Source organism: Rana temporaria, chromosome 12 (assembly GCF_905171775.1).
Source record: "Rana temporaria chromosome 12, aRanTem1.1, whole genome shotgun sequence".
NCBI classification, from domain to species: domain Eukaryota; kingdom Metazoa; phylum Chordata; class Amphibia; order Anura; family Ranidae; genus Rana; species Rana temporaria.
The window spans coordinates 104683822-104942680 of record NC_053500.1 but is presented as its reverse complement, the minus strand read 5'-3'; the positions used below and the strand labels follow the sequence as shown (position 1 = coordinate 104942680).

General features: G+C 44.8%; 3 protein-coding genes, 1 long non-coding RNA gene and 3 other non-coding genes across 8 annotated transcripts; 3 read left to right on the top strand and 4 right to left on the bottom strand.

Annotated features, from left to right (window-relative positions):
- Window positions 1-17686: 17686 nt before the first annotated feature.
- On the top strand, window positions 17687-17759 carry TRNAR-UCG. Its single transcript has one exon. It is a non-coding gene; the product is annotated as a tRNA-Arg (tRNA).
- Window positions 17760-22831: 5072 nt separating this feature from the next.
- On the top strand, window positions 22832-22904 carry TRNAR-CCU. The gene has a single exon. It is a non-coding gene; the product is annotated as a tRNA-Arg (tRNA).
- An 8903-nt stretch (window positions 22905-31807) lies between these two features.
- Window positions 31808-61925, bottom strand: MRPL58 (mitochondrial ribosomal protein L58). Of its 2 annotated transcripts, XM_040330067.1 has the most exons (6): window positions 61686-61925; window positions 58619-58652; window positions 52311-52370; window positions 48463-48545; window positions 41698-41867; window positions 31808-32086 (listed from the first exon to the last, which is right to left on the bottom strand). In XM_040330067.1, the coding sequence occupies exons 1-6, from the start codon at window positions 61914-61916 to the stop codon at window positions 32002-32004; spliced, it is 663 nt and encodes a 220-aa protein (XP_040186001.1). In that variant the 5' UTR covers window positions 61917-61925; the 3' UTR covers window positions 31808-32001. The 2 variants fall into 2 exon arrangements, with proteins under 2 accessions (XP_040186001.1, XP_040186002.1); XM_040330068.1 differs by lacking the exon at window positions 52311-52370.
- Window positions 61926-71961: 10036 nt separating this feature from the next.
- TRNAR-UCU lies at window positions 71962-72033 on the bottom strand. Its single transcript has one exon. It is a non-coding gene; the product is annotated as a tRNA-Arg (tRNA).
- Window positions 72034-106983: 34950 nt separating this feature from the next.
- On the bottom strand, window positions 106984-107740 carry LOC120919371. The gene is made up of 2 exons (XR_005744560.1): window positions 107529-107740; window positions 106984-107496 (listed from the first exon to the last, which is right to left on the bottom strand). It is a non-coding gene; the product is annotated as an uncharacterized LOC120919371 (long non-coding RNA).
- A 10294-nt stretch (window positions 107741-118034) lies between these two features.
- CDR2L (cerebellar degeneration related protein 2 like) lies at window positions 118035-163935 on the bottom strand. Its single transcript, XM_040330066.1, has 6 exons — window positions 162756-163935; window positions 142976-143088; window positions 141096-141244; window positions 135195-135359; window positions 130677-130947; window positions 118035-118638 (listed from the first exon to the last, which is right to left on the bottom strand). The coding sequence occupies exons 1-6, from the start codon at window positions 162832-162834 to the stop codon at window positions 118057-118059; spliced, it is 1359 nt and encodes a 452-aa protein (XP_040186000.1). The 5' UTR covers window positions 162835-163935; the 3' UTR covers window positions 118035-118056.
- Window positions 163936-164238: 303 nt separating this feature from the next.
- On the top strand, window positions 164239-248685 carry HID1 (HID1 domain containing). Its single transcript, XM_040330065.1, has 19 exons — window positions 164239-164407; window positions 193406-193555; window positions 195559-195729; window positions 201851-201967; window positions 205049-205155; window positions 205271-205390; window positions 219324-219546; window positions 219635-219691; window positions 223844-223984; window positions 224110-224200; window positions 225322-225473; window positions 228458-228536; window positions 232411-232575; window positions 232728-232955; window positions 237195-237325; window positions 238315-238386; window positions 242115-242206; window positions 245600-245758; window positions 248150-248685. Exons 1-19 carry the CDS (start codon window positions 164342-164344, stop codon window positions 248211-248213), a joined length of 2385 nt encoding a protein of 794 aa, XP_040185999.1. The 5' UTR covers window positions 164239-164341; the 3' UTR covers window positions 248214-248685.
- Window positions 248686-258859: the final 10174 nt, after the last annotated feature.

Sequence of the window (258859 nt, the reverse complement as noted above, 5' to 3'; positions counted from 1 at the left end):
TTGTAAAAAAAAAAAAAGAGAGACTTATTTCTTTTTTTCTGTCTAATTAATGAAAGCTGGAACATCTCTACAGGGTTAGAGCCTGATCCTTCACCCTTCTATGGAAACAAGGAATGGGTAAAATGTATCAAAATTGTGTACCTCACAGTCTATAGACTGAGTATGGAGATGAGTGGTGGTGCTAGAGTGACTTTACCCCCCTGTCCTCCTCCCTTCCACAGACACCCCACCAATGTAATTGTTAAACACTTTGGGGTAGATCCACAAAGAAATTACGCCGGCGTATCTACTGATACGCCGGCGTAATTTCAAAATTCCCGCGTCGTATCTTTGTTTTGAATCCTCAAAACAAGATACGACGGCATCTCGGCTAGATCCGATAGGCGTACGTCTTCGTACGCCGTCGGATCTTAGATGCAATTTTTCGGCGTCCAATGGGTGGCGTACCCGTCCGAATCCACGTCGAGTATGCAAATTAGCTATTTCCGACGATCCACGAACGTACGAGCGGCCGTCGCATATTTTTACGTCGTTTCAGTTCGGCTTTTTCCGGCGTATAGTTAAAGCTGCTATATGGTATGGTGGCGTACTCAATGTTAAGTATGGCCGTCATTCCCGCGTATAATTTTGAAAATGTTACGTCGTTTGCGTAAGTCGTCCGTGAATGGGGCTGGACGTAATTTACGTCCACGTCAAAACCAATGACGTCCTTGCGACGTCATTTAGAGCAATGCACGCCGGGAAATTTTAGGGACGGCGCATGTGTAGTTCGTTCGGTGCGGGGACGCGCTTCATTTAAATGAAACACGCCCCCTACCTGCCCAATTTGAATTCCGCGTCCTTACGCCGCGAGAGATACACTACGCCGCCGTAACTTACGGTGCAAATTCGTTGAGGATTCAAACCAACTCAAAGTAAGTTACAGCGACGTAGCGTATCTGACATACGCTGCGCCCGGCGCAGATGTATGTGGATCTGCCCCTTTTAGTATATATTTTTTAATGACTCCTCAGTCTGGTTAAATAAAATCACTGGTGTACCTTCTCCATCTGTTCCTCTGGTGGTGGGCAGGTCCTGAATGCCATGGAAAATGGCACCAGAAGATTTCATTGTTCTTTGCAACATACTCTTGTGAGCTTAGGGCTGCTTTACAATGTATACCCCAGTGCCAGTTCTCTCAAAAAACAATTTTGCTCATTTAATTTGTTTGTAAATAATAATATTCTTCCCCCTTTATTTCGATTTTTTTTGGGGTTGTGTGCATTTACTATTGTTTTATTTAATTTAGTGCTCTTTGTATTTGTATTTTTTTTCTTTTTTTTGCATTTAATTATTGGTGTACTTCTGTTTTATTTTCTTTTTTCTTTTTGCTGATTTGGTTTCCTGTGAAAATAGTAAAATAATGAAGCTAATGATATTGGGAATTTTATTCTTTCTGAGCACCAGTTTTCCTGACACAAGCATGTAGCAAGCAAGACAATTGCAGCCTCACTGTGCCCATCAAAGGCAGCCTCACTGTGCCCATCAAAGGCAGCCCCTGTGCCCATCAAATGCAGCCACTGTGCCATGCCATCAATCGTCGCCACTGTGCCCATCAATTGTCACCACTGTGCCATGCCAAACGCAGCCACTGTGCCATCAAACGCAGCCACTGTGCCATGCCATCAATTTTTACCACTGTGCCCACACCAATTGTCGCCACTGTGCCCACATCAATTGTCGCCACTGTGCCCACATCAATTGTCGCCACTGTGCCCACATCAATTGTCGCCACTGTGCCCACATCAATTGTCGCCACTGTGCCCACATCAATTGTCCCCACTGTGCCCACATCAATTGTCCCCCACTGTGCCCACATCAATTGTCCCCCACTGTGCCCACATCAATTGTCCCCCACTGTGCCCACATCAATTGTCCCCACTGTGCCCACATCAATTGTCCCCACATCAATTGTCCCCACTGTGCCCTGTAAAATGCTGCCAGTCAGATTGCCCCCCCCCTCCCGGCACTTACCTTTCTGGGGTTCGCCATCCTCCTTCCACGGTCCCTCGATGTCTTCTGCCACCCTCGATGACGCTTCAGCCAATTAGGTTACTGAGTGTGCCTGGACCCCAGGATACTTACCAACTACTGCCCCATTTCTCTACTGCCTTTTCTGGTCCTGGAGCAGGTTGTGTTTATCCAGCTGCAGGAGCAGTTTGAATCACACGGTCTGTTCCATGACTGTCAGTCGAGATTTCGACCCGGTCGCGGTACGGAGATGTCTGCCCTAGATATGAGGGAACGTCTGCTGGGTGTCTGCGACGCGGGGGGGTCCGTAGCCTTGGTGCTGCTGGACCTCTCCGCGGCGTTTGACACCATTGACCATTCTATCCTTCTCTCCAGAATGCAATCCTTATTTGGCTGTGAGGACGCAGTGTTAAATTGGATTAGATCCTTCCTGTCCGAAAGAACGCACACCATAAAAAAAGAGTCGTACCGCTCAAACACCCAGTCATTGACCAGCGGGGTACCTCAGGGCTCTGCCCTTTCTCCCTTATTCTTTAACTGCTATATGCGCCCACTTCTCGACCTCATTACCAGCTATGGTCTAGGCTTCCAGATCTATGCGGATGACACGCAGATCTTGGCAGACCTTGCAAGTGGACCTAATATGCCTGAGCAGTAGAGATGTACAGAACTGTTCGCCGGCGAATAGTTCGCGGCGATGTTCGATCCGCCTCCTATTAATTAACATTGAGCAAACTTTGACCCTCTACCTCACAGGCAGCAGACACATTTCAGCCAATCAGCAGCATACCCTCCCTCCCTGACCCTCCCACCTCTCGGGCAGCATCCATTTTAGATTCATTCTGAACCTGCATTCTTAGTGAGAGGAAGGACAGAGTTGCTGCTGCTGATTTTATAGGGAAAGCGCTAGGTTAGTCCTGAAAGACTCATCTGATCTCTGCTGTTAGAACAGCACCCCAAACAGCCCTTGTTAGGGCTAATCAATCAGTCTGCTTTTTTTTTTCTCTGTAATCTGTGCTGCGTGGTTTACAGAGAGAGACAGACAGAGAGAGAGAGAGAGAGAGAGAGAGAGCGTATTTTTTTGGAGTTAGATAGAGCAGGCAAGCTAGTCAGTTAATGTTACAGTGTGTAGAGGACATATATACATCACCAGGAGTTGTACATATATTTATACACTGTATAGTTTAGTTAGATTTGAGGTGCAGGGTGCTGTGTAATATGAAGGGGTTCAGTGGTGCTGTGTAATGTAAAGGGGTCCAGTGGTGCAGTGCTGTGTAATGTAAAGGGGTCCAGTGGTGCAGTGCTGTGTAATGTAAAGGGGTCCAGTGGTGCAGTGCTGTGTAATGTAAAGGGGTCCAGAGGTGCTGTGTAATGTAAAGGGGTCCAGTGGTGCAGTGCTGTGTAATGTAAAGGGGTCCAGTGGTGCATTGCTGTGTAATGTAAAGGGGTCCAGTGGTGCAGTGCTGTGTAATGTAAAGGGGTCCAGTGGTGCAGTGCTGTGTAATGTAAAGGGGTCCAGAGGTGCTGTGTAATGTAAAGGGGTCCAGTGGTGCAGTGCTGTGTAATGTAAAGGGGTCCAGTGGTGCAGTGCTGAGTAATGTAAAGGGGTCCAGTTGTGCAGTGCTGTGTAATATAAAGGGGTCCAGTGGTGCAGGGTGCTATGTAAAGGGGCCCAGAGCTGTGGGGTGCTGTGTAATGTAAGGGGCCCAGGCTCACAGAGTAAACTGTGCCCACCTGTCCAGTGCCACATCTCATCTATATTGTGTTGGCACAGTTGATAAGATATAAAAACAAAATTCACTGCAATACATAATAGTAGTCATTTGTCTGCCAGGGTGTCTTTGCCTCACAGGGTAAACTGTGCCCACCTGTCCAGTGCCACGTCTCATATCTGGTGGCACAGTAGCTTGCACGCATAGTACAACTAAACTAATCTAAAAAATAAAATAATAAATAAAATAATCTAACCTAAAATAATGCCCAGTGTTCAGAGGCCACGTACCCTGAACTCGAAAAGTTATGAGGACACAGTCTTTCACTGTGAACCCTATTACAGACAGGGTTAGGGTTACAGATAGGGTTAGGGTTACAGATAGGTTTAGGGTTAGGGTTACAGATAGGGTTAGGGTTAGGGTTACAGACAGGGTTAGGGTTACAGACTGTAACCCTAACCCTGTCTGTAACCCTAACCCTATCTGTAACCCTAACCCTATCTGTAACCCTAACCCTAACCCTGTCTGTAACCCTAACCCTATCTGTAACCCTAACCCTAACCCTGTCTGTAACCCTAACCCTATCTGTAACCCTAACCCTATCTGTAACCCTAACCCTGTCTGTAACCCTAACCCTGTCTGTAACCCTAACCCTATCTGTAACTCTAACCCTAACCCTATCTGTTACCCTAACCCTGTCTGTAACCCTAACCCTTACACTACCTGATCGATACAACATCATACCTGATGTTTTAAAGCACGTTATTCCAAACAATTTATGAATCTTAGGTGATTTATGCCCTTTATGGATTAAAAACGGACTCTGCGACAACTACGTAATTTTCCATGGGAGTTTTGCCATGGATCCCCCTCCGGCATGCCACAGTCCAGGTGTTAGTCCCCTTGAAACAACTTTATCATCACTATTGTGGCCAGAAAGAGTCCCTGTGGGTTTTAAAATTCGCCTGCCCATTGAAGTCTATGGCGGTTCGCCCGGTTCGCCCGTTCGCGAACTTTTGCGGAAGTTCGCATTCGCCGTTCGCGAACCAAAAATTTTAGGTTCGCGACATCACTACTGAGCAGCTGAATAAGGGACTATCTAACATCCAACAATGGATGGACACAAACAGGCTAGGCCTAATGCCGCGTACACACGGTCGTTTTATGCGATGTAAAAAAACTACGTTTTTAAAAACGTCAATTTCATTGACCGTGTGTGGGGAAAACGTTGCTTTATGTCTTGTAAAAAACTACAGAAAAAAATTGAAGCATGCTTCAATTTTATGTGTCGTTTTTGCCCAACGTCGTTTTTTATGTCCAAAACATTGACCGTGTGTAGGTAAAAACGTTGTTTTTGGCCCGCGCATGCTCAGAAGCAAGTTAGGAGACGTCGGCGCTCGTTCTGGTAAAACTACTGTTCAGAATGGATTAAGCACATTCGTTAGGTCGTTTTAAACTTGTAAAGAAGAAAAGAATGCGCTTCTTTACACCCTGCTTTTAAATGCTACTAAAAAATTGTCGTTTTTTGCGGCTGATCTTGTTACATAGTTATGTCAAGCTTTTAACTTCATTATTTTTTGTTAGCTAATGTTTTGGTTTGTGTTGTGTTATTTAGGTGTATGTTCCATCTTCTAAATTTAAAATATATATATTGGCCAACATTTTATTTGTGTGTTTTTCTTTTGGCCTAAACTTTTGGTGAAATATTTTTAAATTTTTGATTTTGGAGTGTGTGAAGTGGCTGCAACAACATATTTGTTATTTAAGTTACCCACAAGGAGGTTTTTCAACCTTGTAAATTTTTTCTTCAATTTTGGGCAAATGGGTCTGCCCACTCACTAATGATCTCTCAACTTCCTAAAAAATACACATGTTCAAATTTGTCTGATAAATCAAAATTGCATTTATTATGCATAAATATTAAATAATAAAATGGTGGCAAACCAAAAAAACAACTTCCTAAAAACAAAGATGCCAAGGAAGCCAGCACTAGAGAGCGTGCTTGAACTTAATTAAAACAAGTGTCCCCCAAGCCACCAATCCAGGCTGTGAGTCCAATATAAATTCCATCAGGGGCACCGTGTCATTTTTTGGGCTTTCTCTTCCCTGCAGTCTTCCCTGCAGCCCGAGTCCTTGTGGGCTGGGTTCCTGGAGGCGATGTAGTGCCAGGAGCCAGAGCAGCCTCAGGAAGAGGAGGAGCAGGAGCAGCAAGGACAGGAGGAGCAATCCGCACAATGTCGGTGTCGTCATCGAGCTGCCCCAGGGATGCCATGCTTATGGCTTTGAAGATGAGGAGTTCGCAGCGCACACGCTGGCTCTGCTCCAGATTATGGAGCTTGGCTGCAATGAGCGCTGCGAACCCCTCTACTTCACTGGGTAGCTCTCGGATGGCCGCAGTAGCTTGGCGAAGCAGGGTCTGGGTCTCCTCCTCCATTTGGCGCAGACTTCTGTGCCTTTTTGCGGGAGTGCGGAGTGGAGGGATCCGGGAGATGGTATCCCGCCGGCGTGCCTCCTGGGTCCCACTGGGGCCTGCCACCTCCTGGCTCCCAGTGGGTTCTGCCACCTCCTGCCTTGCAGTTGGCCCTGGCTCCCCCTGGCTCCCTGTGGGGCCTGGCTCCCCCTGGCTCCCTGTGGGGCCTGGCTCCCCCTGGCTCCCTGTGGGGCCTGGCTCTCCCTGGCTCCCTGTGGGGCCTTCCTCCTCCTGGCTTTGCTCTGCCTGTGTATCCAAAAAAGGGACATAGTTTAGGTTTCTTTTTCATTAAGCACACAAATTTTTACAATCATGAGAGATGAAAATTGAATGCCAATATATATTACCCACAGGGTCGCCATCCCTAATTATGTGGCCCCTTACACACCTTCAGACATGGTCCCCCTGGAGTTGTGGGGGTTGTTGCAGGCTGACATTTTGAATTAGGGTGCCTTTACACCAAAAAGCAAACTAGTATATTTGCTGTCAACTAGATTTTACCCAAAAAGTGTGTTTGTCATCTGGGACCCCTTGCATGTGTATTGTGTTCCCCCCCCCCTACTGGCCTACCAGAAAATGACACACAATCATTCTGACCCGTTCATTTTTCTATCTTGTCCACATCCTGTTTTGACACTACTGTCTATTGCTATTTAAACAAAAAAATTAACATTCCCTTTGAATTTAGAACACTAGTAACCTCAATTTGACATCATTATTATACTTGTCATATACAAATTTCCTATACACATTACATACCTGGCTCCATGGGTCACAATTTGGGTCCTCCAGGAACTCTTGATCTTCCTCCGAGCTTGCCTGCTCTTGTCTGCAGGGAAGACTGGAGGATTGGCTGCTGGGAAGCTGTGAGCTCCCTCTTGGGGGAAGGGTAGACAGGGATGGCCTGGTCTCTATGTGGTCGTCCAGGAACTGCAGCTGACTGTAGTACCACAGGCTAGGTTTATATATGGACTCAGCTGCAGCCCTAGACCTCATTGAGGCCAGGACTTGGACCCGTTGGGCCCTGTAGGTGCCCCTGATGGAATTTATTTTGTTCTTGACTGTGTCTCTTGTGGCGTGGGGGACCCTTGTTTTAACAAACTCCAGCATGCTCTCCTTTGCTTTTTCCCTGGCATCTTTGTTTTTATTGATTGTTTTTTTGGTTTGCCACAGAACAGGATGTTCCTTCCATTTCTGAATGAATTCAGTCATGAACTCCGCATCCTTAAAGGGATCCATGATTTCTGCAAATGAAACATATAATCAAAAACCTAAAATGTCAGTAAAGCCACTAGCTTTCTTACCATATATAGCCCACAAACTCATTCCCTGTTCACTATATTAAAGTAAAAAAATTAAGTTACGTACCGTCGTTTGCAAAGATCGTGACTTCCGCCTTCTTCACCAGACTCTGCACGCCTCTTACAAACACTTCCGATCCCTTTTTACACTACGCACGCGTGACGCTCCGCACGACACCCCGCCCCTGACGTTCGGAATCGTCCTTTCCCCGCCCCTTCTCTGTCGTTTTGTGAGGGAGAAATGATGGACGACATGGATGACAATTCAAGCTCAAGCCAGGAGGCAGGCCAGGCCCAACCACGCAGAAGATACAGGTGCAGAGCCTCCAACATGTCGTTCAACGAAATGGTGGAGATGGTCACCATTTTCAGGAGGGAGGACTATGATGCCAAGCATGGCCCCTACAGGCATCCAAACAAAGTCAAGGCCACAATAATGGAGAAGGTTATCCGGAGGCTCCAGCGCAAGTTTGCAAAACACAGGAGCAGAGAGCAAGTGCACAAAAGGTGGTCAGACTTGAAGAAGAGAGAACCCCAGCAACTTGCAAAAATAAATAGGGTGATTCGAAGAAGAAGTAAGTATTTTTCATGTGTATTAATTATTTGGGTGTGTTTTTTGTGCCATGTGGTTTTTCTTTCAGGTTGACCAGAATTGTTCTTATGATTGTGGGTGCATGATTCTGTCGTCGGAGTCGTCGTTCATTCGCTGACTTTCAATCATAAAATACCATATTTGTGAGAAAGGGCATAATGCCTATTTTGCATGTGCAAAGGGGAGTTGAATCACTGTGTCAGACAAAAAGAGCGTAATTTTCGTAATTTGGGGCGAATGAACGACGACTCCTAGGACCAATTATTCGACCCAGAAACATGAAAGTTGTGACATCTTTTTGGTTTGAGGTGTCATCAATTGTGGTTTTGATGTAGATGTGTTTCTAACTCGATTTTTGGAATAAAAAATACCTTAATATACAGAAAAAGGAGGGTTTGCTCAGCAGTTCTTTATTACACATGTGGACTCAGTAGCACAATTGTTTGTCACAATCACAACCTATGTCGGGTGTCACACAGGGGTCAGCAGATCCAGTGGATACTTGGTTAGCTTCCATGTAGAAAACGAGACCAAATGTACCAAGATTTAGAATTACTTTGTGAATGGATAAAATACTGGTCTATCTTATTTGAATGGTTTTTAAAAACAACAATATTGCCATCTTTTATTTTTCAAAATATATGTTCTTTGACTTTCAGGCTGCTATAATGTTTTAAGCTCATGTTTTCCCTTTCTTCAATCTCATAGGGCACAATGAAGCAGCAAGGCAGGAGGCACAAGCAAACCAAGCCACACCCCCGAGGGATGTAGACGAAGGGGAACCTGCCACAACATCGGGTAAAGTAACATATACCACAGCTTCAGGTAATGTAGATGTAGGCCTACATAATTTTAATACATGTTTTGGTCCCACATTGCAGGAAGAAATCGGGCTGGTGAGGGACTTGACACCTATAGTGCCCAGCTCCTCATCGCAGAGGTCTTGTCATACAGGGCCCAAGTCGAGGACATCCGTCTTGCCTGCCGTGAAATTCGGCACAAAGCCAAAACGCTGGAACGCCAGCTGAAAAATGTTATCAATGTTTTGGGGAGGGTTTAATTTCTTGTGGGCTTTTTTTTTTGGTCAAAAAATGTGATTTTAGAATTAAAAACCCCCCCCCCAAAAAAAATGATTATATTTTGTCATAATGGAAAAAAATAACAAAAAAATAAACAAAAAAGTGATTATATTTTGTCATAATGAAAAAAATAAAAAAAAGATTATATTTTGTCATAATGAAAAAAATAACAAAAAAATAAACAAAAAAATGATTATATTTTGTTATAATGAAAAAAATATAAAAAAAAAAAAAAAAGATTATATTTTGTCATAATGAAAAAAATAACAAAAAAATAAACAAAAAAGTGATTATATTTTGTCATAATGAAAGAAATAACAAAAAAACAAAAAAAATGATTATATTTTGCCCTAATTTTGGGAAAAAAATAAACATATTTGTACTCTAAAAAATGTGTGGCTAGTTATTTGTATCAATGCTGACTCATTAAATAACTCAGGTATATTTTGTTTGTTAAGATTGACACTGATGGGAATTTTGTACATCCCAAACACATGGCTCGATGAGAACCTACGAAAAATAACCATTCCCCAAAATTAAAAAAAACAATTATAATCTAAATAATTACACTGTTTATTCCAGATTTTTTTTTTATTTTTTTTTTACACAAGATCGGGCATTGCAATGGCCCCCTTCCCCATAAAAAAATCCACATAGGATTGACGCACTGCACGTGCAGTTTGGGGGGCCAAGCCTGTATGGCTAGCCTCACGGCTCCGGAGCCACAACATCTGCCTCATCAGGCAATACCGTTAGGTAAGTTGGCGAATGTCTTCTTAAATAATTGTGTAGAATGCAACAACATAAGATGATGTGATTCCATTTGTATTCCGCAAGGTTCATTGCAGTTAAAAACAATCTGAATCGGCTGGCCATGATTCCAAAGGCATTCTCTACCACACGTCTTGCCCTGGCCAGCCGATAATTAAAAACCCTCCTCTCATGGGTGAGGGTGCGTTGGGGAAATGGCCTCATGAGGTGGGGACCCAAACCAAAAGCCTCATCTGCAATAAACACAAAGGGCAGACCCTCTTCGTTATCCTCCGCAGGTGGCAATCCTAGGTCCTCTGACTGAAGACACCGCCATCCGACATCCGACCATTTTTCCCAACATCCACGTACAAGAATTCATAGTTGGCAGACACCACCGCCATCAAAACAACGCTGTGGAACCCCTTGTAGTTGTAAAAATGGGATCCACAATGGGGTGGGGGCACGATGCAGACGTGCTTGCCATCAATGGCTCCTCCGCAGTTCGGAAAGTTCCAACGCTGGGAAAAGTCCGCTGCCACAGTCTGCCATTCCTGTGGCGTGGTGGGGAACTGTATAGAAATATAAGAAAAAATACATTCAAACAAACATTGTGAACAGAATATCTCAAAACATTCAAGGGACCCCCCAAAAAAATTAAAAAATCTGTTAATATTACAAAATAATATGGGATCACTAAGCATATTAATCACCCCCTCTGATGTGCAATAAAACAAATTAGGGGGAGGGGGGGCCCAAGATGAGTTTGTGACCTGACAAACAACCCACAAAAATAATAACCTTAAAATATATTTTGTCAAAATATTAAAATGTAATCCAAAAAAATGTGGGGGGGGGGGGGGGTTTCTACAATGGAGGCCACAAATAAAGGGGGATATAGGGACACACAAAATGCAGCACTACAATGGAGGCCACAAATAAAGGGGGATATAGGGACTAGGCTAGGTGGGTTTGGCCACAAAATAGAATGCTGGACAGGTTGGCTAACTAAAATAAACATGTAGGGCTTAAAAAAAATTGAAAACCAGCATACATAGAGACAAAGTGAACATTCTCAGCATATTACAAACAGGTTAATTAGGGAGTGTTTTTGGGCATAGTTTGGGCATAGTTTGGGCATTGAAAGGACACCACTTACCTTAACATAGTCCTCCTGAAGAACCTGAATGATGGCCGAACAGGTCTCCGGGATTATGAGGCCCAGAGCCTGGGGGGAGATGCCCGTCGAGAACTTCAAGTCCTGCAGACTTCTCCCTGTTGCAAGGTAGCGCAACGTGGCAACTAGCCTCTGCTCAGCAGTGATGGCTTCCCGCATAACAGTGTCCTGCCTGGTGATATATGGCGACACCGAAGCCAAAAGCTGCTGAAATACGGGGTCAGACATCCTAAGAAAATTCCTGAAATCATCAGGGTTATTTTCTCGATCTCCCGCAGCAGAGGCATATGAGAGAACTGGTCCCTGCGTAGCAACCAGTTCTTGGTCCACAACCTCCTCCTCACCCTGTTCATGGACCGTTGCCGGGATGCAGCACACATCCTAACAACAAGCACAGCACGATCTCGGCGACGAGTTCGTACCCGCAACATGGCTAGAAAACGGTCGTCAAATCAGATCAGACTAAAAATTACGCCCTGAAGTACAGAATAGCCTCTGAAGAACGACCTGCTAAACAGCACCGTGCACACAAAAACGCAATGCCAAAACAAATACGTCTTGAATACAAGCACTGTATCACAGATCAGACGACAAATACACAAACTGTACAACAGAAAACGAAATTTAAAGCACAAACACTGAAAAGCGCGAATCGTCTCTCACCAAACTTTTACTAACACGCAGCAACACGATATCAGCAAAAGAGCCCGTCTTCCGCATGGAAACGACCCTTTATAGGGACGTCGTACATACTTTACGGAACTGCGCTTTGCTAGAGCGTTTGGAAAAAGCGATGGTGTGTATGCTACATCGTTGTTCAAATTGAAGTTTCAAAAACGTTGTTTTTTTAGATCACAGAAAACGTCGATTTTTTAGATTGCATAAAGTGATGGTGTGTACGCAGCATTAACGCCGACAAAACTGAGCTTTTGCTGATCGGCCCACAGGCCAACTCTACCTTTTTACCTGCCTGGCCATCCTCGTTCGGCCCTGCCCCAACTCCAGCTAAGCAGGTTAAGAAATCTGGGTATCATTTTTGATGCTGAACTAAGCTTCGTAGCTCACGCAAAATATTGCATAAAATCAGCCAACTACCATCTGCAATTATTACGGAAAATTAAGAACCTCTTCACTCAGCACAACCGTATGAACTTAGTTCATGGACTTATCCACTCTAGGTTAGATTGTTCTAACGTTTTCTTTCTAGGGCTCCCACAGAAGTGGATAAAACGATTGCAGATCACACAGAATCATGCTGCAAGGCTAGTCACAAACTGCCCAAGGCAGAATCACTTCTCCCCGGTGCTTAAGAATCTACACTGGCTCCGATAGCAAAACGGGTTGAGTTCAAGGCACTCTGTCTGGTGTTTCGGGCCTATTGGCAACTAGGTCCGATGTACTTATCGAATATGACACAACATTACTGTCCACCCAGAGAGCTTTGTTCGACTGACGCCCTGTTAGCGATTATTCAATCTAGTCGATCAGCTTCAAAAGGTGGCCGCCGGCTCCAAACACTGGGGAATTCTCTTTGGAACCAGCTTCCTCATCAGCTCCGAGCATCCTCCTCCTTGATGGCCTTCCGTAAGGGCTTGAAAACACTGCTTTTTTTACAAACCTATTGATAGACACTTGGCCTTCCAAGTCCTTAGCAGGACGCTGCATTAATCCCAGGCTGCGGTCCATGGTCAGGGAGTAGGGATAGGCTTTTTGTGCTGATTTATTGTTGCAACAGTTTTTCTCCACTTCCAAGACGGAGTCGGTTCCTGTTCCTATGATACCTCCCGATCATATTCTGGCTACGGTTTGTACCAGTCTCACTTCACCTTTGGGTGATAGAATTCTTGCTGCTCAGATTCATTTTCCTCCTGAGAAACCTTGTATTATGTACCTGGTACTGGAGGCCAATGGAGAAAATGGGCTTCCCTTACAGCTAAGTTCCAGACCCCCCCGAGGGTGAAAGCAGGAAAGGTCAGGCCCAAAGAAGCACGGGTCGCATGCTGGACTGTATGCAGAAGGTTCTAGAGTACAGCTGGTGTGCTAGCGTAGAATCAGCAGACAGGTGACACCCGTGAAGTGTTGCAGGATTCAGATAATGCTGAGACTGGAGCATGGTCAGAAGGATGCCTAGGTCATGAGCCGGGTTGGGATCAGAGCAGACGTGGTCAAGTGGATAGCTGTAGTCGAACACAGGAAGCAAACAGGAGAAAGGTCAAGGACAAGCCGGATCGGTAACAGGAGACACAGGAACAGGAATATCATGAAGATAACACACTGGAGGAGTCGAAGATCAACCAGCAAATGCAGACACTAGCAGACTTCCTAATATAGGCCCATGTGACCTGCTGGTAGAGATACTGGGTCCTAAAGTCCTTCTTCTGCCAGAGTGAACAGTCCTGGCAGGGCTCCAGTAGCTGGGACTAGAAGCAAAGCATTGGAAAATGCGGCTAGGAGGTTCTGTATCCCTCCACACAGAGAAATAAGTCCCTAATTTCTGATTAAGCTTTTATCGGGGTGTTATAAGAATTTTTGAGGGTGCCCTGGTGGCTGGTGTCTGGGTGACAGGCAGTCAGAAACCCAGGCAGAGGATGCAAAAACCAGACTGTCCGGGTGAATCGCTAGTTGTAGGCTGCTGCTGTCCATTTACGCCCAGACAAGGCTACTATGGCTGAACCATCAGTGAACCACGCTGACTCCTTCATGTCTTCTGACAGAGACTCAAAGGGTGGAGCCTCTTGAATGGGGAATGACTGCAGCACAGGAATTTCTTTTTCAGGTGCTGGTTAAAGTAACAAGCCCTGCCAACTGTTTTTAAATGTCTCTAACATCCCCAGCTGCAATACCCCCTCTTTCTTGAAGGTACCACTTCCATTTTATCAGTGTCTGGTTCTGGGCTACAGCTGCCCTAGTGGTCAGTCCATCATCTCTCACCCATCCTGCTATTGGCAATGCAGTATGGATGGTGACTGTGTCCTTTCCTGTAATGGTCTCTACATGTTGAAGTGCTGTGTAGGCCTCAAACAGGTACTTCTCTTGGGGCGTGTATCTCTTCTGTGCCCCTGTCAGTTGTTTGGACCAAAATCCAATAGGTATTGCTCTCAGTCCTTTCTTTTCATTTGGCTACCAAAGACTCCAAGATACAGTACCATCCTGCTTTACTATATCCAGCTGAAATGGTACTCCTTGTCTCATGGGTCCCAATCCCTAATGCTGCAAGATGGCTTCTTTAGCACCAAGAAATGAGGTCTGCTGCTCTGAACGCCATGAGAACTCAGTCTTTTTTCTGGTAACATTGTATATTATTATTATACAGGTTTTATATAGCGCCAACAGTTTGCGCGGCGCTTAACAAAATAAAGAATATAGGCCTCAGAATCAATCCAAGATGTGGGATAAACAATCTCCAGAATCCCACAACTCCAATGAACTTCTGTACCTCCTTTTTGGTAGCAGAGGGCGACAGCGCCTGGATAGTTTGCACAACTGTCTATGGAATTTTCCTCTGTGGCCCAGTCCACATCATTCCTAGGCGTTATACCTCTGTGGCAGGTCCTTGGACTTTGTCTCTATTGATCTGTTACTGCTGTATCAGCAGGTGCAGTGCTTCAGTTACATCTTCTTTTGTCCCAGAGATCATGATGTCATCAATGTAGTGAAACACAGTGACTTTCAAATTCAGGGTACTAAAATCTTGGGCAATCAGTCCATGACAGAATGAAGATCCTCATCCTTTTATGTACAAGTTTGTTGACAACTTGTTTCCATTACAACCGACTAACAATCATTCTTTTCAGTTTGAGAGACCCTCTCTACCTGTTTACTGTAGCTAATAGAGACAATAGCCTATTCAAACTGTAAACTGAATACAATACAATACAACAATGGTATCTACGTACCCATTGTATGCAACAGCATTTGTTTGAGAAATATCTACTCAAACCAAAACTCCGACAGTAATCTGAATATTGTTCCATGTTATGTCTGATTAATATAAAAAAAATCATTTTTTAACAATTGCAACACAACTGGTGACCCCACAATAGGGTTAAAACTTTTTCGCGTAAGGGAGTTTAATAAGCCACTCACTAAAATTAGAAGAAAAGAGGTTTAACCTTAAACTGTACAGAGGGTTCTTTACTGTGAGAGTTGCAAAGATGTGGAATTCCCTTCCACAGGCGGTGGTTTCAGCGGGAGCATCAATGGTTTCAAGAAACTATTGGATAAGCACCTAAATGACCACGACATACAGGGATATGCTGAAATAAAATCACACACATAGGTTGGACTTGTTGGACTTGTGTCTTTTTTCAACCTCACCTACTATGTAACTATGTACAGTAATTAAGACAAACAAATGAAATGAAATGTCCTCTAGGATTAAGTCCTGAAAAGGGCGAAATGCATCTGAGAAGCTGCAGGCTAAGTGTCCTAATGTTAAAAGTCAGCAGCTGCAGTATGTGTAGCTGCTGACTTTTAATTTTTAAAGGGGCAGGCGGACCTCCGCTTTAAGGATAAGAAAAAAAGAGGGGGAAAAAATGCACTGGAACGCATCAAAAACGTGCATCCAGAAGAGCATCAGGAACGCATCCGAACTGCGTTTCTATATTGTGAAATGGCCCGAAGCGGCTGCATTTATCCTGTACTGGACTGTACTGGAACGCTGTAAAAGGCATCAAAAACGCACTGGAACACACCTAAACGCAGCTAAAATGCACTGGAACACACATGTCCTTATAAGGTTAAGAAAAAAGAGGGAGAAAAATGCACTGGAGTGCTTCAAAAACATTCAGGCAGAAAAGCATTTGGAACGCATCCGCACTGCGTTTCTATGGTTTGAACTGGCCCTTTAACCACTTAAGCCCCGGACCATATTGCTGCCTAAAGACCCAAGGGGTTTTTACAGTTCGGGACTGCGTCGCTTTAACAGACAATTGCGCGGTCGTGCGACGTGGCTCCCAAACAAAATTGGCGTCCTTTTTTCCCCACAAATAGAGCTTTCTTTTGGTGGTATTTGATCACCTCTGCGGTTTTTATTTTTTGCGCTATAAACAAAAATAGAGCGACAATTTTGAAAAAAATGCGATATTTTTTACTTTTTGCTGTAATAAATATCCCCCAAAAACATATATAAAAAATTTTTTTTCCTCAGTTTAGGCCGATACGTATTCTTCTACCTAATTTTTGGTAAAAAAAATCGCAATAATCGTTTATCGGTTGGTTTGCGCAAAATTTATAGCGTTTACAAAATAGGGGATAGTTTTTTTTTATTTTTATTTTTTTTATTTTTTTTACTACTAATGGCGGCGATCAGCGATTTTTTTCGTGACTGTGACATTATGGCGGACACTTCGGACAATTTTGACACATTTTTGGGACAATTGTCATTTTCACAGCAAAAAATGCATTTAAATTGCATTGTTTATTGTGAAAATGACAGTTGCAGTTTGGGAGTTAACCACAAGGGGCGCTGTAGGAGTTAGGGTTTACTTTGTGTGTGTTTACTAGTGTAGGGGGGTGTGGCTGTAGGAATGACGTCATCGATCGTGTCTTCCCTATAAAGGGAATGACGCGATCGATGCGCCGACACAGTGAAGCACGGGGAAGCCGTGTTTACACACGGCTCGCCCCTTTCTTCAGCTCCGGGGAGCGATCGCGACGGAGCGGCTATAAACAAATAGCCGCGCCGTTGTCCGGGATCGCTCCCCGAGCGGACCCGACCTCCGCATGTACCGGGGGGGGGGGGGTCCCGATCGGACCCCCCACCCACGTCTAGCAGAGGACGTACAGGTACGTACATGTGCCTGTCCGTGCCATTCTGCTGACGTAAATGTACATGAGGAGGTCGGGAAGTGGTTAAGGTTAAAAAAAGAGCGGGGGGAAAATGCACAGAACTGCATCAAAAACGCACCAAGAACGATTTAAAAATGCATCAAAAACGCGCATGCAGAAAATAATCTGGAACGCATCTAGACTGCTCTTTCTATATTGTGAACTGGTCCTGAGTCTTTATATATACACCGGTACTTTTTCTTGTATTATACCTTTATGGATATGTTCTGAATCTTTTATCAGAGATAAGTAGCTTTGCAGCAAGCAATGGGCCGAGTCATTAAATATTATGAGTTTTATGCTGAAGATTTCCCTATTTGTAACTTGCATGATGTTTGATTAAAAATTAACAAAAACAATATAATCAGGTTGCCAACCTCCCGCAGCATTTTTTACTGACAAAACATGGAAAATTTACTGGCGGAGCAAATTTTTTTACTGGCAGCCTTAGAAATTACAGAACTCCTATTGAAAACTAACACAGTGAAAATTTGAACAGTATAAACATGATATGGAAACACTGACAATTTCTATAACAAAGTAATTTGCTTTATTTATTACATTTTAATAAAAAATTTAACACAGCATGAAATTATCAGCCCCTGATATTTACTGGCAATTGTAAAAAAATCACAGATTTTTACAAATAGTCAGTAAATTTACTGGCAGTTGGCAACTCTGAATATAATCACATAACAAGAAATTCCTCATGCACAACCATGGATCTCATTCTTACATACATCTGTAGGATAACACGTGTCACAGCGACCGCGTGGCCTAATGGATAAGGCGTCTGACTTCGGATCAGAAGATTGAGGGTTCGAGTCCCTTCGTGGTCGACTTTTTTCCTGCTGCTTTATATTCCTCTATTATGTCTTTTTTCCTGCTTGTGTTGTGACTGCTTTATATTCCTCTATTATGTCTTTTTTCCTGCTTGTGTTGTGACTACTTTATATTCCTCTATGTATGGAGCTGCTAAAATAATTATTCTTTTGTAAAAACGAAACATTGCCCAATCGCTAAAATATATTATAATTATTTAGTAGTAAAATAAACTTATGATAAAGGTAAGTGTCATTGCATTTAATCTGCAAAGATTATATTGGCTATACTGTAAGAAAACAATTACATAATGCAAATTGCAATCCTTGTATTATCTATGCTTTTGTACAAGTCCATGCTTTTCTGCTAGAGTGCGTTTTATTAACCACTTAACCTCTGGCAGGTTTTACCCCCTTCATGACCAGGCTATTTTTTCCTATTCGACTCTGCGCTACTTTAACCGACTATCGTTCGGTCATGCAACACTGTACTCTTTTTTTACTTACACGAATTGTGTTATTTTGGTGGTATTTGATCACCACTGGGTTTTTCTATTTTACGATATAAACAAAAACAAAAAATGGAAAACAAAAAATTTTTTTTTTTACTTTCTGCTATAAAGCATATCCAATAAATAAATGTAAAAATCGAATTTCTTCATGAATTTAGGCTAAATGTATGTCTTCGAGGAGGGGGTGGGAGTGGCCAGCTGTCGGTCCAGGTTCCTGGGTGGGTCCCAACTGCAAGGTGGGATCGATCCAGAGCCTGGAGCTGCTGAGTGATGTTAGCCAATAGTGGGCCTTATCCCACTGTCGGCTGAAAATGATTCACAGGAGTGTAGAACAAAGTGCATTCCTGTGATCCATAGTAAAAAGTAAGGCCAAAAGAGCTTTGGCTGTACTTACCACTTAATGACCGCAAGGATTTACCCCGTTAATGACCAGGCCATTTTCTGTGATACGCCACTGCGTCACTTTAAATGACAACTGCGCAGTCGTGCGACACTGAACCCAAACAAAATGTATGTCCTTTGTTTCCCACAAATAGAGCTTTCTTTTGGTGGTATTTGATCACCTCTGCATTTTTATTTTTTGCGCTATAAACAAAAATAGAGCGATTTTGGAAAAAAAGTAATATTTGTTACTTTTTACTATAATAAACCCCCCCCCCCCCCTCCAAAAAAAATATATAAAAAAAATATGAATTTCTTCCTCAGTTTAGACTGATATATATATTATTCTACATATTTTTGGTAAAAAATATAAAAAAAACACAAATAAGAGTATATTGATTGGTTTGCGCAAAAGTTATAGCGTCTACAAAATAGGGGATAGAATTATGGCATTTTTATTATTATTATTTTTTTACCAGTAATGGCAGTGATCTGCGATTTTTAGCGGGACTGCGATATTGCGATGGACAGATCGGACAACTAACTGAAACTTTTTTGGGAACCAGTGACATTATTACAGTGATCAGTGCTAAAAATATGCACTGTTATTGTACTATTGACACTGGCAGGGAAGGGGTTAACATCAGGGGCAATCAAGGGGTTAAATGTGTTCCCTGGGTGTGTTCTAACTGTATGGGGGATGGACTGCCTGGGGAAACACACAGATCCGTCTTCCTGCATAGCAGAAAGACAGGATCTGTGTGATCTCCCGTCAAAACGGAGATCTGCCTTGTTTACCCAGGCAGATCCCTGTTCTGTCACTTTGGGAAACGATCGCTGGTGGCCGGTGGACATCGAGTCCGCCCCACCCACTGATTGGCTGATTTGACAGCTCCGTCTCTGTGCTGGGAGTGCAGAGTGAGCCCCCGCTCAGCACAAAAGCATTGGCCACCCAGTGACGCATATGTGCGGCATGCGCACGTTAAAACGCACTTTTTTGCCACCCCAGATAATATGTTGCTTTTGCGGCAACGGGTGAAGTTTTCTCGCATATGTGTTAATGCTGCATTTTTTTTTTTTTGTTTTGCATCTGGCAGGTTTATACTGCATAAAAAACATTTGACTGCCTTTAGGCCAGGTTCACACCTAAGCGAATTGAGTGCGGTTTCAACCGCATCTAATTCGCAGGACATTTCAAAATACATTGTTTTCAATGAGGCTGGTTCACATATGTGCGATGCATCCGCACTGCGTATTGCCTCCAAACCGCGTGCGGTTTTTATGTCTTGCGGTGCGGTTCAGGTGCGAATTCAGTCCCATTATCTTCTATGGGTACGCAGCTGAATTCGCAGATCTGTTCATTTCTCTTCAGTATTTGTCTCATTCAGTTCAATACACTTCCCCCCTCCCCCTCCCCTCTCCCAGGTCTCCAAATTCGCACCTGATCTGCAACTAAAATGCAGTTGATCTGCAGAACACCTTATAGAGAAATTCGCAAAGACAACAGAGCTCCAAAACGCAACGCACTAGTGTGATTCTGGCCTTAATGTTAGTGAAGTGTCACAAAACTACACTTTATTCAACGCTATGCAATACAGGACGTTACAACACACTGTGGTGAGATGTGGTGCGTTGTATAAACATGTAGCGTGCCTGCATTATTATGAAACCCCAATGAATGCAGCGTTGTGGTGTGAATGATTGGTTTCTATGCAGACCCCTGCACGTGATGTGAATGAGCCCTTTTGTGGCAGTGTACCGTTTTGCAATGTGGTACACAATATTTTAAAAGTCCTATAAACGCAAACCAGTGAAAAAAAGCCATAAATATAAAATGAGATAAATAAGATAAAATAAGTGTGCAATGTTATACAATGTATACAAAATATATCACAATAAATAAATATAAATATAAAACGTCTCTGGAAAGTGTGTCAAAGATTAATCCAATATTAAAATAAATAAGAAAAAACAAATGAATTCCAATTTAAATAAAGATAGAAAAGTCCAATGCCCGTGGTGCTCCTTGTAGTGAATACATGGATAAACGTGCGATTATTCTTCCACCAAATACGGTAAATCATGCCACAGTCACCAACTGCTAAAATGGACACTCACCAGACCCAGATTTATAAATGCTTCAAATTGCTCCTTTCCTTACAGCCACTAGCGCAATCCTCCTCCTCCCTTGTATTCTAAGGTTCCTGATAGTGCCTTAGTATCTCAAAAACAAGGGACTCATCATAGTGCAGTATAGCCGAAACCGATTTATTAGTAAAATTATAAAAACAAAGGCTCACTCACAGATGTAGTGCCTCCAGAACGGCACAGAGTCCTTCTAGCAGTACCGAGCGCAGAAGCCGCTCGCCAGTGTGTGTGCGTGCGCTCAACACCTCCGTTTCCTTGGGGTTCAGTGGCAGGGGATGACGTGTGACGTGTTTCCGCCCAACGTGCTACCCAGAAGCCTCTATACATTTCGCAATCAACCTTGCGACGACGCAAAGTTTGATTGCGAGACGCGTAGAGGCCTCTGGGTAGCACGTTGGGCGGAAACGCTTCACACGTCATCCCCTGCCGTTGAACCGCAAGGAAAGGGAGGCGTGGAGCGCACGCCGAGCGAGGAGGATTCACACACTGGCGAGCGGCTTCTGTACTCGGTACTGCTAGAAGGACTTGTGCCGGTCTGGAGGCACTACATCTGTGAGTGAGCCTTTGTTTTCATAATTTAACTAATAAATTGGTTTCGGCTATACTGCACTATGATGAGTCCCTTGTTTTTGAGATACTAATAGCTAGATTCAGAGAGACTTAGGCTGGCGTATCAGTAGATATGCCAGCCTTAGTCTGAATTTGCGTTGGCGCTAATTTAAGCGTATTCTGGTAAAAAGAATCGCTTAAATTAGGCTCAGATACGAGCGGCGTAAGTGTCTTACACCGTCGTATCCTAAAGTGTAATTTTTAGGCTGACCGCTAGGTGGCGCTTCCATTGCGGTCGGCGTAGAATATGTAAATCACTAAATACGCCTATTCACGAACGTACGCCCGGCCGACGCAGTACTGATACGCCGTTTACGTAACGCATTATCAGGCCTAAAGTTATTCCATCAAATAGCTGGAATAGTAATGTTAAGTATGGCCGCCGTTCCCGCGTCGAAATTTGAAAATTTTACGTCGTTTGCGTAAGTCGTCCGTGAATAGGGTTTTACGTCATTTACGTCCACATCGAAATCAATAGGACCGTGCGGCGTACTTTGACGCAATGCACACTGGGATATGTAGGCGGACGGCGCATGCGCCATTCGTAAAATACGTCAATCATGTCAGGTCAAGCCCCATTAACATAAAACACGCCCCCTCAGCCGAATTTGAATTAGCCACCCTTACGCCCGCCCGATTTACGCTATGCCGCCGTAACTTAGCAGGCAAGTACTTTGTGAATCATGTACTTGCCTCGCAAAATTACGGCGGCGTAGTGTAAATGCCATACGCTACCCCGCCGCAACTATGCGTTCGCCATCCTGAATCTAGCTATAAGGCACTATCAGGAACCTTATGAATACAAGGGAGGAGGAGGATTGCGCTAGTGGCTGTAAGGAAAGGAGCAATTTGAGGCGTTTATAAATCTGGGTCTGGTGAGTGTCCATTTTAGCAGTTGGTGACGGTGGCGTGATTTATGTGGTGGAAGAATAATCGCACGTTTATCCATGTATTCGCTATAAAGAGCACCCCGAGCATTGGACTTTTCTATCTTTATTTAAATTGGAATTCATTTGTTTTTTCTTATTTATTTCAATATTGGATTAATCTTTGACACACTTTCCAGAGACATTTTACATTTATATTTATTTATTTTGATATATTTTGTATACATTGTATAACATTGCACACTTATTTTATCTTATTTATCTCATTTTATATTTATGTTTTTTTTTCACTGGTTTGCGTTTATAGCACTTTTTAAACACTAGATTTATTATAATTCACTTTACCATGATAGGATTGGCGCAGTAACATATTTTCGTTTATATATTTTCTACACTTCTTTGAGGTGTACACATTATTGCAGCAGATCTCTAGTATTCAATTTAAATTTCTTGTGCCAGTGACACTTTATACACTTACAGTAGTACAAAATATACTGCAATGCTATCCATCACAACATTAAATTAACAAATGTGACTTAGCTTTCTATGTACAGCCCCAGTGGCCTAATGGATAAGGCACTGGCCTCCTAAGCCAGGGATTGTGGGTTCGAGTCCCATCTGGGGTGGTTTCCCTTTTCATTTTATTTTATGCCTTATAGAATTTTATATAGCTTCCTAAGCAAAACTTTTATTTTTTTTACAATAAAATAGAATCTGTGTGTGAATAAAATCTTTTTTTATTTGGGAAGGAGAATGGATTCCATGTAACTCTTCTGCTTTCCGATAGGTCAGAGCGTGCTGCAACAGAGACCCCTGTTGGAAAGTAGATGGTATTGCGCTTTTTTTTTTTTTTTTCAAATAACATTTTTTATTGAACATACCAGCGGGTAGATAAACAAGAAGTTGACACTGATACAGAAAGTACAGCAGTATAGTCAGTGTAAAGCAGAAAACAGTAAACCATAAAACAGACAGCAGGGGGTCCCTGCTGACTCCACATAAAGACTGCTAGTTGTCAAGTAGGGTCTACCAGAAACCACAGCAATATCCAGAAAAGAGAGAAAGAAAATTAAGTAGGTGTCACTGCTCCCAGACCTTGTCATGCATATCCAGTCTATCCTGTAATCGGGCTGTCATTTTTTTTCCATCAACTCAATATCTTTTATTCTAGCATACAAGTCTGTCTGGGAGGGTGGGGATTGTCATTTCCAATGGAGGGCAATCAGGCATCTCGCAGCCGTCAAGACATGTCTAAGCAATTTTTTGGAACATTTGGGAATCTGCAAAGGTGAGACCCCTAAGAGGAATGATTTTGGGGTCCTGAGAACTGGTACCCCTAAAAGCCGGGTCAACAAAAGCTGCGTTTCTGTCCAGACAGGCACAATCTTAGGGCAGGTCCAGTAGACGTGGTATAAAGTCCCCTTGTCTCCCTGACAGCGCCAACACCTGTCCGAGCTGGAGGGATAGATATCATGGAGGACATCTGGTGTCTGGTACCAAAAGTAGAGAATTTTATAAGCGTTCTCCTTGTAGAGCATGCAAAACCTACGTTAGACGTAACGGTATTTCTACGAACCTTCCAGGACGGCACCTGAGAGGATGATCAAGGAAACACAGGCCTACCTTCAGGGTGGGACCACAGCTTGTACAACCTTTGGACCAAAGGCTAAGTCTTGCTGTGACAACATTTCCACACGATAGTGCTTCAGGAATGTATGATGGCTGGACCAGGTGGCCGCGCTGCGGATTTGTTCCCAGGAGGCCCCTGCTCTCTCAGCCCAGGAAGTTGCTAAGGATCTAGTAGAATGAGCCTTGATATTAGTAGGGGCTGCCACTCCCGTGCATACATAAGCCCCTGCTATAGCTTCTCTTATCCACCTGGAGACTGAGGCTTTTGATGCCTGCAGTCCCTTCCTGGGCCCAGCATGTAGAACTAATAGATGATTAGATCTCCTAAAGCTCTTAGTTCTCTCCAGATAAGTGAGAAGACACCTTCTAACGTCTAGACAGTGAAACTTTCTTTCTTTTACGTTCTTTGGTTCAGAAGAGAAGGACGGCAATATTATGTCTTGCGTCCTATGAAATAAGGATGCCACTTTTGGTAGGTACAGGGGGTCTGCTCTGAGAGTGATCCTATCTGCCTGTACCCTCAGGAAGGGTTCTTTCATGGACAGCGCCTGCAAGTCCCCTACCCTCCTGGCCGAAGTAATGGCTAACAAAAAGGTCAACTTTAGGGTTAGAAATGTAAGTGAAACCTCTTCAATGGATTCAAATGGGTGAATAGATAACGCCTCTCACACCCTTGTTAAGTCCCAAGGCAGACAACAAATTTTTTGGACTGGAGTGATTCTCTCTCTTGCTAACAAAAAACGTTAAATGAGGTCCTCTTTAGCCAATCTTCGATCGAGATAGACTGAGAGGGCCGCTACCTGGACCCGAAGGGTACTAACTTTCAACCCCAGGTCTACCCCCTCCTGGAGGAAGTCCAGGATAACTGGGATAGAAGTTGAAGTGACCTGTCTATCCTTACCCCAGGAATAGAAGGTCTTCCAAATTTTTTAATACATTTTTCTAGTTACTGGTTTTCTGCTCAGGAGAAGCGTACTAATGACCCTCTCTGAGCAGCCTTTACGCTTCAAGATCTGGCGCTCACTAACCAGGCCGCCAGCTGAAAGAATTCCAGCTTTGGATGAAGTACTGGGCCCTGCCTGAGGAGATCTGCCCTGTACGGAAGTTTTTGCGGTTCTACCACCGCCATGGATCTTAGGTTTGCAAACCAAGTTCCTCTTGGCCACCATGGGGCTATCAGAAGGATTTTGCCAGGAGACCTGCTGAGCTTCTGCAGGACCCGCGGAATAAGCGTCACAGGTGGGAAGGCGCAAGCCAGTCCGAAGTGCCAGGTCTGGGATCCAGACCCTCCGACTGAAGTTCCTGGGAAATCGAGAAATGCCTCTTTACCTTCCTGTTTTGCCGGTTGGCAAATAAGTCTATTTCTGGATTTCCGAAGCACTGTACCAGGGTTTGAAATACTTCCGGGTTCAGTTCCCATTCCTCCTGCCTCAGCCGCTGACGACTGAGGAAGTCTGCTTCTATATTGCTTGTCCCTTTTATGTGTATGGCTGAGATGGAGAGGACTCTCCCTTCTGCCACTCCAAGATTTCCTTGGATAATTCTAGTAGAGGGCTGGACCTGGTCCCTCCCTGATGACCCAAGTATTGTCGGAGCATACTTGGACTTCTCTGCACTTGATATCTTCCTGGAAGGCTATTAAGGCTTCCCCCACCGCTCGGAGCTCCCTGTAATTGGATGACCTGCGAGCTAGTGAGCTGTCCCATTGCCCCTGTGCTTTTTTATTTTCTAGGTGGGCACCCCACCCCCAAGAGCTGGCATCTGTGGTAATCTTTACTGGATTCCACTGAGCCCATGGTCGCCCTTCTTTTAGATTTTGGTGACAAGTCCACCATTCCAGGGAAACCAGGACCTGGGGGGTGAGAAGAATTTTTTGGTCCAAGGACTCTCTCTGTCTGTCCCAAGAGGACAGGAAGAAGAAATGAAGTGTCCTGGCATGAAGTTGGGCCCAGATTACCGCTGGTATGCTTGCAGACATGAGACCTAAAACTCTCAGAACATCCCTTCTGGAGAGCCAAGGATTTTTTTATTAGGTCCCCTGCTGCTGAGGCTAGTTTTGCCACTTTTTCCTCTGGCAAAAAGAGCCTCTGCTGTCTGGTGTCCACTATGTATCCCAGAAAGGCCCTGACCTGTTCTGGTTGGAGGGAGGATTTTTCTGTGTTTATTATCCACCCTAGACTTTTCAGGACTGACACTACTTTGTTGGCATCCTTCGTGACCTGGATGGCCAACTGACCTGAGATCAGCAGATCGTCCAGATAGGGTATAAGAGATATACCCTGAAGGTGCAGAAAGGCCACTGCTTCCGCTAGGATTTTTGTAAATATCCTTGGGCTGGAAGTTAGCCCGAACGGGAGCGCCCTGAACTGCAAATGGAGGGTTTCCCCTTCCATCACCATAGCAAACCTTAGGAAAGCTTGATGCTTTATGTAAATCGGCACATGAAGGTAGGCATCTTTGAGATCTAGAGTTACCAAGAAGGCCCCTTTCATGAGGTTTTTCCTTACCGAATAAATACTTACAAAAAGTTTACTATGGAATGTCAGAAACTTGTTCAGGTTTCTTAAGTTTACTATTAGACGGTATTTTCCAGACGGTTTGCGGACTACGAATACATGGGAATAAAATCCCTGGTACTGTTGATTTTTTGGTACTGGTACTATCACTAGCTGTTCGGCTAGCTCCTGTATCCCTTCCAAAAGGGCAGATGTTTTTAGGGTCTCCCTGGGAAGATGTGTGAGGGTGATCATAGAGGGGGGTGTTGCTATGAATTCTAGACGAAAGCCCTCTTGAATAATTTGGCAGATGTAAGGGCTGTTCGAGATTTTTACCCACTGAGGTAAGAACTGGGACAGCCGACCCCCCACTCTGATCTGGACGTCACTTGGACTGTTTGTCGCTGGCTTTAGGAGAAGGGAAAAGCAAGTTGTTCTTTTTATTCCCATTCCCAAAGTTCCAACGCCTGAAGGGTTCCTTTTTGTTTTTCTGTTTAGCTTGCCCCTGGGGGCCTGGAAAAAACTTCCTGAAACCTTTTTTAGGTTTAACCGGAAATGTTTTGCCTTTTTCTGATGATCTCGCCATGACATCATCAAGGTCTTTTCCGAACAGAAGGGAACCCTGAAATGGAATGCCACACAGTTTACCTTTTGATGTCGCATCCCCCTCCCAGGCCTTGATCCAGATAGCTCTCCTAGCTGAGTTAACCAAGGCTGCTGTTTTAGCTGAAGCTTTTGCAGATTCAATTGCTGCATCCGCTAGGTAGGCAATAGCCTTCCTGATAACTGTTAGGGACTCTACTACCTCCTCAGCGTCCGAGTTCTGGGTCAGATGCTTGGAGAGTGTTTCCACCCAGATATCAGTGTTCCTGGCTACACATGTCGCTGCTAAGGCTGGGCCTAGGGCTGCTGCATTAGCTTCCCAAGCCTTCCTAAGGAGACATTCTGCTTTGCGGTCCATCAAGTCTTTGATGTTACCTGCATCCTCAAAGGAGAGATCAGACAATTTTGTGACTTGTGATAAAGCTGCATCAAGTCTAGGAAGCTTAAAAAAGACTTCCTCGTCCTCCTGGGAAAAGGGAAACCTTCTTTTCCAGGTCTTTTGTTTGAGAATTCTCCTTTCAGGATCTCTCCATTCCTGTAGGACTAATTCCTTAAGGGACTGGTGTAGAGGGAATACCCTAGACTGGGTGTCACCTAAACCCCTATAGACTTTATCCTGTACCGAGGTAGGCTTAGGGGTCTCAGGAATTTCCTCTGTGGCATAAATGACCTGGAGGAGACTCTCAAGGTCTGAGGTGTTTTTTAAGACGTAAGTCTTCCTGAGACTGACTAGCTGAGTCTCCATCTGCTTCCCCTGAGCTGTGTCTGGACCTGGTCAGACTCACTATGTCACTTTCTTCGTCCTCTGCCTGACCCCGAGGGGGTACCGGCGTGGAAGTGAAGAAGGCACTAGGACCCTTAGTGAATAAACTATCTTGGGAAGAAGTGTCCTCCCTGGGGGTAGGTTCCTCTGTATCAGTTTGTACTGACTGCCCGGCTGCCTCTCGGAAAGCTTTAACTGTTGCTAGCATTTCCGACTGCAGAAAACTCTTCATCATGGTTGCAGCTTCTTTTCCTGCCAAATTGTTTATGCATTTGTAGCAGAGGGGTTTAGTATAGGATTTAGGGAGTTTCTCCCTACAATTCCCACATTTCTTAGAGGAACTATGCCCTGTAGCGGCAGGAGACTGACTAGAGGCCTCCTGGGCTCCGCTGGGGGATTCTGAAAAGACATGGAAGATGCACACCATTAAATTGTCTTCCCCCTAAGACTGCTGGTTTGTACTGGGGAGGAAGTAAGCAAGCAAGAGGGGGGTCAGATCCTGCTCTGACCATTCCCTGGAAGTCAGGAGTCTCGCTGCTAACCTCCTCCCTTTTCCAGGGGGATAAGTACTCACCGACCCCCGACCTGGATCTGCCAGCAGTCGCATCCGTCTTCCCATCCTCTTCCATGATGGAGGTTGACTGGGCCTTGGCTGCAGGAACCTCCGAACAGGCTTCCTTAAGCTGACCCACCGCCGCCAACGCTGCTCTCCACGCTGCCCAGGAGCTTCCGGGTTGCGCTGCCGGGAACCGCCCCTTCCTGTGACGCGGTTCCCCTCTCAGAACGAGGCTTGGAGCGCGGCGTTCTCCCGGGCGATTTGAAATGGTGGCAGTCTCGAGCAATCAGCGATGGCTTGCCTCCTCCGCAGCACAGGGCGCTGATGCTCTCCTGGGGCAACCTGCGAGTGGGACCCGAAGGCCTACAGGTTAGTTCAGCCCTCCCCGGCCTCCCTAGACCTGTCTCACAGGGGTACCTTCGACCCTCCCCGGTCTCTAGGTTTTGGAAAAAACAAACATGTCGCTGTGTTGGAGAAACACAATCAATACTGGGGAACAAGGGGATGGGTGGGGCCTTTTAATCTGTCATGCGATTGTGTTTCCTGCAGGGAGGAGCCATCTCTCAGGTGCCGTCCTGGAAGGTGATGGGAGAAAAAGAGCTTTTAGCTGCCCGAGACCAGATTGTCTGCCATGTCGCCTCTGGAATCTCTTCTCCTAGCGCCTTTTCCCAGCGAAGCATATATGTACGCTTACCCTGGGTAGGGATGGAGTAAGAGTTGAGCAGCCGATATATGTCCGAAATCAGACCTCGGCGTGCGGATCCCTCCAATACAAGTCTCTCAAAGGGGGTTGGCGCTGAAAATTGGAGATTCGGGGCGAAAGATTGTGCAGTGTCGTATTTGCAAGTACCCGTAAAAACACCTGGGGAGGTAGATCTCATTATCTGCGCTCCAAAAAAAAATGTGAGCATCTTGCGTGATATAGGGTCCACCAAGTGGCCAAAGTGGAATAGGTCCCGTGTCGCCCAGGTGAAGACATCTGAGTGAGACCGGCAGGCATTCTGGGGTTATAAAGGAAGGAGGTCAAAAGAGACTACCGAGCCCAGGGTATGTGCTCGAGACAATCTACTCCAAAGCGACCGAAGATGGAGCATAGGGCCCAAAAGCCGTCTCGAGTCCGCATTCGCATTCCAGAGAAAGCGGTTTGGATGCGTGGGTGCAAGCCATATTTTTTCGATTTCTGTCCACTTATTGTACGATCGTTGGGGAAACCAGGAAGTCACAGCGCGGCTGGGCTGCTTGGTAATATTTAATTAAGTAAGGGAACGCCAATCTGTCATCGGTGAGAGATGCCATCAGGACAGTGCGGGATATCCTATGCCTTCCATAGTTCCAGACAAAGCGCACAAGGTCCGCATGGAGTCTCCTCAAGACTGGGATGGGCAGTGTCTGGAAGAGATAGAGTATTTTGGGGAGGATAGTCATCTTCACAGAGGCCACCCTCCCCAGGAGAGAAATATGGTGGACCTTCCATTTCTGTAGAAGGTCTCTTATGGACCGGAACAGGGGGGAAGTTAGCTTGGTCTAATGTTGCGTAGGGTGGGGTGATCTGAACCCCCAAATATTTTAGGGCCATCGTCTTCCAGTGGTAAGGGAAGCACTGCCGCAGTTGTTGTACGTCTGCTGCTGGGATGTTAATAGGGAGAGCCTCTCATTTAGTCGCGTTTATTTTATAGCCAGAGAGGTATTTGTAGAAGTTGAGTTCAGCGTGTAGGTTTGGCAGTAAGGTCCTGGGCTGGGTCAGGGTGAGTATGATATCGTCTGCAAAAAGTGCTAGTTTAAACTCACTTCCCCGCACCAGCACCCCACGGATGTCTGGATTTCTACGAATGGACGCCGTCAGGGGCTCAACACACAACGCAAACAGTAACGGCGAAAGCAGGCACCCCTGGCGGGTCCCCGTTAGATATCAGAAAGGAGGCGGACTGAGCAAAAGGTATCTTAACCTGGGACATAGGATTAGTGTATAGGTGATGGATGGCCCGTAGGAAGGGCCCCTGGAACCCCATGTGTCAACGTGGCGAACAGGAAAGGCCAGCTAAGGCGGTCAAAGGCCTTTTCCGCCTATAAACTGGGAGCCAGAGATTCTAGGCCGTCCCTGTTCACCACATCGATCAGATCAATGACCCATCTCGGAGGGGGACGAAGCCTTATGTATGTATCTTTATGTATCAGGGAGGGCAGTATCAGGTTTAAACGCATCGATAGGAGCTTGGTAAATATTTACAGGTCTGAATTTAAGAGTGCTATTGGCCTATAGCTAGCGCAAAGGGAAGGATCCTTATAAGGTCTGGGGATCAGCGTGAGAAACTATTTTTGCATGTCTAAGGGGATAGGGGTCACCTGGAGAAAGGCATTGAACAATTTACAGAGATGTGGTAGGAGAATGGGGAGAAAGGCTTTGTAGTACTTGTAAGGGAGGCCGTCCGGGCCAGGGGATTTTTGTGTAGGCAGGGTCTTGATGGTGGCCTTCAGTTCCTCCACCGTGATAGGGGCATTGAGGGAAAGGAGGTCCGATACCTGAAGATACTGGTGCAAGCGGTGGGTCAGGGGAGGGGGGTCATGTGGGATCCCAGGGTGCCTGTAGAGGGCCGTGAACAATTCCTCAAAGGCATGGGCTATGTCTTGGGGGTGGGAAAGAAGGCAGCACGTGCTGTCTTTAATTTGGTGAAGAGTAGACGTGTGGGAACGTTCCGACAATTTGCATGCTAGCAGAGAGTGAGCTTTGTTTCCCTTGTCATAATAAGATTGTTTCAGCCTAAGGAGCGCCTTCTCCACCTGGCCCATTGCCAGGTTTCGAAGCGTCGTTCACAAGCAGACAATTTGTTTTAAAAGGGACAGGGATGGTGAAGGTTTGTAGTCTGAGCTCCAGGGCCCTGAGGTCTCTCTCAGCTTGCAATTTAGATGCTTTCGCATCTTTTTTCATTGCCGAAGAGATCGCCATACAACGCCCCCTAAGGACCGCTTTGTGGGCCTCCCAAAGAGTGGAAGGGGAGACATCGGGGGTATCAAGGAAGTAGTGTTGCAATGTGGTTTCTAGTTCCATTTTGGAGGGGCTGTGTTGGACCAAGAGATCGGTAGGATCTGTGCATCCCTGGTGATGCGGACGGTGGCGTTATTGACAAAAAAGTAGTCTATGCGGCAGTGCATACAGTGAGGGGCGGAGTAGAACGTAAACTGCCTATCCCCGGGGTGAAGGGCCCGCCAGGCGTCAAACAGTGCATAGCGTCTAGTGACATGGCGAAACAGTTTCGAGTCCCTAGTGGCCACGGTTTGCGGGTCTGTAGAGTTCAGTACATGGCGGTCTAGCACCACCGAATGGGACAAGTTAAAGTCCCCGCCAATAATCAAGTATTGATTCTCCAGGAGCAGAAGAGGGGGGGGGGGGGTATTCTGTTTTGACAAGAGTGACTGACAATTTTATGGAAGGGACAATACTATAGCTCAGACAAAGTGTATATTTAACAGCCAATGAACACTGGGAAATCTGTACAGACGTTTATTAAATATTTTGCATTATGTATAAAATGCTGCAATCTCACACAATTTATTGAGCACATTACATTTTACTCTTCAGAAATCTTTACATATAACTCAGTGGCAGGCTTCTTCATAATCCAAGACTTCATCTCAAGCCTTTTCGCTGCAATACAAAGTCCACTACTGAATGCTTGGCATCACTCCATGCTAACACTTCTACTCTGTTTTATAGAAGAATTAAGCTTCTTTTGTCGTAGCCTTTCACGGTTCATTTTTTCAAGTCTGTAAACAGAAACAATATCAGAGATTAGTTCCCAGGTCTTGTTTTCACTTTCAAAAGATAACAAAGTCTAATTTTGTATGTGTTTTTTTACACAGGGTATACGTAAGGCTCATTTCACACGGGGCAGAGGAGGTGCGGTGGCGGTATAGCGGCGCGATCTTTAGTGCCGCTATACCGTGGAGACTCAGCTCCTTGCACAGATGGAAAGGGCTGCAAGGTCTGGGACGGTGATAATAATGGGGGATTTTAACTACCCAGAAATTGACTGGATTAATGGCACTTCTGGGACAGTTAAAGGACAAAAATTTAAAAACCTATTGCAGGACAATTTTATGGTGCAGTTTATTGAGGCCCCAACTAGGAATGATGCCCTGTTGGACCTGATAATCTCAAACCATGCAGAGCTTATTACTAATGTTCAGATAAAGGAACACCTGGGTAGCAGTGATCATAACATGATTTAATTTAATGTTAACTATAAGCAAGAAATACATACAGGAAATATTAAAACACTAAATTTTAAGAGAGCAAATTTTCCAAGGATGAGGGCTGCTCTCCAGGACTTGGACTGGGAGGGACTATTGGCACAGCTGAACACAGAACAGAAATGGGAATTCTTCAAAAAGACTGCGTGGAACCTCACTGCAAAGTATGTTCCCATGGGCAATAAGTTTAAAAGGCTAAAAATAAAACCTATGTGGCTCACGGTCAAAGTTAAAAAAGCTATAAACAATAAGAAAGTAGCTTTTAAAAAATATAAAAATGAAGGAACACTAGTGTTGTTTAAATGTTACAAAGAATATAACAGGATATGCAAAAAGGAAATCAAGGATGCAAAAATTCAAAACGAACGACAGATTGCAAAAGATAGTAGGACAAACCCCAAAAAATTCTTTAAATATATTAATAGTAAAAAGGTGAAGTCTGAGCATGTAGGCCCCTTACAAAATAATCTAGAGTGGGTGACTGGGGACAAAGAGAAGGCAAATTTATTAAATGCTTTCTTCAGCTCTGTGTATACAATGGAGCATGGGGGAGCTCATGTCCAAAATGGGGGTGGGAGTGACACAGCCTCAAATCCACAATGGCTCAAAAGTGATATGGTCCTGAAATATTTAGACAGAATAAAGGTGGATAAAGCACCTGGACCTGATGGCATCCATCCACGGATCCTAGGTGAGTTGAGCTCTGTCATTTCAAAGCCACTGTATCTAATATTTAGGGACTCATTAAAGACAGGAATAGTACCACTGGATTGGCGCAGGGCCAATGTGGTGCCCATATTTAAAAAGGGAACAAAGTCTTTACCAAGTAACTATAGACCTGTTAGTTTAACTTCTATAGTTGGTAAGATACTGGAACGTTTAATAAAAGACCACATGGATGAGTTCCTGCTGGAAAAAAACTATTTAAGCAGCAGACAGCATGGATTCATGACAGACAGAAGTTGTCAGACAAACCTGATTTCCTTTTATGAAGTGGTAAGTAAAACCCTGGACAGAGGCGTGGCTGTGGACGTGATATATTTGGATTTTGCAAAAGCGTTCGATACAGTTCCGCACACACGGCTCATGTGTAAGGTAAGGTCTACAGGATTGGATATATCAATTTGTAAATGGATAGAAAACTGTCTGAAAGACAGAATTCAGAGAGTCGTGGTTAATGATTCTTACTCTGAATGGTCCAATGTTATCAGTGGTGTACCCCAAGGTTCAGTGCTGGGACCCTTACTTTTCAATATATTTATAAATGATATTGGGTCTGAGATCAAAAGTAACATTTCTGTCTTTGCAGATGACACCAAGCTATGCAGTGGAATAACGTCCTTGCAGGATGTCTCCAATTTACAAGCCGACCTCAATGCTCTGTCCAATTGGGTGACTGAGTGGCAGATGAGGTTTAATGTTGATAAATGTAAAGTTATGCACTTGGGGGCTAAGAATATGCATGCATCATACATACTAGGGGGAGTAGAACTGGGGGGATCTGTAGTGGAGAAGGATCTGGGGGTTTTAGTTGATCATAAGCTCAATAATGGCATGCAATGCCAAGCTGCGGTTTCCAAAGCGAGCAAAGTCCTTTCTTGTATGGACTCCAGAGACAGAGATATCATTTTGCCCTTGTACAAATCATTAGTAAGACCTCATCTGGAATATGCAGTTCAGTTTTGGGCACCAGTTCTCAAAAAGGACATCGGAGAAAGTGCAGAGAAGGGCAACCAAACTGATAAGAGGCATGGAGGAGCTCAGCTATGAGGAAAGATTAGAAGAACTAAATTTATTCACTCTTGAGAATAACATGTACAAATATATAAGAGGTCCATACAGTGAACTTGGTGTTGAGTTATTCACTTTACGGTCAACACTGAGGACAAGGGGGCACTCTTTACGTCTAGAGGAAAAGAGATTTCACCTCCAAATACGGAAAGGTTTTTTCACAGTAAGAGCTGTGAAAATGTGGAACAGACTCCCTCCAGAGGTGGTTCTGGCCAGCTCAGTAGATTGCTTTAAGAAAGGCCTGGATTCTTTCCTAAATGTACAGAATATAACCGAGTACTAAGATTTGTAGGTAAAGTTGATCCAGGGTAAATCCGATTGCCTCTCGGGGGATCAGGAAGGATTTTTTTCCCCTGCTGTAGCAAATTGGATCATGCTCTGCTGGGGTTTTTTGCCTTCCTCTGGATCAACTGTGGGTATGGAGTTGGGTGTATAGGATTTTACTGTTTTTTATTTTGTTTTTTTATTTTTTGTGGTTGAACTGGATGGACTTGTGTCTTTTTTCAACCTGAATAACTATGTAACTATGTAACCGTGCGGGTTTAAACCCCTGCTAGGGGCCGAAAAAGGGTCAATACCACGGCCACTATTGGTGCGGTTTTAACCCCTGCTAGCGGCCGAAAAAGGGTCAATACCACCGGCAATGTGCCTCTACAGAGGCGTATTACCGCGGTTTCCCATTGATTTCAATGGGAAGGAGCGGTCCTGCTAGCACACCGCTTCAGTGTGAAAGCCTTCGGGCTTTCACACTGAAGACTGCAGGGCACGATTTTTTCAGGCGGTATAGCAGCACTATTTTTAGCGCTAAACCACCTGAAAAAATGTGTCAGTGTGAAAAGGGCCCAAGTGTCCACTTTTGCAAGGACTGTATTTGCCTTCCCAGGATGCACAGGTGTTCCATGCATCCACATGCAAGCAGTGGCCAAACGGACATGGCCGCTGCTCCCAGTTTGACATCGGTGTGGGTGCGTGTCCCTAAATGCAGACCGTGCGAGTTTGGGGACCACCCATCTACACAGACATCAAACTGGAAGACATGACCAGGACTACCTGCATGTGGGCAAACACGGCTGCTTAAATGTCTGTGAGAACGAGGCCCAATAGAGAAGCTTTAAGTGCATTTATAGCCAACATTTTGTTTTTATTGAGTGCAAAAGCGCCCTTCTCTATAAATCACTCAAAAAAAAAGAATCCACTTAGAGCTGGCATAGCCCAAAAGAATGAGCAATAGTAATAAAAGGCACCGAGCTGCAATCATTTTACATAAATTATGCACTACGATTCATGTACAGCAATATTCTTACCCAAACAATATTCAAATAAATGAAAATGAAGAAAAAGCAGCCAAAAAAAAGATAAAATAAAAATCACACACACAATTCTGAGGAAGCTGTAGTCCACAGTGAAATGCATGAAGGCATGCACGTTTCGAGTGACACACATAATATATCTATGAGACTCCACTGTGAGGGTCGTAAAATCCCCAAACACAGGGAAAACCAAAACCTGCCGTTTTCAACACCATACATAGAATCTTGTCTCCTGATTCTGCTGGACCTAAGCGCAGCCTTTGACACGGTAGACCACAAACTGTTACTGATGCGACTAGCCAAGGTAGCAGAAGTCGCAGAAGGTGATTTACCATGGTTTTCTTCCTTTCTTGAAAACCGATCACAAACAGTTAAATTGGGTTGTTTCACGTCGGAAAAGCGCACGGTGTCATGTGGAGTCCCCCAAGGATCCCCCCTGTCACCGGTGCTTTTCAACATCTATCTTCGCCCTCCCTTTGATATTATCAGTAGCCAAGAACTACTCCATCACTCTTATGCAGACGATACGCAACTGTATTTTCGCATCTGCAACAAAAAGGATCATCATCTCAGTTTAGAGAAATGTCTCTCTTTGATAGAAAACTGGATGACTAAGAGTTATCTTAAACTCAACAGTTCAAAAACAGAACTCCTTATGTTTCACGCCAGCCGAAAGAGTCAACTGGCAACAACCTGGACACCCCCGCCCATTCTGGGCCAAATCATCACCCCTAGCTCCAAAGTCAAAAGTCTCGGGGTCATCTTCGACACCTTCATGACAATGGACGCACAAATAGGGTCAGTAGTCAGCGGAGCGCACCATCTGTTGCGCCTACTACGCAGACTTATTCCATTTATCCCCAAAGAAGACGTAGCAGTCGTGGTGGGAACAATCGTGAATTCCAGACTGGACTATGCAAATGCCCTTTACCTCGGACTCCCAAAGTACCAAATCTCTCGTCTGCAAGTCGTACAAAATACGGCCGCCAGACTTGTGACTGGGAAAAAAAAATGGGAATCAATCTCACCTTCGTTGAGAACCCTTCACTGGCTGCCAGTAAAAGACAGAATTGCATTTAAAGCACTCTGCCTGACACATAAGTGCATCTATGGGAAGGCTCCGCAATATCTTTGCGACAAGATAGAACCTCACAATTCGAATCGCGTTCTGCGATCCACCGACCAAAATCTGGTCAGGGTACCAAAAACCAAATACAAGTCCAAAGGAGAAAGAAGGTTTGCTTTTCAGGGTCCTAGACTATGGAACGCTTTACCAACCAGCATTCGGTTGGAGGAAAACCACCTGACTTTCAGAAGACGAATCAAAACTCTGCTCTTTTGATGTCATGAGACACGAACAACTAGCGCCCAGAAGCGATTCAGTTCGCATGCGCCGCGCTTTATAAGTTTTTCATTCATTCATTCACATGTATTAAATGCTGGGCATATTCATGATAGACTGCTTGCAGATTTTTTTTTTTATTCAATGGATTGCATATATGCTTTGCATGAATAGAGATCATATTCCTTTGAGTTTTGAAAGTGGACTATGGTGTTCTAACCTTCATATTTTCATTAACAAAACAGTCCTCTGACATTGACACTTACTGCAAAGAGATTATTCTTTACATGGCAGGAAACTGAATTCATTTGAGTTTTGTAAGTGTATTATGGTGTTATGTTCTCTATATATGTACCAACAAAACTTTCTGGCATTGAAGCATGTAGCAAACGTTCAACGTCTTTCAAATGTTAGCAAGGACCTAATGTTTAAAATAATGGTGGTTACACTAATCCACTATAGGACCCTTTCTGAATTTCACTGATAAACAGTGGAAACATAACAGTTTGTTCCAACTTCAAACAATTGTTGGAACTTTCAGGAATGTTGATCCTTGTGGATGTTGATGAACATTGTGGTACTGGTCACAAGTGGCATTTTGTATAAAATCAGAAAACTCTACTTAAGCACTTGACCTCCGGAAGAATTACCCCCTTCATGACCATGCCATTTTTTGCAATATGGCACTGCATTACTTTAACTGACAATAAGAGCATTAGTGCGACACTTTACCCAAACAAAAGCTTTGGGGGCATCAAAGGGTTAACTGTGTGCCTAGCCTTTAATTACTCACTGTAGGGGAGGTTATTTGACATGGGGAAGACAAAGATCTGTGTCCATGCTTTGCAGGCACACAGGATTAATACCTTCCCTTCTGACAAAACAGCAATCTGCCTTGTTTACATAGGCAGATTGTCGTTCTGCCTGTGTACGTCGTAATTGGCGGGTGCCGGCGGACAGAGTCTGCGGTACCTGCCGCTGGGCTTCAGCTGTGAGAGACCCGGAAGTGTCAGATCACGTACTAGCCCAGCCACAACCACCCACCATACATATACTGCAGCTGTGGTAGTACGTGATCTGACACTGCCGAGTCTGGGACACGTGCCGCCGGCGAGCCGCTCTCGCTGTGATCACACACAGCAGCAGTCCAGCAGCAGGTACCATTTGAAAAATATATAAATAAATGCAAATTTTTTTGCAGTTTTTTTTTTGGCAGCCTGGAAAGCATTTCACCAGCAATCAGCAGATTATTGATGGCATGCAGGTCGCCTGCTGTCACAAACTATGGTGAATGGGAGTGAACCACAACTGCGGTTAATGAAAGATTTCAATGCACCTCTCTATGTTATGTGAAATATCAGTATTGGTCCCCAGGCGTCACTCCAATCAAAGAACAGGAGTTTGGGGGTTCTCTACATCATATCACTTTCACATAGAGGAATGCGTTGAGCTACTAAGGGAGGAGGTATTACAACATACCTTTTAACCTTAGCCAAAAAATGGTATAACGAACATGTTCAGTATTTAAGGGCAGAAGCCCGTATACAAGTAACAATTGTCAAGCACTTAGCATATAAAATTACTGTATGCAATTAACAATTTACTGGAGAGAGGCGACTTTAGCGTAATTGATTTGAGAATGTATGTCCCTTTAACATATTGGACAGCGTCAGCTGAAGACATAGCAAACAATGGCAAGCAGCAGGATAGCATTAAATAAGCCAATTTTAAAGACAGTACTTGTAAAGGCTACATGTGAAGCGGTAATTCTAGAGCAGTAATAGTACTTATCCGTATGCAGGGATGAGCATTTTTCCAGTAAACAGAGTATTGCAGCAGCAATGGAATTCCTTTATGGCGGTTCTCCTGGTGGGGGATATCTTGGGGTTCGCAGCAATTGTAGAAGGTTGACAGCGTAGATCCAGGAGTGGGATAGATTCCAGTTTAAGCATGGATAGTGCCTGTAGGTTGTCTGTAGCCAGGCTGGCTACGGCCGACAATAATAGGACAGCGTGCACAATGCACGCAGTCCTGTTTATAGAAGGGAGGCATGTGTCGTGATTTGAGCTGCACTTCCGCGTTCCACGCTGGAACGCACGCGGCACTGGGCGATGACGTCATTGCGCGGTCGCCGTATGCATTCCAGTGCGGAACGCAATACAGCGACTGAGAGTGCCTATTACACCTGCAGACTGTCATTGTAAGCTGCCCGCCCGAATATAGTATGGGCAGGCAGCTTTACACCGACAGGAAGAATCAATGAACTACCACAACGCCCACAGCTAGCACAGGGAGTTCTTTGAGAACTACAGGACTACAGAACTACTAAAAGGCTGTTTGGTAGCTACAGTCCATTCACAAAACACTTTAGAAGATCCCCAGCTCGCTGCCAAAACAGAGGATCAGAGGGGGGATGTGCAGAGGCCTGTACATTTGCAACATGTTGCACCCTGAATAAGTAATATGTTACAAAAGGTGAATTTATATTCTAAATAAAAAGACAGACAAGTTTTAGAATTTAGCCATTTTGGGCACTCAGTTTATGATCAAAGCATATTTCCTGTTTAACTATGGTGTATGTTTATTGACTAAACAAAGGCAATATGTTGTTATTTTTTTGAACCTTGAAATTACAATACATATGGATACAGATTGTGTCCAAAAGGTATACCGTGTAAATTTAACAAATATTAGAGGGTATTTCAGATAAAAACACAGATACAAAATCTTACAAAAAAAAAAAAAAACACATATGTGGAACATTTGGAAAGATCAGGGTCATTTGAGTAGTTTCAGTTGCCATTATGATTTTAACCACTTCCATACCAGGCACTTACGCACCTTCCCGCCCAAGCCAATTTTCAGCTTTCAGCACTGTCGCACTTTGAATGGCAATTGCGCAGTCGTGCTACACTGTACCCAAACAAAATTGGCGTCCTTTTTTCCCCACAAATAGAGCTTTCTTTTGGTGGTATTTGATCACCTCTGCGATTTTTTTTTTTGCGCAACAACTAAAAAAAAGACTGAAAATTTTGAAAAAAAATTACGTTTTTATTTTTTTCTGTTAATTTTTTGTAAATAAGTTTTTCTCTTTCAATTACGGGCACTGATATGGCGGCACTGATGGGCACCGATGAGATAGTACTACCTCATCGATGTCCATCAGTGCCAACGGGCACAGATGAGGTGGCACTGATTGGCGGTGCTGGTATGCGGCACACATAGGCGGCACTGATGGGCACACATAGGCGGCACTGATGGGCACTCATGGATACTTATGGGTGGCACAGATGGGCACTGATAGGTGGGCACTGGGCATGGATGGGCACTGTGGGGTGGCACTGATGGACACTGTGGGGTGGCACTGATGGACACTGGGGTGGCACTGATGGACACTGTGGGGCAGCACTGATTTTCCCAGGTTGCCAGTCAGTGCCCATTTGTGGGTACTGATTGGCATCTTTTTTTATTTTTTTGGATGCTTTTTTGGATTTTTTTTCAGACTTATTTTTTTACATTTTTTTGTAGGCTTTTTTATTTTTTTGCCCACCCTGGTGGTCCAGTGTGGCGATCCGAGGGGGGCTGCGCTGATAAACAATCAGTGCGAACCCCCCCTGTCAGGAGAGCCGCCGATCGGCTCTCCTCTACTCACGTCTGTCAGACGCCTGTGAGGAAGAGCCATCAACGGCTCTTCCTGTTTACATCGTGACCAGCCGTCATTGGACACGGCTGATCACGTGGTAAAGAGTCTCCGCCGGAGGATCTTTACCGAGATCGGAGATGCAGGGTGTCAGACTGACACCCCGCATCACCGATCGCCGCGCTGCATGAAATCCTGCAGGACGTTCTGGAACGTCCTGTCAGGATTTCAGAACCACTTCCCGGCTTAAATCGGCTATAGGCCGGGCGGGAAGTGGTTAAAAAGAGAAAACACAGTTGATAGATAAATATCTTCAGCCAAACCCTAACCATGAGTGAAAGAAATGCTTTTGTGTTATCATTCATATTCTCTGAAAAATGGCCAAGAAATCAAACTCTGCCAGGGTACATAAACTTATGACCACAACTGTAAGGTCGCACATCTGCTCCTCCATCTTTAAAAATCCAGCATGTTCAAAGAACCCGGATGTGTATGCAGATACGCTGGGGGTCTCTGTCTGGTCGCAAATGCCTTAAAAAGGTCAGTGGTGTATCTATGCATGTGCAGAAACTCACAGGGCGCATGAACCCTTGGTAAAACTGTCTCCTGGGAATTTGTGACTAGGCAATCTCTGGAGGTAGCGGAGAGTGCCTAAAATACGTACTATACCAAGAACTTTAAAATATTTTCCAGTTTTGCAAGAGGAAAGGTGTGGGAACCAAAAGAGAAAACAATAAATAAATTAGTTATCAATAAAAAAAAATTGTAAATTTTTAATTATTGGTATTATTGAGTAAAATAGATGAATTATCTTTAAAAATCCCACTAACAATTAAATTCTTTATGTAATACTTTGGGGATGTGATACTATCTCCTCGCGGATCAGTCCAGACTCGTAGCATCTCGTTTAGTATTATAGTAACTTTCTGTGTCTGCAGTGAAAAGGATCCTAACAATGGGTAACGCAGATTTCATAAAAAAAAGAAAGCACATAAGAAACTTTTCTAAAGTTTACACGCTGCAATTCATCTCATGGTTTTACCTGTTTTTTCGAAGCTCAATATCTTCTTTTGTCTCCACTTTCGGCTTTTGGTCGGCTTGTGAAATCATAATGCGAATTTTATCCAGACAGTCTGCCAAGTTGCGCATCTGGTAACGACTAATTTCTGAAACTACGATTAGCTCCCCATTTCGGTTGATCCTGTTTTTGTTCTACAGTCAAAAGCATAAAACAGGAATCAATAAATACAGAAGGAAGGGTACATGAGTACAAGTTGAAGACCTTAGGGCATTGGTGTACACAAACCTTTGTTAAAAATAAACGATTTTACTCCCCAATTTGGATCCCCAAAGCCTTCTTTTAAAAATGTGACTCCAATTTTCTGTGGAACTCTCATCCCCCTAGAATAAACAAATCTATACTCAAAAGGCCCTGGACAGAGGGGGGGTCTAGCCTGTCCAGATCTTCGGAAGTATTTCTTTGCTGCACTGCTGTCACACGCTCATAACTGGCTAGTCTCAGATTCAACCAATGCTGCTGTAGTCCTTGAGGCTGCCCACCTCCGTTTCTACAAGACGCTGAGTAATGCTTTGTATAGGGGTGTCAGAGCCCCCTATCCTCTCACACCCTCCATGAGGGCGGTGATCAGGGCTTGGCAACTATTGGTCTGTACACTACAAAGGGATCCTCACACTAGATCTCCAGACACCCCTCTGTGGCTCAACCCACATTTACCAGAGTTTGTCTATCCCAGACCCAGGATTTTGGGCAACTAGGGGTATCAAAAACCTGGAGCATATCTGTGTTAGTGGCTCCCTTCTGACCTTTAAATCCTTCAAGGAGAAAGTCGGGCTCACTAACCGACAATTCTTTAAATTCGCCATGCCTTCGCTTCCCAATTTGGTCCCACCCCGGTACTTCTCCTCCGGTCTAACCTTGAATCCACATTAAGGGTTACTCCTCTGGTCAAACCCACCTCTACCATTTACAAAGCTTTATTGCCTTCAGTCCACTTTGGTCTGGAGGACTTGCTCTCTAGGTGGCAGGGCGAGGTCCCGGATCTGGATTCAGAGGACTGGGAGGATGTTTGGGAATTTCCTTTCTTACAGCTCATCTCTGTTAGAGATCGGTTGATACAATTTAAACTGCTTCATAGAGTCTATTTGTCACCCCAAAAATTATCCAAAATTTACCCGAATTCCTCCTCCAACTGTTGGAAGTGTGATATGGCAAATGCCGACTTCAACCATATGTTGTGGTCCTGTCCCAGAATCCAGCTCTTCTGGGCGGAGGTCACGACCTTCATTGAAACCTTGACCTTGACCCATGTTCCCCTGAATGTATCGGTCTGTGTGCTTGGTCTGGTGAGCTCCTTGGCCCACCGCCGAGCAACCAGAGCGCTAATAGGACTTCTTTTGTTTTACGCTAGGAAGGCTCTACTCATTAAATTAAAACAAACGGAGGTACCTTCTTTGAATACATGGAAATCGCTGATCAACTCTGCGGTGCCACTGTACAAAGAGGTCTATCTCGCCAGATGCTGCCCAGCCAAGTTTGACAAAATTTGGAGCGTATGGGTTAATTCAGACATCACGATCGCAACAAATTAGGTTTTGTTCCCGTTGATTGTCTATCTCAGCTAGCAGTTTTGTAGGAGTGAGGCCCTAGTTTTGCCGATATCCGACGGTTCTCCTAAATGCGCTATCCTCAACCTCAGCAGCTCCTCCCGATGTGGTCACCTGAAATACATAACACACTATCCTCTCCCTATCCTCCTAATCTTGACGACACGAGTAGTTAAGTTGTAGTAGTTCTATAGATGTAATAAATGTATAGGATTGTTTTAATGGTTGTTACCTCAGCCGGGGGATGCCCAGAGGCTGTAATATGTAACTTTTTTTTTTTTGTTTGTTTTTTTCATGCAAAATCAATAAAAAGTATTTTTTAAAAATAAATAAAAAATAAATGAATGAAAAATTTATATAGCGCAGCACATGCGAACTAAATCGCCTCTGGGCGCTCGTTGTTCCTGTCTCTCTTGATATCAAAAGAGATGAGTTTTGATCTTTCTTCTGAAGGTCAGGTGGTTTTCCTCCAACCGAATGCTGGTTGGTAAAGCATTCCATAGAATCCAGTTCACCTAGAATGGTGTTACAGTCAGCTGTGAGCCAGCTTTCTGTAATAAAGAGACAGTCTAAGTCGCATTGTAGGATGAAATCATGGATTTCCAATCGGTGTCTTACTGCTGATCTTGTGTTAACCAAAGCGCATGATATTCGCTTGGGCTGCGGTAAGTGGATGTAATTTCGCCGTGTCGATCGATTCTAAAAATATGCTCAGTCCTTAGAGCTTTTTTGGTGGCGGCTAATAATCCTGAGGCAAATGGCTGTAATCTCCGTATAGTTTCTGCAGAGTATTTCAGCTTGGCCATTATCGCCACAAGGCGTGGGGAAATTATGTTTATTTGGGATGGGGGGGTATTTCAGGAGGATTCACTGAATCCTTCCTTCCTATTTTTTTGATCCAGAGGAAGGCAAAAAACCCCTACCTGTGCTGTGCCAATATGCTAAGGATAGGGGAAAAAATTCCTTCCTGATCCCTCAGAGGCGATCGGACGAGCCCTGTATCAAAAAAAATGTGAGAAAGCTATGGTTGTTAGGGCCTAATGAATAGGGGGGGGGGGGGAGGGGGGAATATACTCTCTCCTGAATATGTCCAGTAGGAGCAGCTTGTGGTTATTGGGGGGGGGGGGGGGGAAGAGGGTTCAGATGGCCCCTGATCAGGGGTCCTGGTCTGGATGGCCTGCCGCTGGATGGTTAGTTCGAGCGGGGGGGGGGGGGGGAGAGAAAGATAGAGGGGTGTCTAAATGAGGGGGGAGTCCTCCTGGGGTAAGAGGGGGCTTACTATAGGTTGAGACGGGTGCTGGCTGTTTTGGTGCGGCGAGCCGCTAGGCCGCGGATGAAGCCGCGGTCTTTCCTAAATGCGGCTGCCGCGAATTGTTCCATGAGGTGGCGCGAGGGCCAGGATCCAGTTTGTTGGCTGTCGGAGGCCGAGGGGGGGTACCTCAGGTTCCGATTGGTGGTCGAGGGACCGGAGATGGGGGGTGAGAAGGAGGGGGGCCGTTTCCCTGATGGTGAAAGCTTAGTCCGCCGCCGCGGCTTGTCCTGAAAAGGACGGTCGCTTGCGGGCCCCGGGGAGGTGTGGATAGCTCTGAATAGGAGCCCACCTTGTGAGCCTCCTGGGGGTGAAGCCTGCGGAGGGGGAGAGGCGGCCAGGAAGAAGGTGGAAGGTCCTGGAGCCAGGCGTGCTGCGGCTGGAAGGTGGAGACCCTGCCTGTCTGGAGCCACAACGTCCTACTGGTAGGTACGTGCGCCGATTACTTGCTGGGACAGTTCTCGCCCTCGGGAGGGTCACTCTTTCAGACCCAACAGGAAGAGCTCCTGGAACACACTGAGGAAAAACAAACTAGCTTCTTCAATTAATGCTGACATTTTCTTTAGCATGTTGATTCTATCATCCATCGCAACATGATCTGTATTCTATCTATACTATGTCCAGTTTGTTGTACATGACGGTTGACATGTCTGAAATAAAGAATTTACAAAAAAAAAAAAATATATAGATTTTTTTTTTTTTTTTATGTTGGATGAAGTGGTGAGGGATTAGAACCTCTCAAGTTTTTAATGCTTTCTTCCTGTATTTACACACACACACACACACACACACACACACACACTATTATATTTAGCAGAGACCCTAGAGAATAAAATGGCGATCGTTGCAATGTTTTATGTCAGAGGGTAGTGGCTCAGCAGTCTTTCAAAACGCAATAAAAAAAAAAAGACACTAATGAAAAAAAAAAAAAAAACGAAATCGTAAATTTAGTCAATTTTTTTTTATATAATATGAAAGATGATACGCTGAGTAAATAGATACCCAACATGTCATGCTTTAAAATGATGTGGAATGGCGAGACTACGGTAAAGAATTAAGGGTTACCAGGTTAGAGGCCGGCGGACTTGCCGTCTGGTGGCTCGGGTCTCCTGGTGGGACGGGAGGCCCAGGATGAGCATCGGAAGGCAGCAGGAGGGGGAAATGTCATTTGTTATCACTAAAAAGCCAACTGCTGGCTCTAAAAAATGGTACCGGGGCATCACTCCGGTATAACGCCTTCAAGCTATGAATGCAAATTTGCGTAAAGTCAGCACAAAGGGGTTGAACAAAAAATTTAAAATTCATTTCTACTAGTGTATGGCTAGCCTAATCCTGCTGTACAGAGGAACACAGATAAATGATAAAGAACAAGTACATCTCCGACTTTTAGGAAAAGTACTGATGTTGTTTGCCTTTAAAAATAAATAGAATGATTAAAGCAAAAAAAAAACTTTTGCCAGCATATGGATTAAAGGAGAAGTTCACTTTTCCTTGAAAAAATAATAAATGCTTATATTTAAGTATGTGGAAATCAGGTGGTTGATCAGTGGATCAATATGCTTTACCGTGTAAAATCGCCGCACCGAAATGAAGCAATAGCAGATTGATAGCTTACAAAAAAACGCCATCTCTGACCAGCAATGGTGCGCGTAGCGTGGTATGTACCTGCCATTGCTTTGGTTTGGAGCATCAATTTCACACTGTAAAGAATTTAAGTGTAACTGACATATTAGGCTGCTTTCACACTGGGGTGGTGCGGGGGTTGACGGTAAAACGCTGCTTGTTTTAGCGGCGATTTACCGTCATTTTAGCGGCGATATTCGGACAGGTGTGTGCCTTTTAGGCTCCATGCACACTGAAGCTCATAAAAGCTATAAAAAAACGCCAGTATCTTTGCAGGGAGCCTTTCAAGGGTTGTTAGCGTTTTTGCAATAGCTTTAATCAGCGTTTTTCAGTGCAGCCTTTTTTTTTTAAAGGATAAAAAAAACACTAAAAAAACTCTGGCGTCTGCGTTTTTGACTGTTTTCCCGGCGAAAAACTGCACTTTGAACGCAAATTCCGTGCGTTCAGAAAAAAGCCAAGAAACTCCAAAGCTCATTAACACTAAAAAACGCCCAGGTGTGCATAGAGTTCAGTTTATGGGCTTTAAAAAAAAAAAGCCAAAACGCCAATTAACTGCAGTTTATCAGCTTCAGTATGCATGGAGCCTAAAAATCATGTCCAATCAACTGAATTTACCACAGATGGACTACAATCAAGTTGTAGAAAATTCTTAAAGGAGTTGTAAAGGGAAAAAAAATGTTGCCTAAAATTAATGTCTGCAAGGTAGACAGACAGAATAGTGTAATGATTCTGTTAAAAAAAATAGTAAATACCTATTAAATTCCTTCATCTATATCACCTCCGGCGTTCTAGTTTCTGTTCTCTCATTCACTTCCTGGTTTGCATCGTTTGTTCATGCAAGAACTACATTTCCCAGTATGCATTGCGGCACGCCCAGTAATTCACACCTTCTTGAAGTCTCTAATACGTAGAGAGCGTCCTGCCACACAGATGTAGTTCCCAGGAGGGGGCGAGCACGTCACTGACCACCGCAGTAAACCCTCCCATCACGGTGGTGAGTAACAATCAGACAAGCAGGAAGTGAACAGAACAGAGAAGAAATAGAGCAACTTCTGAGCAAAAACGACCAATGAGGAAGTGAAAAGAGGTATGTCTGCAGGTAAAGGATGCTTATTATGAAAAAAAAAAAATTCCTTTACAACCCCTTTAAGGATGATCAGTGGAAACATGGTGCACCTGAGCTCAATTGCGAGTTTCATGGAAAAAGCGGTGAATAATTATGGCATTTTTTCCTTTTTTTAGTAAATTTGCAAAGATTTCAAACAGACCTCTTTCATGTCATTATGGGGTATTGTTTGTAGAATTTTGAGGAAAATAATGAATTTAATCTATTTTTGAAAAAGGCTGTAAAAAGTAAAACGTGGAAAAAGTAAAGCACTGTGAATACTTTTTTGAATGCACTGTATATGCCATTACAATCATAAAACGTATTGCATTTTCATGCTTATGTTTGAGTTCACGGAATAGAAGATTTGTTCATATATGGACTTTCACATTAAGACCACTTTCACAGAGGACCTATAGCGCTAAAAATAGCGCCTGTAAGCCACCTCTCTGAGGGCTTTTACAGGAGCGGTGCGCTGGCAGGACGCTCAAAAAAGTCCTACATGCAGCTTCTTTGAGGCGCTGTGGGCGTGGTGTATACACCGCTCCTACAGCATCCCTGCCTATTGAAATCAATGGGGAACGCCGCCGAAGCGCCATTGCAGTTGCGCTTTTACCCCTTACAAAAACGTCAGTCAGTAAAGCACCACTAAAAATAGCGTTGCTTTACCACCGACGCCGCTCGTGTGAAAGTGCCCTAATTTGATTATTCATTTTTATGGTCTATGTTATTATTTACGCGCTGCTGTTTCGTCGATTTAGGTTTTCACAATTAGTATCATAATTGCACAGTAGCTGTTGTGTGTGTGTGTGTATGTATGTATGTGTGTGTATGTATGTATGTATGTGTATGTATGTATGTGTGTGTATATGTGTGTGTGTGTATATATGTATATATATATGTATATATATATATATATATATATATATATATATATATATATATATATATATATATATATATATATATATATATATATATATATATATATATATATATATATATATATATATATATATATATATTTTTTTTTTTCCCCCATCTAGCGCAGATATATTTTGATTTTGGTTTTCTTATATATACTTGCCCTAGGCTGATTCACACCACAATTTATTGCAAATAAGTGATAAAAAGGTTTAAATCACCTGCACTGAGATTTTCTGCCTAACATCTTCAGGAATCCATTCAGCGGAGGATAACTGGAAACGCACTTCAGCCTTTGTGTTAACTGTAACAGGGGAGAAGAATAGCAGTTGGCTTAGAATGTTAGATCATTTTTCCATATTAAAGCTGATACAAATATATAAAGACAGGGCTTATTACACAACAGTACGTTATATCATTGTACCATATTAACCACTTAAGCCCCGGGCCATATTGCTGGTCAAAGACCAGAGCACTTTTTGCGATTCGGCACTGCGTCGCTTTACCTGACAATTGCACGGTCGTGCGACGTGGCTGCCAAACAAAATTGGCGTCCTTTTTTCCCCCCATAAATAGAGCTTTCATTTGGTGGTATTTGATCACCTCTGCGGTTTTTAGTTTTTGCGCTATAAACAAAAATAGAGTGACAATTTTGAAAAAAAAATAATATTTTTTACTTTTTACAATAATAAATATCCCCCAAAAATATATAAAAAAAAACTATTTTTTTCCTCAGTTAAGGCCGATACGTATTCTTCTACATATTTTTCGTAAAAAGCGTTTATTGATTGGTTTGCGCAAAAGTTATAGCGTTTTTCAAAATAGGGGGTAGTTTTATGGCATTTTTATTAATATTTTTTTTTTACTAGTAATGGCGGCGATCAGCGTTTTTTTTTTTCCGGGAATGCGACATTATGGCGGACACTTCGGACACATTTTTGGGACCATTGGCATTTTTATAGCGATCAGTGCTATAAAAATGCATTGATTACTATAAAAATGACACTGGCAGGGAAGGGGTTAAGTATGTTCCCTGGGTGTGTTCTAACTGTAGGTGGGGGTGGACTCACTAGGGGAAATCACTGATCGCTGTTCATACATTATATGAACAGACGGGTCAGGCATTTCTCCCCTGACAGGAACGGGAGCTGTGTGTTTACACCCACAGCTCCCGGTTCTCACTCTGTAACGAGCGATCGCGGGTGCCCGGCGGTGATCGCCCTATTGGCTGCTGAGAGAGGTGACGTAGATCTATGTGCTCTCGCCCAGCAGAGCCGATCTGCCGCCGTAAAACTGCGGCGGCTGGTCGGCAAGCAGTTAAAAGCCAACACAAATACATAAAGGCAGGAGAAATTACACAACAGTTGATCTAATGTAGGAGGAGGTGTGACCCACTTCAAGCAGTTAGTTTCTGTGGCCATATATCCACAAGAAATTATATATATTGTGTGTGTGTGTAGATAGATTTGACACCTTCTGAAATTTACACGGTAAGGGTCAACTTCAATAGTGATCCTGTAAAGACCACCTTCCTCCCCGCAGTGTAACTACTGTACATTAGGATATCCATAGACCTAGGATAACTGAGGATCCATCCACTGGTATGGACCAACGTATCAGCTATGCATTAAGATTTAAAGCACCAGCAAGCAACTCTAGTCTTGGTCCTCAGGTTTAATTTGAGGGTATGTACATCCAAAATCGGGGGAAGGGTTTAGGAATTACAGCTCTTAAGAATAGCCATCCTTTTTTCAAGGGACCAAAAGTAATTGGACAATTGAATCAAAAGCTATTTCATAGCCAGTTGTGGGCTGCTTCTTCGTTATTTCTTCATCAATTAAGCAGGTAAAAGGTCTGGAATCGATTCTAAGTGTGGTATTTGCATTTGGAATCTACTGCTATGAACCTACATTATGAATTCAAAAGAGGCTGTCTATGCAAGTGAAACAGGCCATTGTAAGGCTTCAAAAACAAAACAAATCCATCAGAGAGATAGCAGCAACATTAGCAGTGGCACTGGGTTATTGGTGTTTATTGATGATGTGACAGAAGCAGCCGAATGAATTCTGCAGTGTTTAGAGATATAACATCAGACCAGATTCAGCCAAATGCAGCAAAGTTGATTGGACAGCGCTTCACAGTACAGATGGACAACGATCCAAAACACACTGCAAAAGCAACCCAGAAGCTTTCGAAGAAAAAAGTGGAATATTTTGCAATGGCCGATGTCAATCACCTGATCTCAAAAAAATTGAGCATGCATTTTATTTGCGAAAGGCAAAACTAAAGGCAAAGAGACCCACAAACAAAGAACAACTGAAAGACAGCTCCCGTTAGAGCCTGGCAAAGCATCAGAAAGGAGATCCATGGGTACCAGAATTCAGGCAGTCATTTCCAGTAAACAAGCCCCTAAAAATGGGGGGGGGGGCTGTGTATAAAAATGGCCGCAGTTCCTAAAATTTGTTCTTGATATTTATGTTCAACCCCTTGAATTAAAGCTGAAAGTCTGCACTTTTAAATTAATTTGGATTGTTTGATTAAAAATTTTAGTCTGGTGGCATACAGAGCCAAAAGTATGAAAATTGTGCATGTGCCCAAACATATATGGATCTAACTGTATATCTGCTGTCTTCAGCTTTCTATATTCTTTAGATAGTGCACATTGAGTTAGAAATTTCTTTCAATTTCAGCAGTGGGAGGGGAGTTTGGGCATACACTGTGTGTGAGCTGATTGGAGGAAAGGCAACCCCCCACATAGGCAGAAGAAGAAACTTGCAGAGCTGTGCTGTGAATAGACCAGCTCTTTGCTTATTTGTCTCCAAGTTACCTCAAATTTCCAGCTGCTTTTATCTCCTGTGTTGGAGAGCTTGTCAGAAGTTATGCTGATAACAGAGGAACAGAGTAGCAGAAAGACATGGGACTTAGGGCTTCAGAGAGATAAGTAAACACTACAGAGATTATATATGATAGGTCAATGGGGTTTACATCCACTTTAAAGGGGTTTTCCACCCATTTTTTATGTTTATTAAAAGTCAGCAGCTACAAAAAGTGTAGCTGCTGGCTTTTAATAAACTGACACTTACCTGCTCCAGCGTTCCAGCGACGCGCGTCTTCATTGTCACTGTGGGCACCCGGCCGTGACAGCTTTCGGCTTCACGGTCGGGCACCCACTGCGCATGCACGAGCGGCACTGCGCATGCGCGGCTCCGGCGCTGCGCGGTTTGATTGGACAGGCGATCGCCTGGGACCGGTCACGTGTCCCAGGCGATCGCCTACAGGGAGGGGCTGCCAAAAGGCGATATGACGTATCGCCTTTGCAGCCCCTCGGCGGAAGGAGGAAGTGGGACAGAAAGTCTCCTGAAGCCCCCACTTCCCCCCCCAAAAAAATTACATGCCAAATGTGGCATGTAAGGGGGAGAGGAGTGGGCTAAGAGGAAGTTCCATTTTTGGGTGGAACTCCTCTTTAAGTCACATTCAACTGGACTTGTTCTGCAATATTGAAGTCATTTCATAGCTTTTTCAAGCTAATTCTTAAAGTTCACCTTTATGATGAGGTTACATGTTACACTCATATTTAGGGTGATTGCATTCTGTAAAGCACTGCACCCACAATGTAAAAAAAGACCTGCAAAAAGATGTGCATTTATTATTATTATTTTTTACAAAAGGTGAACTTATGCTTTAGGTTCCAATGAGTGTTGGGAAGATATTTTAGCTTTTATATCCACATGAGTAGCACCAACCATGGAATGTGTGGATGCCGATTGTCCAAGAACAGGATGATGAAAGTTGTGGAACCATTTTAGTTACATAAGCCTATTCTTGGTGTCAGAAAGTCACAAAGATGGCATTACAATTGATACATTTTTGTTTAGATAGGTCACACAGGTGGTATCTGCATAAGTTACAATGTGCCTAGAGAGAAACAATTGTTTACATTATCAGCTGATTTAGTAATGTCTTCTCACCAAATGTGAAGGAATACAAAGAATGCAAATTAAATATATTTAAGAAAACATATTTATGATGTAATCCTTAGCAATCTAAAAACTCCTACACACATCTGTACCTTTGTTAACATTCTGTCCTCCAGGCCCGCCGCTCTTACTATAGGAGATGGTCAACCGATCTGATGAAATACAAGTGTTGATAAGTTTTGTAATGTTATACTTTAGGCATGCTGCTGATCAATAAAAAAATAAATGTATGCGGACAATCTATATCATGTATAATGGTGACTTCTATCCACATGTGTTTATAGCCCAAACGTTATAGAGCAACCCTTTTACAATGTTGCATCGTGGTAATGCAATACTCCTACCGCTGTGCATGTGCCTTTCATTTTGCATGGAAACCCAACACAACACACCCACATTGCAGTTCATAACAATGCATGTTTTAATGAGATACATCAGAACAAATGGTGAAGTTCCACATTTGGACACCCGTTTCTTCTATCAAAGATTAAAGAAAAAGTTTTGACTTCGAGTATTGTTTTTGAGAGTACTATTGAATTTGCCTCATATTCTGTGTGGTCACAGCTTTGCATCTGAATTTTTATATGTGCTGTCATTGCAGTCTATTGGACCAAAAAATGCATGTCGATGCTCCAAAATAGCATTTCTATCCATCCTAAATGCATGGCAGCACAAATAGCAATCCTTCTCCTATTGTGCATTAACCACTTAAGACCCGGACCATTATGCAGTATAAGGACCTTGCCCCTTTTTGCGATTCGGCACTGCGTCGCTTTAACTGACAATTGCGTGGTCGTGCGATGTGGCTCCCAAACAAAATTGGCGTCCTTTTTTTCCCACAAATAGAGCTTTCTTTTGGTGGTATTTGATCACCTCTGCGGTTTTTATTTTTTGCGCTATAAACAAAAATAGAGCGACAATTTTGAAAAAAATTCAATATTTTTTACTTTTTGCTATAATATATATCTTAAAAAAAGATATAAAAATTTTTTTTTTCTGCTCACCCTTACACAACCTCAAGTCTCCCTCCCGAATTTGCATGTAAAGTTAGACCGCTATAGCGCACTCTCTGGGTACAAAATTAACTTTAAACGGAAGCTCTCCCCCTCAATCTACCACATCGGACACTGTCTGCCCTCTCCCAATCCTTCGGTTATGCGTGGAAGACTTCTGCCTTAAAATACCTTGATGTTTACCTTACGCCCTCCTATGACACTCTATATAAGGCCAATTTTCCCCAACTGTACACCTCCATTAGGGCCTCCCTGGCCAAATGGAAAAACCTGAAGCCATCCCTATTTGGTCGCTTAGCGACCATCAAGATGGCGATCCTACCTAAGCTTCTCTATCTTTTCTAAACGCTCCCCATCCCTATTCCAGCCGTGCATTTTAGAGCCATCCAGGGCGATTTGATACACTTTTTCTGGGACTATAAGAGGCACCGGATAGCTAGATCAGTCCTGTATGCCCCTCGCGATCAGGGCGGCCTTGCTTTCCCCAACGTTGCCAAATACTACTTAGCCGCCCAGCTGCGCTCTGTAGCCTCTTGGTGTACCCTCCATGCCTATAATCGATGGACACAAATTGAGAAATTGTGGCTGGCCCCTACCCACCCTAACTTCATGCTGTGGAGTTCTGACATATCGCTCAGCCCATCACAACTTCTAGGACCGATGACGTTATTGCGAACGTTGTGGCGGCGAGCTAAAATGCAATATCCTCTCACTTCCACTGCCTTCCTAGTCACCTCATTTTTGTTTACGCCTAATATCCCAGACAGCTTGACCTCGCAGAAGTCCCACTTCTGGATGGATAGGGCCTCACTAGAACCAGAACTTTACGGTCTTTCCAAGATTTGAAAGATGCTTTTGATTTACCTAGACAGGCTTTTTTTTAGTTATTTACCTTCATTTTGCTCAATCTCTAGTAACGAATCTTCAATTCTCCCCTCTAACCGAGTTTGAGAAAATCTGTTGAGAAGGTTCATCCCCTAAAGGTATGATCTCACGCACCTACCAGCTCCTGAAAATGGACATGTCGCCTACTGGGCCTCGGCATGTCTACATGCGCAAGTGGGAGCAGGCCTTGGGTGAGGATATACCTGTCCAGGCATGGAAGCTTATATGGTCGCAGGCCTCTAAGAGCTCCATCTGTACGCTCTATAAAGAGAATCAATATAACATTTTGTTTCATTGGTACCAAACTCCAGACCTGCTCCACTCCATTTATCCTTCAGCTGATCGCCGCTGCTGGTGCTGCTCTGACGCGGTGGGAACGCTATATCATACCTATTGGACCTGCTCTTTGATTGCCCCCTATTGGCAGACAGTGCACTCCCTACTTCACTCCATCTACGGTTCATCGGTGCCGTTTTGCCCTAAACTTTTCCTCCTGGGCCTCCCACCTCCCTCTTTTTCTAAATTGTCAAAAAAACTCTTGGCACAGGTCCTTACGGCCGCACGGTGCTTGGTAGCCTTGAAATGGAAAAAGAAGGAACCTCCCTCCCTGTTTGAACTACACTCTAGAATCAGGGACGTCAAGAGGATGGAGTTTATGACAGCTTCCCTAAATAACACTCTCGATACTCACAACCGGGTATGGGAACTATGGAATGCGTTGGAGGCCCCGATCACATGAATAACCTCAGTTTTGGTTGGGTTCCCCCAGGCTGCAGGGGGGGGGTTTAAGGCAGATGGTAGTCCTAGCTTTTCTCTTTTTCCTCTCTACTCTTTACCTCTCTTCTTCACTTTTACTGACTGCTTCTTACTTCTACACTATACCCTATTCTCCTTTGTTCGCTAAGGCACACTAGACTCTGTGATGATATAGATACTTGGCCCTATGTTCACCAGATTGGATCTTGCTTTGACCTATCTTAAGTGGTCTGCATATTTTGCTCCAGATGTATAGCCGGAAATTCTGCTTGTCCTTTCAAGTGCTGCCTCTCCATAATGTTTTATTTCCTTTTATTTTTTTTTGTCCCTTCTTTTTTTTTGCCTGGAAAATGTTGAAAAATCAATAACATTTTTGTCGAAAAAAAAATTTTTTTTTACTCAGTTTAGGCCGATACTTATTCTTCTACCTATTTTTGGTAAAAGATTGGTTTGCGCAAAATTTATAGCGTTTACAAAATAGGGGATAGTTTTATGGCATTTTTATTAATAAAACATCGGACACTTTTGACATAATTTTGGGACCATTGTCCTCTTCACAGCTAAAAGTGCTATAAAAATGCACTGATTACTGTGAAAATTACAATGGCAGTGAAGGGGTTATTCACCAGGGGGCGCTAAATGTGCCCTAAGGGAGTGATTCTTACTTTAGGGGCGTGGCTATAGGTGTGACGTCACTGATCGTCGTTCCCTATATCAGGGAACAGACGATCAGTGTCACTGCCACACAGAACGGGGAAGGTGTGTTAAGACCCCACGGCTAAGCTCCTAAAGGCAACGTACAGGTACGTACCTATGCCCAGCCATGCCCTTCTGCAGACGTATATCAGCGTGAAGGGGTCCTTAAGTGGTTAACATGAGCTGGTTAATGTGAATTAAATCGCATAGGTGTAAATAAGACCTTAGGAAAGAACATAAAGCCAACGCCATGTTTACTATGACTTTAAATAGTTAATTTGGGACAAGCTGCCCCAAAAAAACTATTTAATTCACCAACAGATGTGTCTGCTAACTTGCAGTATAAACTATATACAGTGATGTGTTCTGGCGGCGAGAATACGGAGCTTCCTCTAAATGGCAGACACAGAGAGGCATGTGGATGACGTCACAATCTGCACCTCAGCCAATCAGTGTAAGCTTTGTATTCATTTATAGAATACAAAGCTTCCTGTGAATGGCTGAGCTACGGTCAATCTGACTTGATTTTGTTTCAAAAACTGGGCAGGAAGTCTCCGTACCGCTTCCAGGAACACAGTGCTGTATATTGTATGTAGCTGATGCAACAAACAGTTTATACAGCTCTCCCAGTAAGCACATGTTAGTAAAGAAAATAGTTTGGGCCAGGAAACATGGAATTAGGCTTTAAAAGGATAAGTTCATCTTTTTAAAAAAAAAAATAATTTGCACATCTTTTTGCAGGTTAAAAAATGTACAATCATTTTTATTATTTTTTTACTTGGAGCCTGGAAAGCATTGCATCCGCAATTAGCAGATCGCAGGTGCCATGCAGGACTCTGCAGACTTCTCAGGCCGCGTACACACGGTCGGTCCATCCGATGAGAACGGTCCGAACTGCCAGTAATGGCAGTGATCTGCGATTTTTAGTGGGACTGCGATATTGCGGTGGACAGATCGGACAACTAACTGACACTTTTTTGGGAACCAGTGACATTATTACAGTGATCAGTGCAAAAAATATGCACTATTATTGTACTATTGACACTGGCAGGGAAGGGGTTAACATCAGGGGCGATCAAGGGGTTAAATGTATTCCCTGGGTGTGTTCTAAGGCCTGGTACACACGATAGGTTAACCAGAAGAAAAGGGTCTGAAGGACCATTGTCATAGGTTAACCGATGAAGTGGACTGATGGTCTGATGTGCCTACACACCATCAGTTAAAAAAAACGATCGAGTCCAACACGGTGACGTAAAACACGACGTGCTGAGAAAAATGAAGTTCAATGCTTCTAAGCATGCGTCGACTTGATTCTGAGCATGCGCGGGTTTTTAATCTATGCTTTTGCATACCAAATGTCGGTTTTGACCTATCGGTTAGGCGTCCATCGGTTTAATTTTAAAGCAAGTTCTAAAATGTTTAACCGAAGGATGACTGATGGGGAGCACACACCATCGGTTTGGACAGATGAAACGGTCTTTCAGTCCGTTTCCATCGGTTTTGACCGACCGTGTGTACGCGGCCTCAGTGTAACTGTCTGCTCATACCTCGTACGGACAGACAGATACACACTGACAGAAAGAATGAGTGAACTACCAGAGCGATCAATGGCGTCATGGTAGTTTGTTGAAACTACAAGCCGACAGCCACAAAAGCTGTTGGGACTTGTAATTTCCCATTCACAGAACTGTGAATGAATGACATGGCCTGGTGGGTGGAGCAGCAGCTGCTCAAACATGTTACATGTTCCACCCTAAATATGGGTGGAACATGTACCATGTTCCAAAAGGTGAACTTATCCTTTAAAGGAACTCTCCCTCACAAAGACGGAAACAGAAACCTGACTAAAAACTTTTAAACCTTCCTCATTTATTTTTGCTGCCGTTAAGCTGCCCATAGATGGATCAAAATTCAGCAGGGACTGGTCAAATTTCTATCCATCTATGGGATGATTCTTGACAGAATCTAACAATTGATTCCTGACAAATGGGACTGTTGGAAATCTTTTGTTGATCAGCCCGCTGCAGCTGCTGATCGATGTATCCTGACAGCAGAGGAGTCCCAATACAATGGCACCTTGCATCTATGTCACGCCTTAGGCCTATAACATCGCTATTTTCAGCACTCTGAATTTATCTGAAGTAAGATTTGACTGATGTTTACATGTAAATTTAAAGCCCAGAACCTTACGTTTTGGAGATTTACCCTCGAAATGTACCCATTGGGGTTACGGACAGAAATAAAATGTGGCTGGAGTTAGGCTGTAATGTCATTAGAACATGATATGTATTAAGATTTGCAGCCAGCTATGGCAGTTCCTCTGATTTGAAACAGCAATAGTACTTATTGCAGAGCCCACCACAGGTGCATAGGTTTAGCCTTCATCCAGACAACTGCAAGTGAACGATCTGCAAGAAGGTTTACTAAAAAAACATTGTAATGTATTTAAAGTGGAGTTCCACCCATAAATATAACATTACATCAGTAGTTTTAAAAAAATGTCATTAGTCCTTTACGAAAAAATATTATTTTTTTAGATGCCTTCAAAGTGTTGTTGCTAGGCAGAATAGTTAATCTTCCCTCTTCCTGCACCTAGGTGCTTAATGCTTCCTAACCTACACCGCACAGACTCCTGGGAATGTAGTGGGTGTAACTTTCCAGGAGTCTGTGCACTCCCCAGTCTCAAAGAATCATGTGACTTGGACAGCACAGGTGCTGAAACCTGATCTGACACTGCTTGTGCAGCACTGAGCATGTGCGAGATCTGCAAGGCTGAAATCCAGGAAGTCATACAGTCTGGCTTCATGATGCCCACACTTAAGATGGCCCCAGTCAATTTCTATTTTATAAAGTGTCTAAATGCTGTAACAACCTACCAAAACGGACCTTAGTTTACAGACTAACTTTACTAGAATACATTAAGCTTGTGTATTACAGGGGTATTTATATTTAAAAAGTGAAATTGTGGCCGGAACTCCGCTTTAAATGATCTGGAAACTATTTTTTTTTCTAAAAACTAGAGTTTGCCTCAAATAGCGAAGTCTACTTACCAACAGGTATGTCTCTGTAATCCTTAGTGTTTTCCTGCAAACACACAAAATAAAAGATTTTATTGGTTAAAACGATTGGTTTAAAACTACAGCCAGCCTGCTGTCCTATGAAGATCTGTATTGAGTCCTCACACATTGCAACCAAAAGCCACTTTAAACAGCTGCCACCTACCGCCTTAAAGGGTACGTTCGAGAAAAATAAAAAATGTGAACACATAATATCTTGGCCACCCCTCTGGATCACACACCACAAAACAGAAAAAAAAAACTATTCCCCCAAAGGAAGGAGCGCCAGACCAAAGGAGAAAACAGTCCAAATTCATTTATTAGTTTAAACTAAAAACAACTATCAACATGTTTCAGGGGGTCAGAAAAAAACTCCCTTCATCGGGGCTTCAGTTAAAATCAGAAACTTGAATGGACTCAAAATAGGGCTTTCCTGTGTGCATCTATGCAGGGAAGCTAACTGCTGGATAAGGAGGTTACTGGCTAGCAGGAACTGTGTGAGCAATCAAGATTCAGAAAACTTCAATAATCCGAAAGGGAACATTTCTTATCTAGATTGCTCACACAGTTACTGCTGGCCAGTAGGGCCGAACATAGACGCAGTGGGAAGCGGATGAGATTTGAACTGTGTGTGGGCAGGCTGAATGTGCCAAGTTAAGCGATTGATTGAACGACCAGCCTGCCAGATTCACTTGCTATAGCCACTAGCAGTAATTTCTGTCTACTCCTGGTGGGGACGGATTCCCCTGCTGAGAGCAGACAATTGCTCTGCAGGAGGGATTCCCCTGTCAGCGCCGTCTGTGTTGATGGGGGACCTATGGTTGCAGAAAAGAGATTTGCACCATCTAAGGCCCGTCTTACTTACCCGATGAAGCAATTAGTCCCAGAGCCACGTGGACATATTTTTTACTTAATTGAAACTAGCTTCCCATACCGGGTGTGATGCCCCATGCTGCCGGTATTACAGCCTGTATAGCACAATACTCAGCCCCGGAGTGAGTATCCATCATAATGCTCACAATTGTAAGCACTCATTGGTCAGCAAAGCCATACGACTGTATGCACCATTGGGAAGCGCTTCTCTCTTCTGAGGCACCTTACTTAAAGATGAAACCCGAGATGTGCTTCTCATTGGTCAGCATGGTCATATGGCTGCACTGACCAATTAGTGCAGGGTTCGACAAACCCCAGGCACCAGGTCACAATTGCGACTAGAATTAGCGACCTGGCGTGGCACAGCTGGGGTATCCTGTGTCTCTGTGCGCCCCCGCTGCGTGATCACGTCGGGCCATGCCGGCCGGTAAATGAGGCCGCAGCTTTGCTGCCTATGCTTCCATCTGGAACCATCTTGTGGTGGCCGTTGGTATGACAAGACAACCAGCAATGCTAATGGAGCTTCCCCTGTCTGTTTTCACTGCCATCTCCTTCCCTCTAATTAGAACCTCCAAACACATTATTATCATAATAGAAATATATATATATATATATATATATATATATATATATATATATATATATATATATATATATATATATATATATATATATATAACACCCTAGAGAATAAAATGGCAGTCGTTGCAATACTTTCTGTCACACCGTATTTGCGCAGCGGTCATACAAGCACGCTTTTTTGGGAAAAAATATATTTTTTTTAATTAAAAAAAAAGACAACAGTAAAGTTAGCCAAGTTTTTTTTTATATTGTGAAAGATGTTACGTCGAGTAAATTGATACCCAACATGTCATGCTTCAAAATTGCGTCCGCTCGTGGAATGGCAACAAACTTTTACCCTTTAAAATCTCCATAGGCGACGTTTAAAAAATTCTACAGGTTGCATGTTTTGATTTACAGAGGAGGTCTAGGGCTAGAATTATTGCTCTCGCTCTACCAATCGTGGTGATACCTCACGTGTGGTTTGAACACCGCTTTCATATGCCTTCGCTTCTGCGCGCGAGTTCGGCGGGACAGGGTGCATTCCTGGCTCCTAACTTTTTTAGCTGGCTCCTAGATTCCAAGCAAATTTGTAGAGATGGGCTCAGTGTGCAAAAATCCTACCTGCCCGATCCCGCCAGGAAGCCGACACTGCACAGCACTAATCACAGGCAGTGAGACATTTCCCAGTTCTCAGCTGCACAGATCAGGAAATGTCTCATTGCCTGTGATTAGGGATGAGCTCCGGTGTGTTCGCACAGTCCACGTGCAGAGCCCGGCAGGAAGTGTGCACGGCGCTGCGCTTACCACAGGCAGGGAGACATTTCCCGATCTCTGCAGCCGAGCATCGGGAATATGTCTCCCTGCCTGTGATTAGCGCAGCGCCGACTTCCTGGCAGGCTCTGCACGTGGACTGTGCGAACACGCCAGAGCTCATCCCTACCGGTGATTAGCCATGTGCAGTGTCGGCTTCCTGGCAGGATTGGGTAGGTGAGATCCCAAACCCATCTCTAATTGCCAGTACTATGATGTATACTCAGTGCAACTTGGTACCATTGATAGGGTTCTGTGCAAGCAAAGGTTCTGTATGTGTCCTTGTGCTGATCAGCATTCAACACTTCTGGGGTGCAGTGGTGATCCCAGCCTGAGCTCTTCTGCCAGAAGCAGTCACCTGTCCTGAGCCAATCATCTGTGGCCAAGGTGTTCCACAGCTGCATGTGTTCATTGGGGGATGGTGGGGTTATGCTTCCGATACCTATGATTGGCTCTGTGTAGCGACAGCTTCCTGGCGGGATCGCTCGGGTAGGTTCAGACCGGGATCCCAGCACACCTGAGATCACCACCGCACCCCAGGCGTGTACGATTCCGAATAGATCCAATTTGATGCATTCGCCATACACGTTGCATGACCATAACACACCACACATATGAATAAATGAGAATCTGCCTTCAGGAAATCTTCTGATGCCTTATATTTGACTAATGCTAGAAATGGTTCACTTATGTACTGAGGTCTGAAGAGGACAGAACACAAGGTCTGGGGTCTCTATGGATTCCACAATGTCACACTCTCTTCCCTCATTGGTGGAGCAAGCTGTCACTCGCTTTCTTAGTCCCGCCCGCTCACCTCAGCCGTCCGCCTTGTGCTGTCCGGGTACAGTTTATCTAAGCTGTAAGCACTCCGAAAACCGGAGCAATACCGAACCCCGGTGACCCGAAACAGGCCGAGCCTCGGCAACACACCGGTCAGCGCCATATTGGCCTCCGTGCCCTTCCTGCTCTTCACAGTGCGCAGCGCTGAATACCGTCCGCCTGTCAACTGGAGCTCAGGCGATATAGTTCCGCTTCTAGAAGTCATGGCACTCCAAAAAAAACTTTATTCATCTTTGTGCACATGTTATCAATTTTCTGGCCTAAATACTCTGTATGAATGTATATTTTATAACACTCTTTATGTAACTGAGTACAAAAATGTTACAAATGAATGTGCAGAATACTGACCTGTGTTTGGTGGGAACCTGTCAGTGTAGAAATATGGGAGCGCACAATGCTGGCATGATGTAGAATGTTCAGGTTCCATGGCTGTCATCCTGACCCTGACCCTCAGGCCTCGTACACACGACAGAGAAACTCGCTCAAACCCGGATTCTGCCGAGAAACTCTGTCGTCTGTACACTTTTGGCTCGATGGAGCTGCCGAGGAACTCGTCGAGAAAATAGAGAACATGTTCTCTATTTTCTCGTTGTTCTATGGGAGAAGGCGGCCCGCCGAGCTCCTCGGCGGCTTCATCCCTAAACTCGACGAGGAACTCGACGTGTTTGGCACGTCGAGTTCCTCGGCCGTGTGTACGGGTCCTCACCCTTACTTCTGACCTCTGCCGGGTTAGCCCCCCCATATAAGAAATTTTGACTTTTTTTTATGCAGTTTGTTAGATCTTTGTTAGATCAGGTTAGATCAATCATTGTTTGCGTTAGATCTCACACAGAAGAAACAATATTAACAGTTATTTGCTGGGGGGCTAACCCGTCATCAGCCCCCCCTATCAAATTTTCTGGCCAAAAATCATTCAGGCTAATAGATATTCGTTAGATCCGGTAAGATCAAGTGGTTTTAACGTTAGATCTCACATAATTAGAGACTTATTAAGTGATTAATGAGGGGGGCTGGCCCCCCCTTATCAATTTTTTGGGCCAAAAATCATTCCGGCTAATAGATATTCGTTAGATCCGGTAAGATCAAGTGGTTTTAACGTTAGATCTCACATCGTTTCCGAGATATTCCACATACAAAAATAGATTTTAGGTGGTACATATGCATGGACATATGGACGGGTTGGCCCCCCCTTATTAAATTTTCTGTCCGAAAATCATTCAGGCTAATAGATATTCGTTAGATCCGGTAAGATCAAGTGGTTTTAACGTTAGATCTCACATCATTTCAGAGATATTCCACATACAAATACAGATATTGGGTGTATACAAGGACTAATGAGGGGGGGCTGGCCCCCCTTATCAATCTTTTTGGCCAAAAATCATTCAGGCTAATAGATATTCGTTAGATCCGGTAAGATCAAGTGGTTTTAACGTTAGATCTCACATCGTTTCCGAGATATTCCACATAAAAAAATAGATTTTAGGTGGTACATATGCATGGACATATGGACGGGTTGGCCCCCCCTTATCAAATTTTCTGGCTGAAAATCATTCAGGCTAATAGATATTCGTTAGATCCGGTAAGATCAAGTAGTTTTAACATTGGATCTCACATCATTTGAGAGATATTCCACATACAAATACAGATATTGGGTGTATACAAGGACTAATGAGGGGGGGCTGGCCCCCCCTTTATCAATATTTTTGGCCAAAAATCATTCAGGCTAAAAGATATTCGTTAGATCCGGTAAGATCAAGAGGTTTTAACGTTAGATCCCACATAATTAGACACTTATTAAGTGATTAATTAGGGGGGGCTGGCCCCCCCTTATCAATTTTTTGGGCCAAAAATCATTCAGGCTAATAGATATTCATTAGATCCGGTAAGATCAAGTGCTTTTAACGTTAGATCTCACATCGTTTCCGAGATATTCCACATAAAAAAATAGATTTTAGGTGGTACATATGCATGGACATATGGACGGGTTGGCCCCCCCCTTATCAAATTTTCTGGCCGAAAATCATTCAGGCTAATAGATATTCGTTAGATCCGGTAAGATCAAGTGGTTTTAACGTTAGATCTCACATCATTTCAGAGATATTCCACATACAAATACAGATATTGGGTGTATACAAGGACTAATGAGGGGGGCCCCCCCCCTTGTCAATATTTTTGGCCAAAAATCATTCAGGCTAAAAGATATTCGTTAGATCCGGTAAGATCAAGTGGTTTTAACGTTAGATCTCACATAATTAGACACTTATTAAGTGATTAATTCGGGGGGGCTGGCCCCCCCTAATCAATTTTTTGGGCCAAAAATCATTCCGGCTAATAGATATTCATTAGATCCGGTAAGATCAAGTGGTTTTAAAGTTAGATCTCATATAATTTCCGAGATATTCCACATAAAAAAAATAGATTTTAGGTGGTACATATGCATGGACATATGGACGGTTGGCCCCCCCTTATCAAATTTTCTGGCCGAAAATCATTCAGGCTAATAGATATTCGTTAGATCCGGTAAGAACAAGTGGTTTTAACGTTAGATCTCACATCATTTCAGAGATATTCCACATACAAATACAGATATTGGGTGTGTACAAGGACTAATGAGGGGGGCTTGCCCCCCTTATCAATATTTTTGGCCAAAAATCATTCAGGCTAATAGATATTCGTTAGATCTGGTAAGATCAAGTGGTTTTAACGTTAGATCTCACATAATTTCCAAGATATTCCACATAGAAATAGGGATATTAGGTGGTACAGAAGGTACATCCATCTACAACTGTCTCTGGAGGGTCTCTGGAACCGTCTTTGGATGGTTCTCTAGCGAATGCCTGTAGTCTCTCCTCACACCTCTGTTCATCTTCCTGCCTCATGGTGATCTCTCCTCAGACCAACAAGCTTAAGTCTTTAGCTAGCCCCCCTTCTTACAAAGCAAAAGTAGTAGCTCTGCCCACTGTATAAATCAATGGTGCCATTTTGTGATGAGACTTCAAGTCCCGTGGTCCTCTGCTGACGCTTGATTGGCTCCCTCACCCTGCCAATAGGGACACAGAGAAGAGAGCATAGTGGGCGGGATGCCGGTGAATGAGCGCCGCTCATCACTCAAGGAAGAGGAGAGGGAGGGGGAGAAATCCCTCACAGGGACTGACAGTGAGTGCCTGTGTCAGTGTCTATTCAGTCCGACGGTTGCTGGCGGGAGGTGCAGGACCATGGGTGACAGAGCAGCCCCCGCTGCACACTCCCCCCACCAAAGAACCTTTGTTCCACCAAAGGAGGTAAAGAGTCTATGACGTGTTATATGCTTTTAATATACACACGGAAAAAAAAAAGTTTAGTGTGCACAGGAAACCAGACAATTTGCATCTGCATATAACCCTGGCAGAGGAACATCCCACCAATTACTATAGGAGGGGAGGTTGTCCTGCCTCGCTGTTTTCATCTTCAGCAAGGGGTACAGACTGAGATCTAGTCACTGGCTGGGATCTTTGAGAGGCCGTTGGTGTGGACTGTAAATCTGTCTGTGGTGGCACATGAACTGCTTCTGACAGAGGCAAAAGATGATTGCGATGCCAAGTCTTCAGCGGGCCTGTGCTTCCCTCTGGCCAGCTTTGATATACTGAGAATCCTGGCAGATGCTTGCAAATGACATAGGGCTGTGACTTCCAGCGGTCAGCCAACTTGTGCTTTTCATGGACACCCAGGTTTCTCAGCAGTACCTTGTCATCTGGCTGTAGGTCCTGCCCTCGTACCTTGAGGTCAAAGTCTACTGGCAGCCGGGCCCACCGTCCGAACATCACACTATAGGGAGAGTAACCTGTGGCTTAAAGGGGTTGTAAAGGTTCGTCTTTTATTTTCTAAATTGGTTCCTTTAAGCTTGTGCATTGTTGGTTCACTTACCTTTTCCTTCCATTTCCCTTCTAAATGTGTTTTCTCTTTGTTTGAATTTCTTACTTCCTGTTTCTCCTCAGTAAGCTTTCCACCATCATCCAAGCGGTGGAAAGTCATTTAGAACAGCTTACGGAACACCTTACTGTGGAGGAACAGGAAGTGAGAAATTCAGACAAAGAAAACAAAGAAAAAAAACATTTACAAGGGAAATGGATGGAAAAGGTAAGTGAACTAACAATGCACTGAGGCAAAGTCTTCCATTGGATAAATCTGAAGCAGGAGTGGCAATAGTCCTCAACTTCAGCCCGCATGCAGAGCCAGTAGAACCGGTCCCTCGCCAGGTTAAAAGTCCTCTTGGGCCTTAGGTGGCCATAGTTGTCGGGTAGGGCAGTTAATACTGTCTCCCTATGTTTTTCAGATCAGAATAGCTGCAATTTTTCGGTAGATCAACCCTTGGTGCACCAGAAACCGTTCCCACCCTCTGTGTAGCAGACAGGTTTCCTTTGGGGAGTCAGTGAGGAGCAAGTCAGGGCGTTGGCTCTCCAAGGCCTTCAATGCCAAGCTACAGGGACGGTCCTCCAACTGGTCTTTGACAGCTTCGAGCAGACCTTCATCTCTGACATTGCAATAACATCTGGGGACACCAGCGGCTCGCACTCCAACGTCTTCGGCCCTGGATCCTCCTCCAGCTTGATGTTCTGTTCCTTGACATAAGGCTCCTACCACTTCAGGTGTCAGATGGGCCTATTCTTCTGGAGGGTCTCTGGAACAATGGGGCCTTCTTGACAAAGCATCCGCGTCTTATTTAAGGCTGAAAATAAACCCTGATAGAGTAGCCAATCATTTGTGACCCGTGGTGTCCAACTTGGTGGTAGGATTGTTGTCGGTCTTAATCACAAACTTCCTCAGCTTATCCAGCACCGCCCACTTCAAGGCCATGAACTCAAGTTTGTGCATGGGGTAGTTCTTCTCGTTCTGACTCATGTAGGCAACAGGCCGTAGATGGCCATCATGCTCTTGACATAGAACCACCCCTAAACCATCTTGACTGGCGTCAACAGGGCCGTCTTTAATATGGTTTGGACCCTGGGCAAACATTTTTTTTGGGCTCCCCCCAATGTAATTTTGCTCTTCACCCCAACATAGGGTGAAAGTATTCTTTAGTAAGAGGATTGCTTTTGTTTTGCTTACTTTCCTATTTAGGCCTTTTTTTATGGAGGAGTAGCAATGTATTGCTTGCACCAGTAGCAGCAAGAGGGCAGGAAAGCTGACATTGTGCCCATCAAACGCACACAGTGTACGCATAGCAAGGGGCGGGGCCAGAGCATCAGTGGAGCTCAAGGCCCCGCCCACCCACGGCCCACTCCTCGATCAATAAAATACAGCACTAACACTGAGGCCCCGTACACACGACCGAGTTTCTCGGCAGAATTCAGCCAGAAACTCGGTCGGAGCTGGATTCTGCCGAGAAACTCGGTCGTGTGTACACTTTTCAGCAAGGAACCCGTCGAGGAACTCGTCGGGCCGTCGGACTCGTTGTTCAATGAGGAAAGTCGGCCCGCCGAGCTCCTCGGCGGCTTCCACACTGAACTCGCCGAGGAACTCGATGTGTTTGTCACGTCGAGTTCCTCGGTCGTGTGTACGGGGCCTGACTGTTAAACTGTGCGCGCTCCACCGCCGCCAATGAAAGTGACAGACTGTCTGGATGTGTGTGGGGATCAAGGCCGATTTGCAGGCAGCACGCGGGCTTAACGAACAGCTCTGCTTTGGGCCTCAAACAGTGAAAGGGCCCTGGGCAGCTTCCCCGTTTTGCCCTGTGGTAATGATGGACCTGGGCGTCAAAGTGTAGCTCGTATGGCTTGGTTGGCTCTGCATAGACCAGGACTGGAGCGGTTGTTAGGCTCCACTTCAGCTGCCTAAAACCTCTTCACACTTCGGAGTCCATTGTTACTGGACGGACTCTCTGGGTTTTCTGGATCCTCCAGTTGGTCTGACAGACTTCGCCAGATCAAGGTCAACATTTCAGCAAATCCCTTGACAAATCTTCTGCAATAAGAGCAGAATCCTAGAAATGACCTAAGCTCAGTCACGCTGGTAGGCGTATATCTATTTGTATGTGGAATATCTCTGAAATGATGTGAGATCTAACGTTAAAACCACTTGATCTTACCGGATCTAACGAATATCTATTAGCCTGAATGATTTTCGGCCAGAAAATTTGATATGGAGGGGGGGGGGGGGGGCCAACCCGTCCATATGTCATTACATACCATAGAGGGACATTAACCCTGTATCAGTGGCGGCTGGTGCTCAAAAATTTTGGGGGGGCGCAAACAGAAAAAAAAAATTCAGCCTCACTGTGCCATCAATTCGCACCACTGTGCCATGCCATCAAACGCAGCCACTGTGCCATGCCATCATCAATTCGCACCACTGTGCCATGCCATCATCAATTCGCACCACTGTGCCATGCCATCAAACGCAGCCACTGTGCCATGCCATCATCAATTCGCACCACTGTGCCATGCCATCAAACACAGCCACTGTGCCATCAATTATCACCACTGTGCCATGCCATCAAACACAGCCACTGTGCCATCAATTGTCATCACTGTGCCATGCCATCAAACGCAGCCACTGTGCCATGCCATCAAACGCAGCCACTGTGCCATCAATTCGCACCACTGTGCCATGCCATCAAACGCAGCCACTGTGCCATGCCATCAAACGCAGCCACTGTGCCATCAATTCGCACCACTGTGCCATGCCATCAAACGCAGCCACTGTGCCATGCCATCAATTCTCACCACTGTGCCATGCCATCAAACGCAGCCACTGTGCCATGCCATCATCAATTCGCACCACTGTGCCATGCCATCATCAATTCGCACCACTGTGCCATGCCATCAAACGCAGCCTCTGTGCCATCAATTGTCATCACTGTGCCATGCCATCAAACACAGCCACTGTGCCATGCCATCAAACGCAGCCACTGTGCCATCAATTCGCACCACTGTGCCATGCTATCAAACGCAGCCACTGTGTCATGCCATCATCAATTCGCACCACTGTGCCATGCCATCAAACCCAGCCACTGTGCCATGCCATCAAACGCAGCCACTGTGCCATCAATTGTCATCACTGTGCCATGCCATCAAATGCAGCCACTGTGCCATGCCATCAAACGCAGTCACTGTGCCATCAATTCGCACCACTGTGCCATGCCATCAAACGCAGCCACTGTGCCATGCCATCATCAATTCGCACCACTGTGCCATGCCATCAAACCCAGCCACTGTGCCATGCCATCAAACGCAGCCACTGTGCCATCAATTGTCATCACTGTGCCATGCCATCAAATGCAGCCACTGTGCCATGCCATCAAACGCAGTCACTGTGCCATCAATTCTCACCACTGTGCCATGCCATCAAACGCAGCCACTGTGCCATGCCATCATCAATTCGCACCACTGTGCCATGCCATCAAACGCAGCCACTGTGCCATGCCATCAAACGCAGCCACTGTGCCATCAATTGTCATCACTGTGCCATGCTATCATCAATTCGCATCACTGTGCCATGCCATCAAATGCAGCCACTGTGCCATGCCATCAAACGCAGCCACTGTGCCATCAATTGTCATCACTGTGCCATGCTATCATCAATTCGCACCACTGTGCCATGCCATCAAATGCAGCCACTGTGCCATGCCATCATCAATTCGCACCACTGTGCCATGCCATCATCAATTGGCACCCCTGTGCCATACCATCAAACGCAGCCACTGTGCCATGCCATCAAAGGCAGCCACTGTGCCATCAATTGTCATCACTGTGCCATGCCATCAAATGCAGCCACTGTGCCATGCCATCAAAAGCAGCCTCTATGCCATGCCATCAAACGCAGCCACTGTGCCATCAATTGTCATCACTGTGCCATGCCATCAAACGCAGCCACTGTGCCATGCCATTAAACGCAGCCACTGTGCCATGCCATCAAACGCAGCCACTGTGCAATGCCATCAAACGCAGCCACTGTGCCATCAATTGTCGCCACTGTGCCAATTAATTGTCGCCACAGTGCCCATTGATGTCACTGTGACTGTGCCCTTTAATTGTCGCCACTCTGCCCATTCATGCCGCTGTGCCAATTGTCCCCACTGTGCCCATTGTCGTCGCTGTGCCCATTGATGTTACTGTGCCCTTCATCGCCGCTGTGCCCTGTAAAATGCCCCTTCCCCCCCCCCCCCCCGGCACTTACCTTTACTGGAGTCAGCCATCCACGTCCCTCGATGTCTTCTCCCGCCCTCGATGACGCTTCAGCCAATCAGGTTACCGATAGCCAGAACCGGCCAACCTGATTGCCTGAGACGCCTGTCAGTCTTATCCAGGGAACGCACCGCCGGTACGTTCCCTGGATAAGCTTTTGGAAGGCTGAGGGCTGTACTCGGAAAGCCGCTGGCTCTGATAGGCACTTCCGCACAGCCAACCAGCTGCCGTTATTCAGGTGGTCGGCGCTCAAGTTCCGGCCATCTGAATAGACCAGCGGCAGCGGCGACAATAACATCGATTCATGCAATGACCTCTATGGACGAACCGCAGCTGCCCTGTATGGTATGATGGGGAGGTTGGAGTGTGACCACAGCTAGTAACTAAGGATGAGCTCCGGCGTGTTCGCATGGTACACGTGCAGAGCCCGCCAGGAAGTGTGCACGGCGCTGCGCTAATCACAGCCAGGGAGACATTTCCCGATCTCTGCACCGCTTCTAAACCGCCCCATGCCCATTGGAATCAATGGGCAGCGCTGCAACACGGCCAGTTTTTAACCTTTTCTTCAGCCGCTAGCGGGAGACAAAATTGCCCCGCTAGCGTCTGAAAAGCCCTGCTTAACCACTTAAGCCCCGGACCTTTAGGCAGCTAAATGCCCAGGCCAGGTTTTGCGATTCGGCACTGCGGCGCTTTAACTGACAATTGCGCGGTCGTGCGCCGTGGCTCCCAAACAAAATTGGCGTCCTTTTTCCCTAACAAATAGAGCTTTCTTTTGGTCGTATTTGATCACCTCTGCGGTTTTTATTTTTTGTACTTTAAACAAAAATAGAGCGACAATTTCGAAAAAGAAAATGCAATATGTTTTACTTGTTGCTACAATAAATATCCCCCAAAAATATATATAAAAAAAACATTTTTTCCCCTCAGTTTAGGCCGATACGTATTCTTCTACATATTTTTGGTAAAAAATATTGCAATTAGCGTTTATCGATTGGCTTGCGCAAAATTTATAGCGTTTACAAAATAGGGGATAGTTTTATTGCATTTTTATTCATTTTATTTTTTTTACTACTAATGGCGGCGATCAGTGATTTTTTTTTTCATGACTGCGACATTATGGCGGACACTTGGGACAATTTTGACACATTTTTGGGACCATTGTCATTTTCACAGCAAAAAATGCATTAAAAATGCATTGTTTACTGTGAAAATACCAGTTGCAGTTTGGGAGTTAACCACTAGGGGGGCGCTGAAGGGGTTAATTGTGACCTCATCTGTGTTTCTAACTGTAGGGGGGTGTGGCTGTCGGTGTGACGTCATTGATTGTGTTTCCCTATATCAGGGAACACACGATCGATGACGCCGCCACAGTGAAGAACGGGGAGGCTGTGTTTACACACAGCTCTCCTCGTTCTTCAGCGCGGGTCCCGCGGCCATGGAGCTTCGGACCGGGTCACGTGCACGCGCGACCCCACGGCTGGGCTTAAAGGGCCACGTACAGGTACGTGGATGTGCCGAGCCGTGCCATTCTGCCGACGTATATCGGCGTGAAGGGGTCCTTAAGTGGTTAACTTGTGTTAGTTGCCCCCTCCCCTCCTCTGCACCCACACAGCTTCATCATTAAGGCTACTTTCACACTGAGGCGTTGCACCGTAATTTTTTTGCGGCGCTATTCGGTTGCTAGTGGGGTGCTTTTAACCCCCGCTAGCAGCCAAAAAAGGGTTCAAACCGCCCGCTGTTCAGCGGTGCTGCCCATTGATTTCAATGGGCAGGGGTGCTTTAGGAACGGTGTATTACACCGCGCTCCTACAGCGCCTCAAAGATGTGGCTGGCAGGACTTTTTTGAGCGTCCTGCCAGCGCACTGCTCCAGTGTGAAAGCACTCGAGGCTTTCACATTGGAGTAAAAGAAGCGGCTCTTTCAGGGCGCTTTGCAGGCGCTATTTTTAGCGCTATAGCGCCTGCAAAGTGCCTCAGTGTGAAAGTAGCCGAAGTCATAGGAATCTGAATATTCTTTATTCCACCGCTAATCTACTCAGCACTGACCTTGTATAGCGCTTTTCTCTCTGAGGACTCCAAGTATTGGAGATGGCATTGGCCGGGAATCGAACCCGGGTCTTCTGCTTAGAAAGCAGCTGTGCTAACCACTGCACCACCAACGCAAAGGTAGCATGTCTTTAGTGTGGGAGGAAACCGGAGAACCCGGAGGAAACCCACGCAAGCACAGGGAGAACATGCAAACTCCATGCAGATAGTGTCCTGGTCAGGATTTGAACCAAGGACCCCAGTGCTGCAAGGCTCACCACTAAGCCTCTGTGCTGCCCATATACGGCCTCTGTTCTATAAGGCCTGCCCCCGCTGAGCGGGGTACATCAGTGATGTCCAATAGAGATGATGGAAAGAAAAAAAGAGTGAAAGAAGGAAGGGAAGAAAGAGAGAGAAAGTGAAGGAAAGAAAGAGAGTAGCATGTCTTTTATAGTGTGAAAGGAAACCGGAGAACCCAGAGGAAACCCACGCAAGCACAGGGAGAACATGCAAACTCCATGCAGATAGTGTCCTGGTCAGGATTTGAACCAAGGACCCCAGTGCTGCAAGGCTCACCACTAAGCCTCTGTGCTGCCCATATGCGGCCTCTGTTCTCTAAGGCCCGCCCCCGCTGAGCGGGGTACATCAGTTATGTCCACTCAAAATTCCTCCAGAAGAAATTAAAACTTATCCTAATCTACAATATATAACACTCCTATAATAAAACACCCCAAATAACAATAAAGAGGGGTACAGTGGTCCCCAAATTAGCAACACAATGGAGATAAATATTCTATTCACACTTAGGCCTCATTCACGGGGGGGTAATAATCCGTACCCCATGGGAGGGCCGTGTTTACCGGAACAGGGATGCACATGTGTTCCCAGCATCCCGTGTAGGCAGTCCCATTGCTGTCATCTGGGGTGCAGCGGCTGTTCCCAATGTGACATCTGTGTGGGTGCCAGTGCACGGCCCCCGAACGCACCTAAGGTGCGTCCGCGCAACTGAACCCACATGGATGTCCTTCTTGGGGTAATTGCAGCCCCCATACAGGGTACAGATTCATACACCCCGTGTGAGTGAGGCCTGGGACTTCTCCATGAAGGACCTCACTAGTGGGAAGAGTTCTCATTTCTCCAGCAAAGAAAGCTGGAAAGACTCCTCCCATACCGGCCTCCAACCTCCCCATAGCCGGTCCAACACACACCTTAAAAACATATCGGCCTCCAACAGGGCCGCTGATTTATTTTTTTAGGGGTCTGGAGGTCCCCAGGGGCCTGGAGGCCCACAGGGTCCCAGATGACAACTCCCCTTTTTTTTTTTATTTTTTTTTTTTATTAAAGGGCCATTTTTTTTTATTTTTTATTTAGAGGTCCGGGGGTCCCCAGGGGTCCGAAGGCCCCCAGGGCCCCGGATGGCAACCCCCCTTTTTTTATTTATTTTTTATAAAAAAATATATATTTTTTCTAATATATATTTTTTTTTATTAAAGGGACAATTTTTTTTTCTTAGGGGTACGGGGTTCCCCAGGGCCCGGGATGAAAATACCCCTTTTTTTTATAAAAAAATTAATACATTTTTATATATTTTTTTATTTCATATATGTGTATATATATATATATATATATATATATATATATATATATATAGATATATATTATTATTAAAGGTCCCCAGGGCCCCGGATGGCAATCCCCCTTTTCATTTTTTTTCTTTTTATTCCCCCCCCCCCCCCCCGTTTCTCTGCTCCAGGTGCCTACCAATGCCGCCAATCCCGTAACGTGCTGCAGAGACAGTTTCAAGGCGGGGCCAGGGGTGGAGCTAAAGGCGGGACCAGGGGTTGAGCTGAAGAGGGCCCCGTCAGGTAGGCTGTACAGGGGGCCCATGATTTCTATCAGCGGCCCTGGCCTCCAACCTCCCCATAGCCGGTCCAACACACACCTTAAAAACATATCGGCCTCCAACCTCTCCTTATAGCCATAGCCAATACATTGATCAAACATAATCAATCACCTGTAAAAAAGTGACTGAGATGTTGGTGGTAAACGGCCTGCTAGGCCCGGGGGGAACCGAACAGAGTCCTCCGAAAGCCGCCTCATATCCAAGAGTTGCCAAGAGTGGAAATGTAGACATTAAGCTTTAAGGTTAATCAAAAATATCACATTCTAAAGGGAAAGGTAGAAGAAGGGGGAGGGGGAGTATGGAAGAGGAAGAGAGGGAGGAAAGGAGGAGGGGAGGGAAAGGGGGGTTGGGGAAAAGGAAGGGGTGTGGGGGTTCCCCCCAACCCTCACTCCCCTTCTTTCCTCCAACCTCCCCTTTCCCACCCCCTCTCCTTTCCTCCCTCTCTTCCTCTTCCATGCTCCCCCTCCCCCTGGTTCTACCTTTCTCTTTAGAATGTATTTTTGATTAGCCTTAAAGCTACTGCAGAAGCTGCGGAAAGGTAAATGGAGGGCTGATGGGAGGACCCTCCGGTTACTGGAGTGGCAGCCGCCACCAGTGTAGGGACCTGTGTTGGTACAGCTGTACCTGGTCCCTGGGAGGGTCCCTCAGACTGCACTACAAAAACAAAATAACTACGCCTGCTATGAAAAGTAAAGATCCGGTTTAATGGCGGTCCTCCTTGGTTGCCTTGCGCTTCTTCACTAGCTGGAATAATTGCCATAGGTGAAGACGGGTCTGATTACTACGAGTTTCAACATTGGGATCAACAGCCAGTGTTGCCCTTTGTTGGCCAATGCCAGAATCCAATAGCATATTGATGTCATCGGTCACTGGTGACATAAGGGAACTCGGTAGTGGGAGGAGACCACCATTCTGTGGGATGTCGTTGCTGTGATCCCTAGGAGGTGCGACGCTGGGAATGGGAAAGGCCGTCTCCTTCATAGCTCTGTCCACATTTTTCCTACGCCATGTGACGCGGTAAAATGCAAAGTCAGTCTCCTCTGTGGCGCTCGCTGCATTTTCGCTTGTTGGTGGAATGATGACATCACGCGGTGGGGTGATGTCACTCTTTCGTGGGAAGATATTCCTGTGCCCGCCCACCGTTTTTGATTTGAGCTTCTCTATACGCTGGCTTAGCCTAGCACGAAGGGAAGCTCGAGGAGGTGTGGCTCTGGAAACGGGAACGTCAGTCTCTTCCATAGAGCTGTCCACATTTTTCCTACGATGTGCAACGCTGGGAATGGGAAAGACCATCTCCTCCATGGCACTCGCTGCATTTTTGCTTGGTGGTTGAATGATGACATCACTCGGAGGGGTGATGTCACTCTTTCGTGGGAAGATATTTCTGAGTATATAGATGTCATCGGTCACTGGTGACATAAGGGAACTCAGTAGTGAGTGGAGACCACCATTCTGTGCGATGTCGTTGCTGTGATCCCTAGGAAAAAAGTTTCTTGACTGACCGCCATTGCGTGTCTACATCTCTTCATTTGCCGGCGTAGCGGGGCACGTAGGTAATCCTGAGGAGGTGCGACGCCTTGAATGGGAAAGGCCGTCTCCTCCATGGCGCTCGCTGCATTTTCACTTGTTGGTGGAATGGTGTCATCACTTGCTGGTATAATGACGTCACTTGTTGGTGAAATGGTGTCATCACTTGCTGGTATAATGACGTCACTTGTTGGTGGAATGGTGTCATTACTTGCTGGTATAATGACGTCACTTGTTGGTGGAATGGTGTCATCACTTGCTGGTATAATGACGTCACTTGTTGGTGAAATGGTGTCATCACTTGCTGGTATAATGACGTCACTTGTTGGTGAAATGGTGTCATCACTTGCTGGTATAATGACGTCACTTGTTGGTGGAATGGTGTCATCACTTGCTGGTATAATGACGTCACTTGTTGGTGGAATGGTGTCATCACTTGCTGGTATAATGACGTCACTTGTTGGTGAAATGGTGTCATCACTTGCTGGTATAATGACGTCACTTGTTGGTGGAATGGTGTCATCACTTGCTGGTACAATGACGTCACTTGTTGGTGAAATGGTGTCATCACTTGCTGGTATAATGACGTCACTTGTTGGTGAAATGGTGTCATCACTTGCTGGTATAATGACGTCACTTGTTGGTGAAATGGTGTCATCACTTGCTGGTATAATGATGTCACTTGTTGGTGAAATGGTGTCATCACTTGCTGGTATAATGACGTCACTTGTTGGTGAAATGGTGTCATCACTTGCTGGTATAATGACGTCACTTGTTGGTGAAATGGTGTCATCACTTGCTGGTACAATGACGTCACTTGTTGGTGAAATGGTGTCATCACTTTCTGGTATAATGACGTCACTTGTTGGTGGAATGGTGTCATAATTTTCTGGTATAATGACATCACTTGTTGGTGAAATGGTGTCATCACTTGCTGGTATAATGACGTCACTTGTTGGTGAAATGGTGTCATCACTTTCTGGTATAATGACGTCACTTGTTGGTGAAATGGTGTCATCACTTTCTGGTATAATGACGTCACTTGTTGGTGAAATGGTGTCATCACTAGCTGGTATAATGACGTCACTTGTTGGTGGAATGGTGTCATAATTTTCTGGTATAATGACATCACTTGTTGGTGAAATGGTGTCATCACTTGCTGGTATAATGACGTCACTTGTTGGTGGAATGGTGTCATCACTTGCTGGTATAATGACGTCACTTGTTGGTGGAATGGTGTCATCATTTTCTGGTATAATGACATCACTTGTTGGTGAAATGGTGTCATCACTTGCTGGTATAATGACGTCACTTGTTGGTGGAATGGTGTCATCACTTGCTGGTAAGATGACGTCACTTGGGGAAATGGCGTCACTCGGTGGTGGGATGATGTTGCTACTTGTTGGTCGGCGCAGTCGGTAGAATGGCTTGAAACATATTAGGAGCAGCACCACCAGCATGGTGATAACCCCCAGAAAGCATTCTGACCGGTGCTCAGTAACAATATTAATAAGGACGGGTGGGACTGTGTTGTCTAGGGCCACCCACCCCTTGGACCAGACTGACAAGAGCCCAGTGACCACCCGCTGGTCCCAATCACCAGCATTTAAATAGAGGGGTAGAATTATGTTCTCAAAGACTGGCCCCCGTCTGTTCCAGATATCGATCAGTAAATAAATCAATCCAATTAGCTCCTGGAACATCATAAAACGTCCTAATATTCTGGCCAGGTGATATTGGCGCAGGATGTATTTCAGAATCAGAAACGTTATCAGGACTGCCAAGCTAAACCAGATTGGAGGATGGGTCAGGAATAAAAACCAGCTGATGGGTTCTAGAGGGTCATTTTCATTTCCTTCGACTGTTTCCTCCACTGGCTGCTCCGTCCTCTTCATGTTCTCCTCCTCCATGCGGGTCTCTGGGGTCCCTCTGATGACATTTGTGGGCCCCTCCTGCTCCATGCGTGTGTCTCTGGGTCCCTTCTGATGACGTCTCTGGGGACAGCCCATGGATACAGGATCCTAAAAATCAGCGGAATCTTCGCTGGCTGTTGTGGAGTTTCCACAATCAGCTCCTCTGGGGGCCCTCTGATGACATTTGTGGGCCCCTCCTGCTCCATGCGGGTCTCTGGGTCCCTTCTGATGACATCTCTGGGGACAGCCCATGGATACAGGATCCTAAAAATCAGCGGAATCTTTGCTGGCTGTTGTAGAGTTTCCACAATCAGCTCCTCTGGGGGCCCTCTGATGACATTTGTTGGCCCCTTCTCCTCCATTGGGATCTCTGGGGCCCCACTGATGACATCTCTGGGGACAGCCCATGGATAAAGAATTTTAAAAATCAGCGGAATCTTCGCTGGCTGCTGTGTTTGCACAATCCCCTCCTCTGGGGGCCCTCGGATGACATTTGTGGGCCCCTCCTGCTCCATGCGGGTCTCTGGGTCCCTTCTGATGACATCTCTGGGGACAGCCCATGGATACAGGATCCTAAAAATCAGCGGAATCTTCGCTGGCTGTTGTGGAGTTTCCACAATCAGCTCCTCTGGGGGCCCTCTGATGACATTTGTGGGCCCCTCCTGCTCCATGCGGGTCTCTGGGTCCCTTCTGATGACATCTCTGGGGACAGCCCATGGATACAGGATCCTAAAAATCAGCGGAATCTTTGCTGGCTGTTGTAGAGTTTCCACAATCAGCTCCTCTGGGGGCCCTCTGATGACATTTGTTGGCCCCTTCTCCTCCTCCATTGGGATCTCTGGGGCCCCACTGATGACATCTCTGGGGACAGTCCATGGATAAAGAATTTTAAAAATCAGCGGAATCTTCGCTGGCTGCTGTGTTTGCACAATCCCCTCCTCTGGGGGCCCTCGGATGACATTTGAGGGCCCCTCCTGATCCATGTGGACCTCTGGGGATTGGAAGATGGTATTTCTCTGTACTCCCAAAGAGAGCAACAGTGAAACAATCATAACAAGGATTTGGTTCCTCATTTTTGCTTGTAGAAAATAACTGGCAGGAAATGCCAAGTACTAGTAATAGATGATTAGACAATTAATGCCAATCAATCAATCGACTCTGAATTCCAATCACTGGAGATAATGTGATGAAATACAAATCAATCAGTCAGGAGCTCTGCAAGAGAGATGCTTCTGCTGTGAAGACCTATTGTCAACTGACAGCTCCTCCCCCTGCAGGCTATTTATTTGCTGCAGCAGCTGTGACATCACAAAGTTCTATTTTCACAATGCAGGTCACCATGGTAACAGAATGTTTTGTTTTCTCTCTGTGTGCAGCTATTTTTACACTGCAGGTCACATGACCAGCACTGAGAAAATTGTGTCTGTGTCTGTAAACAATCATTGGTCTCCCTTGCAGCCGATCAATTCGATCAATTCCTTTTATTATTAGATATTATTTTATGTCATTAAATTCCTTATCGTTATTCAGAGATAATCCCGTATTTTATATTAGTGTAATATTATAAAATGTAATAATTCTGTATGTTTGATTTGTTTTATTATAATTTATTATGAATGATGTTATTATTATTGTAAATATGAATACACTAATAATATTAGTAATAATAAGAAGAATATTACCAATAAAAAAGGATTATTAATAAATAATGATTTATAATAATTGTAGCATAAAAAAAAGCACATATTGATGACAATATTAAAAATAATAATAAAAAAAAAAGAAACAATAATATCATTGTAATTATTAACTAATAATGGTAAAATTAATTACGGTGATTAAAAAAAAAATTCAATATTTGTTTTTCTTTATTACCTTTTTTTTTTTTGCACACAGTATTTAATACAGCGTTACCATAGTAACACCATACTACTCTCAGTAGGTGATCCGGATTTTTTTTTTTTTTTTAAAACCTTATGATTATCTAATAAAATTAACAAAATATAATAAATAAAATAAAAATATATATATTTCCCAGATTGATTGTTTACTAGATGCAGATGTTATAGGTCTGACGTTTTCTTTGTCTATATACAACGTGGATGTAATGACTTGTAAATATATATATATTTATGTTATATTTTGTTATTTTTATTAGATAATCATAAGGTGTAAATTAAAAATAAAAAGATCCTGATCATCTCCACAGAGTAGTATGGTGTTACTATGGTTACTATTATTATTATTATTATACAGGATTTATATAGCGCCAACAGTTTACGCAGCGCTTTACAACATCAGGGAAGACATTATAGTTACAATACAATTTAATACAGGAATGATCAGAGGGCCCTGCTCGTTAGAGCTCACAATCTAGAAGGGAGGGTGAAGTGGATCAGAGGGTAGTAGATGTGGGGGGTGATCAGGTGGGCAAAGTTAAAATACAGTTGTTAGGTGTGGGTAGGATAGGCTTCTCTGAAGAGGAGGGTTTTCAGGGATCCTCGAAAAGCTAAAAGAGAAGGAGATAGACGGATAGTTTGGGGTAAGGAGTTCCATAGGCTTGGAGAGGCTCTGGAAAAGTCCTGTAGACGAGCATGGGAGGAGGTGATGAGAGAGCTAGAGAGCAGGAGGTCTTGAGAAGAACGAAGAGAGCGATTAGGTTGGTATTTGGAGACTAGGTCAGTGATGTAGCAGGGGGCAGAATTGTGGATGGCTTTGAAGGTCATAGTTAGTATTTTGAATTTAATTCGTTGGGCAAGCGGAAGCCAGTGGAGGGATTGACATAGAGGAGTAGCAGAGACAGAGCGGTTGGTAAGGTGGATAAGTCTGGCTGCAGCATTCATGATGGATTGAAGGGGGGTTAGAGTATGCAGCGGTAAGCCAATGAGAAGGGAATTGCAGTAATCGAGGCGAGAGATGACCAGGGAGTGAATTAAGAGCTTTGTGGCGTCATTGGTTAGAAAGGGGCGTATTTTGGAGATGTTGCGAAGGCTGAGGCGGCAAGATTTGGACAGTGATTGAACATGAGGCTTAAAGGACAGTTCAGAGTCCAGGACTACTCCTAGGACCTTGACATGTGGGGATGGGCTGATAGTTGTGCCATCAATTTTGACAGAAAGATCAGGGGAAGAGGCACGTGGGGGAGGAAAAATGATAAGTTCGGTTTTGGATAGGTTGAGTTTGAGGAAGTGACGTGACATCCAAAGTGATATATCTGATAGTAAATTAGTGATACGTGAGGAAAATGAAGGAGTGAGTTGAGGGGCAGAGAAATAGATTTGAGTGTCATCAGCGTAAAGATGGTATTGGAAGCCGTGGGAGGCTATCAGCTGACCCAGGGAGGAGGTGTAGATTGAAAATAGGAGGGGTCCAAGAACAGAACCTTGGGGGACCCCAACAGAGAATGGTAGAGGAGAGGAGGAAGTAGAGTTGTAAGTAACGCTGAAGGTGCGGTTGGATAAGTAGGTAGAGAACCAGCGAAGAGTAAAGTCACAGAGACCAAAGGTGTGGAGTTTTTTGAGGAGGAGTGGGTGGTCAACCGTGTCGAAGGCGGCAGAGAGGTCCAGGAGTAGGAGCACAGAATAGTGTCCCTTAGTTTTGGCCGTTAGTATGTCGTTTGTTAGTTTTAGGAGAGCAGTTTCTGTGGAATGTTGAGGACGAAATCCAGACTGAAGGGGATCAAGAAGGTTATTGTCAGCAAGGTGTATGCTCAGTTGGTTGTAGACTAGACGTTCAAGGAGTTTGGATAAAAAGGGGAGCAAGGAGATGGGGCGTAGGTTGTCTAGATTGGATGGGTCCAGTGAGGGCTTTTTAAGTATGGGGCTGACTAGTGCATGTTTCAAAGAGTTAGGGAAGATGCCAGAAGAGAGGGAGAGATTGAAGATGTGGGTAAGAGAGTGTAGAATAGAGCAAGAGGGTGAACGTAGCATTTGTGAGGGAACAGGATCTAGAGCGCAGGTGGTAAGATGGACATTAGTTAGTAATTTAGCGACCTCCTCTGTAGTGGTGGGGTTGAACGAGGGAAGTAGTGACTGTACCTGTGTGCATGAGGTGTGAGGTGTGGAGGATGTCTGAACAGTAGAGATCTCCTTGCGAATTGTATCAATCTTCTGTTTGAAGTGATTGGCAATCTCCTGGGCGTTGATTGAGTTAGTGGGTGGAGGCAATGGAGGACGAAGGAGGGAGTTGAAGGTAGAGAAGAGTTGACGGGGACGGGATGATAAGTTTTTAATGAGGGTGATGAAGTAGGTCTGTTTGGCAGCAAGGAGGCTGGAATTGTATTTTTGGAGGGCAGATTTATACTGGATGAAGTCTTCCTGTGACTTAGTCTTGCGCCACTGGCGCTCGAGAGCACGGTTGTGTTTTTTCAGACTTCTAGTATCATCAGTTTGCCAGGGTTGAAGGGGGCGGGGCCTTATTCTGCGTGTGGTGAGGGGGGCCAGTCTGTCCAGTGATGCTAGAAGTGAAGTGTTGTAGACAGAAGTAGCTAGGTCAGTGCAGGACAGGGGTGCAATTTTGTCATAGAGGTGGTCAGTTGCAGAGTGTAGAAGAGAAGGGTTGATATGCTGAAGGTTTCTACGAGTGACTGTTAGGTATTTGGAGGGAGAGGAGACGGAGGAGAGGGAGAGCGTGAAATTAATAAGGTGGTGATCAGAGAGGGGGTAAGGATCGATGGAGAGGTTGCATGGAGTGCATAGGTGGGAAAAGACAAGGTCAAGGGTATTGCCTTCAGAGTGAGTAGGAGCATGTATCCATTGCTTCAGGTCAAAAGAGGAGGTTAGACTGAGAAGTTTGGAAGTTGCAGGAGTGTTAGCATTTGTAGGAATGTTGAAGTCGCCAAGAATGATTGTGGGGATTTCAGAAGAGAGAAAGTAGGGTAGCCAGGCAGAGAAGTCATCAAGAAAGGAGGATACTGGACCGGGGGGTTACAGTATGCAAAGGAAAGAAAATAAATGAACAAAAAAAATTGACTTTTAATTTTTCTTTTTGTTTACATCCTGTCACCAGTTATAGGATGACTCCGCACCAGTTATAGGATGACTCCGCACCAGTTATAGGATGACGCCGTACCAGTTATAGGATGACTCCGCACCAGTTATAGGATGACGCCGCACCAGTTATAGGATGACACCGTTCCAGTTATAGGATGACTCCGTACCAGTTATAGGATGACTCCGTACCAGTTATAGGATGACGCCGCACCAGTTATAGGATGACTCCGCACCAGTTATAGGATGACGCCTCACCAGTTATAGGATGACGCCGCACCAGTTATAGGATGACTCCGCACCAGTTATAGGATGACGCCGTACCAGTTATAGGATGACTCCGCACCAGTTATAGGATGACGCCGCACCAGTTATAGGATGACACTGCACCAGTTATAGGATGACGCCGCACCAGTTATAGGATGACGCCGCACCAGTTATAGGATGACACCGTTCCAGTTATAGGATGACTCCGTACCAGTTATAGGATGACTCCGTACCAGTTATAGGATGACGCCGCACCAGTTATAGGATGACTCCGCACCAGTTATAGGATGACGCCTCACCAGTTATAGGATGACGCCGCACCAGTTATAGGATGACTCCGCACCAGTTATAGGATGAGGCCGTACCAGTTATAGGATGACTCCGCACCAGTTATAGGATGACGCCGCACCAGTTATAGGATGACACCGCACCAGTTATAGGATGACGCCGCACCAGTTATAGGATGACGCCGCACCAGTTATAGGATGACACCGTTCCAGTTATAGGATGACTCCGTACCAGTTATAGGATGACTCCGTACCAGTTATAGGATGACGCCGCACCAGTTATAGGATGACGCCGCACCAGTTATAGGATGACGCCTCACCAGTTATAGGATGACGCCGCACCAGTTATAGGATGACTGCGCACCAGTTATAGGATGACGCAGTACCAGTTATAGGATGACTGCGCACCAGTTATAGGATGACTCTGTACCAGTTATAGGATGACTCCGTACCAGTTATAGGATGACTCCGCACCAGTTATAGGATGACGCCTCACCAGTTATAGGATGACGCCGCACCAGTTATAGGATGACTGCGCACCAGTTATAGGATGACGCAGTACCAGTTATAGGATGACTGCGCACCAGTTATAGGATGACTGCGCACCAGTTATAGGATGACTCCGCACCAGTTATAGGATGACTCCGCACCAGTTATAGGATGACTCTGTACCAGTTATAGGATGACTCCACACCAGTTATAGGATGACTCTGCACCAGTTATAGGATGACGCCGCACCAGTTATAGGATGACTGCACACCAGTTCTAGGATGACTCCGCACCAGTTATAGGATGACGCCGCACCAGTTATAGGATGACGCCGCACCAGTTATAGGATGACTCCGCACCAGTTATAGGATGACGCCGCACCAGTTATAGGATGACTCCGCACCAGTTATAGGATGACGCCGTACCAGTTATAGGATGACGCCGCACCAGTTATAGGATGACTGCACACCAGTTATAGGATGACTGCACACCAGTTATAGGATGACTGCACACCAGTTATAGGATGACTCCGCACCAGTTATAGGATGACGCCGCACCAGTTATAGGATGACGCCGCACCAGTTATAGGATGACGCCGCACCAGTTATAGGATGATTCCTCACCAGTTATAGGATGACTGCGCACCAGTTATAGGATGACGCCGCACCAGTTATAGGATGACGCCGCACCAGTTATAGGATGACGCCGCACCAGTTATAGGATGACGCCTCACCAGTTATAGGATGACGCCGCACCAGTTATAGGATGACTCCTCACCAGTTATAGGATGACTGCGCACCAGTTATAGGATGACGCCGCACCAGTTATAGGATGACTGCGCACCAGTTATAGGATGACTCCGCACCAGTTATAGGATGACTCCGCACCAGTTATAGGATGACTCTGTACCAGTTATAGGATGACTCCACACCAGTTATAGGATGACTCTGCACCAGTTATAGGATGACGCCGCACCAGTTATAGGATGACTGCACACCAGTTCTAGGATGACTCCGCACCAGTTATAGGATGACGCCGCACCAGTTATAGGATGACGCCGCACCAGTTATAGGATGACTCCGCACCAGTTATAGGATGACGCCGCACCAGTTATAGGATGACGCCGCACCAGTTATAGGATGACGCCGCACCAGTTATAGGATGACGCCGCACCAGTTATAGGATGACTCCGCACCAGTTATAGGATGAGGCCGTACCAGTTATAGGATGACTCCGTACCAGTTATAGGATGACTCCACACCAGTTATAGGATGACGCCTCACCAGTTATAGGATGACTCCGCACCAGTTATAGGATGACTCCACACCAGTTATAGGATGACTCCGTACCAGTTATAGGATGACTCCACACCAGTTATAGGATGACGCCTCACCAGTTATAGGATGACTCCGCACCAGTTATAGGATGACTCCACACCAGTTATAGGATGACTCCGTACCAGTTATAGGATGACTCCGCACCAGTTATAGGATGACTCCGTACCAGTTATAGGATGACGCCACACCAGTTATAGGATGACTCTGTACCAGTTATAGGATGACTCCGCACCAGTTATAGGATGACTCCGTACCAGTTATAGGATGACGCCGTACCAGTTATAGGATGACTCCGTACCAGTTATAGGATGACTCCGCACCAGTTATAGGATGACTCCGTACCAGTTATAGGATGACGCCGTACCAGTTATAGGATGACTCTGTACCAGTTATAGGATGACTCCGCACCAGTTATAGGGTGACACCGTACCAGTTATAGGATGACGCCCCACCAGTTATAGGATGACGCCCCACCAGTTATAGGGTGACACTGTACTGATGACAGCATGTAAAAAAATAAATGTAACTTTTTTTTTGCATACTGTAACCAGCGTAATACACGTTTACCATAGCAACACTGCAGTACTCTGAGGAGGTGATCCGGATTTTTATAAATTTTTCGAAAAGAAAACAACAACGCCTCTTACTAATTACCTCGGACTGTCTACCTTCTAAAGAGGGGTCATTGGGGGTATTTGTACCGTGCTGTGCGTTTGGGAATTTGTTTTTTCTTTTATTGTTTTATTGGCTGACGGCTTCATCCATAATTCTGGTAAACCACTTGCAAAGTGCAACACTCTATATTACCAAAAGTATTGAGACACCTGAATTTACATGCACATCAACTTGCGTTTAGATACATTTTGGTGTATTTTTCTGATCATCTCCTGTATCATGTCTGCAGTCTCTGATCATCTCCTGTATCATGTCTGCAGTCTCTGATCATCTCCTGTATCATGTCTGCAGTCTCTGATCATCTCCTGTACTATGTCTGCAGTCTCTGACCATCTCCTGTATTATGTCTGCAGTCTCTGATCATCTCCTGTACTATGTCTGCAGTCTCTGATCATCTCCTGTACTATGTCTGCAGTCTCTGATCATCTCCTGTATCATGTCTGCAGTCTCTGATCATCTCCTGTATCATGTCTGCAGTCTTTGACCATCTCCTGTACTATGTCTGCAGTCTCTGATCATCTCCTGTACTTTGTCTGCAGTCTCTGATCATCTCCTGTACTTTGTCCGCAGTCTCTGATCATCTCCTGTACTATGTCCGCAGTCTCTGATCATCTCCTGTACTATGTCTGCAGTCTCTGATCATCTCCTGTATCATGTCTGCAGTCTCTGATCATCTCCTGTATTATGTCTGCAGTCTCTGATCATCTCCTGTATTATGTCTGCAGTCTCTGATCATCTCCTGTATTATGTCTGCAGTCTCTGATCATCTCCTGTATTATGTCTGCAGTCTCTGATCATCTCTTGTATCATGTCTGCAGTCTCTGATCATCTCCTGTACTATGTCTGCAGTCTCTGATCATCTCCTGTACTATGTCTGCAGTCTCTGATCATCTCCTGTATCATGTCTGCAGTCTCTGATCATCTCCTGTATTATGTCTGCAGTCTCTGATCATCTCCTGTATTATGTCTGCAGTCTCTGATCATCGCCTGTATTATGTCTGCAGTCTCTGATCATCTCCTGTATTATGTCTGCAGTCTCTGATCATCTCCTGTACTATGTCTGCAGTCTCTGATCATCACCTGTATCATGTCTGCAGTCTCTGACCATCTCCTGTACTATGTCTGCAGTCTCTTATCATCTCCTGTACTTTGTCTGCAGTCTCTGATCATCTCCTGTACTATGTCCGCAGTCTCTGATCATCTCGTGTACTATGTCTGCAGTCTCTGATCATCTCCTGTACTATGTCTGCAGTCTCTGATCATCTCCTGTACTATGTCTGCAGTCTCTGATCATCTCCTGTACTATGTCTGCAGTCTCTGATCATCTCCTGTACTACAGTTGTGTTCAAAATTATTCAACCCCCCAATGCTGTAAAGGGTTTTAGGGAATTTAGTGTACATTTGTAATGGTATTCAGAATGAAATCCTACAAGGACTTCTTAAAGAACCATATGCAACTAAAATGACATCAATTGGTTTTGTAATACAGTAGTAAATGTTTATTTTGTGAATTCTTCATTTACACAATTATTCAACCCCTTAAAGACTACCACTCTGAAGAACAGAGGTTCATTGAAGTGTTTTCAATCAGGTATTGAAAACACCTGTGGATGTCAGGGAGCAGCAATAAAGCCTAATAAGCACCAATCAGGCAGCTTTAAAATGACTTTGATACTCAGCTCCTTCTAGACATTTACTGGTGTGGTTACAAACATGGTGAAGTCAAGAGAATGGTCCAGGAAGACAAGAGAAGAGGTGATTACTCTTCACAGGAAGGGCAATGGCTATAAGAAGATTGTAAAGATGTTAAACATACCAAGAGACACCATAGGAAGCATCATTCGCAAATTCAAGGCAAAGGGCACTGTTGAAACGCTACCTGGTCATGGCAGAAAGAAGATGCTGACTTCGACTGCTGTGCGCTACCTGAAGCGTAGAGTGGAGAAAAGTCCCCGTGTGACGGCGCACACTGCGTAATAAAGGCCTCCATGCCAGAACTCCCAGGCGCACCCCCTTGCTGTCTCCAAAGAATAAGAAGAGTCGACTGCAGTATGCCAAAAATCATGTGGACAAACCACAGAAGTTTTGGGATTGTGTTCTGTGGACTGATGAAACAAAATTAGAAGTGTTTGGGCCCATGGATCAACGCTATGTTTGGAGGAGGAAGAACAAGGCCTATGATGAAAAGAACACCTTGCCTACTGTGAAGCATGGCGGGTAGTGTACGCATAGCAAGGGGCGGGGCCAGAGCATCAGTGGAGCTCAAGGCCCCGCCCACCCATGGCCCACTCCTCGATCAATAATATACAGCACTAACACTGACTGTTAAACTGTGCACGCTCCACCGCCGCCAATGAAAGTGACAGACTGTCTGGATGTGTGTGGGGATCAAGGCCGATTTGCAGGCAGCACGCGGGCTTAACGAACAGCTCTGCTTTGGGCCTCAAACAGTGAAAGGGCCCTGGGCAGCTTCCCCGTTTGCCCTGTGGTAATGATGGACCTGGGCGTCAAAGTGTAGCTCGTATGGCTTGGTTGGCTCTGCATAGACCAGGACTGGAGCGGTTGTTAGGCTCCACTTCAGCTGCCTAAAACCTCTTCACACTTCGGAGTCCATTGTTACTGGACGGACTCTCTGGGTTTTCTGGATCCTCCAGTTGGTCTGACAGACTTCGCCAGATCAAGGTCAACATTTCAGCAAATCCCTTGACAAATCTTCTGCAATAAGAGCAGAATCCTAGAAATGACCTAAGCTCAGTCACGCTGGTAGGCGTATATCTATTTGTATGTGGAATATCTCTGAAATGATGTGAGATCTAACGTTAAAACCACTTGATCTTACCGGATCTAACGAAGATCTATTAGCCGGAATGATTTTTGGCCCAAAAAATTGATAAGGGGGGGGCCAGCCCCCCCTCATTAATCACTTAATAAGTCTCTAATTATGTGAGATCTAACATTAAAACCACTTGATCTTACCGGATCTAACGAATATCTATTAGCCTGAATGATTTTTGGCCAGAAAATTTGATGACGGGTTAGCCCCCCCAGCAAATAACTGTTAATATTGTTTCTTCTGTGTGAGATCTAACGCAAACAATGATTGATCTAACCTGATCTAACAAAGATCTAACAAACTGCATAAAAAAAAGTAAAAATTTCTTATATGGGGGGGCTAACCCGGCAGAGGTTTACTTCTGTCAAGTCACAAGAATGGAGGGACGTCAGCAAAATCCTCCTTTTTTTAATGAAATCCAGGGACAAATGGTAAAAATATTTTCCTCAAATGATATATGCAGTGTATGTGGTATTATGTGTTTATGGAATGATTGTATATATATATATATATACGTTATTTCTTACATTTCGTCCATGAGATAAAAAAAAAAAAATATTTAGAATTTTTTGAGATATGACTGCCAAATGTTATGAAGATAAGATAGAGAAAAAACAGGGGTAGATCCACAAAAGGATTACGCCGGCGTATCTATTGGCGTCATCTATTGATACGCCGGCGTAATTTTAAATTTCCAGCGTCGTATCTTTGTTTTGTATCCACAAAACAAGATACGACGGCATCTGGGTTAGATCCGACAGGTGTACACCTTAGTACGCCGTCGGATCTTAAATGCAATTTTTTGGCGTCCACTAGGTGGCGTTTTTTCTGCGGCGAGTATGCAAATTAGCTATTTCCGGCGATCCACGAACGTACGAGCGGCCGTCACATTTTTTCCCGTTGTTTCTGTTCGGCTTTTTCCGGCGTATAGTTAAAGCTGCTATATGGTGGCGTACTCAATGTTAAGTATGGCCGTCGTTCCCGCATCTAATTTAAATTTTTTTGCGTCGTTTGCGTAAGTCGTTCGTGAATAGGAATGTGACGTCATTTACTTTCACGTCGAAACCAATACGTCCTTGCGGCGTACTTTGTCGCAATGCACCCTGGGATATTTTAAGTACGGCGCATGCGCCGTTAAAAAAATACGTTGTTTACGTTGGGTCATGACGTATTTGCATAGAACACGCCCCCATCACTCCCATTTGAAATTGCACGCCCTTACGCCGCAATAGATACACTACGCCGCCGTAACTTACCGCGCGGATTCTTTGAGAATTCACAAGAAGAAAAAGTAAGTTACAGCGGCGTAGTGTATCTTAGATACGCTACGCCTGCCTAAAGATAGGCAGATCTTTGTGGATCTGCCCCACAGAGTGCAGGGCTCAGGAGTGCGTTACATAATGAATGCAGGGCTCAGCTGTTCCCATCTATAAAGCCTAATCTGTGCCCAGCAATGCAGCCTCACCAGTCACCTTCAATGCAGCCTGACCAGTACCCATCAATGCAGCTTCACCAGTGCCCATCTATGCAGCCTCACCAGTGCCCAGCAACGCAGCCTCACCAGTGTCCAGCAATGCAGCCTCACCAATGCCCAGCAACGCAGCCTCACCAGTGCCCAGCAATGCAGTCTCACCAGTGCCCATATTTGCAGCCTCACCAGTTCCCATCTATGCAGCCTCACCAGTGCCCATCTATGCAGCCTCATTAGTGCCCAGCAATGCAGCCTCACCCATCCCCAGCAATGCAGCCTCACCAGTGCCCATCTATTCAACCATCAGAGAGAAGAGGAGAGCAGGCCGGCATCGCCCACTGTGACAGCTTTACACAAGTCCCGCCTCCTGGATCGGCTCCTACCTGTGATAGACAGCACATGTCCTGGCATTGGACAAGTGTGCTGTCTATCAAATAAGTAGGCAGGACTTGTGTGATTGCAGGCACCTGGCGATTCAAATTAAAGCTGTCAAAGCGGACGAACCTGGCCTGGCACCCAGGGCGGACTGCTCCCCTCTGCCTCAGCACCAGCCCAATATCGGCCCTACACTTGGCCCTGTCCCTGCAATCCAGGACAAAGAATAAAATAAAAACATTTTTAAATCGCCCCGTCCCGACGAGCTTGCGCGCAGCAGCGAAAGCATACGTGAGCAGCGCCGCATATGAAAACGGTGTTAAAACCACACACGTGAGGTATCGCCGCGATCGCTGGAGCGAGTGCAAAAAATCTAGCCCTAGACCTCCTTTGTAACTCAGAACATGCAACCTGTAGAATTTTTTAAATGTTGCCTATGGAGATTTTTAAGGGTAAGTTTGTCGCCATTCCACAAGCGGGCACAATTTTGAAGCGTGACATGTTGGATATTCATTTACTCAGCGTAACATCATTTTTCACAATATAAAAAAAATTGCGCTAACTTTACTATTGTCTTGTTTTTTTATTGAAAAAAGTGTGTTTTTTCCAAAAAAAGTGCGCTTGTAAGACGACTGCGCAAATACTGTGTGACAAAAAATATTGCAATAACCGCCATTTTATTCTCTAGGGTGTTAGAAAAAAAATGTATAATGTTTGGGGGTTCTAAGTAATTGTCTAGCAAAAAAAAATGTTTTTAACTTGTAAACACAGAGTCTGAAAAAAAGACTCTGTCCTTAACCACTTCATTACTGAGCACTTAAACCCCCTTCGTGCCCAGACCAATTTTCAGCTTTCATCGCTGACGCATTTTGAATGACAATTGCACGGTCATACAACACTGTACCCAAATTATATTTTTATAATTTTTTTCCCACAAATAGAGCTTTCTTTTGGTGGTATTTGATCATCTCTGCGATTTTTATTTCCTGACTGACTCCATGGCAGCCTACGTGTGGTTAATCCCGCCTCCTCTCCAATGCTATAGGACCCCATACCCATAAAAGTCAGCTCACCTATCAGTACTGTGTTCCTTTTTTGTCCTCCTCATGGACCTACATCACGTTTGTTCCTGCTGGCGTCCGTTTGGAATATTTCCCACATTTTTGGCATATCATCCATGCGGTACAGCTCAGGGCTGAGCTACGAGTTGGCCTGTGCATTTCTTTGGCAGTATACACTCCATAGAGAAGAAGGGATCTGCCGCTCCAGCTGAGTGCACTAAGCAATCAGTGTCCTCTCAGAAGCCTGGGTGCAGGCAATGCATGGAACAAAGCTTGAAAGGAAAAAGGTGAACAACCGCACTTCCAAAAATATATACCCCAGTGATGGAATGGAGGTTGCCACGGTATGCCTGAAGGTGGACGCATCAACGGCTGGCAAGGTCTGAACCTTTTTCACTTCCTCCATGACAGTCGCCTCTGTGTCTATTTGTTTGTTTGTTTCCCTTTATTTTCTGGTACTCTCCGGTACCTCTGTGTCCCCTCACGGCGCATGGAATGCATTTGCGTTCCAGGGTGCCACGGTACTTCCGGGTTACGGGCGCTGCCGCCGCTCTGCGCATGTGCGGGGCCTCTGTGATAGTGAGGCCTGGCTCTCGTGTTGACGCAGTGGCAGGTAGTCCGGCGACGGCGCAGGCGCCGTTAGGCTGTCTTCACGGCGCAGGCGCGAGGTGGAGGGGGCGGTGACGGTGACGTCACCAGGCCGGGGATTCGAAGGTCTGCCTCCTGTCAGTGTGGGAATTTTCCTCAGACAGTGAGCGGTGGCTTCCCCCAAGCTGAGTCTGCACCAGGATGCACAATATGTTAAAAAAAAAAAAAAGTATATGTATATTTTTGATAATATAAAAACAAAAAATAATAATAAATAGATGTTTTTTCTTCTGGTTGGCTTCCCTGGTCTGGGTAGCATTTATGGGTCATCCGCAGACTGTATGTATTTTTTGCTGACGTCCTGTCCAGAGGTTATGGACAGGTCACTGCCTTTTTGCAGCCAGCCCTTGCGCACTGGGTAGGTGCAGGCAAGGGGAGGGGGCTGAGGTTGCATTCTCAAGGGTTTGAGATTGCGTTTGGTGTCCCCACCCCCCCAATCTTTTTTTGCAGCTCTTCCAAAAGATCGGACCAGCAATTTGTGGTCCAGGATGTCCGAGACCTTGCCAGACCACAACTTTCTCCATTTATTGTCTAGATCTAGACGAGATTTGCCGTCTAGACAGAAGAGGTGAAGTCGCATTCCTCCTGCAACTGGAGGTGAAGTCGCATTCCTCCTGCAACTGGAGGTGAAGTCGCATTCCTCCTGCAACTGGAGGTGAAGTCGCATTCCTCCTGCAACTGGAGGTGAAGTCGCATTCCTCCTGCAACTGGAGGTGAAGTCGCATTCCTCCTGCAACTGGAGACGTTGCATTCCTCCTGCAACTGGAGACGTTGCATTCCTCCTGCAACTGGAGACGTCGCATTCCTCCTGCAACTGGAGACGTCGCATTCCTCCTGCAACTGGAGGAGACGTCGCATTCGTCCTCCAACGTGAGGAGAAGTCGCATTCCTCCTGCTACTAGGAGAAGTCGCATTCCTCCTGCTACTAGGAGAAGTCGCATTCCTCCTGCTACTAGGAGAGGTTGCATTCCTCCTGCATCTAGGAGACGCAGCATTCCTCCTACATCTAGGAGACGCAGCATTCCTCCTGCAACTGGAAAGAGACGCAGCATTCCTCCTGCAACTGGAAAGACGCAGCATTCCTCCTGCAACTGGAAGGAGACGTAGCATTCCTCCTGCAACTGGAAAGAGACGCAGCATTCCTCCTGCAACTGGAAGGAGACGCAGCATTCCTCCTGCAACTGGAAGGAGACGCAGCATTCCTCCTGCAACTGGAAGGAGACGCGGCATTCCTCCTGCAACTGGAAGGAGACGTGGCATTCCTCCTCCAACTAGAGGAGACGTGGCATTCCTCCTCCAACTAGAGGAGACGTGGCATTCCTCCTCCAACTAGAGGAGACGTGGCATTCCTCCTCCAACTAGAGGAGACGTGGCATTCCTCCTCCAACTAGAGGAGACGTTGCTTTCCTCCTCCAACTAGAGGAGACGTTGCATTCCTCCTCCAACTAGAGGAGACGTTGCATTCCTCCTCCAACTAGAGGAGACGTTGCATTCCTCCTCCAACTAGAGGAGACGTTGCATTCCTCCTCCAACTAGAGGAGACGTTGCATTCCTCCTCCAACTAGAGGAGACGTTGCATTCCTCCTCCAACTAGAGGAGACGTTGCATTCCTCCTCCAACTAGAGGAGACGCTGCTTTCCTCCTCCAAATAGAGGAGACGCTCCATTCCTCCTCCATTCACCTTACCCACTGCCGTGACAGCCGCTCTGAACGCAGAGCCTGCTGGGGATATGGGACACGAGTCCCGGAGGGCAAGTCCTTATGTGACCAATGTGATGCCCAGGCGGTTGAGGGAAATAGATACTGGAAACTATGAAGTATGAAAAGTCTCTGGTGAAATATGTGGTAGATCAATCCCTAAAGAAATGGGATACATCCCACACACGGAGCCAGTCCACCATTCTACATGGCTCCTTGGCTGATGCGGCCCAAAGGATTTGGATCCTTACAGCCCTACGCTGCTTCTCCGGATTCTTCGGTCAGCGAGCTGGAAGGTGATGTAAAGTGTCAGTGGCCTTGATGGCACTTTGGCTCCCCCACTAGTCAGGATGGTTAAGGAGACCCTTAGGTGTGTGGACCCTTCCACCCCCGGCTAAGCGAAGAGGTTCTTTAAGATTCTTACGGAGTTAAAGGATATCATCGGAGTGGACTATGGTGGACATGAAAACTGCTTCATCAAAAAAAAAAAAAAATAACATTTCCAGAGTATACCCCTTCATGACAGAAGAAGTGAAGTCTCTGGGAACACTCCCCCCATAGTTGCAGCATTAATACGGTTGGCTAAATGGGTTACCATTCTTTTAGAAGATCCTGCGTCCATCAGGACGGGCTGGAGAGAAGAATAAGCCAAGACCCAAGAAAATCTATGGGATGGCTTTTGACCTGACCTGGCGCTAACAGCTATGGCTAAGGCTTTGGAAACCTGGACAGAGAACATATGTCTCCATACTCAAGCCTCGGTCACGGCTAGTGGGCCTTATACTTACGTCTTCCCCAAGGTTAGGCGTCTGTTTGATCGGAAGAGTTTCTAGTATGGAAGGTTCTGAACGCTCGGGAGAAGCTCACCCTTAAAGGCCTGGCTGGAACTTCTGGCACATCTGTGTGGACTTAAATCGTTGAAGTCGCAGGGAGCAGCGGTACATGTCCCAAGGGACGGAAATTCCCAGGGGGTATACCCCCCCCTCTCTCGTAGCACAAGAGAAAAGGTTTATGGCGACCAGTGACAGTCTTAGCTTACCTAAACAAGTATATGTAGTATGAAGGGTCAAATGTAGACTCCGTCTGGCTATTCTTAATCGACTTAAAATACTTACCTCCATGTTCTGGTGGCGAAGGAGTTTCTCAAATACCTCCGGTTGCAAGTTGGACGATAACATCTACATTTCATCTTCCTTCCTTTTGGGCTGTCAACCCCACCCAAGTCTTCATCCCATTAAATGTGTATCCTAGGTGTGTTCTAACTGTGTGGGGGGAGGGGACTGACTGGGGGAGGTGACCGATGCTGTGTCGCTATGTACAAGGGACACAGATCGTTCTCCTCTCTCCCTGACAGGACGTGGAGCTCTGTGTTTACACACAGAGCTCCACGTCCCTGCTGTCACCGCCTATCGCGGGTACCTGGCGGACATCGCAGCCACCAGGCACGCGCATCGGCTTCCCAGCGATGCGCCGGGCACAGTGTTTCCCCGCTGCGCGCCCCCAGCGGCGCGCACGGGGAATGTAAACAACAGGATGTCCAGGAACGTCCACCCGGCACTTGAGAGCCGCGCTGTGGACGTCTTTCGTCTATAGCGCGGATCTCAAGTGGTTAAGTAGTTAAAGCACAGAGTTAGTTAGTATTTTGTCCGACCACACGGTATCTTATATGTTGCATTAGGCCATAGATCTCCAGGCCATTGGATCTGGTTGCCAGCGGTGCTGTCATCTTGCTAGGTACCACGCCTAACCCTAACGCTATACGGTGCAGTATCTGTTTTTTTTTTTAATTATGTAGAAAAATACCTTATTTCAGAGCGCCGCTGTGCACTCGCATGATCTCCCGATAAAAGAAACCAGAGCCGCCCAAGTCATGGGAAACTCAAGAAATCCTTCATAAAGAGTCCACATTTATTGGACACCATATAACACATGCATTGCTAACTGCCACTCCTCTATATATTTGGTTATTCACAGATTTAAGCCTCGTACACACGTATGGGTTTCCCAGCGGTAAACCCGAGGCAAAAACCGAGAACCTGCTCAGTAACTTTTTCCCCCTACTCACGACCATGTGTATGCTCCACCGCAGTCTTTTCCCATAGGAATACTACCGGCTTAAAAACCGCTGGGAATCCCGGCGGGAAAAAAGAGAGCTGATTCTCTTTTTTTATCCCGGCAGATTTCCTGTCGTGAAAACTGCGATGGAGCATACACACAGCTGGGATTCCCGGCCAAAAGCTCACATGGCAGTTTTCCCGACGGAAAACTCGTACGTGTGTACAAGGCTTTTGATCCCGCTGCTTAGCCACTTTCAAATCTGTGAATTACCAAATATATTAAGAAGTGGCAGTTAACCTTGAAGTTGAGTTGACTCTGCCACAGGTTTCTTTTCCTGGTTTTCTTTCACTTTGCCGTTCCATCACTTCACACCTCCACTCAACTAGATAGGATTTGAGCCTAAAGCTGGCCGTACATTAGTAGATTTAAAGAGGAAGTAAACCCTTGTTCGTTTAAAAAAAAAAAAAAACCCTGCAAGAGAAAGTCATAATGAGCTAGTATGCATTGCGATTTTTTATTTTTGCGGTATTGCGACGGACAGGTCGCACACTTTTGACACATTTTTGGGACCACTGACATTTACAGAGCGATCAGTGCTATAAAAATGCACTGATTACTATGTAAATGTCACTGACAGGGAAGGAGTTACCTTGTGTGTTCCAACTCTGGGGGGATGGGGACTGCCTATAGGAGATGACAGATCGTGTTTTCCACTTTGTAGAAAGACACGATCTGTCCTTTTCTCCTCAGACAGCACAGGGATTTGTGTGCTTACACACACAAACCCCCGTGCTCCCGCTCGTGCACACAATCGTGCGATCCCTGCCGGCCACATGCATCGGGGTTCCCTGCCCAGGGCTCGCGCGTGCGTTCCTCCGGCAGCGCTCACGTGCCCTCTGGTGGCTCTCTTAGGCAAAGCCGTATATATACGGGATTTTGCCCAGGAGAGACATTCTGCCGCAGTATATCTGAGTGAGCTGGTTGGGAACCGGTTAACCGAATATCTGAAAGTTTAGAGAATCTAGGTTGACAATTACTATCAGATTTTGACAATAGCCTTCTGGAACGATTACTGATTTAACAATGCTACACATTTGATCAAAAAGAGAAATCTCTACAATCCCCCTCTTCCACCCACCGCCCACTCCACACCAGAAACAAAACTGTCTAATCACTGTTGAATTTAACCTGCTTTTCTATATAATTTTTTTCTCTTTGCAACCTGAAGTTTGTCTTAACATGGTATATGCCTTGAAATAACGACTAACAACTGTGTAAACCAAACGTGACATGCATAAATTGTTTAAAATTGCTACAGTCCAAATCTGGAGGTTGTTGTGGGACTGGTGCATGTCTTGCTCCATGGGACCCTGGCCCTCAATGCTGCTATATGGATGCTTTTCTATTTTCTATCAGTGGCAGCTGGTGGGTTCTTTGGGGGGGGGGGGGGGACTTACACGCTAGTGTGGCAGGGCTGTGGTGTTTTCTCCTGGAGTGCGAGCAGTGGCCTGACGCTTTGGCCAATCAGGTAACAGACCCTTATCTGAGCATGCAGCCCGGCAGGTCAGAAACGGTAAAGGACAAGCGAGCGCACGAACACACCACCCCCCCCTGAAGCTTACCAGGCCGCATGCTCTCAACATTGAGGGATGGGTGCTTTTGGGGCGGTTACCCTCTACAAAGAAAAAAATAAATAAAATCTTCTTCTAATGCGGTCTTCCTCCATTGTGTTGTCTCCCGCTGTCTGACATTTCTTATGTAGCCATGGGAATTTGCCATCCGATGACGTCACCTGGAGAACCTCCCCTTGTGACGACATGTGATGTCACAAGGGGCGTTTCTCCGGGTGACGTCATGGGATGGCCACGCCCCATGGTTATATAAGAAATGGCAGACAAAACAGTCTTGTTTTTAACAGTTCACTGCTTTTTGGGGTAAATGGGTAGGGGTACAACGTACCCCATACTCATTCACATGGGGGGGGGCATAATCCAGGGGCCCCCTTTCTCAAAGGAGGGCTTACAGATTCCGATAAGGCGCCTAACCCGCAGACCCCACAACCACTGTCCTGGGTTTTGGGGAAGAGGTCTATGTCCCCATCAACGTAGGGGGTAAGGTACTCTGGGGCAAGGGGTAGAGCCCCCCGCCCCACAGCACCCATTCCCAATGTTGAGGACATGCGGCCTTGTATTGTTTAGGAGGGGGGTGCTCTCTCATCCCCTCCCTTTCCTAAACTGCCGGGCTGCATGCTCGGATAAGGGTCTAGTATGGATTTTGAGGGGGGCCCCACGCCAATTTTTTTTTTATTTTGCATGGGAGTGTCCCAAGGGTCTAGTATGGACTCGAGGGGGCCACACCAGTTTTTCCATGATTTTTTTTTTTTTACGGCATCGGTTTTAAAGGATGTGGCGGCCGGCTGCCTGGCCCACTCCTTAGCAGCCAGCTATATACAGTGTTTAAATGAAAAAAAATAGAAAACACAAAACACATCAAAAACCCCATCACAAACACAACAGTTGCGTTACTCGTGCGATTCCATTGAAGTCTATTACTTGCAAAAGGCAGGGAAAAAAGTCTCTGACCCTTTTAAAATCGCACCGGCTGCAAAACACATAGGGGCAGATCCACAGAGATCTGCACGGGCGCAGCATATGGGAGATACGCTACGCCGCTGTAACTTAAATTTTTTAACTTTGAATCCTTAAAGAATTTGCGCCGTAAGTTACGGCGGCGTAGTCTATCTCTCGCGGCGTAAGGGCGCCTAATTCAAATCGGCGAGTAGGGGGCGTTTCATTTAAATGAAGCGCGTCCCCGCGCCGAATGAACGGCGCATGCGCCGTCCCTAAATTTCCCGCCGTGCATTGCGAGAAATGACGTCGAAACTACATAATTTTTTTAACTTGGACGTGTATTACGTCCATACCGATTCACGAACGACTTACGCAAAAAAAAAATTTAAATTTCGACGCGGGAACGACGGCCATACTTAACATGGCAAATCTAACTTTACGCCGCAAAATACCAGTTTTAACTATACGCCGGAAAAAGCCGACTAGAGACGCCGTAAAAAAATGCGCCGGCCGCTCGTACGTTCGTGGATCGACGGAAATAGCTAATTTGCATACCCAACGTGGAAAACGACGTGAACGTCACCCAGCGGACGCCGAAGTATTGCATCTTAGATCCGAAAGGCGTACGAGGACGTACACCTGTCGGATCTAACCCAGATGCCGTCGTATCTTGGTTTGAGGATTCAAACTAAAGATACGACGCGGGTAATTTGAAAGTACGCCGGCGTATCAGTAGATACGCCGGCGTACTCTGTCTGTGGATCTGCCCCATAGATGTGAATGTGTACCATAGGAAACCATGTTATATGGACTGTAGTGCGTTTCTGCAAACTGCAAAACGTACAAAAAAAAACATAGGTGGTGCAATAACCCTTTGGTCATGATCAACAAATGGAAGAGAAACTGTTTAGTAAATTACACAAATGCGTATTTATTTGTAACAACATTTAGAATAAAATAAAATACACAGAGCCATGTGGTTTGTTAGAATACTGTAGAATATTTATTATGTCAAGAACGAAGCAACTTTAAATAGAATAGTAAGGTGCCTCTTTCAGCCAAAATATAACAAGATGGCTTGCTGAAGGCTAATACTGAAATAAAAATCCAGTTTAATACAGAAGGGTTTGATGAAAGAGAACCTGTCAGAATAAATAAGGGTAATGGCATCGTTCATATTTCAATTAGAAAAAGTGTACCCATTTGTTAAATTGTAGGAAAAAAAACCATTGACTCACTCAATATGTTTTGGATGTGGGAGGGCTTGATGATGAAGGGATGTGGGTTATAGTGGTGGTGGATCCAAGCGTTTTCATCCGATCCGCTGGACGGATGGCGAACGTATATGGCCATCCATCTGTTTTCAGTGGATCTTGTCGGATCACATGGCAGGCGGCTGTCAGCGGACACATCTCTGCCGACATCCGCTTGCCCATACAAGTCAATGAGTGGCCCGCTCGGATCCTCCTGAAAAACGGACAGACGGATCCGAGCGGGTCTATCGTGTGAAAGGGGCCCAATACTGACCTTCACACTGACACTTTTGTAAAGGGGTTTTATCACAACCTGAGAGTCTGCACTAATACTTTCATCACATGCTATCCTTTAAGCTGAGAAGGCCTACAATCATGGAACTTCTCATTGACTGCCTAGTACCTGAGGTTCAGCAACATATGCTAAAGGAATACAAAACAGGATATATGAAGTTACTCAGTGAAAGAAGTTTTCAGATATACAAGATGTGGAAGGAATAAAAAAAAGAATGAAGAGAACTCTGCATGAGTTTCTAATACTGCCCAACAAAGAAGGAAATCAATACTGAAAACTATATTGAGATGCACCTATCAGTCATACAAAACTCTAGGCCGAAATGGACTCCATTTGCAAATAATTCAACCATGATTAGGCTTTTGCAAGATTTGAATATTCATTCTTTAAAGTCTAACTCCACCTTTTGAAACATGTTAATCCAGTACTTAGGGTGTAACAAGTTGCCAAATAAACAACCCCCTGTGACAGTGTGCGGGCTTTCTGCTCCCCCAAAGCGCCTGTCAGATTTAAAATGGGCGTGGCTGTGCGGGGCTCCGCCCACACAGCCGCAACATCATTCACAGATCTGTACAGTATTTAAACAAACAAAAAATCCCATGGCGGGCGGACTGGTGGTTTGTAAGTCCATTGACATTTCCTCCAGCTCTCTAACTGAAAGCTCATACCTCTGTACAGGCAGGGAGCTGGAGGAAGAGTCTGCAGGAGCCTGACATTGCACCCGCAACCCACGGTAATGCTTTGCAGGCTTATTTGTAAAAAAAATTCAATTTTTTCCTGCAAAAATAGATGTATTTATTATTTTCTTTAAAGGTGAACTTAGCCTTTAATTATACCTGTACAGCTTTACATATGAAAAATGTATTGGGTAGATTCAGATAGGGGCGCGCTAATTTGCGGCGGCGTAGCCTAGCGTGTTTACACTACGCCGCCTTAAGTAAGAGAGGCAAGTACATGATTCTCAAGGCACTTACCTCCTTACTTAGGGCGGCGTAGTGTAAACGCGGCAGGCGTAAGGGCGCCTAATTCAAATGGGTTGGAGGGGGGCGTGTTTAATGATAATGAGGCTTGACCTCACGTTTTTGAAGTTTTTTGGCTACTGCGCATGCGCCGGGCCCCTACATTTCCCAGTGCGCATTGCGGCTAAGTACGCCGTACGGGCCTATTGATTTCGACGTGGACGTAAACGACGTAAATCCCGATTCGCGGACGACTTACGCAAACAACGTAAAAATTTCGAATTTTGCGGCGGGAACGGCGGCCATACTTGACATTACTATTCCACTAGAGCCTAGCTCTAACTTTACGCGGCCTATCTCTTAAGTAAACTGCGTAAAAGTACTGCGTCGGCCTGGCGTACGTTCGTGAATCGGCGTATCCCCTCATTTACATATTCTACGTCGACCGCAATGGAAGCGCCACCTAGTGGCCATCCAAAATATTGCAATCTAAGATAGGACGGCGCAAGCGGTCGTATCTTAGAAATGTTTAAGCGTATCTCTGTTTGAGCATACGCTTAAACTTAGGTCGGCGTAGATTCTGAGTTAGGTCGACTTATCTACTGATAAGCCGGCCTAAATTTTTGGGAATCTACCTATATATCTCCCCACTTAGTTAGCTTTACTTTAACCGAAGATGAGAATGTGACTAAAGCCTTGTACACACAATCGGATTTTCCGACGGGAAGTGTGTGTTGACAGCCTGTTGGCGGAAAATCCGACCGTTTTGTACGCTCCATCGGACAATTGTCAGATTTTCCGCAGACAAATGTTGGATGGCAGGCTTTAAAAATTTCCGTGGACAGCGGTCTGTTGTCGGATTTTCGAAGCGTGTGTACACAAGTGCAAACACGCATGCTCAGAAGCAATGCTCACCAAACACAACATTAGCAGAAGGTGCCCAAAGGGTGGCACTAAAGAGCTTAAAAACCACGTAGTACGTATCTACGTTCGGGTTTGTTGGCCGACAATTGTGTGCCATTTGTATGCAAGACAAGTTCCTGGCCAACGCCCTTCGTACAAAAGTCTGAGGCTTTGTCCGCGGAAAATCCGATCGTGTGTACGAGGCGTAAGAAAGTCCTAAGGTTTGACATCTTCCATGCCATCTTGCTGGTCTTATGACAATATCACATTAATATGATGTTTACTGCTCCTGAATGTGCATTCCTATAGCAAATAACAGCCTCATCAAACCCATTCACACCATCAGTGTTTGGCCGTGTTGCCCAATGGAAACACAAGAACAATAGCAGTGAGTACATCCTATGACTTCAGTTCACACCAATGTGCTGGGTTGAAAAAAAAAAAGGGTCATGTAGCATTTTTGTGCAACTGCACATTCCAAAATGGTAAAAGAATGAAGTTAAAAAAATGTATTGTCTTAAAAACACATTGCAGCAAACTGCAACACAGTGCAGGTTACAAAACGTATGCCAACGCATGCACTCCAATGCATATGTTTTGGTGCAAACAAGCTCTTGAGGTGGATCTTACATTAAATTCCTGACATATCACAATATACAGCCACAGTATCATTTTTTTCTCTCAGTCTGCTGCAGGCAGGAGGAAGCATTTCTTTAGTCTCCTTTGCTCTAGCTATCAAACAGCAGCAATGTATATTTCTGGAAAGTCACAGGTTGAGAGTCTGCAAAACTGTGTCTGACATTTGGGAAACACTTCCAAGAAGTGCTCTGGCACCAGGAGATATCCGATTGTGTAACCTCTAACCCCATTAAAGTAGATACCGAAAATGCCTGAACAAAGAAGACTCAGTTTCCCTAAAGGTAAAACAGATGAAGGCGTTGTCAGGGGGGAGTAGCGTGATCTATGTGAGAGGTAATAAATACCTGTAAATGTTACGCTTATCATGCACCCAACATGAAACAATGGGGGATATTTACGAAAGGCAAATCCACTTTTAACCACTTAAGCCCCGGACCAAAATGCAGCTAAAGGCCCAGGCCAGGTTTTGCGATTCGGCACTGCGTCGCTTTAACAGACAATTGCGCGGTCGTGCGACGTGGCCCCCAAACAATATGTCCCCACAAATAGAGCTTTCTTTTGGTGGTATTTGATCACCTCTGCGGTTTTTATTTTTTGCGCTATAAACAAAAATAGAGCGACAGTTTTGAAAAAAATTCAATAATTTTTACTTTTTTCTAGAATAGATATCCCCCAAAAATATATAAAAAAACATTGTTTTTCCTCAGTTTAGGCATATTCTTCTACATATTTTTGGTAAAAAAAAATCGCAATAAGCGTTTATCGGTTGGTTTGCGCAAAATTTATAGCGTTTACAAAATAGGGGATAGTTTTATTGCATTTTTTTTTTTTTTACTACTAATGGCGGCGAACAGCGTTTTTTTTCGTGACTGCGACATTATGGCGGACACTTCTGACACATTTTTGGGACCATTGTAATTTTCACAGCAAAAAATGCATTTAAATTGCATTGTTTATTGTGAAAATGACAGTTGCAGTTTGGGAGTTAACCACAGGGGGCACTGAAGGAGTTAGTGTTCACCTAGTGTGTGTTTACAACTGTAGGGGGTGTGGCTGTAGGTCTGACAACATCGATTGTGTCCCCCTATAAAAGGGATGACACGATCGATGACGGAGCCACAGTGAAGAACGGGGAAGCCGTGTTTACATACGGCTCTCCCCGTTCTTCAGCTCCGGGGTGGCTGTAAACGAATAGCCGCCCCCTCATCCCGGATCGCTCCCACACTATTAACGACCGCCGTATGTACCGGGGGGGTCCCAATCGGACCCCCGACCCACGTCTAGGCAGGGCTGTACGGGCACGTCGTTCTGCCGACGTATATGTACATGCGGCGGTCGTTAAGTGGTTAACTACAAGTCCACTGAAAGTGCAGTCGCTGTAGATCAGAAGGGGACACGCAAGGAAAATAAAAAAAACAGCATTTTATCTTGCACATGATTGGATAATAAAATCAGCAGAGCTTCCCCTCATTTAAGATCTACCCCTCAGATTCACAGCGACTGCACTTCCAAGAGCACTTGTAGTTTGCACTTCTAGTGCAAATTGGATTTGCCTTTAGTAAATAACCGCCAATATAATTGATGGTGAATTCTGTGCAGAATTGAAGCTACTTGCTTTATTTTATACTTTGACAGCACGGAGCTGGAAGATAACAAGTGTTATGTGCAGGGTGACAGGATAGCATCTGTCTGACTTCAGTTCCAGAATTATCCCTCAACAAAGTAAAGCTAAATAAAGTGGTAAATATAAATCTTTTATAAAAAGCCTGCAGAGCTCTAATCATTTAATAATGAATATTCAAATTCTCGTCATTCTTTGTAAGGATGAAGTCGGGCGCAGGGCCGGGCATGAAGTCTGAACACAGAGACATGGCAGTATGTGCTATGCAAGGCATAGAATACATTTGAATTTGCATCAGACTGGAACATTTTTTTAAAGAACAAAATAGGTGATGCTTCGCACGTAAATAGTGGATTTGGATGGATTTACACCCATCACACCTGGTGTGCTGTATTTGTGTCCTGCATGGAGTAAGGTTACTTTCACACTGCAGTGCCCGGCTTTTTCCGGTAAAGAGTCGCTAGTTTTTGCGACGCTTTATGGTCGCTAAAAAGTCCAGTCTTGCAGCGCTTTGAAAGTGCTGCCCATTCATTCCATAGGGCAGGGCATTTTGGGAGCACTAAATACAACGCTCTCAACCCCCCCTCCCCAAAGATGCTGCTTGCAGGACTTTTCGGACCATCCCGCAAGCGCAGTGCCCCAGAGTGAAAAGACGCACTGGAATGAATGGGAGGCGGTTTTCAGATGCTTTGCAGAGTCTATTTCTAGAGCTAAAGCGCCTGAAAAGGGGTCTTAAGGTAGTCAATTCAAATGAATGGGCCTGCCAGTGCAGGTGAAAAAAACAGACATGCACCGTTACATAGCAACATATGCACATTCTCTTGGGGTTTAGTTATAAAAAAATTCTGACATATTCATCCTGTGGAACTACATGTGCTTTCATTCTGCACAAATGAACATTATTAGGCTATTTTCTCTCCAGGTTGAATGTTTGATATATATAGTGAATCAGGAAAATACGGCATTATGGCCACTTGATGGAGCAGGTTAATCAGTGTTTATTTCCTATGGTCATCAACTCCATCTAGTCCCCAAAATGCAGTATTTTCCCAATTCATTTTAGTCTGAATGAATGAAGAACAATCGACCTGGAGACTAAATAGCCTAATAACATTCCATTTTGCCCCATTTTCACAGAACAAACATGCAATTTCCCAAAACCGATACCTTTGCAAAATATTTATAAAGGCACCCCTAATGCCGCGTACACACCATCACTTTATGTGATGAAAAAAAATGACGTTTTTAAAAACGTCACTTTAATTGACTGTGTGTGGGGGAAAACGTCGTTTTATGTCTTGTAAAAAACGACCAAAAAAAAATTGAAGCATGCTTCAATTTTATGTGTCGTTTTTCAAAAGTGCACTTTTTACTTCACAGAAATTGACCGTGTGTAGCAAAAAACTTCGTTTTCTAAGACGTTTTTTCATCCACGCATGCCCAGAAGCTACTTATGAAGCAAGCTTCAATGGTAAAACGTGGTGGAACGTAACCTCACTTTGCAAGATCATTGTGAGAAAACTATGGTGTGTAGGCAACTTCGTCTTTGAAAATTGAAGTTTCAAAAACGTCATTTTTTACTTCACAGAAAGTGTCGTTTTTTTTCATCACATATAAGTGATGGTGTGTACGCGGCATAAGAGAATACACATACATTGCAGCACAACATGAAGCACACGTGCATGTCTGTTGAGGTGTGCTGGCAGACAATTTATTTGAATAGGCTGCCGTAATACAATTTACGACAACACAATGCACCAGATCAGATGGGTGTGAATCCAGCCAAACCCACTATTTGAGTAGTGTCAGTGTGATCTTAAAGCAGTACTAAACACTCCTATCCTTTACAACCAGGGAAGCTGCCATGCTAGCCTCTGTTTGATCTGCAGTTCCCATGGTGCCACACATGTGATCAGTTATGACACCAGCCTTTTTGATGGCTTGAGAACACAAGCAACTGTAATGCCGCGTACACACGATCGGTCAAACCGATGAGAACGGTCTGATGGACAGTTTTCATTGGACCAAACCGATCGTGTGTGGGCCCCATCGGTAATTTATCCATAGGTTAAAAAAAAGCAATCTTGTTTTAAATTTAACCGATGGATACCTAAGCGATAGAAAAAAAACGATCGTTAGTAGGCACAACCATCGGTTAAAAATCCACGCATGCTCAGAATCAAGTTGGCGCATGCTTGGAAGCATTAAACGTTGTTTTTTTAAGCACGTCGTTGTGTTTTACGTCACCGCGTTCTGACACGATCGTTTTTTTAGCCGATGGTGTGTAGGCACGACTGACCATCAGTCAGCTTCATCGGTTAACTGATGAAAACGGTCCATCAGACCGTTCTCATCGGATGGACTGATCGTGTGTACGCGGCATTACAGTTATCATTCGCGGCATGCCATGAATGTAAGGCCCTTTTCACACTGGGGCAGGAGGTGCGGTGGCAGTATTCGGCCGCTAGCGGTGCAGTATTAACCCCCGCTAGCGGCCAAAGAAGGGTTAATACCACCGGCAATGCGCCTCTGCAGAGGCGCATTGCCGGCCGTATTACCGCGGTGTCCCATTGTTTTCAGTGGGAAGGAGCGGTATACACACCACTCCTCTCACCGAAGATGCTGCTTGCAGGAGATTTACTTTTCTCCCGCCAGCGCATCGCCTCAGTGTGAAAGCCCTCGGGCTTTCACATTGAGAATGCTGGGGCAGGAGTATTTCAGGCGTTATTTATGCACTATTTTTAGCGCTAAAATGCCTGAAATACTCCTCAAGCCTCGTACACACGACCGAGAAATTCGACGGTCGAAACACATCGTTTTGCTCGTCGAGTTCCTTGTTAGGCTGTCGAGGAGCCAAATTTCCCCATTCCCGTCGAGGAAAAAGAAGACATGCTCTCTTTTTGGCTCGACGAGATCCTCGACAGTTTCCTTGTTGAAAACTGTACACACGACCGGTTTCCTCTGCAAAAAAAAACAAAAAACAGCAAGTTTCTTGCTGGTTTTTGCCGAGAAACTCGGTCGTGTGTACGAGGCCTGAGTGTGAAAGGGACCTAACTGCTTTGAGAAATAGTTAAACAAATAGGTTTAGTTCCACTTTAAGGAAATAAAGAAAAAGCTTAATTGATTTAAACTGGTCAATTTAACACACCGAGAAGCAGGTTTGGTTGTCAGGGCAACTAACGTCATTATCCATCGTCCACGCTGAAATGAAGCAGGGATGTTGCCATGGAGAATCAATCTCATTTCCTGTTTACGCTGAATGGTTTAGTGCATAGACAGCTGCGTCATGGGAGAGTACAAGTGCACTTACATCGAAGGACGGAACGCGATTACTTTATTTGACCGAAGGTCAGCTGTCATGGTGTACATATAGGCAGGGATCTGGATGATGGAATGTAATAAAATGTACACGTTTCAGCTGGGATACATCTTATTGCATATAGGTTGAAGCTCCATCAGCACCCGTATGACGTGCACTGTCAGCATGGCTTATACTGGATAGCGATGCAGCAAAAGTAGATTAAATCTGCATTAACCTGGATAGATGCTAAAAGGTATTTCACAGTGCCAGGCCCAGAGGACAAGAGGATCAGCAGATATAGAGAAAGACACGCTGGTTCATTACCTCCTATACTGCATCTTCAGAACAAAAAAAAAGTCCTTTGCTTCACATTGTCCTTGAAGCATATTCTTCTATAGTTGCAGTATTCAAAAGAATAGGGATCTAGCAGGGTGACACACAATCACAAACGCATAAATATAAAGGATTAGGAGTTTAGCAGCCGAGTGCAGAGATGAACTCTGCAGAGCTTTACATGTGGAGCACAGACCTGCCCTGCAAATGCAAAGCTGAAGCACAGACCTTATACTCCAAAACCCGTCCCATACAAAATGTACTGTATACAGAATACATTATCTGTAATGATAACCTGTGTGCACACAAAAAAAAAAGCTTTGTGTATAATATGACATATTGCATATTAGTACATGGGATTGAACTGGGGAGGTTGCTAAAATAGATTAGCAGGGAGCTGGCCCTGTTACAAAACACCTCTGAGAGTCCCTGCCTATGTGGAGAGGGGGTGTGTGCCTTTCCTCCGATCTGCAATTTTAGCCATCTTGGCTGTATGCCCAGACATCACACTCTGTGTTAACCAGGAAGAGAAAATCTCCTAACACAATCTGAACTTTTTAAACAGTATATTAAAGAGAATATAAATCCTGCATAACTTGGTTCTGACAGCCACAGCAATTCACTTGCTGCCTACTACTACTAGGGCAGTGACTTGGTAAACAGGTATAGTTTGAGCGCCACAGAATCAGTATGAGTCAGGGAATATTAAAGTAGATGTAAACCCAATTCATGAAATTTGAGCTGGGCACATATATCTGCAGTATTTTGTTATCTCTCTTCAAAGAGCCAAATCCCGTAGTTCTCTCCTGACCTGACCTTCCTCTGTTATCAGCCTAATAACTCCTGACAAATTCTCAGACATCAGATAAAAGCAGCCTGAAATTTCTGTCTGGGGAGGTTGCTAAAATAGATTAGCAGGGAGCTGGCCCTGTTACAAAACAACTCTGAAAGTCCCTGCCTATGTGGAGAGGGGGGTGTGTGCCTTTTCTCCAATCAGGAATTTTAGCTAGCTTGGCTGTATGTCCAGACATCACACTCTGTGTTAACCAGGAAGAGAAAATCTCCTAACACAATCTGAACTTTCTAAACAGTATATAAATGTGAAGACAGCAGATATGGATGTAAAACCTGTAGGGAGATTTGGTTCATCTCTGTGTATCATCTAAGGCTGTTCACTTCACTGGGTGTATGGAGGGTTTACATCCACTTTAAGGCCTCTTGCACACTGCAGCCTGAAAAAGCTCAGTATACGTTTTTTTTTTTTACGGAGCTAAAAAATAGCCCATTGATTGTTTATGCGCCTCTAAATAGGCACCTTACAAACACTGTGCATTCTTCAGTAAAAATAAATAAAAATAAATAGAAAAATCAGCTTTTTTGCTCAGTAATTTACACCTCATGCTCGCAAATGTCCATTTACATATTGCGCAGAAGGAGAACACAAATTGCACGCGGACGCATATACGTGTAAATGCACGTAAATACATACAAAAAAAAAGTAGATGCTCAAACAGGGGTATACTGTGCAAGAGGCCTAAGTGTGAACAAATTGCATATTTGCAAAAATAAAATAACAAATTGCATATTTGTCCCTGTAGCTTATGAAAAGATGCTGGTATGATAGGATACCTTTACCAGATAAGACCTGTTTTTTTAGCAATATTGCTTACCATATATTATATATAAGTCATACAACATCATGCTCTGCTGTGAAAAAGCTGCTCTTTAAAGTGGTTGTAAATCCTTACAGCTTCTTCAATCCCATACTATAGCAGTCCCAGAGTCCTGATATCATCAAGACCAAAGCAGGGTCCATAGCCTTGCTTTGGGCATGAAAATGCCATGAAACCGCTGGATTGTGGGGGAGCCGAGGATCAGGTAAGTAAAACTGTCTCTCTTCTTCCCTGGACAAAACAAGCTATTAAAGAGGAAGTAAAGCCTCGGGGAAAAAAAATAAAAAATACACCCCGAAAGACAAAGGCATAATTAGCTAGTATGCATGGCATACTAGCTCATTATGAATTACTTGAAATCGAAGCCCCCGCAGCGGTCCTTGTTCCCCTCCTCCGTCGCTGCCATCTCTCCCGAAGAGACTTCCGGGTATCGCGGTAACGGCACATCTAAGTGAAGCAATGGCACGACGCGCCGTTGCTTCACTCCGCATGTGCCGATCACTTCGGCACATGCAGACACAGGGGGATATCTCCTAAACGGTGCAGGTTTAGGAAATATCCAGGGTAGCTACAGGTAAGCCTTAATATAGGCTTTCCTGTAACATAAAGTAATAAAAATGGGGTTACAACCACTTTAAAGGCTTATACTGGCCATACACTATACGAAAAATCGGCCGAACCCATTTCTGAAAAACGAACCTTTGGGCCGTGAGAGCAAACGATAGTGCCATCATTTAATGACCGATAAATCGTTCACGGGTCATAGATGAATCCATTTTTCGTTCCTTTTTTTTTTACATATACCTAATGCAAACAATTCGGATGGGAAACACATTAACCTTTCAATTTATCGTTTGTTCGGCAGAAAATTTTCAAACTTCGTCCCAACGATTACCGATTTTTGTGCCCATTAACCAGCCGAAAAACGAACGAACTGGCCAAATTACCGAATTTTGGCCGATTTTTCATATAGTGAATGGCCAGCATAAGTCTACCTTTTGCGCAAGAAAAAAAAAAAAAAAAAAGGATAAATGCACATAATGTATATTTTCAGAAAAAAAAAATCCACAGTTCCACTGATAATTACAAGTTCGTCTGCTGTGGTGGAAGATTGCAATTGTAGTTTATTCATTTACAGTTCCTTGTGAATGAAAGATGTGGCTGAGTGGGAAAAGTTGCATAGTTGTGAAAAATTCTAAACTGCCAGCTGCTGCCAGGGAGAGGAACCCCACATGCTGTCATAGGGGGACTGACTTGGCGCCATTGTACACCCTAAAAATGGGTGTAATATGTAACATGCACTAAAAGGTAGAGTAAAGCCCTGTACACACGATCGGTTTGTCCAATGAACACAGACCGATGGACCGTTTTCATCGGTCAAACCGAACGTGTGTGGGCCTCATCGGTTTGTTTTCCATCGGTTAAAAAAAATAGAACGTTTTACATTTTTCCTATGGATAAAAAACCGATAGAAAAAACGATTGTCTGTGTGGAAATCCACGCATGCTCAGAATCAAGTCGACGCATGCTCGGAAGCATTGAACTGAATTTTTCTCAGCACGTCGTAGTGTTTTACGTCACCGCGTTTGGACACGGTCGGATTTTTGACCGATGGTGTGTAGGCAAGACTGATGAAAGTCAGCTTTATCGGATATCCGACGAAAAATTTCAATCAGATTAGATTCCATCAGATATCCGATCGTGTGTACAGGGCTTTAGCCTTTAAAGGACAGGTTCACTTTTTAGAACAGGTTACTTCTTACACCCATATTTAGGTACAACATGTTCTTGTTCCCTCACAGCGACAGTGAACGAGGGTTCTTCTCCCCACACCCGCTGTGAGATTTTTAAAAACTGTATGGCTGTCCAGGGCTCCGCCCACACAGCCACGTCATTCATTCACCGGAATCTGTTAATGAATAAACTACTAGCCCCATACGCCACTGCGGTAGATGGACTTGTAGATTAAATGAACTGCGGGCTGAACTAATCAGCACACCTGTAGTTCATTCACGCTGCCTACAGCTCTGAAAATAAGACCCCATACGCAGATTTTTGTCTTTCATTTACCAAAACCATATACTATGAGGTCAAACCTTTAGGCCAGGTTCACACCTATGAGAATTGAGTGCGGCTTAAACCGCATCTAATTCGCAGGACATTTCAAAATACATTGTTTTCAATGAGGCTGGTTCACATACGTGCGATGCATCCGCACTGCGCATTGCCTCCAAACCGTGTGCGGTTTTTATGTCTTGCGGTGCGGTTCAGGTGCGAATTCAGTCCCATTATCTTCTATGGGTACGCAGCTGAATTCGCAGATGTGTTCATTTCTCTTCAGTATTTGTCTCATTCAGTTCAATACACTTCCCCCCCCCCCCCCCAGGTCTCCAAATTCGCACCTGATCTGCAGCTAAAACGCAGTTGATCTGCAGAACACCTTATAGAGAAATTCGCAAAGACAACGGAGCTCCAAAACGCAACGCACTAGTGTGATTCAGGCCTAAGAGTTTAAATTTGTATGCAATCAAGCCCTTGCACTACATGTTTAGGTAAATCTGAAGACATCTAATAGTGTGTATGGGGCCTTAGGCTCGATTCACACCTATGCATGTTGCTTTTGAGCGTTTTTGCGGTGCTTGCTGCATTTTTTGACGTGCGTTTTTACAGCGATTTGCGTTTTTTTTTTTTTTTAGCCAGTAATTTTTATTTTTTTACATTTCCTTTAACAACCAGCTATAAACAGGTTAAAAAAAAGCAAAACGCAAATCGCGGCACTTGCGTTTTTGATGCAGGTTCATTGAATTCTATTGCATGCAAAACGCTGCTTTTTGCAGGAAAAAAAATCCCTGATCCTTTCCAAAAACGCAGAGGCACAAAAAAGCATTGATGTGAACATGTTCCATAGGAAACCAAAAAAAAAAAAAAATCCCTGCATTTCTGCAAAATGTCAGCATAGAAAAAATCACAAACAGCGCTAATAGTGGTAAGTTCTAGTGTAGATCCCAAAAAAGGAACCACTTATACACTCGGTGCAGAATAAAAGAGTGTGTCAGTAAAATAAAGAAAAGTCCATTGATAAAGTGTCCGATATAAGGAAGAAATCAGATAGCAAACACCTTCCACCCGAATTCCTTAAAGGGCACCACGTGGGACAAAGTAAGCCCCCTCTGGGGTGCGAACTCACCGCAACACAATGAATATAAGGCGATGTATAATATCTCCAGACTGACAAAACTCTTCAGGTAGGGTAATCAGAAACATCTGCTAATAGTCTCCCAAACAGACCAAAAAAACACAGAGAAATGCCATAGCGTAATTCCGTTTTTAATGGTAATGTAAAACAAGAGCCCCACAGCACAGATTCCCCTCAATCAATGCACGTACATGTAAATAAAATCAATAGCGCAGCATAGTCACCATCTCCAAGGACTGGAGTAGCATCATACTGGCCTGGTGTAATCTCGTGGGAGACAGACTGTCCTGGTTCCAGCAGAGGCTCTGGTGGAGCGCATAGGTCACTTCCTAAGCGTCGTGATAAGCCACGCCCTGACGCGTTTCGTCATAGGACTTCGACAGAGGGCGTGGCTTCACGACTGCAGACGCTAATATAAATAGGCAAACCCATTGAGCAGCGCTCCAATCGCCGTGTAGTGGAGGGCGGGCATTGGTGCTTATCCCGCCTACCTCTAATCACTGCGATTGGAGCGGTGCTCAATGGGTTTGCCTATTTATATTAGCGTCTGCAGTCGTGAAGCCACGCCCTCTGTCGAAGTCCTATGACGAAACGCGTCAGGGCGTGGCTTATCACGACGCTTAGGAAGTGACCTATGCGCTCCACCAGAGCCTCTGCTGGAACCAGGACAGTCTGTCTCCCACGAGATTACACCAGGCCAGTATGATGCTACTCCAGTCCTTGGAGATGGTGACTATGTTGCGCTATTGATTTTATTTACATGTACGTGCATTGATTGAGGGGAATCTGTGCTGTGGGGCTCTTGTTTTACATTACCATTAAAAACGGAATTACGCTATGGCATTTCTCTGTGTTTTTTTGGTCTGTTTGGGAGACTATTAGCAGATGTTTCTGATTACCCTACCTGAAGAGTTTTGTCAGTCTGGAGATATTATACATCGCCTTATATTCATTGTGTTGCGGTGAGTTCGCACCCCAGAGGGGGCTTACTTTGTCCCACGTGGTGCCCTTTAAGGAATTCGGGTGGAAGGTGTTTGCTATCTGATTTCTTCCTTATATCGGACACTTTATCAATGGACTTTTCTTTATTTTACTGACACACTCTTTTATTCTGCACCGAGTGTATAAGTGGTTCCTTTTTTGGGATCTACACTAGAACTTACCACTATTAGCGCTGTTTGTGATTTTTTCTATGCTGACAATTATTGTTCTTATAGATTTTAAATCTCTTTTTATATGTTTGTATTTTATTAAACGGCTGCTTTTTTTAATTTAATTTACTGTAATATACAGATGATCGATCCATTGACAATCCTCTGTTATTGATTATTGAACAGTTTCTGTCCATTTTGGCGCCGGGAGGTGTATTATAGGCCTACAGTACACCTTTTGTTCCATTTCTGCAAAATGCATCAAAAAAAGCAAGAGTGTGAATGGAGCCGTACAACCTGTACAGACAACAGAGCTGCAGGCAGTGTGCGCAGGAGCCTGACATTGCAGTAGATCGCTGGTGTGATACTTTGCTGGCTCCCGTTTAAAAAATAAATAAAAAAATACCTGCAAAAAGATGTGCATGTAGTGTTTTCTAATGAAAGGTGAACTTAGCCTTTAATGTCAGGCCACTATAATAAACGTATTCACAGCAGAGACAAGATTCAACTCCAGTAAAGGGAACTTCTAATGCTCCCATGTTTTATAGGCTGCAGGGACCAATATTTAATTCATTGGGAAAGTGCAGTTATTTTTTTTAGGATTTGATTGAGGAGTTAGAACTTCTCTATTTCTACCACCTTGCTGGACAGTAAGCAGGTGGAAATCTGTGCAAATGAGACATTACCAGCAATATTACACCCTTAAAGCTGAACTCCAGGTATGATCTTTATTACATACTTACATTGTTCCAGCTTGGCATTCTCCAATTGGGTGAGGTGGAGAGGCAGTGACATCACAATCACCACCTCTTCCAATAGGAAAACGCCTTGCATTATTTTAAAACGATACATGTTCTGTAAATGGCAGCTGTATAGAGTGAGCGCCCCCCTGTGGTCAGGTCACTGGAAATTCTGGCAGTTATTGAAGTAGCGATCACTACTGCGATTGTCAGCTTCTCCATTGGCCCCCAGTTATGAGATATATGCACTTATATTTGTACAAACGTGAACAATGTAAGTATGCAATAAAAAAATAAACATACCTAGGGCTAGATTCAGGTAGGGGGACGTAAGTTTATGCGGGCTTAGCGTATCCTATTTACGCTACGCCTCCGCAACTTAGACGGGCAAGTGCAATATTCACAAAGCACTTGCTCCGTAAGTTGCGGCGGCATTGCGTAAATCTGCTTACGCCGAATTCAAATTGTCAAGAGGTGGGTGTGTTTTATGAAACATGTTTTATAAAACATGACCCCACGTAAATGAAGTTTCTCACGAACGGCACATGCCCCGGCCGTGAATGTATCCCAGTGCGCATGCTCCTAATCACGTCGCAAATAGTCAATGCTTTCGACGTGAACGTAATTTACGCAAAGCCCTATTCGCGAACGACTTATGCAAACGACGTAAACATTTTAAAATACGACGCGGGAACGACGTCCATACTTAACATTGGCTATGCCTCATATAGCAGGAGTAACGTTATGCCGGAAAAAGCCTTACGCAAACGACGTAAAAAAAAATCCGCCGGGCGCACGTACATTTCTGAATCGGCGTATTCAGCTCATTTGCATATTCTATGCTGAAATCGACGGCAGCGCCACCTAGCGGCCAGCGTAAATATGCACCCTAAGATACGACGGCGTAAGAGACTTATGCCAGTTGGATCTTAGCCTAATTTCGGCGTATCTTGCTTTCTGAATACAGAAAGAAGATGCGCCGGCGCAGATTTGAATTTACGCGGCGTATCAATAGATACGTCGGCGTAAATTCTTTCTGAATCTAGCCCCTAGAGTTCAGCTTACAGCCTTGTTTTACTGCCATGTCCTTGATGGGGAGATTCATCCTCACTTTCTGTCTGAGGGAAAATCCTTCCCATAGAACACTAAGGCCGGGTACTCACGACCAAACATGTATGGTGAAAGCGGTCCGTCGGACCGTTTTCACCATACATGTCTGCCAGAGGGCTTCTGTACGATGGTTGTACACACCATCGTACAGAAGTCCGCGCGTAAACAATACGCGGGGCGTGTCCGCGGTGTCGCCGCGTCGATGACGCGGTGTCGCCGCGACAATGACGCGGCGACGTGGGCGGCCCGCCTTTAAAATGCTTCCACGCATGCGTCGAAGTCATTCGACGCATGCGAGGGACGGCGGGCGCCTGGACATGTACGGTAGGTCTGTACTGACGACCGTACATGTCCGAGCGGGCAGAATTCCAGCGGACTGTTTTAAAACAAGTCCAGGAATATTTGTCTGCTGGGAAAAGGCCCGGCGGGCAAATGTTTGCTGGAATTCGGCCCGCTCGCGCCCACACACGACCAAACATGTCTGCTGAAACTGGCCTGCGGGCCAGTTTCAGCAGACATGTTTGCTCGTGAGTATGGGGCCTAAGAGCAATAAAATCACCTTTTTATGTAGACTGGACGGGTTCAACTGAAACTGTGACACTTCTTGCACTTTTGGGCTTGATGACACATGAGGGTAAATTATCTAGTAGATTAATTAAATCTATTAGATTGTAAGCTCCCAGGAGCAGGGCCCTCCTAACCCTCTTGTATTGTTGCTGTATTGTCTCCATTTTTATCATAAAGCGCTGTGTAAACTGTAGGCGCTATATAAATCCTGTATAATAATAATAAGAATTTTACCAAATAGGGAAACAAACAGCAACACATTGCTGACAGTGATAAAAACGTGTAAATCTGTAGGAAACGTAGACCCTATCAAAGCAACGTTTGAGAATTATTAACGATCGGCACAAGCATAATGCTTGCACCGCTCTTCTAAAGTTAGAAAATGGGGCTGATGCTGCTCCCGATTAGGAAAAGGGGCACAAGATCCATTGTTCATTTAGGAATGATCTGTTCCCTGTTCTATGCCATCTTTGTAACAGACATAGCCAGGGCTGTCTTAATGAGAGGGCACTGCCCAGGGGCCCCAGCTGCATGGGGGGCCCCTGCCCTTTCCCCAAAGCAGCTGGTCCTTGAGCCCGGGCTGCCCCTCTACATCCCAGATATGATGCCCCCAGCACTCTGACCCCTCAACACACTTGATATCCCCTACCTACTTGATTTATGTTTACCTGCACTGTCTCCATTGTAGGGGCCCCAGAGCATTACTTTGCCCAGGGGCCCATGATGCTATTAAGACGGCCCTGGACATAGCACAAAACAGAACAACTGGAGCTGTATGCGCGGGATTTTTCTACCTATCTTTGCTCAGCTGAAATCAGGAGGAAGGCTGTGCAGGCTTTGTTTGTATGAGCAAAGAGAGGAATATGAGCCGTCTTCAGGCAGCTCACACCCTGTACACTAGGTCCAACCTGGCAGGAATCTGCGGCTGTTTTCAATACTGAGAACTGCTGCAATTCTCTTGTTAATTAGGTGCAGGCCCTGTGCCAGTTTCTATTTTACTCTGAAATAGAAACTGGCGTTGGTGGCACGGATAGACCTGAAAAAAATCTATCTGCTTCAGGGGTCTCAAACTGGTGGCCCTCCAACTGTTGCGAAACTACAAGTCCCATGAGGCATTGCAAGGCTGACAGTTACAAGCATGACTCCCACAGGCAGAGGCATGATGGGACTTGTAGTTTTGCAACAGCAGGAGGGCCGCTAGTTTGAGACCCCTGGGCCTTAGTGAATGTGGTACATGCCACAAACACCAGCTTCTTGCACCATTATAATGGCAAAGAATCCTTTGTCAATTCCCAGAGTGTAGCTGTCTTTAGAAAAGTACTAATAACTAGAGACTTATAACTCTAGGAAGGATGAGCATAATTCTGCAGTGACTGAACTGCTAAGACATAGTGCTCAGAAACAGCTAATGCATCAATAAATAAAGGTCTTATGTGTTCGTCACCGGTCTAACAATATTACATTAGAGAAAGCTATTATATGTAGTGTCGTTACTGAAGAATATGTATAGTAATAATAATAACCTGCCCAGGCTATACTAGCAATCTAAATAAGTGCAGGAAGATACAGATGACTGTATGTATGAGAAATATATGAGTAGCTCGTTTTCAAGGAGTGCGCAGTTTGTCCGCGAGCAGCCACCATTTCTGGGTAGTGTGAAAAATGCTCATATGTAGAGACTGGAGTGCAGAGGTTAGTGTAAAGGCTGTATTATTAGGCTTCATTTCCACTGGCGTTTTTACAGCCACTGTTGTTAGGCTTTTTTACAGCTTAAAAACGCCTGTCCATGTTTATTTTGTAAAAAAAAAGCTTTGAGCGTTTTTGCGCGTTTTTGAGCGTTTTCGCACGTTTTTACAGCTCTACTCTGGAGCTTCAGAACGCCCTGGTCCTGCGTTTTTTTTACAGCTCAAAAACGCCTATGCCATTTGCAGCTCAAAAACGTCTATGTGGGCATGATGCCATAGAATAACATGGACAGGCGTTTTTAAGCTGTAAAAAACGCTCAGAAAAGTGGCTGTAAAAACGCCAGTGGAAATGAAGCCTTAGGCTTCTTAGGTTACCCTCAGTTGTGAGACGGAGGTTGAAAGATCTGTCTGCTAATTGTGGCATAAAGCTGCACACTTGTATCAGCCGAGCGTGCATGTTTAATGCGCTGAGCAGACACTCTCGTCACATCTGAGACAAGCCAACCCAGCCAATCAATTCTTCCTATAAGGCTAATCAGCCAGGAGTTTCCGTGCCCATAGATTTACAGTTCTTTTCTGATCAATCAGTTGGAATGGGTGCAGATCTTCTTATATCCATGGGCACGTGTATTAATCATTTTCCTCCTGGCCCTTTCCCAGCACTGATATCTTGCTTGGTTCTCTGGATGCGATTAAAGATTTCTTTAAACAGAGCCTTGTATTCCGGTTGGCTCTGTTCCAGCCTCCGGTCGGCAGCTTCTAGCTGTAGCGTGAGAACTCTTTCTGGTTCTACTTCCTCTGCTGGGAGATCCCTGCTTGAGTTGTCCCGTGACACGGGACGAGACGTCTGCACTCCAGTGTGGCAAAGGCTGTCTTCATGTCGCCTACATTTAGCCAACAGTTCTTCATAACGTTCCAGCAAGGCATGGTACTGCTCATCCACTTCTCTTAGGATAGACATACCGCGGCGTCTCGTGCTGTTGGCATGAAGAGTGTAATTACCTTCATGTCGGCTAACGGCGTCCCTTCCCACAATGTCACTTAGCGCTGTGTCACTGCAGCTTTTCCTGACAGCGGAGTTTGTAGGAGTCTGATTGCTGCTCAGGTTCACCTCTCCATCTAAAGGCTCGGGATCATCTGTTTCTGGGGTCTTGTTAAGCGGTTCCAGTAATGTTTGGGACAGGCTATCATCCCGGCCCAGGAGGTAACGCTTCACCTGTTTAAAGAAAGGCAGAAGATGATTAACCGATAATGATTACACATTGAAAGAACGTCAAGTTGGACCTTACTCAAGTTTGAAGTTATTAAAGTAATTGTCCTGCTTTTTAGAGTAGACATTACAACAGGGGTGCCCAACCAGTGGCTCGGGGGCCACATATGGCCCACGGGGCCTTCTGATGTGACCCGCGACCTCCTGCTCTGGGACGGCGGGTTGGCAAGCCCAGATTGTGGGTTGCCGACCTGCCATCCCAGAGCATCAGTGTTGTTAATGAAGCTGGGCTGCTTTCAAACTGATTTGCAGGTGCAGCGTAGAACACCTGTGGGTTACCTGCACTGAGCCATAGACTTCTGTTATTACCTGCAGAAAGTGCACCACACCTACAGGATATAATAGAAGTCTGAGGCAAAGTGCAGCTAACCCGCAGGAAGGCCACAGGTGTACTGCGCTGCACCTGAAGTGCAGGTAAACCACAATGCGTCAGGGTGAAAGCAGCCTTAGGCCCCTTTGGCATGATTGGTCTGACCCAATCAGAGCCTCCGTTCACCTCTATTGAACCACAGATGTAAAAGGACTTGTGACCATAAACACCCACCTACGTCCAATATGATCCACTAAAAAAAAAACAGAAGGGGGTCTGTCCCGTTCCACCTAAACCAGTGGTCTCAAAGTACCGGCCCGCGGGCCATTTGCGGCCCGCGGACCAGTTATAAATGGCCCGCAGGCAGGGTGGAAGTGAGGGGAGCCAAAAAAAAGATGTGAGCTGGCGCCATCTGGTGGTGGCCGTTGGTATTACAAGTTAAACAGCAATTCTAATGTAATTTTACACTATTTTCACTGCCATATTCTTCCCTCTAATTAGAACCCCCAAACATTATATATATTTTTTATCCTAACACCCTAGAGAATAAAATGGCGATCGTTGCAATACTTTCTGTTACGCCGTATTTGCGCAGCGGTCTTACAAGAGCACTTTTTTGGGAAAAAATTAAAAAAATTTTAATTAAAAAATAAGACAACAGTAAAGTTATCCCCATTTTTTTTAATATTATGAAAGATAATGTTACGCCGAGTAAATTCATACCCAACATGTCACGCTTCAAAATTGTGTCCGCTTGTGGAATGCCGACAAACTTTTTTACCCTTTAAAATCTTCATAGGCGACGTTTAAAAAAATCTACAGGTTGCATGTTTTAAGTTACAGAGGAGCTAGAATTATTGCTCTCGCTCTACCAATCGCGGCGATACCTCACATGTGTGGTTTGAACACCGTTTACATATGCGGGCGCTGCTCACGTATGTGTTCGCTTCTGCGCGCAAGCTCGTCGGGACGGGGTGCGTTTTCTGGCTCCTAACTTTTTTAGCTGGCTCCTAGATTCCAAGCAAATTTGTCAAACCCTGCCTTACACCAGTGCTGGTGGTAATAATGCGCTCGCTGACACCAGTGCTGGGGGTTAATAATGTGTTCGCTGACACCAGTACTGTTGCTTTTGAAGTTTGAAAGTTTGCATGTGGCCCCCCATGGCATATGAAAACTTGTCTTGTGGCCCTCAGGTAATTTGAGTTTGAGACCCCTGATCTAAACAGATCAGATCGGAGGGCCCATAGAATACAATTTTATGTGTCCGCTCTGCATATGCAGGGTGGACATTGACCTGCCATCCGCCCGCTTCACTCATTGTGGCAAGCGATTGGTTTCCAAGTCGCTTAAGTGGCCCTCGCTCATTAAAAGGTTGGGCACCCCTGCATTACAAGATGCCTATTTATTTTATTAGTCAGAAAATCTTTTTTATGCCTTTCTCTGATTTCGTTTTTACTTTGTTTTTCGGTGCTAAAGTTTCCCTGACTTGATGGTTAAACTTTACCAACTGTTATCCCTCAGTCCAAAGAGCGTCCCTTAAAAGAAGAATTCCATGTTTTCGGTCATCTTAAATAGTTCAGTCGGGCCCAGTTAGCCCAAATGAACCATTTTCCTAGCATCAAGAACACACACTTTGTTGCGCCCCGGAAGCAATGCAGGTAGCTTTCTGTCTGCTGCTGGAAATAGTCGGGGTTGAATGTTCCTCCACCATTCAGAAACAAACACTCTCTTACTGTACTGTATCTACAAGGGAGCAGTTTTGTCACCTTAATGCCGGTGTTCTGCCGAATAAGTTCCCCCCGGCGGATAAGGACCCCCCTGTACTGCGCAGGCACATCGCTTGCGCAGTACTAACTCAACTGAGCCTCCGAAAATAGCCGAGGATGTAGAGCCGAGAGTCAGCTCTACACGGCGCCTGCGCACTGACTATCACACATGCCGCACGCTCCCGATGCTAGTGCTACTCTGCAAGGGGCGGGGGTGATTTTATCAATAAAGTACACGACTTGGCAGGGCGTGTTAAAACAAATGAAGGGCGGGTTATGCACTGTTGATGGTCAGGTTTTGCAATGTGCCCCGCTAAGACGTGTGCTTTATTGCTAAAATCACCCCCGCCCCTTTGCAGAGTATCACTAGCATTGGGAGCGTGCGACATGTGTGATAGTCAGTGCGCAGGCGCCGTGTAGAGCCGACTCTTAGCTCTACATCTTCGGCTATTTTCGTATGCTCAGTTGAGTTCGTACTGCGCAAGCGCCGCGCCGGGGGAGCTTTTTCGTCAGGGTACCGGTTCATCAACGGTTTGAATCAGGAACCAGCTGAGATTCGAACCGTGTATGGGCAGTCTGAAAGTACCAAGTTTATGGATCGATCGATCAACTTGGGTACAACCAGCCTGCTGTATTTTACTTGTGAGTATTGCTAGCAGCTGCTATAGCCCCCTGCAATAATCACCGTGTTCTCCCGGCGGGAATGGCTTCCCCTGCTGGGGGAATACAATGTCTCAGCGGGAGGGATTTCTTTCTTGCAATGACATTTGCACCATCTATGGCCTGCCTATGGCAGGATGTGGGACTTCATTATCTACAGTATATACCATAGGGGTCTGATAAGATTGAGATGGCACTGCAGAGTGCACAGGACACTTAAAGTGGAGGTTCCATCAAAAAAACAATTTTCCTTTAAACTGTAGCTTACGACTAAAAAAGGAAAACAAAAAAAAGATTTTTTTTTTTTTTTTTTACTCATCTGGAAATGCCTGTTGCTATGCGGTCCCACGAAATCTGCCTTTGAAAGCACCTAGGATTATGACATCATCTCCCTCTAATGCTCCTGGGAAATGTGTGTCATCATTTCCCAGGATGCAGTGCGCTGTCCAATTATCACTCCCCATCCAAGACTTCCAGGAAGTAACTGCTTGTAGGCTTCACAATGCCCACAAGCAAAATGACAAAGGTGTAGATATAGTTTTATAAACTATCTTTTTTGAATATCTATGCGGATCGGCGGCGGATTGTAAAATAGTAAGTGACCGGATTTATATTATAAAAACGCAGGATGAAAGGACATACATTTAAAAAATGCTAATTGTGGTTGGAACTCCGCTTTAACAGAACTGGATTCTGGTTAAAGCGGTAGTTCACCCCCTCCCGACACATTTTACCATCGAGACAGGCATTGTAGCGCGAGCTACAGTATGCCTGTCCCGATTTTTTTAACCCCGTACTCACCTTGTACTCGGACATCGTAGATTTCGGCTCCCGCGGGGAATGGGCGTGCCTATGGAGAGGGAGGATGATTGACGGCCGGCCCTGGCACGTCACTCTCCCCGAAGACAGCCGGAGTAGGTCTCGGCTCTTCACGGCGCCTGCGCACAGGCTATGCGCACGCGTCGTGAAGACCAAGCCTATTTCGGCTATTTCCGGAGAAGCGTGACGCGCCAGAGCCGGCCGTCAATCATCCTCCGTCTCCATAGGCACGCCCATTCCCCGGTATCTTCGATGGACGACTACAAGGTGAGTACGGGGGTAAAAAATTTGGGACAGGCATACTGTAGCTCGCGCTACAATGCCTGATTTTAAGGTAAAAGAAAACATTTTTTTTTTTTTTTCGGCGATAGGGTGAACCCCCGCTTTAACATGTTTTTATCAAACTGATATAACAAAACACTTGCTGGGATATTCAACAAATAAAAAAGGGGCAAATAGTAGAACTTCAGGGTTCACATACACTTCAAGAGGAAGTAAACCCACTTATCAAAAAAATAAAAAATACCACCTGCAAGACAAAGGCATAAGGAGCTAGTATGCATAGCATACTAGCTCATTATGTAATACTCAACTCAGATCGAAGCCCCCGCAGCCGTCCTCGTACACCGCTCGAGCGGCCGACATCTCTCCCGGTGGTTACTTCCGGGTAACGTGGCTCCGGCGCTGTGATTGGCCGGAGCCGCAATGACGTCACTCCCGCGCAAGAGCATGGGAGCTGCCAGGCACGGCCTCCTTTAGTTCGCCTAAAGCGCATGCGCGGTAGACATCGGCGCCCGTCATTACGGCGCTGTGGAGGTTTAGGAGAAATTTTGAGCACCTACAAGTAAGCCTTAATCTAAGCTTACCTGTAGGTAAAAGTGGTTGTAAAGCGATTTTAACCATGTGATGAAAGGCTGAATGAGTTGAACTTGGGCAGAACCCGCCTCTAATAATGTGTGTTTTCCTGGCAGGGATGGCATCCTCCCGCCGAGAGAACACAATCGCTCGGCAGGAGGGATTCGAGTCAAGCAATTTTCTTTTCTTCAACCCATTGCTTGCCTTAACTGCATCACTTATGATCTTAATTTCTGCATCACATTGGAAGGAAAGAATACATCAAGTGCTTGGACACTGAGGAGATTATTAGTGCTTTGTGTATTCTTGGGAAACTTGCAATCATCATTGGCAAAAATATATAGAGATTTTATACTTTTATTAGTATCTTAATTTTTTTTTAAAGTATCTTAAATTCTATGTGTGTTTTTAAGGCCAAGTCCAGGCAGAGAAAAAAATGACCCCTTGCAGTGGGTGCGTCCGCACTGCAAGGGTTAAAGTGATTGTAAACCCTTACAGACCACTATTACCTACAGGTTAGCATAAATTGAGGCTTACCTGTAGGTACAAGAAATATCTCCTAAACCTACACGTTCAGGAGATATATGCAAAACACAGGCTCCGATGTCTACAGCGCATGCGCCATAGACAACGGCGTGCAGGCGGAGCCGCGATACCCGGAAGTCACTCTGGGAGAGATGGTGGTGACCGAGGAGAGGAACGAGGACCGCTGCAGGGGCTTTGATCTCAGGTAAGTAATTTATGATGAGCTAGTATGCTATACTAGCTCATTATGAATTACTTACCTGAGATCAAAGCCCCTGCAGCTGTCCAAGTTCCTCTCCTCCGTCACCTTTCAGGTTGCATTTATTTATTTTTTCCCTGAGGCTTTACTTCCTCTTTAAAAGCTTGTTTTGTCCAGGGAAGAAGAGAAACAGTTTTACTTACCTGATCCTCGGCTCCTCCACAATCCAGCGTTTTCATGGCATTTTCATGACCAAAGCAAGGCTATGGACCCTGCTTTGGTCTTGATGATATCAGGACCGCTAGAGTATGGGATTGAAGAAGCTGCAGAGACCAGTTAAACTGCAGGCAGGATCAGGTAAGTATATCTCCTTTTATTTTCCCTAGACATAAATGAGCAATTAACACTTGCAGTGCGGGCACAATCCCACTGGAAGGGATCATTTTGTATTTGCCCGGAGTTGGACTTTAAGTTTTATGTTTACAGGATTTACCTACATGCCTTGCTATTTTCTTACCCAATGTTTATTTTAGATTAGGATGCAGCTACATTAAATAGGTACAATCGAGTCTCAAGATCAGCCCTGCCAACTTAAGGTGCCGGCAATCCATCTTTTTAACCACTTAAGCCCCGGACCATATTGCTGGTCAAAGACCAGAGCACTTTTTGCGATTCGGCACTGCGTCGCTTTAACTGACAATTGCGCGGTCGTGCGACGTGGCTCCCAAACAAAATTTGCGTCCTTTTTTTCCCACAAATAGAGCTTTCTTTTGTTGGTATTTGATCACCTCTGCGGTTTTTAGTTTTTGCGCTATAAACAAAAATAGATTTTGAAAAAAATGAATATTTTTTACTTTTTACCATAATAAATATCCCCCAAAAATATATAAAAAAAAAGTTTTTCTCAGTTTAGGCCGATACGTATTCTTCTACATATTTTTCGTAAAAAAAAAAAAAAAATCGCAATAAGCGTTTATTGATTGGTTTGCGCAAAAGTTATAGCGTTTACAAAATAGGTGGTAGTTTTATGGCATTTTTATTAATATTTTTTTTACTAGTGATGGCGGCGATCAGCGATTTTTTTTCGGTACTGTGACAATACAGCGGACACTTCGGACACCTTTGACACATTTTTGGGACAATTGGCATTTTTATAGCGATCAGTTGCTATAAAAATGCATTGATTACTATAAAAATGCCACTGGCAGGAAAGGGGTTAACACTAGGGGGCGGGGAAGGGGTTAAGTATGTTCCCTGGGTGTGTTCTAACTGTAGGGGGGGGGGGTGGACTCACTAGGGGAAATGACTGATCTCGGTTCATACATTGTATGAACAGATGGTCAGGCATTTCTCCCCTGACAGGACCGAGAGCTGTGTGTTTCGAGAGCCGACGTAGAGCTACGGGCTCTCGCGCAGGAGAGCCAACCTGCCGCCGTAGAACTGCGACGGCTGGTCGGCATCTAGTTAACTACTTGCCGAACAGCCGCCGTCATTCTACGGTGGCAGGTCGGCTCTCCTGGGCGAGAGCACGTAGTATAACGTCAGCTCTTCGAGCGGCCACTAGGGGCGCGTGCGCGCCGCCGGAGGCGCGCGCGCCCCCTGCTCGCCCCCGACTCCCGTGCGTGTGCCCGGCGGGCACGATCGCCGCCGGGCACACGCGATCGCTTGTTACAGAGCGGGGACCGGGAGCTGTGTGTGTAAACACACAGCTCTCGGTCCTGTCAGGGAGGGAAATGCTGATCTTCTGTTCATACAATGTATGAAGAGAGGATCAGTGTTTCCCCTAGTGAGGCCACCCCCCCCCCACAGTAAGAACACACCCAGGGACATACTTAACCCCTTCCCCGCCCCCTAGTGTTAACCCCTTCACTGCCAGTGGCATTTTTATAGTAATCCAATGCATTTTTATAGCACTGATCGCTATAAAAATGCCACTGGTCCCAAAAATGTGTCAAAAGTGTCCGAAGTGTCCGCCATAATGTCGCAGTACCGAAAAAAAAAAAAAATCACTGATCGCCGCCATTACTAGTAAAAAAAAATATATTAATAAAAATGACATAAAAATACCCCCTATTTTGTATACGCTATAACTTTTGCGCAATCAATAAACGCTTATTGCGATTTTTTTTTACGAAAAATACGTAGAAGAATACGTATCGGCCTAAACTGAGGAAATTTTTTTTTTTTATATATTTTTGGGGGATATTTATTATAGCAAAAAATAAAAAATATTCATTTTTTTTCAAAATTGTCGCTCTATTTTTGTTTATAGCGCAAAAAATAAAAACCGCAGAGGTGATCAAATACCACCAAAAGAAAGCTCTATTTGTGGGGAAAAAAGGACGCCAATTTTGTTTGGAAGCCACGTCGCACGACCGCGCAATTGTCAGTTAAAGCGACGCAGTCCCGAATCGCAAAAAGTGCTCTGGTCTTTGACCAGCAATATGGTCCGGGGGGGTAAGTGGTTAAAGGCTTTTTTGCATTTATTTTCGGATTTGATCAGCTTAACTAAACAAATATATCTAAATAAAAGTGACATGTGTATTCTAACTTAAATCTTGGTATCCTTTGTGCATTTTTTTACACAACTCCTTTTTCTCTGTGCAGTCACTGCTTCTCTCTCTGCTTATGCAGAGTAAAGCCTCATACACACGATCGGATTTTCATTGGACAAAGTGTAGGACTTTTGTCCAAAGGGCGTTGGCCAGGAATTTGTCTTGCGTACAAATGGCAAAGAATTGTCAGGCAACAAACACGAAACTACGTGGTGTAAGATTGGGGTGATTAGACTCCAGCGGTAGGCGCGTTTTTAGTGAGTACGCCAGTCCAGAACTGAGTTTTTAAAGGGCCTGGTATCCCACTTTTATTTAAAAGCACAAAAATGTCACAAATACATCAGCAGCCCTCGCAGGGGGTTCCACCATTCCTGTATCTTGCATACTCAATACTTTAGCCTCCTGGCTTTCATTCTTGCCATCTGGCTGTTTTAGGCCTTTAGCCTAGGCCTTAGGTCTGCTCCTCAGACCAGAGTTTCCTAGAGTTAAGCTCTCTCCTAGCTTACTCCTGATCAGCGTCTTGCTGCTCAATCACTAAAGACATCTGCCTCCTGCAGACATGCATACTCTAGCTGCACCCATGCAGCGTCTGACTCCTCTCAGAGGGATGGGAGTGCACCTGATTCCCAGGAACAGACTTCCTGTCTGTAGGGTGGGGCCCTGAGCCAGAGGCCCCTTTCACATGTGCGGACCGTTCGCCCGCTTTTTACAAGTCCGTTTACGACTTGTAATGCATCCCTATGGGATTGCAGACGTTAGCGGATGATGCATACGCTAACGTCCGCAAAGATCCGCGTCCGTAAAAATCTGTTTTTTCGGACGGAAGAAAGCCCTATTTTTCTTCCGTCCGGCGGATCGGATCAGATGAATACTGACATACGGTCCGTCTTCATCTGATTCCCCATAGGGGAGAGCGGAGGAAAGACAGGGCGGTCTCTGCACAGTGTGCGGGGACCACCCTGTCCGCCGACAGCTCAGCGGGGATTACGGATGATCCCCGCTGAGCCGACGGACACACACACGGAGCGGACACAAAAACGGTCCGCTCCGTGTAAAAGGACCCATAGTCGGGTCAGAACTAAATAGCCCAACACACAGCTGTGCAATCAGCGTGTCTTTCTCTACAACATTTTCTCTACAAAAAAGCTCTTTAGCGCCACCCTTTGGGCACCTTCTGCTAATGTTGAGCATGCGTGTTTGTACTTTGGACTTCTGTCCAACAGACTTGTGTAGACACGCTCGGAAAATCCGACAACACACAATTGTTGGCGGAAAAGTTTAAAGCATGCTATTCAACATTTCTCCTCGGAAAATCCAACAACAATTGTCCGATGGAGCGTAGAAACGGGCAACAGTCTGTCATCACACAATTCCCGTCGGAAAATACGATTGTGTGTATAAGGGTCCTTTCACTCCGTTCGTCTGTGTATTACAAGTCCGTTTACGGACTTGTAATACATCCCTATGGGATCGCGTCCGTTAGCGGATGGAGCATCCGCTAACGTCCGCGACCATCCGCGTCCGTCAGGATCCGCTTTTGCGGACGAAAGAAAACCCTATTTTTCTTCTGTCCGGCGGATCGGATGCAGACGGACAGACGGTCCGTCTGCATCCGATTTCCCATAGGGGAGAGCGGAGGAGAGACAGGGCGGTCTATGCACTGTGTGCGGGGACCGCCCTGTCCGCCGACAGCTCAGCGGGAATTCCCGCTGAGCCGACGGACACACACGGAGCGGACACAAAAACGGTCCGCTCCGTGTGAAAGAGGCCTGAGGCTTTACTGGTCTTCTATCCGCCCCCCCCTGTAGTTTTTATTTATAACGGGAAAGGGACCCACACGGGCCGACATGGTACAGTGTAAGAACATAAACCTCTGAACAACACCCCCCCCCCCCTGTAGTTTTCTGCAGGCAGCCTATAGTGGGCGGACCCACAGCTCTACCGGGCTATGTATTGCACTCATATGGTGGCACATCTACTTTTACAAGCCAATATCTGGATTCCTAAGGCATTTAGTACACGGAAAGTGGGTTTGGTGGGCTGGATTCACGTAGAGCGGCGTATATTTGTGCGGGCGTAGCGCATCTCATATGCGCTACGCCGACGTAACATAGAGAGGCAAGAACAGTATTCACAAAGCACTCGCTCCCAACGTTGCGCCGGCGTAACGTAAATTGTCCGGCGTAAGCCCGCCTAATTCAAAGTAGGAAGGTAGTGATTCATTTAAATGAAGCTTGACCCCATGCAAATGATGAGCCGAACAAATGGCGCATGCGCGCGCATGCTCAGAATCACGTCGAATTTACTCCCTAAGATACGCCGGCTCAATGCCTACGACGTGAACGTAACCTACGCCCAGCCCCATTCACGTACGACTTAAGTAAACGACGTAAAATACGACGGCTGTTCCGTCGTCCATACCCTAACATGACTTACACCTGCTTTATGTGGAATAACTTTACGCCGGACGTACGCCTTACGTAAATGGCGTAGATTACTGCAATGGGCGTAAGTACGTTCGTGAATCGGCGTATCTCGCTCATTTACATATTCGACGCGTAAATCAATGGAAGCGCCCCTTGCGGCCAGCGCAAATATGCGCCCAAGATACGACGGCGTAGGAAACTTACATCGGACGTATGAAGCCAAATTTCAGGCGTCTGTTACTTGGAGAATCAGGCGCAGAGATACAACGGCGCATCTGTGCACTTACGCGGCGTATCAGTAGATACGTCGGCATAAGTCCTTTCTGAATCCGGGCCATAATGTTTATGGCCAAAGGGTTAGTTCAACTTTAAAAGTTTACCTTTAAAAGTTTGGCCACACACACAAGTGGTTGCAGGTCCTCACTTGAAATTCGATGCAGATTGCTGAGACCAAAAGAGAACAATACAACATCTACGTGGCTTATTTCACAATACATATTTATCTTGGAAATCATTCAACAAGAAGGCTAATTGCTGTGCTGGACACACACTTGGGGATTTACAAACTTAAAATATAATAAAAACTTGGAGCTGTAAAGCGACCATAAAAATAAGAAAATCAAATTTACTTTCAAGTATATGTGAACCCTCACCTTGTAAAACAACCCCTTCAATTTAAAATAGAAATTTAAAATGTGTGTATGTGTGTTAGGGCCGAAACAACTAATCGATTATGAAATTATTTGATTACAATTTTCATAATCGATTAATCGGCCAGTAACATAATGGGGTTAAAAAAATGAAAATTAGCCCTTTATAGTACAAAAAAGCAAATAATCGCTACTGTAAATATTACTTTCACTGTCCCACAGTAAAAAAATTAACCCCTTACAGTAGCGATTATTTGCTCTTTTTATACTTACTTTTTTTTTTAACCCCCATTATGTTACTAAACATCTCAGGGCCTGGGGTCACACCTCTGTTTTTTGCAGAAACATACTACAGTTCATTTACATGTTTTCCTATGGCACACGTTCACATCCATGATTTTTTTCAGCTGCTGCGTATTTGGAAAGGGTAAAGAGTTTTTAACGCAAAAACTGTGCCATTTTGTTTTTTTTTGTTCAATATACTTCAATGGAGAAGCTGCAGAAAAGCATGGAATGTGTTTTTGCGGCAATTTGTGTTTTGTAATCTGCCCAACAACAAATTGGGTCAATTATTTTTTTTAATAAGGCTATTATCCGATCAAAACAATAATCGGCCAACTAATTGATTATGAAAATAATCGTTAGTTGCAGCCCTAATGTGTGTATACGTATGTATGTATATATACATTTTATGGGTGCAACAGATAGGAGGAGGAGCCCGCGCTCGAGGGACACACACCGCTGTCTGAGGTCTGTAAGGGGGACTAGGAGTCGTACTGATGAGGAGTCTGCACTGAGGGGGGGGGGGTTACTGTCTGTACTACTGGGGGGTGTCTGCACTGAGGGGGGTTACTGTCTGTACTATTGGGGGGGTGTCTGCACTGAGGGGGGGTTACTGTGATCAAATACCACCAAAAGAAAGCTCTATTTGTGGGGAAAAAAAATTCCATTTGGGTACAGTGATGCATGACCGCGCAATTGTCATTCAAAGTGTGACAGCGCTGAAAGCTAAAACATGGCTTGGGCAGGAAGGGGGGTGAAAGTGCCCTGTAGGCAAGTGGTTAATGAATGAGGTGAAGCTTTGCTGACTTCCATCATCCAATCACGTACAAGCTAAGGGAAAATTCCCTTGCAATGTGAACAGCCTATTTGCCTTTAGTAAACCAAACCCAATGTCTCTCCTTCCATGCAGGCATATTGGTCATGACACAATCCTCACCTGCTTCATCTGCTGCAATTCCTGCAGTTCATTCTCCAGCTCTTTAATGCGTAATCTGCAGTTTTCCATCTCAAAGGCCCTTTGTTCCAGATCGGTATACTCTTGCAGCACTGCCTGGTACTCCCGCTCTGCCTTCTCCTTCCTCTGGCGTTCCTCTACCACCTGGGCTCGTAGAGCATTTACTGCTCTCTGCAAATGCTCATTTTCTCTCTGCAAAGGCTTCTGAGACAGATCCAGACATGATGAATGCAGGCTGAATGAGTCTTCATACCTATGGATAAAGAATTAAAAAAATGAATGCTGACCTGAGAAAATGTCAAAATGAAGCCTACATCGAAAGACTGGGCCAACCAACCTCACTGAGAGATCTGGACAAATGAGAAGAGTTAGTGGCAGGCCTCGTTTACACTTGCGGTTGGGAGGCGGTAAAAATCAACCATTTTCCCTTAAAGCGGAGTTCCACCCAAAAGTGTAACTTACGCTTTAAGTACTCCTTGCCCCCTTACATGCCACATTTGGGGGAGGGGGAGCGGGTACTTACTTTAGAGAGGGACTTCCTGTCCCACTTCCTCGTTCCACCTTCAGGCCGCCTAGGTTGACTCCCCCTTCCTCGTTCCACATTCAGGCCGCCTAGGTTGACTCCCCCTCTCCCCCTTCCACCTTCAGGCCGCCTAGGTTGACTCCCCCTTCCTCGTTCCACATTCAGGCCGCCTAGGTTGACTCCCCCTCTCCCCCTTCCACCTTCAGGCCGCCTAGGTTGACTCCCCCTCTCCCCCTTCCACCTTCAGGCCGCCCAGGTTGACTCCCCCTCTCCCCCTAGGCGACACCCTTCCTCTAGGATATCTTCTGGGACACGTCACATGTCCCAGAAGATTGCCTGTCCACTCGGAGAGTGCAGCGCGACTCGCTCTTGTACAGTGCGCACCCGAACGTGAAGCCACAAGCTGTCACGGCTGGGTGCCCACAGTTTCAATGACAACGCAGTGGAGAGGAGGGGAGAGGAGCGAGGCTTCGGGGGGTTAGTATGAAGGTTAGCTTTATGGTAACAAGGGGGGGGTTAATATGAAGGTTAGCTTTGTGGTAACAAGGGGGGTTATTATGAAGGTTAGCTTTATGGTAGCAAGGGGGGTTAATATGAAGGTTAGCTTTATGGTAACAAGGGGGGTTATTATGAAGATTAGCTTTATGGTAACAAGGAGGGTTAGTATGAAGGTTAGCTTTATGGTAACAAGGAGGGTTAGTATGAAGGTTAGCTTTATGGTAACAAGGAGGGTTAGTATGAAGGTTAGCTTTATGGTAACAAGGAGGGTTAGTATGAAGGGTAGCTTTATGGTAACAAGGGGGGTTAGTATGAAGGTTAGCTTTATGGTAACAAGGGGGTTAGTATGAAGGTTAGCTTTATGGTAACAAGGAGGGTCAGTATGAAGGTTAGCTTTATGGTAACAAGGAGGGTTAGTATGAAGGTTAGCTTTATGGTAACAAGGAGGGTTAGTATGAAGGTTAGCTTTATGGTAACAAGGGGGTTAGTATGAAGGTTAGCTTTATGGTAACAAGGGGGGTTAGTATGAAGGTTAGCTTTAGGGTTAAAGGGAGGGTTAGTATGAAGGTTAGCTTTATGGTAACAAGGAGGGTTAGTATGAAGGTTAGCTTTATGGTAACAAGGGGGGTTAGTATGAAGGGTAGCTTTATGGTAACAAGGGGGGTCAGTATGAAGGGTAGCTTTATGGTAACAAGGGGGGTTAGTATGAAGGGTAGCTTTATGGTAACAAGGGGGGTTAGTATGAAGGTTAGTTTTAGGGTTAAAGGGAGGGTTAGGGTTTATGTTACAAGGGAGTTAAGCTGGCCATACATAAGAAGATTTTTGTACAGAAACTTTTGTTTCAGGAAAGTTTGTTTGATTTTCAAAACATTAGTGGGGTCAAATCGATGTCCATTTTCAGCAGCAGTGATGGCAAAATTTGAAGGGGCAGGATGGAAAATTTATCTCAAAAGAACAAAATTTATAAAAGTGAATGTGGCTTTCGTTTGAGAAATTACACTCATTCCAAAATCATCCATCTTGGACCAATGTAAGCATGTATGTGCCATACCTGTGGGATGCCAATGGAAGCTGGAAATCACTGTGGTAGACAACGCTATTACAGTGATTGCTGCTAGCTTCTGCGTCCCGTGCCCAGTGGCTTTCCAGCTGCTTAGTAAACGCAGATGGTTGCTCACTCGGCACAGGTGCCATCCAGGGAACATTTTGCATTTTCTAACTGAATGCAGAGTGTTCTCTGATGAGGTAGAGAGTCAGGGCGGTGATGTCACACTCTCCACCTTGTCCAATCAAAGAATGCTTAGCATTCATTATGTTCACAATGCAGCAGGACAGACACTTGGCACAGGACCCTGAAGCAGTTAGAAACACTCCCTAGGACACACTTAACTCCTTCCTCGCCCCCTAGTGGTTAACCCCCTTCCCTGCCAGTGTCATTTACACAGCAATCAATGCATTTTTATAGCACTGATCGCTGTATAAATGACAATGGTCCCAAAATAGCGTCAAAAGTGTCCGATGTGTCCGCCATAATGTCGCTGTCACGATAAAAATCAGAGATCGCCGACATTACAAGTAAAAAAAAAAATCTATCCCCTATTTTGTAGACGCTATAACTTTCACCCAAACCAATCCATATACACTTATTGCAATTTTTACCAAAAATATGTAGAAGAATACGTTTTGGCCTAAACTGAGAAAGAAATTCGTTTTTTTTTGGGAGGATATTTATTATAGCAAAAAGTAAAAAATATTGCTTTTTTTTTCCAAGATTGTCGCTCTTTTTTGTTTATAGCGCAAAAAAATTAAAACCGCAGAGGTGATCAAATACCACCAAAAGAAAGCTCTATTTGTGGGAAAAAAAATTGTTTGGGAGCCGCGTCGCGCAATTGTCAGTTAAAGTGACGAATGGCCAAATCGCAAAAAATGGCCTGGTCATTGGGCAGCCAAATACTCCAGGGCTGAAGTGGTATATATTAATAATAGAGCAATTGCCGTACCTAAACCTCAGCTTTAATGTGGTTCTAAAGGGGAGAAGGTTTTTCATTCAGTATTGAGATAAAAAAAACATTCTGTGTGCAGCAGCACCCTAATATTTACCTGAGCCCCATATCGATCCAGCGATATTGTGCAAGAGCCTCCCTCGTCTGTCCGGGACTCTATTTCCTCATTGGCTGAGACTCAAAGTCAGTGAGCCAAATGAGGAGAGAGAGGGGACAGAGCCGAGCCGCAGCTCCATCTCTGAATGGACACACAGATCAGCTGCTCAGGTCGAGTGCCACCCTAGAAAGCAGCTTGCTGTGGGGGTACTCTGCAGGAGGGAAGGGCCAGGAGCGCCATCAAGGGACCTGAGAAGAGGAGGATCTGGCCTGCTCTTTGAAAAACCATTGCACAAAACAGGCAAGTATAACATGTTTGTTATTTTTAACCACTTGCCGACCTCCTCATGTAGATATACGTCAGCAGAATGGCACGGACAGGCACATCAACGTACCTGTACGTGCTCTGCTTGACGTGGGTGGGGGGTCCGATCGGGACCCCCCCCCGCTACATGCGGCGGTCGGTAAGCCTCGGGGAGCGATCCGGGGACGACGGCGCGGCTATTCGTTTATAGCCGCTCCGTCACGATCGCTCCCCGGAGCTGAAGAACGGGGAGAGCCGTGCGTAAACACGGCTTCCCCGTGCTTCACTATGGCGGCACATCGATCGAGTGATCCCTTTTATAGGGGAGACTCGATCGATGATGTCAGTCCTACAGCCACACCCCCCTACAGTAGTAAACACATACTAAGTGAACACTAAATGTTACAGCGCCCCCTGTGTTTAACTCCCAAACTGCAACTGTCATTTTCACAATAAAGAATGCAATTTAAATGCATGTCCGCCATAATGTCGCAGTCACGAAAAAAATCGCTGATCGCCGCCATTAGTAGTAAAAAAAAAAAAAAAAATGCAATAAAACTATCCCCTATTTTGTAAACGCTATAAATTTTGCGCAAACCAACCGATAAATGATTATTGCGATTTTTTTTACCAAAAATAGGTAGAAGAATACGTATCGGCCTAAACTGAGGGAAAAAAAATGTTTTATATATGTTTTTGGGGGATATTTATTATAGCAAAAAGTAAAAAATATTGCATTTTTTTCAAAATTGTCGCTCTATTTTTGTTTATAGCGCAAAAAATAAAAACCGCAGAGGTCATCAAATACCACCAAAAGAAAGCTCTATTTGTGGGGAAAAAAGGACGCCAATTTTGTTTGGGAGCCACGTCGCACGACCGCGCAATTGTCTGTTAAAGCGACGCAGTCCCGAACTGTAAAAACCCCTTGGGTCTTTAGGCAGCATATTGGTCCGGGGCTTAAGTGGTTAAACAAAAAAAACAAGACTTTAATATCACTTTAATTATTTCACTTAGAATTTTTTTTTTTTTTCAACATTGTCTTGGCATTTTGTAGCCACTCACAGTCTTGCACTCACCCAATACAAGAAGTCAGTTCACGTAGACAGGGGAAAGTATGGATAGTGCGCCGTCTCTCCCTCTTGTCCCTCCTGATGCGTACCTTTTCCATATCACGCAGATCCTCAACTTGCCTCTGCAGATCATCTACTTGTTTCTGCAAACCATCTGCAGTGTCTGTCAAACTACAAATATCATACAAGTAAAGTGCAATGGATATTTTAAGTAAATACAATAAACATTTAATGAACAAAATGGGAGTATAGCCTCATATAAGAAATCATAATAAAAATAAAAAACGTCCCATCATCCAGTTATATTGGAAAAACAGAGAGGAAAACCAATCTGGGCGGCCTGGCTCCGCGCCTGTTTCATTACTCATCGGGTAAGGAATTTTTTCTCCTTATGCATCATTTACCTTATTGCTGAACTGTATTATATGTATTTTATTGTATTATTTATTCTATAGATTGGCTCTCCTGAAGAAGCGGTATCCCGGCGAAACTAGTTGAGACCACGACCAATCTCTGATGTGCATTATTGTCCATTTTTGTAATTTTTACTGTAATAAAATATTTTTTAACTTAATAATGTTTATTGTACCTTATCAGTACCGAGATAGTCCACACACCATTTGGGTGGGTACCCTTTAGGCCTAGCCTAAGCAACTATCCCCTTGCCCCCACCCCTCCCCTCTGTTTTTCCAATAAACATTTAGGCTCAGATTCACAAAGCACTTACGCCGACGTATAACACGTTACGCCGACGTACGTGCAAATGTGCGCCGGCGTATGTGTGCGCCAGACCCACAAACTAATATGCGCCTAAAAACAGGCTACACCCCGCCGATGTAGCTTGCACACACCAGCGTAGGGTGGGCGCACATTTGGGCTGGGCGCATGGTGCCGCCACCATTAATTAGCCATTCAAACATGCAAATGAGGGAAATACGGCGATTCACAAATGTGCGTGTGCCCGGCGCATGCTACGCGAGATGCATGTAAGTTGTACGTCTGGCGCAAAGTTATTCCCCATAAAGGAGGTGCAACACGGCAACAGACATGCACAGGTCTGCACCAGGGAACACAAGCCAGCGTATTGTGCGTTTGACGTGTGTCTGGCTGGGCGTACATTATGTTCACGGCGTACGCAGTAATCCGGCGTAGCTTAGGCAGTTGTGCCGGTGTGGTTGTGAGGCTTGCGTCCACGTCAAGGCGCATGCGCAGTTCGTTATACGTACCTGTCTGGCTCTCGGCCCATCATTTGCATGGGTTCACGCCCACTTCCACCTACACCGACGTGCGCCTTCGAAACCCACGCCACGCTGGCGCAGCGTTGGGAGCACTGGCTTGCTGAATGCAATGCTTGCCTCTCTGCTCTGTGTTGGCGTAGCGTACAGTGTTTTCTCTACGGCGGCGTAATGTGCGCCCACACTCTGTGAATCTGGGCCATAATGTCTTTTTTTACAGAAAATACAAAAAAGCAGTGTAAAAATCTGGACACACACACAATCAGATTTTAAACTTTAAGGGCTTGTCTACAGTAGCTGAACATGTTTTTAAAAGCAGTAAAAACGCATATGCAAGAAAAATGAATGTATATGAACGAGCCTAGTTTACATCATTGTGGTGCTTTAAAGTGACACTTAACATAATCCTTATTCTCCAAAGAAAAAATTCAAACACATCCACTATTTAATTGACCGGTAATCTATTTTTTATTAAATAGCATCTTACTGTGTTTTTTGTTTCCAAGTATTGTCCTCTGTGAATTCCTGAACCTCTCCTTTTACCTCTCACTTCTGTTTTTGGAATGAGCAGTGCACATTAGTTGCGGTCATGTGCACTGCTCTATGCACACTACAAATCCCATCTATAGCCCATCTCATGGGAGAGCAAGACAGGGTGGCTACGTTCCTACATACAGTGGGATTATGGAGAATGAAGGTAGCCTCCCTCTCTCTAAAAGGAAGTCAGATTATATAAGAAAAAAAAAAGAAGAAGTGGAAATTTGGAGGTCGAGTCAAACAAAAGTCATCAGCTACAAATACAGCAGCTGCTGACTTTTAATATTAGGATACTTACCTGTCCAGGGCGCCTGTGATGTCCTCACCTGATCTGGCATCTTCAGGAATTCAACCCTTGCGGTTTCACAGCCTGCTTCTCTACTGCGTATGCGCAAGTCCTGCTGCGTGATCTCACTGGTCCCTGCTGTCTTCTGGGACACGTGTGTCTGCCAGAAGACAGTGGGGGGGGGGGCGGAGGAGGGGCCGTATGTAGATAGCTGTGGAATCTCCGGCGATCTATCACAGGAAGTGGAAGCAAATACCTAGATTATACGGGTAACTGCTCCGCCCTCCCCCCTGAAAGGTGCCAAATGTGACACCGGAGGGGGGGAGGAACCAAAAAAGCAGAAGTTCCATTTTTGGGTTGAACTGTGCTTTAAAGGCTAAGCTCATCTTTAAAAAAAAAAAAAAATTCAATGAACATGCTTTTGCAGGTAAAAGAAAAATGTGCATGTATTACTTTTATTTTTAGGAGCCTGAGTATTGCACCCACAATCAGTGGATTGTGGGTGCAATGTTAGGCTTCTGCACAATCTCTTTCCAGCTTTGTGCCCCCCCCCCCCCACAGCCGCGTCATTATTAAAAAGATCTGACAGCAGGTGTGGGGAAAAGATCCCCCGCCCGTTATCAAGGGAGGGTGAGCCCAGGGCTCGAATCCTGCGGGAACGCGTGGGAACGGAGTTCCTGCACTTTTTTCACAGCAGGAACGCAGTTCCCTTTGCAGGACTAGAGCAGCCGAGCCGCCCGAGCCAATCCTTCACTAAGCGGCGATGCCCAGGTCGAGTCACTGTCAGGGGCAGGTGAACCTTAGTAATCCTTTATGTTACTGGCCGCTTCCTGTATATGGATTCATCAGGTAGTGTTCCCAGGAGACATTGCGGAGGTCTGCCGCGAGTTATCGCGGGATTTAGAAAAAAAACATGCGGTTTAGTAATTATGCATATGAGCGTATCATTTTTTTATTGGTGGGGGAGCGGATCTTGGGTGGGAGTTCCCACACTTTTTTCCCCAGGACTTGACCCCTGGGTGAGCCAATGCTTAATAGTAATATGTTATATCCTAAATACGGGTAAACCATGTACCATATACTACAGGTGAACATATCCGTTGAAAATATATACTGGAATACATTTTTTTTTTAAAACAGATATATATATATATATCACTTTAAAAAAATACAGCATGTTGAATTTTTGTTGGATGTGAATGCACCTCATGTAGAACAATAAATAATGCCAAAAAATGCTCTGCCAACGTGCCACAATGCACTGAAAACACACTGCAAATGCATGTAAATGCATAGGGAACGCAAGGACTGCGGTGTAAACGAGCCCTAAATCAGATCTGATCTGAAGGATCAACACACTGGGCCAGATTCAGATACATTGGTGTATCCTTCCGCGGGGCGTAACTTATCTTAGATACGTTACGCCGCCGTAAATTAGGGCGCAAGTTCTGTATTCAGAAAGAACTTGCGCCCTTAGTTACGGCGGCGTAACGTCTGTGGTCCGGCGTAAGCCCGCCTAATTCAAATGTGGATGATGTGGGCGTGTTTTTAAATTTAAATTTTAAATTTAAATTAACTGTGACCCCACGTATTTGATGTATTTTACGCATGCGCCGTTCGTGAAAAAATCCCAGTGCGCATGCTCGAAATTACGCCGCAAATTGTCAATGCTTTAGACGTGAACGTAACTTACGTACAGCCCTATTCGCGAACGACTTACGCAAACGACGTAAAATTTTGAAAGTTCGACGCGGGAACGACGTCCATACTTAACATAGGATACCCCTGATATAGCAGGGATAACTTTACGCCGGAAAAAGCCTAACGTAAACGACGTAACAAAATGCGCTGGGCGGACGTACGTTTCTGAATCGGCGTAACTACCTAATTTGCATACTCCTTGCGGAAATATACGGAAGCGCCACCTAGCGGCCAGCGAAAATATGCAGCCTAAGATACAACGGTGTAAGACACTTACACCAGTCGGATCTCAGGGAAATTCTGGCGTATCTAGCTTTCTGAATACAGAAAGAAGATACGCCGGCGCTTCGTAGCACTTACGAGGCGTATCAATAGATACGCCGGCGTAAAGGCTATCTGAATCCGGCCCACTAACTTTAAATAATATAGAAACAGTTAGACACTGACATTACACAGCTATTGATAAAAGCTGTTCTGACAGATTAAATCTGAAATAAAAATCTGCATTAAAAAAAAATATGGGCCGTGCCTCTAAGGCCTTTGGGTTTGGGGGTATTATTTTGGAGTCTTAAATTAAAGTATCTTCCCGACTATAGTATGAATAAATAGATACCAAGCCACACAGGACTTCTACATAAGACGGTTGTTATAATTGTACTGGTTGTACGGTACAGGGAGTCCCTGAGTTACAAACATCTGACTTACATACGACTCATACTTAGAAACAGAAGAAAACAGGAAGTGAGAGAAAATCTACCCCTAGTAAGGGAAATTCACTCCTTTAATGCCCTGTACACACGATCGGTTCGTCTGATGAAAACGGTCCGATGAAACATTTTCATCGGACGAACCGATCGTGTGTGGGCCCCATTGTTTTTTTTCCCCATCGGTGAAAAAAAAATAGAACCTATCTTAAAATTTTCTGATGGTTAAAAAAAACGATAGAAAAAAAACGATCGTCTGTGAGGAAATCCATCGGTCAAAAATCCACGCATGCTCAGAATCAAGTCGACACATGCTCGGAAGCATTGAACTTAATTTTTCTCTGCACGTCGTTGTGTTTTACGTCACCGCGTTAGACACGATCGGATTTTAAACTGATGGTGTGTAGGCAAGACTGATGAAAGTCAGCTTCATCGGATATCTGATGAAAAAATCCATCGGTCCGTTTTCATTGGATGAACCGATCGTGTGTACATGGCATAAGAGTTATCATGGGAAAAAGGTGCATCCGTTGAAGGTTTATTACCAATCCTTGGTTTCCACAACAAACCAAAGTTTTCAAAATCCAATTGTCACGGCGGATAGAAAGTGAGGTGAAATCTTTTGAACTGGTAGCACAGACAGCAAAACAAACATTACAGGGGTGTTACCGTTTTTATAGCGGTATAACGCGCTCCCGCGTATACCGCGCACCCCTAAAGTTGCCCCCGAATCCTGTGGAAAAAAAGTTTTTTTTGTACTTAGTTTTGTTGTCTTGTGCGGCGTCCATCGGCGGCCTCGTCGGGTCCGGCGTCCGTCTGCGGCTTCGGTGTCCTCTTCGTTGGGTCCGGCGTCCTTCTGCGGCTTCGGGTGTCCTCTTCGTCGGGTCCGGCGTCCGTCTGCGGCTTCGGGTGTCCTCTTCGTCGGGTCCGGCGTCCTCGCCGCTCGTTTCCCGCGCTGAGTTTGAATACTGCGCCGACATATACAGAGCGCAGTACACTCGTGTATTGTCGGGCAGGCTCGGCAACTCTCGCGCTGACGTCCTGTACGTGAGCGCGGAAGGAGCCGAGACTGGCCGACTATACCCGAGTGTACTGCGCTTGGTATATGTCGGCGCAGTATTCAAACTCGGCGCGGGAAAGCAGGTATCGGCGTATACCGCGCACCCACGATTTTGCCCTGATTTTCAGGGCAAAAAAGTGCGCGGTATACGCCGATAAATACGGTAATTCTTCCCGAAACTATCCAAAAAACGTCTGGAGTTACACTTAAAAAATGTGCCTGTTACAACTTACTGTACATACAAATTCAACTTAAGAACAAACCTACAGAACCTGGTTTGTAACCCGGGGACTGCCTATATATTGAGAGACTCCCCAATAATGCTTATACCCATCTCCACCTTCTTATTCTCCTCCTTGCCCTCCGTCCATTCTATTTTCTTACCGTTCAATCTTTTGTTGAGCCACCTTGCTTTCTTGTACTAAACGTAAGTTGGTCACTTCCAAGTCTCGCGCTATATTGTCCAGTTGCTCATAAACTTTGGCATGCTGTTCATTCACCTGACGAAGCATCTCGAGTTGTTTGCTCAGATACTGTAGAGGCAACAAAATCAAATAGAACATACATTATACTTATCTATAATATACATATCTTCTACACGTTTTTAAATTTAGGCTTGCAATTAAAAGTCTGTGACAACAAACATTGAAGGGTCAGGCCATCTAGAAGTGATATTTCAGTTTTGGGTAGATGCTAAACAGTTATGCCGCGTACACACGACTGTTTTTCATGACGAGAAAAATGCCATTTTTTAAATTGGTCATTAAAAACGGACATGTGTAGGCTCCATAGCATTTTTCTCGATGAGAAAATGGCCATTAAAAATTTAGAACCTGCTCTATATTTTCTCGTTGTGAAAAATGGTCGTGTGTAGGCTTTAACCACTTAAGCCCCGGACCATATTGCTGGTCAATGGCTGGGCCACTTTTTGCGATTTGGCACTGCATCGCTTTAACTGACAATTGCGTGGTCGTGTGACGTGGCTCCCAAACAAAATTGGCGTCCTTTTTTTCCCAATAGAGCTTTCTTTTGGTGGTATTTGATCACCTCTGTGGTTTTTAGTTTTTTGCGCTATAAACAAAAATAGAGCGACAGTTTTGAAAAAAATATATATATTTTTTACTTTTTGCTATAATAAATATCCCCAAAAATATATAAAAACATTTTTTTTCCTCAGTTTAGGCTGATACGTATTCTTCTACATATTTTTCGTAAAAAAAAAAAAAATCGCAATAAGCGTTTATTGATACAAAATAGGGAATAGTTTTATGGCATTTTTATTAATATTTTTTTTTTACTAGTAATGGCGGCGATCAGCGATTTTTATCGGTACTGCGACATTATGGCGAACACTTCGGACACATTTTTGGGACCATTGGCATTTTTATAGCGATCAGTGCTATAAAAATGCAATGATTACTATAAAAATGCCACTGGCAGGGAAGGAGTTAACAGTAGGGGGCGAGGAAGGGGTTAAGTATGTTCCCTGGGTTTGTTCTAACTGAAGGGGGGGTGGGACTGACATGGGGAAATTACAGATCGCTGTTCATACATTGTATCAACAGACGATAAGTAATTTCTCCCCCTAACAGGACCGGGAGCTGTGTGTTTACACACACAGCTCCCGGTTCTCGCTCTGTAACGAGCGATCGCGGGGGCCCGGCGATCATCGCGCCCGCCGGGCACGCGCGTCGGCATCAGGGGCGAGCGCCCCTATTGGATGAATGGATGAACGGCGAGATGACGTATAGCTATGTGATCTTGCCCAGCCTTATAACTGCGGCGGCTGGTCGGCAAGCAGTTAACGACGGGGAAAAAAAACGCGCATGCTCAGAAGCAAGTTCGCCATTCGAATGGAACTGTCCCTTTATAGTGCCGTTGTAAGTGTTGTACGTCACCGCGCTTTGCTCAAGCATTTTTTTTCATGATCGTGTGTATGCAAGGCAGGCTTGACAAGAATCACGACGAGAAAAACTTTGTTTTTTCCATGACATGAAAAACGGTCATGTGTATGCGGCATATAGGGTTGCCACCTCATCCCTTTAAACCCGAACACATATGAATTACACAGGTTCTGAGGCTAATTTATTGCAGATAAGGCACCAAGTAGGTTTAATTACCACCTTAATCAGCCACAGAACCTGTGTAATTAATATGTGTTCGGGTTTAAAGGGATGAGGTGGCAACCCTAGCGGCATAAGAGAAGAATTCTCAAAATTATAAAACAGTTTAATTATTAAAAATGATAGAACAGGTCATGTTACCTCAATTTCCTGTACTTGCTCCTCATTGTTCAAATACATTTGTTGCAAAGAGACTTCCAGTTCCTTGTTGCGTTCCAGTAGAGTTTTGCCCAATTCCGCTGCCAGGTGCAGATCTGCAGGGGAGAGGATAACATTTAAAAACACATCGGTAGATTCAGAAAGAGTTATGCCGCGTACAGACGGTCGTTTTTTGTGATAAAAAAAAAAACAACGTTTTGAATCATGAAATAAAACAAAGTTTTTGAAACTTCATTTTCAAAAACGACGTTGCCTACACACCATCTTTTTTTAAATGCTCTAGCAAAGCACGGTTACGTTCAGCACGTACGACGGCACTCTTTTCCATTGAAGCTAGCTTCATAACTTGCTTCTGAGCATGCGCAGGTTTAAAAACGTCAGTAGATAAGCCGACCTAACTCCGAATCTACGCCGCCGTATGTTTAAGCGTATGCTCAAACAAAGATACGCTTAAACATATCTAAGATAGGCCGGCTTGCGCCGTCCTATCTTAGATTGCAATTTTTCGGATGGCATTTTTAGGTGGCGCTTCCATTGCGGCCGGCGTAGATTATGTAAATAAGATTGTATGCCGATTCACGAACGTACGCCCGCCGCAGTTGAATTACGTAATTTGCGTAAGGCCTTAGGCGGCCTAAAGTTATTCCACCTATGAGGTGGAATAACAATGTTAAAGTATAGCCGCCGTTCCCGCCGCGAGGTTCGAATTTTTTACGTCGTTTGCGTAAGTCGTCCACGAATCGGGAGTTACGCCGTTTACGTCCACGTCTAAATCAATAGGCCTGTACGGCGTACTCAGCCGCAATGCGCACTGGGAAATGTAGGCGCCCGGCACATGCGCAGTAGCAAAAAACGTCAAAAAACGTGAGGTCAAGCTTCATTACCATACAACACGCCCCCCTCCAACCAATTTGAATTAGGCGCCCTTACGCCCGCCGCGATTACACTACGCCGCCCTAAGTAAGGAGGTAAGTGCTTTGAGAATCATGTACTTGCCTCTCTTACTTAAGGCGGCGTAGTGTAAACACGCTAGTCTACGCCGTCTTAACATTGCACGGCCGTACCTGAATCTACCTAACAGTTCCTGTGGCTAAGATGACTGTTCTTTTTGAAACCAAGCATCCACTTGAGACTGGGTTTGTGAGGACTATCTTTTACAAGTAGCGTCACTAAACTGCCCACCCCATCCCCCAATGAAGTGTTATGACATACTGAAGTTATTGAAAGTATTGTTGTTGAGGTGTCCTTGTTGCATTATAGTTGGAGGCCTCATGTCTGAGGTTTACAACCACTTTAGGTTTCTGCATAAAACAGCCCTTGCAGCCAAAGGGTCCCAGTAGATGTAAGACAAGTAATCTGCTTTGTTTATTTCAGGTCTGAGGTTTACAACCACTTTAACTTTTTACATGAAACAGCCCATGCGGGCAAAAGGGCCCCAGAAGATGTAAATGCACTGTGCTTTCAAGAAGTCTCTTGCTGCCTTCAGGAAATGTTGGTCCTCCCTTAACCCTGTCACTCAAACTCCAAAATGGCAGCTTCCCCCCATCCTGTCCTGTTTCCAGGATGCTACAGCCATTGGGTGCTCGCCCCTCAGCAATACAGGAGCAAGAGCTGCTCCTGTTCAAAGGCTGCACATGCCGAATGCATACTCTCTTGCCTTGTACTTGCAATGGCTGAGTTCAACATTATGTGATGCTGAGAGGTGAGAGCCCAAAGGCAGTCATTGATGCTTCAGGGTAGAGAGCATGGCACTGAACATGTATGGCCTTTGAACAGGAATGATGCTTTCTCCTGGAGGGGTGAGCATCCAATGGCTGTAGTGACCTAGAAACATAACAGGTAACAGGATGGTGGGGGGGATGCCAATAAGAGTTTTTTTTTCTTTACATGCCTCACGAGGGACCAACGTGGCCTACAGGCATGCAACTTGAAATTAAGCAAGAGAGTTCTTTAGAACACAATGCATTTACATGTACTGGGACCCCAGGACTGCATGGGCTGTTTTATGCAAATTGTGAGCTAACCCTCCAAAGTAATACGAAGAGAAAAATTACCACTTAAGGACCGCCTCCTGCAGATATACGTCGGCAGAATGGCACGGCTGGGCACAAGCACGTATAGGTACGTCCTCTTTAAGTTCCCAGCCGTGGGTCGCGGGCACCGTGACCCGCGGACCCGATTGCGACTGGAGTCCCGCGATCGGTCCCCGGAGCTGAAGAACGGGGAGAGCTGTGTGTAAACACAGCTTCCCCGTTCTTCACTGTGGTGCTGTCATTGATCGTGTGTTCCCTGTTATAGGGAAACACGATCAATGACGTCACATGTCCAGCCCCGCCCCCTACAGTTAGAAACACAGATGAGGTCACACTTAACCCCTTCAGCGCCCCCTAGTGGTTAACTCCCAAACTGCAATTGTCATTTTCACAGTAAACAATGCATTTTTAATGCATTTTTTGCTGTGAAAATGACAATGGTCCCAAAAATGTGTCAAAATGTGTTCGCCATAATGTCGCAGTCACGAAAAAAAAAAAAAAAAAAAAAAATCGCTGATCGCCGCCATTAGTAGTAAAAAAACATTTTTTTATAAAAAAATGCAATAAAACTATCCCCTATTTTGTAAAAGCTATACATTTTGCGCAAACCAATCGACAAACGCTTAGGTAGAAGAATACGTATCGCCCTAAACTGAGGAAAAAAAAATTTTTGATATATTTTTGGGAGATATTTATTATAGCAAAAAGTAAAAAATATTGAATTTTTTTCAAAATTGTTGCTCTATTTTTGTTTATAGCGCAAAAAATAAAAACCGCAGAGGTGATCAAATACCACCAAAAGAAAGCTCTATTTGTGGGAAAAAAAGGACATCAATTTTGTTTGGGAGCCACTTCGCACGACCGCGCATTTGTCAGTTAAAGCGACGCAGTGCCGAATCGCAAAAACTGGCCGGGTCCTTTACCTGCCTAAAGGTCCGGGTCTTAAGTGGTTGATCTAATAAATACCTGAGAGATTCTACCAGTGTCCAACCCTTTGTCTGATAGGGCAGTGTTTCTCAACCTTTTTTCAGTCAAGGGTACCCTTTAAAATGATGTACATTCTCAAGGCACCCCATTCTAAAATGTAAAAAAATATTCTAAGGCTTCATTTCCATGGACGTTTTTACAGCCACTTTCTTTAGCCTTTTTTCCAGCTTAAAAACGCCTGTCCATGTTTTTTTTTTTTTTATATTTTTTTTGAGCTGGAGCTTTTTTTCTTTTTTATATCAGGACCATTTTGGAAAATGTGCAATTGTGCAATTGTGATAAAGAATAGTCGTCATTCATGGCGATCATCTTTACGCTTCCAAAGCGGTCTCCCTGACAAAGCAACTTCTGTCATACTCAGTCAGTGCGCTATGAGCTCATCATGGTACATAATCTGCAGCATTATATTCTAATTGAACAGTCTTTGTCTGCCCAGATGTTTCTGAATCCCATACACTAATGGACATAGCATGATTGAAAGCAGAGGCTTTTCAAGGAAATTATACGTTGGATGTCACTGTCAAGATTAAGCAATGTCTTCTGGGCATAGCACTTCAACTGCAGAACAAGCACCAGCACTGAATTTGTAATTATATGGATCAATATGTTAGCATCTTTGCAGAGAAAAAGTTCATTAAGATTTAGTTTCAAATATTGCTAAAAGCTACAGAGCCTAGTATGTGTTTTAATGAAATATATTTTTTAAACACAGCTAGCTTTGTCAAAAAGTATTTGCCCCCTTCTGATTTTTTTGCATATTTGTCACATTTACATGACTCGGATCATCAAAAATTTGTATTATTACACAAAGATAATCTGAGTAAATACAAAATGCAGTTTTTAAATGATGGTGTAATTTATTAAGTCAAAAAAGATGTCCAAACCTGCCTGGCTTTATGCGAAAAGGTAATTGCCCCTAAACCTAATAACTGGTTGTGCCACCCTTGGCGGCAACAACTGCATCTAAGCGTTTGCGATAACTGGCAATGAGTCTTTCACATTGCTGTGGAGCAATTTTGGCCCCTCCTTCTTTGCAGAATTGTTTTAATTTAGCCACATTTAAGAGTTTTACAGCATGAAAAGCCTGTGCAAGGTCATGATACAGCATCTCAATTGGATTTAAGTCTGGCCTTTGACTAGGCCACTCCAAAAACCTAAGTTTTGCTTTATTTGAACCATTTGGAGGTGAACTTGCTGTTGTGTTTCGGATCATTGTCCTGCTGTATAACCCAAGTGCACTTGAGCTTGAGGTCACAAACTGATGGCTGGACATTCTCTTTTCCTGGTGCCTCCATGGAAGCATACCAATGGTTGGTGGCTCCGCCCTTGACCAACTCACAGAACCACCAACTCTATAAAAAAAGAGTTGCCCCCCCAGGTATTCTTTTTCCTGTCCTCATTCCTGCAAGATCACAGATCAGCCCTGCCTCACCATCATATGGTGTAACCATTGCAGGTTCATGCTCTCCTGCAGTATGAAGTCCCATGACTTGGGCTGCTAAAAGCGCCATATAAGTGTGGGAGCCCATTTTTCTGTGGATCTTTTTTGGGCCGTTTTAATCCAGGAGCATATCCATCTCCTCTGTGGCTTTTGGCTGACCATTTCTAGGAGCAAATGCGTTTTTTCTTACCCCTGACATGCCTCCTATAGTGCCATTTCCATTCCGTGGGTCTCTTGCCCATAGCCACCAAATAGCCTGACTCTGTCTCTATGCAAGCCGGCATTTCGTTCCCCTCCTGTGTGTGCGGGCGCTTCGCGCGTGCCGCCGAGCTTAGCCTCGTCATCTTGGGGGGCGGAGTTACAGTGGGACATCATGGCGTATGTGCAGTAGCCTGCTGAGGCTTAGCGGCGGCCATCTTAGTACACCCTGACCGGATTTCCCTATTTAAACAGCCTAATGGTTCATTTGAGTCAGGCTGTCAAAGGGAAGACATCTCCAGGTGTCTTTCTCTACACCTACCTTCCTCTCTCTAAATGGAGCCTGGCCAAGGAAATGGAGATATATATATAATTTACAATTGATTGGATCCTTCTAAATTCGAATTCACCCCTAGCGGTCTCTGATCTCGCAATGCCACATCAAAAAGATCCTCAACATACCACTAGGTAATCTCCACGGCCCTTCAAGGAAATTTTGGGAAATTCAAGACCCGTCCTCCACCCTTTTGCTTCCAACCCACCAAGATACCGGTCTCCAGGGAGAAGAAAGAAGCTCTCTTTCAATATATTCTGATACTGCTACACCAACAGGCAGTGCTGCCAGTGCCAGACTCGGAGAAACACTCAGGGTTCTATTTCCCAGTCTTTTTTGTCCTCAAAAAAAAAAATCGGGAGGCTGGAGGCCCGCATTGGACCTAAAGAGGCTGAACATATACATTCAAGTAGAGCATTTCGATATGGAATCCCTAAACACAGTAATTCTGTCAGTCCAGCCAGGGAATTGAATCGTCTCTATAGACCTCCAAGATGCATAACTTCACATCCCCATCCACCATCAATTCCAGCATTTTCTCTGGTTCAAGATGAGCAATCTGCACCTTCAGTTCCAATGCCTTCCCTTCGGGATTTCATCAGCTCTCAGAACCTTTACCAAGGTTTTAGTGGCCATCCTAGCTCCCCTCCGGGAGAAGGGGATACGGGTCCTACACTCAGGGCTGCTGATAGGGGTGGACCACCAGTCCTCCTGTAGGGGTCCCGGTAACACAGGGGGGTCCGAACAGCAGGGGGAATTGGTGCAGAGGGGCAATTACAGAAGGATGCCCTTTGTGGTTCTCTGCAGCAGCTGAAAGCCAGTTTCTCCCCCTCCTGCTGGCTTTCAGATGCTGCGGGTAGAGACACAGGGCATGGTTCATATAATTGATTCCTTGACAGCAATCCCCCTCCCTGTTCTGCCTGCTTCTGATCCCTCTATATGCCCCCTGTCACTGTGACCCCCTCCCCCCTTCCGCAGCTACAGGCTTCCCTGTCCTGTAAAAAAAAATAACAGAATTATAATAAAAAGAATTATAATTAAATATTGTAATAAATAATTTTTAAAAATTATAAAATAATTGCAAAATGTTCAACATTAAATAATTTTTTTTTAAAAATTAAAAAACTATTGAAACATGGCTAATTCACAAAGGTTCTCTGTTATGTTTGTGTCCAATAATAATAATTTTTGTGAAAATATTGTCTTGATATATTTGGGGGTGGGGCCTGCCAGGTAGGCTGTACGGGGCCCCAGGATTTCTAACAGCAGCCCTGCCTACACTACTAAGACGACGAACTGATCCGATCCCAGCACAGATGGACTCTGGAAACGCACGTGCGGCTGGTCCTAAACACCTTGATTCAATTTGGATGGCTTATCAACTACTCAAAGAGTCAATTGACACCTCTGCAAAAGATGACATATCTAGGGGCTTTATTCAACACTCCGAAAAAGGCGGTGTCACTTCCACCGGAGACGATCCCTATACTAATACAGAAGGTGGAACAAGCGTTAGGAAGCCGCTCCATGCCAGCATCAGACTGTCTCAGCCTCCTAGGGTCCCTTTCATCATGTATACCGATGGTAAAGTGGGCCTGGTGGCATCTGCCAGACTTCTAATTGGGCTTTCTGACACAGTGAAGGAGGAAGCATCTCGGGCAGATGATAGTCATCACTCTTGAAATGAAATGCCACCTTTAGTGGTGGACAAGACCACCCAACCTTCTAATTATCTGCACCCTCGGCCCCATGTCATGGACCATTCTTACATCGGACGCAAGTCAGCTGGGATGGGGGGCACACTACCAAAACCAGTTAGTACGAGGGAGATGGCGATTCAATGCAGAAGGGATGATCTCCAATATCCTAGAGCTAAGGGCAGCATGGATGGCAATTTTACATCTAGTCCCTCTTCTCAGAGGCAAGTCCATACTACTCCAGATGGACAACAGGGTGGCAGTAGCCTATGTCCAAAAACAAGGAGGTCACTAGCCAGCGAAGTGGCCCCAATCATATCATGGGCCAAGAGGAATTTGCTCGACCTTCGTGCTGCCTATATTCCAGCTAGCCGATCGCCTTTCAAGATCTTTCACGACCAACAATGATTACTCACTAGACCCGCAGGTTTTCAACTGGATATGCCAACAGTGGGGTACTCCCCAGATAGATATTTTAGCTTCACTGCTTAACGCGAAAATGCCTCTCTTCTTATGTCAGCAGGGGTGGATGCCCTAATCCAACCATGGAGCTTCCAAATAGGATATGCATTCCCTCCGATCCCCCTGATACTGAGGTTCCTCCAGCGTCTGACGTCGGAGAATGTCACTATCCCGGCGATTTTTTTCTGTACTGGCCGAAGAGACCATGGTTTCCGCTCTTAGTCAAAATGGCCCTGTGCAGTCCACTACCTCTTCCGCACAGGAGCAACCTGCTATCCCAAGGTGACTTTCTCCACCCACACCCAGAAATTCTAGACTTGAAGGCCTGAAAGTTGAGCGGAAGAGGCTGGGCAACTTAGGGTGCTTTCATGATGTTGTTCAGACATTACTACAGGCAAGAAAGTCACCCATTAATGCCACCTACCACATGGTATGGAAAAAGTTTACAGATCTGGAAGAGGTTAGCCATTTCAATCCACTGGATCCTGGTGTCTATAATGTTCTACTCTTCCTACAGACTGGTCTGGACTTAGGCTTAGGTCATAGCACACTGAAGGTTCAGGTTTCAGCCTTGTCAGCCCTAACGGACACACGCTGGCACTGAACTCCCTCTTTGACCGTTTCCCGAAGGCAGTCCTAAGATTACGTCCTTCCAGGAAAATATTATACCCCAAATGGGACCTGACAGTGGTCCTCAATGCATTAGAAAGCCCTCCCTTTGCAAACGCCTGGCGGAACAAGGGTTTGGGACAAGTGGGTCTTCTCCAGTGTCCCCGGGCTACAAGCTAGAGCAGGCCTCGACAAAATCCGGGCGCCAGGTCGCAATTGCGACAAGAAATTGTGACCTGGTGCCTGGGGAAGCTTAGGGCTGCAGAAGGGCGCAAAGCCGCGGCCTCAATTACCGGCTGGCGCGGGAAGCGATCGCGGCGGGCCTGCAACCGCCGGTAATTGAGGCTGCGGCTTTGCGGCCTTCACAGAAGTTATTGGGGAAGATGGTAGCCTCACTTGAGGCTGTTCCTTACGCCCAGTTTCACTCAAGGCCATTACAGGGCAGAATTCTGTCAGCTTGGAACAAAGATGTTCAGGCCCTGGACCTCCCTATGATCTTATCTCCAAAGGTTCACCAGAGCCTCAGTTGGTGGTTGCTCCCCCAAAATCTGTCAAAAGGAAAATCATTCTCTCCGGTTATCTGGAAAGTGATGACCACAGACGCCTTTTTGGCATCTGCCCAGGGGAGGTGATCCGGAACCGAAAAGCTCCTTGACATCAACATTCTGAAGATTCGGGCATTTGGCCCTCAGAGTTTGGTCTTACAGACTGCAGGGTTGGCCTGTTTGGAATCAGTCCGACAATGCTACGGCTGTGGCTTATATCAATCACCAAGGAGGCACCAGAAGTCTGGATGCCCAAAGAGGTGATTCACATCCTAGCCGGGGCAGAAAGGCATATCCTTGCCTGTCTGCAGTCTTCATTCCAGGGGTAAAAGATTGGCAGGCGGATTTTTTAACCCGCCAGCAGCTGAGTCCAGGAGAATGGTCTCTACACCCCGACATATTTCAAATCATATGTCAGATATGGGGTACCCCAAATGCGGACCTGTTGGCTTCCCGGTTCAACACAAAGCTGGACGAAGGTCAGATGCCCTGACATTCTCATGGAATCGTTATTCTCTGATTATACGTTCCCTCCAGTTCCGCTTCTCCCATCAATTCCTTCGGAAAGTCAAGAGGGCAGGAAAGCCGGTGATTTTTTTCACCCCGGCTTGGCCCAGGAGACCCTGGTACGTGGAAATCGTAAGGATGGCAGTAGGTAGACCTTGGGTTCTCCCCCTACGTTTGGACCTGATGTGTAGAGGGCGCTAGACCACTCAGTGCTAATGAATAGTAAACCAGCGTGCTGGGTAAACTGGCGACTTTGCACGCCCGGAGGGAGGCAAGGTATCCAATTACCCTATTTTTTGTTGCTAATGTTGTGGATTTTTACACAATGTCTACAACATTTTGTCATACCCTATTTCTATCCACCAGACACTTCTATGTAGTTTTATGGCCTGCAAGATGGTTCTTTTATATATAGTGTTGTTCATGATGGATTTTAGTGTGCACACCCGGAGGGATGCGAGTGTAGTATTTTTCAGAATCCCCCGTTTTTTTTGCTATTTGCCAGAGAGGGATTTTTTTGTGTTTTTTGTTTTTCATGGTTTTGGGCATATCTAGCAAATTTACCAAAGCATCCGTTGTTGCAAACTATAATATGATAATCTACAATTTGATTGTTATGCTTTAGTGTTTAGCTTAAACGGCACCGCGGCTGCTTCTCACTTCACCTTTCTATTTTGGACCAATCAGCAGTCCCTTTGAGACTACAAATACCGTCATGCATTAGTGATCGGGCACGCCCCCCTGAAGACGTTGTACCCGACGAAACGTACGTCGGAGGCGGACCCGATCACGTGACGTGCCTCCCTGCCCGTACGAGCTGTCAGCTGGGACGCCGAGCCGTGCTACGGAGCTAGCACCGGACCAGACGACCCTGCCTCTTACCGCACGGTAGCGGTGATACACCTGCAGCCCCAGTGCCGGGTAGGCACTTTTAGAAGTAAGAGGCCATCTAGGCCATTTTGTCTCTTGTTTTTTACATATGTTTTTTATTTACAATAAATTTTAAGCGATAATACACTATTGGCATCTCCATTGCCTTTCTTTTTTCATCTATATCCTATCTGGAATCCCTGGCATTGAGGCTATTATTGATTTCCTGTCCGATGTGCATGCAGGCACAATCCTGCATATGTCTAGCAGACTATTGTTTAACCATAATAGTCCACTATTTCTGGTAAGCGCATTTGTTTGCTTCAACACCAATCTAAGGGTGATTAAGAAGACTGGATTTGTTGGTGACGGCTTTCCTTTTCCTTTTTTGCACTTAAAGAATATTCAAGAAAGAAGATTTGTTTTTTCTTTTACATGTTATGCATTTGACTGAACACTTATTGGGACTTTTATAAGATTCTGAGGGGTCTTCTTCTGGACACAGAGACTCTTCTTTTTTTGAATTTATTATTATATTATTATTATATTTACATTTTATAATAGAAGTCTATTGTATTTAAATTTTCACCCAGCACGCTGGTTTACTATTCATTAGCACTGAGTGGTCTAGCGCCCTCTACACATTTTTTCAATTATCACAATCAGTATTGTTTTTGAGGTGCAGCTTTTATTTTTATTTTCTAACCTTTAATTTAAACTATTATGTTTGGCGCTGAATGTTAATTTTACACTGTGTTAGTTTCAGAATATTAGTTATTTTTGATTCATATCTTTCACGCAGCCATGGATGTGTTTAACTTTATGAAAGAGAGACATATCAATCTAGAGGAATTATTCCAAGATATCCCCAGTCCCAATATAGATCTTGAAAGGGGATTCAAGGAATTACAATTCGGTATGGAAAAACAGATAAGATTGTGGTGGGACATCGCCTCATTCGAACTTTATATTAGCAAAAACCTCACACCCAGGCATCTTAGATGGGATGTTGGTCCCAGTGATGGCGCCGACAATCTACAATCCATAGAAGAATGGTATCAGTTTTTTAATGCCTGTGAGCAAAAACTGATGCAATTTATGATCCAAAGGCGCAAAGCTAAAAATGCAACCTTGGAAATTAAAATTGCAGAATTAAAAAAGAAAATGGAGCCCCATAAAACAAGTAGTGAATATGTAGAAAAATCAAGACTCTTACAAACACATTTGTCCAAATATGACGGTGAAATAAAAAGCAAAAAATTAAAAAAGTATCAGCGAGACATTAAAGATTCTGAAGACAATCGGGTATATAAATGGCAGGAGACTTTCCAACTGGGTTTATCTCCTGAATCCAGTATGGAAAGAGGTGAAATCGGTCCACCACCTAAAAGTGTGGAAAAGAAAAAAACTGTACAGACTGTGAGTACCCCAAAAAAATCCATCATTAAAAACCATTCCAAGTCCTCCCATTCAAAACCTTCCAATTATCCTCCATATAATCAGAGTGGATACCCATATCCTCCACCTGTTGAAGTTTACAACAGATTTGGACCTTTGGACCAAAGAGGACCAGAGTATCAATACTATGAACCATATCGTCCGCAATATCCCCCCAGGCCTCCAAGAGGAGGATCTAGAGGAAATTTTCGAGGTAGACCAGCCCCCTATTACAATCAGCACCAGGGGGTGGGGGATGGAAGGGGGTGGAAAGATGCATACCGCATCCCCCCAAAATCTCCCCAATACCCGAAAGATTACACAGAAGAAGAGGCCGACGAGGAAGAGGCGGAACGAAAAAGAAAAAGGACAAGTTGAGTGAAGGAATTTATAATTTAACAGAAGAAAAATTTACCGATCATGAATTAGAAGTCTTTCAACAGGGCCTCAAATTTGCCCCCAATAAAGATGTGGACAAGTTCGAACTCTTTATTGATGTGGAGAAACACATTAGAAAATTAAATATTAAGAAACATTTTGCTGGGAATTCGACAGATGCCATATCAAAAAGTCCGGATAAATTTGTACATAGTGGACTGAGGAATCAGTCCACTTTTAATCCAAATAAAAGCTCCAATCATTATATTGAAGTGTTCCGCACTCTAGTACAAGATGATATACGAGAGATGGAATTTAGTCGACATGGTTCCAATATGCAATTCAAAGAAGCAATTAAATCTATTGAAAAGAATAGGAATATAGTGGTCAGACCGGCCGATAAGGGGGGGGGGGCTTGTTATACTGAAAAGAGAATATTATTACCAAGAGATGCAGAGACAGCTCGATGATTCAAACACATACCAACTGTTGAGAGGGGACCCCACCTTAAAATTAAAAAACTTACTCATCGAATGGGTGAATGAAGGAATCGATCGAGGGATCCTAAATACAAAGGAAGCAGATTATTTGATCCTCCATACACCAAGGATTCCGGTCTTATATACCTTACCGAAAGTTCATAAGAACAAAGAAAATCCACCAGGGAGACCTATAATCAGTGGCATCGGATCCCTTTTCTCCCGGATGGGCGAATATCTGGATGGTTTTTTTAAACCACTTGTATCACAAAGTCCGTCATACCTTAAAGACAGTAAAGACCTAATTATAGAACTCCAAAATTTGCAAGCCACCGATCAAACTATTATGGTTACAATTGACATCGAGTCATTATATACCAATATCCGCCAGAAAGATGCCCTTGTGGCCCTACGTTGGGCTTTAAAGCGGGAATCCAAAATAAAGAAAATCCAGATCAATTTTCTGATCAAGGGATTAGAGATAGCGATGTCTAATAATTATTTTTGGGCTAATAACCAATATTACAATCAAATTGGCGGGGTGGCAATGGGGGCCCGCTATGCTCCTAGCGTGGCCAACATTGTTCTCAATAAATGGGAGCAAGAGACCATTTTTTTGGATAAACATTCTTCTTTGAGTTTCTATAGACGTTACATTGATGATGTCATTTTGTTTTGGGAAGGCCCAGTAGGGAGTCTGGAATCTTTTATTGAGAAAATGAACAGCAACAACTATGGCTTGACATTTACAGCAGAGACCAGTATGACCACTGTCAACTATCTGGATCTAACCATAAGGAAGAAAGGAGAGAAATTCCAGACGCTTACCTACTTCAAAGCCACAGATCGCAATGGCTTTGTACCTACCAAAAGCTGCCACCATCCTCTTTGGATAGGGGCAGTGCCCAAAGGGCAATACATGCGACTTAAGCGAAATTGTGACACAGATGAAGACTTTTGTATACAAGCCAAACACCTTACCAACAGATTCCTAGAGAAGGGCTATGCGGCTGACACTTTGCAACAAGTGTTCAACCAAGTTTCCGTTATAGACAGAAAAACTCTGTTGACCTCTAAACCAAAAAAAGAATTTAAAAGTGAAGCCGCTTTCATATCAGGCTTCCACCGGCAATACCGGCAAGTCGAGGCCATTTTTAAACGGCATTGGCCTATTTTAATGAAAGATAAAGACCTGAAATCATCCATCTCTGGGGTACCCAAATTCATTTATAGGAAAGCCCCTGGATTGCGGAATAAAATAGCCCCCAATGTACCTGATCCACCGAAGAAACTCGTCACCTTTCTAGATGGATCTGGGTTCCACCATTGTACTCGATGTAAAGCATGTAGAACCACACGTAAACCAGGAGACAAGAAAAAGATCACACATTTCAAATCTAATGTAACAGGTGAGAGTTTCACCATTAAACCCCTGATCACATGTGGATCTGATCATGTCACCTACGTGCTGGAGTGTCCGTGCTCACTTCAGTACGTTGGCAGGACCACCCGACAACTCAAAATACGAATAAATGAACATCTAACCAATATTGCAAAAGAGTTCCCCAATCATAGTGTTTCTAGGCATTTTACGAAATATCACAATAGCGACCCGAGCCTATGTACTTTTTATGGTATAGACAAAATTAGTAAGCACTGGAGGGGTACGCACATGACCAGAAGTGTATCACAGAATGAAATGAAGTGGGTGCATAGGTTACGTACCATGCAGCCTACTGGTCTAAATATTGAGCTAGACCTAAATTGCTTTTTAGCAAATGACTAGTATGTTGACTTACCAAGGTTCATCCATTTGGTTCGTTATTATATTACTGTTTTTTATTATTATTATTTTCCATTGCCAATGAGGTTTAGCATTGATCTGTGTACCTTATCATTTGACCGATTTGGTTTGTGCTCTGGCCTTTAAGTTCATTCAACTGGCACTATACTCCACCCAGCCTCCATTAACAAACCCGTTTGTTATTGGTTTTAGAGATGTTTCTCTATCAATTCTTCTCCATTTGTTCAAATTCCCAAATTTCCTATCTATGTCTTTAAGATACAAAATCTTTTTCTCAAGATACAAGTGCACATTTGTGCATTTTTTATTATTTTTTATTTTTTATTATTAAAAATTATTAAATTTTTATATACTTGGGTAAACTGGCGACTTTGCACGCCCGGAGGGAGGCAAGGTATCCAATTACCCTATTTTTTGTTGCTAATGTTGTGGATTTTTACACAATGTCTACAACATTTTGTCATACCCTATTTCTATCCACCAGACACTTCTATGTAGTTTTATGGCCTGCAAGATGGTTCTTTTATATATAGTGTTGTTCATGATGGATTTTAGTGTGCACACCCGGAGGGATGCGAGTGTAGTATTTTTTCAGAATCCCCCGTTTTTTTTGCTATTTGCCAGAGAGGGATTTTTTTGTGTTTTTTGTTTTTCATGGTTTTGGGCATATCTAGCAAATTTACCAAAGCATCCGTTGTTGCAAACTATAATATGATAATCTACAATTTGATTGTTATGCTTTAGTGTTTAGCTTAAACGGCACCGCGGCTGCTTCTCACTTCACCTTTCTATTTTGGACCAATCAGCAGTCCCTTTGAGACTACAAATACCGTCATGCATTAGTGATCGGGCACGCCCCCCTGAAGACGTTGTACCCGACGAAACGTACGTCGGAGGCGGACCCGATCACGTGACGTGCCTCCCTGCCCGTACGAGCTGTCAGCTGGGACGCCGAGCCGTGCTACGGAGCTAGCACCGGACCAGATGACCCTGCCTCTTACCGCACCGCAAGGTAGCGGTGATACGCCTGCAGCCCCAGTGCCGGGTAGGCACTTTTAGAAGTAAGAGGCCATCTAGGCCATTTTGTCTCTTGTTTTTTACATATGTTTTTTATTTACAATAAATTTTAAGCGATAATACACTATTGGCATCTCCATTGCCTTTCTTTTTTCATCTATATCCTATCTGGAATCCCTGGCATTGAGGCTATTATTGATTTCCTGTCCGATGTGCATGCAGGCACAATCCTGCATATGTCTAGCAGACTATTGTTTAACCATAATAGTCCACTATTTCTGGTAAGCGCATTTGTTTGCTTCAACACCAATCTAAGGGTGATTAAGAAGACTGGATTTGTTGGTGACGGCTTTCCTTTTCCTTTTTTGCACTTAAAGAATATTCAAGAAAGAAGATTTGTTTTTTCTTTTACATGTTATGCATTTGACTGAACACTTATTGGGACTTTTATAAGATTCTGAGGGGTCTTCTTCTGGACACAGAGACTCTTCTTTTTTTGAATTTATTATTATATTATTATTATATTTACATTTTATAATAGAAGTCTATTGTATTTAAATTTTCACCCAGCACGCTGGTTTACTATTCATTAGCACTGAGTGGTCTAGCGCCCTCTACACATTTTTTCAATTATCACAATCAGTATTGTTTTTGAGGTGCAGCTTTTATTTTCTAACCTTTAATTTAAACTATTATGTTTGGCGCTGAATGTTAATTTTACACTACGTTTGGACCTACTATTGCAGGGTCCTATATTCCTTCCTGCCGTACAAAGTCTAAATTTGATGGTTTGGCTGTTGAAACCCACATTCTGAGGAAACGTGGGCTCTCAGGTCCAGTCCTATCCACTCTGGTTAATGCCAGGAAGCCGGCCTCCAGGTTCATCTACTACAGAATCTGGAAGGTATATGTTTCCTGGTGTGAACCCAGAAGGGGGCATCCTAGGAAGTATGCCATTAATAGGATTCTTGCCCTTCCTCAGTTGGGCTTAAATATAAAGTTGGCCTTAAGCGCTATCAAGGGCCTAATCTCGGCCTTGTCGGTATTTTTCAAAAACCGCTTGCCTCTCATTCCCTAGTCTGGGCCTTTGTTCAGGAAGCGCTGCACTTGAATCCGCCGGCGAAGTCTCCCGTGTGCCCATGGGATTTGAATTTGGTATTATCTGTTTTACAGAAGCTACATTTTGAACCATTACACCATGCTTCCTAAATCTTTTTGACAAAGAAACAAACAGTTTTTTTTTTCTTGTAACCATATCCTCAGCAAGGAGGGTATCGGAATTGGCGGCTCTTCCGTATATGATTATTCATGATGACAGAGTGGTGCTGCGTCCTCACCCGACTTTTTACCTAAGGTGGTTTCAGGATTTCATCTGAATCAAGATATAGTCCTACCATCTTTTTTCCAGATCCGCAGACTGGGGAGGAAGAGAGTCTACGCTCTATGGTTGTTGTAAGAGCGGTGAAAGTTTATCTGCAAGCTACGGCTCAGATACGCAAGACTGATTGTCTGTTATTCTGCCAGGGCCCAGGGAAGGGCCAGGCAGTGTCGAAATCTACTATTGCAGATTGGATTCGACAAGTCATTATTCATTCCTATGGTGAGAAAAGAATAATCCTCCTTTTCAGGTGAAGGCGCACTCGGCTAAAGCAGTTGGTGCTTCATGGGCAGTGCATCACCCGGCCTCCGTGGCTCAGATCTGTAAGGCTGCTACTTGGTCTTCGGTCCATACATTTACTAAGTTCTACCAGGTAGATGTGAAAGGGTATGAGGATGCTGCCTTCGGGCGTAGTGTGCTGAAAGCAGCAGTATAGATCCTCTGGCCCGATGGTGGTCTTATTCTGATCTGTGTCCTCCTCCCCTCAATTAAATTTTAGCATTGCTATGGGACATCCCATTAAGTGATTAAAGTGGAGTTCCACCCAGGAAAAACATTTTTGACCAAAAATGCTAAAAAAAAATGAGAAAAAAAATTATACTCACCCGAAATACCTGTTGCTATGTGGAAGTCCGTAATCTGCCTCTTCCATAGTCGCGGTCTATCTTCTTCTCCTAGTGAATGGGGCGCGCTGCTTTCTGGGAACTGTGTGTGTTCCCAGAGAGCAGCTGCCCATTCACAAGTCGGCGCGCAATAGAAAACGGGCAGTGAAGCCGTAAGGCTTCACTGCCTGTTTCTATTAGTGTGAATGGTGGCGCGGGACCTGCACCGATCGAGGGATCGGCATCAGGCGCGCCATCAGCGCGGGCGAGTAGGACAGGTAAGTGTCCTTATTAAAAGTCAGCAGCTACACTGTTAGTACCTGCTGACTATTTAAAAAAAAAATTGCAGGTGGAATCCCGCTTTAAGGCTCTGTGTCCCGTGATGTATGATCAAGAAAATATTATTTTTGAATACAGCTTACCTGTAAAATCCTTTTCTTGGAAATACATCACGGGACACAGAGCTCCCACCCCTCTTCGGAGTTAAACGTGGAACACTTATTGCTTTGCTACAAAACTGAGGCACTCTCTATTTGGGAGGGGTTATATAGGGGAGGAACTCAATTCTAATTGGGTTAATCAGTGTCCAATCACCTGTGGTGACTACATAACCCATTAAAGCGGGAGTTCACCCGAAATTGTTTTTTTAACATTAGATTGATGCTCATTTTGTCAAGGGGAATCGGGTAGTTTTTTTTAAAATCGAAGCCGTACTTACCGTTTCTTCTCCGCCGCTTCCAGGTATGGTCTTTGGGACTGGGCGTTCCTATTTGATTGACAGGCTTCCGGCGGTCGCATACATCGCGTCACGAGTAGCCGAAAGAAGCCGAACGTCGGTGCGGCTCTATACGGCACCTGCGCACCGACGTTCGGCTACTTTCGGAAAATCGTGACGCAATGTATGCGACCGTCGGAAGCCTGTCAATCAAATAGGAACGCCCAGTCCCGCAGCCCACACCCGGAAGCGGCAGAGAAGATCGCTCTCTAAAACAGTAAGTACTGCTTCGATTTAAAAAAACCCACCCGATTACCCTTCACAAAATGAGCCTCAATCTAATGTTAAAAATTAAGTTTTCGGGCGAACCTCCACTTTAAGTAATTAAGGCTCTGTGTCCCGTGATGTATTTCCAAGAAAAGGATTTTACAGGTAAGCTGTTTTAAAAAATCCTATTATCCGTTGACATCCAATGTTCTAGAGAACTATGGGTGGTCCGATTGCGTCTGTCTAAAAAATGGACAGGTGGCCCCGATCGGTCCACTGGTGTGAAAGGGGCCTAAAGTGCTTTTATTGCTTGATCAGAATATGTAAATACTTTAGTGTGGATCACTTCAATAACACAGGTTCGTTTTTACTGCCCCAGCTGGTTAAGGAAGCCATCTACTAGGTAATTCAGGTGACCAGACGTGACTGTTTGGCCATATTGTAGGTGCCAATGCACACTGTTCGATCAGGTTAGGTATTTAGTGCTGATATTCTGAGCATTTATGTTTGAAAAATACCTTTTTATAATGTTTTTCAAGTGGCCACGTGACTGCTGTCTCTCCCTTGTCCATTGTGAAGGTAAGGGCTGGGGTAGGGTGAGCCTGTAGTGTAGTGGAACACATCTGCTGATGTAATAACGCAGCACCGGGCAGAAGGTGTTCACTGGCTGGGCAGGATTACACATGTGACTACGTTGTGGGTCACTGGGTTAGCATGGAGTCCTGATTAGAGATGAGCTTGGGGCAGTGTTGCCAACCGTCCGTATTTTTATGGACAGTGCGTAAAAACGGGCACTTTTTCCCCCCGTTCGTAAATGTTCGTGGTTGCGGAAATTTGCCAGTAAAAATTGCCGAGATCGGTTCGGCTTGGAACTGCGCATGGAGATTGGAGGCAGGGGGTGATGGTGGCTGTGGTGGTACCGCAGAGGGGGATGGAGGCAGGGCGTGTTAGTGGCAGGGGGTGATTGGAGGCAGGGGGTGATGGTGGCACTGCAGAGGGGGGATGGAGGCAGGGGGTGTTAGTGGCAGGGGGTGATTGGAGGCAGGGGGTGTTGGTGGCACCGTGGGGGGTGGAGACAGGGGTTGTTAGTGGCACCACAGAGGGGGATGGAGGCAGGGGACGATGGAGGCAGGGGGCCTGGGGGAGATTGGAGGCAGGGGGCCTGGGGGAGATTGGAGGCAGAGGGCCTGGGGGAGATTGGAGGCAGAGGGCCTGGGGGAGATAGGAGGCAGGGGGTGTTAGTGGCAGGGGGTGTTGGTGGTACCGCAGAGGGGGATGGTGGCATCGCAGAGGGTAGGGATGGAGACAGGGGTTGTTGGTGGCACCGCAGAGGGGGATGGAGGCAGGGAATGATGGAGACAGGGGGAGATTGTGGAACCGCATTGGGGGGTGAAGGCAGGGGGTGTTGGTGGCAGAGGGGGGTGGAGGCAGGTGGTGATGTGACTAAATAATTTGCCCTTATTATATCGAAAATAACAAAAATATTTTTTTTTACCTTAATATCTACCTTAAATCACATTGCTATTTGCCTAGCACACTTGTTTGTAGCCTAAATACTGAAATTTGGACCAAATTTTTTTATTTTAGGTACTTTTGTGAAATGCCAGTAAAAACGTGGCTGCGCCAGTAAATTTCGGGTGTCGTGCCAGTAAATTTAAATAGGTTGGCAACATTGGCTTGGGGCACCCTTCGAATTCATTTCTACCCAAACTTGCACTCCTTATTTATTCCAATGAATTACGGGCCAAGTCAATCAAACCCCGTAAACAAAGAGGTGGGGGTGACCCGGCATGAAGCTCATTGGAGAAAAGCCGCGTTCATCTCTAGTCCTGATGCAGGAGTTCTCAAGCAAGGGAGGCAACGCCACATTGAAAGAAGCGTAGTAAGCATTGTCCCCCTACTAAAAGAAGTGCCATTAAGTGGTAGGATGAACTTTTTCCCCCCCAACAAAGCAAGGTTATGGGCACAGGGAAAGCTTTATTTCTGGGCTTCCATCTCTTACCTTGCTCAAGATCATGGTGATCATACCAAGGCTCGTCCTCCTCACTATGGAACTCTTCCATTCTTCCTGCCCCCAACATCTGGCCTGCCGACAAAGCTTCGTCTGTACACACCACTGCAGATGTTGTCACTACAAGCTGGGACTTGTGGTTCACGAGATTGGCGATGAACCCCTCAGAGCGTCATGTGGAAATTACCCATCAAATGATATGGGGGGGTGGAGGGGTTCCTGATCTGTCATGGGTACATCTCCCTGACACCCCAATCTTCTATATCGGTCAGCATATACTACCACTGATCTCACAAGTCCTACCACCTAGTTGTGATCCCCTGGATTATCACTGGGTAGGTATGTACTACCATTACACGACTAGGATCCCTCCCTGCCCTTGTCACACCCCTCTCCTTTTATAGAGCAGGAATAATGGTCCCCTATGGGTGAACCGATAATGCCCCCCTATAGTTAACATCAATAATGGGCCCCTGTAAGTGGCATCAAAAATGGGCCCCTGAAGGTGGCATCAATAATGGGCCCCTGAAGGTGGCATCAATAATGGGCCCCTGTAGGTGGCATCAAAAATGGGCCCCTGTAGGTGGCATCAATAATAGGACTCTGTAGGTGGCATCAACAATGGGCCCCTGTAAGTGGCATCAATAATGGGACCCTGTAGGTGGCATCAAAAATGGGCCCCTGTAGGTGGCATCAATAATGGGCCCCTAAGTGGCATCAAAAATGGGCCCCTGTATGTGGCATCAATAAAGGGCCCCTGTAGGTGGCATCAATAATGGGACCCTGTAGGTGGCATCAATAATGGGCCCCTGTAGGTGACATCAAACTTGGGCCCCTGTAGGTGGCATCAATAATGGGCCCCTGTGGATGGCATCAATAAAGGGCCCCTATGTGTGCTCTGTTCCTGTGAGACTCCTATTGATGTGTCCTGGTATTATGGGATAGGAGGCTCTGTTAGTACAATCCCAGGCAGACAAGCTGACCTCTGGTTACAATGCACAGCCTTCCAGCACGATCAGACCTCCCCGTGCTGTGATCACCGCCTCCCGCGGTCTGTGCCCGGTACCCAATGCTGACCCCCCGGCCTCTGCACACCCGGTTCCCGCAGTACGCTCTCCTGTATCCCCGGAGCATCCCCAGGCCTGGACCGACCAAGCCCCGCCCTCCCATCCAAGCTGGCCTGTCATTCCTCCTCGCTGATTGGCTGCCGCTTTCCCCTCCTTCCTCACATCATCGTGTCCCGGCATTTTTTAACCCTGTCGTCACCGCTTCACTTCACCAGCCCCCTCTGTACCAGAGCTCTGCACTCCGTTCTATCAGGTGCCCCCCCCACCCCTGCCATAATGTAAGGTTACTGGGCGGGGACATTCGTCTAGGGGCGGGGCCTATTGTGGTGACTGTGATTCCTCAGCCTGGGACAACGAAACACATACGCCAGTTGTGTGGGCGCGGCTGCTGATATCAGGAGGGGGGCGGGGTTTCCCTCGCTGATTGACAAATCCGGTTTGCCAGCTGCTGCAGGCGGATTCGAGACGGGGGATCGGGCCCGTGGACGGGCAGCTCGCTCCGGTACCAAGATGGGGAACACGGACACCAAGCTGAATTTTAGGAAGGCGGTCATCCAGCTGACAACAAAGACACAGGTACGAGGGGAGGGGGCGAGAGATCCACTCCTTCCCCCCACACTGGAGGGAGGACAGGTGTCCGTGTATACTGCACAGGTGTACAGGGAACTACTACCCCCATCATGTCTGGGGGCACAGCACACATCCCATTTATATACCTAATCACACTTACAGATGTTTATAATAAAAAAAAATTATATATTTAAAAAAAAATATATATATATATATATATATATATATATATATATATATATATATATATATATATATTTCTCAAAAGTATTGTGACACCCCTCCAAATCGTGGGATCATGCGGGTGTTCTGATCACCTCCACAGGTGTATAAAATGGCACACCTAGGCATGCAAACTTCTAGCTGGATTCAGGATGGCGAAGCGCATAGTTGCGGCGGCGTAGCATATGGCATTTGCACTACGCCGCTGTAAGTAAGCGAGGCAAGTACATGATACACAAAGTACTTGCCTGCTAAGTTACGGCGGCGTAGCGTAAATCGGGCGGGCGTAAGGGCGCCTAATTAAAATTCGGCTAAGGGGGCGTGTTTTATGTTAATGGGGCTTGACTTGACGTATTTTACGAACGGCGCATTCGCCGTCCATGTACATATCCCAGTGTGCATTGCGGCAAAGTACGCCACACGGTCCTATTGGTTTCGATGTGGACGTAAATTACATAAATCCCTATTCACGGACGACTTACGCAAACAACGTAAAATTTTCGAATTTCGACGCGGGAACGGCGGCCATACTTAACATTACTATTCCAGCTATTTGATGGAATAACTTTAGGTCTGATGCGTTGCGTAAACGGCGTATCTGTACTGCGTTGGCCGGGCGTACGTTCGTGAATAGGTGTATCTAGTGATTTACATATTCTACGCCGACCGCAATGGAAGCGCCATCTAGCGGTCAGCCTGAAAATTACGGTGTAAGACACTTACGCCGCTCGTATCTGAGCCTAATTTAAGCGTATCTGGTTACCAAAATACACTTAAATTAGCGCCGGCGCAAATTCAGACTTAGGCTGGCGTATCTACTGATACGCCAGGCTAACTCTTTCTCAATCCACCTATTCTTCTACAAACCTTTTGTAAAGGAATGGGTCGCTCTCAGCTCAGTGAATTCGGCCCTCGATCGCACTGAACATGGGTTAGAAATCATACCAGTACAGCTGAACTCGCACGATCCCCAAACCCGCATTTCAGAGTTCAGGTGGTGCTTTGAAAAACATGCACCGATGTCTATTTAAATCGCCCCAAAGTTACCAAAAGTAGTGCACAAACTGTTTCTTGAAATCGCCGCAAAGTCGGCGTCGCACCGATTGTGACAGTGTCGTTGTCAGCAATAGGTTGCACTTTGACAAATGATTTTTCTTTTAAATGTCCTTATTTCTTCTAAGAAATCCTCACTTCCTGTTCTTCTGTCTGTAACTCCACACAGTAATGCAAGGCTTTCTTCCTGGTGTGGAGTGTCGTGCTTGCCCCCTCCCTTGGACTACAGGAGAGTCAGGACGCCCTCTAACACACAGCTCCTTTCTTTATCTGCAACGTAGAGCGCGTCCTGTAGTCCAAGGGAGGGGGCGAGCACGACACTCCACACCAGGAAGAAAGCCTCACATTACTGTGTGGAGTTACAGACAGAAGAACAGGAAGTGAGGATTTCTCAGAAGAAAGAAGGACATTTAAAAGCAAAATGGAAGGATGAGGTAAGTGAAGGAGGACTGCACTAAGGTAAAGGAAGCTATTTAGGTGTAGCGCCCCCTTACTTCCAGTATGGGCACTACGCTAAAGTTAGTGGGGAATGGGAGAGTTATTTTGCTCCCATTCACAATTTGTCAAATTTGGACTGCTGTCATCCCAGAAATGTCCTGTAGGTCAGTCTGCTCTCCAGAGGTGTTGTCTCCACCTCTGGGCGACAGGTGGCGCTAGAGGGGTTCTGGCAGAGCGACTCTCCCCAGCAGCCAATTCGAGGAGTTCTCCCTCGCGGAGCATGCTGGGGAGGGGTATATCTGTGGCAGACGCCATCTTTATTCAGTCTTTGCGGGGTCCCGGTTCCAGGGGCGGCATCCACCTTTAGGGTGCGCGAATCCATGGACACCGCTGGCGTGGCCCACCTGGCCGGAATCGCATTCTACACAAAGCTCCATCCTGATGGAGAAGGGAGCCCCAGTGACATACTGGGTCCCCAACTTTTCTAGGAAGATCCTAAGCTGAGGGCTGTACAGTGGGGGATCGGCTCATAAGCAGGTTATCCAGGAGACTGTAACGAACCATCGGGGATCTGGTCACCAAGATATTGACAGGTATGTTGCAGCTGTCAATCGGTGACCTGGTTTGACTTGTGCGTAAGTCTACTGGGAGGATTCGCTCAATTTGTCCGCTTAGCTCATCCAAAGTAATAGGCCTGTGGCAGAGGCCCTAGAGCCGGGTCTGTGAGGGAGATCGGTTCCTCTCCGCAATCTAAAGTGACACTTCAGCTGCCAGGCTTGTGGCAGGAGTCTGTCCGGGGGCACTTCACCCACTCTGGCTAGAGTGGCGACGAACTGCAAATTGGTACTACTGAGCGCAGGATTGCCCGGTTCATATCCAGGCCTGATACTGCAAAGTTCTCTTTTCCTTCATCAACCTTTTCTTCCCATTTGATGTTGGTCTGGAAATAAGGCATTGGAAAATCTTTATTCACTGTCTGGACTTTCGCTCACTACTCTGTTCTCCAACTGCACCCCTAGACAACATTGAGGTAACTTAATACGCTGATCCCAAAACAAGCCAGCGGCTCCTTCGGGGGTAGCGCTACATAGGTGGAAAAAAATGGACCTTTACAGCCCCTTTAAGGTTAAACCTGGAGACTTTACAACGCGTTTAACCACCTCAATACCGAAAGCCGACTATGTGGCAGATGAGGTTTAACCACTTCCCTACCGGGCCTATTCTGGCACTTCTCTCCTTCGTGTAAAAATCATCATATTTTTGCTAGAAGATTACTCAGAACCCCCAAACATATTCTATATATTTTTTAGCAGACACCCTAGGGAATAAAGTGGCGGTCATTACAACTTTTTATCTCGCACGTTATTTGCGCAATAATTTTTCAAACGCCTATTTTTTTTGGGTAAAAAAAAACGGTTTCATGAATTAAAAAACAACAAAACAGTAAAGTTAGCCAAATTTTTTTTGTATAATGTGAAACATGAAGTTGCGCTGAGTAAATGGATACCTAACTTGTCACGCTTTAAAATTGCGCACACTCATGGAATGGCACCAAACTTCGGTACTTGAAAATCTCCATAGGCGACGATCTAAAATGTTTTACATGCTACCAGTTTAGAGCTGCAGAGGAGGGCTAGTGCTAGAATTGTTGCATGCGGCGATACCTCACGTGTGGTTTGAACAGTGTATATATATGTGGGCGGGACTTGCGTGTGTGTTCGCTTCTGAGCCCGAGCTACCGGGGACAGGGGTGTTTCCAATTTTTTTTTCTTTTTTTCCTATTACAAGGAATGTAAACATCCCTTGCAATAGGAATCACTGTTGTTTCCCTGTGTGATTGAGGTCCAGGAAGCGGCGGCAAACACCGGCGCTACCCGCTCCACTACACCAACTTGCAGCCATCGGATGAATTCCCTTCCCGGATGTTCTGACATTGCATGTCTGACATGCCTATTTTAACTTTATTCTTGTGAGTATGTACATTCTGTTGGCTTATTAAAATGCACTTTATTTACTGCACTTAGCGTGGCGCTTTTGTGCTTTCTCCCCCAGCTGACCAAGACTTGCTTCTCATCGCCACTGGGCTGCCTTCAAAGTGCTTTTAGTACGGACTGTATGGACTTTCTTGGTCATATGTTTTAAACTTTTCCTTCCCCAAATTCCCCTCATTGTTTTAATCTGATGATTCCACATCATTGCTGGTGCAAGCGCCAACTCTCTCTGTGTATTTGTAGTTCGAAGACCCCCTGTTCTAAAGGATAGGAGGGTTTATTTCCCCTTTTAAAGCTGAATTCCAGGAATTCAGCCTCTTTGTAAAATGTTTACTCAGACTATGAGTGGGACTTATTGGCTCAAACCTGTGTGTGTGTGTGTGTGTGTGTGTGTGTGTGTGTGTGTGTGTGTGTGTGTGTGTGTGTGTGTGTGTGTGTGTGTGTGTGTGTGTGTGTGTGTGTGTGTGTGTGTGTGTGTGTGTGTGTGTATGTGTATATATATATATATATATATATATATATATAAAAAAATTAGGGCTGGGGAAATTCCTCGATTTAATCTTTAATTTTTTTGATCGATCAAAATTCTAGACAGCACTGGACAGTAAGACTTACCCTGCTGGATGCGAGCAAACTGCACCCATTGTATTGAGGTACCTTTGCATCTGTGGAGCAGGAGGATGCATCAGGGGAAGGGGGCAAAAATAACCATCGTTTTCCTGTTCTAAGCAGTTTTGTGCAGACAATTCTTTGTGTACTGACAACATCTTTTCCGTGTGAAAGACTGTTCAGTTCTTGAGGGCATATTGTCAATAGAATGCGATCATGTCTGCTTCCAGAAAATGTAAACAATCTGGTATGTCTGTGTGACTGGCTAAAGCTAAAACTACTATAAAAGTGACTGACAGTCAATACACTAGATACGTTTTATAATTAAAGTTAAATTAACTTTCTACGTTTTTCTTAACGTTTAATAAGAAAAAATTACTTAAAAATTAAAAAAAAAATTACTTAAGTCAGTGCTACAGTTTGAATTTAAAACATATTTGTGTGAACTGTGAAGTTAAGTCATGGATTGTGGAAATCAACTAGTGTCGGGGGATTGCAGAGTTGCAATGCAAGGAGATCAGCTAAAAGTAGTTGGATCTGTAAGTGCATTATAATTAATCAAAATTAGTCGATTAATCGATTAAAAAAAAACGATTAATCGAACATGAAAATTTTAATCAGTAACAGCCCTAAAATATATATATATATATATATATATATTTCGCCAACAGTTTGCGCAGCGCTTTACAACATCGGGGGAAGACAGTACAATTACGTTACGTTAGAGCTTACAATCTAGAAAGGAGGGTCAAGTGGAACAAAGGGTATTTTTTTTTTATTTTAGGTGTGGGTAGGATAGGCTTCTATGAAGAGACAGGTTTTCAGGGATTGTCTAAAGGCTAATAGAGTAGGAGATAAGCGTACAGATTGGGGTAAGGCGTTCCATGGGCTTTGAGAGGCTCTGGAAAAGTCCTGGAGGCGAGCATGGGAGGAGGTGATGAGAGAGCAAGAGGTCTTGCGAAGAACGAAGGGAACGAGTAGGTTGGTCTTTAGAGACTAGGTCAGTGATGTAGCTGGGGGCAGAGTTGTGGATGGCTTTGTAGGTAGTATTTTGATTTTAATTTGTTGGGTGAGCGGAAGCCATTGGAGTAATTGACAGAGAGGAGTAGGAGAGACATAGTGATTAGTAAGGTGGATGAGTCTGGCAGCAGCATTCATGATGGATTGAAGGGGGGTGATAGAGTATGTCGGGGTAAGCCAATGAGGAGGGAGTTGCAGTAATCAAGTCGAGAGATGACCAGGGAGTGAATTAAGAGTTTTGTTGTGTCATTGGTTAGAAGGGGGCGTATTTTGGAGATGTTGCGGAGGCAAGATTTTGGACAGTGATTGGATGTGGGGCTTAAAGAAGAGTTCCGCGTCCAGGACTACTCCTAGGACCTTGGTGTGCGGGGATGGGCTCATAGTTGTGCCATCGATTTTGACAAAGATTGGGGGAGGAGGCATGTGGGGGAGGAAAAATTATTAAGTTCGGTTTTGGATACATTAAGTTTGTGGAAGTGGTGTGACATCCAGACTGATATATCTGATAGTAAATTAGTGATATGTGAAGAGAATGATGGAGTGAGTTGAAGGGTAGAGAAATAGATTTGAGTGTTGTTAGCAATGAGCGTAAAGGTGGTATTAGAAGCCGTGGGAGGCTATCGGCTGACCCAGGGAGGACGTGTAGATTGAAAAAAGGAGGGGTCCAAGAACAGAACCTTGGGGGACTCCAACAGGGAAAGGAAGAGGAGAGGAGGAAGTAGAATTGCAAGTAACGCTAAAAGTGCGGTTGGATAAGTAGGTAGAGAACCAGTGAAGAGTACAGTCGTGGAGACCAAAGGCATGGAGTTTTATGAGGAGGTGGTCAACTGTATCGAAGGCAGCAGAGAGGTCCAGGAGTAGGAGTACAGAATAGTGTCCCTTCGTTTTGGCCGTTAGTAGATCGTTGTTAGGTTTTAGGAGAGCAGTTTCTGTGGAGTGTTGAGGGCGAAAACCAGACTGAAGGGGATCTAGAAGGCCATTATCGGCAAGGTGGATGCTCAGTCGGTTGTAGACTAGACATTCAAGGAGTTTAGATAGAAGAGGAGCAAGGAGATGGGGCGTAGGTTATTTTGGGCCATTATTGGCAAAAGACGTACAAAACGTAGGTAGAGTGAGCTGCCGGAGGCATCATTACTACGTTACCTTGTGCCTACCTGTGCGATCTGAATAGACACACATTATCTACCGGTATGTCTGTTTTGCCAATGTCAGGAGACACTTTTAAATGTGAGCGCCATGTGGTTTAAATAAATAAGAAAACTTTTTTTAAAGGATGCTATGCTGTGCTTTTTTTTTTTTTTTTCGATTACATTTCTCTGGAGAGATTGATCACATTATTGTGGATGTCACGTACCTCACCAGAGGCCGAAGTGCTCAGAGGGCTTCCCTTGCGACTAAGTGCAGAACGCCCCCTGGAGGTGACACAGGGGGTGCTATGCCCAGAGATGCAGGAGTTGCCAGCTGCGACTTGCTGAGTAGATGTTGAAGATCAGCTGTAGACCAGGATACGCAGTCAGGCAGGGGTACCACGGAAGTAGTAGATGAGGTGGACTGGCAGGAAACCCAGGGGCGGAGTCAGGAGCCAAGCCGGTAGTCATACACAGGAAGCAGGAAGTGACTGGAACAGGTCAGAAGGCAAGCCGAGGTCATACACTGGATCCAGCAGACAGGAACAGGACAAAGGATAAGCTGAGAGACAAGCCAGGGGTCATACACAGGGAAGTCTGGTCAGGCAAGCCGGGTCGTCAACAGGAATACAAGGAGAACAGGAACAAGGATTCAGGATGACACCAAGGACTGAAGATCATGCAGCAGTTGGTGACTGCTGCAACAAGCTTTAAATAGGGCACTGATGCCAGGAGTCCCGCCCGCATTGCGTGCGCAATGGCGCACGCGCCTGCGCAGTAAAGAACAAAGTATTTATGGTGTTGTTGCCCGTATGCATGCGCCTTGTGCTCGTATGCGCGGACATTGTGTGCGCATGCGCACTGTGCTCGTAGGTCCGTGCAAGACAGGTCTGCCAGTTCTTCCACGGTTGGTTCTCTGACAGTGGAGTGGATATCCTTTGGGTGCATGCAAACCATTGCACCTTGAAAAAGAAAAGGAATTGTCTGCTACTGAGGAGATCTGACATTATCGTCTACAGATCTGCAGAGTATTGCATCCTGTGAAGGAAAAAGCGTGTTTGCTGGTTCCCCAATACCAGCCAATGGTGTAACATGAATTCACAGCCCCTTCCCCCCCCCCCCCAAACTGCCCAACCCATTTAGAGAATCTAAATGCCCCCTGTCACAAGTGTCTTCTCTTGATCAGTCACTCTTGCGATTGGGACCATGTGCGATTTATTTTTATTTTTTTATTTTTTCCCATGAGGGATTCGTGTGTTTCCCTGCGATTTTAGCTTCAGGCATGAAGTTCCATTGAAAGCAATAGAAGCCTAACCGTGCTCGCAGCTGTTTCTCGCCCCCAACAAATTAAATTCAAAATACTAACTACGACCTACAAAGCCATCCACAATTCTGCCCCTGCTACATCACTGACCTAGTCTCCAAATACCAACCTAATCGCTCTCTTCGTTCTTCTCCAGACCTCCTGCTCTCTAGCGCTCTCATCACCTCCTCCCATGCTCGTCTACAAGACTTTTCCAGAGCCTTTCCAAGCCTATGGAACTCCTTACCCCAAACTATCCGTCTATCTCCTTCTCTTTTAGCTTTTCGAGGATCCCTGAAAACCCTCCTCTTCAGAGAAGCCTATCCTACCCACATCTAACAACTGTATTTTAACTTTGCCCACCTGATCACCCCCCACATCTACTACCCTCTGTTCCACTTCACCCTCCCTTCTAGATTGTAAGCTCTAACGAGCAGGGCCCTCTGATCATTCCTGTATTAAATTGTATTGTAACTATAATGTCTTCCCTGATGTTGTAAAGCGCTGCGTAAACTGTTGGCGCTATATAAATCCTGTATAATAATATTAATAATGTAATAAATCGTGCCGCGATTACCTGAGGATGATCTGTGTCCAGGACAGATCATCTGCAGGTCACTGCATGAGCGATTACATGCGGGCACAGCCAGGCTCTCCATGGGGCTTCCTACTCGCCGAGTATCCGGCAAATAGACCCATTTTCAAGTATGAGTGGAGCGTTAGAATACTATTTGCTAAGGGTTGTTTCTTTTTCGGACTGAGGTAAGGGATTGTGTTGTGTGTTTTTTTTTTTTTTTTTTCCTGTTATCAGGCCAATCTAGAAGGATGGGGGAAGGGAGTAGGAAACAGTTTCCTTATTGCACCCGTATTACCTGCTCTGTGCTGGGGCTAGGCCTGCAGAACAAGTTTGAGAAACTGAAAACCTTCCAAAGTATCCATTGTTTCCCATAAGAGGTCAGATCATTCCTTCACTGTGTAATCTACTGATCGTACCCCCCGGTGTAGTGTGTAATTCTTATGATCCATCTCTTATTGTATACAATATATGTTGTATTAGGAGAGGAGAATTTAGAGCAGGGGTATGGAATTAAAATTCACAGTGTGAGTCTCATATTTGTGGAAGGACCCAGATCTTTCATATCGCAGCCCCTCCCCACCCGTTCATTGCAGTTTCCCCTTTTATAGCACAGCTCTTTTCTCATCGCAGTCTCCCCCTTTACACCACAGCGCCCCCTATTTACATAGCAGAAACTCCCTCTTTACATTACAGCGCCGTTCTTAATATCAGAGCACCTTTACAAGCCCCACTTTGCTTTTACAATACAGCCTCCCCTTTACATCATAGCCCCCTTTATATTACAGCACTCCCCTTTTACAATACAGATCCCCTTTACATTACAGCACCCCCTTTTTTTTTTGTATACCAGTCCACTCCACAGATGCCCCCTTTTCTTGTATACCAGTCCCATTCACAGCCCCCTCTTTTCTTGTATACTAGTCCCCTTCATAGCCCCCCTGTATTCTAATCCCATTCACAGCCCCCTCTTTTCTTGTATACTAGTCCCCTTCATAGCCCCCCCCCCCCTGTCCCTGTATACCAGTCCCATTCACAGCCTCCTCCTTTTCTTGTATACTAGTCCCCCTTCAGAGCCCCCCTGTCCCTGCATACCAGTCCCATTCACAGCCCCTCCCCTTTTCTTTTATACCAGTCCCCTTTATAGCCCCCTGTCCCTGCATACCAGTCCCCTTCATTGCACCTGTGGTGTGGGTAAGCTGCAGCACATGTGTGAAAGAGGCCCTAAGCTACTTTGCCCAGTGTATTGCTTCACACTGACCTAAAGCTCTCTTCTTTCCTGCTGCTGGCACCACTCTGGAGACCACTAGCCGGAATAAGAGGTGGAGTGCTGTTGGTACCCCGTATGGGATAGGAGCCGGCACTACAGAGGAGGCATTGGCTTATGTGGCAGTTGCTCCCTACTACCCCTCCAACTTTACAAATGGTGCCTCTGCATTGCACTCTTTTTGATGCTATGGGATGGTGGGTCAGCAACCCCCAGACTGAGATCTACTAGACACCTGTCTGTGATCTACTGGTTGATCGCGATCTACAGGTTGCTGACCCCCCGGTCTAGATCATCTGCTCTGCTGTGCCTTACGTTGGATTGTTTCTTATTGTGTGAGCTGTCTGACTTTCTCATTGAAGACAAAGGCTCTGGCTAGGTATTGGCAGCAAGTGCAAATACGGTGTGAGTTACTGACATCACTAGGAGGACTTTTAACTGGTTCCCGACCGGCGCACGACGATGTACGTCAACAAAATGGCACGGCTGCGCAAATGGGTGTACAGGTACGTCCCCTTTAATTTGCGAGCCATGTGGTCACGCGCCGCCATGAGCTCCGTGACCGAGGGACCTGATTGCCGCTGGTGTTCCGCGATCGGGTCGCAGAGCTGAAGAACAGGGAGATGTTGTTGTAAACACAACATCTACCCGTTCTGCCTAGGTGACACTGTCACTGATCGTGTTCCCTGTCATCGGGAACAACGATCGGTGACGTGTCACGGCAAGCCACGCCACCTAACCGTTACAAGCACTCCCTAAGTCACACTTAACCCCTTCAGCACCCCCTACAGGTTAACCCCTTTACTGCCAGTGTCATTTTTACAGTAATCGGTGCATTTTTTATAGAACTGATCGCTGTAAAAATGACAATGGTCCCAAAATGGTGTCAAAAGTGCCCGAGGTGGCCGCCATAAAAGTCTCTGATCGCCGTCATTACTAGTTAAAAAAAAAAAAAAATATAATAATAATAAAAAAAAAATATTAATAAAAATGTCATAAAACTATCCTCTATTTTGTAGATGCTATAACTTTTGCGCAAACCAATCAAACGCTTATTGCATTTATTTTAAATTTTTTACCAAAAATATGTAGAAGAATACGTATTGGCCTAAACTGAGGAAAAAAACTTTTTTAGATAGATATATAATATATATATATAATTTTTTTTTTTTTTTTTGGGGGGATATTTATTATAGCATTTTTTGCAAAATTGCAAAAAATAAAAACCGCAGAGGTAATCAAATACCACCAAAAGAAAGCTCTATTTGTGGGGGGAAAAAAAAGACGTCAATTTTGTTTGGGAGCCACATTCCCGGGGCTTAAGTGGTTAAAGTGACATACACTTTTCCACTTCCTTTGTTCACGAGTGGTGGGACCTTTTATTATGGACTATACTAAGTTTCCAACTGGGATCTATTCTTTTACTTGTGGCTTATGACTGTGTATATTTCACAGCAGAGTTGATGCTTTTAGTTAGGCCCCTTTCACACTGAGGCGTATTTCAGGCCTTTTAGCGCTAAAAATAGTGCATAAATAACGCCTGAAATACTCCTGCCCCAGCATTCTCAATGTGAAAGCCCGAGGAAGAAAAAAAAATCGGGAGAAAAAAAAAAATCTACTGCAAGAAGCATCTTTGGAGTGGTGAGAGGAGCCATGTGTATATCGCTCCTTCCCATTGAAAACAATGGGACACCGCTGTAATACCGCCAGCAATGCGCATTGCGAGCGGTATTAACCCTTTTTCGACCACTAGCGGGGGTCAATACCGCACCGCTAGCGGCCGAATACCGCCGAAATTCCAACGGGAATTCCGACGGTTTAGTGCCACTAAAAATATCGCCGCTATACCGCCACCGCACATCCTGCCCCACTGTGAAAGGGGCCTTAATGTGGATCACATAACGCAGTTTATTTTTATTTATAATATATTTGGATACCAACATTCATTGTATAAGTAAAGTTGATCCAGGAAATATCCGATTGTCTCTCAAGGAATCGGGAAGGAATTATTTATTTTTTCCCTGCTGTAGCAAATTGGATCATGCTTTGCTGGGATTTTTCGCCTTCCTCCTGGATCAACTGTGTGTGTATGTGTATGTGTATGTGTATATATAAAAAAAAATTATTATAAAAAAATAACTAGATGGACTTTTGTGTCTTTTCAACTTGACTATGTTACATGTGAGCAGAAAAAATGCTTGGTGCGTGTGCCAGTTTCTCCATGTCCTCCTCCAGGCTCCACCTTTGTTTACTCGTGTAGAAGAGCTGCAGACTGTGTGTCATGGTCGTGTCACTGCTGTAATAAGCACAGGTTGAAAGCTGCATTCTGTTCTCTGTCTTCATACAGCGTTCTCTCTGGGGCTGCCTCTGTTTTTTCTGTCTGTCTCAGAGTTTTCGTAGATCTAAAGGAGACTTGTGCTTTAAACCGATCACACACCTTTCAATCTGGCCAATCTTCTTTTAGATCTACTCTCTTCTATATAGTACGGCTCTTACCTGACTGGATACAATTGAATGGATTGTTTAGGGCGCCTACTACATAGTTTTGGTAGATTTAAAAGAGATTGCATGGAGTTTGCACGTATGGCCAGTGTTGCGTATGATCAAATAAAATTGGCAGAAAAGGCCATGAACTAAAACAATTCTGGGGCCTTCTATTGGATAGACATTGGCTTGTGATGTCCTGCTCTGTACCAGCGGAGGCTGCTCCATTAGGGGCGCTGCCCCCCTAATCCATGCGCCCGGCGTGTACCCATTGACTCGTAAATCTTCATAAACGAATGCCATGTTTAGATCTGTGAAAAAATCTGCATTACTGATCAGTATTTTGTGCACAAATCAAACTCCCCTACATCTTTTAGTATTGTGGGAGCTAGGAGATTGTGGGGTAGAATGGCGTATGTTTCAACGTATCCTATTTACGTTGAAACTTTTACAGGCAAGTGCCGTATTCCGAAAAAAAGTTGCGGCGTAGCGTAAATAGGCCAGCGTAAGCCCGCCTAATTCAAATTGTGAAGAGGTGGGCGTGTGTTATGTAAATTAACCCTGACCCGACGTGATTGACGTGAATCTCCCAGTGTGCATTGCTCCAAAGTACGCCGCAAGGACGTCATTGGTTTCGACGTGAATGTAAACGACGTCCAGCCCTATTCACGGACGAATTACGCAAACGACGTAAAAAATTCAAAAGTCGACGCGGGAACGACGGCCATACTTAACATTGGTACGCCGCACTTACGTCCCCATATAGCAGGGGTAACTTTACGCCGGGAATAGCCTAACGTAAACGGCATATCTGTACTGCGGCGGCCGGGCGTACGTTTGTGAATTCGTGTATCTAGCTGATTTACATATTTCTAAGCGTAAATCTGCGTACACGCCCCTAGCGGCCAGCATAAATATGCAGTTACGATCCGACAGCGTAAGAGACTTACGCCAGTCGGATCTAAGGGAAATCTATGCGTAACTGATTCTAAGAATCAGGCGCATGGATACGGCCGGCCAGACTCAGAGATACAACGGCGTATCTCCTCCCTGAGGAGTTAGATAGGTGGATTCTGGTAGGCGGGCGCATCCTTGCGGCGGCGTAGCGTATCGTGTTTACACTACGCCGCCGTAAGTTAGCAAGGCAAGTACTGTATTCACAAAGTACTTGCCTGCTAAGTTACGGCGGCGTAGCGTAAATGGGGCTGGCGTAAGCGCGCCTAATTCAAATGAGGATGTGGGGGGCGTGTTTTATGTATATGAAGTGTGACCTAACGTTTTTTAAGAACGGTGCATGCGCCGTCCGTGTACATATCCCAGTGTGCATTGCGGCTAAGTACGCCGCACGGACGTATTGGTTTCGACGTGGACGTAAATTACGTACAGCCCTATTCACGGATGACTTGCGCAAACGATGTAAAAGTTTCAAATTTCCACACGGGAACGACGGCCATACTTAACATTACTAGTCCAGCTATTTGCTGGAATAACTATACGCCTGAAAATGCCTTACGTAAACGGCTTATCTGTACCACGTCGGCCGGGCGTACGTTCTTGAATCGGCGTATCTAGTGATTTACATATTCTACGCGGAACGCAATGGAAGCGCCACCTAGCGGCCAGCCTAAAAATTACACTTTAAGATACGACGGTGTAAGACACTTACGCCGCTCGTATCTTAGCCTAATTTAAGCGTATCTGGTTACCAGAATACGCTTAAATTTGCGTTGGCGCAGATTCTGACTTAGGCCGGCTTATCTACTGATAAGCCGGCCTAAATCTTTCTGAATCTGCCTAAGAATCTTGTCCTTTTATCTTGTTGACATAGGACATCGGCCCGACTTCTTGTAGCCTTTATCGGGGATATCAGAATCGGAGAAATGAAGGAGAAAAAAAGCGGGATTGTGTGGAACCGGATAGTCTGTAAACTGTTGGAAGATTCTGTGCACCTCTTTCCAGAAATGGTCCAGTCGAGAACATGACCAGAAAGTATGGAGGAACATCCCCCGTGCCCCATGGCACCTCCAGCAATGATCAGAAGCTTCAGGGGAATACCGGCACACAACCAAAGGGATGTAATGCCATCTAGAAAGCAATGTGAAGTTGCTCTCTTGCATGCAAGTGCACATGGTTGACTTCAGGGCAAAGTGGACGCCCCTGCTGCACTGATCTATCAAAGGTCCCATCAAGCTCCACTTCCCATTTACAAATCTAAGGTAGCGTGTAGTTGTCAGAAGCCACCAAAAGTGAGTACATTTTGGCAAGGGAGTGGGATAGAGCATCACTGTGCCCACACAATATGTCTCAAACGATGTCAGTGAGAGCCCGAACCGCACCGGGAAGCCTAACGTGAAAGAGTGACGCAATTGCATCGCTTTCCAGAATTCCAGGGCAATGGGCCCCGTTGGCCGAGACCAAAGGCATCCGAGGTAAGAAAGTGAGAGGCCTGAAAGCGGCTAGCAAAGGAAAGGAAAACGCTCTATCTTTCAAACACGGAGCTAAGTTTGGATTTCCCAGAATGGGAAATGAGGGGGACTGGTCCGAAGACACGGCAGGGTTGCGTCACAATGATGAACAGCTATGAAGCATGGTACCAATGATTGGGTGTGTCTTGAGGGTCAGAGGTAGGGCTGCATGGCACCAAGATGCCCTCCGAGAGGGAGAGAACTGTATTGTTGTGTCCAAAGCTTGAGGTTGCTGTTTGCACCAGTCTATTACTCTCCCTAGTGAGCAGCCTGATGGTATTTCAAGATGTCTGGTACTGCCAGACCTCTGAGATTTGAAGAGTGATAGAAGACATCTAAGCAGTCTGGGCCATTTAAAGGAACACTAAAGAGATATATATATATATATATATATATATATATATATATATATATATATATATATATATATATATATATATATATATATATATATATATAATCATTTTAATAACAAACATGTTATACTTGCCTCCACTGTGCAGCTCATTTTGCACAGAGTGGCCCCCAAACCTGGTCTTCTGAGGTCCCTCGGCGGCTGTCTCGGCTCCTCCCCGCAAGAACTATCCACCTTCATGCAAGCTCTCTTACATCGTGGTTGGTTCTTGCGGGCGCGCTCCCGTGATACAGCTGCACATTATAGCAACTCGCTGTATCACTCGGCCCTGCCGCGCCAATGGCTGCGCTGCTTTCAATCAACCAATGAACTAGCCGAGAACCCCGGCCGAGATGCCAGCGCATTCACGGCGTGGGACTTTCGAGGGGTCAGGCAAGTAAACGAGGGCTCGGGGTGGCCACTAATGCTTTGATTTTTTTTTTCTTTTTTTTTCACCTTGATGCACAGAATGCATTAAGGTGAAAAAATGTGTACCTTTTACAACCCCTTTAATAAACTGAGAGTTTACTAGTTTAAAGTAGGAAGTGGGGAGCTGAATAGGCAGAGCTTAAAAGAGATACAAAAACAAAGGTAGAATACTCCTTTTCAGAATATTGCATCTTCCAAACCATGAGTGGAGGTCCAAATGGCACTTGTCTAGGAGGGTACGAACTTTACTGAGCAAGGGCGCAAGTTAAAGCGGGAGTTCACCCATTTAAAAAAAAAAAAAAATCTCCCCTTAGCTTCCTGCTCGTTCGGTCTAGGGGAATCGGCTATTTATATTAAAATATGAGCAGTACTTACCCGTTTTCGAGCTGCATCTTCTTCCGTCGCTTCCGGGTATGGGTCTTCGGGAGCGGGCGTTCCTTCTTGATTGACATTCTTCCGAGAGGCTTCCGACGGTCGCATCCATCGCGTCACTCGTAGCCGAAAGAAGCCGAACGTCGGTGCGGCTCTATACTGCGCCTGCGCACCGACGTTCGGCTTCTTTCGGAAAATCGTGACGCGATGGATGCGACCGTCGGAAGCCTCTCGGAAGCCTGTCAATCAAGAAGGAACGCCCATTCCCGAAGCCCATACCCGGAAGCGACGGAGAGGATGCGTCTCGTAAACGGGTAAGTACTGCACATATTTTAAAATAAATAGCCGATTCCCCTAGTAATAACGAGCAAGAATCTAAGGGGGAAAAGTGCCCTCTAAGGGTGAACCCCCGCTTTAAAGCGAAGGTCCACCCATGTGTGTGTGTTTTTTTTTTTTTTTTTTTTTTTTTTTTAAAGCCAGCAGCTACAAATCCTGCAGCTGCTGACTTTTAAAAAATGGACACTTACCTGTCCAGCGCGCCCGCAATGTCAGCAGACGAGGCTGAGCAATCGCTCGGTCCTCAGGTGCTTCCACCGCCATCCTCGGTGAGGGAATCGGACAGTAAAGCCTTGCGGCTTTACTGCCTGATTCCCTACTGCGCATGCGCAAGGATCGCGGTGCGCCGTCACTGGTCCCGCTCTCTCCTGGGAACTGTTTCCCAGAAGACAGTGGAGGGGGGGGGGGGGGGTTACATCATGAGTCGGAACCCGGAAGTGGTGCAAATACCTGTCTCAGACGGTTATCTGCACCCCGCTCCCCCTGAAAGGTGCCGCCGGAGGGGGGAGGGATCCAAAAAGCGGAGGTTCACTTTTTGTGTGAACCTCCGCTTTAAGTGCAAAGAGGTTGACAAAGTTTGGAGGAATAAGGGTACCCAGGTATTTTAACGCAGTTGAGGTCCACTTAGATTTAAAGTTTAGCTGTAGAGTGTGTAGTTTGGGGCATTGCTACTCCCATGAACGCCGACTTGGAAAACTTTATTTTCAGATTTGATAATGAACCATAAAGTTCAAACTCCCATAGGGGATTGGGAAGCAAGATGTGAGGATTAGTCAAAGAGCATATCTTCTATTGCAGAGCTCCTATTCACAGGCCAGAGATATTCTCATTTGATGATGATGATCTAGGATTTATACTGCGCCAAATACGCCCCCTTAGGAGCGCGTCTAGGCGCACAACCATTTAACTGTCTTTTGCTCAAGAATGGTTCTAAAGTGAGGGCAAATGGGAGCGGAGAGAGGGGGCAACCCTAGTGAGTGCCACTGAAGATGGTAAAAGAATATATGCACATATACGTGTGTGAATGCACACGCTATACGGAACATGGTTGCGTTTTTTTTTTTTTTTCAGGAAATTCAGCATTCTGTATAGTTTGCCAGGACCCTCACTGTTATTGGTATTGATAGACTGTAGTTGTATTTTAAAGCAAAACGTAAAGTGGTTGTAAAGGCTAAAGGTTTTTTACCATCCTTTAAACCAAGAGACAAGCGGCGCTTTCTGAGTAGTAAATCGTAGAAAAAAAAACAAAAAGTAGGCAACTCGCATTCAGGAGAGCTTGTGTACTGCATATCATCATCACTTGGTCCTACTGCAGAAAGAACTGTCCCGCTGTGTGACATCGTCCAGTGGGAAGAAGCCTTAGGCCAGATGTAGGAACATGCCGTGCCAACTACGCCCCCAATGCCGCTACATCACTTGAGCTGTCAGTGAAGTGTCCACACAGGTATCTTGCAAGCCAGGGAGCACTGGAACCCACCAGCGTGGCTTAAGCTGCTTCCCACTGGACAGATGTCTCACACAGTGGGACTGGTCTTTTAGCACCAGGAGTGTTGCTATGCAGTACGCAAGCTCTCTTGCGTGTGGGTTGCCAATCTTTTTTACTCATCTCAGATGGAGGCGCTTGTTTGTTTTTTAATCCATCCCACAGAATTACTTATTACTCGTTCAGCTGGCAGCACTTTCATACGGACCTCATTTTGGACTTTTGCATTGTTTGCTTCTGTTCTTCTTCTCTCTCGAACGGCGCCACATTTTTGTCATAGTTTTTTGCCATCATGCACTCTTTGCATGAAGGTAAAAAAAACTTCAGTATGCAATCCCCCCCCCCCCCCCCACACACAGCACCTCCTACGACTTAGGTCCCTTTCACGTTGAGGAGTTTTTTCAGGCGGTACAGCGCTAAAAATATCGCTGCTATCCCGCCTGAAAAACTCCTTCACTGCAGACTCAATGTGAAAGCCTGAGGGCTTTCACACTGAGGCGATGCGCTGGCGGGAGACAAAAAAATCTCCTGTCAGCAGCATCTTTGGATCGGTGAGAGGAGCGGCATGTATACCTCTCTTTCACCGCTCGTTCCCATTGAAAACAATGGGAAACCGCGGCAATACCGCCCGCAATGTGCCTCTATAGAGGAGCATTGCGGGCGGTATTAACCCTTTATCGGCCGCTAGCGGGGGTTAATACCACACCGATATCGGCCGATTCCCGGCGGTATAGCGCTGCTATTTTTAGCGGCGATATACCGCCACCGCGGCTCCCGCTGTAATGTGAAAGGGGCCTTACTCAAGCCTGATAGCAATCCAGGAATGTGTGCGAGAGCAGCTGCTCTCCTGGGTCCCTGCCTCCTTAAAGCGGGGGTTTACCCAAAAAAAAAATTTTAACATTAGATTCAGGCGAGTTGTTAGAATCACAATCGGGTGTTTTTTTTTTAAATCGTTGCCGTACATACCGTTTTATAGATATATGTTCACCGACCCATTTATTATTACTCAATTGTGTTTACTCTTTTTAAATCATAAATACAACAGAAACTACCCAAATGACCCTGTTCAAAATTTTACATACCCTGGTGATTTTGGTCTGATAACATGCACACAAGTTGAAATATATATATACTTCTAGTCAATGAGTTTTTGAAAGTAAAAAATATTGCATTTTTATTTCAAAATTGTCGCTCTATTTTTGTTTATAGCGCAAAAAATAAAAAACGCAGAGGATCAAATACCACCAACAGAAAGCTCTATTTGTGGGGAAAAAAGGACGCCAATTTTGTTTGGGAGCCACTTCGCACGACCGCGCAATTGTCAGTTAAAGCGACGCAGTGCCGAATCGCAAAAAGGGGCAAGGTCCTTTAGCTGCATTTTGGTCCGGGTCTTAAGTGGTTAAAGCGGGGGTTTTTTTTTTTAACATTACATTCAGGCGAGTTGTTAGCATCACAATCGGGTGTTTTTTTTTTTTTTTTATCGTTGCCGTACATACCGTTTTTTATAGATATATGTTCACTGCGGCTTCCGGGTATAATCTGCAGGACTGGGTGTTCCTAATTGATTGGCATGCTTCCGACCGTCGCATACAGCGAGTCACGAGTTGCCGAAAGAAGCCGGACTGCAAGTCGGCTCTATACGGCAACTCGCCTCCAGTTCTCATTGGCCCTCTTATGACTTATCCCCCCCACCCCCCCTTCCTTGCAAACTCTCACGAGAGAGAGAGAGAGAGAGAGAGCTCAGCTGTACATGCCATAAGTCTAGGCTTTTTACCAGACAAGAAGTGGGCTGTATAAGGTATTTACTGGCAGGAAAAAATATGTTTTACTATCCAAAGTTAAAACAACAAGGGCAGAAGATTTAATAGATGGAAAGTTGAAAACATGACTTTAAAGTACCATGAGGAAAAGTGTTGTATAATTGTGTATCTGGCTCAGCAGTAAGCGGATGATATATTGTTGCTATGTACAGATATCATATAGACTAATCATTCATACGCATTAGAGCAGGCTGGGAGAAAGTGATACATAATTGCTTTCACCATTTCTCCCTAGACAGCAGCTGTTACTCTCACCAATGGCTGTTTAGATGTCCTAGTGCCCTAGGCACACCCGGATAATGATACCTTTCTGTACAAACCCTGCATTATGTGTCTTGTGATCGTTGTAGTTGGAAGCTTGTCCCTAGGCAGATCTAAAACGCACAAATGAATGCAGCTCTGTAATCATTAATACATTATTACATGTAAGCAGTGATGTCACTGAATGTGACCTGGTAGCAGCCTCTTGCAGTTATATACCTGCTATACCTCAGTCCAGGGATGGACTGGCCATAGGGACTACAGGGAGTTTCCCGGTGGGCCGTTTTGGACCGAGATGCTGCTTGGAGGACTTTTTGTAGCGCCCCAGTGTGAAAGCACTCAGGCTTTCACACTGGGACTGCAGCGGAAGTGTTTTTCAGTCGCTTTACAGGCACTATTTTTAGCCCAAAAGCGCCAAAAAAACGACTCGGTGTAAAAAGGGGTCCTACACTCACCCTCCTTTCTTTCTTTCTTTCTTTCTTTCTTCTTCTTTCTTTCTTTCTTTCTTTCTTTCTTTCTTTCTTTCTTTCTTTCTTTCTTTCTTTCTTTCTTTCTTTCTTTCTTTCTTTCTTTCTTTCTTTCTTTCTTTCTTTCTTTCTTTCTTTCTTTCTTTCTTTCTTTCTTTCTTTCTTTCCTTCCCTCTCATAATATACAATAATGGATGTAGGGGCCTTTTGGTGGGCGTGATTTTTCGGGGGGGGGGGGGGGGCAGCATTTTATTGAATTAAAGTGGGCCGGTCTGGATGAAGTCCAGGGCCAAATTTTTGTCCCAGCCCTGCGCTGGACTGAGAGGAGGAAGCGGCACAAGGAGCAGGGGTGGCCCATCCATTAGGGTGCACAGGCGCCACCCCTTCTGTCGCATCGCCCCCCTAATATGTAGAATGGATATCTGTGGCTGCTGTGGGCATCCCCTATTCAGGTGTTCGGCCCCTTTTCAGGCGCCTGAATTTCAGCTTTTTTTTTATTTTTTTTTATTTTATTTATTTTTTGAGATGGCGAGTGGGAGCGGGGTCACAGTGAGGCTGCAAAAATTTGGAGCGCCACTGACAAGGAGCCAATTGGTTCATGTACTAACAAGATGCTGATAGTAGGCGAGAGCGGAGAGACTAGCTCATCATTTCTCCTTTTTAAAGCAGTAGTAAACTCTTGCTGATATAAAAAATATATATATATATATCGTCAAAGGGTGGGAAGAAAATTCTTCATACCAGTGTCGGTCAAACGCACTTTTCCGTTTTCAGAGACAGACACCAAAAACTGTGTTAAATGCCCCAAAGTGGATGCCTCTCTGGCAAAAGTCACAAATAAATCTGAATTCGCAGGCACCTTAAGCGACCCCCTTGGACAAGAAAACAGAAGCCCTTTTAACCACTTGCTTACTGGGCACATATACCCCCCTCCTGCCCAGGCAAAATTTCAGCTTTCGGGAATGCGTCGCTTTAACTGACAATTTCGCGGTCGTGCGACGTGGCTCCCAAACAAAATTGACGTATTTTTCCCCACAAATAGAGGTTCTTTTGGTGGTATTTGATCACCTCTGCGGTTTTTATTTTTTGCGCTATAAACAAAAAGGGCAACAATTTTGAAAAAAAAAACACAATTTTTTTGCTATAATAAATATCCCAATTTTTAAAAGAATACTGTTTTTTTTTCTCAGTTTAGGCCAATATGCATTCTTCTACATATTTTTGGTTAAAGTGGTTGTAAACCCTTATTCTTCACTTTTTACCTACAGGTAAGCCTATAATAAGGCTTACCTGTAGGTATAAAGAATATCTCCTAAACCTGTACGGTTTAGGAGATATTCCCCTCGCAATGCGCCGCTGATTGCAGCGGCGCATGCGCAGGGGGAATCCACGGTGAAAGGACCGGCAGCCGCCGGACCTTGCCGATTTTAAATCTCCCGCGCGGGTGTGACGTCATCGCCGCTCCAGCCAATCGCAGCGCTGGAGTGGGGACACTAGTTCTGAGGGCCGGGGGAGGTGGATTCCCTTAATTTGCATAGATTTCCTCACTTCCTGTTTGGCTATGGGGCAGGAAGTGAAGGGAAATCTCTGCAATGGGATAGGGATGGTAAAAAATAAACTGACAGGGGCTCTAACCCCCCACCCCCCTTACTCTATCCAAAATGATAAAAAAAAGTGTTGCCTATAGTTCTTTGAGCACAAATTTCTCATAATTTTATGGAGCGGACTAAGCAGATATAACCATGCCAATGGTGCAGCAGAAACATAGAGCATAGCGAGGAAGGTTTGTTGTTCAGGATGATTGCCCTTCCCCCACAGTTGCGGAATGCCGGCTGCCCGCATCCCGAAAGCAATGCGGCTCCTTTATGGAGGTGATGGACTGATTTGCCTCTTAGCCAAGTCTGCCCCATTAGACTGGCGCTACACTAACACTGTAGCGCAAGCCGGCGGGGACTCTTTCAAATATAAATGACACTAATTAAGTTTCATTTTTTCACTATTTTTGCCACGGAATTCACTCTTTCCGTGCTGCCCTAGGCCTGGGCCTTGTTGGCCTTGGCCAGGATACAGCGTTGCTCCTAACCCAAAGAACAAAAAACAATGACTGTCATCAGGTGGGGGCAGACTTGCAGCCTTTTCCCACCAATGGATGGAAGCAACAAAAAAAAATTCATCATACGCACCATAACGACTGGCTACTCGATAGAATTTTCCACCCGCCCCCCCCCCCACCCAAGTACCTAATAACCTTGCTACCAAAGGACGAAGAGTGAGCGAAAGCCTTTTTACAGTCCCTGGAGAATCTACTAGATCAGAAAGTGATTCGCCATGTATGAACCGCCGCTCGTGCCATTTGTTCAGGGCCCTGTGTTATGACTGGCGGCACCAACGCGCAATGTTTGGGAGTAATATCATTGCAGCTCTGGTCAATGGCAGCACCGGAGCTTGCAAACCTGTATACTAGCTCATTTATGGCTTTTTTTTTTTTTTTTTCCCCCAACCTCTTTAACCACTTGCCTACAGGGCACTTTCACCCCCTTCCTGCTCAGACCAATTTTCAGCTGTCACACTTTGAATGACAATTGCACAGTCATGCAAGACTGTACACAAATGAAATTAAATGTTTATATATTTTTTCCCCACGAATAGGTTTCTTTTTGTGTGTGTGTGTGTGTGTGTGTGTGTGTGTGTGTGTGTGTGTGTGTGTGTAAGTGTAATATATATATATATATATATATATATATATATATATATATATATATATATATATATATATATATATATATATATATATATATATATATATATATATATATATATTTATTTTTAGGAAGCTAATCTGAATTCGGAGGTCTATCACTGGGTGTATATTACATTAGTGTAGCTCTGTATCATGTTTGCACTGAGCAGTCTAGCCCCGGTCACAAGTGGCATAGCAGAGCTGTACAGTGTCCCCGACATCAGTGAAGTGTTGAGTGTCACCTTTCATGCATCTCTGGGTTCACAGAGGCTTCCTGTCGTAAAAGACCCGACGCTTCAACACATTTGATAGATAACTCTAATGGTGGCCCTTACACATGTCCTTTATTTAATAATAATAATAATAATATTATTATTCAGTCGATGTGCGATTTGATCAAATCTGCAAACTATCAAATAGCCATAATTTCCTTCCGATCGATTAAAGCCAGCCAAAGATGATGGCATTTTCTGGGGAAACGCAGAATTTGATTTTTTTTTTTTTTTTTTTCCCCCATCAACGCCGGCCCTTCCGCAGAGATTGTATTCTTGCAGGGAGAACACATGATTATTTCTAACGAATATAGTCACTGGCGATTATCGCATCCTAAAAATTTTACACCCTGGTTGTACCCAAGTTAATCGATGGACCAGATGAGTACAATCGGCCTGCCATACATGGTTCGAATCTCAGCCAGTCCCTACTGACTCCGTTTTTGATTAGCTCAGTTGACTTGAATCCGATCGGCCAGGGTGGCATATCCACGATCATTTTGCATTACGGAGATACTTTGTTCATGGATACAATCATATTTGCATCGATCAGATTATGACATTACATGGTGGAAACGGAGATGACAGTAAGTTATGATCATATCATAAAGCGGACCCTAAATTATCTTTTAATTTTGCCCCGCCTCTTCCCTCTCTCACATTTTTGTTCGTTGTGTGTGTGTGTGTGTGTGTGTGTATATATTTTGTTTGTTCGTTGTCTAGTTCATTCGTTCTCTTTCTAACCACACGGCTTCTGTGCATGCGCTGATTTACTGAAGGGCTTTGCCAGAATCCAAAACCTTGCAGCACATCTGTATAGGTGTCCCACATATCTTCTATGGAATTTCTTAACCTGCTGCGTTTTGCACATGCATGAAAACTTCCCTGCGCATGCACATATCTGTTAAATGTCTCTGCCAGGACCTGAAGGCTGGGCAGAATCCTTCAGAACATCTAAACATGCACTAGAAATAAGAGTGGATCAGTCAAACGCATCATTGACTAAAGATTGATCTCTTCCAATAGATTTTTATTTATCTTAAAGGAAATTATCATTTACCGAAGGGTCTATGGCAGCCCTCAAAATTTACACTCGCCTGCTCGCATTTTGCGAGTAAATTTTGAGGGCTGGCGAGTGTGGGCTGCCTGGGAGCAGGGGCGAGCAAGGAGAGGAGAGTCGCCGCTGCCGTCGTCGCCGCCTGGTTGTTCAGAGCGCGGGGAACATAACATCTTTCAATTCAATAGCTGTGTTCCCCGCCGCGGGCCGTCATATACAGCCCCTCCCCCCTTGTCCGGGCACTTTGATAGACCAATCGCCCATCCCAGGATTGGATGGGTGATCTGTTTATCAGTTTCCCGGACAAGGGGGGAGGGGCTGTATATGACGGCTCGCGGTGGGGAACACAGCTATTGAATTGAAAGCTGTTCTGTTCCCCGCACTTTAAACAACCAGGCGGCGGCTCCGGCTCCTCCCCTCTACTCTCTTACCCAGCACAGGTAGGCTGCACTGGGGGACACGTGGCTGCACTGGGGGACACGTGGCTGCACTGGGGGACACGTGGCTGCACTGGGGGACACGTGGCTGCACTGGGGGACACGTGGCTGCACTGGGGGACACGGGCAGGCTGCATTTTTGGGCACGGATAAAGTTGTTAATATTTATTTTTTATAACTTGATTCTACATAAAACATTTAAGTGTCATTTCATGAGATAATTTATGAGGGTGTGTCTAGGGGGTGGGATTAGGGGGCGGGACATGGTAGGGGTTGGGCGGGGCAACTGGTGGCGAGTACACCTTGAGGCCTGGCTAGTAGCTCAGGACTTGAAATTTTGAGCCCTGGTCTATGGTAATTGGAACAAAGATCTGATGCAGCAAAAAACATTTTTTTAAAAAAATTTTTTATGTAAATTGTGATGTTGTGGAGACTTTGAGGATTCCCCAACCTATCCCACAATGCAATGCTCCTGTTTATCTGGCCATGAAATGCTCTTTATTCCCATCCTGGATTGTTGGGGGGGATCTAATGACACCTTAGGGCAGCATTCCTGCATGCCAACACGTTATGGGGCCTACGCTCATCTCCTTGGTTCTTTTTTTCACAGAAATAGATGTCGTTTTTGATAGTAGCAGGTTTCTGTTATCAGTTAGGGCTGTGTGCATATTTCAACGTAGGCTCAACTAGAAGCTTGTCCTGTTCACACCCCAATGTTGTGTTGTGGATTGCGGTGCATTTTATAAGCATGAGAGATGTTGCGTTTTTTATACAATGCACCTCACCACGTCAGTGAATCACAAAGCACTGTGATGTAGAGTGCAAAGCAACACACAGCCGCACCAAATTCATAAAAGGACAGGAGCCTGCAGGGAGAAGAACCTCCAGATTCAGTAGAGGGGGTAGTTATAGGGGTGGGTGGCTGTGGACTGTGACTGTTTCACGCTGCGTCCTAAATATGAGTGTAAATGAAAGCTGGTCAGAAAGGTGGCCTTGGCATTTAAAAGTAGTATATCAGTAGTGTTGCATCTTCTGCAGGATATACATAGTTTGTCCCTGCAGGGCTTTGGGCTCACTGTGGGTAGTTGCTAAGTGAACCTTCTGCTTTATGGTGATGTGTATCTTCTCACCTATGCTGCTCACCTCTGAGCGTGTGCTTTACTCTCGGGACATCTGTGGAATCCTCCTGAGTTTCTTTGCTTTGATGAGCCTGCTTTATTTTTAGATTTTTGTAAGGCTGGCCATATATAGTAGTTGCATAGTAGGTGAGATTGAAAAAGACACAAGTCCAACCCGTGTGTGTGTGTGTGTGTGTGTGTGTGTGTGTGTGTGATTATATGTCAGTATTACGTTGTATGTTGCGGTCATTCAGGTGCTTCCCTAATAGTTTCAAAAAACGATCATTTCCCCCCCCCCCCCCGTCCCTGCTGAAACCACCGCCTGTGGAAGGGAATTCCACATCTTGCCCCTCTTAGTTAAGAACCCTCTATGCAGTTTAAGGTTAAACCTCTTTTCTTCTCATTTTAGTGAGTGGCCACATGTCTTATTTAAATTCCCTTCCGCAGAAAAGTTTTATCCCTATTGTGGGGTCAACAGTACTGTATTTGTAAATTGAAATCATATCCCCTCTCATGCGTCTCTTCTCCAGAGAGAATAAGTTCAGTGCTTGCAACCTTTCCTCATAACTAATATCCTCCAGACCCTTTATTAGTTTTGTTGCCCTTCTTTGTACTCTCTCCATTTCCAGTACAACCTTCCTGAGGACTGGTGCCCAGAACTGGAGAGCATACTCCAGCTGCGGCCGGACCAGAGTCTTGTAGAGTGGGAGAATTATAGTTTTATCTCTGGAGTTAATCCCCTTTTTAATGCTTGCCAATATTCTGTTTGCTTTGTTAGCAGCAGCTTGGCATTGCGTGTCATTGCTGAGCCTATCATCGGGTCCTTTTTCCATCCTAGATTCCCCCTGAGGTTCTCTGTACATTCATAAACTTTTTGCATTGGCGGCTGCAGAGCATTGCAGCTGTGATCAGCGCATAGCCGGTGCAATAAGCAGGCTTCTATAGACTCTTCCAAACCCCCCCCAAATCGAGGTCTGTGCCAAGGTATGGGCCTACTGTTGTAGGGCTAGAGGAAGTAAACCCTGGACTAAAAGTGTGGTGTAAGGCTGCAACTAAGGATTATTTTTTCATAATTGATTAGTTGGCCGATTTATTGTTTCGAATAATCGGTTTAATAACCTAAAAAAAAAAAAAAAAAAAAGGTGTATAATTTAGTTAGTATGTAAAGTAAAAAAATAAGGCAATTCTTCAATATCTCAATGAAGTTGTAAAAATAAATAACCAACCAAATGGCTAGAGAGCAAAATCTATAATCCACTCGGAGAACAGACAGAAGAGATATACTGGGAGAAGTTATTAGAGATAATACATACCGTATTTATCCGCGTATAACACGCACCCTACCTTTTAAGAGGGAAGTTTCGGTAAAAAAACTTTCCACAGTCCCCTGCGTATAACAGGCAGGCACAGTTTACCCGCTATTTCCAGGGTAAAAAAAGCGAGTTTTATACGCCAATAAATACAGTGTGTGTATCTATCTGCGCTTGGGTATTGAGAGAAGGTTACAGCCCCCCGAGAAAATGTGTGTGTGTGTGTGTGTGTGTGTGTGTGTGTGTGTGTGTGTGTATATATATATATATATATATATAGCCACTACCTATAAGTGGTGCTATAGAGATAAAAACCACAATGACTAGGTATATAGTTACCAGCCTTGTGGTGTGTATAAACTAATGCCGCGTACACACAATCATTTTTCAGCATGAAATTTTTTTAGTTTTTCAGCATGTTTAAAAGTTTTTCCAACTTCATCATTAAAACGATGTAGCCCACACACCATCGTTTTAAGAAAATGCTCTAGCAAAGCACGGTGACACGAGCTGTGGATGGGAGCAACAAGGGGTGAGAGGTGAGCTGTGGACTGGGAGGGAAGGGGTGAGAGGTGAGCTGTGGACTGGGAGGGAAGGGGTGAGAGAAGTGAGCTGTTGATGGTGGGATGCACCATTCCAGAGTCCTGTTCTGTGTGTGTCTGTGTGTGACACGTTCCTAAACCTTACACCTTTTTGTGATACCCCCAAGTAAGGGCAGAAACTTGGCCAGAGAAGGGCTTTGAGCCTTAGCGTGCGTAATTCAGGGGCCACAATGAGTGGAGAGGGTGGGTGGCAGCCGACTCTACTCCATAAAACCCACTCTGCTTTTTTTTTTTTTTTTGCGGATCAGATTGGAAGTAGGCATTTTTGTAAACGGACAAGAGTCCATTTACATCTGCCACTCCTTAGAGGTCAATGGAGGGTCCAATTGGGTCAGACTGACTGGGTGAAAGGAGCCTAAGGCTCCTTTCACCCAGTCAGTGTTAGGTGGGTGCATGTTGACAGGCATTGTGTTGCATATTCAGGTGTGGACTGCCTAATGCACCACAATTGACCAAAAATGTCCATTTCCTTGCATTGCAATACACTTTAGTGCATTGTTGCACCATCAGCCATTTAGAATTTATTGAACAACATTTTTTTTTTAAAGTGCCTCACCACTGCTAATGGATCCAGCTACAACTTTATAATTGTCAATGGGACAATACAAAAAGTAGCCACCACATTTCAGGGATTTAAATACACCACCTTCCTCAGGACTTGATTGAGGGTCTCTTCAAAACCAGCTTATAATCATCTTGTAATCATTGGTAAGAAATACAAATTAAGGCCCCTTTCACACTAGCGGACCGTTTACGGACTTGTAATGCATCCCTATGGGATCGCGTCCGTTAGCGGATGGAGCATCCGCTAACGTCCGCAACCATCCACGTCCGTCGGGATCCGGTTTTTCGGACGGAAGAAACCCCTATTTTTCTTCCGTCTGGCGGAACGGATCGGATGAAGACGGACAGACGGTCCGTCTTCATCCGATTTCCCATAGGGGAGAGCGGAAGGAAAGACAGGGCTGTCTCTGCACAGTGTGCGGGGACTGCCCTGTCCGCCGACAGCTCAGCGGGGATTACGGATGATCCCCGCTGAGCCGACGGACACACACGGAGCGGACACAAAAACTGTCCGCTCTGTGTGAAAGAGGCCTTAAGGTCCCGCCCACTTCTGTATTAACATTGTTTTCAATCAAGCCTTAGTGCAGGGACATTTTGGATATTTGTATTGCGCTATAATAATGATTCAAAAAGGGTAAATAACAAAACCTCGCCTTTACAGCGCACAGAATAACGCACGACTGCTGGTGTGAATGAACCATAACACTTTCTAAGCTTGTAATATAAAATAATTTGTGCACTTTTTCTTCCCTAAATAATGCTTTCTCCCTCAATGTTTGTTTCTTGCAGCCTGTGGAAGCCACGGATGATGCCTTCTGGGATCAGTTTTGGTCAGATACTGCCACCTCTGTACAGGACGTGTTTGCTTTAATCCCAGCTGCCGAGATCCGCGCTGTTCGAGAGGAGTCCCCGTCAAATCTAGCTACACTATGTTACAAGGTGATGTCATAGAGATGACCTAGAGAGCTATATAAAGGAAATTCCTGTGGATAAATGTGGGAGCTGCCATTCTTGACATGGTTTTATAGGTGCAGCATGTGGGGCTGTCATCTGCGCTGCTACCTAGAAAGTCGCAAACCGGAAACAATCCTACAGAATGGAATTTAGGACTCAAGTCCTCCATCTACTCTTATAATGTGGATGGCGGAATCTCCCTATGCCAGCTATTGTATGATGACCGTTGCACCCATAGCTGTCAACATACTGGAACAGTGAATGTATCTGAATAGATGCAGCCGCCGTTCAGCTGACAACTTTCCTTTTGGCTTAATGTATGTCGGGTGGGCGGGTACTGACATTGCCACCCATGGTTTGAAGTTTGGTCCGTTAATCAAGAACCAGTTGCTCCATGTATGACCAGCTCAAAGTGGGATTCAAGTCACAATAGTTACCTCCTCTCCAATGATCCATTGACCGTGATGGGTCAGTTGGCAGCATCCGCACTTTCTCGCCAGCTGCTTCTGGGTGCCGGTCCTCAGCAATTTTCATTGCGGCACACAGAGACCATGAGCTGCACATTTCACAGAAGACTGCAAGTTGGCAGGTAGGCATATTTTAATGCAGATCAGACCATTGCATGTTTCTTCTGTGATAAATAACCTGCCTGTAGTGTTGCCTTAAGTTCCACTTTAAGGGCCGGATTCTTAAAGCACTTACGCCGATGTATCTTTCTATACGCCGCGTAAGTGCACAGATGCGCCATCGCAGGGCCGATCCACCCTATAGGCTCACTATGCAAGCCGCTTAGGGCCCCACAAATTACTAGAGGCCACGCCTGGTGAAAAGTAATTTTCGGCCCCTCACCGACTGCATGGGAGAAGAGGTAAGAAGTCAGAACCCCCCGCTTCTCTAATGTAAGATGTAATTTCCAACAGCAGAACACCCCCTCCCCCCGCTTCTGAACTTTAATCTTTAATGTGACAAGATACTGGCCCAACCCCCCCCCCCCCCCCCCGCTTCTCAACTTTAATGTGACATGTCATTTTCGGCAGCCCCCCCCCCCCACTTCTTAACTTTAATGTGACACGTCATTTTGCTTAGGGCCCCAGGGAGGTCAGGATCGGCACTGCGCCATCGTATCTATGCGCCTGATTCTAAATGCTAGATACGCCTGAAATGTGGCTTCATCCGACCGACGTAAGTTCCCTACGCCGTCGGAGCCTGGACGCATATTTACCGCAAGGGGCGCTTCCATTGATTTACGCGTCGAATATGCAAATGACCGAGATACGCCGATTCACGAACATACTTGCGCCCGTCGCAGTAGTATATGCCATTTACGTAAGGCGTACGGCCGGCGTAAAGTTATTCCACCTATAGGAGGCGCATCACATGCAAAGGTATGGACGACGGAACAGTTCTCGTATTTTACGTCGTTTACGTAAGTCGTACGTGAATGGGGCTGGGCGTAGGTTACGTTACCGTCGTAGGCATTGAGCCGTCGTATCTTGGGGAGTAAATTCTACGTGATTCTAAGCATACGCATGCGCCGTTCGTTCGGCCCATCATTTGCATGGGGTCAAGCTTCATTTTAATGGATCACGCCCACTTCCTTCCTACTTTGAATTAGGCGGGCTTACACCGGACAATTTACGTTACGCCGGCGCAACGTTGGGAGCGAGTGCTTTGTGAATACTGTTCTTGCCTCTCAATGTTACGTCGGCGTAGCGCATATGAGATGCGCTACGCCCGCACAAATATACGCCGCTCTACGTGAATCCGGGCCTAAGTCTTCATACTTCACCCTTGTTCCAGGTCATTAATTGCTAAGTAATGAAACCATGATTAGACTAACCGTTCTGGAGCTAGGACATATTTATGTTCACCCTTTCATGTTTAATTTAAAGTGATGTATACAGACTACCATCTGTTCTGTAGTTTTTAATATGTTTTCCAAGGCTTCATTGTTAGAACTTAACACGATGGATAATTGTGCTTTGCAGGCAGTGGAAAAGCTGGCGGCTGGCGCAGACAGTGGGAGTCACTCGGATAAAGAAAGACAGATGGTATTGAATTGTGCTCGGTTGCTGACTCGGGTACTCCCGTACATCTTCGAGGACCCGGACTGGAGAGGCTTTTTCTGGTCCTCTGTGCCTGGAGCAGGGAGGAGCCAGGTGAGCTACAGGTTATATATCGATACTTGTGCATTGCATTCCATTATTTAAAATAATTATTTTAGTAAAATGTCTGAAACATACAATGTAAGATCCTAGACTGATACTAATACAAGCTCCTGTCTTCTGCTCAGTGCCTCTAATTCTCAGCATGAGTCACTTCTGACAAGTTTTCCAGAGAAAAAAAGGTGACAAAGGGGAGCTCCAGCACACAGCTTGTAATTGACAGCCTCAGCTGTATTCCTCTGTGCTGTGTGAAGGGTGGTGCGTCCCATCAACCGGCTTTCAGAGGGGAGCTCTGAAAGTACAGTGTGTACTTGCAGCTCTCCACCCTCTGCTTTTGGGAGTCTGTAAATTAAATAATTTTCTTTTCTAAATTGCTATGATCCACATATCACCACTCCCATCCAAGGATGTACATATATGTCCTAAGGTTGGGGAGTGGTTCAAAAAAATTTGAATAGCAATTTGCTTAGTAACTGGTGCATGTACATTTTGTTCTGTGTGAATAGAGAAAAAAATAAAAAATCTGATGTGTTATTAGGCCTTTTTCTGCACTGGTTGAATGTTTTTCATTATTTTATTTTAAAGTTGAAAATGCCTATTTGGGCCAATAGATGGCACCAAATATCATAGAAAATTGTTCAGTGCCATTAAGGCCCCATCCACACTTTGGACCCCCAAGTTTCCCAATGAGCACCAGTCATATCTGTGTGACTACTTTGGTATAACTTTTATGTAACTTGAGGGCTATTGAAACAAACATCCTTTCTTTCTATCTTTCTTTCTTTCTTTCTTTCTTTCTTTCTTTCTTTCTTTCTTTCTTTCTTTCTTTCTTTCTTTCTTTCTTTCTTTCTTTCTTTCTTTCTTTCTTTCTTTCTTTCTTTTTACTTCGTCCCCCTCTCAAGCCACCCCAGTGTGAAAGTCTGAGTGCTTTCACATTGGGGTGGTGCGCTTGCCAGACGAGGGGGAAAAAAGTCCTGCAAGCAGCATCTTTGGGGTGGTGTATATATTTCCTTTCCACCACTCCTGCCCATTAAAATGAATGTACAACACTGCCGAAGCGCCTGCAAAGCGATTCTGCAGCACCGCAACACGGGCGCCATTAACCCTTTATTTGGCCTCTAACGGGGGGGTTAAAAGCATCTCGCTTATGGCCAAAAAGCGCAGCTAAAACTTTACCGCTAATGCCCGCACTGCCCCAGTGTGATAGGGGTCTTAACGAGTAGCATAGAAGTGTTGGCAAAGTAGATCTTGGAGATGGAGGCAGTTGGAACCTGTGCAAAAAAGGAAAATGTTATGCACGTGGTAGCTGAATTAATTTCTCTGCCCAAGAGAAGGTTCATGCTGAGATCTTACCTGATGGCCTTGTTGACTACGCAGGGCTTCAGTTTCCCAAGGAAGCCAGTGGTCGTTTATATTCTGCTGATTGTGCAAATTATTTCTGGTAGAACTATGTCTTAATTTATTGGATGTTTCCAGAAATTGCAAAAATAAGATCTTCCATAGTGGTGTGTGGTTTTATTTTTTTCATACCAAAAACTCTTTTTATACTTGCCTGCTCTGTGCAGTAGTTTTGCACAGAGCAGCTTCTCTTTCTTCTTCTTCTTTTTTTTTTTTTTTTTTTTTCTTTTCTTTCTCGCTCCGGAGCCACTGGTCCATGTGTCCATAAGACACACAACTTGGCCCCACTCTCTCTCCTCATTGGCTTACTGGCTGTGAATCGCCTGTGGAAGAACCCCCTTTTCAGCCTTTCAGTATGAAAAATTGCTAGTGCAATCCCTTACCGAGATGGTTCGTTCAGCATTTAAATTGCCCTTAACAGACTTGTTTCTTCCTTGGGTTCTTTAAAGGCCCCACAGGCCACATATGCCTTTCCTGTCCATCCTTTGTTGAAACAGCTTATATATGAGGATTGGGATCATCCAGATAAGCATTTTCTTCCTCATAAGAAATTTTCTGCACTTTATCCCATGGAAGAGAAATTCACCAAAAAGTGGTGTGTGCCAGCAGTTGAAGCTGCTATCTCCTGTGTCAATAAAAGTCTAACTTGTCCAGTGGACAATGGTCAGATGTTCAGGGATCCAACAGATAAGAGGCTGGAATCCATTACTAAAGTCCTCTTTCTCTGACAGGTGCTGTAGCTCAGCCTACACTAGCAGCAATAGGCATTTGTCAATCCCTAAAAGATCAAGTGAAGCAGGTACTCCGGGTTGTTCCTGCTTAGCAAGCCCAAGACTTGGCCGACCTGCCAAGGGCATTATGTTTTGCAGTTGACGCTATTAAACACTTGAGGACCCCTTCATGCCAATATATGTCAGCAGAAGGGGACGACTGGGCACAAGCACGTACCTGTACGTTGCCTTTTAAGAGCCCAGCCAAAAATATGTAGAAGAATGCGTATGAGGAAAAAAAATTGTGTTTTTACATTTATTTTTTGGGGGATATTTATTATAGCAAAAAGTAAAAAATATTGCATTTTTTTTTTCAAAATTGTGGCTCTTTTTGTTTATAGCGCAAAAAAATAAAAACCGCAGAGGTGATCACATACCACCAAAAGAAAGCCAATTTTGTTTGGGAGCCACGTCACACGACCGCGCAATTGTCAGTTAAAGCGACGCAGTGCCAAATCACAAAAAAGGGCCAGGTCCTTTACCTGCATAATGGTCCGTGTTGTAAAAAAACATCTGACCTATGTAAAAATCGGACTACATCACTCGTCCTTCATGAGCACAGCTGATCGCGGGTCCACGGCGCATTCGCAGACGCTTTTTTAGTCTGGAAAAATCAGACGCGGGTGGAGGCAGAGCAAGATTCTTGATGATATTATCGGCAGCACCGCCTCCAGCCCCTGCATGGTGGGCCCACAATACTTGGGCACCGCCCCCGTCACCTCTGCCGCCCTCCCTATTCATGTGCCCGGCCCCTTTTAGGACGCCAGACACATGAAATACTATGGCGGGGATAGGCGGGGTGTGTATTTTGAAGCACGTGATTAGAGCCAGAGGCTATTTTCACACTAAAGTTCCTCCTTGCCAATCAGCAGGCAGGTCAGTAAAACCCATCTCCCGATTGGCCAAAGCTTAAGGCGATCCTATTGGATGCCTAACGCTTTGGCGGAAAAGGAGACATGGCGGAGGAAGCCTGAGGAGCAGAGCGCACACAGGAGCCACAGCCACCGCTACAGAAGAGGAGGAAGTGCCGTCATTCGATAAATGTCGCCACACCCGCGTATGGCGGGCACACTCGGCTGCGTATGGCGCAGTGAGGCTGCAATTGCTCCCCCAAATTTTTGAGCACCAGCCGCCATGGTTAGACACTGCTATAGCATTTTCCTTGACCTCCTGTATATGTATTTTGCTCCCACAAGCAAAGCTCCATATTTTTCCTGCACCTGCCATTGATATAAACGGGGCCCGCCCCCCCCCCCCCCCTTCTCCAGAGCAGGCTAGTATGTGTAAGGAACGGGGCTGGAGGCGGTGCTGCCGATAATATCATTAAGAATCTTGCTCCGCCTCTGCCGCCCACCTGAGTCTATGATTTTCCCGGACTAAAAAAAGCGTCTGCGCATGCGCCGTGGACCCGCGATCAGCTGTGCTCATGAAGGACGAGCACCGGAAGTGACGCAATCCGATTTTTACATAGGTCCGATGTTTTTTTACAACACCGGGTCTTAAGTGGCTAAGGATTCTAGATTTATCAAGCTTCGCGCCTTGCACGCCTGTTGGTGCATATGCGTAGAATCCTGCGGTTAAAAAAAATGGTCAGCCGAGGCGCCATGCAAGAAGCTTTTGGCTGGTTTTCCGTTTCACGGGAATCGGTTCTTCGGGGATGATTTGGACAAATACATCCAAAAGATTTCAAGTGGAAAGAGTACTCTTTTACCAGTTAAAAAAAAAAAAAGAGTAGGCGTCCTTCTTTTAAATGGTCTCCCTCTTCAGGTCCAGGGACGTTAGCCTCTAGGCCAGGGATATGCAATTAGCGGACCTCCAGCTGTTGCAAAACTACAAGTCCCATCATGCTTCTGACTCTGGTGTCATGCTTGTGGCTGTCAGTCTTGCTATGCCTCATGGGAATTGTAGTTCTGCAACAGCTGGAGGTCCGCTAATTGCAAATCCCGCTCTAGGCAGTTACCACGGCCTCTGCCACCAGGGTCAAGAGGAAAAGCTCAAGGTCAAACCCAGGGACACAAGAAGTCCTTGGGCAAAAACCTACTACACAGAGCCCCAAGGCCTCCTTATGAAAGGGCACCTCCTCTTGATTGAGTGGTGGGAAGTTCTCAAGAACTTGGCGGGAGGAGATCCAGGACATCTCTACTGTGTCTCTAGGTTACAAACTAAAGTTGCGAGAGTTTCCACCACCTCATTTTCTGAAATCAAGCTTTCCCAAAAATCCAGTAAAGAGAAGGTCTCTGTTTCTGGCACTAGGCCGGTTGTTGTCTCAAGGGGGTGATCATAAAGCTTCCCAAGGAGGAGCACGGGTTGGGATTTTATTCAAATCTTTTCACGGGACAAAAGCGAAACGGGGATGTCAGACCTATTTTAGATCTCAAGGGTCTGAATCGGTTCCTAAATATCCGCTCTTTTGGCATGGAGTCAATCCAATCGGTAGTCTACACCCTACGGGGGGTTAGAACTGCTAGTATTAATCGACCTCAAGGACGCATATCTGCACGTGCCTTTTTTTCCCCGCTCACCAAAGATTCCTACGGTTTGAAGTGGAGCAGCACCATTATCATTTTGTAGCCTAGCCCTTCGGTCTAGCTACTGCCCTCCCCGGGTGTTTACAAAGGTTCCGGCTCCGCTCCTGGCCAGGCTCAGGGTATAAAGATAATGGCATACCTGGACGATCTGCTGCTGGTAGATCAGTCGGTAGCCTGCTTGAACCAGGGTGTCCTCGGCACAGTCAAGTATCTGGGGTACTTTGGCTGGATTCTCAATCTAGAGAAGTCATCCCTACGAGCGGTGAAGAGGCTGGAGTACTTGGGTCTGGTCATAGATGCAGACCAGAGGAAAGGTGTTTTTTTATTTTTTTTTCTTGCAGTTGACGCTATTAGGGATTCTATTCATCAGGCCTTACGCCTCAAGTGTGTGTGTGTGTGTGTGTGTGTGTGTGTGTGTGTGTGTGTGTGTGTGTGTGTGTGTGTGTGTGTGTGTGTGTGTGTGTGTGTGTGTTAAATGTATGAATGCGCGCAGAGCCCAACCGCTCAACAGCAGCAAACAGAATATGACTGTAGAGACCTTGTCGCAAGTTAATGAAACTGATACAGATCTTCCACCTTTATAATGCTGGGATTCGGCATATGTAGTGAGCTTTACAATCGGGGATTGGCCAAGTTCCCAGAAAGGGCATTAATGGATCTGTCTTCATTTCAGAAGACGAAAGCCTACTAGAGTATATAAATGAATAAAATAATTCAAATGGTTGTAATGTAATATAGCCTAATTTTGAAACCTCATAGGCCCACCTTCTAGAGGACGGCATGTAGGGCTTATTCAGATGAGCATATAAACAAGTGAGGCTCGTGCTGGCAAAAGCTCAGCAGCATGATCCTTTTCGTTTTTAAAGTTGTCTGTAAGCATGTAACCTTTTGTGCTGTGGTTACCTTTAAACGTGCACCCTAATGGCTGCTGCCACTACCTAGGACAGACCTGTTCATGCCAATGATGTGTAACCAGTGGTGTCTGTACACTATTGATGTTGATTCATGCAGTGATGGCAAATTCACAAGACCTGGGTTGATTCTAAACGCTTTAAGGTCGCATGCCTCGCCACTGCATAAATGACTCATTCAGGACCGACATGTCCACTTCAACATTGTGTAATCGGCAGCACTGACGACACATTTGTTGATGTTGACATGTGCACAACTGTACGATGTCTCCATGTAAATGTTTATCCTAACATGTTGTGTTTTTTTTTTTTTTAATGGGCCCATAGATTTGTACACTACTATGTACAGATGCACAATAAATTAGCTTAATAAATGGCAATATTGGGTCCAGCTTATTCTATATCAAAGTGAAATGTACAGCTCGTGGCAATGGTTTTTTAGCATACACTTATTGTGATCTAGCATTGCAACCATCACCTGCAGCTTACTGGAGCTCTTGTTTTCCAGGATGAGGAGGATGAAGAAGAAGGTTCTCGTCCACTTGCTGAATCTCTGCTTCTGGCTATTGCAGACCTTCTCTTCTGTCCAGATTTTACAGTACAGAGCCACAGGAAAAGTGGAACGGTGAGAGATGTCTAAATCTTCATATACATACGTTTTTTTTTTTCAAATTTAATATCTACTGTGAAAACAAATGTACAGTACATATTTTTGTTCTCAATTACTTTGTCGGAACTCTGCAAATATAGCTCAAGTATGCGCAAGTCCAGGCGCTCTGCTGTCACAATATGAGCAAATCAAAAAGAATGCCCTATTTAAGTGATACAGCTATGGGGTAAGGTGGCCAGATTTTCAAAATGCAATCTGGGGACGCTCTACTGACCATGCCCGCTTTTATTGGGGACCGAGATATTGGTGGCATGCTATACCAAATGTTGTGTGTGACCTAATAATAAAGGGGTATCATTGAATAATGCCTTGGTGTCCCCCCCCCCCCAATACAGTCTCCCCCTATGACAAAACTACTTCTAGCACAAATTCCCCACTTTCTGAATTGTACTCGCTGGACCATGCTATTGCGTTGCTGGTCAGTTCTCACTGTCTGCCATCTGCTTGTGTTCTCCCCTGATTTCCAGTGGCAATTGCCCACATGCTTATGTGAAAGGTCGTGATCCAAGCTGCATTCAGAGGTGTCTGCCAGCAGAAGCTCTCCAGTCACAATCCAGTTCAGTATAGTTCAGTAGAGTGCCATTTGTGCCTACTGCTATTGACTTTCTTTAGCCACATGGCGCCCCCCCAATCAAAACATTGTGCACTGGGGCACCAATACACCTGGATGCCCACCCACACAATGATGGCTCAGATCACAGCCATTCATTGGCTCATTGGCCACCTGTGTGTGATTCCTTGAGCACCGTTTTATAAATGTGACTCCATAAAATAGCATTTAGCTCTCTGCTGGTGTCTTACAATATGGTGGTATTGAGGTGGGTAAGGTGTTTCCTGTGCTTTGCCCATGCAGGGCAAATTGACGGTAAAATTTAATAGCGGCAACTTGTACTCCACCCCCCTTATCTGCCGCTGAAATTGAACAGCAACACCCAGTACTTCTGGGTATATGGGAACATCTAAGTTGGTCGTCTTGCTCCCTTATGACATTCTGATACTTGGCAGTTTTCTGCTCTTTCACCAGTGGTGTCACATGGGGGGTGGGGGAGAGTCGTTTGCCATATGTAATCTGCTGGAAGCTTACACAGGGTTGATTCTCTTCACTGCCAGCAGCATTGTACAAGTGGCAGAATGAGGAAATACAGTGCCCTGCGAAAGTATTCGGCCCCCTTGAACTTTGCAACCTTTTTCCACATTTCAGGCTTCAAACATAAAGATATAAAACTGTAATTTTTTTGAAGAATCAACAACAAGTGGGACACAATCATGAAGTGGAACGAAATTTATTGGATATTTCAAACTTTTTTAACAAATAAAATACTGAAAAATTGGGCGTGCAAAATTATTCAGCCCCCTTTAAGTTAATACTTTGTAGCGCCACCTTTTGCTGCGATTACAGCTGTAAGTCGCTTGGGGTATGTCTCTATCAGTTTTGCACATCGAGAGACTGAAATTTTTGCCCATTCCTCCTTGCAAAACAGCTCAAGCTCAGTGAGGTTGGATGGGAGAGCGTTTGTGAACAGCAGTTTTCAGTTCTTTCCACAGATTCTCGATTGGATTCAGGTCTGGACTTTGACTTGGCCATTCTAACACCTGGATATGTTTATTTGTGAACCATTCCATTGTAGATTTTTCTTTATGTTTTGGATCATTGTCTTGTTGGAAGACAAATCTCCGTCCCAGTCTCAGGTCTTTTGCAGACTCCATCAGGTTTTCTTCCAGAATGGTCCTGTATTTGGCTCCATCCATCTTCCCATCAATTTTAACCATCTTCCCTGTCCCTGCTGAAGAAAAGCAGGCCCAAACCATGATGCTGCCACCACCATGTTTGACAGTGGGGATGGTGTGTTCAGGGTGATGAGCTGTGTTGCTTTTACGCCAAACATAAAGTTTTGCATTGTTGCCAAAAAGTTCGATTTTTGGTTTCATCTGACCAGAGCACCTTCTTCCACATGTTTGGTGTGTCTCCCAGGTGGCTTGTGGCAAACTTTAAACGGCACTTTTATGGATATCTTTAAGAAATGGCTTTCTTCTTGCCACTCTTCCATAAAGGCCAGATTTGTGCAGTATATGACTGATTGTTGTCCTATGGACAGAGTCTCCCACCTCAGCTGTAGATCTCTGCAGTTCATCCAGAGTGATCATGGGCCTCTTGGCTGCATCTCTGATCAGTCTTCTCCTTGTATGAGCTGAAAGTTTAGAGGGACGGCCAGGTCTTCGTAGATTTTCAGTGGTCTGATACTCCTTCCATTTCAATATTATCGCTTGCACAGTGCTTCTTGAGATGTTTAAAGCTTGGGAAATCTTTTTGTATCCAAATCCGGCTTTAAAATTCTCCACAACAGTATCTTGGACCTGCCTGGTGTGTTCCTTGTTCTTCATGATGCTCGCTGCGCTTTAAACGGACCTCTGAGACTATCACAGTGCAGGTGCATTTAAACAGAGACTTGATTACACACAGGTGGATTCTATTTATCATCATTAGTCATTTAGGTCAACATTGGATCATTCAGAGATCCTCACTGAACTTCTGGAGAGAGTTTGCTGCACTGAAAGTAAAGGGGCTGAATAATTTTGCACGCCCAATTTTTCAGTTTTTTTATTTGTTAAAGTTTGAAATATCCAATAAATTTCGTTCCACTTCATGATTGTGTCCCACTTGTTGTTGATTCTTCAAAAAAAATTAGTTTTATATCTTTATGTTTGAAGCCTGAAATGTGGCAAAAGGTCGCAAAGTTCAAGGGGGCCGAATACTTTCGCAAGGCACTGTATGGGGAGTATTCCTGCACTGCCCTTTATAGTTCTGTCACGTATCTTGTGGTTCCTATTTCCCAACAATGCAGGGATTAAAAACAAATTCAAATGATTCTTCAGATTAAATGGGGGGGGGGGGGGGAAATGTTGTAACAGCAATGTCTAAGTGAAGCAGATGAAATAAGAATATTGAGCCACAATTTGCTTTTCTCTTTATCAGATATTCATATTTGTCTGAGTTGTGCATTGAGTATTAATGTGACTTTGTTGGCTGCTCTGTAGGATCCAGCAGAAGATATTCATACCTTAGACAGCTGTGAATACATCTGGGAGGCCGGCGTTGGCTTTGCACATTCTCCAACCCCTAACCATGCACATGACCTCAACAGGTAGGTGAGCATCTCAACAGCCGTCAAACTTGACAAGGAAAAGTCTACACAGCCAGATATCTTGGCTGTTCTAAATTCTGCTTCCTTCACATAAATAGATTTTGTTGCTTTTTAGGACAGAACTACTTAAACTACTATTGACTTGCTTCTCAGAGGTCATGTATCTCCCACCATCATCGGAGAGCAGTAGCACAGCCAACCCATGGGTGCAGTTTTTCTGCTCTACTGAAAACCGGTAAGTGAATAGTCTATTGGTGTATTTCCTTTGCTTTATGCATACATACTGTACATAACTTTCTTTACTGCATACAGCATTACTATTTAACCGGTTAAGCCCCGGACCATTTTGTTGCTAAATGCCCAAGCCAGGTTTTGTGATTCGGCACTGCGTCACTTTAACAGACAATTGCGCGGTCGTGCGACGTGGCTCCCGAACAAAATTGGTGTCCTTTTTTCCCCACAAATAGAGCTTTCTTTTGGTGGTATTTGATCACCTCTGCGGTTTTTATATTGTGCGCTATAAACAAAAATAGAGCGACAATTTTGGAAAAAAATGCAATATTTTTTACTTTTTGCTATAATAAATATCCCCCAAAAACATATATAAAACATTTTTTTTCCTCAGTTTAGGCCGATATGTATTCTTCTACATATTTTTGGTAAAAATCGCAATAAGCGTTTATCGATTGGTTTGCGCAAAATTTATAGCGTTTACAAAATAGGGGATATTTTTATTGCATTTTTATTAATTTTTTTTTTTTTTTTTTGCTACTAATGGCGGCGATCAGCGTTTTTTTTTTTTAATTTCGTGACTGCGACATTATGGCGGACACTTCGGACAATTTTGACACATTTTTGGGACCATTGTCATTTTCACAGCAAAAAATGCATTTAAATTGCATTCTTTAGTGTGAAAATGACAGTTGCAGTTTGGGAGTTAACCACAGGGGGCGCTGAAGGTGTTAGGCTTCACCTAGTGTGTGTTTACAACTGTAGGGGGGTGTGGCTGTAGGTCTGACGTCATCGATTGTGTCTCCCCTATAAAGGGGATGACACGATCGATGCGCCGCCACAGTGAAGCACGGGGAAGCCGTGTTTACGCTCCCCACGGGTTTCCGACCAACGCATGTACCGGGGGGGGGGGGGGGGGGGTCCCGAACGGACCCCCGACCCACGTACATGTACGCCCATATGCCTGTACGTGACATTCTGTGGACGTACATGTACATGCGGCGGTCGGCAACTGGTTAACAAACGGCGTACAGCGATACCCTCTTTTTTTTTTTTTTTTTTTTAACTGCATGATAAAGCCCAAGTACATATTGACATATATTGGGTCGGTTTGCCTTTAGTCAACTCATGTATTGTCAATGTAAGCTGGCATTGATGCATGTAATGCACAAAAAATCAAAGTTCAAAATCTAATGTCACAAATACTTGTACATTCTGAGAAAAATGATCCACATATCACAATGTATCCTGGCCCAGGCCTAGGGCAGCACGGAAAGAGTCCCCGCCGCTAGTCTTATGGGGCAGACTGGGCTAAGAGGCAAATTAGTTTAGCACCCCCATAAAACGGCCACACTGCTTCCGGTATGCGGCCGGTCGGCATTCCGCAACTGTGTGGCGGTGCTGCTAATTTTTACTGTCCTATCATCCTGGACCACAAACCTTCCTCACTGTGCTATATGTTTTCTGTTGCACCACTGGCATGATTATATCTTCTTAGTCCTCTCCATAAAATTATCAGAAATTTGTACTTAAAGTAGAACTATAGGCAACACTTTTCATTTTGGATAGAGTAAGGGAGGGTTATGCAGTCCCTGTAGAGCACTGTAGAGAGGGTTATAGCCCCTGTCCGTTTATTTTTTACCATCCCTGTCCCATTGCAGAGATTTCCCTTTTTACTTCTTGCCCCATAGCCAATCAGGAAGTGGGAGGAAATCTAGGCAAATTGAGGGAATCCATTGCCCCCCCCCCCTTCCCCAGGCTCTCAGAACTAGTGTCCCTACTCAAATTTCAGGGCGGGTCTTAAACAGAAAGGGATGTGGCCTTGACAGGAAGGGGTGGGTCATATTTAAATTGGAGGAGCACGAGTTTAGTCTGGCCTAGGGCAGCACAAAACCTAAATACACTACTGCAACGTATGTATGTATGTATGTATGTATGGACAAAACATATTGTATATCTTTTTTTTTCATACTTTAACCGGTTAACGACCGCCCACTGTATATATACGTCCTGTTTTTAAAGATGGATATCTCGGTAACTGCAGCAGCTGCTGCAACAACCGAGATATCCATCTCTTCAGTGAGCGGTCCTGTAAACGATAACGGCAGTCTCTGCGGCGGACTCGCCGCGAGATCGTTGTTATCGGTGGTGGGAGAGGGGCCCGCCGCTCTCCTGCGCCCTCCGGAGCCGTCGGTAGCGGCGGAGGTGATCGGGTGCTGCTGCCTACTGTGTGAAGATGCGAGTGAGGGCAAGATGGCCCCCATCCGACCTCATAGCATTGCAGGGCGGAAGTGACGTCGAAACGTCAGTCCTGCCCAGCATCTTAAAGAGACATTTTTTTGTTGTCATTTTTTTAAATGACAACATTTCCATTATTTTATTTTTTATTTTGCATTTTAGTCTAAATATGAGATCTGAGGTCTTTTTGACCCCAGATCTCATATTTAAGAGGACCTGTCATGCTTTTTTCTATTACAAGGGATGTTTACATTCCTTGTAATAGGAATAAAAGTGATACATTTTTTATAAATTTTTTATTTCAGTGTAAAAAATTATAAAATCAATAAAAATTAAATAAGAAAACAAAAAAAAGTTTTTTAAAGCGCCCCGCCAAGCTCGCGCGCAGAAGCGAACGCATACGCGAGTAGCGCCCACATATGAAAACGGTGTTCAAACCACACAAGTGAGGTATCGTCGCGATCGTTGGAGCGAGAGCAGTAATTGTAGCCCTAGACCTCCTCTGTAGCTCAAAAAATGCAACCTATAGATTTTTTTAAACGCCGCCTATCGAGATTTTTTTTTTTTTTTTTCTTTTCCACTTCAGACTCTACCTCATAGAGTGCAAGTATATGCTCATGTTCTACGTGCCGGCCCATTGCATCTCTAATTTAGTTTTGCATCATTAGTGTCACTTTTTCTTTTTTTTTTTTTTTGGGTTAAATGTTTATTTGTTTATTCATTTTATATTTTTTTTTTTTTTTTTTTTTATATTGTATATTATTCGTATGCTATTATAACACGTACATATACAAAAAAAAGACCCTTGTGAACCCATAAGTGCCTCCGTTTGCGGAGAGCAAATAGGAAAAACCAAAAGAAAAAAAGAGAAAGTTGACCATTTCTAATTTTTACCCCCCCCTTTCCTCAACCCCTCCCCCCCCCCCTCCCCCGTCTCACCTTAGACCTTTTCGTCAGACCTGTAGGTCTTTCTAATATTCTTCTAGAGGAGCGTTTTAAAATTCTTCCCTTAGCTTTTCTGCGTAGCTCCAAGTTTTCTTGAAAATCCTCCAATTTTACGCTTAATAAAATATTATTGCCCTCTAAACCCTCTTTCACTTCTTCCATTTTATATGTTTCTTCAACCGCATCGATCCATTCCCAAATCAGAGGGGGATCTGGATCTTGCCACCTTCTAGGGATTAATCTCTTGGCGGCGTTCAGGAGATGCGGTGTCAGTGATTCCCTATACCTTTTTATACCTTCTTCTCCCCCGTGGAATAAAACTACCCATGGGTCCATCTTTATCTTTTCCTTTGTGATCTCCTCCACGCATCTCAACACTTTCTCCCAGTACTTTTTAATCTTAGGGCATCCCCACCATAGGTGTGCCATATTTCCTAGTGTACTACATCCTCTCCAACAGTCCCCTGTCTGCCCCTCTTTGAATTGTTTTAGTTTATCCGGTGTCATATACCAGCCGGCAATGCATTTAAAGCACATTTCAGCCGTGCGGTTATCCACTGCGGAAGAGTGGGTCAGAGCCAACATTCTCTCTATTGTGATCCTATCCCGCTGTGTGCCCAATTCCCTTTCCCATTTTTCAATGAATGGGGGTATTCCCCTCTCCCCCATCTTCAATAGGATCCTATATAGTTTTGAGACAGTACCTTTGGATCTTTCCGTGGTACATATTTTTTCCAAGTCTGACAACTGGTCTCCTGACCTCAAAGGGTGGGGGAGGCCCTGTATGAAATGGTTTAGCTGCTGATACCTCCACTCATTGATTTCCATTAAATTTTTATTAAGTTTTAACTCCTGCAGTGTTCTAATGTGACCCTCGCTCATTATATCTCTTAATTGTGCAGTGTCTTTTTTTAATCCAGTGTCCCCCCACTTGTGTCTTACCCGGTGCAAAAAAATCATTATTTTTCAGTGCTATAAGAGGTGAATTATATTCTTTCTCCATTTTAATATATACTATATCCCATGTTTTCAGTGCCTTTTTTGTTATCTCGTGTAGGTTGATGTCCAGTGTCCTAAATTTGGGGGGGTTCCAAATTATCTTGTCTAATCTTACCTGTGATAATTCATTTTCTAAACTTACCCACCTTTTTTCTTTGTTGACCCTGGCCCACTCCACCACCCTTGTCAATATGACCGCGTCGTAGTATCTCTTAACATCCGGAACGGCAAGTCCTCCCTTTTTTTTTGGTTGCGTTAATATGTGAGAGGATATCCTATGTTTCTTGTTCTTCCATATGAAGTTCATAATTAATTTGTTAAGGGCTGAGAGTAAAGTTCTCGGGAGGGCTATGGGGATCATCTGGAATTTATATAGGATCTTTGGCATAATAACCATTTTGCAATAATTGATTCGTCCTATCCATGATATTAATCTGTTTTCCACCCTTTTTGTCTCTTTCTTAATTTCATTTAGCAATGGGATGAAATTTATCGGGTAGGTTTTTTTAATTGATTTGGCTAACAATATCCCAAGGTATTTAAGTTCACTGACCCAGTCGAAGCGATGGTTTTCTTTCAGGGATTTTTCTTCTATCTTACTAACGTTTATGCTCATGATCTTCGTTTTGGTGATGTTTAATTTAAAATTTGAAATTTCTCCATATTCGTAGCAGAGGCTTAATAGATTTGGGATTGATGTTTTGGGTTCGGTTAAATAGAAGAGGACGTCGTCTGCAAAAGCTGCAAGTTTATGTTCCTCCTCTCCTATTTTGATCCCTTTTATTTTTTGGCTGTTGCGAATCTTGGCTAGCAGGGGTTCCATTGACAACACAAACAGCAGTGGTGACAATGGACACCCCTGCCGCGTTCCATTTTTCATTTGAAATGTTTGCGAGAGGCTACCGTTTATTTTAATTTTGGCCGTTGGGGACTGATAAAGGGCAGCCACCCAGTTCATCATCCCCTGGCCAAACCCCATTTCCTTTAAGGTAGAGAGCATGAGTCCCCAGTCTACCCTGTCAAACGCTTTTTCTGCGTCTATTGACAGGAGTAGACCTGGGGACCCCCTTGTCCTCATTTTCCGGATAATCAACAGTGTTCTAACACTGTTGTCTCTCCCCTCTCTCCCCTGGATGAACCCCGTCTGGTCTGGGTGTACCAAATTATTCATTTCCTGCTTAACTCTCCCGGCCAATATCCTTGCGAACAGTTTAATATCCGTGTTTAGCAAGGATATTGGCCGGTAGCCCGAGCATCCTTTCAGATCTTTGCCTTCTTTCGGGATGACAGTGATAATTGCTTCTGAGGTCTCCTTACTTAATTTATACCCCTTCCCAAGGCCATTGAAATACTTACATAGCCTTGGTAGTAGTATCTCTTTATACTTTTTGTAGTACAGTACTGTAAAGCCATCTGGGCCTGGGCTTTTACCTGAGGCTGAGTTTGTTATTGCTAACTTAATTTCATTCTCTGTGATTGGTCTGTCCATCCCCTCTGCATCGACTTGGCTAATTTTTGGGAGTCTAGCTTCTTTTAGAAAGGTTGTAATCTTATTTTCTTTCTCTCCTATCTGCCAGCTCTTTTGTTCTACTGAGTATAATTTTTCATAATATGATCTAAATGTTTCGGCGATTTCTTTTGTTGTATGGGCAACCTCTCCTTTTTCGTTTTTGATTTTGTCAATATAGTTCCTTGATTTTTTTTTTTTAACCATCCGAGCCAGATGTTTGCTTGTTTTATTTCCCCACCTGTATCTTTCCCTTGCTATTAAGTTAAATTCTTTTCTTGTTTCCTGATCCATAAGATCTTTGAGTTTATTTCGTTTGTTAACAAGGTTTAGGTAAACATCTCGTTGCTTACTTTCTTTTTTATGTATTTGTTCTAGGCTGAAAATCTCGTTGATTAATTGAGCTTTTTTACTAATCGCTTCCTTTTTTCTCCTTGCTCCTTCGGAGATCAGAGCCCCTCTTATTACTGCCTTGTGGGCATCCCATAGGGTAGCCGCCGAGATTTCCTCAGTTTCATTGATCTTAAAATATTCTTCTAATTCTTTTTTGATCCTTGTTGCGCTTTTCTCCTCAATCAGTAGTTCCTCATTTAATCTCCAGCTTAGATAAGGCTTTTGATTGCCCGAGATTTTTATAGATATACTGATGGGCGAGATTTTTAAGGGTAAAAGTTTGACGCCATGCCACGAGCAGGCGCAATTTTTAAGTGTGACATGTTTGGTATCATTTTACTCGGCGTAACATTATCTTTCACAATATATAAAAAAAATAGGCCAAATTTATTGTTGTCTTATTTTTTTAATTCAAAAGTGAAATTTTTCCAAAAAAAGTGCGCTTGTAAGACCGCTGCGCAAATACGGTGTGACAAAAAGTATTGCAATGACCGCCATTTTATTCTCTAGGGTGTTGGAAAAAAATATATATATAATGTTTGGGGGTTTTAAGTAATTTTCTAGCAAAAAAAAACAGTTTGAGTGTTGTAAACGCCGAATCTGAAAAACACCTTCTGTCCTTAACCACTTCCAGACCTGCGCACGACGATGTACGTCCTGTTTTTAAAGATTGATATCTCGGTAACGGCAGCAGCTGCTGCCACAATCGAGGTATCAATCTTTAGGGTGCACGGTCTGGAATCCGATAATGGCGGTCTCCGCGGTGGATTCACAGCGAGATCGCCGTTATCGGTGGCGGGAGAGGGGCCCCCCCCTCCCGCCGCTCTCCCGCGCCCTCCGCCGCTTACCGGAGCCGTCGGTAGCGGCGGAGGCGATCGGGTGCTGTCGGCTGGTGAGCGGGGACGAGACTGAAGGAAAAATCTCCTTCGCCCGTCCCCATAGCTCGGCTGGGCGGAAGTGACGTCAAAACGTCAGTCCCGCCCAGCCTCTTAAAGAGACAAATTTTTTTTTTGGTCATTTGAAAAAAATTACTTTTTTTTTTTTTTTTTTGCATTTAAGCCCAAATATGAGATCTGAGGTCTTTTTGACCCCAGATCTCATATTTAAGAGGACCTGTCATGCTTTTTTCTATTACAAGGGATGTTTACATTCCTTGTAATAGGAATAAAAGTGATCAAATTATTATTATTTTTTTTCAGTGTAAAAAATAATAAAATAAAAATAAATAAGAAAACAAAAAAAAAAATTTTAAAGCGCCCGTCCCGACGAGCTCGCGCGCAGAAGCGAACGCATACGCGAGTAGCGCCCGCATATGAAAACGGTGTTCAAATCACACAAGTGAGGTATCGCCGCGATCGTTGGAGCGAGAGCAATAATTATAGCCCTAGGCCTACTCTGTAGCTCAAAAAATGCAATCTCTAGAATTTTTTAAACCTCGCCTATCGAGATTTTTAAGGGTAAAAGTTTGACGCCATGCCACGAGCGGGCGCAATTTTTAAGCGTGACATGTTGGGCATCATTTTACTCGGCGTAACATTATCTTTCACAATATATAAAAAAATTGGGCCAAATTTATTGTTGTCTTATTTTTTAATTCAAAAAAGTGAATTTTTTCCAAAAAAAGTGCGCTTGTAAGACCGCTGCGCAAATACGGTGTGACAAAAAGTATTGGAATGACCACTATTTTATTCTCTAGGGTGGTAGAAAAAAAAATATATAATGTTTGGGGGTTTTAAGTAATTTTCTAGCAGAAAAAACTGTTTTAGTCTTGCAAACACCGAATCTGAAAAACACCTAAGGTCTGTAAGTGGTTAAAGGAACACTAAAGGTTCGTTTTTTATTAGATAAATTGATTGCTGTAAGCTAGAGCATTTAAATATCACTTACCTCATTGTTCCTTTTGACCTCCAAAATACAGTAATCCAGGTTTGAAAATGCCATTTCCTGTCTCTCCTCTTCTTGCTTTCCACCAGCATCTGAGCTGTTTTGCATGGTGGAAAGCAGAAGGTTCTCACCCCCTCCCTATGACTACAGCCCTGCGTGAAGATGCTCTCTTATCCCTCACAGGCATGGAGGCTAAGCCTAATGGGAACTGTAGTTCTCATTAGGCCGTGATGTAGCAAGAATGAATGCGCACCGCAAACCAGGAAGTCAGTGAGAATAATGATTCAGGAGTGCTGGAGGTGAATAAAACAGCTCGATTTCAACAGGTATCAAACTAGTTATAATGCAAAACATTACTTTTTACTTTATCAGCTACCGTCAGACTTTAATTTAAGAGGAAAATATTTTTGTCTTTACAACCCCTTTAAGTGGTTAAGGCCTTGGACTAAAGTTGTAGCGTATCTGTGCCCTAGTCTCATAACTTTGTCTTGTTCTCTGACAGCTTCTTATCTCACCCACACTCTGACCTCTTGTGCTTGCTACTGAAATTTTAGCATTTGGCTTTTCAGATTTATCTTTTGTGCTTGGTAACCACAGTCCAAACACAGCGATCAAAACCAAGTCAAATATCTTGGCTCGTACAGATGCCAACATGGTCAGCCATCGCAAATGAAAACTTGGTTACCAGGTGGAGATCCAACACATTCCAATTTTGCCTTGGGGTGGCAATAGACCCATGTGCTTCAGCATCAATAATTGCAAAGGGACCTCTTGGCACTCCACCCCGTCCCAAAAGTGCTAGAGATATGTAGGATGGTAGGAGCATGTGGGGAAGGCTGCACACTTAAAGCAGAGGTTCCGCCACATTTTTTTTTTTTATTTAAAAGCCAGCAGCTACAAATGCTGCAGCTGCTGACTTTTAAAAAATGGGCACTTACCTGTCCAGTGCGCCCTTGATGTTATCAGCTCGTCCTTCGGCTGCACCTGCCGCCATCCTCGGTTAGGGAATTGGGAAGTGAAGCGTTGCGGCTTCACTGCCCGGTTCCCTACTGCGCATGCGTGAGTAGCGCGTCGTCACTGGTTCCCCGCTCTCTCCAGATCCATTTTTTGGATGGAACTCCGCTTTAAGCTGACCATACATTATAAGATTTTTCTTTGTCAATTTCCTTTTTAGATTTCCCTTAAATTATGTAGTATAATGGCCTGCCAGATTGCATACAAATTGAAAGTGTTTTAGGTTTGACCTCATATTATATTGTTTTCAGTATATCTAAATGAAAATTGAACAAGAAAATTGTATTATCTATGTGCAGCCTTACTGGCCTTTAACCCATAAATGTGATGCAGCTCACATGTCTGGTGTGCAGTCTTACAATGGTCAGAGGGGTGAAAGCCACATCTGATATTTTTGACGCAAAAAATAAATGAAAAATTGAAGCGGATCTGCAGCAAAAAAAGCGAATTAAAAGATAAAATGTGTGTGTGTGTGTGTGTGTGTGTGTGTGTGTGATTTTGTAAAAATAAATGCTGCAAATACCTAATTTCACTGTCGAGATTGCGATCACATGACTGGCCAGCTTTCTCCTTTCCTGTTCTAAAAAGATACAGCGGGTGGGGCTGAGATTCCTCTGCTGATGTCAGTCTGGAGGGGAGATCTGGCTGGTCATGTGATCACAATCTTGGCTCTTAAATTAGGTGTTTACAGCATTTATATTTATAAATCATTCACAGAGGGGGGCACTGCAATAGGAGGCAGGGCTGATGGTGTATACAGGTTAGTGTTCTGAGAGCAGCAGGAGGGGGGAGGGGCGGCTCACACAGAGGGGAGGGGGAAGGAGGACACAGGAGGAGAGCAGATAGCGGGCTGCTGATGACGGAGGCACGTAAACTGACCACGGCGTCTGGTCTCAGCAGCCATGATACACTGTGGTCAGTTTATTGAGGGGTGGGGAGAAACTGCAGGATCAGCCAGGATTTTTTAGGTGTTCCAGGGGGCCAAATGATGCAGGACGAGCACTGCGTTGTATAACATGCTTTAAAGTAGCAGGGTCAATTTCTTTTTTTAGGGGGGGGGTTAACAGATGCTTTAAGCTACATTCCTCTGAGTCCAGGTCATTCTGGACCTGTCCCAGCTTGTTAAGGACCATAAGAGGAGAAGCGGCACAATGATGCGCTAATCGCTCAGTCACTTTACTTTGTCAGTTTGCTTTCTCTTCCTATCAACTTGATTCTCGCAGCACATGACCTGGTTGTAATCTTGTATTGCTTCTTCCAGCTGTGCTCTACAGCAGTGGTCCCCAACCTTTTTGGCACCAGGGACCGGCTGCATGGAAGAAAATTTTCCAAGGCCCGGTTGGGGGGAGGTTGGGGATGGCATGCGGGGGGTAAGCGATTTTTCACGGGCAATTTGTCAGAGCATTATTTCTATTTATTACATTGTAGTAAAAAATAAAGTTAAACCCACCATAATGCAGAATCAGTGGGAGCTTTGAGTGTGTCACTTGCCATGCTGCCTGCCACCAGATGCGGATTGTCACTTGCCATGCTGCCTGCCACCAGATGTGGTAAGGCCCCAACAGATGAAGATAGTGCCCCCACTAGGCCCTGCTCACACTCACCCTGTCACTGGTAGTGTTGTCATACTCTGGGCTCCCCCATTAACAGTACCGTCCATTGGCCCCTATTTATATCATAACCCCACATTACAGTCCTCAGTCCCCCCCTCACATTACAGTCCTCAGCCTTCCCCCCCCCCCACACACATTACAGTCCTCAGCCTTCCCCCCCCCCCCCCCCCCACACATTACAGTCCTCAGCCTTCCCCCCCCCCCCCCCACACACATTACAGTCCTCAGCCTTCCCCCCCCCCCCCACACACACACACATTACAGTCCTCAGCCTTCCCCCCCCACACACACACATTACAGTCCTCAGCCTTCCCCCCCACACACACACATTACAGTCCTCAGTTCCGTCCCCCACACATTACAGTCCTCAGTTCCGTCCCCCACACATTACAGTCCTCAGTTCCGTCCCCCACACATTACAGTCCTCAGTTCCGTCCCCCACACAGTACAGTCCTCGGTTCCGTCCCCCACACAGTACAGTCCTCGGTTCCGTCCCCCACACATTACAGTCCTCGGTTCCGTCCCCCACACATTACAGTCCTCGGTTCCGTCCCCCACACATTACAGTCCTCGGTTCCGTCCCCCACACATTACAGTCCTCGGTTCTGTCCCCCACACTTAGGGACAGTTCAAAGGGAGGCACAGCATTAGGAGAAAAGTTGCAGGGAGGGAGGCGGGACAGTTCTGGATGGAGGGCCGAGGTAACAAACAGGTGATTGGCTGCTAGGATGAAGGACAGTCCTAGCAGCCAATCGCCTGTTTGATAACCTCGGGCAGCTCCGCCCTCCACCCAGAATTGTTCCGCCTCCCGCTGTCGGCTCTATGAGCGACGCAGGAGGAAAAAGTCTCCTTGCGGTCCGAATGGCAGAGTGCCGCGGCCTGCATGTGGGGCTCTCTCATGCCGCCTGCTCGCGGCCCGGCTGCAGAAGTGCCGCGGCCCGGTAGTGGGCCGCGGACCGGGGGTTGGGGAACACTGCTCTACAGGGACTGCAAAATTAGGTTGCCAGGTCAAATTCAGGTGCTTACACTTCTTAGAGCTGCATTATTTAGTGTATTTTATCTCTGCCTAAAACTTGACTTTAAAGCCCAACATCTTCTTCTTTTTTTTTGTATCCAATTTGGCTTCCAGGCAGGACACCAAATAAAAAGCTGCTCTGCCTGCAATAGTCCTCTTTAATCTGGAGCTGTCCCCTGCAGTACTTTTTCAACCCAAGATGTCCCGTGTGTGTGTGTGTGTGTGTGTGTGTGTGTGTATATGTTTCTTTACTTTTGAGGTTGTGATAAAGTGGAATTTCAGGCTATTGCTAACCGGTGTCTTCGCTAGCATTTGTTGGTGCACATAAAACAATGTGTAATCCAAAGGGGAATAAATAAACTGGAAATGAACGTTTGAGTATGTATGGCGTGGTGGCAACGCAAACACCAATTCTCTGATGCATAGTCCTTGCCGGATGCTACGTATCCTTGCACGTGGCGTGTTAACCTTCTAGCAACAATGGTGAGTCTACTAGACCCACCTTCCTGCGACACAGTTATGATAATGTTGGGCAGGTGCCCTTCTCACACAAAGAGGCGAGGCCTTACCACTCTCTGGTCTGCTCCGTCTGTAACCCCTATTTAGAATAATGTGCATTTTAATGAATTACAGTGTGCAAAAATAGAAACAATTGCGTAACCCAAAAAACAAACAAACTGTGCAACCAAATATATCAGATGTGCATCCTTCACATAATAAAATTAAAAAGCACTGGGAATGTATCCTATAAATCCTTCCCAAGAATGAAACAAACTGACCGAAATAAATGTTTATAGCAAATGACATTCACTGTGGATGGATAATGGATCGATCCCTGGGTAAAAAAGGCAGGTGATAATACTGTTTTTCACACGACAGCCAGGTAATAATAGGCAATAATAAAAGTAGCCACACAGGCCGCTTACCAGAACTGTAGGATCTCTTACAGAGATCATATGGGCACATACAAGAGGGATCAATCTGGTCACGGACCAATCAGCTCACTCGTCCAACTCCTCCACTTTTCAGTTCCAGGTGCTGTGGTGATCTCTGTGAAATCCTTTTTTTTCCAGGACTGGATTAGCTCATGCAGGATATTTAAGAGGAAAAAAGGAAGGCTTCATAGTGCAGTAGATTTAAAACCAAAGTTTTTATTCGATTTGCTGGGCTACTGACCTCTTTAGAAGCAAAAAGTAGTAAACAATTTAAAACGATACGTCTCAGCCGCGGCTCAAGCCTATCAGCTGGTTTGTGGTGACGTCGGGTCCTAATGCTCCACCCGACAGTGTTTCTCCATCAGAGGCATTGGCAGGGAAAGGAGGCTTTGAATTGCAGTACTACATCAAATATATTCTTCCAATACTTTGAAATCATTTTAGTTGACAACAGGAAGATTTTGACCTCCCAAAGCAGACTTTTTTTTTTTCAATGCTTGCAGCTACGACGTGCACTGGCCGCACAAGACTACTCCTATACCCTTAATCAGGATAAAGTTAGTGTGATCCGACCTCAGAAAAGCATCACAATCTAGCGGCCTTACAATATGCTTCCTTAATGTCCATACATGGCACCAAAACTCTGTTGCCTTGTAAATATGTAGGTATTGTCATGGAAGAACATGGGACTTAGCACTGCCACTGACCCTTCTAACCAACTTTTCCCACCCCCTTCAAAAAATAACTTGGTCCTTAAAGTGGTATAATAAGGCTTGCCTGTTGGTATAAAGAATATCTCCTAAACCTGTACGGTTTAGGAGATATTCCCCTCGCAATTCGCCGCTGATTGCAGCGGCGCATGCGCAGGGGGGATCCTCGGCTGAAGGGCCGGCCCATGCCGGAATGAAATTTCCCACGCGCATGCGCGGGAGTGACGTCATCGCCGCTCCAGCCAATCACAGCGATGGAGCGGCGATACCCGGAAGACACGCTCGGCGTGGACCAGGTAAGTTCCCTAAACCTCGTTCCAAGGTAAGTATTTCATAATGAGCTAATATGCGGTGCATACTAGCTCATTATGGCTTTTGCCTTGCAAAAAATGTATATGCGGGTTTACAACCGTTTTAATTTGTGCATAGGGTATATCACACCCCCTAAACAGTTGTAAAGGTGGGGTTAGCTGGATACTTCTGACTGTCCTAGGTGTGATACTAGACCAGGTGACCTGATCCACATGCTATAGAGATGTCCCAAGTTAACTAGATACTGGAGAGGTTTGTGCTTGGCCTTTAAACATGCATGTGTCTCTCAGTCATTTTTATCATGATTCTTTTGTGGTGAGTGATTAGTACTGAAGTGTTCATGTTGCTGTGTTGCCATTTTATTATATACAGGCATGCTCTACCCCTCTTCACGTCTCTATTGAATATCGTGTGTGCTTATGATCCTGTTGGATATGGGATTCCTTACAATCATCTCCTGTTCTGGGACTCACGTGAGCCACTGGTTGAGATCTCTGCCCAGCTTCTTATTGTAACACTGGACTCTGATTCATCTACTTCCTCTGGGCCAAGCATGGATGGAACCACCACAAGCACCGCCATGGACGAGGGTGAGGTAGGTCACATAACGCTAATCTTTTATTGATCTGAGCAGTGCTGCTCTGACACAAGATTCTAACTCTTCTTCATTTCCATGTTTTAAGAGCTCCGTACCAGACAATCTTTTTGTGAATTATCTGTCTCGGATCCATAGAGAGGAGGTAAGAAAACGTAGAATTATGCTGTTAGCAGATTTCTGACTCTGATGAGCATGCATACTTTTCATCTAGCTAAAGCTGGCCGTACACGAGAAAAATTGCATTCGAAAAATGCCAGGAATATTCGTTCAATTTTCAAATAGTTAGTGGGGTCAAATTGACGTTGAATTCCAACCACAGTGACAAGATTTGAAGAAGCAGGGTGACTTTTTTGTTCATTTAAAAAAAAAAAAAAAAACGCCAACGGTGAATGTGGTTTTTGTAATTTTTTATAAAATTACATTTATTTTAAAATCCACTGTTAAAGGCAAACAAAATTTTAAGTTCTTGCAAAATACATCAAATGTACGAATAAGCATTTTCATACAAATGTTCGTATGAAAAAAATCCACTAGTGTTTTGGCCCGCTTAAGAAGAGGCCGATGTAATTTTCAATTGACAATACCTAAGGCATCATGTTCTAGAAGTCCTCAGAACCAATAATGCATTTATTGTATAATGTGTTTTTCAGATGTGCAAACAAATTAAGTTTAGCGGTCTCCCAAGGGCCTGATGGTGACCCCCAGGGCCAGGGAGAACTGACCATTCCTCCTCAGGGTGCAGGTTACCAGGCATAGTCTGTGTGGTTCAAGGTGAAAGTTTGGGTACATGTCACTTTTTTGTAAAAATGAACAAAGCATTTTATTTCTTATAACCGGAACGGTGGGGGAGAGAGAGGGCTCAGGACACCCTTAGGCAAGTGCAATAGCAATTAGGCACATTCCGTAGACAAAAATAGAACTAGGCAGACAGCAATACAGATAAAAGGGCCTTTTAAGCTGAATGCCGCAATCTGCATTTGCTACAATATACAGTCTCCTATAGCAAGAACTTCTTTCACATTATCCCACTGTAGATCCTCAAGCTCAGCTCGCCGTCTCTCACTAGACTACTTGGACTCTCGGCTACCTACTAGTCCCCCCCCAAGCTTCACCCACAGCTAACCACTGTACTTATCTTCAAGCTTTACTCACAGCTACCCGCTGCATTCCTGGCTGAGTCTCCACTGAAGCTTTTCCACTTGCTTCACTGTCCCCGGCTGGTGAAGCTTCTGCGCTGATATTCCTTTTAGAACTTCATCCCTTCAAACTTGTCTCTGGTAACAGGAGTGGTCGTTCCTTTTGTGGCAACTGCTTCTCCTTTACTTTCGTCAATGATCATGCTTCCCTCGGGCTTAGCCTCTAACACACACGGTTCTACTTTAGGCTTAACCTTTGCTGCTCCTCCTTTGCAGAAGTCTCAACTACTGGATAGGCCTTACGTAGACCTAGCAGCCAGTATGACTGTATAGGCTTCAGGCCTAGCAACCAGGAGTTACTCGACACCCACCCTGTGTGTCCCGTGTGGGAAGAACCCTGATCACCTGACTCCCTCACAAATAAATAGCCTGTCCCAGCATGCACAGCGGCCAAAAGAAACTCCTGCTGATTGGCTGAGATAACTTATTTACCCATCACCTGAAATCACTGTAATCCATCATCCTAATGCCAAAGGCAACCTATTGACAGAAGAGAGAGACTACCAATTAAATTCAGACTTGGATCAAAAGTCAATGGATCAAACTATCAATTAGCCAGGCTAGTTACCACCTAGCACAACTAAATTTATTCGCAGCCCTGTTTGTGTATTGGTTTCAAACTAGCACTGCGTCTCATTATTTTTTATTTTTTTCACTCCCATGTAGAGAAAGACCCAACATTAATGGTATGAAGGCCTAAGTTTAGAAACAAAATGTTCACAATGTCAGCAAAAGAAATATAACTTAATCCAGTCATAGACTGAATCTCGGCCAGTTCAGCAGGAACTGGCCAAGATTTGAACCATGTAGAGTAGAGGCAGACTGGATGTATCCAAGTTGATTGATCCATCAACTTGGGTACAACCAGCCTGCCATATTTTGCAAGCAATTATTCAGTTATATGGAGGTTTTAGCCACTTGCAATAATCACTATGTTGTCTTGGCAAGGGTGGCTTCCTACAATGGCTCGGCAGGAAGGATTCACCTGTCAACACAATCTGTGTTGATGGGGAGGGGGGGTCAAGCGAGCCTGCAGCTGCAGGAAAGAATTTTGCACAGTCTATGGCCAGCCTTACATTTAATATGATGTGTCCCTTGTACTGATTGTAGTCTTTCAGGGTAGATAATTACTAGGTCTGTCCCCTCTATTCACAGATCCTGTGTCATTCATAGAAGCTCTAGTATGGCTTATATGAATGGCAGATCTGATGGGAAGAGCGGACATAGTCGGGCTCCTAATGAGAGCCCCTGACGGCCCTTTAGCTTTATTAACCCTTGCTGTACCAGAAAATTACAGTGGCCGGGGGTACAATGGAGAAAGTTTTCTACTTGAATAATCCGCACAAGGGACACCTCAACTATCTAAGTGTGCCGATTTAATTCAAAACCATCAAACCAGGCTAACGGTCTTGATTAGGTCTAAATCAAGTAAGTTATGGATTTTGGATTTGATCAAATCGCACATCGATTTGATTAAAAAAAAAACTAAAGCATGTGTCGCCACCAAAACAAAGATTTCACTTCACACTGGAATAGGAAGTGAAGGTGGCATATAGGTTCTCTTTGCAGTGGCACATAGGTTCTGACCTTTTTGGCTATTTTATCCCAAACTTTGTATAGAGATACTTCTAAAGGCCAAGTCATCTGCAGAATGTTACACCCAGGCGGGGGTTCCTTTCCCTTTTTAAAATCGTTGCAGTTGTGCGAGGCTCCGCCCTCACAGCCGCATCATTTATTCAGAGATCCGTGAATGAATAAACTAGAAATTTCATCTTTCACAGAGGCAGATACAGGCATACCCCGCTTTAAGTACACTCACTTTACATACACTCGCGAGTAAGGACATACCCGTAAGTGCCTTACAAGTACTGTACAGACATTTTGCAGCCGCGGTGGAAGGAGCTGAAGCTCAGAGAGCATAGCCCGCCCTGTTCCAGTGTGCCCCTGACACCCCCACTACAGCCCCTGAGACCTCAACTACAGCTTCTGACACCCCCACTACAGCCCCTGACCCCCCACTACACCCTAGAAGTGAAAAAAGGTATTGTTTCACTTTAAGTACATTTTCGTTTTACATACATGCTCTGGTCCCATTGTGTACTTAAAAGTGGGGTATGCCTGTAGTTTGTGATTCTCGTGGACTGAGTGCGCTGGTCACTAGTCCATTCAGTCTTCCTCTAGCTTTGTAACTGAATGCCTTGCATGGTGCTATGGGCAGAAAGCGGAAGAACGTGTCTGCAGGAGCCTGACATTGCACCCATGATCCACTGAACGTGGGTGCAATGCTTTGCAGGTTCCTGTAGGGAAAAATGGTAAATGCACTTTTAAAGGTGAACAATATGGCTGCAACTAACGATTATTTTCATAATCGATTAGTTGGCCGATTATTGTTTCGATTAATCAGATAATAGCCTTAAAAAAAAAATGCATTTTTTTTTTGGGGGGGGGGCATTTGTTGTTGGGCAGATTACAAAACACAAATTGCCGCAAAAACACATTACATGCTTTTCTGCAGCTTCTCCAGAAGTGTATTGAACAAAAAAAATAAAATGGCACTGTTTTGCGTTAAAAGTCCTCGCCCTTTCCAAATACGCAGCAGCTGAAAAAAAATCATGGATGTGAACGTGTCCCATAGGAAAACATGTAAATGAACTGTAGTGTGATTCTGCAAAAAGCACTAAAAAACAGAGGTGTGACCCAGGCCTGAGATGTTTAGTAACATAATGGGGTTAAAAAAATAAGTACAAAAAGAGCAAATAATCGCTACTGTAAGGGGTTCATTTTTTTTTTTTACTGTGGGACAGTGAAAGTAATATTTAGAGTAGCGATTTGCTTTTTTGTACTATAAAGGGCTAATTTTAGTTTTTTTTAACCCTATTATGTTACTGGCCGATTAATCGATTATGAAAATTGTAATCGATTAATTTCATAATCGATTAGTTGTTTCAGGCCTAGTGAACAATGTTACCGTTGTGATGGTGTCTGAATGACTAAAAGACTAATTTTGCTTTCTCAGAATATTTGCAGTTCAGCTTTGCACACTTTACTAGTCAACATGGTAACTTGATGAATACCTATCTTTTTTTTTTTTTTTTCAGGATTTCCAGTTCATCCTGAAGGGCCTGGCCCGGCTACTCCTGAACCCCCTTACTCAGACATACCTGCCAAACTCCACTAAGAAGATCCAATTCCACCAAGAATTACTGGTCCTGTTCTGGAAACTATGTGACTTCAACAAGGTCAGGATGTTGCCTGTTCTCTTCTGTCTGTGCAGTCAGTGGACAAGTTTCCTGCACGATCTGGGTGGTGTGTCTTATGGGCTTGTTGCTTCTTTTCTCACCATTGCTGTCTCTCACTCCTACAGAAGTTCCTGTTCTTTGTTCTGAAGAGCAGTGATGTCCTGGATATACTGGTTCCAATTCTATACTACCTGAACGATGCACGAGCGGATCAGTGTGAGACTGCGATTCCCACCTCTGTCTTCACTTATCTCCTCTCCCCTTTTCCTTATTACTCTAAAGCTGGCTGTACACTGTTGGCATTTTGGCTGATTCAGAGGAATTGGCCAAAAGTTTAACAGTAGGTGGCCCTGTCGGCTCTACAAAAGTAGATTACTTGATGGACTTCTATCAAAGGAGTGAGGCTGAAAATTATCGGCTGAACAATGCCTGCAGCCATTCGGCTGGGAATTCTGATTACCCGCACACTTTGCTATCATAATATGAAGTCCAGCAGGGGTGGGGGGGGATTTGTCCATCTGTGCGGTTTGGTGGCTGGCAGGAGCTATGATTTCTTTCATTCAACCCGCTGGCTGAATGAAAGAAATCTAATAGTGTATGGCCAGCTTTTTCCTTGGCCATCTTTTATCCAGTTTAATACAAATTCTATAGGACTTTATGTAGTACATAGACCATTCGCATTATAGTCTAAGTCAGTGGTTCTCAACCTTTTTGAGACCAGGGCCTGGGAAACGCTTCCAAAAGCTCCCTTGCCGCAACAGCAAAAAATTAAGGCTTATACTCCCACAAAAAAAGTATGGGAATGCAAAACGTGTATTAAAATGCTGGATGGGGCAGAGTATTTCTGTGGGAGTATGTGGGTTATGGAATTGGTTAGGAGACTCTGCAGCAGACTTGGTAAACTCTGTAGGTGATGAGGTTTCTGGAGGGGGCTGGGGAGCTCTCTGGGACTCTGTTGCAGGTTAGGGGGCACTATGGGGGGCTGAAGGCTCTGTGCCAGGCTGGGCAGTACTATGGGAAATTATGGGATTTGTAACTGGCTTGGAGGCCGTGGAGAGGGGAGGCTGCAGCCTGGCAGAGTGGGCCATGGCGCAGTGCATAAGAACCACTGGTCTAAATAACACACACTCACCGGGGCAATTTTTTAAGAGGGAAAACTGGACATTGGAGAAAACTGGACATTGGAGAACACTAACACAAACCAGGGAGAGCATACATATGTCCTGCAGATGATGGAAATGTATCACAGTGCCATTGTTTCTATATTCTTTTATGTTCTCTGTATATCATTGCCTTGTTCTAACTAAATATCCATTCATATCATTACATACATACAGCCCGTGTTGGTCTTATGCATATCGGAGTGTTTATACTTTTGCTGCTTAGTGGTGAGAGGAATTTTGGTGTTCGCTTGAACAAACCATACTCTGTCAGAGTCCCGTTGGATATCCCGGTGTTTACTGGAACACATGCAGACCTGCTCATTGTGGTGAGTTTTTGTATAGTGTTGGCTCAAAGTTCAGCTCTGTAAAGTTTACCCAAACTGTGAGATAAGCAATGCTGCATTTATTACTCTACAGCATACAAATGGCACCATAGTGGCAAGTGCAAGGACTCAAATTTTGCATTGGCTTTATGTGAAGTTGGCAAACATTGCAATCAATGTTCCTGGTGTGTTCACTTGAAGCAAATATTTACATTGTGTTTTACTGTACTTGATCAAAGGCACAAATCAATGGTTGTGACATCGGTCTACCATTTAGTTACCATGCATTGCAAGTGGCAACCATTTGAGGGAAGAGTTCCACATCCTTGAAATCATCATGAATGTGTATAGATCTAAATACAAGGTGTGCCCACCATACATACAGCGATCTGGTATAACATTATGACCACCCACCTAATGTTGAATAGGTCCCCTTTTGCTGCCAAACTGGTGCCATCTCTTCCCCAAATAAGTGAGGCAGACACATGCGGCCATCCACAGAAAAGGTGATTCATCAGACCAAGAGCCATAATTAGATATTTTCCCCATTCACACATATGAACTGCAAAGGATATAGCCTGGGAATATAAATGTTTTGCCCTAATCATGATGTATGAATAGTGATGCAATATGTGTGTGTGTGTGTGTGTGTGTGTACAGGGCTGGCCCAAGACATTGTGCTGCCTGGGTCTAAGAATGAAATGCTGCCGCCCCCCCCAAAAAAAATCGCACCCACCAAAAGTCCCCCACATTCCTTATTTTTATATCATGATAATTAAAACTAAAATTAAATGTAATCAATCAGGAAGTCAGATTTACATGCAACAGCACCTTATCTATATGCAAAATTATATGACATGCCATTATGTTCATTTCCTAGGCGCAGGATAGGGTAGTATAGAGGCAGGCTAGGGCTGCATAGTGATTTTTGAGCATGACAGGTTATGCAACATTTGGCCATCCAGCAGCCACTACTAGAAAAAAAATTATGGACGCCCTTTGTGTCTTGTCACACAGAACTAACTTATATTACCTCTCTGTTGCTCTTTCCCAGTGCTCCAACAGTCTTCAGTGCCTAGCATCACGCATGCACCAGAGCAAAAGAAGGCAGGCCAGGTGCGAGGCTGGTCACACCACCCTCCTTCAGTTCCACCCAATAGAAAGCTGCACCTGAACGTCGGCTGCTGGCGGAGCTGGTGGCAAATGGATCTTTTATTGCTCTGCTGTGGGTACCCCGCCCCTGGCAGCACACACCTAAGCTCTTCATGTGTGCTCGGGTGTTTAACAGCCGGTGTTAGACTGTGTGCGAGCACCCTCACACTCTGCAACTATGAGGGCAGCAGGACGGCCTTTTTACAGGACAGCAGAATGGTCTGGGGGGCAGTTGTCACCCTGTCCCCTGACCCAGTCCTCCTCTGGATGACACACAAAACTGCTAGAAAAAAAAATCTTGGGCAGCAATTTGTCGCCCCTCTCAAAGTGCCACCTGGGTCAAATTGACCTGTGTATGTGTGTGTGTGTGTGTATATGTGTGTATGTGTATATATATATATGTGTGTATGTGTGTGATATATATATATATATATATATATATATATATATATATATATATATATATATATATATATATATATATATATATATATATATTTGACACTCACACCTATGTCCCATAGTACTAACACTCCTGCATTTCCATTTAAAAGTGCCTACACAGTAATGGCATATGACTTTGGTTGCACAATTTGTGGTTCTGTGTAAACTGCCATTGCAGGATAAATGATGAAACTTCTATAGAATTATTTTACTCGATTAATATAAATGTAAATTTTCTTCCTTTTTATTACTATGTGCTGCAGTATTTTGTTTTTATCCCTTTACTGCTTTTGTCTTTTTCAATGTAAAGTGCCTATGTAACATTTTACTGAATTCAAAATGAGGAATTGGCATCTACTATGCCAACTATGAGTTGCTAAACATGGTGGTCAACAGCATGTCTAATAAACAAGCCTGGAAGTTTCATTTGGCATATCGGATCATAGATTTTTTTTTTTTTTAAAAGAATTTGGTCAAAAAGCGAATAATCCGAAACAGAATATTGTATATTTGTGTGGCCAAGCTGTAAAAACATGCTATTATATTATATTATTTTAAATGTTTTAAGTAACTGTTTTTCACAGTGCTTGTCTCTCACTAGGTGAGTAAGGAGGGAAGTTATAAAAATGTCACCCCCTAACAGGTCTTTACTTCAGACCATACACTTCTATAGTATATGTACAGTGCCATCTACAGGCTAAAGGGGACAAACACATATTATGCACACTGGCAGGGATACATGGGAAGCTCTATACCAGGAAAATGCAATTAGCGGACCTCCAGCTGTTGCAAAACTACAAATCCCATCATGCCTCTGCATCTGGGTGTCATGCTTATGGCTTTTAGAGTCTTGCTATGCCTCATGGGACTTGTAGTTCTGCAACAGCTGGAGGTCCGTTAATTGCATATCCCTGCTCTATACCTTTGTATGACTCGGACCTGCCAGCAGTGTCGAGCAGAGGTAGGGTAACTAAAGGCTAGATATTTATTCGGGCCATGTGGATAAAATATGGGAGCTGACTTTAGGGACAAGTTCCAGGGCTACCTCCCCTTTATATTTGTTTCACTGATTTGGAATAAGCATGTGTATGAGATGTCAGGTAACCTAATATGCACATTTCTGTTTGTGGTCAGTACATCACTATGTAGTGAAACAAGAATCAATGACGGCAATGGGGTTTGCACTTACATAATCAAGTCCAGAAATGACAACCTTGATAGAAACCTAAATATTTTTTTTTTTTAAATATACATAAATAACACATGGAACAAATAATGGGGAACCAGTCACTTGTTGGCTTTTGACTGTAATTGCAGCCAGCTTATAATTGCCACTTTTTGTTGCATATTTTATTTTATTTTTTCTTACTTTTGTCTTTCTTCCTCTCCAGGTTTTCCACAAGATCATCACCAGTGGACACCAGCGTCTGCAGCCTCTGTATGACTGCCTGCTTACCATCATAGTGAATGGTACAAAATTTAGTTACTGGGAGCAAAAGACTGCTTTTGTCTGGGCTTTTGAGGGTTGATCTTTCTTTCCTGCATAGTGTTATTTGCCCACATGGTGGCGCTATCCTTGGTGCATTGGCAGATGAGCAATGGAGGTTAAAGGGGTTGTAAATGCAGAAGGTTTTTTATCTTAAAGGAGAAGTCCAGCCTGAGCTTTTTAGGCTGGGCTTCTCCTAAGGGTCACAGGAGTGCAATTCGTTTTGCACTCCTGTGACCCATTTTCAGCAGAGCGGCTTGCTTTGGGGGCACTGATTAGGAGGGAGTGGCCAGGATCACAGAAGAGGGACCCGAGAAGAGGAGGATCCGGGCTGCTCTGTGCAAATCCACTGCAACAGAGCAGGTAAGTATAACATGTTTGTTGTTTTTCATGGGGAAAAAAGACTTTACAATCGCTTTAAAAAATACTTTGGTAACGCATTTGTTACTGCACAATCAACTGAAAGATCTGTGTGCTTAGTCAGACATGACTATAACTGTGAGTAATGATTTTCTGAGTTGGTTTTAAAACCACCCTTTTTTTTTTTTTCTTCTTCTTCTTCTTCTTCCCCTGTTTATCCTAAACAACCGCCACTAACGGTGCCTTTCAGTCAATGCTTTTTCTATACACATCTAGGCAGTTACTAAATCATTGATATTGCATACCCCCAAGCTGTTTAAAGGATTTAATGCTTGCTTTTTCTAGGAATGAGATGAAACCAATACCACTCGGCCTTCCAGGGTCCAGCAGTCTTCCTCCCTGCGTTTGGGAGAAACATGGCGTAGTTTCCCGCAGCTACTGCTGCAATCTATACCCCGGAAGTGGGAGCAAATGCCTGGATTCGACTGGTATCTGCTCCCCCCTGAAAGGAGCCAAATGTGACAATGGAGGGTGGGGGGGGGGGTGAATTACGAAAAGCGGAAGTTCCATTTTTGGGTGGAATTCCGCTTTAATAGCTGTTGTGTGATAGCGGTGCTCCTCTTCTTCCTCTTTCTTCCTTCCTTTTTTTTTTTTTTTTTTTTGTATCTCCCATGATCCAGTTCATTGTAGGTCTGGAAGCCCTGCAATTAAGATGCAGTGGAGCTTTATTACCCTAAATTGAGCTTTAGGCCCCTTTTACACGGTTGGATAGAATTCAGCTTTTAGCTGCGGATAGATGAAGTTGTCTACGACATCTAAACTCGCACAATGCTTTCCTATGGCCCCATTCACACACTGCGTTTAGCGATGGTTTCGTTACATGGGTGGGGTTTTGTGCAGTTCGGAAAAAAACATTTGGACTGCGTCCAGGAACAATTTAGCGCTGCCATCAGTACACTGCGATTACCTGCGGTTATGTACAATTTGACCTGCGGATAACAGGGGGAAAGAGAATCATAAATGGCAAGAATGTTCCACAGCAGCTAAATGCATGTAATCGCAGCTATTTCTTTGTGGGGGGGAGTTGGTTCTTATCTGCTGATAAAATTACTTCTACTGTGAACCTGAAACATGAACTACTCTACAGCGCCGGCAGCTAACCTGGCCACAGGGTCTTTTTAAAACATTTTTAATGAAGTGCAGAGCTGCTAAATTGGATAAGAATGTGTAGATTTTATCAGCTGAAGTAGATTTCTGGTTTAATTTAAATTTTTATTGGGGCCTAGTACATTCTTAAACCAAGGGTGGTGCAAGAGGGCCACATGCAGCTACATCGCTTGATGTCCCCCTATGCATTGTCTCCCCTGTGTGTAATTTTATAAAAAAAATGCTGTAAATACCATCTGTAAGAAATTATATCCACGATTACAGGACCGGCCAGGTCTCTCCTTACCTCCTCTGTCAGATGCAGCAGGAGGGGGCCGAGCTTCCCCTGTGGATAGGGTTGCCACCTCATCCCTTTAAAAAGGAACACATCTGAATTACACAGGTTCTGTGGCTGATTAAGGTGGTAATTAAACTCACTTGGTGCCTTATCTGCATTAAATTAGCCTCAGAACCTGTGTAATTCAGATGTGTTCCTTTTTAAAGGGATGAGGTGGCAACCCTACCTGTGGACATCACTCGAGAGGGGAGGAGGAGAGAACCGGACAGTTATGGGATCGTGTATCTCGGCTCTTACATGAGGTATTTATAGCATTTTTTTTTTATAAATCGCATACACAGGGGGACACTGCATAAGGAGACAGCACGGATGGTGCATACAGGTTAGAGCAATTTAAGCAGCAGTAGTGGAGGGGGCGGTACACTCACAAGCTGACAGGCAGGTAGGAGAGGGGAAAGGAGGAGACAAAGGACAGCAGGCTGCGGATGACTGAGGCATGCAAACCGACCGCAGTGTCAGCCATGTTTACCCTGGTCAGTTTACAGGGGGGGGGAGAGAAACTGGTAGAATCGGACAGGTTTTTTAGGTGTTACCGGCGGCCAAATGACACAGGTCAAACACTGTTTCATATAACATGCTTTAAAGAAGCAGGATCTATTTATTTATTTTTATTTTTTGGGGGGTAACAAAAGCTTTAAGTTTAAGTGATTGGATACAATAAGTGTAGCGCTGAAAAGATGAATCTTATGTTGCCAAGTGATTCCAAATGTAAACAATGTGAAAAAAGTATAAAAAACAAATGATAAAAACTAATAAATGTACAATAAATCACTAAAAGTTCATGAATGAAGGAACCTGTGAAGAAAAACAGGGTTCGATTATATTCCTGTGATTCTTCAGTGATAATAAGTTGGCGAAATCCAATCCGTAAGAAAAGGCCCACCACCGATAGAAACGGAGGCTTACAGACTAGCCTGTGACCGCCCTTCTCAGGGGGGTCAGAACAGGCTCAGCAGAAATGCACCTCATTTCCTCAATAACACCTTGTGGGAGCCCTCCAGAAACGACCATTCACAGTTGCCACTGCAGCAATTGCCAGCTGTTTCTGTTCTTAAGAAAAAACTGAACCAGGGCCCCCACAAGGTGCTATTGAGGACCATCTGCATTTCTGCTGAGCCTGTTCTGACCCCCCTGAGACGGGCAGTCACAGGCTAGTCGGTAAGCCTCGGTTTCTTCTATTGGTGGTGGGCTTCTTCACGGATTGGATTTCACCAACTTATTATCACTGAAGAATCACAGGAATATGTATTGAATAAAAAAGAGAAGGATGAGACAGAGGTCTCAAATAATGTCTTTGAGGGAGAATCAGCAACAGGGTCAAATGGAATGGTAACAAAAACTTTATTGATGAATACATATACAGTTGAATATATTTTGAACCCTGTTTTTCTTCACGGGTTCCTTCATTCATGAACTTTTAGTGATTTATTGCAAATTTATTAGTTTTTATCATTTCTGTTTTTTTATACTAGTCGGTAAGGCTTCATACCACGTTCGGAGTTGTTGTGCGTTAAACTGACACACCGCACCTCCGATCTGTGCGCCCCCGGCTGTGATATCCTGATCACGTCGTCTGACGTCCGGTCAGGATATCACAACCACTTTGCCGCCGTCATTCTGCTGTATGGTGGGCGGGAAGTGGTTAAACTTGTGCTTGTCACCTTGTGTGTCTGTACCAAGGCCAAGCATTTCAGGGTATGTACACCTTTGATCAGGGCCATTTGGGTGACTTCTGTTATCGTTCTGACTTAAAAAGGAGCCAAACAACTATGTTAAAATAAATGGCTTCATATAACCACTATCCTTTAATAAAATAATATATATTTTTTTGCATTATTGGTAATTTTTCAATATCCATGCCAAAATTCACAATTTCTGCCAGGGTATGCAAACCTTTGAGCACAACTCTATAGCTATGTAAGGTTTATGTCTACTGGCTTTTATTTATTATTATTTTTTTACTTTATTTTTTTATATTTTTTTTGTGCTTGCAGTATCTCCATACTTGAAATCTCTCTCCATGGTGGCTGCCAACAAGCTTCTACATCTCCTTGAAGCTTTCTCCAGTCCTTGGTTCCTCTTCTCATCTCCACAGAATCATCATCTCGTCTTCTTCCTGCTTGAGGTTTTCAACAATATTATTCAGTATCAGTTTGATGGTGAGTCAGTTTACTCTCTTTTTTTTTTTTTTTTCTTTTTACACTTTTGTTTTTCCTGTCTTTTATATATACAGTATTTATCATAAGGATACAATTTTTAGGACAATCTTCTTTAAATACTGCAAATTTCCCTTTCTTTTTTTCATGTATAGGTAATTCTAGTTTAGTGTATGCCATTATTCGAAAGCGCACTGTATTTCACCAGTTGGCAAACCTGCCTTCAGATCCTCCATCCATACAGCGAGCGCTGCAACGCAAAAAAAAGCCACCCGAGCCAATATTGCGCACAAATTCTCAAGAGGGAGCATCAATGGAAGGCTCTCGCCCCGCTGTCCCAGCAGAGCCTGGCACTCTTAAAGCAAGTCTCATAGCCACACCTGGTAAGCATTAAAGGAAAAGTATAATGTGTTGTATATGTTGTCTGTATTTAGTACGATTTGGAATAACAAATACAATGAGGGGAATTTAACTAAAACAGGAGCAGGTAGAAGCTTGAGCAGCTGTGCATGATAACAAATCGGCTTTTAGCTTTCATTTTAAAACATATGATTTAACTACACCTCCCCACACCCGCCACTTTTGGCATGTCATTTTTTGGGGCGGAGCGGGTGCCTAGATCTAACAGGTACATGCAGGGCTGGTACAAGGATTTTTGACACCCTAGGCCAGGGGGGTCAAACTGGCGGCCCTCCAGCTGTTCCGAAACTACAAGTCCCATCATGCCTCTGCCTGTGAGAGTCATGCTTGTAACTGTTAGCCTTGCAATGCCTCATGGGACTTGTAGTTTTGCAACAGCTGGAGGGCCGCCAGTTTGACACCCCTGCCCTAGGCGAAACCTCATTTTGCCACCCCCCCCTTGGTTCCACCCCTGACTCCATCCCCTTTCTTTTGGCCATGTAAACCCCAGCTTTTTAATGAAGCGCCCATCAAATGTGGCCTCACCAGCGCCCATCAAATGTGGCCTCACCAGCGCCCATCAAATGTGGCCTCACCAGCGCCCATCAAATGTGGCCTCACCAGCGCCCATCAAATGTGGCCTCACCAGCGCCCATCAAATGTGGCCTCACCAGCGCCCATCAAATGTGGCCTCACCAGCGCCCATCAAATGTGGCCTCACCAGCGCCCATCAAATGTGGCCTCACCAGCGCCCATCAAATGCTCTCCCTCCCTGCAGTCATCTGGGACCTACCAGGTGCCCACAGTTGACATGACCTTGCTGGGGAGAGAAGAGGGAGAGAAGCGATGGGGTGAGCACATCGCTGGATCCTGGGACAGGTGAGTATGTGTTTTATTAAGTCAGAAGGTTCACTTTTTGTAGCTGCTGACTTTTAATACACGACTGGAGTTCTTCTTTTTTAAAGTGGTATTAACGTCATTCTTTTCCTAAATCAAATTTGTGTGTGTGTGTGTGTGTGTGTGTTTTCTTAATTTTCTCCTCCAAGCTTGGCTTTTCAGTTGTCCCCTGGCTACGCTGCTTGATGCCCGTTGTGTCTGTGCCACTGGGATCTATTGTGCTCCTGCTCTTTACCCCAAGTCTACATGCACGGAGCGCCACATACACAACCAACATGAGAGGGAACACTGAGGAAAAGCCACATCATTTTCACTGGGCACATTGCTATGCAATTTAAGAGAAATTTAATAAATACACCCCTTAATATCTACAGTAAATGTAATCTCCGGTCAGAAATTAATACATTTTATTTAATGCATAAGCTCACCTTTAGCAAGATTTTTCAAATATCCAATTATGCAGTTCAATGTCCTGTGAATAGTAATGCTCCTCCTGTGTTAGATGGTGCTCATCCTTCCATTGCAGTTGCATGGGGGGGCGTTCCCACAAAAAAATGCTTGCTTCTAATCCCCCTTCAGGAAAGGCTGAACCCCCTAGCATGTTCTCTGTGCTGTTTACAATGCATGTTTGTACCATGCCCTTTTCCTGCTCCCACTGGGTTCAGTAGCCGCCATTCTGAGCTGTCCAAACTGCATCAGTGCGCACTCTCCTTCTTCAGCTGTGCTAAAAACAAGTAATGTACCAATACAGGTCAGTCTTAAGGAAGACCTTTTACAAAGGGGAAAGGAAATCCCCTTCCTTTAAGTCTTTACTTACAGGATGTGGAAACCTTGTAAGAAGATCTGAACAAATGAATGGGGTGGGCAACTACATGGCAAATGAGGTTTAATGTAGAAAAATGTAAAATAATGCATTTGGGTGGCAAAAATACGAATGCAATCTTTACACTAAAGGCAGAACCTCTGGGAGAATCTAGGATGGAAAAGGACCTGGGGGTCCTAGTAGATGATGGGTTAAGCAATGCCATGCAATGCCAAGCTGCTGCTAACAAAGCAAACAGAATATTGGCATGCATTAAAAAGGGGATCAACTCCCGGGATAAACTGGAGTTTGCTGTCCAGTTCTGGGCACCAGTCCTCAGGAAGGATGTACTGGAAATGGAGCGAGTACAAAGAAGGGCAACAAAGCTAATAAAGGGACTGGAGGATATTAGTTATGAGGAAAGGTTGTGAGCACTGATCTTATTCTCTCTGGAGAAGAGACGCTTGAGATGGGATAGGATTTCAATTTACAAATACCGTACTGGTGACCCCACAATAGGGAAAACTTTTTCGGGGAAGGGAGTTTAATGAGACACGTGGCCATTCACTAAACTAGAAGAAAAGAGGTTTAACCTTAAACTGCATAGAGGGTTCTTTACTGTAAGTGCGACAAGGATGTGGAATTCCCTTCCACAGGTGGTGGTTTCAGCAGGGAGCATCGATTAATTAAAAAAAAAAACGATTAGCTAAGCACCTGACGACCACAACATACAGGGATATACAATGTAATACTGACATATAATCACACACATAGGTTGAGCTTGATGGACTTGTCTTTTTTCATTCTTGCCTACTATGTAACATCGTGATGTGTTTGCAAAGAAGTAGATCCAGGATGATGACTTATGGAGGGTACTTATTGAAGCGTTCTTGGACAATTTCTGGCACACAGAGGCCTGCCATACACATTAAGATTTCACTTGTTCAGCCCAAATGCATAGATTTTCGCCTATCAATTATAAACCACATGGATGGAGGATTTTTCCCTGCTAGCTGCTGCTCCCATGGCTGTCGACATGTCTGAAAAATTACTGCAGAGAATCGGAGTTTACCACCCAGCTTCTTCGATTTTTATATCAGTTTGTCAATCTGTTTGGTGCCTACAGGGACACTCTTGGGTAGATTCAGGTAGAAAGGAATAAACTTACGGCGGCGTAGCTTGGCGTGTTTAGGCTATGCTGCCGTAAGTTAGCTAGGCAAGTGCATGATTCTCAATGTACTTGCCTGCTAATATACGGCGGCGTAGCCTAGGGCGGGCGTAAGGGTGCCGAATTCAAATGTGTGGAAGGGGGGCGTGTTTAATGGTAATAAGGCTTGACCTTACGTTTTTGACGTTTTTTTGATACTGCGCATGCGCCGGGCGCCTATATTTCCCAGTGTGCATTGCGGCTAAGTACGCCGCACGGGCCTATTGATTTCGACGTGGACGTAAACGACGTATATCGATATTCGCTGACGACTTACGCAAACGACGTAAACATTTTGAATCTCGCGGCGGGAACGGCGGCCATACTTTAACATTGCTATTCCACCTAATAGATGGAATAACTTTAGGCCTGATAATGCCTCACGGAAACGGCGTAAATCTACTGCAGCGGCCGGGCGTACGTTCGTGAATCGGCGTATCAACTCATTTACATATTCTACGTCGACCTCAATGGAAGCGCCACCTAGCGGCCATCCAAAATATTGCAATCTAAGATAGGATGGCGCAAGCCGTCGTATCTTAGATATGTTTAAGCGTATCTCTGTTTGAGCATACGCTTAAACATAAGTCGGCGTAGATTCTGAGTTAGGTCGGCTTATCTACTGATAAGCCGGCCTAACTCTTACTGAATCTACATATCTATGCCTGAATTTAAGCTGATTTAAAAGAGTTGGCTGAAATCCAAGCTGTGTATGGCCAGCATAAGCCTGCTAATCGGGTCTGCTCATAACTGATAAAGTTCGGAGAAATATATTTCAGATTGGCACATCTTCCTTTAAATCTGTCTGTGAAACTCTAGGTTGGTTTCAGTTAAGTGATTTCCTGTGACAAGAGCTGCATGTAAATTAAACTCCCAAATGTGCTGTAAAAAAACCCATGCAGAAACTGATTTCTAGTGGGTTGGCCAACATTGCACAGGAGGGGGCACTGGGTTTGTTGCAATATTTTCTGCATAGTCTTTCCAATAAAATTTTACTTGTATCCTACATATCGGAAGCTTTAATATAGGGGATGTATTGGAAATCGTTTATGCTTGATTTCATTTTTCAAACGTGCCATCAGTAATGTGTGTGTGTGTGTGTGTGTGTGTGTGTGTGTGTGTGTGTGTGTGTAAAATATAAATAAATTATATATATATATATATATATATATATATATATATATATATATATATATATATATATATATATATATATATATATATATATATATAATCACACACACACGCTTATATTTTATACATTTTTGTGTTCCCTTCCCCGAACCCGCCAAATAGTTTATCTTCTTTACTCACTAGGTATAGAAAAGCTGACCGAGAAGGCCCAGGTATCAGAGGATGGCACACTACGAGTTGTTGACCCTGAAGTTCCATCACCTGGAGAGAGTGGACCATCCCGTCCCCTGAGTGACACAGAGTCTCAGACTGGGGTGTGTGGATGTTGTGTCAAATTACAGAAAAGTCATTTTATGCATAATTAATTTTCTCCCTCTCCCCTCTTATATACTAATCTTAATTTCACATAGTGAACAGCCACTGTCTCTTATTTTGAGAAAATGTTGGTGTGCAGAAATAGAGGGAGACTGTGTGAGCCTTGTAAGCACACGCTATACGTTTTTGGATCTGCACACAATGTCCATTTCCTTGGCAGAGAGGGACTTTACGGTGTTCTAAGTACACTGAAAAATCAACACTCTTCTTTTTTTTTTTTTATTCCTCCAGAAAAATAGCATTGTACTTCCTGGTATAAGAGTGTGCCTAGGCACGCCTGTTCCGCCTAAGCCCCATAGTGTATATCTGCAGTGTGCTATCTAAAGCACTGCTGCCTTTGATAAGCTGCCATTATAGTAATTTTGTTGAATGAAAAAAAGACCAGATTTTCCCCATCCACGCATTCAAGGTGAATTGGGGAATCGCTCCCATGCGTGAACATGTATGGATTGAAATTCAGCCAGTCACTGCTGAACCGGGCAAATTTCGATCCATGTATGCCTCTCTTTTTCTCTTTCTCTCTCCCTCCCCCCCTCTCTTCCTCCCCCCCTCTCTTCCTCTCTTCCTCTCTTCCTTTTCCTCTTTTCCTCTCTTCCTCTCTTCCTCTCTTCCTCTCTTCCTCTCTTCCTCTTTTCCTCTCTTCCTCTCTTCCTCTTCCTCTCCAATGCTTTTATTTCTGAGAATGCCAACTACCTGTCTGACTTGCCAATCCTCTGGGTTACTAAACTGCCAAAGTTATACAGCAAGTGAGGTCAGAGTCCTAATGTGCATATATGTTGTGACATAGAACTACTGTGCCAAATGCTAGAATTGGTCAGAAAATGTGCATTTAATGGAGGAGTTCAGCAATGGCAGCCTTCGTATTTCTGTCATTCCATGTTTCTTTTGAAGGGCATTTGTCCTTACTACGGCTACATTTATTTTGCAGGATGGTGCACAAAACCTGCCGAGAAGGCAGCTATCAAGCGCCTCATCTCAGTGGAATCCATCTACAGAGTGGGTGAGTCCTAATTAAAATAAACAATATATAGGTGGGCAAAGACTATGCATTGCAGAAAGTAACATCACTAGCATTGACACAGGGAGCTAACCTTTAATGTTAGACTTCATCAGTGCTTCCCACCTGTTGTTCTTCTGCTGGAATTTCTTTAGTATTTAGAGTTGCTGGTCCCAAAAGGCAATGTAGGGGGGTGTGGATGTTTTGGGTTTTCTAAAAATTGGAATATGCATGTTAGATTCCCGGGGGGGTTGGTAATTTTTTTGGCAGCAGTGGTTTAACACGTAGGAAAGTCTGTCCACCTCCTAGTAGTTGGTATGTTGCTCAAAAGTTTATTTTCTGTGTGTAACACCCCGTGTATGAAAGGGGCTAACGTCGTTTTAGGATATTCCATTCCCGAACACAAGGCAGCTACCAGACACTCCAACCAGCCGAATAAGTCCCCATACGAATAATTCTCCCCCAAAGGCGAGACGAAGCTCCGTGTTGAGGTTCAAGCAGGAATCGCAATCTTTGAGGAATACAGACTCTTATATACAGAAAAAGAGGAGGTTCCTACAACCTGCTCATACCACTCCAGCAATATACCCGTGACCAGGAACCTAATTACATGAGCTCATTAACTAATACCTTAGACAGCTTGGGTGACTCGTAGGCATGACCTTTCAGGTCCTAGTTCTGCTGTCTCCTAGACTACAAGACGCATCATACATATCAACACAGAACTCCTTCACACAATTACAGGGTCAATTGGCACAAGCAACAATGAAAGACCCTTAGAAGTTATCCTAGACTCGTTTACATTATAACAGACAGGTGGTTGGAGTTGATGACATTGGCATCGTTAAGCAATAGAAGGTCGGTCTGTTACATTGAACTTCCTGGAAAGCCCAAATAAGGCTTATACTTCTGGGCATAGTCCTCACAGTACAAAGGGGATAACATCTCCATGTTTCTTGAGAGATCTTGTTAATGAATATTACTGTCCCATTTTAAAGTAGTCCAAGATATATTTTCTCAGTCACCCTTTGCCCAAAAGGGACTCCCGTCACACTGTGTTTTTAGTAACTGCCAAAGATCTACCTTTTCAGGGCATGTGCACCTGGCCTCTTGTGGCCTTGCCTAAAGTTTTAGCTTATTTCCCAGCAGGTCCTGTGTACAGTCGCTCCATAAACATGTAAGCCTGTATGCAGGTATACGCCAGTAGTTGCGTAAATCTCTGCATGCGTACAAAGGTAAAATCCTGAATGCAGGCTGTCTTACACAAAGGTTGTTTAAGAAATGGTGTGTTGGGCTTTTCTTAGATTTAGGTTGAAGTAGGGCTAGTGCAAAGATAAGGATTTCGGTGTATCAGAGGCTGTGTTGTCCACTACCTAATGGAAGTTGAGAGAGATTAATGCATGTTATTTTGTTTATTTTAAGCAGACACTTTAAATTGCACATACATTATAAAAAAACATTTAATACCAAATCTTCTGGAAGATGGACAATATACCCAATAATCTATCCCAACTTTACACAACATCTAATTCTGAAAGATGCTAACCCAGTTCCATCTTCAATCCCTGCTTGCTTTAAGTCTGTTCCTTGTTCAAGTATTACCCAGCCAAATTAGTACTGGGCTCTGCTGGGATTGCCTGGTGTAAGGGGGTGCTCCGCTGGGATTGCCTGGTGTAAGGTGGGGCTCCGCTGGGATTGCCTGGTGTAAGGGGGGGGGCTCCGCTGGGAGTGCCTGGTGTAAGGGGGGGGCTCCGCTGGGAGTGCCTGGTGTAAGGGGGGGGCGCCGCTGGGAGTGCCTGGTGTGAGGGGGGGGCTCCGCTGGGAGTGCCTGGTGTAAGGGGGGGTCTCCGCTGGGAGTGCCTGGTGTAAGGGGGGGTCTCCGCTGGGAGTGCCTGGTGTAAGGGGGGGGCTCCGCTGGGAGTGCCTGGTGTAAGGGGGGGGCTCCGCTGGGAGTGCCTGGTGTAAGGGGGGGGCTCCGCTGGGAGTGCCTGGTGTAAGGGGGGGGGCTCCGCTGGGAGTGCCTGGTGTAAGGGGGGGGGGCTCCGCTGGGAGTGCCTGGTGTAAGGGGGGGGGCTCCGCTGGGAGTGCCTGGTGTAAGGGGGGGGGGGCTCCGCTGGGAGTGCCTGGTGTAAGGGGGGGGGGGCTCCGCTGGGAGTGCCTGGTGTAAGGGGGGGGGCTCCGCTGGGAGTGCCTGGTGTAAGGGGGGGGCTCCGCTGGGAGTGCCTGGTTTAAGGGGGGGGCTCCGCTGGGAGTGCCTGGTTTAAGGGGGGGGCTCCGCTGGGAGTGCCTGGTTTAAGGGGGGGGCTCAGCTGGGAGTGCCTGGTTTAAGGGGGGGGCTCAGCTGGGAGTGCCTGGTTTAAGGGGGGGGGCTCAGCTGGGAGTGCCTGGTTTAAGGGGGGGGCTCAGCTGGGAGTGCCTGGTTTAAGGGGGGGGCTCAGCTGGGAGTGCCTGGTGTAAGGGGCTCCGCTGGGAGTGCCTGGTGTAAGGGGGGGGGGCTCCGCTGGGAGTGCCTGGTGTAAGGGGGGGGGGGCTCCGCTGGGAGTGCCTGGTGTAAGGGGGGCGGCTCCTCTGGGAGTGCCTGGTGTAAGGGGGGACTCCTGGTGTAAGGGGGGACTCCGCTGGGGACACCTGGTGTAAGGGGAACTCCAGGGCTTCCGCTGATTCTGCATTCTGCAGTTTTGTAAAAGCTTTCTGCCACTGGAAGGTCTATCCTGCTTTTGCATTCAAGACCAACCTGTGGCCCTAGAAATATAAACCGCCACCCAAAAATGCACAAACCTCCTCCTGTTCTCTGCATTCTATATTAGATTTCCACCAATGAGCCACGTCAATGTGTAATCCAACCAGAGACTAGCTTCCATGGTTCCTAGCACTGGTCGGATCCTTCCTGCCTCGTAATCCTTCCTATTTGGCCCATCACTGTGATGGTAAAATAATCTCTTGAACAGAATCTTCAAATTTTAATGAATTGTTCAGTCTCTTGAAATATAGGCAGGAGACCAGCATTGCACCTATGAGCCACTGATCACAGTTGCAATGCTTTGCAGTCTCATTTACAAATAAATACATTTTAAAGTGGATGTAAACCCAAATTGTTTTTTTTTTTTTGTTTGTTTGTTTTTTGCTGTCACAATGTAGATTAAAATATTTCCTATCTGTGCCCAGTCTTGCCACAATGAGTTGATCCAGCTCTGAGCAATCCTCCTTTCTGGATTTTGACTGGATGTTAGTGATCATAGCAGAATTTACTGTAAGGAATACTGTGGGTGGGGAGTCTACTGACATCACGACTCCACCCACCGAGCTCCAGACAACAGATCCACCCACAGAATCTGCAGTTTTTAGTTCTTATAACAGACAGAGGTGAGACATTTGACAGGTAAGGATACATGCAGGAGGCATCTAAATCCTTATAGATCAGCACCATGGGAGTAGTTTAGAAAAGATGAGTGGGTTTACATCCACTTTAAATGTGTTTTTTTTTTTGCTGCCAATATGACTGCAGATTGTTTTTATGCATAAGGTGGACATGACCTTTTAATGTGGTAAAAGTAGAACATTTACTTTGATCGTCAAAATTTGACAAATGAGTCGGAATACTGTAGAGAAAATTCATAAAGGGGGAAAAAAAATGGTGTCTCTTATACATATACTTTTCTTGCATTTTTGGTATTCAATGTTTAGTACCATATACGTGAAGCTCAGCATTTCTGTTTTGTAAATACCAACAGGTCTTGTCCTGGAAGGTGAAACTACCTCTTCAGACAATCATGCGGCTTCTACAGGTCTTGGTTCCACAAGTGGAGAAGATCTGCATTGACAAGTAAGAATTGGGCTGGGAACGAAATCATGGTGATGGTGGTTATAAGCTCTAAGCCGTTCTTGAAGGGAAAGTGCAGTATTTTTGTATTTTCTTTGACGTTCAGGACAATGTTGTGTGTTTGTTTATTTTGCTAAAAAAAAAAAAAAAAATGTTTTTATTTTTTTTATGAATATTTCTGATAAACCTGATAAAGAGCTTCACCTGTCTGGAAAAGGTAAACTTAAACTGCAAAACCTGCTTGATTGAAGCAGGTCAAATTCAGGTCAGAAATGGGTCAACTGTCAATCACATTTGCCTGTCAATTAATTCTGAATGATCTTGGAAGTGTCTCCAACTGATGCCATTGGTACAGCTCGAAACCATTACCACAGTACCAAAACGAACCACCAGCCTCTACCAACATGCGCAAAACCCTACAGCTGATTTGTGCAAATGGACAAGCTTTTACGTTAACTACTTCATTCCCTTAGGACAGGGGTGCCCAACCTTTTGAAGCATGAGGGTCACTTAAGCAACTTGATAACCAGTCGCGGGCCACAATGAGCGGAGCAGGTGGATGACAGGTCACGGCTACTCTATTAGGCCCTCCGATCCGCCCAGATGTTTTTTTTTGTTTTGTTTTTTTTTCCTGAAAATTTGCGGTTTAAACTGTGCAAAAATATATAATGTTTGGGGTTCCAAGTAATTTTCTAGCCCCCAAAAAATCTGATTTCTCTTATCATACATTGCAGGACACAGAGTTGGGCTAATATTCATTACCTACTGGGTTATACACCATCCCTAGGTGAATGGACACTGGTAAACAAAGTCTTAGACAGGAAGTGATCCCCTATATAACCCCTCCCATACAGGAAGTACTTCAGTTTTTTTACCAGTGTCTTTCAAGGTGGCTGGGCACATTTGTTGAGCTCTCTGAGCGCCAGGTCTTTAGTCCCTGAATCAAGGTATTGACCGATCGGATCCATTTGACACAGGCCTATATGCTTAGATAAATGGTACCCGAGCCTTGCAAAGAAGACGAATAATCCTGCAAGTTTTTGCCTGTAATGCGACCTTCGGGTGCAGGACCCTGTATAGTTGAATTCTGGACACAACAGAGCTAAGGTGTTCCTGCAGGGTGCTATACAGGTCCAAGAGAGTGGACCCTAAAACATGAAAGAGGTACTCGGTCCTTGAAGGTCCTCAAGTGACAGGAACCTGCCACTATAAACCAAACCCGTTCAGCAAGTTTTAATGCAGCCTAAAGGATGATGCAAACAGCAGCCATTCTATCTTGTGTTTTTGGAGCCTGGAAGTATTTAGGCAGGTGATGAGTGCTTTAAAACTCTTTCAGTCACCCATTGAACTTCGTGTTGGGTGGTCTGGAAGTCTTTAGTGAACTTACCATTTAATGTCACTAGTGCCAATATATGAACTGACTTTTCTCTGTCGGAGTGCCATATCCCAGACTACAGTATATGTCAGGGGTGTCCAAACTTTTTTCAAAGAGGGCTAGATTTGATGAAGTGAACATGCGTGAGGGCTGACAATTTTGCTGATATTCTTTGAACCATTAAAATTTGGTCTAAGTGTGTTCGCCCGAGCAACTAATACACGGCCCAACAAGAATTCTCTTGCCTTTGTGGCTGTGTGTGGTGAACAGATGAGCTTGGGGGTGTTATTTGGATATACCATATTTATCGACGTATAACACGCACCTTCACTTTAGGAGGGAAGCACTCGTCGTCGTCGTCCCCCCCCCCCCCCTCCCTGTTTTCTCAGAGTCAGCGCCGATAAATGCAGTATATATCCAAATTACCAGGGGGCCATATTAAACTGGAACAGGGGCCGCAATTGGCCCCCGGGCTGGACTTTGGACATGCCTGGTATATGTGCAGTAGGAAGTTCTTTATTTACTATAGCTGGTGGGCTACCACATTTGGCCACTAGATGGCGGTACATATCCTATGAAATGCCTGATACTTGGCACCATCTACTGGGCAATTGCAAGGTTTTCCATCGTAAATCAATAAACATTTAACCACCATATAAAATAACCTAATAACGTGTTTGACCTTTTGTTTGTAATAAAGACTTTGGAAATGATTTAAAGCGGGGGTCCGCTATTAAAAGCCAGCAGCTTCAAATACTGCAGCTGCTGACTTTTAATAAATGGACACTTACTGTATTTGCTGGCGTATAAGACTACCTTTTACAATTAAAAAAAACACTGGCCAAAAAGCAGGGGCTGTCTTATACGCCGGGTCAGCTGCTTGGATGCCTGCTGGATGTGCGGTAATACTGTATGTAGCTTTAGCTACATACAGTATATACCTCTTGGCCAATCCCGGTGACCGATGTATTCAAATGAATACAGCGCCTGCTCGGATTGGAGTAACAACCTCTGCCAATCCAAGCAACAAAGAAGAATATGGCTCCAGAAGGAAGAAATATGAAGCATCGGAAGCCTCGGAAGGAGGGTCGTCTTGTACGTTGAGTACAGGGAAAAAATCTTAAACTGTAAAATTAAGGGGTCGTCTTATACGCCCGGTCGTCTTCTACACCGACGAATACGGTACCTTTCCAGGATGCCCGCAATGTCAGCCGAAGCCGAGCAATCGCTTGGCACTCGGCTGCCCCCGCCGCCATTCTCGGTGAGGGAATCGGGAAGTGAAGCGTTTCGGCTTCACGTCCCGGTTCCCTACTGTGCATGCATGAGTTGCGCTGGGCGTCTTTACTGGTCCCCGCTGTCTCCTGGGACGATTGTGTTTTTTCCCGAAGGCGGCTGGGGGGAGGGGCATGACTGCCGCAGGAGTCTATGCACGGAAGTGGGTGCAAATACCTGTATTACACAGGTATCTGCACCCCCGCCCCCTGAAATGTGCCAAATGTGACACCAGAGGGGGGGCGATGGTTCCGAAAAGCGGAGGTTCACTTTTTGTGGACCTGATATCTATATGGCAATTCAATGACAGTGGTGTACCTGGTATATGATCTGGCACCCGGGGCCAATCAGTTTTCAACACTTCCCCTTCCTAAAACTTTAAAGGAATAAAGCAGCACACGCCTACCCGCTGTACACAAAACGCACGCAGACCACCTCCTCCGCTAAACACTGCAATACAGACCCGTTGTGGTCTACAGATATAAGGCAAAGTTGTTGTCATGTGCATGTTTGTCTTTCAAAAACCCTCACAGGTATGCAGAGCACTGGCATACAGTATGTACATACTCTGTTAGATGCTTGTATTTCTCTGCAAAATAGAAATTGCTCTTCCCTTAGTGTTTGCAACCTAAAAATGTTTTGCATTCAGTTAAAAGTATCTTATTTATGGTGTATATTCTTGTAAGCTGCATGCGTAAGTCATTTCCCACCTAAAAAGTCAAGTAATTGAAGTGTTTTGTAACCTGCAGGGGATTGACTGATGAATCAGAAATTCTAAAGTTTCTGCAGCATGGGACCTTGGTGGGATTACTGCCTGTGCCTCATCCCATTCTGATCCGCAAATACCAGGCCAATGCTGGCACAGCGATGTGGTTCCGCACATATATGTGGGGGGTCATCTACCTTAGGTGAGTATGATAATTAGACTGCAGCTTGCTGGAGAAGGAAGGGAAATGTGAGACTTGAACATTAAGTGTAATCGCAACTAAAACTACTCACTACTACTTTATTATTATTATTATTATTATTATTATTTTTTTTTTTTTTTTTTTTTTTTTTGGTGTTAATATGGCTATATTACTCGTAGACAAGCAGTATGATTTGACTGTGGTGGACTTGTCCTTTTTATTAAACAAGAGGAACAAAAATTGAATCTTTGGTGACAGATTCCACAGCCTACTTTCAGAGGTTTAGTGGGGTCCTTGCTTCGACAATCAGGCCTCTTTTGGCAGTAAAAGGGGAACCTACTCAATATTAGATGGGTGGTCATAGTGTTATCTGTTGCTGATCTTTGTAAGTTTAGATACACTTTATAATTCGGTGCTGCAGCACATATTTTTAGTTAAAGGGCATAGGGCCAGATTCACAAATGAGATACGACGGCGTATCTCCTGATGCGCCGTCGTATCTCTGTTTCTATCTATGCGACTGATTCATAGAATCAGTTACGCATAGATAGCCATAAGATCCGACAGGTGTAATTGTTTTACACTGTCGGATCTTAAGATGCAATACCGCGGCCGCCGCTGGGGGGAGTTTGTGTCGTAAACCAGCGTCGGGTATGCAAATTAGGAGTTACGGCGATCCCCGACGGTTTTTCGCGTTCGCTACGTCGCCGCTAGTCTAGTTTCCCGTCGCAAAGTTAGTCGTTTTTTTTGGTGCCTTAACTTTACACAGCAATCGTATTGCTGTGTAAAGTATGGCCGTCGTTCCCGCGTCGAAATTGAAAAAATAACGTCGTTTGCGTAAGCCATCCGGGAATACGGAATTACGCTACGCGCGTCGCCGTTCAAAAAAATTACATCACTTTGCGTAAAGCACGGCGGGAGTTCGAAAACGGAGCATGCGCGGTAGGTCCGGCGCGGGAGTGCACCTAATTTAAATGGCACACGCCCATTTGAATTGGCCCGCCTTGCGCCGGCGTAGGTTTTCATCGCAAGTGCTTGGTGAATCAGGCACTTGCGATGAAAAATTGCGGCGGTGTAACGTATCTAGGATACGTTACGCCGCCGCGATTCTACGTGAATCTGGCCCATAGTTCATAGTTATAAAGGAATGTGCTAAATATTGGATTTGCACCTCTTAAAGGGGTTGTAAAGGTACAATTTTTTGTTTTCTAAATAGCTTTTGTTACCTTAGTGCAGTCCTCCTTCACTTACCTCATCCTTCGATTTTGCTTTTAAATGTCCTTATTTATTCTGAGAAATCCTCACTTCCTGTTCGGCTTTCTCCCTGGTGTGGAGTGTCGTGCTCGATCACTCCCCTGGACTACAGGAGAGTCAGGACGTCCACTAACACACAGCTCCTTTCTCTATCTGAAACGTAGAGAGCGTCCTGATTCTCCTGTAGTCCAAGGGAGGGGCGAGCACGACACTCCACACCAGGAAGAAAGCCTTGCATTACTGTGTGTAGTTACAGACAGAAGAACAGGAAGTGAGGATTTCTCACAAGAAATGAGGACATTTAAAATCAAAATCGAAAGATGAGGTAAGTGAAGGAGGACTGCACTAAGGTAAAAGAAGCTTTTTAGGAAAAAAATGTTACCTTTACAACCCCTTTAACACCACGCACCGCGTGGCATGTGCATTATAGTGCGCTGGAGTGCTGGTACGTTGCCCGCTACTGTAACGATGCGTTCAGGTGCCATTCAAACTGAATCACAAGGCACAGTGGTATGCATTATGCTGTGCAATGCAGCCACCGATGTTAAAGCGGATCTCCACTCTAAAGTGAAGTCGCGCTGATCGGCACCCTCCCCCCCTCCGGTGTCACATTTGACACCTTTCAGGGGGGAGGGGGGTGCAGATACCTGTCTACAGACAGGTATCTGCACCCACTTCCGGCCACACAATACAGGCAAAAGACGGGTTTTTTCCTTGCTTCCCGTCCGTCCCCCGTTGTATGCTGGGAACACTCGGCTCCCAGCACACAGCGGGAGCCAATCGGCAGGCGCAGCGCGACTCGCGCATGCGCCGTAGGGAACCGGGCAGTGAAGCCGGAGCGCTTCACTTCCTGGTTCCCTCACCGTGGATGGAGGGGGGAGCAGCAGGGTGACGAGTGATCGCTCGTCATCTGCTGCGGACGGCGCTGGACTCCAGGACAAGTAAGTGTCCTTATATTAAAAGTCAGCAGCTGCAGTATTTGTAGCTGCTGGCTTTTAATATATTTTTTTAGTGGCACATCCGCTTTAAAATTCTCATTACTATAACAAAACCATGTGAAAGAGGCCTTTGAAATATTATTTGCATTATTTATGTAAGATGCTCACCAAAGTAAAACATTTTTTGTTTCATTTGCAGGAACATGGACCCTCCAGTCTGGTATGACACTGATGTGAAGCTGTTTGAAATCCAGAGAGTTTAAACATCATCTTTTGAATATCATCTTCACCGTACCCATCAGACATATCTGAAGCCTTGTCATAGGATGCTTCACCCCCTTCATGAATTTCAATGTAATTGACCACAAGCCTACTAAATCATTCCATAAAAACGCATATCCAAACTCCTGCATTTCTAAAAAGCTTTTTATTTCCCATGTTTTGTTTTTATGTTGATTTTTGATCGGGGGTTAGATAAATCTCTTGACTGCTGAACTATAAATCCCAAAAATTTGCTCTGGCAGCATGCTGCTACTCCTAGTTCAGTGCTTGGTAGAGGGTGGTTCATATGAGTTTAATTTGCAGAATGGTTTTCCTCTTCTGTGACATTTTGCACATTATCTGTATGTGGGGGCGGTCCTATGCACCAATCCCACACTCGGTGGCACTCACCGACTATGTGAAACCAGATGTAATGTATTAAATTATATTAATAAAATAGTCTATGGATATGAATTGACTGTGTGTGCATTTGGGTTGCATATCCGTTCTTTGACTGCTCTATAAATCTATTCTGATTGTAAACTACTATGACATTTATAGGCAGGGGTGGCATTTGTATATTTTTTTATTTGTGTTCTGGAGCTGGTTTAAGATGGCCATACACTATACAATTTTCTTATTCAATTTCCTTTAGCTTTGCCTTCAACCATGTAGTGCAAGGGCCTGCCTGATTGCATACAAATTGAAAGTGTTTAGGTTTGACCTGTATTATATGGTTTTGGTAAATCTAAAGGAAAGTTATACAAGAAAGTTGTGTAGCGCCCCTTCACCTTCAGAAAGGACGCTATGTTAAATTTAGTGGGGGAATGAGAGAGTTATGTTGCTCTCATTCTTGATTTTGGTAAATTTGGCTATCCTGTGTGTCAGCCTGTGCGTCCAGAGATACGGTTTCATCTCTGGACGGCAGATGGCGCCAAAGGGATCCAGGCGGAGCCACTTCTTCCCAGCAGCCAATGAGAGGAGTTGGGCCTCGCTGTGCATGCTAGGGAGGGGTATTTCTGTGGCGGAGGCTGTTGTTCTGGGTTCTTTGCGGGTTCCAGGTGCGGCACCTGCCTTTTAGGGTGTGCGCACATCGCGGGCCACACCACTATGGCCCACCTGGCCTGGGGTCGCGCGCTACGCGGAATTCCAGACTCTGGGCCCTCCTGGCCTGGAGCGACTGATGCTGCCAGGGGGCCCCGGTGACTTACTGGGTTTCTACTTCTACTGAGGAGATCCCAGGCTGTATGCCGTTCGGTGGGGGATCGGCTTGAGGAGAACCCAAAGGCAGGTTGTCCAAAGGGGCTTGAACGAACCATCGTGGATCTGGTGACCGGAACATTGACAGGTACACTGGCACGGTCAACCGGTGACCCTAGCGTAATTTACTGGGAGGATTCGCTCTGCTGTTCAACTTAAATCTTGCACTAGGCCTGTGGCAGAGGCCTCAACATTCAATTAGAGCCAAGTCTGTGGCAGAGACTTGTTCCTCCCAGCAGCCTTAAGTGGCACTGCGGCTGCCAGGCCTGTGGCAGGGGTCTGTCCGGAGGCACTTCACCTACTCTGGAGTGGCGACGCATTGATACAACTACAGAATAGCAGGATTGCTTTTCTCTATCCAAAGTCTGATACTGCAAGGTTCCTTTATTTCATCAGCCTTTCCTGTCTTCCTCGAGTTGATGTGTTGGACCAAGAAATAAAGCATTCAGAAAACTTCACCTGCAGTCTGGACATTCAATTACTGCTCTACTCACTACATTCACCCCCAGACATCACATAGAGGTAACTTAATACGCTGATCCCAAATCAATCAGCGGCTCCTGAGGGGGTAGCGCTACAGTTGTATGATGTATGGCCAGCCTTGGATAACTGCTTCCCACCCAAGGTAACCCATGCATGTGTATTTTTTTTTTTTTTTTTCATCAACCAGGTTGAAAAAACCCTGATTCCTCCATCTACACACTTGATGGGGAAATCGTTGATGCTGAGTTATTGTATTCTGATAACGGGGAGACTTCCCATCCATCAGAACACGCTGATCAGCTATAACTGGTGGCACTGATCGATTTGGGAAAGACCCAACAGGCTGGTTGTAACAAAGTCGATCTGTAGATCAACTTCTAAACAACCAGCTCGCTCATACATTTGGTTGGTCCCCACTGAACTGACTGAACATCGATCCATGTATGGCCGACTTAAATCTTCTACCAAGTTTTTGTTTGCACAGCGTGATGTGCAGATGTTTTGAAGTCCAGTGTGTGTTGAAGCCAACTGATCATTTGGCACATCTCAAGAGTATTCCTTTATTTAGATGGTCAGCAGTCCTAGTTTAACTTTAAAAATCTCTAGACCAGGGGTGGCCAACCAGTGGCCCGCGGAGCCCTCTGATTTGGCCTGCGACCTTCTGCTCTGGAATGGTGGGTTGGCAAACCCAGATCGTAGGTTGCCAACCCACTATACCACAACATCAGTGTTGTGAATGAAGCTGGTGGTAGAGGAAGAAAGCGGCTGCCCCATAAACCGATGCTTCCTCTACAGCGCCGGCTTTTGCCACAGGTGGAGTCTATGGCAAAGTTCAGCTAACCCGCAGGATAGACACAGGTGCACTACGCTGCACCCGTGGTGTGGGTAAACTGCAGCACATCAGTGTGAAAGCAGTCTGAGGCCTCGTATACACACGACCGTTTTCCTCGACAGAATCCATCTAGAAACTTGCTGGCAGAGCTTTTTTGCCGAGGAAACCGGTCGTGTGTATGTTTTTCATCGATCAAACTGTGACGAGGAACTCGACGAGGGAAAAAAAAGAGAACAAGTTCTCTTTTTCCTCGACGGAAGTCTCAATTTCCTCGTCGTGTTCCTCGTCGGGCTAGTTTTCAACGAGAAACGCGATTGTGTGTATGCTAAGAAACCCGCGCATGCTCAGAATAAAGTATGAGACGGGAGCGCACCTTCGGGAAAAGTAGCGTTTGTAATGGAGATAGCACATTTGTCACGCTGTAACAGTCTGAAAAGTGCAAATCGTCTCTTACTAAACTTTTACTTAACACGCAGTAACATGAGATTAGCAAAAGCAGCCCCAAGGGTTGTGCCAGTAGAATCGAACTTCCCCTGCCGTCGTATGTGTTGTACGTCACCGCGTTTGAGAACGAGGAGATTTTGTCTTGACAGTGTGTACGCAAAGCAAGCTTGTCGAGTTCCTCGACAAGCCTAACAAGGAACTCGTCGAGGCCTTAGGCCCTTTTCACACGAACAGCCCGACCAGATGAGACCCTTGGTTCACCTCTATAGAGTGACTGACAGATGTCTGTTTACGCCCACCTACCTCCAATCTGAAAAACTGAAGGGAATTAGTCATCTTTCTTTCATCTGGGCGTATCGGAGGGCCTATAGAGTAGTAATGGGTGGCAACAGGTTAAATAAGTACTTAATGGGTTTTGTAGCATTGCACTAGGTGGTGATTTGGTTTTTGTTCAAATTACATATGACCTGATGGTGACTTTCTAGCCATCTGATTTGGCAATGTGTAGCCCTGTTAGGATATAAGCCTGTATAGGTCAAACTTTTTTTTTTAGGCAACCATCTTATGTATATGGGGGCTCAGGGGTGTAGTAAAACTATATAGTCATTAAGGCCAGATTTATTTATGTATCCCGTCACTAACTATTTTGTTCCCCACACACGCAACATCAAAACTAATTTACTAAAGCCGGTACAACCAGCCCGTTTTTTTATCTTACATGCAATTCTTGCTAGCAGCTGTTATAGCCACTAACAATATTCACTGTGTTCTCCAAGCAGGGATGCCCCCCCCCCCTGCTGGGAGAACATAATGACTCTGTGGGAGGGATTCCACCATCAACCTGTGGTTGCAGGAATGAGAATCGCTCCGTCTATGGCCAGCCTAAAGCCTAGTACACATGGGCTGAATGTCAGGCGGCATTGTTCAGCAACCGGTCCGACAGAAGACAGACGTTTGGCCGGCTTTTATCGAAACGTCATGACTGAAAAAGGTCTTTCACCTGGCTCCCGATCAGCACTCTTAGCCAATGGCCGAGAGCGCTGACCAAGTGTTCTAGGGGAGGGGCGTAATTTGCTGCAACCCAAATCCTGAAAATGTGGATAAATACAATGACAAAATGGTGCGCTGTTCCTTAAAAAAAAAAGTGGCGTTTAACCTTAAAGCGGAGTTCCGGCCACAATTTCACTTTTTAAATATAAATACCCCTGTAATACACAAGCTTAATGTATTCTAGTAAAGTTAGTCTGTAAACTAAGGTCCGTTTTGATAGGTTGTTACAGCATTTAGACACTTTATAAAATAGAAATTGACTGGGGCCATCTTAAGTGTGGGCATCATGAAGCCAGACTGTATGACTTCCTGGATTTCAGCCTTGCAGATCTCGCACATGCTCAGTGCTGCACAAGCAGGCCGTGTAATAGGTTTCAGATCAGGTTTCAGCACCTGTACTGTCCAAGTCACATGATTCTTTGAGACTGGGCAGTGCACAGACTCCTGGAAAGTTACGCCCACTACATTCCCAGGAGTCTGTGCGGTGAAGCTTAAGCACCTAGGTGCAGGAAGAGGGAAGATTAACTATTCTGCCTAGCAACAACACTTTGAAGGCATCTAAAAAAAAAAAAAAAAATTCTTAAAGGACTAATGACATTTTTTTTAAAACTACTGATGTAATGTTATATTTATGGGTGGAACTCCACTTTAAATTAATCTGACAAGAAACCATACCATATGAAAGGCAATAAAGTGCAAATGCAAAATGGTGTACTGTTCCTTTAAATAAAAAAAAAAGTGACATAAAACCTTTATGTTGATCTAATGATATTTTGGTTCCATATGGGAAACAATAAGGTGCAAGTGCTGATAATTTGTGCAAACAAAAGAAATTCAAAGATTACATTTAAACATGATTGAAAATCCACTGAACAGGTGTCAGCCTAATAAAGTGCCCAGTGCTTCACAACACAGAATCACTCCAAAGGTGCTCCAGTGTGGCAAAAGGTGCTCACAGGTGGCCTCTTACCAAAACATATGGATCTCGATTTACAGAGATCAAAACCCGCTGTGTTAAAGCTCCACAGCGAAAGCCTCGCGGAAAGAAGGTATCTATACATAAATCACTCTTTGGATGAGAATCGCTCATCAAGGCAGCAAATAAGAAATGGGGAGAAGCCTCATAGCGAGAACCTAAGGTATATTTATTATGTGTGTGTTTTTTTTTTTTTTGTGTGACAAAACACACAAAGCACGCTCCCAAAAACAGGATCAGGAGCTACTTTAGGACATTTGTGGAGGGGTTGCCTAGGCAGGTGTCAGTGGAGCCTTACAGGACACTGGAATAAATTTGTACAAATTGTGTTGCACACATGTATCCCCAAATTGAACGTCAAATTCAAAACGCTGACATGACCGGCCAGCTTTCTCCTCTCCCCGTCAGACAGCTGCAGGAGATGGGGCCAAGATTCCCCCGCTGATGTCGGGCGCGAGACGAGGGCAAAAGAGCCGGAAAATCCCGTGGGTGCCGCTCTGAAATGAGATATGATCAGCATTTTTTTTATAAATTGCACACACACTAGGTGACACAGAGGGATGGTATAAAGAGAACCCTGTTATGTCAGCAGCAGGAGGGGTGGGGGCGGGCACTGTCATGAGCTGACAGGTAGAGAGGGAGGGGGGAGAGCAGAGAGGAGAGCTGTGGATGACGGAGGCATATAAACTGACCATGGTGTCAGGGCTCAACAGCCATGATGAACCTTGGTCAGATTAGAGGAGAGGGTAGAAACTGGCAGGATCAGCCAGATTTTCAACTGTTACAGGGGGCCAAATGACACCACACACGTGCTGTATAACATGCTTTAAAGGGACAGGATCCGTATTTCATTCTATTTTATTTTTGGTCAAATAATGCTTTAAAACTTCATAACAGTATTTTGCTTTACATACTGTTACAGTCAGTATCCATAATTACTGCCACCTCACTTGCATGATGATGCTGTATTGCACTGGTAAGAAAATGTAATTTCTTAATTTTCCAAAAATTGTGACATAAAAATTACAACTTCAAAAAACTTGCAATGCCTCTTACTACATACACTGGACTGGGTACTTTATAAAAAAAAAGGGGGGGGGGGTCATTTGGGGGTTATTTGTACTGTCCTGGCATTTTAGGGCATAAATAACCAATTTTCAAATCTATACACCATAGTTTGTAGCCTCTAACTTTCACACAGAATAAATAATATACATGGATCTTGGTTATTTTTACCACAGAAATATAGCAGACTACATTTTGTCATAAATGTATTTAAAAACGATTATTTGTTTACAAAATTTTATAATATGATTATTAACCACTTCCCGACGGCCGTACAACTATATACGGCCGCAGGGTGGTTCTACTTCTCTGGGGCGCCATGTTTTTACGGCCGCCCCTTTCCGCGTTCCCCGCGCACGCTCCCGAGCGTGCAGAGGGGAACTTCTGTGCTGGCTGTGTCCCTTGGACACAGCCAATCACAGATCGCCGTGAACGGCCAATCGGAGTGGCCGTTTGCTAGGCGATCTGTGCGGCCAATGAGAGATGATCTCATATGTTTACATATGAGATCATTTCTCATTGCCGGCTCTCACAGACAGCGGTGCTGTCAGGGAGAGAGGAGACCGATCTGTGTCTCTTGTACATAGAGACACAGATCGGTCACCCCGCTTCCCCCACAGTTAGAACACTATATGGGGAATACATTTAACCCCTTCCTCACCCCCTAGTGTTAACCCCTTCCCTGCCAGTCACATTTATACAGTAATTAGTGCATTTTTATAGCACTGATCGCAGTATAAATGTGAATGGTGTCAAAAGTGTCCGATGTGTCCGCCATAATGTCGCAGTCGCAATAAAAATCGCAGATCGCCGCCATTACTAGTAAAAAAAAAAAATTCTGTCCCTTATTTTGTAGGCGCTATAACTTTTGCGCAAACCAGTCGCTTATTGCGATTTTTTTTTTTTTTTTTTACTAAAAATATGTAGAATACGTATCGGCCTAGACGGAGGATAAAAAAAAAAGCCTAACAAGGAACTCGTCGAGGCCTTAGACCCTTTTCACACGAACAGCCCGACCAGATGGGACCCTTAGTTCACCTCCTATAGAGTGACTGACAGATGTCTGTTTACGCCCGCCTACCTCCAATCTGAAAAACTGAAGGGAATTAGTCATCTTTCATCTGGGCGTATCGGAGGGCCTATAGAGTAGTAATGGGTGGCAACAGGTTAAATAAGTACTTAATGGGTTTTATAGCATTGCACTAGGTGGTGATTTGGTTTTTGTTCAAATTACATATGACCTGATGGTGACTTTCTAGCCATCTAATTTGGCAATGTGTAGCCTTGTTAGGATATAAGCCTGTATAGGTCAAACTTTTTTTTAGGCAACCATCTTATGTATATGGGGGCTCAGGGGTGTAGTAAAACTGTATAGTCATTAAGGCCAGATTTATTTATGTATCCTGTCACCAGCTATTTTGTTCCCCACACACGCAACATGCAGAATCAAAACTAATTTACTAAAGCCGGTACAACCAGCCCGTTTTATTTATTTTTTACATGCAATTCTTGCTAGCGGCTGTTATAGCCACTAACAATATTCACTGTGTTCTCCCAGCAGGGATGCCCCCCCCCCCCCGGCTGGGAGAACATAATGACTCCGTGGGAGGGATTCCACCATCAACCTGTGGTTGCAGGAATGAGAATCGCTCCGTCTATGGCCAGCCTAAAGCCTAGTACACATGGGCTGAATGTCAGGCGGCATTGTTCAGCAACCGGTCCGACAGAAGACAGACGTTTGGCCGGCTTTTATCGAAACGTCATGACTGAAAAAGGTCTTTCACCTGGCTCCCGATCAGCACTCTTAGCCAATGGCTGAGAGCGCTGACCAAGTGTTCTAGGGGAGGTGAACTGCTGCAACCCAAATCCTGAAAATGTGGATAAATACAATGACAAAATGGTGTGCTGTTCCTTAAATAAAAAAAAAAAGTGGCAGGTATTTGCACCCACTTCTGGCCCGGCATTCACGGGCAAAAGTGCATTGCGTCACATCCCGTCGCCCCCCCCCCCTGTTGTGTGCTGGGAACACTCGGCTCCCAGCACACAGCGGGAGCCAATCGGCGGGCATGTCGCGACTTGCGCATGCGCCGTAGGGAACCGGGCAGTGAAGCCGCAGCGCTTCACTTCCTGGTTCCCTCAGCGTGGATGGAGGGGGGAGCAGCAGGGTGACGAGCGATCGCTCGCCATCTGCTGCGGACGCCGCTGGACTCCAGGACAGGTAAGTGTCCTGATATTAAAAGTCAGCAGCTGCAGTATTTGTAGCTGCTGGCTTTTAATATTTTTTTTTGGCGGAACATCCGCTTTAAATTAATCTGACAAGAAACCATACCATATGAAAAGCAATAAAGTGCAAATGCAAAATGGTGTACTGTTCCTTTAAATCAAACGAATGTGACATAAAACCTTATGTTGATCTAATGATATTTTGGTTCCATATAGGAAACAATAAGGTGCAAGTGCTGATAATTTGTGCAAACAAAAAAAATTCAAAGATTACATTTAAACATGATTGAAAATAAAGTCCACTGAAGAGGTGTCAGCCTAATAAAGTGCCCAGTGCTTCACAACACAGAATTACTCCAAAGGTGCTCCAGTGTGGCAAAAGGTGCTCACAGGTGGCCTCTTACCAAAACATATGGATCTTGATTTACAGATCATAACCCACCTGTGTTTAAATCTCCACAGCGAAAGCCTCACGGAAAGCAGGTCTCTATACGTAAATCACTCTTTGGATGAGAATCGCTTATCAATGCAGCATATAAGAAATGGGGAGAAGCCTCATAGCGAGAACCATTAAGGTATATTTATTAAAATAATAAAGAAATGCACTTACTAAAGATGTGTGTGTGTTTTTTTTTTGTGTGACAAAACACACAAAGCACGCTCCCAAAAACAGGAGCTACTTTAGGACACTTGTGGAGGGGTTGCCTAGGCAGGTGTCAGTGGAGCCTTACAGGCAGAGGCGTATCTAGTGTAAATGGCGCCTATGGCAAGCACTGAAACTGCACCCCAGTCAAAACATTTGAAACCCATCTTTCAGATAACCTTAACAAAAAAAACAGTTAACAAAACTAGTGATATTTATCATCCCTTATGATACCTTGGGTAGTGACATATCCTCTTTATGGAGAAATCTGGAGTTTATTAGACCCCTGATCCCTCCTCTGCCCTCCAAGGCCAGGTGAATGCAGAACCAATACTGGAAGTGATGAAATCTCCATCACTTAAGGCCTCAGTTTTCACAGAGGAGAGGGAGAAACCGATGTTCTTTCTTCTTTGTGCGCTGCCAATCCGACCAGATGGAATGGGAGAGCCTGGGAGAACGGGAGGGCTGTGTCTAAATGCAGCAGGGATAGTGCTGCCATTGTCCATTAGCAAAGGTGCTGAAAAGGAGATTCTTCCTATGCTCGGGAGGAGGGAAGAAGAGACCATCAGACCCTGGTAAATGCCTTGCTGCCCAGCCACTCAACAGCGCCCCTTTCATATGGCGCCCATGGCACTTTTCATGGCTGCCATACCCTAGATACGCCACTGCTTACAGGACACTGAAATAAATTTGTACAAATTGTGTTGCACACATGTATCCCCAAATTAAACGTCAAATTCAAAACGCTGACATGACCGGCCAGCTTTCTCCTCTCCCCGTCAGACAGCTGCAGCAGATCGGGCCAAGATTCCCCCGCTGATGTCAGGCGAGACGAGAGGAAAAGATAGCCGGACAATCACGTGGGTGCCGCTCTGAAATGAGGTATAATCAGCATTTTTTTTATAAATCACACACACTAGGTGACACAGAGGGATGGTATAAAAAGAACCCTGTTATTTCAGCAGCAGGAGGGGTGGGGGCGGGCACTGTCACAAGCTGACGGGTAGAGAGGGAGGGGGGAGAGCAGAGAGGAGAGCTGTGGATGACGGAGGCATATAAACTGACCATGGTGTCGGGCCTCAACAGCCATGATGAACCTTGGTCCGTTTAGAGGAGAGGGTAGAAACTGGCAGGATCAGCCAGATTTTCAACTGTTACAGGGGGCCAAATGACACCACACACGTGCTGTATAACATGCTTTAAAGGGACAGGATCCGTATTTCATTTTATTTTATTTTTGGTCAAATAATGCTTTAAAACTTCATAACAGTATTTTGCTTTACATACTGTTACAGTCAGTATAAATAATTACTGCCACCTCACTCGCATGATGATGCTGTATTGCACTGGTAAGAGTATGCAACAAAAACATTAAAAAAAAAAAATTAATTTCTTAATTTTCCAAAAATTGTGACATAAAAATTACAACTTCAAAAAACTTGCAATGCCTCTTACTACATACACTGGACTGTGTACTTTATAAAAAAAAAAGGGGAGGATCATTTGGGGGGTATTTGTACTGTCCTGGCATTTTAGGGCATAAATAATCAATTTTCAAATCTATAAACCATAGTTTGTAGCCTCTAACTTTCACACAGAATAAATAATATACATGGATCTTGGTTATTTTTACCACAGAAATATAGCAGACTACATTTTGTCATAAATGTAT

Excerpts from the sequence above, each read along its gene's own strand:
- MRPL58 (XM_040330067.1), bottom strand. The coding sequence starts at position 61,916 with ATGACTTCTAGAAGCGGAACTATATCGCCTGAGCTCCAGTTGACAGGC. Across the intron at positions 52,371-58,618 it reads TTACAGAGACATACCTGTTG|ATCGGTTGACCATCTCCTAT; the intron begins GTAAGTAGACTT and ends GTATTTCATCAG. Across the intron at positions 41,868-48,462 it reads GGCAGAAAATCTCAGTGCAG|AACAAAAACAGGATCAACCG; the intron begins GTGATTTAAACC and ends TTTTGACTGTAG.
- CDR2L (XM_040330066.1), bottom strand. The coding sequence starts at position 162,834 with ATGTTGGGGGCAGGAAGAATGGAAGAGTTCCATAGTGAGGAGGACGAG. Across the intron at positions 143,089-162,755 it reads TCACCATGATCTTGAGCAAG|ATCTGCACCTGGCAGCGGAA; the intron begins GTAAGAGATGGA and ends TCTCCCCTGCAG. Across the intron at positions 135,360-141,095 it reads GCTCAACAAAAGATTGAACG|TTTGACAGACACTGCAGATG; the intron begins GTAAGAAAATAG and ends TGATATTTGTAG.
- HID1 (XM_040330065.1), top strand. The coding sequence starts at position 164,342 with ATGGGGAACACGGACACCAAGCTGAATTTTAGGAAGGCGGTCATCCAG. Across the intron at positions 219,547-219,634 it reads CCGCCATGGACGAGGGTGAG|AGCTCCGTACCAGACAATCT; the intron begins GTAGGTCACATA and ends CCATGTTTTAAG. Across the intron at positions 232,956-237,194 it reads AAGTCTCATAGCCACACCTG|GTATAGAAAAGCTGACCGAG; the intron begins GTAAGCATTAAA and ends TTTACTCACTAG.